The sequence below is a fragment of the Microcebus murinus genome, chromosome 5, assembly GCF_040939455.1.
Source record: "Microcebus murinus isolate Inina chromosome 5, M.murinus_Inina_mat1.0, whole genome shotgun sequence".
In the NCBI taxonomy this organism is placed as follows: domain Eukaryota; kingdom Metazoa; phylum Chordata; class Mammalia; order Primates; family Cheirogaleidae; genus Microcebus; species Microcebus murinus.
Window position 1 is genome coordinate 4,648,063 of NC_134108.1, and position 287,569 is coordinate 4,935,631.

The 287,569-nt window shown below is 40.9% G+C and overlaps 1 protein-coding gene and 1 long non-coding RNA gene across 9 annotated transcripts; both read right to left on the reverse strand.

Annotated features, from left to right (window-relative positions):
• Nucleotides 1-50,076: 50,076 nt before the first annotated feature.
• Nucleotides 50,077-210,883, reverse strand: QKI (QKI, KH domain containing RNA binding). Of its 8 annotated transcripts, none has more exons than XR_002223932.2 (8): nt 210,419-210,679; nt 172,382-172,524; nt 148,583-148,699; nt 97,874-98,017; nt 64,872-64,959; nt 63,245-63,544; nt 60,182-62,295; nt 50,077-56,298 (listed from the first exon to the last, which is right to left on the reverse strand). XR_002223932.2 is itself a non-coding variant. In XM_012745611.3 (8 exons), exons 1-8 carry the CDS (start codon nt 210,558-210,560, stop codon nt 56,282-56,284), a joined length of 1,026 nt encoding a protein of 341 aa, XP_012601065.1. In that variant the 5' UTR covers nt 210,561-210,882; the 3' UTR covers nt 50,077-56,281. The 8 variants fall into 8 exon arrangements, 7 of the variants coding, with proteins under 7 accessions (XP_012601065.1, XP_012601066.1, XP_075858921.1 ...); XM_012745611.3 differs by having other exon boundaries at nt 60,182-60,256; nt 210,419-210,882; XM_012745612.3 differs by having other exon boundaries at nt 60,182-60,256; nt 63,245-63,520; nt 210,419-210,680.
• Nucleotides 210,884-219,610: 8,727 nt separating this feature from the next.
• On the reverse strand, nt 219,611-220,770 carry LOC142870916 (uncharacterized). The gene is made up of 2 exons (XR_012919239.1): nt 220,691-220,770; nt 219,611-219,878 (listed from the first exon to the last, which is right to left on the reverse strand). It is a non-coding gene; the product is annotated as an uncharacterized LOC142870916 (long non-coding RNA).
• Nucleotides 220,771-287,569: the final 66,799 nt, after the last annotated feature.

The following is a 287,569-nucleotide window of genomic DNA, read 5'->3' on the forward strand; positions in this document are numbered from 1 at the left end:
CCGTGTCCGCCGTCTCGGAGCGTCACCCCCTACGCTCTGCTGGCGGACGCCCCTCACCACAGGGCCGGCCCAGACTCAAGGGCGCCGTGACACGAGGGTGGGGCGTGGGCTTTGCGTCCTGATGGGAAGAACAAGAAGGGCTCTTTGCGAAGGGGCAGCCACACCTGGAGGGGAGCAAGCTGAGGGCACGTTTCGTGATCTACGAGCTGGCCCCTTTTATCCTTACTTCATCCCTTACTCATGCTCATGTGAGCGCTCTCTCTCCCCCCTCTTCTCTCTCTCCCTCCCACCGCCCCATATATATACATATCCCTCCCTCTGTCACACACGTGCACGCACACACCCTTAAAAATCAGACATGAGCCCACAGAGTCCTGGACCAGGAGACAGGCCCAGGTCAGAAGCACAGTGATGTCTTCAGAGTCTGTTGTCCTTCTGGGATTCGGCCCAAGTTTGTCTTCCTGACTTTCTTTAGTTCCTCTCCAAGGGCGTACTCGATCCCTTCAACGTAGTCATTTCCAGGTGGCCGGACTGGACCTTGAGTGCCAGGACTCGGGCCTGTCTGTCTCCAGCCTGGGAGACAAGCCCACACCCTCACGGAGCTGCCCCCAGCACAGCCCGTGCGCGGAGCAATGCCAGCGCCGCTCTGCGGTGGGCCCTCTTCCACGGGACCCGCAGTCGCCTGCCCTGCACTGGGTCGCTTTCCCACGGAGGGACAGCACAGGGCAGCAGAGGCCGGGGGAGGAGGATGCCTTAGGCTGCAAAACCTAGCAGGGGCAGGACACCGGGGTGAGGGACAGACGGCAAAGAGAAGCCGCTGGAAAGCAGGGCCCGGGGGCCACGGGACGCAGGGGCAGGCGGCAGGCAGGTTGGAGCCCCCGTCCCCAAGTCGGGGCTGGGGGCGGGGGCCTCGGGGGTGATGCTGGGACAAGCTCCAATCACGCAGTTCAGGAAGAGAAGCCTTGCTGGACTCGGACGCATCTCGCGCGCGTGAAACAGACTTCCGTGAGGAAGGAGAGCGTGAAGAACGAGTCTCAGCCTCGAGAGCTGTGGCCACACACGCTTGACATTGTCGCCTCGATGGGACGTGAGCCATCAGGACAGTGAGTACACCGTGCTGCCCAGCCCGAGCACCCAGTCGCAATATCCAAGTTCATCAAGCTGACGAATGTCGGCTTTTCTCTGCGCGATATAGACATAAGGAGACCCGGAGAATATACAAGATCACTTTTCCCCGAACAAACAAAAAACCCCAGTGATTAAAAGCCATTAACCTGAGTCCTTTCAGAGTCCAACTCTGCAGAGTGAAGCTGTTTCCTTTCTGCCTCTACAGGAAAACCCTGGCCGCTCACCTGAGCCCATCGAGCCGCTCAAAACTGCCGTGGTGGAGACAGGAATAAGCAAACCAACAAAAAGGAACCTCTGCCGACTTCAGAGTTAGGAGCGGCAGAACACATGGGGTGAGGAAAGGAAGAAGAGAGACTTTTTCAAAGAGGCAATTTAGAAATTATGGTTTGGGGGAATTTTTAAAAACCAGCTTGGTACATTTCTATTTTAAAATTAATGGCATATACTGGATCAAAAATGCTATTTCCAGCAAATTGCACAGATAATTAAGTCTAATTTCAATGATGTTTGAAATAATAGCTATAAATCTTTATGGGTTCTTGTATTCAATCCATACTGAAAATTCATTTAAATCTTATTTTCATACACATTTTTCTCAACTTGGTGACATTTTATGAGTTCAGTTAACTAAGGCTATGTCTACACAACCAAACACTACAGACAAAAAGGGAAAAAAAGAAAATTATTTGGCAAACTGAAGTGTTTGAAAAATGGGTTTGTCCCATTTATACATAGGACCACGCCAATTCTCTACTGGTTTTCCTTTTGTGTCTGTAATATGTTGTCAATTCTCATCCCTCAAGTGTCAGAATAAATGGATTGTAATTGTCTCCCATAGACATAATGTAGATTGAAAGTTGTGATAAATACATACTTTAAAGAACGGCGTCAAACATCTAACTGAGGGTAGCTTGGGGAGATGGCAGAGAGTTGTCAGTTCAAACAGATCCCCGAGCAAACCGCTGCTGGGAAATGCCACCACCCAGGGCCCCATGCAGTTCTTAGACCTGACCCCCCACAAAACAGCACTGTATAAAGAAATTCATTTCCGTGTTTCCCTTTGACCCTCTCCCCCCAGCCAAGAGGCAGGTGAGGCTGCTGAGGTGTCTTGTGGGGCCCAGTGGAAAAACTTGCGCTGGGAGCCTACTATCCCAATCCAGACCTCTTGTCACTACACCATATGCCAAGGGGAGTGGTTTGCAGTAGAAATGTGCACTAACCCCAACGTGCCACCACCGCCTGCAAAAAAAAAAAATAAAGAAAGAAAATTAAATGTGTCCCTACCATCTGGCCCGTGCAGCAGAAATTATATTTTGACATGAATGTCTATAATGCTGCCTTCCTTTGACATTTCATTTCAGGGTTCAGCAAACTTTTTCTGTAAAGGGCCATGTAGTAAAGGTTTTAGGATTTGCAGGCTATCTGGAAGGTCTTTGGTGCAACCACTGAGCTCTGCCACTGTAACACAGAGGCAGCTGTAGACAATGCATAGACAATGCCTGTGACTATGCTCAAAATAAAACTTTATTTACAAAAATGTGCAGAGGGCTAGATCGGGCCCGGACGCCGTGGTTTGCCAATTTCTGCTTCTCGTCGTACACAGAGACACAGAATGTGGACGCTGCCACCTAAGCCATGCTCATAACAAAATGCAGCGTATAGTGAGGTCTGTGTAGTGAGTGGAATGTTAGTATTTATGTTCTTACATTTACATGTCAACACCCACATACTTCGAGAAAAGATTTCGAAAGGCTCATGGTAAATCCCCATTTGCAAACGTATGAAAGGTACTTGAGTGATCAGAAACTACTCAGAGAAAGTAGGAAAATACATGACTAATCAGATTTCCCCCTAAATATTCAGGGTTGTATACAGCTAACTCTCAAACGAGGGCTGAATTAGCACGAGGTTTGGCCTTGAGCCTCCTGGTAGGCCAAGCACAAAGGTCACACCACCATTTTTCAGGGAATATAAAATGTGAAAACACATTTCAAGGAGAAGTTAATCCCATAAATAACACTGTTGTATGTGGACGGTATCTTTAGCCAAGGTGCCATTAAACACGCAAATATCTCAGGATGTCTCGTGGAACCTCAGTGAAGCCAACCCCTTCTTAACCGCTAACATAGACCAAGCCCCCTGTTCCCTGCTCAGAGGACAAAGCTGGAACCTGGAGGGTGGGCATCTCCCTCAGGCCCAGGGCTCCAAACCCGCGTAATCCCACCAATGAGAGACAGGGAGTGTGGGAAGCCACGTAATTAACGTGGGTCTTCCTCCCACAGCACCCAATTTATGCCAAGACTTTGAAGATAGGCGAGACACACATCTGCACCATTTTAAATGCATATAGACTGTGGGATGGGATGCAAAATTTATATATGACTTTTCCAGATCAGTGCCCAGACTGCAAAGACAGACAGCATTGCTTTGTGATAAAAATCCTATGTTCCAAACCGGACACCTGGGTGCAAATTCTCCTGTCCTGGTAGAGCCCTGAGGAAGTTACGTTATTTCTTTGAGACTTAGTTCACCAATGTGTGAAACGGGGCTAAAATATCACACCTCCCCGGCTGCTGTTGGGATCGAACAACCTGCATAGTGCTCCCCTCTCCACCTGAGTGATCTGGCTGTCACTGCACGACCTGCCTCTCCCTCCCAGCTCTGTGCTGTCCCATCAGCCCTCTGAGGGTGGCCCCTGCTCGGCAGCATCCTTAACGGCTCTCACTGCTAATCTTCTACAGAATTGGAATGGTGCTTCCAGGTATCCAGATCTGGGGTACAGCAGCCGTCTCCACCTCCCTGGGAAACGCCCCAGTCTGGAGTGGACCAGCGGGCGAGCATTCACCCAGTGACTCCCGGTCTCCACCAGCACAGATGCTGAGAACGTGGTTAAATATCACATTTGACATTATAAAAAGATGCAATCAGATCTGAATTATTTTTCATGTTGGAGGAGAAGCTAAATAATTCATAACCCTAAACCACTCTTGTTTGAACAGACATTATTTGTCCGAAGTCCGGTGTTGTCTGCGGTAGGTCACGCATTTGCATTCCTAGCAACTTATTATTTCTTGACAAATATCAGATTCTTACAGAGCACTGCATTTTTATTTTAAAAAAAAGAATTTAAGCCTCAACATGAAACCATTTGGTTTTTTTTTTAGATGTAATCACCCACATTACTTAATTTATATATGTTTAATTTTTTATTCCATTCTAAAATTACTTATTGATCGCCTACTGTGTTCAAAGTCCCAACTTTCCAAAAGCTTCCATCAGGGTCAGGGGCTGTGAAGGGGGTCAGATGGCATCGCCCCCTGCAGAGCAGGGAAGCGAGGCAAAACGCCAGGGAGGGAAGAGCAGAGGTTTTCGGGTCAGACGACCTGCACTGCAAAGCCCGGCTCTCCACCTGCCTTGCTGGGAGAACCTGGCATGTGGCTTCGCCCCACTCTGCTTTTACTTCCTTGCCTGCACAGTTAATGGGAATGCCTACCATGCAAGGTCGCCCCAGTTGATGAAGACTAAGTGTGAGAATGCTCTCCCCGTGCCTGACTCAACAGTCTATATCAGTGAGCAGAATGCTTACAATAAACAAAGGCCGTGGCAATCTGAAGTAGGATGGAAAAAAAATCATAAAACATACAGGATCTAGGCCAGGCATGGTGGCTTACACCTGTGATCCTAGCACTTTGGGAGGCTGAGGCAGAAGGATTGCTTGAGGCCAGGAGTTCAAGACCAGCCTGGGCAACATACTGAGACCCTGTCTCTACAACAAATTTAAAGAATTAGCTGAGTGTGGTGGCACGAACCTGTAGTCCTAGCTACTCGGGAGGCTGAGGCAGGAGGATGGCTTCAGCCCAGGAGTTCAAGGTTGCAGTGAGCTATCATCACACCACTGTACTCCAGCCTGGGCAGCAGAGCCAAACCCTGTCTCTAAATTTAAAAAAAATAGAAAATCTATAAAAAGTTATTGTCTGTGTAAGTTCATCATTTAATTCTTCTACCAGAATCAAAGTATGAATTCCGATTTAATACTGGGTAAAAATTTGGCTATAATGTTTTGTTTGTAAATCATAAGTCGTTTCCCTTTATATATAATTATGAAGAGGTAGAGTCTCCTCAGCCCAGAACCTTCCAGAATAGTTGCACAGTTGAAAACATGAACTAATCCAAATGTCCTCAGATGAACCGTGGGGCTCTCAGGGACTTCTGTCCAACTGCACAGAGGCCTGGGGACAACAGCCAGTCCCTCCCGGCCTCCTCTCCCTCCCTGGACATCCACCCCCACTGGGCCACCGCCAGAAGAGAGAGGGAAGCTCACATCTGCCTGCTCTCCCTTCTCTCTGTCAAATGGGACCGCTCCAAACCACCCTACCATTTTCCTATTTTTAGCCTCCACTCTTCAATATTCCCCAACCTCTTAGCAGGCCTTGCCCCAGCTGCTTCCATCCAACTCCAGGTAGGGCTGGAGTTGATGATGCTTTTCTCTGTGTGGCCAGCAAGTGGCTGTCACATGTTAACCAGTGCGCGCGCGCACACACACACACACACACGCACCAGCTCACACATGCGTGCACACACACGTGACCATTCAAGCCCCCAGAACACTACCCCCCCATCGCTGCCATCCACAGCCGACTCTGGGGAAATCTGCAGCCTGCAGCAGGCAGAGGAAGCCCGAGCTCCTTTGTCTTTTGAATTTCAAAGCACGGCCCCGAGGGAAACAGAAAGCGCTGAGGTCAGGCACCAAAGATTTGGGAAAATCTGCGAGGGCTCAGAGCTCTGCTCTCCACTCTCAGTCCGGAAATGACTCGCTGAGAAGAAAGATCCAGGGTGGTGGAGACGGGGCAGGTGTTTGAGACAGGGCTCCTTCCCGCCCACAGCCCAAGTGGCCCAGAGGAGGCTTGTGGGATCCCAGGGGTGGGAGACCTGTGCCCCTGGCCCCGGTGGAGCTCTGGGAAGATGCCCGCTCCAGAGGAGACGGCTGGGGGCCGGTTAGGGTTAGGGTTAGGGTTAGCACGCAGCGTGCTGGGCGAGTCTGGGCACACAGCACCCCGCTCCGCGAGCTTCAAGAGCAACAGCTCAGTCCCACGTGGCCTCCCGGCTCAGGAAGAGGGCCGGCCCGAGGAGCCTCCCAGACAGACACGGTGACTGCTCCTCAGACCCCAGGGCCCTGTCAGAGCACATGCAAGTCTGGACACGTGACGGTCAAGGACCCGAGGCAGCTCCCTGCTGCGGTGTCTCTGGGAAAGCCCACCCCAGCCTCCCCCCGGAACTCATGCAACTGGAGAGCAGCGGTGGGAGAAGGAAACCAACTAAGATTTAGAGAAATAGAAACAAACTGGGTTTTAGAAAAATTCAGTCTCCTGCCTTCCTTGATCCCCTGAGCGTGTAACCCAGAGTCACAGCTGCGGCGTGTACCCCTCAGTCACTCCCTCTTCTGAAAGCGGTAGGCGCAGGGGACGATTAGGGGAGAACTAACTGGGTGGCATGTAGCAGGTGCCTCCCAATACGCAGCTGCCGGCGGCCAAGGACTCTGGACGCCGAGAAGTCACAGCCCTTCACCGCGCCTGCTCCAAAGGCCGGGGCGGGAAAGCAGCTGTGACCAGGTGTTACGCGTTTATTCAAAGTGTCCTCAGATCTAACGCTCGGCCTGGAATCCCCGAAGATCTCGCCACCTGCCTTCCTCCCTCTCTCATAACTATCAAGACGTAGTTTTGCTCAAAATATCCTTTCAGTTCTTCCATAAAATAATACGGACTCACTTCGGATCTCTCTGCTTAAGCGGCACTAACAGGCGGAGACGTGTGGACGGGCGGCAGCTGGACGTTGCCCGAGGCCGGCAGCCTCTATGCTGAGCCTCCCAGGAGCCGCCTCCTGCTAACCCCTCCTGGTATAATTCCCTCCCCTCGGGCGTGGCCTGGACCTAGTAACTGGGCCTCTAGAATAAGCAAACGCTATGGATGTCACCTGTGAGTTTTAGGTCACAAAGAGACTGTGGCTTCCGTCTTCCATGCCTTCTCTCCCGCTCACGCTGAGGATGCAGCTCCCTGCTGCCAGCTGCCTGCCGAGGGGCCCGCGCGGCGGCGAGGAGTGAGGCAGCCAGCGTCGTCTTGCCGACAACCACGCGGGTGAGCCCGGAAGGAGAGTTCCCCTGTGGAGCCTTCGGCTGAGACTGCAGCCCCCGGGGAGACTGAGGCAGAGGCACCCAGCTTCCTAACCTACAGAGGTAGGTTATTACCTACCCAGGTAATGAGGCTGTGTTACTTGAATCCACTAAGCTTTGGGGAAATTTATTATATTATAGGTAACCAAGATATCCTACAGTATTTTCTTTAACGATAGAATTTCAAATTTCCCCTACGTGGGGGAAGAAATTGTCTTTCGTTTATTCATTTAGTTTTTACTCTGTAAGAAACTTCATGAGCTGCTCACACAAAAGGCTAAATGTAGCCTGTGCCTTCTGAATCGCCTTGTCCATCTTCTGTCCTGAGGACCTTAATACAGTCTCCCTGCATTTTAAGTTTTACATTTTTAATTCTTAAAATGTAAGGAAAAAAAAAAAAGAACAGGAGATATTTTCTCTGCATGTACTATTCATGCTCTTTAAATAGCGAACAACATTCTCCCTCAATCTCAATTTCTAGGCTCTTGCTCTATCAAGTGTTGCAAAATTACATTTTTCCCTACATTACCTGGAAAGATTGTTCCTTTCATATCTTATGCACTAGCTGTTCTGACAGAGCAATCTCTGTGCAAAATATAAAGAACCCGTTATTTGGTAAATTAATGCTTCTGTTATTATGGGTATATTATGGGATCATGACATTTTTCTCATTCCTGCCCCACTGGGAGGCATCATCACACATCTCAACCAATTTCAACCCCACGTCAAAACTTTGCTCTAAGCGGCATCTTTAATATTAGCCGTCGATAGCGGCTGCTTTCTGCAAGTAGAAGGTTAGTTTTAAGCAGTGGTCTCTCAGGAAGGCTTCGACCTAGATCTGCCTCCGCATGCAAAATAGCATGGAAACCCCAGGCGACCACCTGGACAGTCCAACTCGCCCCCAAATTCTGCTTTGGCTGGAAGTATCTTGATAGTTTATATGAAATATGAAGGGGGTTCACGTGTGTGGACAGTGCACCTCGTGGCTCCATGGCGCCATCTCTGCATCCCCTGGCTCCCCTCCCCCTCATCCCAGCACACGGAGGCGTCCCCTGCTATAAACAGTGCCCTTAGGGCACCAGAACTTCCCAAATTTGTGTGTTCACTGGCTCCTTTGCACAGTGTTTTCTCCTACTGGGATATAAACTGGGGGAGGAAAAAGTAAAAAATAAACTGGGGGAGGGCAGGGACTGCGTCTCCCTCACACGGAGCACATCCCAAACCCCCACCCGGGTGACCAGTCCCTTTGGACAGATGCTCAGGACAACCTCACATCTGATTACAATGATCAAAAGTCAATTAGGTCGGCCACAAGAAGAAGGAATTGGTTGGGAAGGACTTAAATTGTAGCTCTATAATGTAACCGGCCTTGCAAAATGTCCCTTCCTAAGCTGTCTCAGGTTCCCTCAGCCTTCACCGGTCACGCCTAACAAGCAGACTCAGCCAGCCTCCCCGCAGGACTCACTGTCCGTCACCAACAGCTCATTCCTGAGTCCGATCACCTGAAGGCCCTGCGACTTCCAGTCCTGCAACCGACCTGCGCTCTCCGGCCCCTGCAAAAGCCCTGCCCTTAGCCCCCCACAGACATCTTCCATATCAAAGTTCCTTTCCTCCTTGGCAATCTTCATCGTCTCAGTCACTGGCTGTTCGTGCAGCGAGCGATGGGACCTCGGGCTGGACCCCTCTTGGGTTTGGTAACGATGTCAAAGTCAAAACAGACAGTTGGAGAAAAAACCTTTTTTTTTTTTTTTAAATATGTAATGCAATTTACTGGAGTGAAGAGGAGGTTACATAAACAATTTCAAACTGCCATTCCTTCTCCACTGAGTTCAATGATTTCTTTTTCACCAAGTTCAGTGATTGTCTAGCCCTGCTTCCTCTCTCTCATGGGGCTGGCAGGCTGTCACAGCACTGCGGCGTGGGAACTAAGGTAAACCGAGGACCCAGACCCTACATAGTCACCCAGAGGCATGGCAATTGCCCGGCTGGCTCTCCCGGCAGCCTCGGGTCCCCGTGGCAGGGCCCGGCACTGGGCCTGGAGTATGGCAGGTGTGGATGTTCATTCTCTGTGGCTGCTGCTAGGAATCATCCCGGAGGCAGTGGCTTCAAACAGCACGGATTGGTCCTCTTGCAGGTCTGGCGGTCAGATGTCTGACGCGCATCTCCCTGCGTTAAAGCCAAGGTGCTGGCAGGGCTAGCTCCTTCCGGAGGCTCTGGGAGAATCTGTTTCCTTGCCCTTCTCAGCTGCTAAGGCCACCCACATTCCTTCACTCCCAGCCAGCAACGGCGGCAAGTCACTCGCACGTCACGTCACCCGACCCTGACGCTCTGACTCCCCCTCCCACGTTCAGGGATGCTTAACGATCACATTGAGCCCACCCAGGTAATCCAGACTAGTCTCCCTGTTAAGGGCAGCTGACTACCAGCCTTAATTCCATCTGCAACATCCATTTCCCTTTGCCACGTGACCTAACATTGCCACAGGCTCTGAGGGTCGGGACGGGGAGCTCTTTGGGGGTCGTTCTTTTGCATTCCGCAGTGCTCGCTAGACGAGTGTAGCCAGCGTCAGTCAATCACTCTGGATTATTTAAGACTTCAGCCACGACTTTCAATCACAAGGCCTCCAGGTAACTATTTCCATCCTCAAAGCGTTTCATGTTTTAAAAAGAAAAAAAGCCATCTAAAATTTATATCGTACATTTCTACACCACTCCCAAAGGTGAAAACTCGCAACTTTGGGCCATGCCCAGAACACGATCGGCGACTAACCTCACTATCAGTGACCGAGTAGTCCATGCTTTAGACTAAGGGCACACAGTAGGGTCTAGTCCAGACATAAGTGACAGGAAACATTGCTAATTAGATTCTTCTTGGAGGTCGCTTCATGGAAGCCATAGAGGTTATTTTTTTTGGGTAATACTGGTTTTGTTGCTTCTGCTCAGTAAGCTCGGGAAACTCCCCCGATTCCAGATAGACTCGGCGTGCAGGGGGAAGCTGAGACGGAGGACAGGAGTTGCGTCTCTGATGGAAAAGGGTGAATCTACCCGGGTAAGTTCCAAGTACTCACAACTTCCTTCTTTTCCTTCCAAGGTGACACTTCCCCTGCCAGGCCCACGCATCCATTCTCTTTCCTGGGGGCGTGACAGGGGCGATAGCAATTCTGCCTCCAGGGGGCGCTGCATGGCGTCGGGGTGCTGAGGCACAGGGGGCGGCGCTGTCCATTTCAGCACCCGGCGGTGGGGAGCCTGGTTCCGGCCTCTCCCGCCCTGGGCTCCGAGGACTGGAGGACGCACTCCCTCTCGGGCATGGCTAAGGCCAGAGAATCAACGCTGAGCAGTGTCCTTCCGGGACGTGGGTGGGGCCACACTCAGGTGAGAGTCTCACAGTGAAGATCTGGCTCCACGTCCACCTGGTGGATCCGGGAGCCAAGGCCACCACCACCGCAGGGCTGTCGGGGGGCCACGCAGGCTGCGACTGCCTTTCCGAGGACAGCGCATAGAGCCGCAGCGCCCTGTGGTTCTCAGAAGCTACCGCCTGATCATTTCTAACTGTTAGTCTTCAGGCGAAGGAGACAGACCCACTCAGGACAATTGCAGTACGACTCAGAATCGCTTCACGAAGAGAGAACGTGGCCATATCCATAACTTTGTAAGAGATGCAGAAAATATTCTGATGGAGGCAGAAATTCCAGATTCATTATTATTGCGGTGGGCTACTCTTTACTGCGTACTTCCGGTGTGCCAGGAAGCGTGCCAGGTGCCGTAAAAACACATTTCCACATTTCATCATTATCCGACTGTTTGAGAAAGATTTCTTGCCAATGAGAAAAGTTCAGAAATGGGATGTGACTTTCCAGGTGGTTGTAATTCCCATTTTTAGTGTTCAGGTGTGTGGTGCTATTTCTAATCACCTAAATGACTATTTTCTTATTGGTCTACTATGTCATTTTTGAAATCCGACATGCGAACTGTTTGTGTCTGGAGCCCTTCCTGCGCCTTCCGTCTTCCACTGAGGTTCCCGCCGCTCCAAGGGGCGCTGCAAGGTGCGTTATAACCGCACTCTCCTTGTTAGGCCCTTCCAAGATGTCGTGATGACTTTGTTCCAATTTCCAACCTCTCTTCTCTGGTTTATTATGCATTTATATTTATCCTAGAGCCAGAACACTTTTAGAAGGGAGAGGGGTGGGTGAGAAGTGGGAATTTTAAGGAAACTGTAGGGAAGTGGAGGGATTCCCAGCCCCCCTAAATTCTCATCCTGGAGCTGACCACCCGCCGTCCCCAGGCCTGGTGGCGTGCCTCCTGAGTCACAGCTCCTTGTCTGGTCCAGATCCCTCTCCCATAGGTGAAACCATTTTAAACGAGACCTTCTGCACACGGAGAGGCTCAGCAGAAAGACGGACAGCCCGAGCCGGGACCCTGGCCCTCTCTCAGGTGGAACACAGAGGCCCCTGCGATGACATGTCGCACAGCATGCTATAAAATACATGGCACTGTCCCTTTCCTCTGGCTTACAATCACTAAGCATCACCAATAGTCACTCGACGCTTGGTGACAGGGCCCGAGTCCGCTGCAGGCGCCGACTGAGAGGAGCAGAGCAGCCAGACAGCCCGGGGCTGGCCCGGCGTTGCCGTCCTGCTGTTGGCGCTGCCGTGAGCTGGCCCGGCAGGGCTTCGGTGTTCTCTTGCCGCACACACAGCATTGCACAAAACGTATCAGCAGACAAGGCCACGTTGGGACCAGGATGGATCCAGGCATGAGCAAGACCACCCCGGTCATGTTTCAGCACGAACAGAACATGGACATTTTCTGGGGCACAAAAGAGCCAACACTCCCCCACCCAGACTAATACCAGGGACAGGCAGTTCTCTGCCAGTTACAGCTTCAGCCTTGGTCATTAGATGAGATTTATTAAGACACCCAGTCATAGACTTAGCCCCACTTCCTGACAGTGCCCAATCCAGAGAGAAAGCTCTACTTCCTTAAACCTCCCCCAAATTGCCCAACCGAAGCCCAAATCCTACAGGTCCTCTCTAACACCCTCTCACTGCCATGCCCGTGTGGCCCCTGCCCGTGGTTCCTGGCGGTGTGCCTTGTCCTGTGCTGCAACGAGTAACAAACCCAACTTGTCAACCACAGCTGTGTGCGTGCTCCTGCTGGTCTTTGGCCGGGGGGGTGTTGAGGCCATTAAGTATTAGTATAAAGTATTAGCCATTAGATTCACTGACAGTTGTGCAAATCGTAGCTTGGCAGAAACCCTTTGACTAACGCTGGTCACTGTGTAAGCACAATGCTTCTGTTCGGATAGGCTGCGTTATTCCGTGGTTTCCACCATCTCCTCACAGTCAAAGAAGAAGGGGAAAAAGGGAAGAAAAATAGTTTTCACCCTTAAAAACAAAGCGTGCCTGCCCTGACAGAGAAACGGGCAAGACATGCGGAGAGACTGTTCCTTAGAAGCAAACGCGGACGACGCGCTCAGGAAAAGATGCACAACCTTGCTGCGAATCGCGCGCTGAGACTACCCCGAGATGCCGTTTCTCATCCATTAGATCGGCCAAATCTAACAGCTCCACGGCACGCGCTGCCGGCAGGGCTTGAGGGAGACAGGTACCGTCACACGTTGCTGGTGGGGACGGGGCCTTATCGGGGGACTTGGCGGGAGCTGGCGGGGTTGCATGCGCGTCACCTCTCTGACCCATCAACCCTCGTGCAGGAGCCCGCCCCACGGTGACACTGCAGACACACAATGACGCACTCACAGGGCTACTTGCTAAATACCGCTCATGACTGCAAAGGCTGTTAGCAACTTAGATGCCCATCAATCGGGGGTGGCGTGGACTACACCACAGGCAGCGGAATACCGTGCAGTTGGGAAAGGAACAGAGAGCATCTGCCTGCGGCTATAACGTGGTCTACAGGATGCATCAGGTGACAAAACTAAGAGGCAGAACAGTAGTGCTGATATGCTGCCGTTTTGGAAAAGGGATGCACGTAAGGAGGTGACGTTCTTGCTGGGCTTGGTGAATGTGGACCTTCCTTCCTCCTTCCCCTGCTGAAGGACGCCCGGACGGTGCGGCCCTGCCCCGCTGTTGTCACTACCTCCTCCGACAGCTCCAGCCCTCCATCAACCACTCAGGGTAAATCTTATTAAGCATTTGGCCCCGGTCACCCAGGACAGTAAATCCAACGGCTTTCTTGTGTCGTTTCTTTGTATTTGTGTACGTCATTAGCATGAAACACATCATGTCGCAACAAAAAGATAATAGGTGATGCAATGGGCTGAATTTAAATTCAAGTAATATCACTGTTCATCTAAAAGCTAGCCCCTAAAAAGTCTGGAAAATTAATTTATTGAAAAAATTTCAGCGTCTTTCTACCGGAAAATCTCCTCCGAATACTAACGCCATAGATGTTGCAGCTCTTCTTTTCCTTTTCGATCAGCTCATACCTTCTTCCTTCACCTGTGTTGCGAGAGAAGTGGCCAAAAACCTCAACGCATGAGGTTTTAGAATATGTGCCCCCAAAACCCGGAAGAGCCGCAGGGACTTTTGGGGACAGGCAGACTTCCAGAGAGACGACGCCATGCACGCCGTGCGAGCTGGAGAAGCAGCACGAGCCTCTGTCGCCAAGCCTGGAGAGGGCGTGGGCCCAGAGGAGAGCCGCACGCGGGGATGGAGTGAGGACAAAAGTCACAGTCTCGCCCGGCTCGCTTAGCATTTTCACTGAAGCCGATCTCGCAGCCGGGAGCTGCTGTATCAAATCACCACAACTTGCCGTCTCAGGACTACAGAAATGTAGCCTCTCACAGTCCTGGAGGCCAGAAATCTGAAGTCAAATCAAGGCCACACCCTGCAGGGCCACTCCCTCCAGAGGCTCCGGGGAGAATCCTTCTGCCTCCTCTGGTGGCTCCAGGTGTCCCTCGGTTGTGGCCACGAAGCCCCAATCTCAGCCTCCAGCTCCACACAGCCTCCTCTTCTGTCTCTTGTGAGTTCCCTTGTCACTGGACCGAGGGTCCTCCTGAGTAACCCCGGGTGACCTCATCTCAAGATCGTTCACTAATCGCATCTACAAAGACTCTTGTTCCAAATAAGGTCACGTTCACAGGATCTGGGGGTCAAGATGTGGGCATGTGTTTGTGAGGGCCGCCATTTGGCTGGAAGGACCCACACACGGAAATTCACCTCCTCCGCCTCTCTCCAAATATGCTGAAGCAAGAGACTAAATATTTTATACAAATATTTTAAAATACACAGCCTCACTCAGAACAAGAGGGAACCCTTGCATGAGCCCAAAACAGTAAGCTGGGGTCAAAGCCACCCGGTTCTAGGGAATCCAGGAGTAAGTCGAGGCCAACACGACATACCCAAGCTGAAGGCCTCGAATGAAGTCCACACTTCCCACTGCCCAGAGCGACCAACATCGCTCCACCAGCCCGAAACCATGAACCAGCTCAAAAAGGAGACAGAGAGAGAGAAAGAGATGCCCGCAGGAGGAAACTCCATAAAGTACAAGTTCTCAAATGGAAGTCACAAACGGCACAAGGAAGTACAGCTGATGGAAGAAGCCAGCCCAGTGTGAAACAGACCAAAAGACTGGGAGCTTCTGCCACCAGGAGAAAACAGAATGACACCTTCCCAGTGCCAGGGGCAAATACCTGCGAGCTTAGCATGCCGTGTCTACCTAGTTTATTATCCAAGAGTAAAGGGGGAAACTAGGACATGTTCCGCTACGTGCAGACATGAATTACTGCTCATAGGAACCTTTGCTGAAAGAAATGCTAAAAGATATACCTCGAGAGGAAAAATTAACCCAGTGGGTGACAGAAATCAATAAAATGTTGGTAAATCCAAATAGGAACTTAGAATTATATGTCCCTATACTAAAAACCTTAGTGTCCATAACAATTTGCATCTAAAACTCCAGAAAAGAATGTGGGATTCAGGGATTGCATTTCAAAGGGCAGTTAAAGAGTGTTAGCCTTTGCATACATACACGAATGTGTATGTATGTCTTCCTGGAGAGGAAACCTGTAGCTTCCCATCAGACTCTCCAAGAGGCTCATGCCCCAGAAGAAAATTAAGAGTCACTGTCCTAGTGGCTCTCAGATCAGGAGCATCAGAGGGAAGGTCCTGACGTCTCAGAGCCGCCCCCACCCGGGAGATACACTGCTTTCTTCCCCACTTCTCTCCCGGTGCTCTGGGACCAGGGCCATGAAGCTGAGGCCGAGCTGGGCAGTCTGAGATGTCCCCGCCCTAATGTCCTGCACCTGCGACAAAGAAAATAATGATCTTTTCAACCCAGCCAATCTTAGTATGATCACAGCTTAGGCCCAAGTCCTAAAAGCAGCTAAAAATGAGAAAATTAGCCTGACACAAATTGTTTCATCTAGCTCTTTTCATAAAGGTGCTATGATTTTTCTTTTTAACTGATATCATAGATGTTTTCGCCTGAAACAATTCTCAGCTTTGGTGTCCTGTGGCCACAACCTGCGCATCCCAATTATGATAAAACTAAAGTAGGTAAAAAGAGAAGGAGAGGCCCCTTTGCGGAACACACACTGACTGCTGCAGGGAATGTGCTAACTACTGTGAACCAAATCAAAAAATATTAAAACTGCCAACACTCAACCACTTCATACCCTGGAGCTAACTTTTTCCAGCAAGAAAGCAACTAATAAGTAAGTTTAAACTATGCAAATTACCAGTTTATTTGTCATCAAAATGATTGGTTTTTTAATGGAACTATGGCACACAAAAGTTTGACAGTGCAGATGATTGTCCCGTGAGCATTCTCTTCCGTCCTCCTCCCGCTCAAGGAGAATGTGTTCTTCGAGGTGGGCTCGGCCGTGAACCTAGCTTTGCCCCGTGAACTTAGCGGGCGTGAAACAGCAGCGGCCTGGCGCGTGCTGTGTGCTGTGGCTGGCACCTTGTGATCCCCTCCTCCTCCGTGACAAGAGCAAGACCCTAGTGGCCACTGCCTTCAGCTGCGCAGCCCCGCCCAGCCCACGTCAGCCCACACTGGGTGACCTGAGGGCCAGAGGGTGTGACAACAAACACTTGCTGCTGTAAACAACTCAGTTTGGAGAGGCTTCTTATTTCTCTTTATTTCACCTGGGTGTGTCTTTGTCCTTTTTGTGTTGCTAGAAAGGAATATCTGAGGCTGAGAAATTTATGAAGAAAGAAAGTTGATTTGGCTCAGTGCTAAGGGATTATGGGAAACACTAAGGGATTGTGGGAAACATTAACGGATTGTGGGAGTACTAAGGGATTGTGGGACTCCTGAGGGATTGTGGGAAACACTAAGGGATTGTGGGAATGCTAAGGGATTGTGGGAAACATTAACGGATTGTGGGAGTACTAAGGGATTGTGGGACTGCTGAGGGATTGTGGGAAACACTAAGGGATTGTGGGAATGCTAAGGGATTGTGGGAAACATTAACGGATTGTGGGAGTACTAAGGGATTGTGGGACTGCTGAGGGATTGTGAGAAACACTAAGGGATTATGGGAACACTAAAGTAGTTTTCAAAGGCCAAGACCCACATCAGGGTTTTAGGGGCCTCACTAAACACCACGTGTCTGGGGACTCTAAGATGATGGTTCAATGCGAAGCCACCTTTTCAGACTCCAGCAGGTGTTTGTGTGGCATGGAGCATATGGTTACAGTCACAGGCATTAGAGGCCGACCCACTCTGATTGGAGTATCAGCAAATTGGTTAAACCTTCTACATCTGAGCTTTCTCAACTGTAAAATGAAGAGAACAAGTGCTGGCAGTTTATGGGCTTGTTACAAGGATCAGATTAATGAACATAGATCAGTGTGGTTCTCGAAGTGTGGTCCCTGGGTCAACAGCATCAGCATGACCCGGGAACTGGTTTCAAACATGAATCCTCAGGCTCTGCCCAGGACCTGTTGAATCAGAAACTCCGGGGTGTGGACCCAGCAGGCTGTGTTTCAACAACCCCTCCAGGTGACTCTGACGCAGCTAAACTCTGGACATCGGCGTATGTGGAGCCCTGGCTCCACCAGTGGTCAGCGCTCAGCTCACTATAGCGGGGAGGTGTGTGTCCTCTGTCGGAACAGTGTTTATCATATTTGTTACTATTCAATACGATTGTCTGTGTTATGATGGTGATGATGACGAGTACTGTTCTCACACAGCAGCTACCTGGGCCGGCACTGAGTGAAGCGGAAGCCAGGACAGGGCTCCTGCGTTCGGTTCAGCTGCTCCTGGTGCATTCCGCAGAGCGGCTGCTTGCCAACCACCCACCGGGTTGTGCACGAGACTCGCCTCTGGTGAGCGCCGAGCTGTGTGCGTCTCCCAGCTGCAGAGTTAGCATCAGTCTCATCCTACAACTTGGACACACTTTTTCCGAGCGAAGACAGAAATGCACTTTCCTGTTAGTTCACCTGATGCACGTATGCCACCCCTTTCCTCTCAGCTTTCCCTGCCCCAGCCCCTCCCCACCTTAGGAAGAATATTTTATGGATAGTTCCGTATATTTAAAGTCCTCTTTCCCAAAGCAAGCAAGACTTTAGCACAGGACGTCCTCCTTGGGCCCCCAAACCAGACAGCTGCAAAAGGGGGCCGGACAGGTTTTCTGACCTCACCTGTGAGCTGGGATGTCAGGATTCCTCATTAGCTCCGAGCATCTGCACCTGCCCACCCTTTAATCTACACACTGAAGAAAAACAGCCTTCATTCTGTTTGATGTTTTAAACATTTTTTGTGGAAGTGCAAAAAATTTGCTCTGCCCCATAGTCACTCCTGCCTGCGAGGCTGGCGGGTGCACCCGGCAGCGGGGAGGCGCCAGGGTGGGCCCTCTGCGCCCCATACCCATGCTGCTTGGCAAGGCCTGCCCGTCACCGACGCTGCGGCGGAACAGATAACAAGCAGCAACGTTGCAGAAAGTGGAAGCGAGGTTTTGCAGGGAGGGTTGTTTATGTCCTTTCATTCTTGCATGACATTCTGTTTATTAAAGATTTTCAAAGCACAATGCATGAGACGCAGCAAGAGAAGCCGCTGTCATGCTTGGCTGCCCCCCCCCCCGTAGAGTGCCCTTAGGGCGGAAGTGCAAGCTGGGCAGCACCCACGGCCCACCCACACCCGAGGTCCTCCTGCGCCCACAGTCCACTCGCAGCGTGGTCTGCCCGCTCCTGTGGTCCTCTCCATCCTGGGCCGCCAGCTCTGCCCACAAGCCCGGGTGCGCAGGTTTGGGTGCGGGAGGTGAGGGCCACTTACGCTTCCCAGAAACTGATTCAATTGTCAGTAAATTTCGTTTTTACTAAATGCATACACAATTTGCAAATCTGAAGTCAGAAGCTATATGCAAAAGTATTTTTTTGCTTTTGTTATAAGAAATAACAGGAAACTGATTATAAATATTCAAGCCAGCTATATTCTCTCCTCGTGATTGTTTAAAGCTGTGGTTCCCAACCCCTGTGCCTGGGACTGGGCTGCAGAGCCCCACCCACCCCCCATCAGGCCCTGGAGAAATTGTCTTCATGAAACCAGTCCCTGGTGCAAAAAAGGTTGGGGACCGCTGGTTTAAAGCATCAGCAGGTCACAGGCAGGGCAGAGTTCCCAGGACACCTAAAGCAGGCTAGGGGATGAGGAGGGGGAAAGATCAAAAGAGAGCCAGTCCTCCCTTTGGTCTGCATCCTGCAGCATGCGGTGATACATCCTGGAGAAGTGGTCACTTTGGAGTACAAGCTCTTCTTCTGGCGCCCTTAACCCCCGTTAACGTTCCAGGTGGCCACACCTTCAGAGGGAGGGGTGCAGAGGCCCGCCGCAATTGCCGTTCAAAGGGAGGCTGTGTGAGAATCAGACAAAGACGTCCCTGTGGAAACAGACCCGGGGGAACCATGCAGTGTTTTCATCCTGACGAGCACACCCCGGCTAAGACGGCTCCGGTGGGCGTTTATACAGGCCTGTACCATGGCGGGGATTCGGCCTGAGTACGTGTGCTGACCACCCACCCCTCCAGCAGCCGTCCTCCCTGCCCCATGAAGGCACCAAAGGAATAGAAGCGAACGAGTGCTGAGCTAGGTACAAACGAAGCACAGTTCCTTTGACTGAGTCCTAAAATTAAGACTGTGGAATTTGTCCTTTTTCCTTTAATCTGATGTGCTTTTTTTAAAAAAAATATGCAGCCCACACTATGCATGATCAAGAGATCACCAAAGGGGCTTACCTAATGTTAATATCAAGAGGGAAAAATACATGTCTCCCTCCTGGTAATTAAATCGCAGAGGCATTTATATGAGCCACACAATTAAAAAGGGAAAGGAGATGGAATCCGAGAGTAACCTATAAAGATGATTAAGCTTGTTAAAATCAGAGCCATTAATGGAGTAAACAGTGCTGGCACTAAGCACAAATTGACAATATCTTTCTCAGATTCAGATATTTGCTAGAATGATAATCCCACTATTGATTATATTTAATTATTAAAATCTTCCCCCCAAATGAAATGCAAACTAGTTTTCTGGATGGCAGACTCTTATTAACTAATGCAGCTAAATGATTTTAGTGACTATCGTGCATGAAAATAGAAAAATTATTTGGCCTTTCATATTCAAACAATACAAATGAGACAAAAGTGACAAAAAAAGGTGATTTAAATCAACATGTGAAAATATAAGCTGTAGTTTCAAAGTGATGCTGTCCTGTGATTGAAGCTCCAAGTGGCAGCTTCTGAATCTGAACCGGCCAACAGACATGGAGGGCGGCCAGGGTCTTCCCTGCCTTGCAGTGTGCCCGCTTCCTCAGGCTCTTGCCTTGGCTGGAAGAATATAATGAGCAATAAGGATTAACAATGTGTCCTCTCCTAGGGAAATTTGCATTTTAATGAAAGACAAAACTTGATGCCACAGGAATGTAGCACCGTACATGAGAACTTGGGGAACTAGGAAACCAAGGTGCTAGAGCAAATTGGGGTTGAGGTGGAACCACCCAGAATCTCCGCCTCCCTGGTCCCACCCCGTGGGCCATTGCCTTCCCTGATGTAGGTCAGGGAAAACCTCATTTTTTTACCTACAGGTTCAACTCACACAAAAACATTTCGCCTGTGTGGATGTTGATGCAATGTAACAGTAAAATGACAGTGATATGAACAAACAGGAGACTTGAGACCTGGATTTAAAAAGAAAAAAAAAAACTATTATGATTCTATTATTCCATGATATATCAAACAAATGCACTTTAAAGCTTAACAGGACATACTTGGGTCTAGAACAGTCTCAGAGCAACTGTGCAGGCTATCTAAAACTACGTTTTTAAATATTCGAGGAAATCTCTATAAATCACTTTCATCAAATATACGCATTAGTGATTCCCGCAAAACCCACCAGTCACTGAGACCTCATGACAAGATGCCTGTTTCTCAGTATTTTACTCAATTAACTTCATAAGCTTACATTTGGCTTCACAGCAACAGCAGTAATGAAATGAGAGCTTGTGCCTGATACCAACTGGCTGCTGCCTGCCCAGACATCGCGGTTTTGCATTAACCCTTTTCAGAGGCGGGTCACTCTTCAAACACTAACGCAAAATCCCCATTAACGTTACGGCTTTAAGTAATGCTGCGGGGAGTGCTGGGGCCCTGGTCAGCCCCTCAGTAGACCCAGGCCCTGCAAGAGGAAATGAGCTACTGGCCAGTATACACAGCAGAATTAGTGAGAGGCAGGCCTCTGGCTCCTACTGAAATGGGAAACAAAGCTACAAATCTACCACTGGGCTGCCCGTGACCCATAGAGTGACGGCAGAGGCCAAGGCGTCAAAGCTCACTGCAGGCCACACCTGTGTGCCCACCTGCCCAGCCCCCTTAATCCATAATGTGAAATCTGCAGCACCTGTCAACATGACGCCGCTCCACTGAAACACGGCTCTTGCAAAAGGCCGTGCACCAGGACAAGGCACATGGGACACAGGCAAAACTGTGCACAGGGGGTCCCAGGTGGCTAAGCGGCACCTCCAGGCAGAATGTGTCACTCCTGCCGCAGCCTGCTCTCTTAGCAGCAGGGATTCCATGCAGTTCGCCCACCCATCACCGCACCAGAGGATTAGACGATGAACTGACACTTTTAAGTAGCCTTTGCTCCACCCTTGATTAGAAACTATCTTTAATTAAAACACCACATCAGAATTCTGAGCCAATCTCATACTGGCTCTCCTAAGTGCTTTGTACAAAACATTAACTCTGGAATCTCATTACACATTTGCAACCCCTGTGACAAACATAAATGATAATTTAGCTCTAAATGCTTTCTTGAGCAAGCCATATTTTTAAAGGCTCATGGATAATAGTAACTCACTGAGGGAAATGTGTGTTGCATTTATCATCTCTTTACTTTTTAAGCAAAGAGCTAGAGCTGGTGTTGCAAGGGGCAGAGCAAATGGTGACAGAGCGCACATCTGACAGCTCTGCGTGCTCACCCAAAAGCTGGCAGTCCTGACTGGGTGCTGCTCCCAGCGAGTCCAAGCCCTTAGGTGCCGAGGGACGGGGTAGGCAGTGCTGGCTTTGGCTTTGGCAAGCCGAAGGAGCTCTGAACTCTGTAGCTCATTTGCACATGGGGGCAACCTCAAGTGCTTTGCGTTAAATGTTAGAGAAGAGCCTCACTGGGGAGGAAACGGATTTCTTGGGACTGCGGGTGTGATGGACAAGTACTAAAAGGCTTGTGGCCACAAGGTCCAAATCTCCCCCATCTCTCCCGCACAGCTCCCGAGTGACCACACTTCCCGGCCGTGTCTGCTGCGGTGCTGTCCTGCCCACAGCCTCGTGCCCACAGCCTTGTGCCCAGCTCTTGGCCCCACTCTCCGACTTTGGGTGACTGGGCCAAGGGGACACCTTGACTTGAGCCGAGAGCAGCTCGTCCTTGCGCCTGTTGGTAGTCTGGGAAGTGTCCTGGGCACAAAAAGCTCTACTCACGAAGGGGCTGTGCGAACCGGGCACTGAGAACAGAGAGTGGCGATCGGGAGATACAGAAGCAGACGGCGACAGAGGGGCTGATGCCGCAGGACGCGTGCAGGCAGGGAGCGCAGAACCAGCCCTGGGGGTCTCGAGCCAGCGGAGGCCGAGAGAAACCCAGACAGGTGGCTGGGGACGGGGCAGGAGGAGAGCCTGGGAGAGCCACCACGCCTTGTGGACGGGGAGGACCAGCGAGGAGACGCCCGGGTCCCCGGGCTCTTCCCTGTGCGGGTCCCAGGAGACATGGCATACGTGGTTCCTTTGTGGGGGGTTCATGAGATTTCAGCGTCCTTGTTCCAAGACTAGCCTCATAATTTCTTAACTCCACCCGGAACTGGCCTTGCCACAAACGGCAAATCTAATAGTCTAGAAACACCGTGGGTCAGCGAGGACATCCTGGATCATTCCGAACACGGTTCACGGCTATCGTGAAGCAGCCTCCCCTCCCCCACTGCATTCCACTCTCATCTAGATCTCTGTCCTGTCTGCGTGGATGCAGCCATTTCAGAAAACGCTTCTTCAGCGTGTGGCCCCAGCCCTAAGCGGGTCCTGTCACCCCTCCCCTGGGCCTTGGATTCACTGCCCAGCATGATGATGGCGGGCAAGTCGAGCTCCATAGGAAAAGGAGAAAAATAAAGACTCTTACTTCTCTGTGTTATTTGGAAAGTCAAACAGGCATAGCAGTCGGAAGGTGGCTGGTGAATCGTGAAGTGCTGCACGGTGTAAGAGCTTTTTAAATGACTGCGACCAGCTGGCTGGTTCCCATTGGCTACACCCACCTCTGACACTCAAAGCCCAGATTTCCAAAATTCCAGAAAGAAAGAAAGGTACTATATCAATAACATAAGAGTAAAGCACACTACAAGTGAATAAGCCATATTTCCAGGAATGAAATATAGACCTTGTCATATTCTAAGTAACCCATGTAAGATACCTACCTGCCTGTCATCTGGGCCATACTTTGAGATCTCTTGTTTTATGGCACAAAATAGTGTCGTTCCACTCCTTCCCCGGGCTTGAGAGAAGTTGGGCGTTGATGATAGCATCCCACAAACATTCATTAAGTGAATAGTTAAGCTTCAGCAGATGCACAAAATATGAAGAACACTATCACAGCACCGTCAGAAACACACCAGTAGATTATTCTCAATAATGATCTTTTCAAGGGCCAAATCAGGCACTATATACATTTCTGCTTATTTTAAGTAGGCAAAAGGAATGTAAAATATCATCGATTGGCATCTACTGGATAAAATTAAAAGCACTTGTCTGAACAAGAGGATATTCTCCCTTCTGCCCCATTCCAAAATGTGTTTGTCTGTGTCTAGTGGGGACGGGGGGGTGTGGGGGGAGCTGGCTGCAGGGAAGGAGGAGGCCGAGCCCCAGAAACTCTCCCTTTCTTCAGGGTCACGTGCCGTGGGCTCCGATGGGCTGGCGGAGCTGCGGTAAGAAGACACGGTCCTCCTCAGTGAGTGCCTCCATTCGCCTCCACGCCCAGGGGCAGGAGCCTCCCTGCTCCGTGTTGAGAGCGGTGGTGGGGCCTGGTGTCCAAGAGCTCATTAAAAATAATGTTCGCTTAAAAATCAGCATTTTAATCCCCTTCGCTGTATAAAACGACGCTTCCTTTTAACAAGCGGTCATCTATGCCGCTCTGAGCGCCACTATTGGTCCAGGATGAACTTTTTCCCCAGTCCCCAGAGAAATCAGGCACATAAAGACAATATAGCAAATTTTCATAAAGCTTAATTTATTCCATTTAAAGGATTGTTCTTTATTCCGAAACTGTATCTTTAAAGTCTCAAATTTCCCTCTACTGGATGACATGATGCTGATATTAGACAATGGTGTTTTTAAAATGTCATTTGAAAAATTAAAAGTTGGCAAAACAACAGCAACAACGTGTATGTGTGTGTTGGTAGGGGTGGAATGTTACTGGCCCACGGCATCCAAAACATTCCGGGAGCGTCTTCTCTAGAAAACCTTCCAAGAACCTCCCCTTGTGCCCTGCCCCTTCTTTGCTCCCATCCTATTTGGGCATATCTCTTCCATTGCTTTAGATGCTGTGCTTGTCCACTCTTCCTGCCCTGCCCTTCCTTGAGTTTCTGGAAGGCAGAGACTAGTTTCTGTTCGATCCCATCCCCAGCAGCTAGAACAGCAGCAGGGTGCCACACTCCACAATATGCTACAGGTCAAATATTTGAAAATAATATGAGAAAGCTGATTTCTAATAATTTCTAAAATTTTACCTGAATATGTGGGTAATTTATGCAATATTTTTAGCAAAAACTAAAATTCCTTTCTTGCTCCCTGTTGATGAAAGCTTAGCTCCTAAATGTACCAGATCTTTTTAAACTTTTTTTTTTTTTTTTAACTTTCACATGACAATTTCTCACATTCAAATGTTGGAAATGGTTTAGGCTCCAAACCAAATTGAAGTCTCACCTACAAGTATTCGAATTTAGTAATTGCCACCTTTTGAATAATAATAAAAAGGATGTTGTTATTTGGAAGAGATATACATTATGCTTAGAAAAAGTGCTAACCTTTCAAATCTTCCTAGTTTTTTGATTCACTAGTTTTCTAACTAGATCAGTGCTAAATTTCTTTTTTCACTTTATCCTCTTTTCAATGGGTTTAATTAAGAGCATTTGAAAGACGATACGAACTTCCAAGTTCAGAGTAAGGACTGTTCACAGCATCATTAATTCTCATATAACCTTCTTCATCAGAAGTATCAGAGAAAAAAAGGAAATGTATAGACCTGCATTCTGTACATTATTAGCAGCCAGTATTAAATGCAGGGCAGGCTTAGTATTCCATAGTCAATTTTCCGCATTGCACCACTTTGATTTCCACTCTCGTGACATCACTTCCTCTCCCCAGTAGCCCTTGGTTCACACATAGCCCATTGGTGGCTTTAATTTAACATCTTTCAGCAGCTTGCAAATTTATATTCCTGAAAACATTCCTTGATTTTGATCTATCCCTTTTCTACTTCTTATTTTCCAACAATAAAACAACCTGGTAGTCAAAAATCTTGTAAGTCGTATCATTCCAGTGGTTATTTGGTGCTTGTGTTGTGCTGTGGTATTCTTGCACAAAAGATTGCTTGGAATAAAACCATTACCGATTGGAATTTGGGAATGTTTTAATCAATTAAAGATATGATGATGATGGTATTTGCCATATGAAAAATGGTTGGTAAAACACCACTTGGGAATGTCTAACTCGTTGAGGGACTTAACAGGCTAGAGAAAGACTTAGTGGTTCTAGCTCCAAAGAGCAGCTCTAGGGCCTGTGGAAGGAAGATTCAGAGAGACAGATTTCAGTGAACATAAAGAAATTTCGATTTATAATTAGGATTGAAAAAATGTGTTGATTGATGAAGTCCATGCTATATCATTACAAGAATTTAAGAGCAAAGGTGTGGGTTGCATGCAGTCTTGACACCTGGACACCCCCACACTGGATGAGGGCTTGGGTTGGAGGTGACCCTTTAGTTCCTTCACACATAAATGCCGCCTTCTGTATACTGCCGAGGGCCACAGGCTGCCCCGTGTGTGTGTCTGGGACTCCTACCATAAATCTTTATGCACTCCCTAAAATTAGCTGAATGGATTGGATCAAGAAAAGCTTGAAAAAAAATGGAGAGTGTTGATTTCATCAGGATAATAAGAGCTTAGCACCAGTAATTACTTCTTTGGTCCCCTACCCAGACTGGACAGTTACAAGCATGCGGGCACATACACGCATATACACACTCTTCCACCAGTTCTGTTTAGGATTCCAAATAAAATTGGTAAACAAGGAATAAAATTAGACCCCTGGAGCAACACCTGGAGCCTCAACCTAAACAAGCCCCGGAGCACCCTCTCCCCAGAGCACCCTCTCCCCCGAACACCCTCTCCCCCGAACACCCTCTCTCCGAGCACCCTCACCCCAGAGCTCCGTTCTGAGCCTTCACCTCCTGCTTCCCGCCACCTGCTCCTCTCTGCACCCCGAGCACTGTCCAGGTGAGGCCGGCTCTGGAATCACCCACCCCGCTGCCCACCCAGGCTGCTCCCACCGTCCTCCCCAGCTCACCTGTCTGCTGCCGTCCTCCTCCTGTTTCCCTCCCACGGGGCCACTGGAGCCCCGTTTCCACCGCAGGCAGCTTTCTCCGTCAGGGCTGCAAACAGGCTGACGACGGGGCGTGGGGGGCTCCTCCCCATGACGCCCGCGCCCTGTGGGGGAGCCCGGTGGGCGCAGAACCCAGGGGAGGGCGCCTGGCACCTGCGCCGTCTGTGATGCTCGCGGGCCGGGCGGAGTTAGCGGCCCGACGGCCTCCGTGAGAACAGCTCCAGTCTCAAGTGTGCGAGAACGCCAAAAGAAAGAATGGAAATTTGTATTCTTAAAACTCTTTATGAATTAAGTAAGGAAGAAAAAGCTCACATAGTAATCTTGCTCTTGGTCCCAGAAAATTTGAATTTCAAGAAAAGAGGATAAAAATAGGCGTTATGTATCTAATTTCAGCGCATTTCTCTCCAAGGGATCCTCCCTCTAAGAATTTTATTTTAGGTGCTGCTTTTTCTCAATCCCGTCTTGCAGAGACGCTGGCTTTCTAAGGACGTCCCAGCACCGATCAACAGGCAGGTGTCGGCCGCCCTGCTGTCAGGCAGAGACTGTTCGGTGAACGCTGGGTTAGAAAGAAAAAAAAAATAGTTGTTGAGTCTATAATGAAGAGAGAGTAGCAGGTTTCTGTTCTAGAAAGGCAGCACCTTGGGAACTTTTTAAATCTGAAAATCCCGGTCCGTGCCTTTACCCTGCTTTTCTGTTCCCAACAAGGGAACGGAAACTCGGACTACGAGAGAAGGAATCTCATTTGGAAACGCTTTCTTGTGAAATGCCCTTTCCTGCCCAGAGGCATGCATGGGTATATGCTAGCGTGCATCATTCCTCCAAAGAATCTGCTTCTTTCCACTTCCTCCTCCTCCTCTTCCTCTCCTTCCTTCTTTATAATTTTTTTTTCCAGATATTTTCTTCTCTTTAAAAATCGCTTGTTTCCACAGACAGACGTAAACAATTTTACATAACGTACAAATGTTTGTTTTTACTTTTTTTCTTTTCTTGGTTTCCCCTTTTCCTTGCTCTCTTCCCCTGTCTGTGGAGACAGAATAATGTCGCCCGAGAAAGGCCCACCCCGGGATCCCGGGAATCAGGATTGCTCCCTCGCGTGGCGAAAGGGACTCTGCAGATGTGATTCAACTAAAGGACTTCAGGGTGGGGAGAGAACCCTGGATTATTCAGGTGGGCTCAAGCCATCACCGGGGTCTTCACGAGAGGGAGGGAGGGCAGAGTAAGATGGAGAATGTGGCGGCGGGAGCGAGGGCAGAGGGGAGAGGGCGCCCGGCGGCGGACAGGCCGCGCTCAGGCAGGCGGCGGGCGCCTCGACGCGCCGGAAGTCCGCAAGGACCCGGATTACCCCTCAGACCCCGACGAGGGACGAGCCCTGCACATTCCCTTTTAGACTTCTGGGACTAAGAGCATGTATTTCTGTCACTTTAAGGCACTTTGCGGTAACTTGTTCCGGCAACCATGAGAAACGAGTACATCCTCTCAGGAGCCACGAGTCGCCGCCCCCGGGAGACCACGCGCACGCGCGGTGAGGGTCGCACCGGCTGTCGCGTCTAAATCAACCATGATGGCTCAATCCAGGTGGAAGCACGCCCCTTGTTCAGTTAGCCATTCGGGGCAGGTGCTCCAGGTGGGCAGCTGACCCCTCCTCCACACGGTTATTCAGGGACCCAAGGATGGAGGCCCCACCGTCTCCTGGATGTGGTTTCTAGGGCCACGGCCACCGTCACCGTCCCGGCCACACGGCATGGGCGGAAGTCCAAGGACATGGGGTGGAAATTGTACACATCCCTTTCCCTCGCATTCCCCCGGAGAGGCTACTCAGGTGAACACAAGGCTGCTGAGTGTGGCCAGGCGCACAGGGGGAGGCTCAGAAATGCTGTCCCCGCCTGGACTTCCATGTCCTAGCCAGCAGTCATGTGTGTGTGCCCCTCTGTCCCCATGTAGGTGGCCCTGGCTGCCCTTCCCAAAGGAGACAGCCCAAAGTCTCACTCAGGTACTGCATCCAGCCCAGCGTAGGGGACACCTGAGCAACACACAGCCCTTCTTTTCAGGAGCGGTCGTGGATTCTTGCGGTCTGGTGATCTGCAAACTAGAAGGTAATGACCAGGCCTCCCGCGTGCACACCTAACGTGTGATGCTGGAGCAGGCACAGGGTGACTCCAGTGACAATTCTCACTCAGAAAGGGAGAAATGACAAGCCAACGGCTGTCACAGGTGCACAGCAACCGTGGGTCACGCTGGGCAGGTATTTGGAGAACAATCGTCTTGGAGGAACGTTCCCATTCCTTTATGAGACTGCAGTTTTGCTCTCTTGGAGGGACTCCTTGGTCCACTGTCCCCTCCGGCTCCTGGCTTCTGCTCCGGGCAGTGTGCCTTCCTGGGAGGCCACAGTGCCTGCTCGGTCCGTGGGAAGCTAGAGTGAGTTTGGAATGTCAGGTGTTGTCCTATGGCCCAGGTCAGCACAGGTCCCTTCACATCCAGCTCGTCTCTGGCCAGGCCTGAGTTCCTTTGAGAATAAAAATTCTCTCAGAATCTCCAGAGGCTTCTGGTACATTCGCTTTCAGTCTGTTGTGTGTGCTGATAACTGCGCTCAAAATTTCACCCAGGTGTAGTCCTTCAGCTGGTGTCCGTTCCCTGTTCTCGCCTTGCTGGCTCAACACCTGCCCTTCTCCCAACTTAATGACAGCTGGGCGGAGGCCATCCGAAATAACAGGCAACGCCTTCCATCTTTAGAATAAACTTTCTCCAGGGGTGCCCCCCATGCCCCCCCCCTTTTGTTTTAGTGGGAAGCGATTGAAAAAGATTTGAGCAATGAGCAACGACAATCTTCTTTGGGCCTCCCACCCAGCCCAGCCCCAGATCCCTGCTGTCTCTCTGCTCCACTCCACCTGTTCTTAGGAGCCAGGACATTCTTTCCTGAGATCCCCCTGTTTCCTTTCTTACCTTGCTGAAAGCAGCAAGGAGTAGACAACACACACCAAAATTCTGGTGCTTGCCAGTTGCTTTTCCTGGACTACGGGCTGGGGAGGCAGGCGGTCCACCTTCCCAGTTCCCATGGGAATAGCTTACGGATGTTTTGAGGTAGCATAACAAGTCACCAGGTGTCTAGTGAGCTAGTTCCCTGAATTATCAGTTGAAGGAGAGCACTTAGCCTTGAACCGGTACCTTGGACACTTCTGCCAACAAGAAATAAACTTCTACCTAATTTGAGCCATTAGATTTCTTGGTCTCTTTTTTTATAGCAGCTTGTGTGACCTAACTAATACAGAAATTATGATCTCGAAGTGGTGTAAAAAACTAAAATATATGTGGCATGGGTTTAATAGTCAGATTCGGATGACAAAGAATCCAGTGTAGCAAGCTGAGTTCTGGGAACCAGACTTATAATTTTTATTTTTCTCTGTGTTCATATAATCATGTTCAAAGATATTTATGATATGCACACACCTATGAACATGTAAGGAAGGGTTTGGGTATCATTAATTTTGTAAAAGGGAGATTATAGAGAGTTTTGTGAATCTTGCTTGTCACATTCAACAATACCAGCAAGTCACCTGTTACAATTCGAATTCATTCTTGTAACTGCTACCAAATATTCCAAGTGGCTCTACCAAAATTTATTCAATCATTTTCCTGATTCTGAGTATTCATTTGATTTTGCCATTAGGAAAAATGTTGTGATACGTATCCTTGCATAAATAGTCTTACAAATAGATGCTTCTCTTTCCATGGGACTAATTCTTAGGGGTGAAACTGCTGGGTTGAGTGGCCCTATTCATACATCCTCACCAGCAGTCTCTCTCTCTCGCTCGCTCGCTCGCTCTCTCTCTCATGCTCTCTCTCTCTCACTCTCTCTCTCTCTCAACAACTCTTTGATGGTTGGGAGAAAAATATCATGGGACTAGGCTGCCACCATACTCTGGCTTTCTTTTGCATTTGATCATCTTTTCATACTTTTGTTGTCCTTTTGTATTTGCTCTTTCACGTATTGGCTCTGTAAATCTCTTGCTTGCCTTTTTATTGGGTTGTTTATACCCTTCTTACTAATTAGTAAGAATTCTCTGTACATTATAGAGATGAAGCCCCTCCTCAACAATGTGTATATTTTTGTTATTTTTAATTGTGCTTATATTTTCTTTTCCCATACAAAAGTTTCTAATTTCCATACATTCACATAAATCTATTATTGTATTGTTTCAAGGTTGCCAGAGAGGAATATTTCTGTAATTGCAGTTTTTTTCTTTCTGGAAAGGTTTTATTGTCCTTTCTATTTTTTAAGTTGAATTTTTAATTAACCTAGAATTTTTGTATATGTGATGTCAGGTCTTGTATATTTTATTTAACTCTGTTTTCTTATGAATAGATGGCTGGCTATGCCAGAAGATTTATATTAAATAATCCACTCTGCCCACTAAACTGAAATACTACTTTGTCACACATTAAATTCTCATGTATTTGAGATCTATTTCTGGACACTCTCTCTGTTCCGCTGATAAAGCCTCTGTCCTTCTGCAGTTCTCAATGTGATTTGAGGACAGTGGCTTTCTCATCTTGCTAGTTGTTGGGTCAAATCCTCCCATGCTACTCTTCTCAGGCACAAATCTCTTCTATATGGACATTAGGTTATTTTTACTCAGTTAAAAAGTCTTTAAGGAAGTTTTCTTGAACTATAAGTTTAAATACCTGTTCTATTTCATTGTTTTCTTTCTTTGGGGATGCCAATTATACAGATGTTGGATTTCTTTTTGTTTGTATTTAGTCCATCATTTTTTTCTCCAATCTTTTTAATCTATTTTCCCCCATTTTCTTGACGTTTCCTGTTTCTATCTATTGTCTCTTACTCTTATTTCTATGATGATACTCTTACTTCTAGTCTCTCTTATGCACTCTCAATATGAAATGATTTTGCATTTTTCTTTAAAATTTTTTTGTGGAGTTCCAGTCATCTCGTCCCTGAATTTTTAAAAATAATTTCTTGTGGTGTCCTTTCAGAGTTGCAATTGTTGCAATTTGCAGGGTTGTTTTTCTTCTGAAATTTGTTTTGGAAGGTTATATGTCAGTTATCCTCTGCTTTGTGAACTCTTTGCTTTTTTGTTGTTGATTTTTTGCACCTTCTGCTAAGAAGCTTTAATTTTCTATCTTCTTTTCATAGTATCTAGGAACATAAAATGTTCACTTTTAAAAAATCATATTTGTGTGAGTTGGATTTTACTGGGTCAGCTCTTAGTGGAACTCAAATTAGCAACAGGGTTTATTCTTTTGGCATTTCAGTTAAAGAGTTAACTTTATCTATTGCTAAAATGATAAGAAATTTCTTTAATTTGGAGCCCTTTGGTTCCATATACTTTGTGTACTTTTTTCTTCTCTCTCCCCTGCTATTCATCCTGTGTCCTGTTCATTCTCAGACTTGCCTATGGAATTTTCATTCACATTGGAGCCCTCTTCTTCTAGGATGTATATTGGCTGTTGTGTTCTTGGTTGTGTTTGCACTAATCTGGGAACACCTGCTTCCTTCCTGTCACACTATAGTGGTTACCTGTATTGATTATACTGATTTCTGGTGTTTTCCCCCCAAAACTTACTGATGTTATGGCGTTTGCATATTTCCTCTATCTTCTTGTTTTACTGAAAGCTGTACACTGTTAGTGTTTTCATACACTTTTTTGTTTCCTTATATGGTTTTAGGAAGAGAAACATGAAGATGTGGCTGCTGCCACAGTCCTACCAGAACCCAGCTCAGTCATTTATCCTCTCTTGTTTTATAATATAAACATCTGAGGCTATGATGTACACTCTATTTACTGCTTTAGCTACTTCATACACACTTTGGTATACAGTACTTCTGTTATCATTCAGTTTAATATATGTTTCATTTTCATTATTATTCCTTATTTGACTCATGACCTCAGTATTGTGTTTCTCAGTTTCCCAACATATGAAGAATTTCTAATTATATTTTTGTTAATGACTTCTACCTTAATTTTATTGTGGTCAAAGAACATAAAGTATTTCAGTCCTCTTAAAGGCTTGCTTTGACATGGTATAAAGTTAACAATGTGTATCGAACAGTTGATGAGTAATGTTCTAAATAGGTATAACAGGTCAATATTTTTAATCATATTCTTCAAATGTTCTATCTTCTTTATATATCATTACTTATTTTTGTATACATGTTTTATTGATTAATGAGAAAACTACATTAAACTCTCCCACTTTAAAAGAGGTCTGACTTAATTCTTACAGTTCTGATAATTTTTGGTTTTATGTATGTGCCTCAAATTTTAAAATTGTTAAATGTTGACAAATATTTACTTTTATCATTATCACTAGTAAATCTTTTTGTCTTAAGTTCATTTTGTCTGATATTAATATAGAAATTATGCTTTCTTTTGCTTATAATTTTGCTGGCATATTATTTTCCATCCTCTAACTTTTGATCTTTTTGTATCTTGATGTTTTGGTTATGTTTCTTGTAAACAACATATAGCTAGATTTTTTAAAAATCCATTCTAAGGAGCTTTTTGTATTTTAAATGGAGCTTTTAGTTCATTTATACTTGTAACTGACATGTTTGCATTTATATCTACTACCTTATTTTGTGCTTTATCTTCCTCTCCTTTTGTGTCTTGTTTGGATTGATTGAACATTTTTCTCATCCTACTTTTTATCTCCTCAAGAATGGAAGTTATATGTTCTGTAATTATTCTATTAATGGTTAACTTACCATCTTCTATCATGTTTACAGAAATAAACACAAATCCTCTCTGGAGAAATCCTGTTATCCTGTTCCCCCAAAATATAAGAACTTGATATTAGAGCTGTTCACAACATTCCCATACTTTCTTTTGGTGTTATGATAGGATTGCCTTTCCTCACCCCACACCTTGAATCTAAATATGGCCGTGTGACTTGCTTTGGCCAGTAAGAAGTGAAGGAGGTCATATGTGTTTAAGAATTGACAAGTGACTCACCTTATTCTTTTTCCTTTGTTATTATGAACTTGGAAAGCTATGTCAAGATGGACACTCTATTACCCTGGGTCCTTGAATGTTTATGATTAAATGAGCCACTGCACCAACCTACATACGGGCAGGAAATATAAGGGAAAATAAAGCTTCTTTGTGTTCAGCCATTCACATTTCAAGATTGCTTATTACTGTAGAATAAATCAGCCTAATTTAAATGATTCAATATTTTAACTCTACCCCTTTCTAATGTAAATACTATTATTGGGCATTCAATTTTATCTTGCTTTTGGTAGACCCCAAAGTATTATTTTATATGGTCAAAATTTATTTACAACTGTTTGTGAACTTTACCTTTATTTAGATATCAGATATTTCATAAAGGACCACTTTTCTTCTGCCTGAAATATATTATTTAGAATTTTCTTTAGCATGGGTCTGTTTGCAAACTTTTGTACTTTTGGTTAATCTAAAAGTATATTTTGTACTTATTCTTGAAATATGTTTTAATTGATTATAAAATTTAGTTCAATAGTCTAGATGTAAATTATAATTTTTATTCATTGATCTTCTTGAATCTATAATTTAATGTTTTCCATTAGTTCCGGAAACTTTTTAGTCATTTTCTCTTTACTTATTGGCTTTGCCTAATGATTTCGCTTTTTCCTTGTGGAACCCTATTTAAGATGTATATTGGAAATCACTCTATCCTTCATATTTTTAAATTTGTCATTCATATTGTCTATCTATCTGTACTACCTCTGGATAATTTCTTAGTTCTCTCCTTAGCTGTCTCTAATCTTCTGTCAAACAAATCCACTGGGATTTTCCTTTCAATTCTTACATTTTTTACTAATAGATAGTCTATTCCTCTATTATTTATATGTGCTTGGTCATTTTTTAGTTTATTATTCTCAACACATATTTTCAAGCTTGTCTTTTATTTCATTAAATTTATTACGGATAGCACTTTTAGTTTGTGTCTGATACTCTCAAAACTGAAGTCTGTGTCTCTACTTCTGCTGAATCTATATATCTTGTATCTATGTATATGTCTGTATCTGTATTTATATCCACACACATTCTAATTTTCACTCATGGTGCCTTACTTCCTTGTTTATGTGTTTGTTTATTCACCTATTCATTTTTACTGTAAGCTGTTGCTTTTTCCCTGGAATTCCATCTGTTGGTATATTCTGAGACCTGGGATGAAGAAAGATTTTTCCAGAGAGGATTTGTGTTTGTTTTGGGAAGGTGCTAGAAAGGTAACTCTTTAAATCTTTGTCTTGACATTATTTTTTGGTCCAGCAAGGTTATTTGAATTCTGGCTACAAACTGGTATAAAGGCAGCAGTTGTTAAACATTCAGTGAGCCAATACCTTTCTCTTCTCTCTCTCTCTCTACCATTCAGACTCAAGGCTGCAAACAGGCACTTCTCCTTGCAGTCTTTTATGTGTCTGTAAGGGTGGGCAAGTCCTTTCTGATCTACCCTTATATGAAGGAGTGCCAGAACTGTAGGGTGAAGGTCTCTTATTGGAATCCCACCCTGGGTCGACTCTAGGTCTTGCCTCCACTATCCTGTGAGGCTCAAGTTACCCAGGCTGGCAAAGATCCCCTTAGCAAAAACCAGTCTCAGTACCGGTACATTTCTCTCAGTTCATGCCTTTTGGGCAGAGGATTTTTTACTTTCTTGCTATTTTGTTGTTGCTTTAAAAATTCGACAACATATTTTGTTTATTTATTTATTTATTTGTTTATTTATTTTTGAGACAGAGTCTCACTCTGTTGCCCTGGCTAGAGTGCCGTGGTGTCAGCCTAGCTCACAGCAACCTCAAACTCTTGGCTCAGCCTCCCAAGTAGCTGGGACTACAGCCATGCACCACCATGCCCAGCTAATTTTTTCTATGTATTTTTAGTTGGCCAATTAATTTCTTTCTATTTGTTTTGGTAGAGATGGGGCCTCGCTCTTGCTCAGACTGGTTTCGAACTCCTGACCTTGAGAGATCCTCCTGCCTCGGCCTCCCAGAGTGCCAGGATTACAGGCGTGAGCCACGGCCAACAATGTATTTTATTAAAAACTTTTTTGCTGTTTTCAGTGGGAACATATGTCTGAGAACCTAGCCTGCCACACTACCAGGAACAGAAGTCTTCCATTCACTTTTAGAACAAACATTTATTAATTATCTTCTAAGTGTTAGAACCTGCTCTAGGTGCTGCAGTATAGAGCATTTAAAGTATTTGATAGATTCTAACAACTTAGATGAACAACCCATAGCTCTTTCTCAAGGATGTCATGACACGGTGGAGGAGACAGACTGAGGACAAAGAACAGGAGAATACGAAAGTGCTACAGATATTCCCGACTGTTTTGTAGGCACCATGAAACACTTGCACGGGGCAACTGACACATTTGGCAGTTCTGCCTTAAGGGCCGAAAGACAGGGCATCTGTGAGCCAGGCAAAAGCATTATGGGATGCAAATACTGCTCTTCAGAGGAGATAGAAGGTGGCACACTTAAGGCTTGGAGGTGAGAAAAAATATTCCAGAAAGAGGAGTGAGGCTCAGCACGTTTGGGGCAGAGCAGGCCGGAGGTGACCAGGCGGCATTCCCGGGCAGGATGGCTGCATGTTTCGGCGACTTGGACCCTCCAAGAGTGGGTTTCGGGAAGCACAGTGGGTGGGCACAGTGTCTCCCTGGCACGTTTTGCGTTGCCCAGGTGATGTGGGGACAGGTGTGTGACAAAGGTGGGCACATGGGAGGAGGCCTGGATGTGAGTGAGAGGCTGGGAGAGAGGGAGGGAGCGGCGAGGGGATCTCCAGGAGAGGGGCCACCCCGGCCACCGCACGACTCAGGGACAACCGTGTGTCCAGCATATGGTAAATGGCACATGGGGGGCAGCAGGGGGCACAGGGCCCTCTTCGGTAGCTGTCAGAGCACGCCCACTACCAGGGAGGGAAATACGTTGCATTTAATTCTCAGCTGTGGCAAGAACTTAAAAGGGCAGCAGTCTTTGGTGAGAGGTGGTGGTGACCTGTTTTCCACTATATGTTCCGCCCGGGCTTCAGAATCACACCCGTCCCCTCCTGCCCTGGAGGTGTCTTCGTGATGAGGCGGAGAAAGCCATCGTCGTTGTTTCACTTATCTTTTAAATCCAGGTGTCGTGCAAGCAAGATTTGTCTAAGATCCCGAGTAAAAAAAAATGAGGTTCCCCAGCACGAGCACCTGCCTGCTTCTCGGTGTTTCCCGGCTGTAGCCCTAACACAATTCCCCGACTCTAGCCAGCTGCCCCGTTACTATCACACCTCCATCGTTTGAAAGATGAGCTTCCCAATCCCCGTGATCCATTCGCTGGGACAGTTTCTGCCCTGGTCCCCTGGTGGGTACCGGCCTGTGTCCTCACAGCCCAGTCCCGCCCTCGCCAGCTTGCTCAGGGCCCGGAGCCCAGGCCGCACTCGCGGTGCCCATGGCGTGGTGACAAGAGTTCTATCTACTCAGACAAAAACAAGTCTGTATGTTATATGTATATCCTGTGTTTATATGGTTTGCACAGCGGTAGACGTATACCGTACCAAACCCAAGCGTGTACGCGTTCACACGTGGGAACACGACACCGGCGTCTCCCGCCCGCTGCCCAGATGGCAGGGTGCCTCCCTCCTCTCCCCGACTTCTCCTCTGACTCCCCCAGAGGGAGCCGGCCTCACCGCTCGTCCTCTGTTCTCCCCCACGCCTGCGCTTTCTCTTTGACACCTTTGGAAGTAGACCCCTATAAAATTCCAGGGAGTAGTATAGTTATTGATGCATTTTTCTGTGACATTTTTCAGAGGGGCTCAGGTTCTTTGCTAAGCACAGCTGTGCTCACACAGGCAGCCTGAGGGCCCAACCCAGTCAACGGAGGGTAATGCTCTCTCGGGGTGCGGTCACCCCCTGCTCGAGTCCACGGCGCTCTTGAAGACGGCAGCCAGCCTCTGCCTCCTGTCCTGGCCTGGTCTCCGTGCAAATGGCGCAGCAAAACTTGCGCTGCAACAAGGAGGCGAAGAAAAGGTAGGCGGCGCACAGATGGGATTGCTCAGTCCACAGACTGAGCAACTGACCCACCACAGCCGTCCTCAAGTCACTGTGTGCATTTCTGCAGGGGCGGGAAGGTTCCGGGGGGCTGCGCTAGTCTGACTGCCGGGAAGAGCGGCCCAGGCACTTCCCGAGACAGGGAGAAACGTGTGTTGTGAGCTGGTGAAGGTGTTCCCCTGCGGGTGGCCTGGCTCCGGGGCTTTGAGAAAACAGGAGGAATGAGGACAGCCTCCTTCATCTTCATTTGCTTGTTATTTTCTTGCTCGTGTTTCTCCAGCATTAGCATTTAGAAGAAGAAACTTTCGGCAGGTTTTGCAGTCTGTGAGAAAGGACGTCGGGGTCCCTGGTCATTGCGGGTCAGGCCGGCGGTACCCGGACACGAGCGAGCACGGTACACAGCCACAGCTGGGGCTTCGACAGAGAGTTTCAAGAGCGTTTTTGTGAATGTTTCTTGGGGACCGGCTGCAGGCTGTTGGCACCAGGCTGGCATCGGGCGTGTCTCCCATTGGTTACCGATCACATCGGTTAACGCGGCTGTGTCTCCTCTGACTATCACGCGGTGGGGGAAATGCTCTGGAATAAATACCCTAATCTAGTTGTTCTGGGGCATGCACAGATACTGTCTATCTTTGAAATGTCCAGGCCGTATAAACTGCTATTTAGTGTACAAAGTAGAATTTAATATGAGGGTTTGTAAGGTTTAAATATCATTGCATAGTGGTGACTTTTTAAGCAATCACAGTTTTTTATATGCCCATTACATGCGTAGTAGGAGTTCAGCTAGATTTTATTTGAATGCTTTGGCTTAGCTATAAAATACGTAAATTAATCACGTACAAAAACGCGTGAAATATCTTGCTGACCACGTGAAAGAACGCCTGGGCGAACCCTTAAGGAGACATGCATTTCTTAAGAAGGCACGTGAAATTCTCTCAGTGATTCCAGGCTGTTTATGTACACGCCCTTAGTTCAGCGCCAGGAAATAATATTAGTAGAAGAAAATAATAATGACAGATTCTCACGGAACATACACCAGTTCCAGGCAATGTGCTAAGGGGCTTATATTCATTCGTTCATTTAACCCTCTTAAGAGCCCACTTTATCCCCAATTTATAGATGCGGCATCTGAGGTTTGAGGTTGAAGTTACCTGTCCAAACCCACCAGAGTGAGAAAGTATTCATAAATCCAGATAGCCTACGTTATGATGACAAAGAGATATGCTTCCCCGTGAGAAAGATATTTCTAGAACACCTTAAATATGTAGGTTTCTAATTGGAAACTCTGAATGACAAGTGTAAGTGCTCTCCTACTCCTGCACAAAATATTATTATTATTATTATTTTGAGTAGCTATAAGCTCAACTGTGTACTTCTGGCTGGGGAATGGGCTGCCCTTGAGCCACGAAGGGAAACCCCTTTTCTTTCTCGACCACTGTGGCTAGAATGTCACTATGCGGCAAAATTGGCCTCCAAACGTATGCACAAAATTGGGTTTAACGATCTTGGGGTAAAACCTGGGGTCTTCAAGGCCTGTCCCAGGTACCCTTAGGCGGGACCGTGACAGAGTGTGGTGGCCACTGCTCTCTTGGCTGTGGCCTAGACGGCGACTCACTTTCTAACCTACCATTCCTTACAGCGACAATTGCAAGGGCTTAGGGATGCCTCCTCGTTCTTTAAACTGGGGCGGAGGGGATCGCGTCGCTGCTGATACCTGAACACACACAGACACACACACACACACACACACACACACACACACACACACACGGAGTGCGAAAAGCCACTGCCCGGTGGGACAGAAACACAGAAGAGGGGACTCAGGAACGGAGAGCTCAGGGCAGATTCGAGTACTGGGAACCTTCCTAGGTGCCAGGGGGGAAACCGGACATCGCCCTAAGAAACAGGCGCCGTCACAGACCTCCCCGGAGGAAGTGTGAGGACAGGCTTTTGTTGAAGACCTGACTTTTCAGCGTTTCCTGGTGATTCCGAGCGACAGTCACGACTGTGATCAGCACAAGAGCACTCGCAGTAACGGCCCGGCCACCTCACCCCTGCGGCGGTCACTAGGCAGCGTGTGCTGAGGGATGCGTGTGCGATCTGCGCCGTGCACTTCCCCATTAGCGAAAAGTAGGGAAAATTAGATTTCAGTAGCCCTAGCGCCTCCCCCACCCATGTGTCCCTTTGTGAGGGTTCAGTTAGGCTGGATCCACTGTGTCCAAGAGCATTACATGGAAAGTTCCAGAAGTAAACAGCTCATACGTTTTTGCACCGCGAGCCACTCTGAGTAGCATGGTGAAGTCTCGCACCGCCCTGCCCGGGACGCGGGTCCTCCTTGCTGTGGACGCCTCCCGCCCTTCAGTCGCTTCGCAGCTGTCTGGGTCCTCAGAGCAACTGCTTGCGTGCAAGCCTCCCTTATTGTACTTAGTAACGGCCCCACAGTGCAGGAGTGGTGACGCTGGCAATGCAGGCACGACAAAGAGGAGCTGTGCAATGGTTCCTTTACGTGACAAGGGAGACCTTCACCGCAGGCGTGCATATACAGGAGGAAGCATCGTGTGCACAGGGCCCGCCACTCCCCGCGGTTTCGGGCCTCCCCTGGGGGCGTGGGGACGCAGCCCTGCAGAGAGAGGGGACTGCTGAATTTCAGTTCTCTCGGTCCCAATCTAAGCCTACACTTTCCACAAATTCATCAATGAAACTAAGTCAAAATCAACTGATTTTTTGTTTGCTGCTAAAACAATTGTAGGACTCCCGTTAGAAGCCCACACACATTTCAGGGCAAAAATTAGAAGACATATTATTCGGTATTGTGCTTTTTAAGATTCCGCAAATCGTTAGCAATGAGATGATTTTTAAAATTTTGTTTTAGAGAATGAGGCATTTGTTTTCCCTAGTAATTATTGCTGTAGATGGGTTTTAGGTTAAATAAACAAGAGTCTGTAGTCTAGGGCTCAAATTAGATGTGTTACTGTGTTTTAATAACAGATATTTCAGTTATGTTTAGATGGCCAACTATTAATATATGGTTTGGAGAAACCCACATTGGACACAAGAGCTTTATAAGTACACAGGCCAACCTAAGTTACAGTTTTCTGATAAAAGCATCATATGAATACCTGCTCTAGAAATAAATTGTCAGTCTAAAGAAAATTAAGTACAGTGAAAGAAGAACCCTACTGATCGCTATGTTTGATCATATAATCCACAGAGAACTAAATTCTGTGGGAAGAGAATCAAATAATGCCAGTTTCAAAGAAATTGAAATCCCACAAAATTAAATGGTGAATCTGAATCAGGTTACTAGGGGCAAAAAGGAAAAAAAAACACAACTAGTTATTTCAGCATCACTGAAACCAGGTGGAAATCTTCAATTATCAATCCGCGTCTCTTCACAAGGAGATTTACAGTGGCTAGGGATCAAATAATTAGTTGATCTAGATAGTCCTTTAAATTCCTGATGACGTGAACGTTATCATTGTGGGTCAAAGTGAGGGAAAAAAGCTAGCCTTAGCACACTCACGATTTTCTAAGTCTGTAGTAGTCGGTAGCTTTCTTACCACTAACGGGTACAGTGGTGTGAAATGATTTCCCAGAGGTCAACCCTTGATAGGATGTTCCACTGCTCCGAGTCATAAGTAAGTGAACGAAGATTTATGAATAGAACTTACTGGATATCAGGAGGACCAAAACTCATGTCTTATATTTAATAGGCAATAGCTTATGTTTCGATAGACTTTCTATTACTAGAAACCGTCATACATTTTAAGTAGTGAAACATGTTAACATTTGCCATGTTGTTCTAAACATAATAGGTAAGTTAAATATCCTAGTTTTCCAATTATCCCTTAACTCTGAACTTCTTTGCACTGAGTGGGCAGTCACGTTTGATCCTCCTTCCCACAACATGGCGGGGAGTCCCGCTTTAAGCCACTCCCCACCCCAGGGATGCGGGGAATGGATATAAAGGCACCTGGAATGCTGCTCGCTCAGCTGGTCACCCCTGCACTGCTGCCTCCAGCCCTGAGCAGCCTCTGCAGCTGTTCACATCTCATTTCCTGAGCACCCCAGGACTGGAAAACCTCTGGGAACCCCCTGGACCCGTGTCTCCTCTTTTACCCTTTGTGGGGAAAAAAAAAAAAAGGATGTGGCATTTAAGATGGCCCATAAAAGGTGGAGGGAATTTAATCGGTGGTGTGTCAGTCTGGCCGAAAGCATCAAGATGGACGGACTTGGGACAGACGAGAGGTAGGACAGTGGGCAAAGAGGCTGTCACCGTAATTGAAACAGGAAGTGACGGAATTCAGAGGGGCCCAGCCACTCTTGCAGATGCTGTCTACCAAGCGCCTCTCCCGTGCGGAGCACACCTGAGGAAAGGGGAGAGCGGTTGCTGGAGCTTTCCACGTATGCACCTGTTCTCACTTCACTCTGCAGCGAAGACAAAGCCCACTCTTCAGGCTGGACACATCTCTATGTCCCCCAGAACAGTGGGGTTCCATATGACACACGTTTTGGAAAGGTGCCTTTTTGTGTTCAGTGGTGTTTTTTTTTTTCTCTTAGCAAATATCACCTGAAACGGCAAATAGACTGAAGTGTGGGCTTAGGTATACAGCAGACACCTTCACGTGCACAGAGCCAGGGCCCTCTGAGAAACCCGTGCCTTCTCGTTTGGATGGCGCCTGTGGGGGTGCCTGCTCTTTCAGCACGGTGCAGGGGTTTGCTGCACGGGGTTCCACTCCCAATCTGCCAACCACACGTATGAAGTTAGGATGGTCATTTCTGGACATATCTCTCAGGGCATCTGTTTTCTCACCTGTAATCAACAGTGTTAGTCCTTATGATCAAAAAAATTGTGTTCACTTTTAAGGGTCTCTCATCAATTTTTTTTGGTTCTTCTAAATCTTTCTGCTTATGATGCTTACAAAAAGACGCCGGGTTATCTCTCAGATATGGAAACTGGGATAAACTATTCTCTCTACCCTGCCTGCCCCTCAATAATTAGAGTATTAGATCATTAAGTATGAAATGTCTGATTTCCTTAAGTACTAAGTTTGACGTCTCTGACATTTTCACTTTGACATTTCTTGTTTTATTTTTATGATGAAGGTACAACCTCATTCTTTCAAATGCATGGTTTATGGCTTGTGATTATCTTTCACATTTTTTTTTTTACAGAAATTTTTGGGAAACCATGGACAAGTCAAAAATTCATGTTATTTTTGAATATGAGTTCCGTCATGGAACCAGTGCTGCGCAGGCAGCTGGAAATATTAGTGAAGTGTTTGGGAAGGACGTGGCTAATGAACGCACAGAACAATGATGGTCCAAGAAGTTTCATTCTGGTGATCTTAATCTTGAAAATGAGCCACAAGGGCGACCTGAGACCAAGGGGGATAATGATGAGCTGAAAGTTGTAGTAGAAGAGAATCCGTCTCAATGTGGGCATGAATTAGTGGCAAGGTTTGATGTTACTATTCCAACAATTTTGGACCATTTGAAACAAATTATCAAAGTAAAGAAGCTGGATGGATGGGTGCCACATGAATTAAATGAGCGTCAGAAGAGAAATCGTCCCGAAGATTGCCTTTCTTTGCTGTCACGACATAAAGATGAACCATTTCTACACCATATTGTTATATGTGATGAAAATGGCTTCTTTCTGACAATCACAAGCATTTGGTTCAATGGTCAGATAAAGATAAAGTGCCAAAGCACAGCCCAAACCTGAATCATAATAAACATCTAACAGTGTCTGTTTGGTGGTCCAGCACTGGTATCATCCACTACAGTTTCATGAAACCCGGTCAATCCGTCACAGCGGATGTCTACTGCAACCTATTGGATGAAATGATGAGGATGTTTGTGATGAAGCAGCTGAGACTGGTCAATAAAGACAGGCCAATCCTCTCGCAAGACCACACGTCACGCAAACAACGCTGCTCAGATTACAGAGGCCGGACTTGGAAACCCTCTGTCACCCACTGTATTCGCCAGACCTTGCACCAACTCACTACCACTTCTTCCAGGCTTTGGGCCACTTCTTGCAAGGAAAAAAATGTCCCATTCTCAACAAACTGTGGTAAACACCTTTTGCGATTTCACTGCCACTCGCTCTCCGGGCTTCTTTGCTGCTGGCAGAAACGAGTTACTGTTAAGATGGCAAAGCTGTGCCGACAGTGTAGGCGCACGCTTTGATTAACTGTACTGTCTCTTGTTTGAGGTCTAATAAATTTTTGATTCGAAATTGGACATTCCATATTTAATGACCTAATAGCTATCACTTAGAGTGACCACCAAAGACAGCGTTGAAGATTGGCATGTGGGTGGGAGTGCAGTCTAAGTTCTGCAGATGGAGGAGCTGATGACAGCGCTGCCTGGGTGACAAACGCGCAGGCCCAGGTTCAGCTCCGAGCTCGGCGACCCACCGCCCCCTCCCCTGCTGTGTAACCAACGCCTTCACCCGAGCCCCAGCCCGCCAGTCAACCGGCTGCCACACCAACGTCAGGGCCACGTCTGCCATTTGAATTCACAGTTTTCTAGGGACAGTCTTGGTAAGAGGGCATATAGTGGCATTTACTCACTCAACACATGTGTACTGAGCACCTTCCAGCCACAACGGGACGCCGAGGGAGAGCGCCGTGGTGCGTGGGGCTTGCAGGCCGCTGTTGGTTTACTTCCACTCGGACCCGAGACTCACTTCAGAGCCACGCTGACAAAAGGACTAACAGTTTTCAGGGAAGAACAGTGTTATTCTAAAAGTGTAAGATCTCTAAGATTAAATGCAAGGCTACCATTTTTGGGTAAAATCCCTCTGCTCATATGGTGAATGGTGAAGGAATTAAAGGAGAGTTGTTGAATTTCAGTGTCGTTAAGTGGTATCCCAAGGGAATGGGAAAGACATTGAAATTGGTAGTGGAGTGAGTACCAGACCAGGGCTTGGCTTTGGGTCCAAAGAATCCTCCAGGAAGGCCTGGAGGGGTGGGAGGTCAGGCTTGAGAAGCGCTTCTCTGAGCGAGCAGCTGAAGGCAGAGAGGGTGGGTGAGGAGAAATGGCACTTTCTCCTAGGACTGAACACCCAAAACATAGCGGCTTTAAAAAAATATTTTTGGTGGGCCAGGCGCAGTGGCTCACACCTGTAATCCTAGCACTCTGGGAGGCTGAGGCAGGAGGATCTCTTGAGCTCAGGAGTTCGAGACCAGCCTGAACAAGGAGGAGACCTGTCTGTAATAAAAACAGTAAAATTAGCTGGGTGTGGTGACGCATGCCTGTAGTCCCAGCTATTCAGGAGGCTGAGGCAGGAGGATCACCTGAGCCCCGGAGTTTGAGGCTGCTGTAAGCTATGATGACACCACTGCACTCTACCCAGGGCAAAAGAGCAAGGCATTATCTCAAAAAAAAATATATCTATCTATCTATCTATCTATCTATCTATCTATCTATCTATGCATTGTAAATCAAGAAGATAACGATTTTAGGGAACGAGGTTACTTCAAATATGGTTATGTCAAGATAACAAGCCATTCTACTAAAGTTTAGCCATCTTGACCTGACCACAAACAGACCATTCTGAAATGGACATGCTACAAAACACTTAGCACCCTTCTTCACAAAGCAGAATCAAACATTTACTAGATATTCTGCATAACTGCTGGGAAGTCACCACACTGTTTTATATGACATTTGTCTTCCCCCATCCCCGACTGTGAGGGGTTTGAGGCGGGAGCTGCACCTTCCCTCTTTTCTACCCAGAGGCCGGGCACAGCGTCCAGCCCAGTCACCTTAGCACACAAACACTTCCAGAGCGAGTAAAGCGGCTTCCTTCTTCTCTCACTCATGTTTGGAATTTCACGTTCCAAGTTGGATTTGTCTGAAACAAGGTGACTGCCAGCTGAGTCTCGAAACTGCCGTGCATCTTTTATCTGCCTCCTTACTCATCACCCCCTATTAAATTCTGTGATGTGAAATAACTTAGGTGCAATTTACTCCATGCTCAAAAAGTGGGAACACATTAATAGATATAATTGAAAATAATCAGCTTAACCAAAGACCAAAGTCTTCACCAGAATCATCAGTGTTTAATAAAAAAACAACCTCTGGTAGTTTGTGAGATTCCTAGGATGAAAGGAGCCAGAGACAAATGACTGACAGGACAAGTGGCCTCGCTAGAGGAACTCTGCTCCGTGAGTGCGCGCGCCCCTCCTCAACCTGGTATAATGCAAATGCAGAATTGGAATCTTCACTTGGACAATGGCCGTACAGTTTTTATCGTCCTACGGACAAAGCACATAAACTCCTAAGGAGCACGTGACGTTTCTCAGTTTGCTTTGCCATATACCAAAGCCACTCAGATGCTTTCGACAAGGTCAGTCCACGTGCAACTGTGGAACGCAAGCTTACGTTGCGGTGGGGAAAATGCAGAGCATACGCGTTACCCTTATCTCTATGGGTTTTGACTTGTGGCCTCGCACAAATAATTTACCTGTCAGTTTCTTAGAGTTGAAGAAAAGCCTAATGACTATAAGGTAGAGTTGATGAAGGGTGGCAGTAAAATATTTGTAAATTTTGTTTTCAAAAGAGGCTAAAATTGTAAAAGATGTCATTTAAACTTTTCTATCTTCACTGTCTATCTAGACCATATGAGGCTTACCAGTTATAATAATAATAATAATACTAGCAAAATCTCCCAAATCAGTCACTAAGAGAGTATTTTGGAGAGGACATGGATATGAAGGATTCCCCTTGGTTTTTGATTGCCAAAGATTAATCTATTCAATTATATGGCTTTGCCGTATTTAGCTAACATAAATATGATGCACAAATTTGGTTTTCATGCATTTTGACATAAACAGAAAGGGTTATTTTTATTAATGGTATGTTACTGATTTTGTTGAATCACATACTTTGCATTGTAGCATTTAATTAACATCATGTATCCAGTTAAGCACTCAAAAAGTTGACAGTGGAGCTAATCTTTATCTATATAAGTAACACTCAGTGCAAGACATGCAAGATTTCTGATGAGATACTTTCTAGCGTTTTCCAATATTTAATTTTTAAAAGAAATTGGTATACAATATGGTACTACAATTCTTTCCTATATACAGTTTAGCAATTTTTCCTCTGGTATTTCTGTTTTTTAATTCCATTACCACAACTCTACAGTTTCTACTCTTAAGAAGTTTTCAGAGGGGAAAGAAAAGTAGGTAGTAATTCCAACTGCAAAGGAGTGGCAAGAGAGCCTACTGTGCATAGAAATCTCCAGGCATTGCTTACAGCCTGCTGAGGCCTCACAGCAAGAAGGCTCATTTTGACACTATTACCAAATTCTCAGCAAGCAACCTGCTAGAATGGATACAGATCTCACAGCAGGCATTACTTTCATCACCTTTGGCTCAGTAGAATGACAAGTGAAAAAATACTTAAGAAATGGGGGGGTGGTATAGCATCCAACTACATTTTTCCAGTTCGTATTATTTAAATTGACGTTTTTTCTATTTTTCTATTCCATTAGCTCTGTTCAAGGCAGTCTTGAAGAAAGAAGTACTCTTTGAATTTAGGGGATGTACAATGGTAAGGAAAAAATGAGCTTCCAAGTACTTCCTTTAATAACATGCACTCTTTCTGGACACAGTTCATGGCCTATTTACTCAAATAGGGAGTTCTATAGACAAAAATATTATACATATATTTCAATAATTAAAACTAGCACCTTCTGGTTTACTACTTCTTACTTTTAGATTAGGTTACACTCTACTGATTCAGTAACTTTCTTTGATACAACCTCTTTTAGGATGAAGGTGGATGATCCTAAGTAGCGTTTAACAGGCAATTTAGAAACACTTGGGTTGGTATAAAATTCACGTTGAAATCTGGTCCCCAGTGTGGCAGTATTGGGAGGTGTTTGGGTCATGGGGATGGATCTTTCATGACTAGATGAATTCCCTCCCTCAGGGGCAAGTCCTCCCTCCCAAGGGAACGAATTATAACGGCCCCTCTAGAGTGAGTTGTTAGGTCTGGCTACCTTGGTTCCTCTCTTGCTTCCTCTCACCCGTGATCTCTTTGCACCCACCTAAACTCCCTTTGTGCCTTCTGTAAAGAGTTAAAGCAACACAGGCCCTCACCAGATTCACCTGCCCAATTTTGAACTTTCCAGACATCAGAAGCATGGGCCAAATAAAACTCTTTTCTTTATAAATCACTCAGCCTTGGGTATTGTTACAGCCATAATAAATGGACTTGGACTAAGACACATCTCTGAAGTACTCAAGGTATTTACAGGCCATCTTGGTGTTTATTAACTTAATGGTACATGTTATTGGTGGTGTCCACATCAATGATTTTTTTCCTTGAATAGTAAAAAATCTTTGTCAAATAGACTCATATACAATTCAATGAAAATACAGTGCCCTTTGGAAGACCTGAAGTCAAACTCAACACTACTTTTTTTTCTTTTGTGCCTCTCCATGCCAGGTTGCTTTTATTATACACTCCAAGTGCGACAGGAGGCACCTGCCTCATTTTAGAACCAACACAAATACTTATCAAAGTCAGATCACTTCTAGATGTGATAGCAAACACTTTCTCAGTTTCTTAATTTTTTCATTTGAAACCAACTTTACTGCTAGTAGCTCCCAAACTGCTGCCTGAACACTAGTTTAGGGTGAGGCATTTGTATGTTTGATTTGCTAATCTAGTTTTCTTCCAAGAGACCAGTTTAAATCTCAGCTTCGGGTGTTAACACATGCTTTGTGCTCCACCCACTACCTAGAAGTTCTTACATTTCCCCACCATCTGGAAATATAGAGTCAGTTTGAACTTTGGGTAACTTTTTAATGCTCTTTTACCTCAGTGAGAAAACAATGAACAAAAGCATCATTCATTAATATAAATCATTTAATTAAAATGTGTTCAAGCCAACTTTCCACTTGCACTACTAGTTTGTTTTAATTTTATAGACTAAATAAATCATTTAAAACACTGATAAGAGCAGCATTTAAAACTCAGGTTTCAAGCATAGTCAAGGCACTGTCATCATTCCCAACCTTGCTGGTTCTAAGTTAAACAAGTGATTATGAAAGTTTTAGAATCAACTCGAAAAGTTCTGCAAGAAAATAGTTGTGGCTTCATTTGCAAATATTTTCTTCTTTTGTTCTTAATCATTTTCCCATAACTTTCATTAATACTATGGTAAATTTTCAATGTTGTTTTAAGAGATGCTCTCTAAAATTGGAACTGGCATACAACTTGTAAATATAAGAACTTTAAGCGGGTAAATAATATGCATATATTTCACAATATAACATTTAACTGGAATAATCTTATTTAAATATACATTTTCCTGGAAAGATGTGATCCCAAACTTTTGACTAATATTGTCTTTTAGACAGATACAAAATATTTATGGTATTGCTGTTAGATGTTCAATTAGTTTAACTGCTTTCTAACAAGACCACAAAGAACTACCATAAAAAAGTAACATGTAATTATAAAAAATTACATCAAGAAGGTAACTTAAATGTCTAGTGCCTCCACTGGCTTAAGGTCTCTAATTAAATATTAATACAATATGCAAGAATAATAGTGACTGATTTTGATAAATTCAGAATATTCATCTGATTTTGCAGGAGGAAAAACATTAAAACCTATTGTATATTATTCCCTTTGAGAAATTAGTTTAAGAGTCTCCATTGTGGATCAGGAAGGAAAAGCACAAATGTCAGTAGGAACCAGGGAAGGGAGAAAAGATTAAAGCAAGACAGAAGAAAACCCAGAGCTCAAGTGTGACAACTGGGACAGTAAGGCGTGGTGGAGTGGTGACTAACCAGGGAGCACTTAAAGGGGACAGTTACATGATTCAGTGTCAGTTTATGGCCACTATGTGAGAATGCATGCTTGAGCTTTCTAGATATTTTGATCTTTGAGGAAGGGCAGACTTTGTGAAAAGATTTTTTAAGTCTAATGTTGATAATTAGTTTTAAAAAAGTCTAGTGTTGCCAACTTCAAATGTTCCCAAGTAATTAGAACAGCCAACGTTAACACCGTATAAGCCAAACCCATCTTTGGGCTGCTGGTCTGTACCTTTATGGATTCTTCACTTGGTAGCTACTTTTATAAAATGTGTGAAAAGGCTCCAGTGAGCAAGAGGAAAGGAGACAGAGGAAGGTGGAGGTTATATGAATGACTAAGAAACTTAAGAAGCAAGGAGTCACAAACAAAGAAGAAATCTTAAAGGTTTCAAACTACTGGAAATAATCTCTCACCAATTCTACTTTGTTCAAGAAAATGATGACACTACTCCTCTGTATATAGCTGATGAAATCATTTGGTCAGCATTCCTTTCTTTTATTTAAAAACTACATAAAAACTTTGCCAGTTTCTTAAAGGTAATTAGAAATAACATTTTTTGATGCACAGTCCAACCGAAGAACACCGTAGAAGCTGTTTACCGGTTTTCTTTAACCACTGAAATCAGAGCAAATATGCTCATCTTTTAGTAAAATATTAGAACTCAACATCAGATTCTTAAATTTTATGTTTAAGCATCAATAAAAATTTAAAACAAAAATGTGCACTCTTTATTCTGATACTTATAGAAATATTTTCTGGGGGTGGGAGGTTAAGCAGCACTTCAGCACTTTTCAGCTGCAAGTGGCTTTGAGAAGATGAAGCACATGTGCTTTTTCCAGTTGTTTATTGCACTTCACATACAGTCACATGCCAGTCTCTGTTCCATGGGATTTGGGGACACCTATTCAGACTTCTACACACACAGACACACACACGTAAAATTCTAAATGTTTTGTACATACAACATAAACCATAAAAGATATATTTGGTAATCAAAACTTCTCAATAGCAATTTAAAAAAGATATAAATTAATTTTTACCCTGGTAGTTGAGATCCTCCCACAATGTGGTGTCTTCTGCTAAGAGACAGCAAAATTTTCAGTAATGTGGAGTCCATACTGTGTGTTATTTGCTGCACCTATCGCCTACTTCTATAAAGTAATTCCTCCTCCTTCTCTCCCACCCCCTGGCAATTAGTGCAGCAGAAACATAGAAAGGAGAGTATCGTGGCTTAGGTTAACCAGTTTGATTCAGCATTGAGGACCAGGTGTGCATGTAATTGTTAACTCTCTTCATAACAAAGGCATTTCAATTTAGATCATTTTATATTAAAGAAATCACAGATAAAAATTACATGTGTGTACTATATGGATATTTCTAAAATAGTACTGTCTATAAAATGAGTTAAATTATATATTTTCCATTTTAAATAAAGGTATTAAAGAATTTGTGACCATGTTAAAAAATTATTCTATGTATTTAGAAAATCTGTGAGTCCAAAAGGTTTGAGAGTAATTTTTGCTAAATAACGAATTATAATTTGGCAGTATATTTAATTCTACCCCAAATCACTTGTTGGAAATGCTGTAACAGCTAGTTCTTATCAATGGATAAAGACAAACATCCCATCCCAGCCAAACAAGCAAACAAACTTCCACCTTACCCCAAACTACAGAAACCTTAGACTGTCATATATAAAAGTGTTTGACTTTGTTGCTTAAAAGAGATTCTTGATTTGGTAGTAACGAGCATCTTGGTTTTATGGCCAGAGAGCTGTAATGATCCCTTATGTGGATTCTATCACATGCTATTGTACTAGAGTGTATATGAATACCTACTTTCATGTTAAGTTTATCCTGACATTTTGCTTAAAGAAAAAAAGGCCTAACTATATATTACTTTCATCAACTCCTTGACTGAAAGCCAAACGTTTCAATTATTTTGTCAAATAATGGTATAAAACAGTCAAGTGACTACAGAATTTTACTATCGAAGGAATTTGGTAGTTCCATGTTTAATACTATTGCAACCTGTATAAAAATGGGATTTGTAATCTATTTTCACCTTTTAAAACTGCCTTTTCCAACTTTTCCAACATAAAAGGTTACAATATGACATAATTTATAAAGTACCCTTAACTGAAAATGAGATGAGACTGCATTCATAGGCTTCAGAGGATAAATTGCATAGAACTTCTAAAATTTAAGTGACATGGTACCATGACGACATGCAGTATTAGCAGCTTCACAAAAATCTTCAAATTTTCAGATTAGTAATGAACTGTCATGGCAGTTGGAACATGTACAAATAATAGCATATTAAAGATCTACCAGCCCAGTGAGGTGGCCCATGCCTGTAACCCTAGCACTCTGGGACACCGAGGTGGGAGGATCACTTGAGCTTAGGAGTTCAAGAGCAAGAGCCCGTCTCTACTAAAAATAGAAAAACTAGCCAAGCACAATGACACATGCCTATAGTTTCAGCTACTCGGGAGGATGAGGCAGGAGGATCACCTGAACCCAGGACGATGAGGTTACAGTGAACTATGATGACACCACTGCACTCTAGCCAGGGTGACAGAGAGTAACTCTGTCTGTAAAAACAAAACTACCTACCTACCAATAATACACCAGTAATATCAGTGTATTACGGGTATTACTGCCCCTCCCATCAGAGAAATGACTATACTTGTTTACATGATCCCAATGGTCATCTCAATTCTGGTTAAGTCAGCTGTTATAACTATTTTATGTATTTTATATGTACAGATAGGCATACATGAAATATGAGGATACTCTGACGTTGACTGGTTAAGACCATGTTGGTATACTTTTGTCTTCTATTACATGTAACTCTTCTCAGCCCCCAATTTTTGAACTCTAAATAAATAAAATGTAATCTACAAAGATAAAACATTATTTACAAATGAAAATATTCATCCTGAGAATTTTTATTTTTAAATCTAGGAGAACTATTTCACAGAAAAGGCAATTACCAATCTGTGAAACAGAAATGCACCTCAAGAATTAACTAAAGAATTCATAATTAAAGATCAATTTACTCAGGCTGCAGCCAAGAAAAGCATGAGGATATTTAAGAACTCTTAAATTCATTTGCATGCAAGAAATTAATCATTTACAACTTCAACTTCCAGTGTTCTTCCTTCTGAAACTTGTTTAATGTATTAGTCTGATTGTATTTTGGAAGTAGGTGAGAGTGGAAAAATACCTGAGGAAAACTCACTAAGGTGCTGAGGGTCTGAGAAGGAGCAAGATGGGGCTGTGTAATTGTTATTAATCACTTACTCTGGACTGTCCCCACAAGCAGAGCCAATCAGCCTTTGGCTCTACCTATACTGAACTCCCTTAAAAGGAGCAGTTGGCTAAATAAATTCAATGCTTTACAAAGGAAAAATATCAAGATAAAACAAAAACCTAAATAAAGGTAAAATATCAGATTCTTTGCTTTATAATGTGATCATAACATTACCTATTTGCAGACATTAAAAGAAATGGTTCAACAAAGAATCAAACTGGTTTCTCCGGGTATGTATCATTACAATGAATCTCTTTACATCTTTATGGTGTGAGCAGACAGTGATTATTTTGGAGAAGGAAAAATAAGAGTGTGGAATTAGTAACGCAGATGCTGAAAGGCAAGTGGCAGGACTAGAAGGATGTCTCAAACAAATGCTACTTTGTTCCCATCTCTACTGACACCTACCCCACCTCCCCCCAAGTAAAAGACCAGAATAACCAAAGCCATTTTAACAGTAGTGTGCGGAACTGTCAGCTGACAAACAACATGAAAACAAGTCACGCTATGTTATCTGTGGTCACGTTCTTCAGGGTTAGTCCAGTAACTCAAGACTTTACATTCTTTTGTCTTTATTTGTTTATTTTAATTAAACATGTAAAGGTTAATAAACAGACATAGTCCAGAGTTAGTAGGTTGGTATTATAACATTTATTAAAATAATGCTATGGGTTAATAGAAACAGCAAAGAACCAAAGAATTAAAATGCAAGCTATGTAAAATCCCAACTAAAACCCAGAAGTGTCTAATGTATTCATTCATTAGCTAACTAAAAGCCCAAAAAAGACAAGACACCCAATATAATAAAGTACTGCAAAACAATTGGCAATTTTCAGTTATCAAAATTGTGGATTTTGCATTTTGTATCCTTTTCTCAATCAAGAAAAAAATTCTTTTTGAATGTTATATAACATACATATAAAACAAGATAGAAAAATACATTATAAACTTGTAACAATGGCTGTAAATACATTATCTTACATGTTTCTCATAGGCAATAGGTTGGTTATGGTACATACATAGCATGAAACTACTAAGATAATAAAGAATAGACAAAAATACATGTCAGCTGTACGGTAACATACAAGCGACACTCCCATCTACCCACGCTAAAAAATTACATAATACTGTCAGAAAAAAAATCTTAAAAACTACATATTTTAATAAGAAATAAATTCAATATAAAGAATGATAATACTGAGAACCAAGGCATTCAGAGATTTCAAAAGTCATGCTTTTTTTCAGTTGATCCAAAATTTTGTCAACTAAGTTTTCAAAAATTTGTTCAGAGCCAACATTACTCATAAATGTCATACATTTATTACTTCATACGTTTACTTTCTTCCCCATAAAAGACCTTTGATAAACATCTAAAATGTCCAGGTATAACATAGTTGAGATGAAACTGGATCAAATACTGGTATCGTTTTTAACAACTATCACCTCAAGTGTTTGAGTGTCGCAAATTTATTCAACCAACCAAACAATATAAAAATCAAAATGGCACAGCATATATTGTAAATAAATCAAAACAACTGTGTGTGTAACAGAAAGACAAAGCAGTGGCACGTTAAACCAAAGCTAGCTGGATATAAAACAATGAATGTCTATTGCATAGTAAATAAACTGAAATTTCCAAGTGAGACAAGATGGTGGAGAGGTTACCGAGAAGGTGCTGACTGAGCTCCCTGCTGGCCTCTGACTGTGACGCTGGGAAGGTGTGGAGGAGGGGATGAGCTGGTAAGAGGGGGATCCACTGTCACTTGAGATTTGCCACATCTGGTACTGAGCAGTAAATGATGATACTCAAGTGTTTAGATGTATGCATTGTGCACAAATTGCTTGCTTCAACTACAAAACTAACTGTTTGAACTCCATGAGAAATTAGAAGCTTAAGCTGAAATGTAGTTGAGTATTTATATGCACAATGATGCCAGTTTTTCACATTCTTTTAAAGTTCAAAGGTGGGGTTTGTGTTCAGGGGGACGAGAGGTTACTGAAACCAGCAAAGAGATGGACTACACAAGTTATCTGGTATGATATATAGAAGTCTGATTAAGTTTGGTTCATTTAAAAACACTGTTTCCAGAATGAAAATCACAAAGATTCACTTTTGTGAAAAAGTTTGCTATGTACTCTATTATCTCCAATTAATTAAAAAAGAAAACTCTAATGCATCCCCCTTCTCCAAATAAAATAAAACTCTAATTTTGTCTGTAAACTGATGTTCAGATCACACATAATTTTAATCTCAGAATCCTCTGGGCTAACACTGAAGACTCCAATAACCAAAAGTACTCAATTATGATTTTTAAAAGAATGATGTTTTAAAACTTACTATTCAAGACATTAGAAAAGTTATCAAATTTTTTCACAGTATCAGATTTGGCAAATTTGCATCAAGGTAACTGTGGCAAAAATCATATAATTCAGACCATCAACTCATCTGTCTCCCTCATACCTTCTTTCACATACTGGGCGACTGAGTAACATGCATTAACTTGTATTCTGAGGGAGGAGCTGATCTTACGAGACACTTGACTAAATGACCATGAAGGAAAATAAGGCACTTTCTTTTCTTTAGACTTATTCCAATACTTAAAAAATAAAAAAGAAAGACAAAAAGGCTCTTTTGGTCTTTTGTTTCTTGACAACCACCAGAAAAAAATCATTTCATGAAATAAAGGGTTTCTTTGTTCTTTTTCTTTTTTTTATAACACTTGAAAGTATAAAATGCTACATTTCCAAAAATATATATATTTTTTTCTGCACCAGCACCCTTGTATAGTAAAAGTATCTACTTTTTGTTCATTTGTTTCAATGCACTACACTTTATCTACAATTTCATTACATGTATACAGCAAATAGGCAAGCATGGCTTTTACATCCTTAATGATTTTTTCTATACAGGGAGGTTTAAAAAAAATACTTGAACAGTTTGCCCAGTAATGTGACACATAATGCATGTACCTTGTTCTCATATATATTTTTTAAGAAGGTGTAAAATAAAGGTTCAGTAATTTTAACTCAGATAGTTATCTTTTTAAAAATAGTGTTGCAGTTTTGTTCTTTGCATTACTTTTCAAAACTCCTTAAGTTTTTCTCTCATGGCACACTTTTCTAATACTTCAAATTTTGGCAGGCAATATAAAAAAGGCTGCAACTTCTGCCCTTTGAGGGCACTGTAGTGACTAAACAGCATATCAAATTTTGAATACTTTTTGAAATCACTTCACCAATGACATCCCTGACCGAAGGTTCATGCATGATGCATCATCACACAGTACATTCAGAGAGAGCTTTGACTTCGCTATGAGAAGAAAAAGATTCCTAGAAGTCTCTCACAGTAACTGCCTCTGTCATTGAGTAGTTAAGGGCCATCTGTCTCCCCTTCTTAAGAGAGGCCTTCTTACCGTTCGCTTAGGGTGGGACATTAAAAGATGATCAGTGCTGTGGGATGAATTGGGCCTTATTGCTTTACTACTATTCAGTGCAGGTTCTAGAACCACTTTCACCCAAACAGGGAAAAAAAAAAAGCTGAGTTGGAGGACAATTTCTTTGTCTTTTGTTTGGTTAGATGGTAAGACGAACGGACAAGTGCCTCAGCTCGCTGCACTGACGACAGGCAAGCAAAGGCGATTACCAGTTAACTGATCAGCAGGCAGGCATGGTCAGGTCATCATTGGGTGAAGAGTTCAGAGGTCAGAAGGTCATAGGTTAGTTGCCGGTGGCGGCTGGGTGGTTAGAAACAAAAAACAAAACAAAAAAAGAAAAGAAAAGATAGAGAAGAGATTAGTTTCAGCTAGTGACGGCTTAATGACAACATGAAAAACTAATCACAACTAATAAAAAAAAAAGCATGTTTAATTCTGACAAACTGATTGACACCATCTACAGAATACAATAAAAATCATGACAATTTCATATCATGATTTGAACGAATGAAGAAGAGCCCACTCCCACAAAAACAAAAAACAAAAAACTGGTTAACAGGGAAAAATAGAAATAAAATACAACTAACAACTAATAGTTAGTAGCAGTCAATGAAGGAAGTTGAAAAACAACAATGAATAGGTTTGGTATACAGAATTTTGAAACAGTCAGTACAGTTATCAGTCTCTGACTGCTATTAAGCATTAGTATTCTCTTGGATGCAAGCATTAAAGCAACTATTAATGATGGATGTGATTATTAATAACTGATGATTAACAGAAATGAATCTAAAGAAATTTAAATTTCTATGAACAATTTGGTTCAACATAAACTCTGGGCCAAACAAGGTTTCTTTTGTTCAATAAATGTTTATTGCTTTTTCAATTATTCTATGTACAAACAACATGGAATTTCTTGGCCTCATGATACAAAGCAATACTAAACTGTAGTCTATCAGTGTAGGCAACATCATGGGAACCAGAAAAAGGCCAGGCCTTCTGCACTAGCCACCATTTTCCAGTTGAAAATACTATTTTACACATATAGAACACTTATAAAATTCACTTGCATGTAAACACTGTAAAATCCTGCCATTTAAAATTCTATACTCGAAAAGCTCTAAGTACATCAAAAAATAGAAGAAATTTCTAATTGATACCAATAAGGCATTTTAAAACTACAAACAGCTTTCTTTATTCAATTTCAAAGCTAATACTCTGCAAATACAATAAAATCTGACATTTCATATACATTCCTGCTTTATATTTTTATATTTTAAAAGAAGCCACCTGTAAATACTATTTTCTTTTGCAAAATAACAAAAAGAACAAAAAAAAAATTAAAAAATTACAGTAAAACATAAAGTAGTTCTCAAGTGGAAAAGTTATCATTCCCAATGTCCTTGAGTTGTTCCTTCCTTAATCAACCTGTTAACATTCCTGCTTCACCAAACTTGGTCCACTTAACAGTAGTATGATTTTAAGACTCATTCAACAGCTTAATTATTTCTACTATATTCTGAGGTTTGGTAGAATATTCTGTACTGTTGCCATGTAACTAAGGCAGAGGAGATGTGAGTGAAAAGATACTCAGTGCAAAGTTAGGTTCTGTGCCACTTCATCAATCACAACTTAGCAGGTGTAATGTTCACAGAGTTTAAATGATCTATATAATGGACTGATTTACCTTCATATGACAAAAATGCTTTCTAAAGTCTATCATTTAAAACAGTTTATAAATACTACAAAAATATTGTATCTTCAATGTGACCAAATCTTCCCTGAATTTCTTTAAAAAAGTGGAATTTTATTTAAAATAAAAACTGCTGCTCCAAAATCAAAGAAAATAAATATTAACATGATGTAGTCATACTATTTCACAGGTATTCCAAAGTATGAAATCTTAAAGCATTTTTGATATTACTTAAAATTTTCATTATTAATGATAGTTTTGTAAAATTACTCAGAAAATTTTCTGATTATGTTTTTGAGTGTGGAATACATAAACAAAGCAAACTACCACTTATGTATACCAGTGCACCTAGAATCCATCCTCTGCCAAGTCCTGGCCTCTTACAGTACACACAGGTGTATTCACTGTGCAAAACCACTTATAATTCATTACAACTAAAAAGTCAGTGGTCTTTAGGCTTCAAATTCAGTTTTAAAATATGTATAGAGGTGGGTTTATTTTTAGTAAAGAACTAGGTATTGGTCAACCATGTAGTACTCTAATTGCTCATACAGAATTACATGGTTATATGTCCAAGGGCTGAGTTTCCTTGCATTAAATGAATGCTTATAATAATCTTCTCTTCAAAAGATTTTTAAAAAATAATTTAAAAAACCTCAAAAATAGAGAAAACAGTAGTATCATAAAATAATTTAAGTGAAGGACTTCGGACATCTCCCTTAGACCCAATGAGTGCATGCAGTGATAAGTATACAAGTATTCTGTTATTAAAAAAAAAAAAAGTTAGCAATTCGGTTTGCTGACATTGCATTTTGAATAAAAACAGTGATAGGACTAATCAAAACACATAAAACTACAAAAGAGCCATGCATGGAATGTGTTGTAATTTTCCAAATACAATAAAATATTCCTCTAATATTTTCAACTATCTCAAGGGACTGGAGTATTAAGTAGGCCAATACTTATTGTGTTAAAAACAAAATTATGAGGAATCTCCTAAAAGGAGGCATATGAGGAAAGATTACCAGGGGGGAAAACTACCTACTTTAAAATACTCTTCAGAACTATTTTAGACATTAGCAATATAAATAAAGCTTCAAATTATTCACAGAGTTATCCAGTTTCTTAAAATGAAAGTGACTTTTAAAAAAATGTCCCCATCCCTAGGGGACATGCTCTGGTGAAAGAGAGGTGGCACACATGCTCATATATAACATTTGCAAGACATATTATCTCCATAGTCACTGAGCTGGGGGTCTAACTTTGTTCACTGAATAATCACTACAAGTAATGCATATATTAGTTTAAAAGTCTTCAAGGCTCTTTAATTATATATGATGCTAAATAAATATCAATAATGTCTTTGGGAAGACATTTTATTACTCGTATGGAGAACAGTTGTGTCTAATATTTATCATCAGTATTCAAGGAGACCATATAAAGTAGGTAGGTCTTTCATAAATCTATAGATGTATAATTGGAACATAAATCCATCACCTTTTCCCCACTAATATCAATGACTTTCATCAATTTAATTGTAGGTAATATGCCATTACAGAAACTTGTAAAAAATCCTTTTCTACCATGCTTGAAATTTCTATATCTTGTGATGAAAAACTGAGAAAACAATTCAATGTCAATAAACCGAAAACTATCACTCCTCGATAAGCATAAATAATTTATAAAAGGGTCCAAGGGGATATACAGGACACAACTTACAAATGTTGTAAAGGAGAAAAATGAAGACTTATTTTCCAGTCACAGGTTAGTCAAAAAGGATATTCAAACAGCTGGATCGCATATCACCACAAAACTTCAAGAGATAGTTTACCTTCAGATAATATATTTTAGCAGCAAATGACAAAAATCAAAGGATCCATTTTGGCAAGAGAATGTAAGAATAAAAGGGAATTGACTTTCTAATGTATAAAAAATTCAACTACATGAAAGTTACCTTCACAGTCCTTCCTTGTTGATTTCAACTAAGTGCTAAACATGTACACCCTCATGTTTACACAGTGGCTCAAATATTATAAAGAAAATGGAAACTAAATCTTCAGTTTTCTCCAAAAGTATACAGGAGGCATATATTCCTTTACTTCTCTCATTAAAGCACCATCCGTTCAATTCATTTTGCAATACCAACCCCAAATTTCAGAACAATTAAAAGGTAAATTTTAGCAAAAGTTATTACTGAAAAGTAATTACGGCAACATCAAAATTTAATAGCTCCCCAAATTGACTAATTTATGTTTTAGTAGGAATAAATCATAGTGTATAATAATAGAAGATTTAATAAGTTAAAATATGAAGGGAGAAAAAACAAAACAAAACCAACCCTTAAATCTGTCCATTATTACAAATGAATTTAGAAAAGGAAAAGAAACTGTGTGCAGGTAAGCAGTTACATTTTTTCCATCAGGTGTGGTGTTGCAAATTTTACGGACACCCAACGCATTTCTTTATAAACAAGAACTGCAGAACTAAACTAACCTCGGTCTGCGGTCACAATCCTTTGGTAAGGATGGACACGCATATCGTGCCTTCGAACTTTAGTAGCCACCGCACCTAGTTAAATTGTAATTACCAAGACAAAGTTAGAAAACATTCACAAGGGGGGAAAAACATTAACAGCACGTTTATCAAAATGGATTTCAAATGTTCATTTACTACAAAAGTTTAAGAAACAAGTTAAGGCACAGTAGTTTTAAAATTAACCATAATATGTCACGTATATATGCATCTATTAATATTGCATTCATTTCAAACATCTTGGCCTTAACCTATTTTATCCATTCATTTACAATCCCCAAGTTACAGTATTTCATGAACTCTATTAGATCCAAACACATTTAAGCTTTACTAGTCACATATTCACTGAAGTGCCTTTCTTGCAGCAGGACTAATTAAATAATGCCGTGTTTAATACTGACAATTATTTGCTAACCTTAAGACCACTTCCAGAGTTTATCACTTAAAAAGGTTTAAAAGCAATTCTTAAAGCCTACAGATTGTGGTTTTAAACTTTGAGTCAATAAGTATGAACTGCAATGAATTAGGTGATTAGTAAAGCAAACAGTATAGTACACTTAGCAGTCAGTATACTACTATACACTCCTTTATAAATTACCATTACTTTGTAATATTACAGACTAAACCAAATTAATAACATAATTTTACTTTATATCTATGTGCAAAAAGTGCAAGTAAGTCACTGACTGCTAGGCTAAGCTTTTTTTCCCCCGGAGGCTGCTGAGACTAAGCATTTGTTAAATTCAGATCTGATGAGGGTTCAGTTAAGACCGTTCTTGAATTCTTAGCCTTTCGTTGGGAAAGCCATACCTAAAGATAAAAGGAAGGGAATTAAAAATTAGTCATCAATGAAGATTTGATGCTAATACCAATCTCCTCACTACTACCAACACACATGTCTGCATCTGTTTTGAAGGGCACTGCTTATGTTAAAATAATTTAATGTGAGACTTGATATATAGCATGCATGTTATCTGTGTGCAAATTTATTATAACTTTGCAATTTAATATAATTTTCTCAGTTCTCCAAGTAGTCAATATTATATTTTACTGCTTAGGTGGTAAAGCAAGAAATGAAACGGATTATGAGATTTTTCCATTTAGTACTCATTACTATTCACCTTATGAATGCCAATTAGGGATCTATATATTTTGGTCTTTATTTTGCCAGTCTAGTAATTTTTTATAAATAAAAATTTCCCAACAAAACAAAAAACATGTTGCTTTATAATGAGAAATAAATTTTACTGCAGTGCCTCTTGCTGTTTCTAAGCAGTAAACTGGTCCATCACCCCTTATTTATTTTAGATAAGCTATTCATATACAAGTATAATTCCATGTGGCAAAATCAAGGAGATCTTGCATTGAAAGTTCTGGAACAGCAGCTGGTGGCTAAGAGTCCCAGCACTGTAAGAAGTCAAGAGTCAAACTCCTCGGGAACAGATGCTGTGGGTGCAGCAGAGAGGAGTTCTGGGGGAAGGAGCATGCACAGGACCACAGGACAGAGTATTAATAGAAAGGAAAACTTAAACAAGGTTATAGGTTACATGTTATTTTAAAAATGCTTCAAGAAATGTGCAACAGAAACAAGCCTCTCATAAACAGATATGTGGTATAATTCTGACCTGTAATTACTTTATACAATGATTTAGAGATATACGGAAAACATGTACAATAAAATGTATTTGTTGATAAAACAAAAGGCACCTGAGTGCATGCACACACACAGATAACATACAGAGCATTGTGGTTTTAACTGAACAATGAATTTTTGAGTTTAAATCTTGGTGTCCCAGTTCATTAAAGACTTTCAAATTTTTATAAATCAAGATTAATGCTGGAAAAAAACCCTTAAAAGATCAAAGTCTTAAAAGTCAACAGAATGCATGCAGCACCAAGGTCATACACAATTCAGGGAAAAAAAGTATTCAAATTCTGTCTGGTAAAACAAAGGGGTTGCACAGAAAGTTTGTTCCACATTGACTGGTCGTGTTATAACAGCTGCTGTATTCTAGTCCTTCATCCAGCAAGTCAATGGGCTGAAATATCAGGCATGACTGGCATTTCAATCCACTCTATAAAAAAAAGGCATCAGTAATGTCTTTTGCAAGCACACCACTTTTTGTTCACGTAAAACCAAGCGTTTATAGTATGATTTTAATCTTTGCCTCGTGAGATTCTGAATTCAGTAACTTGGTATTTACTTATCTATTCCATACTGTACTACTGAAATTAAGAGTATTTCTCATGTTTAATATTGACCAGGACTTCAAAAGACAAAAACTGAAACCGTAAGAAGGCAACTACAGTCATGCACAGAATAACGACGTTTAGGGCAACGATGGGCCGCACATACAATTGTGGCTTCACAATATTACAATGGCTATATCATACAGCCTAGGTGTGTAGCAGGCTGTATTACCTATGACTGTATAAGTACATTCTATGATGTTTGCACAATGATGAAATCGCTTGATGACGCAATTCCCAAACTTATCCCCGTCATTAAGCAACACATGACTGTATTTAGCTGGTCTCTTTCGTATTTTAAGTGATCACAAATACTAACACACACAATATTAATTTTATAAAAATCTCAATATGTTCACATAGAAATTTAAAATTTAGACAACAATTAAATAAGTCAAAAGAAATATAACTTTGGGAGGTGGAGCTGATGGAGGTGATAGGCCATGGAGTGAAACCTAAAACTCAGAATGACCTCAAGTAAGGTCAAATGTGTACAGTATTTTGTTTAAAATGTATATAACAAATTTACCCAACCAAAGTGGATTTGAGTTATCAAAGTGGATCTGAAAAAATTTAAGGTGCAATTATTTAAACATAATTTAACATGTTATATTATACAACGGAATCTTATTGAGAGATTGAAATAAGTTTTTAGTCTTTCCTAACGGAAACTTGTCTTGTGCCTCTCAGAAAATTGATAAAATCATTTCCAAATTGGGGGCAGCAAAATTTATAAAGAAGAATGATGTTAACCACACAGGGAGAAGAACTTACCTAATACACCACTAGGTTCAATAGGATACTCAAGGATTGATGTAGCTGGTGCCAATGTGTAGGGGTATTCATAAGGTGTGTAGATTAAACCAGCTTCGGGGCCTGGAGGAACTATTGCAGCAGTTGGGTGAGGAGTTCCGTTTGGCATGACAGCGGTCTGTATTTGTCTGATCAAAGGCATTATGGTAGGGCCAGCTGGCGTAGGAGTACGCAGGGCAGCTGGTGGGAGAACAGGCGCAGGCCCAGTAATGATCCTTGGAGCAGCCTGGGCTGTTGCTGCAAGAGAAAAGGCAAGGGCTGCTACAGTAAGCAAAGAAATTTAGAAAGAAGTATAGAGATAGCAGTGTAAAATTTGGGAAAATGAGAGGGGAGTAGGAAAAAGAATGGAAAAAGCAGGAAAGAAGAAAAATAAAAGGAAATCATTAGTACATGCGCTGATCACACAAAAATGCCAAAGCACACCAATCAAATGCAAACAGCTTTCCCTTTCCCAATGTGATTAAGAATATGCAAAAATTAAAAAGCCACTGTAAAAAAATGAATGAGACCATTAAATAGGTTATATTTAGTTCATATATTTGATATATCTATATTTTTAAGATTTCACAAGACTAAAGGTGCATGCAAAAGCACAAGAAAACACTTGCAATTAAAAGATGTTAAAAAATAATTTGTAATTGGAGTCCACAGAAACACAGGTTTGATATATTTCTCAAGATCAGCTTAAGTTTCAAATTAAAAGAAGAGCAATTTTCATTGTATTAAGTTAGTCAAATAACCACAATGGGTGTGTGTGTGTGTGTGTGTGTATAAATATATATATAAATTATGTGCATCTTTAGGAATTAACTTCAAAGAAAAAAAAATACAAAAAGTCCCATTTCTAAATTCCCAATTATTAACAATATACTCTTCACATTCTCATAAGTAAATTAAAGTTTACTATTTGTGAAGTAACTACTTCTAAACTGACTGGATTGTCTACATTGTGGAAAGTTGGCTAGGACTTTAAAATTGTTTCTTTCAAAAAAATTAAATATCATATTATGTTCATATAAATGACATGCATAAACCTTAGATTGTCTCAAAATATAGATTTCAATTATTTCATTTTAAATATAAAGAAAGGAATCCTCTTATGGCTTATAAAAACATTCACAGACACATATAAAGGAAAAATAGAACTGAAAATAGTTATCACCCACTGATCTCTGTGAACTCACATATGAAATCAATAGGAAAAAAATATCCAAGGGAAAACATGCAAACAAAGTAAAAGGACAGAATTCAACATAAGGGTCATTTCATTCAGATATATTTCACTTTGGAAATAAGCCGGAAGCCTTAAATCTGTAATTAACTTAATAGGAAATTTCTTAAAACTTGAATTCAGAGATTGAGATTGCATCAAAAGAATAAATAAACTCAAAACTTAGACATGCTGGCATAAAATAAAATTGAGTGTCCTCAATTCAAGAAATATATGTCTGTCCCATATCAAGTGACAAAATTACTTCAACTCTTTACTTTGTTTAAACTGTTCACATGTTATGTAGCCAAAAGGAGAAAGATTTGTAGAGAAAACAGCTGAGACAGTGGTAACCCCGGCCCTCAGTCTCGTTCTTACGTGATTTAATGTTGGCATCTCTGTAGGTGCCATTCAGAATCGCAAGCTCCATCAGCTGCATCTTCTTCAGGCTGTCTTCTCCTTCTGCCTACACATGGAAAACACAAGAGAAGTTAAGCATTTGAGATCATCCACATGTATATCACAGGTATATCTGCACACGCCCCTTAAAACAGATACGTGATTATAACCACCTGCTTCAATAAGGGAAAAAAAATCAGTAACCAAAAGGTGCTGACATATGGAAGCCCATTCTCTCAGTGATGGCATGTTGATACACAGAATGATATTCTTAACAGCCACTGGCTGCATTTCTATTTGAAAACTTTTATGTAAGCTATACTGATTTATTAAAGTTCTCCTGAAAAGCTCTGCTTTTAAGTGTACATGAACAGAAATGTTAAGATTAAATATAGTATATTCTCTTCAGCATCTATCATTTTGCTGAATATTCCAAACCAAGACATGTTCATTAAAAGAAAAAAAAACACACACTGTGATTTTAAACATACAAACATACAACATACCATCTAATTGTGGTATTAAGATAAGGGAATTTTATGCTTAGTTCTCCATAAAGGGAAATTTAGTGAAGTTATAAAAATCATTAAGAACTTCTAATGACTGTACATTCTACTCTTTTATGCCACCATCCCTTTCCTTCCTCAATCTAATTAGTGCTATCAAATCTATGGCAATCTATTAATATTTTTAAGGTCACCATATAATTTACTGTCCAAACCAGGAAATGCCTAAAAGCAAAAGAGGGGCACTATGGTATAAAGACAGGCATAAACCAGAATTACCCTGATCATCGAAATGTCTGGCCACCCCATTTACCCTAGCTTCTTTGTACCACTCTTTCTATTTACTGTTGTCATCCTTATTCTAGTCATTCTTGATGTAGTACCCAAACTACTAGACTACCCTGTTAACGACGTCTTGTCCTCCAACCAATCTATACACAAAGGCCAGATTAACTGCCCAAAACACAATTCTCATCAAAATATTTCTCAACATTCTCATGTCTCAAACCCATTAATGGTTTCTTATTACTATCAAAACATTTCAAAGACTTAAGCTACCTATGATTTGGCCCCAAACTATCTTCTCACGTTAAACCAATTAATCTTCTACTATTTAAACAAACCTATCTCATGTTTATTAAACATTTTGTAAAATAAAACTAGATCATCCCCCCCCACTGACCTCTGTGCATATTCCCATTTCCTCCACTGTAAATGCTCCTTTGTATGTCATATACCCCTCCCTCTTTCCAAATCCAACCTATCCCCACAAATTGCAACCCAGATGTTACCTTCTCATGGGACCATCCCTTCATTACAGTAAATCTTCACTGAATGTTGTCAAAAGGTTCTTGGAAACTGTTAACTTTAAGTGATATGATGACTTACAGCAGACCTTTGAATAAGTCATTCCCTTCAACGTCATTATACTCCATATGCCTAAAGTCACAGTTTCCAAGATACTATGGATGATATTAAGTGACGACCTACTGTATACTCTTTCTGCCCTGAATAATAGTTTGTTGAATATCACCACTCCCAAAGTAAAACCAATGAGAATAGAGTTTCCTTATTTATCACTGCCTACTCTCCATGTACCCATCTACCCAAGTTACTTGCTAGAACTTATTTTTTAAATAACCGGTATGAGAAATCTTTATTTCCAAATCTGAAATGTCTAAGTCCTATAAAGATAAACTTTAGCCACAGGAAAAGAAAGCAGTAAAGTTTTATCTTTCAAAGTTTGTGTAGAGATGCCCCCAACTTTTATACATTAGCTAATCCTCAGTACTTAATATTTACAACGAAAGTAACCCAACAATTCAATTTTCTGATATAATTTTCTTCCTCCCTGATTCAAAAAAGGGGCAGGGGCAGAACCAGGACAAGTGACAAACTTCTCAGTTCTTTTCTTTATTGCAGCTGTAATGATACAGAAAACTCTATCTTTGGCATTACAGCACAGAATGGTGTACTATAATTTATAGTAAATAGGACTGCTGAGTGAGCTTTTAATAAATCACAAAGATTTAAAGATGAGTGAAAACATCATGAAAACAATGTTTAAATGTGCCAATGCCAACTTTTAAAAAACCTACTTTGCAGTAGAATACAGGGAGAAGATATTTGCTCATGCTTGTGGAATTACTATTACTTGATTCCCATCAATTTGCACAAAGATGAAGAAAAAAATGAATATGATTTCTTTGAAAGACACAGAAATTACTTGTTAAAAACAAAAACACATTAATATTGGAAGAATTAGAAATTCATTATAATAAAACTCCTTAAGCTTGTTTGCTAAAAACTAATAGTACTAAATATTAAAACTTCTCAAGATTTCAAATTTAAACCTACATATAATAATGGAATACCAGAAGTCTATTAATAAGTTATATTCTATATAAATAAAAGGAAAGCAGTAGGTATACCTCCAGTCATCCTCTATAGTGAAAAGGTTGCACAAGTTTGAAAATGTCAGCAAATAAGAGGACAAATTCACGTTTATAAAGATGAAAGAAGAGTTTGGCGCAGAGAATAGGTGCTTGGAAACATGTTTGAACTGAACTGCTTCTCTCGCATAACAAAACCACTATTCATTAGCTGGTGATGGAATACCAAACATGGGAGAAAGCAAAGAGAAAAATGATGGGAGAACTGCATGTGCACGCCAGTTTGTGTGCAAACGTGTGTCATTTGCAGGGTGCAGGATTACTGGAAACAGAACAGAGACCACCCCAAGAGGAGAATAAAACAACAGCACAGGCTTCACCAGGTATTGGTGTAATCTTCCATATAATGTTGCTTCCATATGATGAGATCATATTCATTTTTTGTTCGTCTTTGTACAAGTTGATGGGAGTCAAGTAATAGTAATTCCATAAACATGCAAATATCTTCTCCCTGTATTCTACTGCAAAGTAGGTTTTTAAAAAGTTGCAGGGGCACATTAAACATTGTTTTATGTTGCTGGAGATGATGGCATGTTCCGCTGGATTATACTACACTATGGTAGGCAGGCTGTATTAACACCTCCCAGAAGAGCACAGGATTTAGATGGCAGGGCTAGAATCTGAACCCAGATGGTCGTCTCACTCCAGGATGGGATTCACTACTGTGTTCTGACTATGCCTACCACTCTGTATTCACAGAGCATGATGCTGTATGTCTCAACAGAAGACAAAGTTTATATAGAATTACTTTGTAATGGAAGTGGTTATTTCAACCTTATTGTTCTGACTTTGATAATGAAATTTGGCAGTATGTATCTGCCAAATCACTGTTGAAGATATATGCCACCTCTTTTTCAAATATAACTTCAGATTGAAAAACCTACTACTAAGTTTGCTTTACAGCCCAGAGGCTCTAGAGCTTCTAGTAGTCAGACTTCAGTGAGTTTATCTGACTTCTCCTCTTCTCTCAAAGATAACTGATCAAATATGGCATCCTGCAGTTGTACATCTCAACTCTAGACATTTCACAAGGTATATCTTGTAGAACTGTGAAGGAGGACAAACATCTCTATAGTGACAGAAGACTGACTTTTTCATTTGTAAAACAAATGGTTGTTCTTAGGCAACCAACATGTCATAAAATTATATTTCATAATGCTGAATTCAATAATTGTCCGGAGTCTCATAACTTCTCATTTCCTAAGTGTCTGTCCTATATTTTAAAATCATTTAAAAACAACTGACGTATTTTATATGTAGTGAAATCCCAAGATCTTATGCAACATTCAATCAGTTTTGATGAAATGTACATCAAGCACAGACCATTTCCACCAATCTAGAAAGTCTCTTTGTGCCTCAAGCCCTAACCACCAATCTGACTTCTATCACACCACAATTTAATCTACCTATTCTAGAATTTCATAAAATGAAATCATACATAATTTTTATGTCCAGTTTCTTTCCCTCAATGTTACATTTAAGAGATTCCTCCATACTGTTGCGTGTATCAGCAGTTCATTTGTTTTAATGGCTTAGTAGTATATGATTTGTTGTTTATCAATTGCATTTACTGATTTTTCTGCAGTAGACATTTGGTTGTTTCCAGTTTTGAAATACGTGAACAAAACCACTAAGAAATTACAAGGCATTTTCTGTGCATGTAAGTTTTCATTTATCTTAAATACTTATGAGTAGAGTTGCTGGGTCATAGGGTAGATGATTATTTCCCTGGTTATTTTGCATGAAAATATTCTTATGTAAGATTATTAAAACATTATGAATAACACCATTACTTTTGAGACATAGAAGTTCAAAAATATAACAGATACCTGCTAACAGCTAAAATCTATAGCATCAGAGAAGTGTCTTAAGAATTTCAGAATTTTTCAGATTTATAGAAAGAAAATTTGCCACAGATCATATAACATCCCTAGCAGTGTCTGGGGGAACATTCCTATAATACAAACTTTAATGAACAGAAAAATACACTAAGTGGGTAAAGACAGACTATAAACATGCTTTTCAGAACTTTTGAGGGCTTGCAATTATGGATGACAGATAACGGATATGTATAAATGTATATTTTTAAATTATGCCTATATCACAGTAAGATAAAGGTAAATGTTAGACACACAATAAGGCAAAAAAGCTTCACATATCTTTTTGTATTTCCCATTACACTATCTGAAGTACTCCCTCTTAATCATAATACCTGGCTTAGTGGCAAGAACTTTCCACAGATAAAGCAAGATGAGGTAGAGAGAAAGTATGAGGCACTTTAACCAGTAAAGCTTAGAATATGTAAACACACACATAATGCTACCTCAATTTGAATCACAAAAAATAAATATTTTTTACCTTAGTACAGTATGTTCTGCCTTTCTTCAACAAGGTATAAACAGATCCACTTAAAAGTAGTAATGATCACAGAAAAGAAAAGCGTTGTCTCAATAAGCATTTATTTCTTCCACTGCTAAATTCAACATGATACAATTTATAATGTTATTCTCCATAGTAAGTTTAATAGGAATGGTAAACTTTTGAAAGATTTATATGACTCATGATTTAGGCCACATACTAGCATTAGTAGAGCCACATCATTATTTTGTAGATAAAAAAGACCTCTAAAGTTGATTTGTGTTTTAGGTGGATATTATGAGATCATATGGTTGGGCTAGAAGACAGGACATATAAATACAATTTGGGAGTCTAAGAGAATCTTGTTTTACAATAGAAGATAAAGAATCTGAAAATAATGATCTAAAAATCTTTTAGTTGTGATAGCTGGAAGAGATACTCAAAAAATAAGAAAGTCTACAGATAGTGGTGGGGAGGGGGCTTCGAGGTGGGTAAATCTTGTAAAAAGTCATAATGAACACAAGACAAAACATTCTGAAAGTAAAAATATATTAAACTCATATTCAGAATGAGCTCTGAGAAAGGTAAAGCAAGTTCACTAAAGTGTGACTGGTATCATGACAGGAGTTTGCACAGGGTGGAGTGGAAGACCAAATGAAAAGGCATGGGGAAAGGATCATGAAAAGTTTTAAAGGTCTTCTCTTAAGATAACCATAGATTCCTTCTCCAGAAAGCACACGGGTATGCAGCTGACCTTTGAACAAACATGGGCTTGAACTGTGTGGGTCTACTTATATGTGGACTTTCTTCCATCTTTGTCACCCCGAGACAGCAAGACTAACTCCTCCTCTTTCTCCTTCTGTTCTTCCTTCTCCTCAACCTACTCCATGTGAAGATGAGGAGGATGGAGACCTTTATGATGACCCACTTTTATTTAATGAATAGTAAAATATATTTTCTCATGATTTTCTTAATAACATTTCCTTTTCTGTAGCTTACTTTATGGTAAGAATACAGTATATAATATATGTAACACAAAAAATATGTGTTAATCAACTTGTATGTTAGCAAGTAAGGCTTACAGTCAACAGCAGGCTATTAGTAGTTAAGATTTTAGGGAGTTAAAAGTTATATGTGGGGCCAGGAAAGGTGGCTCACACCTGTAATCCTAGCACTCTGAGAGGCCTAGGCGGGAGGATTGCTTGAGCTCAGGAGTTCTAGACCAGCCTAAGTAAGAGCGAGACCCATCTCTACTAAAAATAGAAAAATAAGCTGTGTGTTGTGGTGCGTGCCTGTAGTCCCAGCTACTTCAGGGCCTGAGGCAGGAGGATCACTTGAGCCCAGGAGTTTGAGGTTGCTGTGAGCTAGGTTGATGCCACGGCACTTTACTCAGGGCAACAGGATGAGATTCTGTCTCAAAAACAAAATAAAACAAAAGTTATATGTGGATTTTCAACTATGTAGGGCTCAATGCCCCTCACCTCTACACTGTTCAAGGGTCAAGTGTATAAGCAAAAAATGTTGCTCACAATTTTAGGGGGTTAACTGTAAGTATTAAACTCAACCATGAAGATCTGTGATTAAACTGTTAATGAACTCCAAATGCTCTTGCAAGACTTCCAAGGTAATGTTGCTATATAATGTATTTATCACAGTAATGAAGTATTCTTCAAAGTAACCCATTTTTCACCAGTAGATATTCATGAGATATTTGAGCTATCAAATCTTGACAATCTCAAGAAGAGTAGAAGCAGAAAGCTATCTGGCATTCACAACAATTCTAAGTCACCACTCCTAGATTTATTCGTACCCAAATTATTTATGGATGTAGTCATTGTGGTGACATTTGAGGCAATTAATTTTGGTTGCTTTCCATCTTAACTTGTTTTTTCTTTGTCATTCCGTCAGATATCTAAAGGCATACCTTCAATGCAAATAACTTACTAAAAGTTTGCGCCTCAAAGTCGGGCTAAAGCAGAACAAAGTAGGGAAAGGAAAAAGTATAAGTGACAACCTAGTACTTGTGATTAGTGTCTGAAATGGGGGCAGTCTTGTTGGACTGGAGCCCTCAACCTGTTGGATCTGATGTTATCTTCAGGTAAACAGCCTCAGAACCAGACTGAATTAGAGGACACCCAACTAGTTGTACTGGAGAATCTGGTGTTAGAACTGGTATGTTACAGGTGGGGAGAAATCCCTACACATTTTGGTAACCAGAGATCACAGAAGTATTCTGCATTGTGAGAGTACAGTAACAGAAATTGAGTTTTTTCCCTTATACATCAATATACAAACATTGGTCTTTTACTAACAGATAAATAATTATGAGGATAAATGAAATCAGGAATCAATGAACTGAGAACAACATTCACATTGGCCGTCCACTATTAGTTAAAATTTGATCAATGTTCCCAACGGAAGTAAGCTCTTTGTTGGGAGTGGTTGGTGCTTTAAATATCTGGCATGAATATTTAAAAAAAAACAATTTGTTTGTGGCAACTTCTCTGGTTCCAGAATTAGGAGTAATTCAACACTAGATATGCCCTGTTATAACTTGGTTTTACATTGCCTTTTTTTTTTCCTTTTTGTTAATACAGAGTCTCACTGTGTGTCCCTGGATAGAGTGTGGTAATGTCACTGTAGCTCACTGCAAGCTCCAATTCCTGGGCTCTAAGCGATCCTTCTGCCTCAGCCTCCCAGGTAGCTGGGACTATAGGCGTGCCACAATGCCTGGCTGGATTTTGTTGTTTTATGTATTTTTTTTCCTTTTCCTTTTCTTTTTAGTAGTGATGGGGACTCACTCTTGCTCAGGCTAGTGTCAAACTCTTGAGCTCAAGCAATATTCCTGCCTTGGCATCCCAGAGTGCTAGGATTACAGGCGTGAGCCACGACACCCGGCCATATAACTTGGTTTTATAGTATTAGATATATAGCATTTCTAAAAATCTTTGATTACTGAAATTCCTATAGGAAAAGGTAATTTTATTACTGTGTGGCATGCTTTGAATGTCCCCTCCAAAACTCATATTTAAACTTAATCCCCAATGTGGCAGTACTGATAGATGGGGGACTTTAAGAAGTGACTGGATCAGGAGGGCTGTTCTCATGAATAGATTAATCCACTCATGTATTAATGGGTTACCATGGGAAGGGAACTGGTAGCTTTAAAAGATAAAAAGAAACCTGAGCGAACACATTTAGCATCTCAGCCCCCTCACCATGTGATGCCTTGTGCTGCCTGAGGACATCACAGAGTCCCTACCAGCAAGAAAGCTTTCACCAGATGCAGTCCCTTTACCCTGGACTTCTCAGCTTCTGTAACTGTAAGAAATAAATTCCTACTTCCAGATATTCAGTTATAAGCAACAGAAAACAAACTAAGACACACTGTGAGCCTAAAACTCTCTTAATTTCCCCGGAAAAACATTTTTATGGTTTTGACTACATTGTATTAGGAGCACACCTTTTCATTTATTGCAGAACAGACTACATAGTTTGACTTTGAAAAGTATACTAATAAGTTCCTGGTATATGTAACACTAATAAATATTTGTTCAATGAACACAAGAAGGTGCTTAAAACACCTGTTAGAACAGTAATGTGATAAATTAGAAAAGAATGTAACTTTTTCTTTAAGATGTTCTGAATAACAAAGTAAAACACTACTACTATTGCATATTAACACATGTCCACTTAACAGCTATACAAAATTAAAGAATACTGTAGAGTGGCTTTAGGAAATAAGTTTTCTATTTGTTGGTCTTTTACTGGAAGTCTTAAATTAATCAAAGCACTGGAGTGCTAGGAGAACTCTTTCTCTTGGCTTTTCCTGAGCCTTTCTTACCTTTTCCTATTCACTTTCTCCACATCCAGTCCAGCCAGAACTGCTGAAGAAAATCAGATTATTACAACAGATCGGATGTGGTCAAGCTTCATCATCACTAACCACAAATTGGCCCTCAAGTTTGCTGGCTTTTCTCTCACACTTCTCTGGTTAAATCTTCTATACCCTTCTGGGCTGCCTCCTCCTGCCCATTCCTTTCTTCTACTGCTAGGGTGAAGGGGGTCTCTCTCTACACATGGTTACCTTCTCAAGAATTTCTCATGAGCAATTATGACTTCTCATGAACTACACCCTGTCCACTATCCTTTCCCATCCTTAAAAAACAACTCCAGACCACCTATCCCTCTTCAAGCTGCTGCCTGCCTTTCTCCTCACCTCCACAACCACACTGTATCTTCATACATTAACTTCTTCAGTTTACTCCAAACTGGGGCTCATCCCCATCCTTCACAGCACCTCTCATTAAGGTTATTAATAACCTTTATAACACCAAATCAAACTGGCAGTGTAGTCTTTGTTTTACTTAACCTTAGAAGCACCTAACACTGTCGATCAACTCTATGTCTAAGGCTGCTCCCTCCCCCTTAGCTCCATCTCTCTCCTGGTTCTCCTCTTACCTTTCCTTTGTACTTCATATGTTCAACATCCAGCCATTATATTATGGTATAATGCCTCAAAATCAGTCCTAGGGATTTTCTTCTCTTTTAACAGTCTCAAAGACTACATCTTTAATGTCTAGCCACAAACTCCTACCTGGCATTTCATACTTATTATGTTCAAGCCCCAAAACCTTATCACTGTCCACCTGCCCTATGTTAAGCAAATAGCAGTACTATTCATTCAGGTGTGCAAATCAGAGTTCTGGAGATCTTTAATATATAAAGATCTTTATATATCTTTAAATATACCCTGCTAGGTCTATTACTTGGGTACCTCACCTTAATCTTTCTCTCATTCTCTGCACTTCAGCATAGATCCTCTTTCAGTTCCTAAAACTGGTCATGCTCTCCTACAACCTTTTTGAAAACAGCTTTATTGACATAATTTACATACCACAATGTTTACCTGTTTAAAGTATACAATTCATTGGTTTTGTGTATACTTACACATGTACATGACAATCACCACATATTAAAGTTGTTTATATATATATTAACTAATTTAGAACAGAACAACCTAATGAAGTGATGAAAAAAACTGAGGCACACAGAAGATAAGTGACTTGTGCAAGATTTTACATTAATGTGTTTTTAGGTTCTATCATTACCACAAAATACAAGCCACAGGAGCTTTGTTAAAGAATTAACAAATACTCATTAATTCAACCAACATCATTTATTGATCACTTAGTATGTATGTGTAAGTCAGCGCGAGGGAGAGATACTAAGGATAAAGTGGACTTCGTGTATTCCCTGAAATGCCCACAGTCAGGAGAAAAGCAATAAATAAATAAACAAAAATTCAGCTTTAATAAACAATGCACACTACTATACTATTAGCACAGAATAAATATGGAGGTATTTCCAGTAGAGATGACTATAATATAACATGCAAATAAGGGGTGTTCTGGGAACTGCAAGTTATTTAAAATGAGTGGGTACAAGTGTAAGGTAGAAAAGATAAAAAACAAAGCTGGAAAGGTAGGCACACATTATATGAAGACAAGCTAAGAATGCCACGCATTTTTACCATGTGGTGATAGAAACCCACTGAAAACCTGAAGTAAGGAGTGGTGATATTAAAAAAATAGACTTAGTCCAACTGTGACAACAGAAGATATGTACTCCTGGGAGGCAGAATCAGATAGAACTTGGTGACAATGCAGGCAACAGGGAGTGGGGTTGTGGTAAGAGAAAGTGGACTCCTATGCAACAAATATGGAGCAAACAAAGCAGGAATTGCAGTGTAAGAAGGGCAGAGAAAAACATTTTATTTCTAAAAATGTGATGTCTGAGATGCCTACATGGCATCCAAGTGGAAGTGATGAACGGATAGTTGATCTAGAGTTCTAGATTTGAAGCATACTGACGCATGGTCACCACTGCAGTGGTGACTGGAGAAAAGGCTATGGATGAGACTGTACATGAGACATGAAGAATGAATGAGAAGTGAGAGAAGATCACTCTGGCAAGTATCTAATTTTAGTGAGGATGTGACACTTTTGAAAAGCAAACACCAAGTGAACAAATAAGGAATTAAGAAACACAGTTTTGTCCAATTCTCATTTACATTACTAAATCTAAGTCTTTGTATATACTAAAGCCTTGGTTTCTAGCCTGGTAAATAGTTTCTCAACAGAAGTTTGTGAAGTGAATTGCTTTTGTCAGTCATATAATGCTTCCTTTTCTCTCCCCACGTATGTTATCATTCCACAAATGCTACATTCAGTAATCAAAGTATTTTATTTAAACTGAACATATTACCATTCTTCACAGAAGACCTCATAAAATAAATTATTACAATGTAAGCTAATTCATGAGTTTGCTAATTTGATCAGACATATTATATATTACAAAGAGGGTTACTAAAAATAAGTTAATGCCATGTCAGTTTAAAGGCATTACTACAAATGATTCAGCATGTATTTTTATATTTGGAAAGATTTTTTTCTACACAGGCATTAAAGTTTAACAGAATAAAAAACAAAACAAAACACACCTACTTATATAATTCAGCAATATGGCTGCAGAGTTAATGTATCTAATAAGTGAAATAATCTGCCACTTTTGAAATTAAATTTTCAAAATTCAGTTATTAAAAATACAGAAGAAAATCAAGCTATAATAAGCTACCAAATAAGCTTATCTTCAATAATCTTAAGTGCTTATCTGAATCATTTAATATACTATTAAAATTTCACCATAGTGACTATCTGAATAATTTTACTTATAAATATAACACTAAAACATTTTAAATACTGTCAAGAAAAATTAAATATGAGAGTTAAAATTAAATGAGAGTTAAAAATATAAATTAAATACAGTAAGTGACATTTGGTTTCCTTAACCTTTTTGGCAATTCAATTTCAATGTACATACATACATACATACAAAAAAAAAAGCATTACAAATGCTTTGCCTATATATAAGGAACATGATGCTACTTACCAACCATCAGAAGGGCATGCAAACAAATTAAAGGGATGTATGAAAATAATTGAACTAAAGAAAATACACTGAGAAATCACTCACCTATTTTCTTCTATTAAATACATTTAAAATATTTAATAAAAATTAATATACATTTAAATTTATTTTTGAATCTCTGGGTAGAATATCATACATTTAATAGGAAAATGTAAAACAAACAAACAAACAAACAAAACACTAAAATGCATTATCCCAGCCATTTAGAAGCTTAATTTAATTATGGGATATAAACATTAAAAATGTTACATTATAAATCCAACATGCAAATTCTGAGGGATGCTTAGGTTAAAATGAAAGAACTTCCTTTATAAACTGCAAAAGTATTTCCTGGGGAATAAACACACACTGCTCTACTATTCTATGCCTAAGGTTCCTTAATTTATATTTGCAGCACCTCAAATTTAGAGTTATATAAGCTGTCTAAACTATTTGTCAACTTGAACAAAACCTTGTCTTGAGAGAAGCTATTCTTCAATGAATCTTTACAAGAATCAAAAGGAGGATGTCATTTATACAGAGTCTCTATTTATGAAAGCTTGTTCACAATTACCAAAGGCAAGATATACTTTATCATCACCAAGGAGATGCATCAAACTAAAGTTCCAAGTTTTGGGGAAAGCCCCTCTGTTGTTTTTTTTAACATGCGTAAGTCGCTGCCAGACAATAGTAAAGAGAGATTATATAGCTGCTTGGTGATTTATATAATTATGGTATGATAATGATGAAAGTCTTAAAACCTATACCTTGTCACACTTCTTAAGTGAGTCTATCTAAATGGATTTGTATCCAAAGAAGTGGTGCTTTTGATTATTTGTGAAAATCCTACTTGGAATGATGCTCCTGTTGTCCTAATGCAGAATAAACAACACAGCTAAAACACAGAGATGGAGTATGAAGATTATGACATTGATGTAGAACTGAATTAAATTTATTTTAGAATTGTTCTTCTTTGCAAGAAAAAATTAATCAGCATATTTCAATTTCTCCGAATGCTTTTCTCCTCCATCATGTTTCCTAAAGCAGCATACACCCATCAGAGTACTTTACACATAGCACATCAAGCATTATGTCAATCTGATTTCAAGGAGCTCCGCATAAGTTAGAGATAACTGGTAGGGACTTCTATGAAGGTCTCTGTATTCTACACTTAAATGAGATTTTAGATTTTATCTGTCATTGAGTCAAGTTTTATTAATGGCTAAACAATAATCTTAGAACTAAAGGATTTTGATCAGATTACACTGATGTGTAATTACACATTAAGCAGTGAAGATTAATGTATAAATAATATTTTTGCCTCAAAATATTTTACTTAAATTTCACTTTGAGTGTTTTTCTGAAGAGCAGGTATAAACCATCAATGCAAGAATTATTATTACTGATAACATGAGGACAAACAAGGTGATAGAAGTGTTCAGGATGTTCATCACCTTAGACATTTAGAGGAGCATTTTCTCACTAAAAAGTCATTATACCAAAATCCAATTCTCTTGAGAGATAGGGGAAAAGCTGAAGCTCTCTCTGAAAGTACAGTCTTCCCTCAGAATCCATGGGGGACTGGTTCTAAGACCTCCCTCAGATACCAAAATTCATGAATGCTCAAGTCCTTGGTACAAAATGGTGTAGTATTTGCATATAACCTATATGTACATCCTCCTATATACTTTAAATCATCTCTAGATTACTTATAATACACTTAATACAATGCCTATACACATCACTCCATTTGAATGAATTCAATATAGTACTTGGTGACAAATTCAAGTGTTCGTGTTTAGAATGTCTTCAAGTATTTTTCCCCCCGAATTACTTTCAATTCTTGTGGTTGAATCCATGGGATGTGGAACCCATGGGAATGTGGAACATGGATATGGAGGGCTGTATTTATATGCACCTGAACAACCTAGTTTATAGCCTGAGAACCTTGTTTTCCCAACAAAAGCTTTAAACGTTCATCTTACTTTGTTAGACAAAGGTAAAAAAACCCCACATTTATTACATACACTGAATAAAATTAAAGTCAGATTAATATTTCTTAAAATAAAAAATTATAATAGCATTATCTGAAAATATATTCAATTTAGGAAAGGAAATTTATGTCGAGTTGTTACTTTCTTTTCTTCAGAGATTTGAAACAAAATATCTTTCCTCAAATGTGCTTATTATACTATATTTAGAGAAAAAAACAAGCCTTAATAAGCTGATCGCCTGCATGGGAGCATAGATCAACTCATTCTCATTAAGGATTTAAGAGGCTACCAGCCTTCTATACAGTCCTGCCTATATGGAAGAAAGCAAGGACTGGTTTCTTTCAAACCTGTAATTTATGAGTTTATTCAAACCCGCCAAATTGCTTTAAGTAAACGCCTCTCACATTTGAAAATTCCCATGGCAACTCATTTAGTTTGGCAGACAGGCAGACCCAAATTCAATCCTTTTATCCTGCAGCTAAACCATTACAATGGTAATTCTGCTCTTACACTCTGAAGAGACTGCTAATTACTGTACTCTGGGTCCCCTGATAGATTTCCCATTCAGATTAAAATGGTTGTGCATGGCAGAAATCAGTAGCAACACCTTTCTTTACATGAGAGAGATGCTCTTTCACATTACAGCTCAATCAAGGAGCAAGTGCATTACAGCTAGATGTCTTTTAATATATCTTTTAATACCTTGCCTTCTCCCCCAACAGAATGAAAAGGAGGCCAACAATACCACAGATTTCAATTATTGATATTTGGTCAAGAACTAAATGTAGTCCCATCAGTTCATTAACAATTCAGTTAAAAAACTAACTCCAAGATAAGGCTCCTTTATCTCTGTAGTCATTATGTCTTTTACTATCACATTATTTTTTTTTTTAACATTTTCAGGTTATAATTAATACACAGTTAACTAAGAGTCAAATGTGTATGCCATTAGGCCAAATTAGAACCTTAGAGAAACATGAAAAGCACACTTAAAAAAAATATTTTGTGACAGATCCCTTTCTACTACTTTTCAAAATTTTGATGACACTGACATCTGCAGTATTTTTTAAAGGTGTACTAAAATTACATTTGTTTTGATAAATATTTTCTAATTTCAAAATATTCCTTAAGGTAAATGGCAACAATTTTAAATTTGGAAATCCTTCTCTGGAAATTTGTCCTAATCTATTAGATCAATTACTTAGTTTTATATTACTGACTTCTACATATATATACTAATAAATGCCTTGTAGAGAGAACAGCTATATATTAAAAATTGATTCATAACAAGTTCCCAATACCTCTAAAGAAAACATATAGAGAAGTAAACAAATAAACACAATTTTACTCACCAGAAGGTAAAAAGGCCTGTATATTAACATTCTATAAATTGTCTAGGACTGGTGGCACAATTAGGAGACAACCTGAAATCACTTAATTTCTCTAATACAGATTAATGCTACTTAGTTTAGCCCTTTCAATTTAGTATTCTATTTCCTCAACAGAAACCTATAACCTCCATTACTATTAGAAATGATGAAAAATTACAGTAAAACCAAGAGGATTTAGGTATATACCCTTCACCTCTACTTTCTCAATATTCCTATCAGTACGGCCCAGAACAATATTCCCCTAATTTATTCTGCTGTTCTGGTTGGTGTTTTTTAGGTTCCTTCCGAGAAGACTAGGAAAAAAATCATAGAGTATGTATCCATACAAAGTCTTGGCTAAGAAATGTTATCAATTAATATTTTTCAACAAAATGAAATGAGGATTATTGAAAGAGTGATGGCATCTGACACTGCAGATGCATTCTCATAGTGTGTGTATGTATATGGAAAGACAGTTTTATAAACAATGTTATTTTTTAATAATGTTAATAAATGGTTTCATAATTTATTTTGCCCACTAGTCCAGTGTAAATAAACAGACTATATTGATGAGATCATGGACTAGCAAAGAGGGCACATGTTGGAGGCAGGGAACAGAATTGAGCCTGCAAATGACATGGTCAATGCTATATAGCTCAGGTAACTAGATCATACATGATTAAATATGTTAAAAAAAAAAGAAGAAGAAGAAAGAGGAAACATGTGCCTTGCCTTGCAACTTCCACTTAACTAAAATAATAATTATTACCTTTACAGAGTCCCTCCAAGGCAATTAAGACATACTTATTTTCTCTATAGAAGACATGCTACATGAAATAATCGGTATTTTTTGGGAAAAAGTAAAGACCTCAAACTTAAAACAAGGGGAAAAGTTGCTAACATATGAAACAAAGAGTGAAATCTTAATGATGCCAAACGCCACTCATACCGTTTGTGTAAGCTAGATACACACATACCTATATACGTGTGCATGCCAAATTCATTTACCCTTTTCGTGCCATTAAGAACATATTAGTGTGCAAATCTTTATAATGAATGAATGGAGAGTTTTATCTCTTTCAGTAATTGACAAAACTAGGAGAGAAAAAGAAAGGTAGATACAGAAGATCTGAACATTTTCAACTACCTTCATCTAAATGACATTTACAGAACATACTGCAGAATGCATATTCTTTTAAATGTACATGGCACAGTTACCAAAAGACCATTATCCTAGGATATTACAAAAGATCATAATTAGATTTGAAAAGACTAAAATCATATAAAATACATTCTCTGAGCATAAAAATTAAATTAGAAATCTTTAACAATATGATAAATAGAAAGGTCCCAAATATTTGGAAACATTTGGAAATAACCTATGAGTCAAAGAAGAAATCACAGAGGAAATTAGAAAACATTTTGAACAGAATGATAATGAAAATACAGTATACAGCCAGGCGTGGTGGCTCATGCCTATAATCCTATCACTCTGGGAGGCCGAAGCAGGAGGATCGCTTGAGGCCAGGAGTTTGAGACCAGCCTAAGCAAGAGCAAGATCTTGTTCTCAACAAAAAACAGAAAAACTAGTCAGATGTGGTGGCCCATGCCTGTAGTCCCAGCTATTCAAAAGGCTGAGGCAGGAGGATCACTTAAGCCCAGGAGTTTGAGGTTGAGCTACGAACACACCACTATACTACTCTACTAGCCTGGGCAGCAGAGCAAGACTCTGACTCCTAAAAAAGAAAGAAAGAAGAAAATACGACATAACAATATTTGTAAGATGCAGATAAAACATTACTCAGAGAATAATTCATATCCTTAAAAGAAAAACAATAGAGAAAAATCAATAAACCAAAAGCTGATGAACTATACAGCTAGACTAATCAAGAAAAGAAAAAAGAAGCCACAAATTACTAACACCATGAATGAAATAGAGGGCACTACTGCAGATCCTACAGACCATATGAAGATAAAAAGGGAGTATCATGAACAATCTCATAACAAGACAAACAAACAAACAAAAATTTTTTAATAGAAACACACAATAAGCAAGCAATCAATTGTCCTAATATATACAGGAAAACATCAATACCAAGTTAATTATAAGCAGGTTTAGATAATGTTATCAAAGTCAAAAGAAACTGGAAATTTATAACATATTACAATATCAGTGTAACAAAAATAAAGAAAATGAAAACAGCTGATGACAGACTGGGAAATAAGTTAATTAATTTAATACACAAGCTTTCTATGAAGAACAAATATACGTAAAAGTGATTTGAAAAATACTACATAAAAGAAACCATTATTTCACAGTTCACAGAATTCTGTAGTTATACTTGTAAACATCTTAGGTGAATGCTAAGTTAAAACTACAAGAAGAATTTTTAGCCAAGAAGGCTAACATTTTGTTTTGTTAGGTAGGGTTCACAGAAAAAGTTTGAGAATTGTGGTATGAATAAAAACAAGTATTAAAATATCCTCTGGCCGGGCGCTGTGGCTCACACCTGTAATCCTAGCTCTTGGGAGGCCGAGGCGGGCGGATTGCTCAAGGTCAGGAGTTCAAAACCAGCCTGAGCAAGAGTGAGACCCCGTCTCTACTATAAATAGAAAGAAATTAATTGGCCAACTGATATATATATAAAAAATTAGCCGGGCATGGTGGCACATGCCTGTAGTCCCAGCTACTCGGGAGGCTGAGGCAGGAGGATTGCTTGAGCCCAGGAGTTTGAGGTTGCTGTGAGCTAGGCTGACGCCACGGCACTCACTCTAGCCTGGACAACAAAGCGAAACTCTGTCTCAAAAAAAAAAAAAAAAAAAAAATATCCTCTGGAGAAAGCTTTCTAATTATAATGAACCAGTTCAACATACATGTATAAAAAGTTTATTCTATTCAAAGTTTATATACTGTATGTAAAATCTGTAATCTAGTAATACACTTAAAAATACCATTTATCTAATTACCAAATAATTTATCATAAAGACTATATTAAATTAGTGACTGTATCATAAAGTTTTAAAAAAACTTTACAGAAAAGCAAAGTTAAATGTAATACTATCATTTACAATAATGCCTACTAGCAAGCAAAAACAATCAAAATATTCTGTCTTAAATATTTAGCTATGGTGCATTGTTTCTTCCTATATAATCTTCCCTTAACATTCTACTTTCATACTTACTAAAATTCCACCAGTTTGAGGATTTCCTCATAATAACTTTAGGAGAAATTATTTATTTTGTTCATTTCCTTCTACTGCATCATAGTACCTCAAATTCTTTCTCCCATTTATAAGATAATTTTGAGAGGAAAAATATAATATATGTGAAATTTTACTTTACAGTTACATAAAAGTATCCAAAATCCTAAAATAATTATTTCATTAACATTTCTTTCTTCAACTTCGTAAGTTTTCATGACTATCTACACTCTGTTTATAATTGAGAGACACTTCTGTAGTATATAACACAGAGGTAACAGCAAACAATTTATTTCTTATCCCACTTTCAGAGGAGCCAATATGGTATTTGAATTTGATCTAAGTAAAATGGCAAGTCACTGAGTCTTTGATTTCATCTTTAAAAAAAGATCACTCTTACTAAATTATAGGAGAATGAAAAGAAAGAAGTAAAAATGAAGAGAAGGGTGATAATTTCAATCAAGGTGGTAGAATACATGTAATCAAGAAACACCTTGGAGAAAGACTCACCAGTAACTGCTTTTTGCCAAGGATGAACTAAATCCCCGAAGATTAGCAAAATCCAGATACTGTCATATAGTCCTTTTCTATCAGTGAGCATAACTTAATTTTTTACAAAATTTCATACTGTAATTATGTTACAATCTGAAGGAGGAATAGTTCAGGTTCATGGAGCTGAGATTTAAATAAATAGATTGATTGTACTTTATGATGAAGAGGATATTTTTAATAGATATTTGAAGGTAACCGATTTTGTCAGATAAAAACATATATATATATATCTAGAGAAATAACTTGTTTATGGTTATTTCATGGTTTATTTTATGACTTAGGATACAAAAGGGGTAAAGTAAACTATCAAAATAAAAAAAACCATCTGAAATGAAAATGGTGTTATTATAAGGGTCAACAAGTGCTCTAGGTAAAATATTATTTGACTGTACTTATGAATGATGTGTGGTAAACTTCAAACCTTTATTACTTCTGCAGTAGAATTAGAAAACTAAATTGTTCTCTGAAAAAAATAATTATCAGTTGCTCTAATAATGCTAAGGCTTTTCCAGGTTTGTATGCTTGTTGGTAAAATGGGGAAACCTACTGCATAAGGTTGCTCTGAAACCAAATTTGAATTGAAAGCATTTGAACTGATTTACTAAACATTTAGGTATATATAAAGTTAAGCAAATTGATGAGAACACATTCAAATTCTCAAAATTATTAGAAAAATTAGAACTGTATCACAAAGATTGGAGGTATAATCTTTAGTCAGATTTATGAGCCTTAACAATCAGTAGATGCAAACCCACAAAATATTACATTTAATTGTGAAAGTTTAGATCAAGCAAAAAGTCTACTCTTCTCCACTCCTCACCCCAAATCCCCTCAAGTCAGGGCTAGATTTTTTTGCTACATAGCATTAAGCAAAATGGCCATAAATTGTTAAAATATACAAAACTCTTTCTACACCTTTCTAACAAAGAGCTCATTCTTTAAATGATACTATAGTAAATGGGATCACATTCCCCATTAAAAAATATGAAACTAGGGACTGAGTACTAGTTCAAGATATGAACATAAAGTTTTTATGTTACAAAGATATCTATAATATCACAAAGCTCCTTAATATAAAAATTAACCTAAAAGAACAAATAGTTATAAAAACCAAGAGGACTATTTACTTACAGTTTTGTTACTAAAGGGCTTTAAAAAAAAGCCTATTAGAAAAGCAAAGATTAAAATGTTTGTTAATATCCAGTGTTTGAGACTGTTGAGAAATAGGCATGTTCATACAACACTGGCAGGACTGTACATTGGTACAAATTTTCTGGAAGGAAACTTGGAAATCTGAATGAGTGAAATATTAAAATTTAAAACTCACTTACCCTTTAATCTAGCAATTCTACTTCAAGGGATTTATCCTGCAAGTATACATATACAAGTTAATTAACTCTGCTTGCTAAATTTATGTAGCAACTCTTCATTGAAGAGAAGGGAAATGTTTACCACTGGACATTTTGCTGCTATATCTTTAGGGAGGAGCATTTATTGGTAATAAAAAGATCTAAGCAGGTGCACAGGGCTGAATGATGTGGAGTGGAGGATAAGATTGCTGAAGGTAAGACAATATAAAAGAACTGAGAGGCCAAGGAACTGGAAAGGTCAGTTACATAAAAATAAAAATCTTAGCAGGAAAAAAATCCCAGCTTTTTCTCTTGTGCCTACCAGGCTTTTAACCCCATTGTTCCAATTAGGCTTTCTTTTCTTTTCTTTTCTTTTTTTTCTTTTCAAGACAGGCTCTTGTCCTGTCTCTCGGGCTAGAGTGCAGTGGCATCTTCATAGCTCACTTCAATCTCAAACTCATGGGCTTAAGCGATTCTCCTGCCTCAGCCTCTCTAATAGCTGGGACTACAAACCCATACCACTATGCCTGGCTACTTTTTCTATTTTTTTTTTTTTCCAGACACAGGGTCTGGAGCTCTTACTCAGGCTGATCTCCTAGCCTGGAGCAATCTTCCCATCTCTGCCTCCCAGAGCACTGGGGTGTGAGCCCCCATGCCAGGCCCCAAACAGGCTTTTAACTCCACTGTTAAAAAAAAAAAAAAAAAATTGATTGACAAGGTCACCAACAACCTCTACTTGCCAAATCCAATGGTTGATACTTCCCATTGTCATCTAAAACGAACAATCTTCAGCAACACAACTGACCATTCACTCTTTAAAAACTTCTGAACTTGACTTCTAGGACTTGCTCCCAGTTTTCCTTCACCTCAGAGGCCCCTTCTCCTTGGCCTTCCTTGATGGATCCTCCTCTTCTTCCTGATTGCTGTCTGGTGAGATACCCCAGGCTCAGTTCTCAGACTTTCATTCTATACCTAAGTGGCTCAAAAAGTTTTTGATTTAGTGACTCCAATTTTTACATATTCTAGTTCCATCTTTTCACCTAATTCCTAATTATTATAGCCAAATGCCTATTTAATATTTGGTATCTCAATTTTTATACTTCTGAACCCCATTTCTTGACTTCCCTCCCAAACTTGCTCCTCCCACCATGTAAATAAAAGATAACTCCAATTGCTTAAAGTGATCACATATTACACCCAATCCCTCAAAATTCCCATCACCTTCATGTTAAAAATAAATCCATAATCTGACTACTTCTCAACACCATCAATGCTAGTTCATGTCACTTCCATCTCTAACTTGGACTACAAATTCTTCTTCATTAGCATCTCTACTTTTACCACTGCCTTCAAAGTCTGTTTCAGCCCAGCAGATGGAATGATCCTTTAAAATGTAAGTTAGTCAATGTCATTCCTCTCCTCAATTGCCTGTAATAAAAAATAGTATTTCCTTAATCCGGGTTCTCTATCTCCTTAGCCTGATTTTTCTTCACAGAACTTTATTACAACCCAACATAGTTTATATTTGTTTTCCTTATTGTCAGTAATCCAACCCCAACCTGACAGTAAACTTCATGATGGTAGGTACTTTGTTGGTCAGCTTTATTTATCCTTTCTGTATCCTCAAAGTTGACACCGTGTCCCGCCTATAGTAAAGTAAGCATGCAACAAACATTTGTCCAATGAACTCAAAATGAAGCCTGAAAAGTAAGCTATGGCAAACATGAAGGATCTTGTGGGCCATGCTAATGAATATTGTATTATTTTCTCAAGAGTGAGAAAGAACCACTAAAAAGATCTTAAAGCAGGGAAAAGTAACAATAGGCTGTAATGTAAGATGGGTTTGGGGGTCCCAAGAAATACGGATACCAGTTGTGGAGTTCTGAGATAACTGTGGTTTAAATTAGGGTAAAGGAAATGGGAGTGAAAGAAGGAGAGCAATCTGAGAGATGTAGGAAATAACTGACTGATCTGGTGTTTTTCTGGACCAGATTAACAGTGAGAAACTCCAAATTGCATAATAGAATACTGAAGAGACAGGAAAGGCATAACTGATAATTCCAAACCCAAAAGGCCTATAATGTCTGTTAATCCACATGGTTAGAAAGCATCTGCTACTGAAATTGCCAACAAAACAAAATTAGGAGCATCACTATTCTCAAAGTAAATTTTGAGACATGAAAACCACAGAAGAGTTTTACAAATTTTCATGCAATACATGAGTAAATCAGAAGCTGGGTGTGATAGATAATGCCTGCAGTCCCAGTGATCACTTGAACCTAGGAGTTTGAGACCAGCACAGGCAACATAGGGAGATCTCTGTCTCTGGAGGGGGAGGGAGAGAGAGAATCAGAAAGATCCTATCGGCAGTTCACTGGAATGAAAATCCAAGGTTAGACAAAACATAAATGCTACTAAAAAATATGTTGTCTATGTAGTTAAAATTGTGATACCCCTCGGTGAAATACCATTGAGTTAGAGCAATAATTCTTGTCTGCAATTCTCAATTCAGTACAAGGACATCATGAGTAATACATTTTAAACTAATTGCTAGTCTCTGTATCACTTCCATTAAAACTTTTACATGAATAATAGCAGGAAAAGGGAAATAGCAAAATTCACTTATATATGAATTTTTATCCAAAGATCAAGATTGCTCAGTTTGCTTTTGAAAATATTTATGCAATGATAAATAGAGCCTTATAGTGGATTTTTTTATAGGGGTCAAATCAATTTACCTAAAAACAGTTACAATGAGTTGGCAAAGAACTATTTCCTTATATTTTTTCCAATCTTGAATTAATATATTCATTTTATAATCAGCAATTGGAAATAACACAAATACCACTATGACTGCAAAATAGAATTACTTAGACAATGTCAAAGAGAAACAGCAAACTTCTACAGAGCCAGTATACACTAAGTATCATTTTTCTCCACATATCACCTCATTTAATCTTACCAAAACTATATGAGTGTTTAACAATGTTTCAATCTTATAGATGAAGAAATGTGGATAGTAAAAAGCCACAAAGCTGTGATTCAGATCCAGGAAGACAATTCTCAAGCACTATACATTCTGTCTCCTCCCACACATCTATTTAAGTAAAAACCCAAATCACTGGATACTTCACAAAATTCAGTTATTTTATGCACTTCGATGGTGGAGATGAAGCAAGATTTATTGATTTTACCCTATTACAAGATTCAATCATTTGTTTTTCAAATATTTATTATTTTATTGCTATGTGGTGGGTACTGTGCTAAGTACCAGAAATAGAAATGGTGAGCAAGACAAGAGAATAGCTGACTGGATAGAAATCAAAGAAAGAAGATACTAACAATACACGGTTGATCCTTGAACAATGAAGTGGTGAGGATGGGGGTAGCACCTAGGGGCACTGACTTTGTGCAATCAAAAATCTGTGTATAACTTTTAACTCCCGCAAAACTTAACTACTAATAGCCTACTGTTCACTGGAAGCCTTCCTGATAATATGAACAATTAACATATTTTATATGCATTATATACATGTATTCTTACAATAAAGCTATGAAAAAGTTTATTAAGAAAATTGTAATACAAAACATACCATTCATTAAGTTTTAAGTGGAGTGGATTACTATAAAGGTCTTCACATTGTGGAAAAGAAGGAAGAGAAAGGTTTGGTCTTGCTGTTTGGGAGGGGGGCAGAGGCGGAAACAGTAGAGGAGGTAGGAGGGGAGGCAGGAGATGCAGGCACACTAGGTGTAACTTTATGAAAATATACCATAATTTCTGTCTGACTTTTTGGCTTTTTCATATCTCTAAAAATGTTTCTATATAGTACTAATTCTTCTACCATATGCTTTAGTTTTAGTTTCCATATCTACTCAGGAGTGGGGAACCTGCAGCCTCAAGGCCACATGTGGCCCTACAGATCCCCAAGTATGGCCCCTTGACCAAATCCAAACTTCACAGAACAAATCCATTTATTAAAAGGATCTGTTCCATAAAATTTGGATTCAGTCAAAAGGCTGCACTCAAGGATCCAGAAGAAGTCAAAAGCAGTTTTGAATAATCAGAATGCTTCTGCTAGACTGTCTAATGTCAATTTGTTTTCTGGCACTGCTTTTTCTACACCTTCTTTCTCATCATGTGGCACTGGTTCAGAAACACTCATCTCCATCCAGTTGTGTTCTGTTAATTCCTCTGGTGTGGTATCTATTTGCTCTTGAATTTCTCCAAGATCCATATCCTGAAATTCTCTACCTTTTTTGCAATATTCACAATCTCTTTCATGATTTCCCCGATTGGCTTTGTTGTGAAGTCATATACAACACTTGGAAAGAATTTTCTCTGGTAGGGATTCATGTTTTGGGCTTGATGGCTTTCGTGGCTTTTTCTATAACAATGATGGCATCCTCAATCTTTCACATCTCTACTGGAGTTCTCTTCCATAGCACTGACAATCCCTTTCATAGAGCACTGTGTGTAATAATGAGCCTTAAAGGTCCTCATGACCCCCAGATCTAGAGATTGATGTAGAGATGTAGTGTACAGGGGCAAGTGCACCACACTTGGACACTTCTGGTGTTAAACTCATGAGGTTCTGGGTGACCAGGGGTATTGCCCAAAATCAAAAGGGCTTCTTATTGTCCAGGCCTTCTTGTTGCACAAATGGAAGATTGGCAGCTGGTGTTTAACTTTTCCCTTCAAGACTCAGGGGTTAGCAGCTTTACAGGTAAGGGGAGTCCTGATTATAAATCTGACTGCATTTGCAATCTAACAGTAGAGTTAGCCTATTCCTTTCTGCCTTAAATCTTGGTACTTGCTTCTCTTCCTCACAATAACTGTCCTTTGTGGCATTTCCCTCTCACCCCACCAAAAGGGCACTTTCATCTGCATTAAAAATCTGTTCAGGCAGATATCCTTACTCCTCAATAATTTCCTTAATGGCATTTGGGAACTTGTCTGTTGCCTCTCAGTTCGCAGAAGCTGCTTCTCCTGACCTTGACATGTTTTAAGCCAAACCTTTTCTAAAATTATCAAACCATCCTTTGCTGGCATTAAACTCTCCAGCTTTAGATCCTTCACTTTACTTTTGTTTTAAGTTGTCATATAATGACTCTGCTTTTTTCTCAAATCATATAGTCTGTAGCTATGCCTTTTTTATAGCAATCCTGCACCTACATAAAAGTTGCATATTCATTGAGATAAAAAGGTTTTTGGCAAAAAGTACAAAGTGTTTGTGCCTGCTGGTGTAACTGTACCAACAGCTCCACTAATTTTCTTTTTCACAATGTTCCTTAAACTAGATTCATTTATCTTGAAATTGTGGGCAACTGTAGCTGCAGACCTCTATCTACATATTAAGCAATTCAACTTTTTTCTTGTAATGTCATGACTTTTTTTCTGCTTCCTGGGAGCATTTCCAGCACCACTAGTGGAACTTCATATGGGTCCCATGGTGTTATTCGGGGCTTACAGTATTGTGCTAAACATGATGAAAAATATGCAAGAACTGCAAGAGATCACTTTTTGCTGTATTCAGCAATTGACTGAAGAAACAGAACTGCCCACACCAAGATGATAAGGCATCACACGGTGTTTTAAGCAAATATCACCAACACCTGTGCTCACAACAGCATCAGGAAGTAGTCATTAAATTATTGCAGTAGTACAGTATGTACTGTTAATTTTATGCAGTTATTTAATAATGCATCTTTACATTTCTCTTGACTGTGAATAGTGCCATGTACGGTTTATGTTTGTGTATATAATGTTTGATAAATTTTAACTTTATATAATAGATGTGTATATATTTTATGGTAGTAAATAATAAAATAGACTAGTAGCTACACATATTTTATGCATTCATGACAACTTTGTCTTAATTTTTTAAAATGTTTTTAGGCTAGATGGTTTATCTGTGAGGTATTCAAATTGTTAGAAAAATTTTTCCAATAGATTTATTGAAGGAAATTTGTCTATCAGTGGACCCCCGCAGTGCAAACCTGTGTGGTCCAAGGATCAACTATAGTGTGATATATGCTATGATCAGGGGAACAAGTATACTTTTGAAGAACTTATGTTGTGGGTAGAAAAGGTAGATCTAAAATAGTGGACTAGGCTGCTGTGCTATTCTCATAAGAAAGGCTTAAATCAAGTTAAGATAATTTATATTACACTACTGAGTACATACATACTGAGCTATAAAGATTGATTCCATAACTTTCTAGCAAAACAAAAACAAAAAACAACTTCAAGACAATAAGAGGCTATAACTTGCCTAACAAATTAGGCATTCTGACCACAAAATACACACACACACACATATAAATATAAGAAAAGGGACATACAGAAAGAAAAAGAGTAAGTAAATATCATGACTTTGTGGCTTAGAACCATAGGAAAAAAAAACTTTAAAAAAATTATTGCAAAATCAGGTGTCAGATTTGTGGGTGATTTAGATTGTTTTAGGTACATTTCATAGAATTGGGCAGCCATCATATTTAGTAACAATTCAAATGATGGTTTTTGACTCATACCAGATATTTCTAACACTAAACTGGAGCACGATAATACACTGAAACAATTTTCAGTTTAAAACTGATTTATATAGCTACACTAATCAACAACACTAATTCCTTAAGGCTGTCAACACTTAACCTGAAGCTTGAATTTTCCAATTCAGGTTGTATTTCAATACAATTAATAGTATTTAAGAAACCAGGTGAAAATGATTTAATCATTTGAGTCTAGGAAGTTCTAATGATTCAGAAAAGCCAATGCTTTGAACTAGTTGTCATAATACATTCAACCTAATTTGGCAACGTATACTAGGTAGAAAATATTAACAGAATTAATGTGTTTATTCACATAAACTTTCCCCTTTCCTTCCTTTTTTCTTGGAAAGCAACTCTTCAATAAATAGATAAAATGATTTTTAAGCTACATCAAAAGCCAGACTTTATTTTCTATTAGTAATTGTGTAAACATTACCTTTCATAATGCAATTTCATGCAGATATAATCATTGTATCACTAATTATACTACTAACATAACCTAAATTCTTAACTTTAACATCAATTTTTTTTTTTTACTCATTCAATAAATATTGGTGGAAAGCCTACAATGTCCCAGACATTCTCCTAAGCAGTGAATGCTAATGTAAAACATTCTATGCCTTGAAATCTCAATGAAAAAGAGTTTCTATGAACTGAAATGGTTTGGCATGGCTGATTTGCTGTGCCAGGTCCCCATCTTGCTCATAGTTGTAAATTTTCAAAGTATATAAATCTAAGATCTATAATTTTATTGTTTAAAAATTCTACTATACATTTTATTGCAGAAACAATTTGCAAATCACAATGGATTAACCCAATGGACATTTACTTCATGCTCAGGCTACGTGTCTCATATGGTGGGCAGAGAATGGCTCTGCTCTGTACTGTCACTCGGGGCCCCAGGCTGGCCTGAGCTCCACCATCTTGTTGCTGCAGCAACTGGAGCACAAGCTTCTTCAGGAACAAACAGAGGAGAAGAGAATACTGGAGGCCCTTGCACAACTACATGCTTTGGCATGGAAAGAACTTCATTGCTATTTACAAACACTGTAACTGTAGAGAAATGGGGAAGAGCAATGTTTCTGTATGCCTAGGAGTGGCGAAAACTATTATGAGTCAGCATAAAAAGTCTTTATCATATTATATATACAAAGATTGAAATATAGCTTTTCCTAAATGCCAGGAAATGGTTTGTGACCTTCTCAATATATAGCTCTGCACTGAAAAGCACCTTTTAGGGTGAATCTCTAGACCAAGAGTCTTCAACCTGAACTCCCTTACATCAGGGAATCCAGGGACTTAAGGCCTCGGAGGCTCATAAGTACTTTGATATTAATGCAAACTTTATAATAATTTATTTATGCTTATTATTCTTAGTAGAGAAGCTACAGTTTTTCAATAGGCTTTCAAAAGCCCTCCCAAAAGTTGGGAATCACTGCCCTGGATCTTTCCTCATAAACATACTGTTTTCACTTGCAAACTTTTCTATTTCTGTTAATGACACTATCATCTTCTTCCCAATAACCAAGGCTTGAAATCCCAGAACCACCCTGAATTCTTTCCTCTTTGGTTCCCACATCTAATTAGATGCCAAATTGCTAAGATCTGCTGCTCTCTCCCATATCTGTATCTTTCGTCCCCTTACCACTGCCATTATTTCTTACCTCATAACTTACCTACTATCTAAATTATTGCCAGTAAAATCCCTCTAAAGCCACAATTCTGTCAATTTTGCATCCTGTTCAAAACATTCAACTTGTACAGAAAAAAAATGTTTCAACACTTTGCTCTAAATAATTTGGCCACAACCTACCTTTTCATTATTTCTCCCATTATAACTCCTTATATTTCCTATAATCCAGAAAGCTAAATTAATTGTGGCTCTCTAAACATACTCTACAGTTAAAGAATATCATACCTTTCCCCCATTATTTTAAAATTTAGTTCATTTCCTTCCACCTTCTTAGATAGTCCCTGAAGCAAAAACTATTCTGATACTAGCAAAATTGCTGTACCTCTTTCTGGTAAGCACTTAACATTTTTCTTTTTATTTTACATACATAGCAATATACATACAGTCATTTCATGGTATCTGTGGGAGATTGGTTCCACAACCTCCAACAGATACGAAAATACATGGATGCTCAAGTCCCCTATATAAAATGGCACATTACTTGCATATAATCTGTGCACATGAACCCATATACTTTATCCACTGCCACTGGCCCCCTTCTCTTATATACTTTAAATCATCTCTAGATTACTTATAATACTTAATACAATGTAAATGCTTTGTAAATAGTTGTTATGCTTAACCGATTTTTTAATTTGTATTATTTGTTACTGGTTTTTTTCTTTTTCAGAATATTTTTGATTTACAGTTGGTTGAGTCCACAGCTGCAGAATCCATAGATATGAAAGGCTGACTACATATCCTTTTAATCAACCATTAATCAAGTTTTTAGGAAGAGAAACAAATTATCAAAAAAAGCTTGGTTATGGAACTTTTGTTCATGAAAATAAAAAGAGAACTCACAATTCATACCAAGGCCCATAACCCAGGTAGGAAAGGAAACGACAGGAAAATAATCTGCCCAAATCTTAACAGAACAGTTAGGAGGAATGTGGGAAGCATGGAACAGGGAACACATGGTTTCACAAATACAATAGAATTTATAGAGGTAGCAAGGGTAGCATGCTGACCTTATATTCTACAATGATACCAACTTCAGATGAATCAAAGCACCAAATAAAACTGTAAAAATCTAGCAGAAAACATAAGGCAGAAAAATCTACTTGTTTTTAGTAAAAGGGAAAAGCATAAAAGCCAATGGAAAAAATGATAAAGGAAAACAGGATCAATTAAAAGTTTAATATGTCTACATGATTAAAAATAATAGAAAAATTAAAAAGCCAATTATTAACTTAGAAAACATTAGACATATATGTACATATCTCTGATACATAGAGCTAATACAAGCCTAATAAGAAAAATGCTAATATTCACATAGAAAATTGGACAAAGAATATAAAAAAGATAATTCAGAGGCAATACAAATATGAGGTATTCAGAAGGGCAACCCTCAAGCCCTCAAGTTTCTTACAAGTCCCCAATTCAACAATAAGATATCTACTTACAATTTATCAAAATAGAAAATGGGTTTTTCAAAATACAACACCTAGAGATCGACAAAACTAAAAAGAGTACTCCATATGATGTTAATGCAAGTACAAATCCATCCTTAAAAAATGTTCACATCTTTAATCTTGGTAATTTGACTTCTAGAAATGTATCTTTAAATATTCAGAAAGACAGTCCAATATTTCCTTACAAAGATATTATCTGCAACACTGTCAATAAGTGTGAAAAGTAAAAAATATCTTAAATGTCCAGCAACAAATGGTTAGTAATAGCACATCCATGACATTATGGATTGTAGATATGCAACCAGTAAATATCATATGTAACTATTAATCACCATTTAATGACATGGAAAGATGTTGACAGTATAATATCAACTAAGAAAGAAAAGATTATTCTAGTTTCTTAAAAAGTACTTAGAAAATAAGGTGGTAATATTAAGATTGGTAATTAGCACTGGAGAGTACAGTGACTAATTTTTTAACCTTTTCAGTATTTTTTATGTTTTCTACCAGAAGTATTTAATATAAACTAGAAGTTATAAAAAGGACATAAATATATCTGTTAGGTTTTGGTTCAAGTAGAACTAGGCAGTGATTAGACTAATAGAAGATGAAAATATCTTAAGTAGGTTTCAGAGGAACAGTCATAGTGGGGTAGGAGAGTTCCATATAATATGATGTAAACTGGTGTGACACATATAAATTATCACCAACTACATAACTATGTTTCTCAACAAGAAGTAAAGCACCAAGACAATGGGTAATAAACTAAAATTTAGTCAAAATCAGAAAAATACTCAATGGGGACCAAGAGTAAGCCTTTCTTTTTCTGTAACCAGCCACCCTGCAATCTAGAATATGAAATGCTTACTTCCTTTCATGCCCAGGGGCAAGCAAAAGCATCTGATTCAGGATAAAGTGGTCGGAGTACTCCAAATACCACAGATGCCCCCAGTATAAAAGAGACTGACACAGAACTGGCAATTCTATCAGAAAGGCAGTCTTACTAGATGATATTGAATATAATGCATGAAGTGTCCATGACACAGCACTCAAATGTTACACTTTGATGGTTTCTTTTTAAGTGAAAAGGTTTACTTATTTTTTTTCATGTGTTAGTATAAATATCACTTTGTATAAAAGTCCAAATCAAATATTATTTTTCTACTGGCTAAGTCTGCAGAGAATTAACTGTTACATAGACAGAAATGGCCAATTAGGGAGACCTCAAATATAATAAAGTTTCTGTTTTGCTTAAATTTCTGTTTATCTTGGTACCATCATCATAAATGTATAATAATGTTCAGTTTAATTTGAACAAATTCCTTGATGCAGCATTCATGTTATAATAAACATTCAATAAAACAAATAGGATTAAGAAATTAAGAAATTACTACAAGGTTCAATCACTACATAGAACCTGTACCTTAAAATATTTTTACCCTATGATTTGTAATTCTAAGTTTTATTTCTTCAGAGTAAGTAATTTCAAGGAGTACAATTTAAAATTATTGTTACTTGTTTAGTAATATCCTAAAAATACATCTACAGGAAATACATTTATCATTAAAAGTATTGTTTTCCTTCATATTCAAAGACCAACAATTTTAAAACAAAAGGATCCTTAGAGATCATTTATTCCAACTCTCTTATTTTGTAAATGAGGAAACAGATATAGAGAAGTTAGAACTAACTTTCTGAAAGACATATAGGTGGTTACTAACCACCATATAGGTGGTTACTAACACAGCTTCTAATTCAATGCTCTTTCCTAGGTTAATACCTTTTAGAAATAGTTTACAGAACGGTTAGAATAATCTAATAAGTCAGTAAGAGTTTTAATTATTACACAGTGATCTATTTCCTATACTACGTAAACTTGTTTGCTTAGAATAATATGAGCTGAATATTTTTGGATATACTTAGCAATAAAAGTCTAATGTTAAATAACTTTTTCTGATCATGAGACTATCAGCCTTGTATACTTACAAAACGCTTTTATATAATGCTTTCAAATACCACACAATTATTAAGGAAAAGAAAGAAAATTACATGGTTTGATAGTGTGCAAATATAGATGATAGTTTATATTTAATCTGCTTGTTTATAGTCTTTATAAGATCTAGCAACATAATTTACATGAAATTCTTTCCTTCAAAGAAATTAATTTTGTAAAGTTAATGGAAAGCGTTTATGATTCGTAGGTTTATTTGTAGAATAGACTGTCAGGGTAATAAAGAACAGACTATCTGGGAAGTAAAAAACAGCAGATGCTATACCTCATGTATGTAAATGCCAATACATTTTCATTGGACAAGATAATAACAGTATTAATAGTTTTTCAATACCAACTTAGAGTCTACATTTTCCATATATATATTGACTAATATAAAAAAAATTTCAAAAAATGACTCAGAAAACTGATAATTTATTTTTCATTTCTGATTAAAAAGATAATAGTCCGGTAAATAGTTCAATCCCTGTTTCTAAAGTTACCAAAGGATTACAAAACAATAAGGAGCAACCCAAGGCAGAGGAGAGAGGAGGAGGAAAGAGAGAACAGAAGGGAGGAAGAAGGATGAGAACACAAAGGTTCTGGATAATTTCTTATGTGATGTCACCTTTCAAAATTACTTTTAATGTCTTATATCTAAGACCCCTAAATATGAACTTTATACTCATTACTTGCTTATGAGAAATTCCTCCTCCAAAAATATTTTACAAGCTTTTATCACCCTACTGATGGTGATTCAAAAGGTGAATACTACTTTTGGAAAGTTGGTCAGTAATTGAGTTTGCTCCTCCCCCACAATACTTCCTTCACAAAAATAAACAAGTTTTCCCAGTTAAGTATTTGAGCAATGTTCTATGTTTGTCTATTACACTACATTTAACAAGTTATCAATTATTTTTATATTTCATGGTCAAATAAAATTTCTAACAAATAATATTTTTATTAACATAAACATTACAATAATTTAAAATTAAACTGAAAAAAAGAGAGGCCCAAATCTAACATTTAGAAATTATTACTTACTGCAGGTACCAATAATTTCTTCACTTCTTCAACTGCTCTTTTCAGTTTGATTTCTGCTCTGTTCTGAGCATCTTCCACAGTGATCAGTACATGTAAATCTTCATTTAGGTGCTCCCAATTGGGCTTGCCTCTATTTTGCTCCTCCTAAAAAATTAACAAAGAACTATTACAAATTTTTCTCTTTAAAGAGAGAGTGTATCTTTCATAATATTAACCTGTTACCAATTATTTCAGCTATGTTTTCATTATTTTGCTATGATGACATTAAAGATCTTTTGAGTTATTTTTCTGGACAAGAAGGAAAAAAAAAAGAAAAAGCTTGAGTGTGTCAAAAGATAGTTCAACAAATATATGCTACACACCTACTATGTACCAGGCAAGGAGCCAGACGCTAAGGATACAGTGGTATACATGACAATTACAACCTTGGGAGTGGTCCTATGTACTAAGAAACTTATATATGATATCATCCTTAAATTACCATGGAAAAAACATTGAGAAGCATGTTATTATTTGTATATTTTATTTATGACTAAACAGAAGTTATCAAGGTTTAGCTAGCTACTTCTCTATATCACATAGCTAAAAAGCTGTCGATTTAGAAGCTGAATCAAAGTCTTCATTTTCAAGTTCAGTGATCTTTCCACTTCATTACAACTGTTTTAAATAATAGTACCATGTTTCCCCCATAATAAGAGAGGGTCTTATATTTATTTTTCCTCAAGAAGACAGCCTAGGGCTTATTTTCAGGGGATGTGTTATTTTTTTTAAGTACGTTACAACAATCTACATTTATTCAAATATAGTGAAGTCGTCTTCTTCTGGAACATCATCATAACTCTCCAAACCCTGAATTCCATCCTGAATTTCTTGTGACTCTATTTCCTTTAGAACCACTGGCCCCAATCTCTCATGTCGAGCAATAATGCTCTCATGGGGAACTGAGAGGACTGCTTGTCTTTTTTACCACTCCGCGACGAAATGCAAGAGTTGTGCAGATATGCTGCGCAGCCACTCCCATCACTAGGTCTTATTTTTGGGGTAGGGCTTATATTGTGCAAATGCTTAGAAATCCTGCTAGGGCTTATTTTATGGGTAGGTCTTATTTGCAGGGAAACACGGTAGCTGTATTCAACATTAAAGTATTTTGCAAATAGACATTGTGTAAGACAAGTGCTATTTGTTTTAAGTAAACAAATTTTATTATAACCACATGGTTTCATTATAACTACAACAAGGAATAAATGTAAGAATAGTTTTAACTATATTTCTATCAGACCTTACTTAAAAAAATAAATTATAAGGCCACTCATTATATCAAGTCATAAATACTAGTTTCACAGAGAATAAGTTTCATTTTCTTGATGTCTTCTATTTTTTTTTGAAATTTTAAGCAATTTTAAGCAAACCTTTATATTAATCATGGGTTTTATCCCCCACAAAATTGTGATTATTTATTTAATTATTTATTTATTTTGTCCCTGATGTCTTCTAATCACCTTGTAACAACTATCCCCATATTGAAAACCTTGTCAAGCTACAAGGACGTTCAGAAGTAGAGTTAGCCTTCTACAATTTCTACTTTCTTCTACATTTCTCCTTCACCTTTGATGTAATAATTTCATAATTTCAGAGTTGCTCCTTGTTTTAAGTTTAGAGATAATATATATTTATAATTTATAATATAATTTTAAATTATTGTTATATAAAATAAGAATATAAATTTATAAGTAAATAATATATAAATGGTATATGCAAATGAATCTGACTCATAGCAATGTACCATAAATAATAAACAGTATCTGCTGTTGGACTTTTATTTTAAAAGTCACTATGTACCTAATTGTGACATTCCAATAAAAGAAAATAAAACTGATATAATAAAACAGCTTTCTACTACAACTCACATGTTTTGAGCTTAGCCAATAGGCATAAAAATAAATTCTAACAGTAAAGTAAATACTTCTGCTTTATATTCAGTTAGTATCTTTAGAATCAAAATGCATTCACATGCTGTAAAGGGATATGAAAGAAATCAAACAAAGCATACAGCCTTATGTTAGGCTATCTATGTGTTCCCAAAGAGTGAACTCTGAATCAGCACAGTGTCTCATGGGGGTACCATGGGATGTCTGAAATTCCAAAGGAAACATGGCAATAATCAGTATCTGTCAGATGAGGCTCTACTGCCTACATCACCCATGTGCCTTTACCCTCTGGCTTCTAGTTGAATTTGGCCAATAGGAGGTGACAGAAGAATTAAGAAGGTGAGAGGAGGAAGACATTGGTGGATGCTCCTCAGTTCTTCCCTCCCTGTGGCCACAGCCCATTTGGGATCACAGCTGTAAGTTCCTCTGGGTAAAGGTAAAGTACTAGCTCAAATATTTGACTGTTTCAACATTAGATCACACCACATTCCTTCTGATGATGTCATATCTTTACAAGGCTAGGTTCTTAGTGGGTGCTGTACTAAAAAGTAAATCCATGCAAACTCAATGCAAAACAAGAAATTGGTGGTGTACAACCTGATTTCAAGGTCTGAGAATCTGAACAGCACCCAAGAAAACACACATATCATTAATAAATAATGTGGTTGGTTAAAAATAAAAATAAAATTTGTTTCAATTTATGTTTTGATATAGTAATACTGAACTAATTAAGTTGTTTTAGAAATAAATATTTAATAAATGGAACTATGTAATATTTCTTTTAGCCTAGTATATACTATAAAAAACTGAGAAATTAAGGAGTCAGTGAATCAAGAAAATGGGAACCTTGGAGGTATCCATATGGCAAAGAATATAAAATCTGTATAAATACTTCTACTGTGGCAAGAAAAATCAGTTATTAAATCCAGATTTTAATTTTTATGTTGAAAAATGTTAACAATTATTTTCCACCAAAATCAGTATTTTTGTCTTTTCTCTGTAGAGAGACCTACAAAAGTTACTAGTATTATTTGGTGGACCTGAAAGTCTGCCTATTTGCCTAAATCCATATGTGTGAGGGACTTTCGCTTCCAGCCAAAATGAAGGAACAAGAACCAGATTCACTCTCCCCTTTGAAACAATTAAGAAACAGGTAAAACATATGAAACAACAGTTTCAAGTCACTGGACCTCAGATAACTAATAATAATGATGGCAAAAAAAAAAAAAAATAAAATAAGGTGAGCCTACCACTCTCCCATCTTATTGGCCTGAGAGTCTCCAGATCGACCCCCTGAGATGAGAGCACTGGGCAAGAGTTCTCTGACTAGGCAAGAGTCCAGGGAAACTAAAGCAGCTAGAGTTCACAGATAAGAGTCCTGGAGAGAACTGCACACAAAGAACTCTGCAGAACTGCTCAGCTGAATACCTGAGTGCATGACTGTGAAGAAATTCCAGAGGCCAGGGAAGGAAACAGCCCAAAGGATTCTAGGTCAAAGTGCCCGGTTCTCACATAGAGTGAAAGACTCTGTGATTCACAAGAAGTGACTGAAGTACACAAAGGGTAACTTACCCTCAGTAGTGAGAAATAATTAAATGTAGTTTCAACATTGTTCCAGGACAGCCTAAACAAACTCTAAAAGCAAGACCTAAAAGCACCAAATTGTTTCCAAGTAACTTAACTGTTAACAGAACAAAACTCAAAGATATTTATAGGAACACAAAAATACCCAACCAACAAGGTAAAATTTACACTATCTGGCATACAATGAAGCAAGAAATTATGACATATATCAGATGGAAAAAACTCCAATAAATCAAAATCAATCTAGGAGTGACACAAATGTTATAATCAGTAGACAAAGACATTAAAAGCTATTTGTGTGTGCTTGTGTCAGATATTAAGCATACAGTTAACAATACAGGAGAACTGAGGAACATCTTTAATACAAAATATTTCAGGAAAGCTTAAGAGTAAAAACTAAAATCATGACTAGCCACAGAAACTTTTATATATGGTGAAAACAAAAGCCAGACGATTTAAAAAGGAGATACTATTTGCATGATAGGAACAATAAAGGTGGAATATAATTTGCCATTTGCTTTACTAAATCAATTTCTGAGTTGTAAAACACTTTAGCAAATGTATACTCTTAATTCAACAACTTAAATGACAGTTAAAAATTCAAAAATATGAGAAAGTTCACCTATCCTAATGCATGCATTAAAAAAATTATTTTTGCTTACAGTTTCAGAAACAGTGAAAACAACAAAAACTTTAAAAGATGGTGACATTAATGGAATCATGTACTTTTCTACTCCCTAAAATTCTTCTAAAACATTGTATAGAGTTTAAAATGTATAAACTCATAAAAAAGAAAATGGAAAACAAAAAAAGTCATTCTAGAAAGCAGATGGCTAACTTGAACAGACTTGGCATACTCCAGCTGAGGGAATCTGATTTCAGTGCAAACTCCCACCCAAAAAGCTGAGGAAACCGGCTGTAGTTGAAATGAGGGTGAGGGTAGGGCTGAGATTGGAGGACTAAATGAATTCTCATGGAGAAAGCAGTTCAATCCCCACATTCCTTATCCACAAATAGCTAGCTATCTAGGACTCCCTAGTTCCCAGCAATAGACTAGAAATTGATTCCTTAAGCAAGTAAAACCCTTCCTAGAACTACATGAGGGAAAGCTGCTAACGCACACACTGAAGTCTTAGCTGTCCAGCCATCTCCCCCACTCCACAGCCAGAGTGACGGCAGCCAGGCCCACACACTCTGGGGAGGCTGGCCAGCCCAAAAAAACAAACACCTTGAACAAATACAACTGCTGAGTAGGGAGATGAAAACTTCAAAAATCCACAGAGAGTTAAGAGCTATATCCCTGAAACAAGAATGCTGTGAAATATTTTTAAAAATTTAAAGCATAAAAAGGAACTTCTGAAACTATTTCTATAATAGTAGAAATAAAAAACATGATAGAATTGCTGGGCTTGGTGGCTCTTGCCTGTAATCCTAGCATTTTGGGAGGCTGAGATGGGAGGATTGTTTGAGGCCAGGAGTTTGAGACCAGCCTGATCAAGAGGCAAGACTCCGCCTCTACTAAAATAGTAAAATTAGCTGGGAATGGTGGCGGATGCATGTAGTGCTAGCTATTTGGGAGGCTGAGATAGGAGGATCATTTGAGCCCAAGAGTTGGCGGCTGCAGTGAGTTATGACAACACCACTGCACCCTAGCCGGGGTGACAGACTGAGACCTTGTCTCAGGAAAAGAAAAAAGAAAAAGAAAAAAAAAAAACTTGATAGAAGGGTTGGAAGATAAAAATTGAGGAATTCTCCTTCTATCAGAAAAGAGAAGTGGAAAATGGTAGATAATCATATAAAACTTAGGTCTAGTCCAAGAGGTGCAGAAACTGAATGACAAGTGTCCCACCAATATAAAGAAAAAACAAGCAGACAGATTAAAAATCATCCACATTATAAATACTTTTTAAACAAAATGGAAGGATATGAGCTTCCAGATTAGATTGAGAAGACCCACTGAGTTCTCACCACAATGAATAAATGAAAAAAAAGTTCAAAATCAACTATTAATACGAGATATGTAAACACATGATATAGCAACAGAGAGTAAATGCCAAAAGCATCTCTTTTGAAGAATAGGAAGTGAGTGGTGGTGATGGTGGTTAGACAGCAGAGAAGGGGAGAAAGAGACCCTTGTTTTCCCATCAGGCTTTATGAAATCTTAATCCATGTGCATCTCAAACTTCATGCCAAAAAAAGGTTTTAAGATTACTTCTACCCAGAAGCCACATTTATCCTATTGTAGTCCATTCAATTAAAAGCTCAAGAAGAGTTAAGGTTAAGTGAATTTCTTCATCAGTGAGTTTGGACCCTAGTAATTATTTAATACATATCTAATTCTCCCTGTGATCTCATTCTGTTTCTTAAACATATGATATAAAGGCATTCTGAGATTGATAGATATTATAAAGAAAGCAATAAAACATGTCCATGAGGATTCTTTTTAGCCATAAATTAAGCAAATAAGAAATGTATACAATTATAGGATGTTTACTTCTGAGCTCAAAATAGCCACAGTAAGAATCCACTCCCTCAAATTTCTCACTTCAACAAATAAATCAGGACAAAAAAGGCTGAAAATGAAGCAGAGAAGATGACAAAATGGGCATTAACCAAAACTGGTGTACCTATCAGAAATTGCAGTCTATGAAGCATTAGTTTCTTTTTGCAGTTACATTTCAAATAATATTTCAGGGGTAAATAGCTGAGATACAGATGTGGAAAAAACAGCACATTAATGCTAATTATTATAATGTCTGCTTTATAGTCACCTAAGCAATATCATTTCACATAATATGTGCCACTAAATCTTTGGCAATATATAAAAACATGGTTGTTTTGGTTTTTCCTTTTTTTGCATCAACATGCTCTCAAATTTACATTTTCCAGCACAGTACTGCCCAACCTCCAAAACTAACTGCCAACTTGACAGATCTGTACTTCAGTTTTTAAAGCAATCTCAACATGTTCCAACTGGAACTCAAATCTCCCTTCTCCAAGCCTGTCCACAATTATGTCTCAGCTATTACTGATCCCGAATGAGTTTTAAACATCTCTAAAATGCAGTCACAGCTTATTTGTGCCTTGATAGACTGGTTGCTGCACATTCATCCATTTGTTTCAATCCATACTAACTTGAAGTGCCATTCTTGTTCACTTTTCCACGATAGGATTACATTTATTCCATGTTATAAATGAATTAGTTAATTCCCTAACCATGGATTTTGATACCCACAACTTAACACACATTAACACCTATGTTCAGAATGCCTCTTCTTTACCCTTCTTCCATATTTACTCTATTCCTCTTTTGCTGTATCACACAGTAACTTCTAGCTATCTGAGCATTGTCCTGTTCTACCTATTAGAAAGTTTACTTCCAGCTGAAGACCAGAGTCTATCTCACTGATTTTTATACTTGAGATTTTATATGATCTGGCTGTAAACAAGTATTTACTGAGTTGAATAACTGAACTTTTAGTATTGAAGAGCATCATTAAAATCAAGCATCAAACTGTGCATTCATATGCTACAGCCTTCCCAAAGTGCTCTGCTGCACTAATGGATTACTGTGTCTCTGTCCATATAATCCTCCATATTTTTTCCTTGCTCATGTATCTTGGTTTCTGGGCATACTTCTTTTTGACTTCCTTAGGTGCCAGGAATATTTGGCCATCTTTACTCCTATCTTTTATTCTTGTTCTCTTCTCTTCTAGTCAATTCTCCCACATTTCTACAATAATGATCATGAGGTCTGATTTTCATATCCCACCAAAGACAGTGATTTGCTTTTACTCGAAAACCTCAATGCTATCTTATTTCAATATATCAGAAGAACAGGGGACAATAAGGGTCAAAAATCCTCTTAAAAGTGTAAGACTAATGTTTTATCTCCATATAATAAAGTGACAGCAAAGCCAAATTACATAAAGTAAGTACTATCATGTGTAAATATGTTCGAAGCTCAAAACTACTTTGATCTTCAATGTTTTGATTTAAGATAGGGTGAAATGGTAAGAGAGGAATGAAGGAAATGGAAAATAGCTTTACTTATACTGTAAATTAAAGTTTAGCAGCATATTAAAAGAACTTTATAATCCATTCATAGAGCACATACACAATTATTAATAGTAATGATTACTTTATGGCCTATACTCCTTTTTTACTTGTAAGTATTATGGGTACATAATAATTGCATATTTTCATAGGGTACATGTGATGTTTTGACATAAGCATACAATGTGAGTTAAGCAAATCTGGGAAACTGGGGTACCCATCAGCTCAGGCATTTATCATTTGTGTTAGGAACATTCCAATGTCACTCTTTTAGTTATTTTAAAGTACACCCTAACTTATTATTGATTATAATCACTGTTGTGCTATCAAAATATTGTTTATTCTAATTATATTTTGGGGTGCAAAAATATGACAGGTATACCCAGAGAAATAAATTTCAAGCAATTCTTAGCCTCGGGTGATAAGAAACTTAAAAATGAAAAAGATGATGATGATGATGACGATGATGACAACTACGTTTTTATTAAACACTTACTGTTTGCCAAGTACAACGCTAAGTAGTATAAATGTACCCTCTCATTCAATCTTTCTAAGTTAGCTATCTGGGTATGGGACTATTATTCTTACCAACACATTAACGAGGAGGCTGAGGTAAACATGGCTTGCCATGACAGACAGTAAGTCAGACAGACAGTAAGTCTTGTACTGCCAAGCTACGATACCCAGTCAGAGCAACTTTGGAGTCTTCACTCTCAACAACTAATTCTTAGCACAACATGTCATCTACATGAGAACCCTAAAATTAAGCAAATTGCACTAAAATATCATCAGAACACAGAGTTCTTGAATCTTTAGAATTCTTCATATTTTACCATTAAATATTTTTGTGTAGAATTCTACGTAGGTCTTGTCCTCACAGAATTTTAGAATTAGTAGGGATTTTGGATGAAGATAAAAAAAAAATAGATTATTGAGATTATTTGCTAGATTTAGTTCTGTCTTTTGGCATCAGTCCTATCTCCCAAATCTAAGCCAAGTGCTCTTTCTCCATAAATAAATTCCTGAATAAGTCACACAAGAACGTATCAACAACTGGATTTAGAAAAGCACGAGGTAAACAGATGTTTTGGACTTACAAAAATGCTTTTTCCCTAAATGAGAGAATTGCCTATCAAATTTCAATGATGTAAATATACAAAAAGGATAAACCTGTATCATTTAACTTACATAACATTCCTCCAGTATTTAAAGTTTCCAACAGGAGAGGTTCTTAAAACTAAAATTTGGTTTTATTACACAATGCGTATTTCCAACATTATTATTAAGTCAGGGCTAATTAACACCACTCTGTAACTAAGTTCTAATCATTTTTTTCAATAAAATAATATCTATTTCATTTTTGAAGCTGCTGTACACAGTGACGTAAAAATATCAAGTAAAAAAGTTTTCAACATTTGAGAAACTACTTTTGTTTTTGATTAAAAAAAAGCTTGATGAGTCACTGCCCTATGAAGTTTAAAATTACGCTCTAATTACAGTATCTGTTTGAACAACAAAGTAATTCTATAACATGAAGCATTAGAACACACTGATTGCCCCAACCCCTGCTGATAGACTCTTTTAATTATGCATTTGTAGTCAGGCAAATGAGCACAAGACTTCAGCTCCTACTGTGCTCTTAATGTGAAAGTTCATACGCCAATACCTCTCAGGAAGGAATTCAGCGTTATGTATTGAAGCAAATGAAAGTTCCAATAACATGCTTATTTATGAATATGTACATTTTAAGCCAAGTATCAAAACTTAGATTTATAACCATCTCCAGCTATACATATAATCTTAAATTAGTTTAAGAAATGTTCATTAAGACACTGAGCATAAAGCAGATTTCACATAATCAAATTCTTCACAGACTTTAGTCATAAGAGTCAACCTCAAAAACTTTTAACTTGAGCTTGAGTTCAACAACAATTAAGTTTTCAAAGAAATTATTTTGTAATAATACATAAATATTAGGATAGTTTTATATTCATTTTGTTGAAATCATCATCTAGGAAAGTCTAGGCAGCAGGCGTTTAATAAATGCTTATTAAATTAAGCACAATGAAATCATTTTCTAAATTCAAAGAACTTATTCTTTTATGCCAAACAATTTCAAGATTAAAAACTATAGGATGGTAAGACCTATCTCTTACAGGCACAATACTTAAAGACTGCAGGTATAAACTCCTTCCAATTTTCATGTATTGATTTCACTAATTTAACTAATTACTGTTATGTCTAAACTAAAGTTATAGAATCCTAATCCTAGTCAAATAATACTGGTCTGTCCCAGTGATGACCAAAATAAGTATGACTTCTCTAGATCTGAGCTACTTGTAGTACACAGAAACAATTTTGAATAAAACTATTTGGAAAGCTGAATTTATCTTGATGATATTACAATTAAGGCTGAGAAGACTGAATTAAGTAAGTCCCAAGTTTCCCCATAAAAAGACAAAAATGATCAAGTGACTCTTAATTTTATTTCCCAACAATTTAAAGATCAATAGCTGGCTAAGGTTGTAACAAACATAGTATGGACAGAAATATAGGACTGCTGGGAAATCCTTTTAGAAACTTTGGGCTGAGTTTCTTTTGGTAACAACCACCCATATAAAAGTAGTTACTGCCCAAAGAAGAATGAAATATTTCCTCATAGCATTAATAGAATTGTTTCACTAATTCATATGTGAAATTTTGAATAGTAGGTCTTATTCTCTCCATCATCTAACAGACATAAGATTATTACAAGCAAAGAAAGGCCAGGTGCGATAGTTCACACCAGTAATCCTAGCACTTTAGGAGGCCAAGGTGAGAGTGGGGGAGGATTGCTTGAGTCCCAAAGTTTGGGAACAGCCTGGGCAATAGTGAGATCATTGTCTCTACAAAAAATAGAAAAAATCAGCTGGGCGCAGTGGCCAGCATCTGTAATAACAGCACTTTGAGAGGTTGAGGTGGATGGATCACTTAAGCCTGGAAGTTCAAGCCTACAGCGAGCTATGATCATGTCACTTGTAGTCTATCCCCTGCAACAGAGCAAGACCCTGTCTCTAAAACAAACAAACAAAAAGGAAATAATCATTTGTTTTTAGAATGTGATGTTTTAAAACATTAAATTGGAATATTAATACCAATAGTACACCAAGGAAAGAAGAATGGGGGGAAAAACCCCTAACATTTCTACCCATTTTCCTTCCCAAATCATCAAAATCTCAATTTCAAAAGTTACCTTTTAATGAAATTTACACCCAGATCCTCCTAAACAGGATGTTTCCTATATACTCTCATTCTATTACTTTTCTTTTGACATAATTAGTACTATGCATATTATCTAAAAAGCTCCAAGAAGTGTGGAATCAGACTCATCTCCATATCCCTTAGCACTGACCTTGAAAAATGCCCCATAGATTCAATATTTACTAGAGCATAGCATGAGATACAAAACTAAAGTCAGAGCTGTTAACATTATTAACAAAAACAACATATACAAGAGTTTATACTCAGTACTTTATAAAATAACCCAACCAACAGTCTTAGAGGTAGGTACTTATTATTATAATCATCTATTTCTCATTTAAAAGTAAGACAAACTAATGGACAGAAATCTGACTCAATGCACTCATTTAAACTGACTTCAGATGACACATTTCCACCTTTGAAGACATTACAACTATTAAGAAGACAAAAAAGGTTCAATTAATATTTAAAAGCCAAAATAATCAATATTGCAATTATATCACTGAAAACAATAAGAAACAAGATAATTATTTTGAAAAACCCGCATATCCTGACTGTCTCAAATGAAGGTTATTAACAGGTTTATGTAATGATGGTTTTAAGAGACAGTTCAGAGAGTGGCAGCATGTGGTTAACTGCACAAAAGCCACATTTTCCTGAGAGAATTCTATTTAAGACAGTAAATCCTACAGAAATTCAAAACAATTATTTTATTAGAATATGATTTTTAAATATGAATTTTGAATATTCATTTGCTGATATTCTAAAGAATTATGATACTACACTAACTAACCACTTACTAGTTGTTTACTTTTGAACAAAATGTTTGAACTTTTCTGTGCCTTGATTTCCTCATCTGTAAAACAGTGGTAAGTATAGTACTTACACCACAGAACTATAATGAGTTTTAAACATGTTACTGTTGGATAGCACAAAAAGACTACCCAGAAATCTCATGAGAGCTATGTAACTGATGTGTTTGGATAGGATGAATTCTAAAATCAAAGAGTGTCAGACTGATCGTAGGAAATGACATAAACAGGAATACATATAAGGAATGACTGAACAACAAATAAATTGACACTACTAGGGTTTGTAATTTAGAAAAATAAAATTATAAATGTATTTTGGGAATGAAAAATACTAGCTTAACATAATGTATTTTTTAATTAACTTAGTCAATAAAAATACATTAAACATATTACATAAAAACATGAAATTAATTTTAAATACAATTTTTAGGAAAAAGAAGTTTAATTGAGATACACTTGTAGTATTTGTGATTTTAGACTAGAGGAGAGCTTGCGCTCAGCTGATCCAAGTACTCAGCTACCCTTCATAAAGGGTCTGGATCTGAAATGACACGAAAAGGAGGTACACTACAGTTTCCTGGAAAGAGGAAGAGACTATGGCCACAACAGTTTCACTAGCTCCACACAAAAATGGATTATGAGTAGGAAAGGGAAATCATAAAAACAGGAATGAGTTCAAATATTATCTCTCCCATAATGATTTCCTGAGTTATCTACTCTATCAGAATTCATTACTCACCCTCACCACCCTCCTTTGCTTCTAGATAATTTTATGACTCTAAAATCATACTAAGTATCATACTCTAATCTTCCATTATACATAACAGTAAGCCTCTAGAAAGCAAAGATGGTTTCTTTTGATTTTCTGTATTATCTACAAGGCATTTAAAAATGCCTAAATAAAAGTTTGGTATATAAGTAATACCTTTATAGTTCTCTTTTGCCCTGTACAGATCTGAACTTGCAATTCTCTCATGATATGATCATCAGTTTTTTAAATAATATTCATTTCTTTGTCTTACTTTATTATATGTATAATAGTTCTATATTCTATAAATGAAATAATGTCATATAGATATGTGCTACTACTTTCTCAACATATATGCATACTAATACCATAATTTACACAATGCAAATAAATTTAAAAAGCATTACTGAATCCATAGCACTTGTTTTGTCATGCATTTATTCAACACATGCTAAACTACTGCCCTTGTATTAATATATTAGAAACCACTTCCTTAAAATATGCAGCAAAATGTTCTGCATAGTGTTTAAGAAAAATCTGTTATTAAATTTCTATATTATGAACTGATAATCGCAAGTAACATAAAATATAGTGGTTATATGATTACAAAGCTCCTAAGCCATATGGTGCTTTCTTGTGCATTCTACATGTGTACTTTGCTATGTAAGTTAGGAAAAATAATCAAATACGGGAAAAATTCAAGATTTATATTAAAACCTCAATCAGGCCATATCAAAAGAGAATACTTTGCCTGCCTCTTTGAAATAAACCACACACACACACACACACACACTGAACCACAGTCCAAACACAAGCACAATATCTTGAAGGATTCACATATAGTTTCCCTTACTCCCACAAACAAAAGATCATAACCTAATATTACATATTAGAATTTCCAAAATGTGAGAGAGCAACAGCACATAGCTCATTATGTTATAAAAGGTGTTTTTTCCTTGGGGACAATAAGACAGAAGATAAAGAGAAGCTCCATTATTTGTAGTTGCAATTTTGCAATGTCCTATTAATACCACTGTGGATACTTAGAGCATTCATATGGCCTAAATATTAATTGACAACTGCCTTCATGTAATCTTGAACACACTGGTGGTAAACAGTATCAAAAACACAATTGTGCAGAATAATGACTTTAGTTTATAATTGAACATTGAGGAAAATATCTCAATGAGTATATGGGAAAGCTATGCTGGCATAATTGAACTTTGAGATCCTTGCTAAGGAAATAGGCACATAATTTATAACTTTTATATCCCATGAAGCTTAGCACAGTGCTAAGCACTGATCAAGTATTCATATTTGCTGACTGATAACAAGAGTGTTTATTTCAAAGCTTACTCCAAATCCTAAATTATCATTTGCTCACTGTAGAATAGAGAGAAAATAAAAAGAACTGGTTAAATAGAAAGGAAACACACAAGAGGGTCTCTCCCCACATTCCCCACCCCCCAAAAGTGGACAAAGGTGCATAATATTGTGAGGAGAGAATGGACTTAAATGCCACCCTTATTTCAGTACACCATAACCCTGAACGACTAACTCATGTATTATTTATTTAATAAATATTAACTGAATTTCTACTACACTTAAGGTACTTTGGTAGCAAACAAGGTTTATGGCAGGTAACTGGACAGACATGCAAGCCCTCAAGGAGCTTAGAGGATAGCAACTATTTACTTGCAATTGAAGGAGTGCCACCAGATTTCACTGTGCTATATAAAAGTAAATACCAGGGCTAAGGTTATATAATAAAAGAGCTATTTCTTAAAATCTTATTTCCTCATTTGTAAAGGTTACAGGGTTACAAAGGATTAAAGGATAGTGAAGACAGTGTCTAGCTTACAATACCTAATGCGTGTACTGTGTAACTCCTCCTATTCCTGCTCCCTTCATATGTCTTCCTTGAAAGATGTCTTTCTACCTAATTAGGAACTTCCCTCAATTCCACTGCAGGACTTTCTGGCTGTCATTATGTTAATGTAACCAAGAATCAAGGATGTCCCAGTTCTTCAATTAGGAAGCCTTAAAATCAAAGCCACAGTAAAAAATCAATGATCCCTCTGCATTAAAAAATATAGGTGCCCACCCCAAATTACTGGAGATACAATAATTCTTTTCTTGGTGATGACTTTCAACTTTTGAAAGTTTTACACTTACAATTAGAATAATAAAAGTAAATTGAACCCATGGTTAATAGTCTACACATTTATCTAAAACATTTGTTATATTTAGGATTTGGGATATTTAAATATATTAAAGATTATCCTGATTTCAATTGAAAAATATATAGGTAGGTACCTACAACACATCCCAATGATGATCACAGGAATGGGTCCAAAGCATCACATTTTTAAAAAGCTCTACAGAGCTTTCTCTCTCTCACAGCCAGAAAGTAGTATGTATAATTACTATGAATAACATGCCTCTGTACTTCTTGGCTAATAATTTAGATTACATAATGTCTGATGATGATCAAAAACATTAATATTAATTTGGTTAGTCCAAATGTTTAATGTATTACGAGCACAGTTCTTTCTTTTCCTAATAATTCCAAAGTGTTAACATATTATTTCATACACCCATACTTCTCAGCAGATAAAAAGCAAAGATAATTTTACTTAATTAGAAAAACTAGGTGACTCTAGGGTCTATAAGTATACATTTCTCCTACACTTACACCACCTCTATTATCTCACAATTATTAGTACAACAATAATAATCCCAGACTTTTCTTCTTTTATTAAAATTTGGTACAAAATATGAAAAGTGATGTCTACCTTATAATACTTCATAATTTGATTAGCAAAACATAATCATAAAAAGTGACATGTAACGCAGCACAGTATATTAAGTAATGTAATTATCTCTTTCTCTTGAAGATACTGAATTATTGTCACCTCCTCTGGGTACTTCTAAAATATAACTTACCCAAAGTAAGAATGATACGTACATCCAAAGACATTAATAAACTGAAAGCATTAAAAAAAATCATTCTCCAATGATGATGGTTAGTACAACATGAATAGGTTTCAACATGGTCTGGATACAGGCACTTGTGAACACAGGTAACAGCACTGCTTTTAAAGCCTTGTATATAATGGGCAGCAGTGAAACTAAAATAGGGTAATTTGTAGAATACTCTCTTACCGCTTTTAATTTTTTCATTCTCTAGGGTTCTTAACAGGTAAAAATAGCATATGAATGTCCTCCTTTATGAATTACAATTATGTAAACAACATTTATAATTTCCGTGAACACTACTTTTTAAAAATTCCTGAACTATTTGCCAATTGAAACCTAACTTGTTACACTCAGAATTTTTCACTACAAAATGGCACTTTGTACATATTCTATACATTATGCAATGTTATACCTAATGCTTGTTATACGTTAATCATTTTGATTTTATACATAATTATCTAAGAATTAAATTACATCAACCAAAAAAAGAGTAATCTCTCAGCAGAAAAAAATAAAGGTTCACAGAATCCATGTTTTGTTTTCTTCATTAGAAATCATTTCAAGTATGCTCACGATTCAGAGATATGGAACTAAATTGAGATTCTTAAATTCTCCTCTCTTTTATCAACTGATATCCATTTAACTATATAACCAAAAAGTTATTATTTGCTCCACAGTCTTGAGAACTAAAATATGTTTCATTGGTGATGAAGGAAATATTTTCAATGACCATGGAAAGGGTATATTACTTGTACACTTGTGATTAAACACATACCTTTCCTAAGACTATAAGAAAAGTCCACTCTTCTAGAGTCTTTCTGCTCCACTTCCTCTTAAGGAACAGATCTAATATGCTATTTACCACCTAACTGACATATGAATGCAATGGAAAATATTCTTTGAAGTATAAAACAAACTTTGTAACTACCATATGAAATCCTTGTAAAGCTTATAAAGTAAGCTATTATTAATAATTACTGTGGTTAATTTTGAGACCAAGGGTCAATTTAAATAATGTGATAAATAGAATTAATAATTACTATAATTGGAGAAAACATCCCTTTGAAATGACCAGACACTCAAAATCTATCAAATATCCATATTCTAAAACAGCAAATATAAAAAATATTAACGATAATCCCTTTACTATTTGGTAACCTTGAATGGATCTGTTAGGTCCCCTTTTATCAAGCTGTCTTAGAAGTCTCTTGTCTTGAATTTCTCTTAACGAAAACTCACATCATTCTTATTAACAACATATAATAAGGCAATCTATTTTCTATATATATCTGATCTTTTCATTTCATAGTACTATGGATTCCTGCCCAGTACTTCTTGAAACATCCTTCACAATTAGATGTTTATTTAGTGAAATAAAAAGAATCTGGTTTGGAAAAGGGAGAGAAAATACAATGTTTAACAAACAACTCTACACTGAGTTCACTCTCTTAAATTTTATGAATAGAGAAGAACATGTACCAACAGATTCTCCTCACACTGAACAGAAAGCCCAATGACGACTTTTGTCATTATGCTATTCTAAAAAGAAAGTATAATAATAAATAAATTCATACAGCCATAAAATATGCATTTGGGGAGAATTGGAAAGGGCGAGTTGTTACTCGCCTTCCTAGGCTTACCAAACAGATATTTCATGGAAAAAAGTAATTTATAAATTGAATTAGCTTGATTTTCTTTGAAAACCATGTTGAAAGAGTAGTTAATGCAAACTATTACACAACAAATGAAACCTCAAAGTCTGTAACTCATAAATTGAAAACAATTTTATCTACATGTACAAAATTTGACCTTAATGTTAGCAGTTAATAATACCTAAATCTATTATCTCTTGCTAATCAATGATATATTCTTTAGTATTAATAACCAAAATAAAGGCTTCTTCACAATAAGGTATAAGATACTCTCTTCCTTAAAATGTTCATCTGGTTTATAATCATTTTGAAAATTACATGCAGGAAACAGGGATGACTATTTTAGAAATGAGTCTGTGCCTTCCCTCAAACATACCCATCACTGGGAAAAAAAACATGACCAACAAAAGTTATTTCTATTTAAAATATATTTCTAATCTTGCTTACCTGAGCCTTTTCTAGTTAAAATCTGCGACAATACATGTTGACTACAAAAAAGAAGGGGCAGGCACTGTATATTATGTTTGACTAGATGCATACTGAGATTTTTTTAAATGTCTGTTAAATAAAGGAATCAAGAAATAAATTAAACTATCCTGAGATGATGTGACTTATTTTTCCTGGAAAACTGATTTTCCAGCCAGCTGCTATAGCTCAGACATCTCTTTAGATTACATGAATTCTATTATAAAAAACTAGAATCTTGCTTAGGTAAAAACCTTCTGAATTATCACTTTCCTTCACATTGAACACTAAAAAGAATCTGTACACTAAACACAAAAATTGGTGCCAGGGAGGAAAACAAAGAACAAATAGGGTAGGGCAGGCAAGCCCATCTATCAAACGTAAACTATATGTAAGCCAAAAGGTACCAAATGACTTCTGATACTTTTTTGACAGAGTCTTGCTCTATCACCCTGGCTAGAGTGCAGTGGTGCCATCGTATCTCACTGAAACCTTAAACTCCTGGGCTCAAATTATTCTCCCCACCTTAGCTTTCTAAGCAGCTGGGACTATGACTCATGCCACCATGCTTGGCAATTTTTCTATTTTTGGTAGAGATGGGGTCTTGCTCTTGCTCAGGCTGGTCTCCAACTCCTGATCAAGTGATCTCCCCACCTCCGCCTCCCAGAGTGCCAGGATTACAAGCATGAGCCACAGCACCCAGCCCCCCCCCCATTGATCTTAAGCTTCTAGAAAGAGTTGTGTATCATCTAATAACATCTAAATTTATATCCCTTTCCTCAATGATCAACACAATAAAGGGAGCTACTATGGAGGAAGAAAAGTTAGTTACCGTATTTCCTCGAAAATAAAACAGGGTCTTAATATGTATTTTTCCTCAAGAAGACACCCTAGGGCTTATTTTCAGCAGATGTGTGATTTTCCCCTCAAAGCCTCAGCTTGCAGCACGCACAGGATGGCCGAGACCTGACAGGGGGAGCTGACCTTGTTGGTGGGGCTGCCCGCACCTTTCCGGTCACCTCTGGGATAGTAGCTGTCACAATGGGGCAGATGAGAAGGGCTGCTCGTCTTCTTTATGGCTCCGCAACCAAATGCATGGGTTGTGCAGATGTGCTGCATGGCCACGCTCATCACTAGGTCTTATTTTCGGAGTAGGGCTTATATTGCGCAAATGCTTAGAAATCCTGGTAGGGCTTATTTTATGGGTAGGTCTTATTTTCGGGGAAACACAGTATCTGGTATGATGGCTTTGTGATATGTCAATTTAGCTAAGCTGACCTACAGTTTCCAGTTAGGGTTAGGGTGGTCTACCAGGTATACTTCTTCCTAAGAGCTGGCAGACAAATGGGAGGCAGTGGCCATTTGGTAGAATACACATATCTTCCCCTAGCTATTCAAACACTTAATCTAGATGCTGCTGTGAAGGAATTCTGCAGATGTAATTACGATCACTTATCAGCTGACTTTAAGTTTATTGACTGGGAGATTGTCCTGGGTTAGCCTGATTTATTCAGTTAGAAGTCCTTTAAAAGAGGGCTTAGGCCCTCTCTAGGCTCAGATATTCCAAACATCAACTGGGTTTACAACTACTCTCCCTTCCCTCTCGATATTTCCTGACCCCCTGCTATGTAGACTCTGGACTAGCCATCATGAACAACCGTGTAAGTCAATTCTTCATCAGAAATCTTTATGTGTGTGTATGTCCTACTGTTTCTCAGCTGAACCCTGATGCACTTTTCTTTAAAGTTTCACTTTCATAAAAATTCTCAAATAAAACTTAAAACATCCCATTAGCCATTAACACCATAATTACAGCCCATGACATGATAACCCCAACAAGTATGTGTTTCAAAGTAGTCATAACATGTTTAGAAATATTTTTAAAGCTAAATCAGTTAAAATCTGTTCTAGAATGTCAAATACTTTGGCTTAAACTCACGGTGCTAAGAAAGCAAGTAGTATTTATTTCAGTGTGAAAAAACACTTTATTTAATAAACATGTAAGAGTGATCCAAAAACATGATGTTAAGACAGGAATAATAGAGTCTTCTTGAAATAAATCATCAAGGCATTAAAGGTATATTGAAAAGACCATAAGCCTTCAAATTTAACTAAAAGTAATTTAAGATGAATTTTTAAAACTCTACCTTTTCTAAAAAATGTCTTCATATTATTGAGTTGCAAGCAACAGACACACTGAGTAGAATATATGTGTGTTGTGTTGTGTATGCACGTGTATTTTTGACTTTCTACAAATAGTCTGAACTCCTAAGGAAAGACATTAATAAAGGATACATGGAAATATTAATCTTACTTTACTTTAACATCACAGACTACAACTGCATTTAGTTTGTTATTATTCTACCATAAGCATTGACTTTGAAAATAATTCCCTACATAAATAATCAGATTATAACATAATGAGGTGACATTTTTAAGAGAGAGAAAAAGAAAAAAAGAAAGCTTTGGTTACTTAGCAACTGTCGATTGCTGGACGTATTTTGTATTTTACATAGAAAACAGCAGCTTATTATTTAAAGTGCCTCTTAAAAGTTTAATAATAAAAGCTCTTCAAATTCACTTCATATATGAAATGACCTATCATCACATTACCATGTGATTAGGTTCCCTCTTCACACTGTTTTATGTATACAAAACATAATCAGTATTTTTTAGCACTGAACAAAAAATATGTAGAATTAAAAACTGTGTTTTGGAACATTACAGTTTCAAAGACTGAGTAGATGCTGAATCAAGTGTATTTGATCAAATTTACTCATTTTTCAATGGCGTATAATATTTCATTACATGAAGAAACCAAAAATTTATATAACTACCCCTTCATTTATGGCCACTTAAATTGATTTTGTATTATTATGAACAATGCCACAGTTAACATCCTCATACTCATCTTCCCTAACACATGTGCAAGAGTTTCTTAAGGAACTGATGCATAATAGAACTTACACAGACAGGACAGTCTAAAAAATACACTATTGTAATAGTAGACATTGTCAAATTATTTTCCAATATGGCTGTACACTAATCTCAAGGTATGGGATTCATATTTCTCCACATACTATGTAGGTTATATTTTTATATAACCTACATTCTATATAGGTTATATTTTTAATTCTTACAACTCAGTGGACATCAAATAGTACATTACTCTTGTGAAATAAAAATGTGCATTCCCCTGAATTTAATAAGGTAAAGCATGTTTTCAAATGTTCATTGTTCATTCAGGTTTCCTGTTCTGTAAACTGCCTGGTTCACAAATACTTTGCCCTTTTTTTTTTTTTTTTGAGACAGAGTCTCCCTTTGTTGCCCAGGCTAGAGTGAGTGCCGTGGCGTCAGCCTAGCTCACAGCAACCTCCAACTCCTGGGCTCAAGCAATCCTGCAGCCTCAGCCTCCTGAGTAGCTGGGACTACAGGCACGCGCCACCATGCCTGGCTAATATATATATATATATATATATATATATATATATATGTTGGCCAATTAATTTCCTTCTATTTTTATAGTAGAGACAGGGTCTCGCTCAGGCTGGTTTTGAACTCCTGACCTTGAGCAATCTGCCCGCCTCAGCCTCCCAGAGTGCTAGGATTACAGGCATGAGCCACCGCGCCCGGCCTTTGCCCATTTTTTAATTGGATTTGTGATCTTTTAAAATTGTTTCTGAATGAATTCTTAATACATTCTGAATACACATACTTTGTTACATATGTTGCAAATATACTCCCACTCCGTGGCTTGTCTTTTAAAGGTTTATGGTGTCTTTTGTATAACAAAATTTATTTTTTTTAATTTCAATGTAGCTACATCTGTTAATCTTCCTTTATGGGTTTTTGTAGTCAGTAATCCTGCGTTACCCTGTAGTCACAAATATATCACTTACATTTTCTTCCAATGGTTGAGTTCTTTGCTCTTCATTTTTAGGTGTTTAACCCATCAAAAATCTATTTTTGTATGTGTAAACCCAACTATCCAAACATCATCTGTTGAAACGTCATGTTTCCCACCTCCGTAAATTTCTCTGCATCTACCCTCTTCTTTTCACAGTATACACACACATATCTTATTGAAATAACTCTTAAACTAATTCCATTGGTCTACCTGCTATATCTCATTAACAAAAACAATTATGAGAATGATATAAATTAAATGTTCTCAAAGCATTCCCCCCTGTTTTTGTTTTATTTTTCTTTTACAATTGCCCCAAATTACCAAGGGGCAATTTACTGTCTTAGAAATTTTGAAATCAATTCATTTAGTTCCACAAAAAAAATTTTTTAGAATTTATTAGACTTGATTATAAAGACTCAGAAAAAGATCTTTAAAATAAACACTTTGAGTTCTATCAGTTCAAATTTATAGCTCTGAAGTCGTTCATTGCATTTCCATGATTTTAAAAGTATCTACAGTATTTCTCATTTAGCCCTCAATTCCATTTACTTATGTTATTTCACCTAGTCTAAGTCATTTCTTTAAAAATATTTTAAGATTTTTGAAACTTGACATGTTACTAATGCCATAAGCTAGGCAGCAACAGGACACAGCTGTCCCTTTCTAACCACTGCTGAGAAAGGCATTCTGGCATAAACCCTGAGCAGCCCTGCATGCTCTTGCTAAGTATGCCAGGGTGCAAGGTTTATTGATCTCCTCAAACTGCGCAGTTTCTGTAGTCACACAGGCAACTAAGCAGGTCAAGGAAAGCACAAGAGAGGGGACTGTCTTGTCTGCTGCTTGCTCCCAAAACTGCTGAGGCCTTGGCCCTGGGCTCCTCTTTTGAACTTTAGCCCACTAAGCATAGGTATCATCTGGCCTCAGCCTGTGCACACCAAGGCTCAGGGCATCAGTGCAAATACGTCAACATTCTGCGACTGTCCTTGTTGTAAATAATAAATGTGGTTTCTGGTGCAGGAGTCTTGGGTGCCAGCATATAAGAAACTGTGATGGCAAGCTACATTGTTAGCTTCCAAGTAAGATAAAAAGTTCAGATCCTTCACGGTTCTTGACAACAATGTATGTTACAATTTGCAATGTCTTGGGAAAAAAATTATAGAGGGGAATAATGGATTGCTCTTTTAAAAAAATGCTACATCATCAACATTCCTGAATAGTGAAGATTGCTACATGGCATGAAAAACATGACTGAGTAAAAACTGATACAGAACTCTGTGAGAAAGTCTTACAATTTCACTTATATTGTGCATTTAATGTATATCGCAGAATATAATGAAAAGATAGAATTAAGTCTAGAAAAATCTATTTCATATGTAAATAAAATTTCTACGTGAACTGCAAAAGCTCTATGTAATTTTAATTGGTTGCTATTTTTTCTCAGTACATAAAATAATGGAGCTCTAATTAATGACAGCAAATTCAATTTTATTTTTTTCTTAAATCAGTTTTATAAAGTTTATGTACTTCTGTAAATTTTCAAAGATGCATCCTTTATTTTAATTAATCTTCAATACAGTAGTTCCTCCCTTATCCACAGGAATATGTGCCAAGACTCCCAGTGTGTGCCTGAAACCTCAAATAACACCAAACCCTATATATACTATGTTTATTCCTACATGCCTATGATAAAGTTTCATTTATGAATTAGACACATTAAGAGATTCACAAAAATAACATTAAAATTGAATAATTATAACAATATACTGTAATAAAAGTTCTGTGAATGTGGTCTCTCTCTCAAAATATCTTGTACTATTCTGGAGGTGACTGAAACCATGGAAAAGCAAAACCATGGATAAGGGGGGACTGTATAATATTCAGTACATTTTCTATTTACTAAGTTTCGCTCATACTTTATTGCTATTCCTTTGCTTTTGATCTACTCTACCGTTCTTTCTAGATTAACATGTACATCTTTTATGGCCAACCCTTAGTTTTTAGTTTCCAGCTCATTTCCAGTGGGATTAAAGAATATACTATGAATAATTTTAGACTCCTGAATTTCCTGAGGCTTTCTTTACAGACCAGCACATGGTCAGTTTGGCAAAATGATCGATGTATACTTTAAAAGAATGCAAATTATGTCATTGTTGAGTGCAATGTTCCTTTTTTGATAATTAGGTCAAGTCTGCTCATTGTGTTGTTCAGATCATCTATATTCTTCCCGAGTTTTTGTATGCTTGCTCTATCATAACTGTTAGGAATTATGTTAAAAGTCTGATAGTGTGGATTTGTGAATTTCTACTTTTAGTTCTGGTAATTTTTGCTTTGTATATTTTTAAGCTATATTATTTGATATATCCAGACTCAAGATCATGAACTCTTCTTGTTGGAGTGACCTTTTTATATACCTTAGAATTTTTTATATAAATAGGAAGTGTGGAAATAGTTTTACTTCTTCCTTTATGTTCTGTATGTTTTAAAACTTATTTTCTTTGCCTTACTATAGTTGTTACGCCCTTCAGTACAAACTGGAATAGAAATCGTGAAATCAAACATCCTTGACTTGTGATCTTAGGAAGAAAGTACTGAGTAATTTACTGTGGATTTTGTGACGATGTTTTTTCATAGATGGACTTCATCAAATTGAAAAAGTTTCATTCATTGCTGGGAAGTTTCATCATGAATGTCTATTGACTTTTGTCAAATACATTCTTAATGCAACCATAGACATAATCATATAGACTTTTTATTTTCTTCTACTATTATGATGAATTACACCGATCAATTTCCAGATGTTAAACAAACATATCTTGCATTTTCAAGATATGACTCATTTGGCAATGATGTAGTGCCTTTTATTTATCATTGAATTCAATTTGCCAATAACTTGTTAAAAGATTTTTACATCTATATCTGTGAAGAATATTGAGCCTTTGCTTTGGTGATATCTCTGTCTAATTTTGGTATCATGGTAACAATGGTAATTATGTGCGATAATAAAATGAGTTAAGGATTCCCATATTTTTAATGAAAGATTTTACATAGAACTCATGCAATTTCTTCCTTGAAGTCTGATAAAATTAACTAGTGTGCCCATCTAGACTTGACCTTTTCTTTGGGAAGAAATTTTTAATTACAAATTCAGCCCCTTTAATCAATATAGGAATAGTAAGGTTTTCTATTATATCTTAGTAATAATTTGGGTTTTTCAAAGAATTTATTCTTTTCATCTAAGTTGTCCAATTTATTGGCTTAAAGTTGCTGATAATATTCCCTTAAGAACTATTTAATGTTCGCAGATCTACACTGACATTCCCTATTTTGTTACAGATACAGGTAATTAGTGTCTTCTTGTTCTAGATCAGTCTAATTAGAATTTTATCTATTTCATTGATCTTTTTCAAAGAACACTTTTTAGTTTCTTTAATTTTCTATGTCCAACTTCTAGTTCAATAATTTGTTATTTTTATTATTTCCCATCTTTTTTGTTACCTTGGGTTTAGTTTGCTGGATTTTTAAAAACTTTTAATTAAGCAGGAAATTAGACATCTATATTTTGTTAAATATAAACACTCACAAATTCCCTTTAAACACTGCTTTAGCTTTATCTCACAAATTTTGGTATTATGTATTTTCATTATCATTCAGTTCAAAATATTTTCAAATTTCTCTTTTGATGTCTCTTGACCAATGGATTATAGAAAAGTGTGTTGTTTAATTTCAAAATACTTGAAATTTAATTCCACTGTTGTCAGAGCTCATACTCTATATAATTTTAATCCTTTTCACCTTATGGCCTACTATATGCTCTATCCTGGTGAATGTACCATGTATACATGAAAAGAATGTAAATTTTCCATTTGTGAAATGTAATGTTTTATAATCAATAAGGTCAAGATGATTGGTAATGAAGTTTAGATCTACTGACTTGTTGATTATTTTTGTTGCAGTAAGTACTGAAAGAGATGTGTTATAACCTCAACCTGATGTGGAACTGTCTATTTCTGCCTTTATTTTAGTCAACTGTTCTTTCATATATTAAGTCATTCTGCAGTATGTAAACACATGGTATCATTGTTATGTCCTCCTGATGAATTGACTTTTATTATTATGAAAACACCTACTTCACCTGATATAAAATTTTTTCTCTTGCAATCTATTTTATCTGATGTTGGTGTAGTTATTTTAGTCTTCTGCTTACTGTTTTCTTAAAATATCTTTCCCATCTATTTATTTTCAACTTACCTGTGTCTTTCTAATATTCTCCGTAGACAGCATACAGCTGGGCTTGTGTTTAAAAAAATATCTATTCTGAAAATTTCGGCCTTTTAATTGGAGTGCTTTTTCCATTGCTATTTAATGTAATTTTTGATATGATCAGGTACGTAGCTACCATTTTTACTACTGGCTTTCTATCTGTAGCCTATTTTTTGTACCTTAGCTTCTATACTTAAAAAAATATTTATATATACACTATTTCAATATATTTTGTAATTCCATTTTAGTTTTTAAGTTATCCTTAGTGACTCTTTATCTATACCTCTTTACATTTTCTCAGTGTTTGTTCTGAGGGTTACAATATAAATCTTTAACTTTTCAAGATCTACTTAGATAAGTATTTTACCATGTCACATAATATATAAAAACGTTGTAACTGTATAGGTCCATGTTTATATATACATAAGTTAAAAATTCCACAGGACAATGCTATTTTTCCCCATTCATTGAGTAGTCATATGTATTACAAAGAAATTAAGAGGGTAGGGAAAGACCAAAAAAAAAAAAAAAAAAGTTTTTTCCTCTTTATCTAGGTATTTACCATCACCACTTCTAAGTCATTGACTTTCCATCTGTTCTCATTTCTCTTTACCCTGAAAATTTCCTTTAGCTTTCCTCCTATGCAGATCTGCTGGCAATTATAATAGTTTTCTCTGATATCTTCTATTTCAGAATGGCTTTATTTCACCTTCACTTTGAATATATTTTCACTGGTTATAGAATTCAGAGTTGACAATATTTTACATTTAGTTTTTAAAAGATATTTTATTCTGGCCTCTTTTCCTGTTAAGAAGTGAGCCACTAATTGTATCATTGTTCCTCTATAGATGATGTCTTTTTATCACTTGCTGCTTTCAAGATTAATTCTTTAATCTTTGGCTTTCAACAGTTTTACTCTGATGTACCTCAGTGTAGCCCTCCTGTTCATTCTGTCTGCTGTTTGTTGAGCATCTTGAATTTGTACATTTATGTCTTTCATTAAATTTGTATGATTCTTCTCAGCCATTATTCCACACATTTTTTGTCTTGTTCACCCTCTCCTCTTTTTCTGGAATTCCAATTATACACATTAGAGCATTTGATATGCTATCCTCCTTTTTTTCAATTTTTTTCCCCTTTGTTACAATGGAAAATTTCTATTGTTCTATCTTCAAATTCATATACTCCTCCTCAGCAGTTAAGTTCATCAGGCTAATTTCAAATATTCTATTTTTCAGTTTTAAATTTTCCATTTGTTCATTTTATTGCTTCTATTTCTCTTTCTCTGTAAGGATTGTTTATCTTTTGGTAGTCTTTATGAGAATCATTATAACAGCTGCTTTAAAAAAACCTGTCTTTTAGTTTCAAACAGTAGAGATTGTTATCAGTTGATTTACTTTTGAGATGTGATTCATTTTTAGGGTTTAATTTTGAATTGTATGCTGATTCTAGATTACTTTTCTTTCGAGAGTTTTATTTTGTTTTAGGTTCTGGTTTTGTTTTTGTTTAGCTTTCCCACAGGCAATTATCATGATTCAACTGAGAACTGCAAACTTTGTTTCTAGGGTTCCAGCTCTCATCTCTGTCCACATCTTTAGCTAAGATCTTTAAACCCATTCTACACATGTGCAATCCTAAGGCTGGCTAGAATTTGGGGATTTCCTCTCTCTTTTCCTTCTCTTTCTCTTTCTCCATCAGTAGGAATTCTTCCAGGTTGGAATTAGTGCCACCTACTGTGCCTTGCAGCAGGCCAAAAGCCAAGCAAACAAGTATTCACTGTACTAACTTCACTCATCCCAGGACTAAATCCATTCCAGACTCTGTTCACTCTCCAGTTCCTTGAAGTCACTGTTTTCATAGTGTATATTTAAGAGCTGCATATTGCAGGGAAGTCAGTCTGATAGAAATCCACTCACTCATTACCACTTGCAGGTGGGGGTGGGGAGTGGGAGGATGAAGTTAGGTGGGTGGGTAAGCATAATCATAAAACACAACATGGAAAGAACTATAAGTATGAAAATAGTAAAGCAATTCAATAGTAGATATAAAAAATTCTAATGATTAATCAAATATAAGATACTAAACATAAGATAAGAGTAATATTAATTAAGCAATTCCTGAGTATCTACAGTGTGCCAGGTACTGTGTGTGTTACAAAGATGACTGAGATAAAGTTATTACTCTTAAAGAACTCTGTAATCTACTACTGAAATATACTAAGTGCTTGAATGGAGATGTGGACATATTATGGGCTCCATGAAGTAGGAGCCCATATTTGTCTGAAAAATGTTGCCTAAGACTTTATATAAAATCTAAATTAAGGCCGGGCGCGGTGGCTCACGCCTATAATCCTAGCACTTTGGGAGGCCGAGGCGGGCGGATTGCTCAAGGTCAGGAGTTCGAAACCAGCCTGAGCGAGACCCTGTCTCTACCAAAAATAGAAAGAAATTAATTGACCAACTAAAAATATATATATATACAAAAAATTAGCTGGGCATGGTGGCACATGCCTGTAGTCCCAGCTACTCGGGAGGCTGAGGCAGGAGGATCGCTTGAGCCCAGAAGATTGAGGTTGCTGTGAGCAAGGCTGACGCCATGGCACTCACTCTAGCCTGGGCAACAAAGTGAGACTCTGTCTCAAAAAAAAAAAAAAAAAAAAAAAAAAAAAAAAAAAAAATCTAAATTAAATCCAGAAAGTAGATTAGGCACTTGGGAAATTTTGCAAAGATCACAAACCATGTGATATAAAATGGCATTCTTCCTCATGTGAACAATAAAATTTCCTGTGGCTTTAGATGTCCTGCCCAAAGTACAGGGATTTTTCTTAATCATTTTACTCCCATACACTCAGATTTTATTGACTGATCCCTCAATTATGCATTTTTGAAAAACTGCTTTTAAAAAATAAGTGCATTAATTATACAACAGATCAACAACTGAAATATCAATGCAACTGGGAAAATCTCACAAGAATAACTGAAATTTCTCTCATAACTTTACTTCAACTAAATGTATTAAAATATAAAACATGTTTTCTCAAAATACTACAAAACAGTTTTCAGAAGGCCAAGAAAAATTAGTGGTTTTTAAATGATGTTTAATGGTATGCAGGATTCAGAAGTAAACTTTTTTAGAAAGAGGACTTCAACTAGTCTGAAATGCTCTGGCTATAAAACTTCTAAATGACATTTAAGAATATTAAGAATATAAAATCTCTCTTAAATTAATAATCCTTTGTGTGAGGCAGTTAGAAATAAAGTCTATGAAAGTATAAAGGACACTTCTTAACAGCAAAGTTTTTTTTTTTATCCTCAAAGGACTTACCAAAAACAAAGCTTCCAACAAACAACTGGAAAAAATAAAGTTAATTTTTCTTCACCTCATGTCTTCCCAACAGATAACTAAGGGCATTATAACTGCTTAATGCAAGTTTTAATTGAGTGCTGTCACTGGTGGGAAGAAAAGTGTGTAACCACTACTTTCCATATCAAACAAAGCAGGTAATTATCAGCCATTCTGGCACAATCCCTTATCACCAAAACATACAATGGATGCTAACTTCTCTCAGAGCCAATGCTAGGTTATAACAAAGCTGAGCTGGTGGTGTTTCAGGGTCACATTCACTTCTTTATTACACAAGCATAAATTTACTGCTCAGTCAGATACCTATAATTAAACACAAGAAGACTATAATGCTAATATTCAGGCTCACTTGTAAGTAAAGGGGTTCCCCCTCCTTCCCATAAAGATGATTGCTTTTCATTCTGGAGTTTCAAGTAGCTACAGTTCACTTAGTTTTGATTACATAGCAATTAGATATGCAAATGTACAAGATCTGGAAAAATACTTTTTCAAACATCAGATTGTGAGCAATCAGGCCCATTCTACTCTCTTGTATATACAAGCAGTTCATTAAACCACCATTGTCTAAAAAATATCTCTGCCTCAAATGCTTTGGTTTGGGTGGAGTTTTTCTTTTTAATGTTAAAAACATTCAAACCACATCCAGAGTCGAAATCTGTAATCTGTCTCAGCTTCCTAAAGCGCACATCCAAGCCAGTGTTGCTGGGGAGCACAGTAAGTGACCAAAGGAAAGAACACGCCTTAATTCACATTATCTACTAAGGGCCAGATACTTTCAAGACTTGCCTCAAACTTTGTTTAAAATTTCTTTTAATATACAATTTAAAACTCTATTAAATGACACCGATTACAAAATAAACAGACAATATTACCAAGTTTTACTAAATATTCCAACCCTTTGACTTGAGAAAATATTTTCACTTTACTTTATGGGTTTAGGTTATAAACAATATGCAGGATTATTGTGGAGAATCACACATACTTTGGGGAGTGGCACTTGTACTTCCAGAAGATCAAAGATTGTCAGTTATGTGTGCTGGTGTAACTTGAAAAACTAATATGGCCACCAATATTCTTTGCAAAATGTGCTTACATATTGTCTCTAGCTTGGCAATTAATTTTAATTTTAGGTTTTAAATTTCAACTTTGCTTCTTAACCTCAACTCCTATTCAACTAACTTATAAAGTACTTGTTGGTTTTCTTTTCCTCTTTCTCCTTTTTATAATTTAATATTCAGTTGTTTATATCTAAGTAAATTTTTAAGAGTTTCTTCTGCATTATATTATTAACTGATGTTCCTATACTTCAGAAAATAAGAAATGTGCTGACTAAAATTCTGTGGTAAGAAGAACATAATTTTTTAAATAAGTACCAATTATGTCCACACTTCATTGAGGAAATCACAAATTATTGCTCTTGGAGAATATAGCCTGGGTAAGGAAATGACAAACAATATAATTAACATAAGCATTACACTGTATATTTGGAGAACAAGTGCTTTGGAATTCAGCAAAAGGAGACTCACAGAGGCTGAAGTACTCTGATAGAGTTGAAATAAAAAGAATCTGGAAGATTCCTAGTCTACACCACCCTCTCCCACCTCAACAACTCCAACAGCCTACTAATGAGTCTCCTTCCTTCAATTCTTACCCAACTCCCTACACCTACCCCTTTATAATCCATTCTCTAACTGCTACAAGAGGGCTCTTTTAAAAAAGAAATATCATGCCATTCATTTGCTTAAAACTCTAAACTGACTGCCTTGTGGTCTCCCAATGAAATTCAAACTCTTTACCATGCTTACCGAGAAGCATGTGGACAGAAACTCCCTCTCTTCCCATACTTTTCCACCCACACTGACCTTGCTATTCCTTGGATAGTTCAGTGTCATTCACAACTGAGTGTCTTTGCACTTGGCTCTACCTTCACCCAGAAACATTCGGCCTGCAGGTCTTCCCATGCCAAAGCCCTGCTATCTGAATCTCAGTTTAAATGGCACAAAGTCTTTCTTTGGCCACCCTTGTTAAAAATATTCCTCCCAGACCACACTTTTGTTATCTGATGTTATTCCTTTCATGACACTTGTCCCTATCTGAAATTGTTCTGTTCATCTTCTCGATTATTTTCTATCTTCCTCTCTAAGTTATCCTCCATGAGAGCAAGAAGCTCCAGTTCTGTCTAGCCCAGAGTAGGACATCACAATATATTACTAAATTTTGAAAGGTAGAAGAAAGAATACTCAAGGCGGAGAAAAAAACATGATAGAGGAATAAGAATGGTCTGACTCTAGAAGGTGAGTTGACAACACAGAAGATAACATTGTACAAGGGAGACAATGGACTTGATTGAATTATTTGCCATTTAACGTTAACTGAAACACACATACGCTGTTGGTGATGCTAATGAAATAAGCTTACAAGCTTACATGTTCTGAGCATGTATTTCATAAAGCCTAGCACTTAATGTCACAATTTGTCCTGGTCTTTCTTGTGGCTTGATAAAGTGTTTTCTTTTTCATATAATCCTATCATCAAAGGACAATTCCTCAAAAGTTATGAGTCAAGTGACACTATTCGTATCTTTATTGCCAATAAAGCCCCCCTGATGTGTCTACATTAGGTTTGGCTTATCACTGGCCTATATATTGCAAACTAGTCCAAAATAGGTCCTATATATCTAGGTAAATATGAATAAAGTTTAAGAGCCCAATTATCACAACTCCTAGATTATTTTTAGCACTACTTATAAATTTAAAAAGTTTTTCAGCAAAAGAAAACACACTAAAACCAGTGACTCTGAGTGAATACAGGCTGAGCATCCCTAATCTGAAAAACTGAAATGTTCCTAAACATGAGAACTTAATGATCACTGGCACGATGCCACAAATGGAAAATTCCACATCTGACACCTTTGCTTTCTGAAGGTTCAATGTACACTTTGTTTCATGCCCCAAATTAAAAATATTGTATAAAATTACATCCAGACTATACATATAAGGTATATGTGAAACATAAATGAATGGACTTATCCCCAATATATCTCATTATATATATGCAAATATTCTGAATTAAAAAAAAAAAACAAACCTGAAATCTGAAACACTTCTGGGTCCCAAGCATTTTGGATAAGAGATACTTAAACTGTGTAACTACATACTGTATCAATGGCAATGGGGCAAAACAGATACACACACATACACCACCCCAAAAAAACAAACAAACAAAAAACCAAAAAGCCCCCTTAAATTCTGGTTTATATTCTAATAGAAGATAAATGTATAAATCTGTCAAATATCCAACATCAGTTTTGAGGTATTTTTAATCACACACAAAAATATTTTCCCAAAACTAGCCTTAATACTCTTCAAAACAATCGATGGGAGGAAAAAACAAAGGTTGGGGAATTACTCCAAATTAAAGGGGAGAGAAGGGAAAGAGGGAGTTAGAGACAGGAAAAGAAAAGGAAGGAAGGGAGTAAAGGAGAGTGGAGGAGATGATAAACAAACAAAGAGGCAAATGCAAGAAGCACCAAATGTAGTGAAATGCTACACTGGTGAATGAGGTAAAAGGTGTGTGGGAGTTCTTTGTACTTTTTTTTTGCAATTCTTCTGCAAGTTTAAAATTATTTCAAAACATAAAGTTAAAAACAGAAATTATTTGTCCTCAAACTTTTATTTCCCCAAATTTTCTGTATAAAATTATTCTGCTTAAGCCAACATGGTCCAAAAAGCTTCAACAGTGGGAATGGTCTGTATCTGTGCTGTACAAAAGGGTAGCCACTAACCACAAGTCACTATTGATGACTTCAATGTAACTATATAATTAACTGACTTTTTTCTTTTATTTAGTTTCATTTAAATAGCCATACATGGCTAGTGACTACCTGGTATGGTCTATGTCCCCCAAAGTTCATATGTTGGAAACCTAATGCCCAATGCAACAACAGTGTTAAGGGCAGGGACCTTTTTGGAAAGAGATAGCAAAGAGCAGAAGAGAAGACTGGTAAGGTGGCAAGACATCAGAACACGCAGGGCCTTGTAGCCACAGTAAAGACCTGATTCTAACTGAACGCATGAAAATACAAAGGATTATTTTTTAAATTCACTCTGGTTGCTGAGAGGAAGAATGAAAATAAGGAAATCATAACACTACTGAGAAAGGCACAATGTAGTAGTTAAACTTATATACTCAAGCCAGCCTGGGTTTATATGCTGGCTAAGCAACTCACTAGCCAGAGAAGGTACTTTATCTCCTTACATCTCCATTTCCTCATCTATAAAATTAGCACAACATAGTAGCTACATCATAGGGCTGAGAATTACATGGGTTAATTCACATGGAATGATGATAGCAGTGCCTAAATCATAGCTCAGTGCAGCCCTTAACAATAAAAACATCAACCTTTCATTGTTGCCATCACCACCACCATTATCCAACCAAGTAAAGATATCAAGTAGGAAGTCTGAAATTCAGGGGTGAGATATATAAATTCTAAAATCAACAAAGGGATGAAGTATGGGAGAATAAATGTAACACAGAGATTTTAACCTATCAGAAATGACAGACGGTATCTAATTACAAATGAATGTCAACTAACAAATGTAAAGGGAATGATAGGAAAATAACAAATAGTGAAAACTAACGTGAGCAAGAGTTGTTACCAATCCTAACTCCATTGGGCAAAAGTTTGTTGGGAAAAGGGTATTTACAAAGTTTTTCTCCTTAGATTAGTTGTGAATTTAAAAGAGAAAAAAATTCCCTTTACAATGAAAATACATGGCAGATATGTATTGACTGATCAATACATAACTCTTTTTATGTTGTTTCTGTTTAAAGACTTCTAATTTAATATACACTGTTGATTCACAAACATTGAACAGCCAACAGCACTCTAACTCATAGCTGAAATAAGCTTCTTTAATACATGTATTTTACCCGGAAGGCACATCACATCTTTCTTGCTCTTAGGAATCCTAGACAGCACCTCAGTAGTTAGGGGCCATTTTAAACAGCAAAATCACCAATAGAAAGCATAAAAATACAAAAAACATGGCATTAAACAATGAAAAGAACACTGTTTACAGTATAAGAGCTGAAGCAAAAAGGCATTGAGTGTGTTGTCTTGGTCTATCTCAGCTGGAAACAAGACCATTTGGGTAACTCAAAATTTTTTGTCACGGTGCACATGTCTATGACGACTGTGAAAGTGTCAGGAGTACTGATTTTGGGGTTACAAATAAGTTTTGGCAAATAGGCGAATTTCCAAACACAAAATCCACCATGTATATGTTTATGTACAAAATGTTAGCAGCTCAGTATCTTAAGGAGACTGTTTCCAGGATCCCCTTGGATACCAGAATCCATGGACAACACTCAAGTCCCTGATATAAAATGGTACAGTATTTGCATATAATCTTCTTACATCCTCCCATATACTTTAAGTCATCTCTTGATCACTTATATCTAATACTATGCAAATGCTATGTATATCATTGTATTTTGGTATTTTTTACTTGTATTATTCAATATTCTTGTATTACTATTTTTTTATTTTCTATTTTTTTCCTCTGCCAAATATTTCTGATTTGCAGTTGGTTGAACTGGAGGATGTGGAACCTGCAGTACAGAAGGATGACAGTATATGGTCAATCTGGGTTAACAGTAGACATGACTTCATGTACTACTCTTTCAACTATTCTATAAGCATAGTATTTTTTCAAAATGAGAAAAGAAAACATGAAGTGGGAGTTTGGAGATGGTAACGAAAGGCAATATAAAAGTGAACATAATCATCCAAATAGATAGATATATCAAAAAATTTAACCTCCTTAGCCAAAAGTATGCAAATTAACAGTATATTTCTGTCCTTCTAAAAAAGTATCCTCAATTTTAGAGAAGATTCACTATATATACAAACATTTTTACTTCCTGCTACCTGGGCTTACAATTTCAAGCAGTGGCATTAAAAGCAATTTTAATAATGTACTTTCAACTAATCAATTCAAATTCTATAAACTTAATAATAATGTATAGATGTTCTTTACAGCATTTTCATAGTGAAAACAATTATTTTAAATACTTCAATATACCTCAAAACATATATGTATAATACTATTTATAGCCATTAAAAAGTGTTACAGATGCATTTTATAGATGTAGATATTATAAAATATTCTTAAGCAAAATATATCAGGTCACAAATACATATGTCTCAAAACACCTAAACGCATAAACAATTATGGGGAAGATTATGGTTTTGAAAAAAATAAATACCAGTAATGTCCAGTTTTTTCCTACACTAAACATGAAAGGTTTTGTAATTAAGAAATAAATTCATTTTTATTTTATAAAAGATGAGCTTAAGCACTTGTTTTTACTACTTGTGACTTCTTTTAAGTCCTGACTTCCTTTTACATCTTAAACATTTTAAACAATTTGCTGCTTTAACATTTGATCATATTATATACATCTTCAAGTGCCTAAATAAACTTCTGATTACTCACTTGTTTATTATCCAACAATCTCATAAGTTTAATGAACACAAGTTACGACCCAGAGATTAATCTTATTTATTAATGTTGCAATGATGTGATTATACAAAACTTTCTTCACATTAGATTCTTAAAAACAGTATTTTCTGTGTAAAGTGATTAGTCCTCTATATTTAGAATGCCTTATAAGCATTTTATTCCACAAAAACATAAAGACCTTTTAAAAACATTCCTCACTATCTGATATAATTTCTATTATTCTTTTCATAAAAATTAAAAATGTAACAATTTATAAAATAAAGAATAATTTCAACAATCTGAGATTCACAGTTTTATTTTTTTTACTATTAACACAGCCCACAGGCTGTGATATCATCCTGGTCCTATAACAACTATGACTTAAGAAAAACCAAACCAAACCAAAAAAAAAAATCACTAAAATTTATGTCTTAAAATCAAAATCAACATTTTAAAATAAAAATAACAAAATAATAAGTCTTTCATAACTGAAGGAGTAAACAGAAAAATAAAACTAGTAGGATAGAATATGATGGCTCACTTGGCTTATGAAACTGTCTAATTGTTACAAGACTTAAAAAACATTTTCCAATTGAAGTTCTTCCCTAAAAGATTTTGAAAAAGAAAATCAACTGAGGCAGCATGATATACATGTAAGCAAAATTCCACTACTAGTTCAACAGAAAGCTGAATCCTATGAAAAGAAAATTTGTTACATACAACACAACTACAAGGTGCTCAAATATTCCTTAACTAAATTGACTGCAATCCAATCAAGACTTAATTTTAAAAGGCTCATTAAGAACATCTAGTGATAAAATGTACTCCCCCCTCCCTTTTCACTGAAACTCATGTCTCATTTCATTAGACAAGGACAATTAACTCATCCTGGAGTTACATCTATGGCTGAGAAATTAGCTTAAGTTTTACAGGTTACTTAAGTGTTACTTTACTAATAGAAACAAAGGTTTAGTCTCTTTGGGTCCATCTTTTCATCCCTCAAAAAGTGTGTCACAAATTTTAATAATGGCAAATTTTAATTTCAATCTTCCCAATCTTTAACAATTAATGTGTGAAAGGCAGTGACTCCTTTCAGTAAAAGTGTACTGAGACACTATCCAATCTGAAGTAAACATTTAATTTTTATTGCACAACTTTATACTCCTCTGTTTTAAAACAAAGCTAAGCCATTTGAATCCATAATGAACATGTAACTAGAAGTAAAACTAAAATATAATCCAGCAATATTCTAAAATGGATATTATTTTAAAAACACAGCAGAAAAAATGAGGGGCTGGGAAGTAAGAACAAAAGTAGAGGAGGGATGCCACAGAACCAGTTTACAGTCCTGAACTGGTATTTAAACAGGTGTGCTAGAAGTGCAGCCTGCAAGTATAGAAATCAAGCATTCTTCGAAACTTTTAGAGCATTCTGACTGGATAATTTTATGTCTGTTGATATATAAAAAAAAGTTTTAATGGGATGAAATTTATGTCTTTTAAAATTCCACATCTCTAATAACTAATTTCATTATATTTTACAAAAAGACTGTCCACAATGGATTAGATTTTTTTTTGTAGCAGTCTCTTACCATAGATCATTTGAAAAGCACTGAGAGAAAGGCAGCCTTTCCTTTATTTTTAAAAGCATACCCCTGTTCCCCCTTTTTGAGACAGTCTTAATCAGTTGCCAGGGATAGAGTGCCATGGCACCAGCCTAGCTCACAGCAACCTCAAACTCCTAGGCTCAAGCAATCCTCCTGCCTCAGCCTCCAGAGTAGCTGGGATTAAAGGAGTGTGCCATGACCCTCAGCTAATTTTCTCTGTTTTTAGTTGACTGGCCAATTTTTTCTGCTAGTAGAGATGGAGTCTCACTCTTGCTCAGGCTGTCAATCAACCACTTTTGAAGCTGAATTCAACACCATGTCCCTTGACATTTAATTAAAAAAAAAAAAAAGAACTAAAGATACTAGGTAATTACTTTTTAGCTAGAGTTGGACACTTTTAAGACATAAACACTGTCAATGAATATGTCAAAGGATCTAAGCAGGGGTCCTCAAACTTTTTAAACAGGAGGCCAGTTCACTGTCCCTCAGACCTTTGGAGAGTGCACACTGTGGGCCCAAAACAAGTTGGCTGCTAAGCAGGACAGGTAGGCGTGGCAAAAAGACACAGAGGGCAGGATAAATGTGCTAGGCAGCCCCCGCATGTGGCCCGCAGGCCTGTAGTTTGAGGATGCCTGGATCTAAGGTTTAAGAGATTATATTTGTTTTGAATTCAAAGTAGAATTAAGATCAGAGGATTGAAGTTTCAAAGACAGATTTTATCTTGACACAAGGAACAACTTTTTAAGCAGATTTGTCTGAGACTTGATCATTTGTTTGCAGCCTTTGGTCACTTCCTGTTTCTACCCATTTCTTCCTCTACTGTCAAGTTATCTTTAAAAACATTTAACATATCATAACTTCCTTCCTTAAAAACCTAAGAGTGACAATGTATTGCTTTCCAAATGAAAAAAAATCCTTTGATATAGCATTCAAGGCCTTTTATCCTCAGACCACAGCCTTGTCTCCAAAACCAATTCTCCACTGTATCCTGTACCTTCTACTGCCACATCAAGCATCCATATATAGCAACACACACTGGTTGATCCTATTTCTGATGTCTAGAACACCACTCTACTGATTTGCCTGGTAAACTCCTACTCCAGTGAATTCTCTCCAGCTTCTTAAAACCTTCAACCTCCAAAAAAACTTATTATTTCTTGACTTCCCATAGCACAATGTATAATCTCTGTTGTAATATTAGTTCACTACCAAAACATGTCTCTCAGGGTTATTATTCCTTGAGGGCAAAAATCTCAGGCATTCAAAAAATTAACTGCAGCCTCAGAAGTTAGGAGGTAATGAAAACTAGATAACCACCATTTTTAGTACTAGGAAGTGAAATATAACACAATTAAATATCACAAGAATGGATGGTTAGATTCCATGGCTTACTACAGTTCTTTCTGAACCAGATTATACAACAGCATAAATTTCAATTTCATTGTCACTCTTCTAAAGCAATTCGTCTGTTTTTATACTTAAATTCTACTATTCAATCCGATTCATGAAAGTTTGTAAGTATGCAATCTGTAAGAGAATTTTAAGAGAGAATCTTTAACAGTTTCTACTCTCTAATCCATCTTGTAAAAAGGTATTAATAAGGGAGGTAAAGGGACAGGGGAGATATACTTTGATGGCGAGTTATGAATATAAAATGCGGAGAAAAAAACATTCCTCACTGAGTATACCCTTTCTCAACTAAAGATTCCACCTGATAATCAAATCTTGACATCCACCCCAAGGCATAAATTATATGTAATTCACTTCTCTCCTATGTAACTATGATGGTACTCTTGATAAGCCATCTTTGGTAAAATGAGATAATTTCTACGTACTGTGGTTGACATGAAGAACCTTAGTGGAGAAAAGCTAAGAAGCTGATAGAAAAATCACAGCACATTTCCTCCTAAAAACATTTTAAATAGTAACTCATTTCTTAGGCCCATCCAGAACTTACTACAATTATGATGCACCTTAAGACCAGTTATAATAGTACCATTTCAACTAAGTCTAACTGCTTCAATCAGAAAATAAGAAACACACTACAAACAAGTGACTAGCTGGGAAACTGAAGATGATTACACTGCTCATAACAGTAATGACTTTTATATACATACATATGGCATAGTTTAAAAGTGCCTTTAACAGATGCTCAATCTCCTGCATAACATACAAAAGTTTAACTTTGCAGTGAAGCAGTGAGGAAATTACAGTGCTGAGGGTAATGCAAAGAACAAGTCCCAAAGAAAGGAATTTAGTACTAACTAGCAAAATCCCATGCTGGCATACACCTTCTACAACTCTACCCCAAAGATAAACTAGCAACAACGCAAATTGATATACAGAAAAGATTTCCAATACAGCACTATTTCTATTTGTAACAGCAAAAGACTAGAAACAATTTAAATGTTCACTAATGGGGACTATTTGAATAATTTACAGTATATCCACACAATGGAACGTGATGAAGTTATTAAAAGGAATAAAGATTGTTCTCTCTATATTCCCATTAAGTGATCTCAAAGACATACACTGTTAAGTAAAAAAGTAAGGCATAGAAAAGTGTTGAATATGTAACAATCTATGAAATGAGAAATTACACATATCCACATGCATAACTGTTATACCTATGTTTTTTTTAAAAGATAAAAATAAACCAAAAACTAAAAATAAAAAAATATACTCAAATAGTCAGGGAGGGACTAAGTAAATAAATAGGTCAAGGATAAAAGCCAGACATCCTTGTTTTGTAGATCTGACTTTTGGAGCCATGTAAATATTTTAAATTATAAAACAGAGAAATAGTTTAATTCTAAAACTAGAAAATCAAGCACAAAAAGTCAACTGTGGATCTGTATGATAGCATAACTATTACACACTAAAAAAATTACAGTGTTTTAAAAGATAGTAATTTGTATCCCTAGTGGAATATATCTTAAAAACTATCTTCCACAGAGAGCTCTGGGGAAAAAAAAAACCAAAAAACTGTAAGAATGCAGTAAAATTATTTTCACTAACCATATTGTTGTTAATGTCTGCATTGTTATTCTAAGACTATTTTGTATATTTTAGAATAAAGCAAACAAATCCTTATTTTGTGTCATTAGGAATCACAATTTTCAGTGGGAAAGAGAGAAGATACAGATACAAGATAATTAGAATGAACTTGTGAAAATGCATCTATATTCATGTGTATTTCATTATTGTATCCTGAAAAGGTCTACAAATAATGAGCATTACTAGAGCCCAGACTGTAGTCTCTCTACTATTTCCCACTAAAAGTAACCAGGGTTCCTTAAAAAAATTGGCTGATTCCAAGTCTGGGGAGGAAATTTTACAAAGATGAATGTGAACTATCATATCACACCAGAAAGCAAAGTTACTGTCCCCAACTACTAGGACTGTATCAAAAGGATTTAGAAGTCAACTTGTAAAGCCAGTCCATACCCAGCAGAACAAACTGAACTCCAGTTAAAAACAGTAACTATAATAAACTGAAACATATCAAAATTATTTAAATGCATTCATAATGACACTAAAAAGAAAACAAAAAAAATCATTTTATCCTTTGGAGGATTCCTGGGAATCAATTCACTATTTAAAAACTAGTGACTAAAGAATTAAACATTTATTTAGCCTTTCTTATAAAACATATCTAGTTATTATTAATGAAATAGAATATAGCTGTTTTACAACTCCTATTGAGATAAAGGACATAGAAAACAATGATTGCTAAAATCAGAGAGAGGAAATCATACTTTACATAGTACCATCACAACACTCATTATGAAATATTTATTCAAAAGGAAGAATGGAAATGAAGAAGACAGGGTGGGAAATCTGAATCTGGTTAAACCTTTGTCACTATCAATTTACAAGAAATACAGGGAACCGAGACAAACATTCACCACTACCATGAAAATGCAACGAAAAAAATCCATGGGAATTCTTTGAAAAGACAAACCACACAATCCCTTTGTAAACAAATCACCAAGAGGGTTGGGGGCAGTAAGAGTGTGGCTTAAGAGATGTATCAATCACAATGTTGATGACCCTCATTTTTATACTCAAACTTTTTAAAATGCACATGTATGAGACAAGAGGGAAACTATAATAGGAACACCAACTGTGTATTTCATATAAAGAATTCTTTGAAGATAAATAAATATTGTATCATTAAAAAGTCCTTCTATTTTAGAGCTATCTAATGAAATATTTACAGTTGAAATTATGTCTGACTTTGCTCCTCAAATCAACTGACAGGCAGAAGTGGGGAGGGAGGACAATAGATCACTCCTGAAACGAGACAGGCAATGCTGATGACCAGTGATGGATAAATGACAGTAAAGGACACTACTTGTCTTTCTATTGTTTCAAATTTTCCATGATGACAATTAAAAAAAAAAAAAAAGCATAACCATGCTAAAGCTTGTCGGAGAGCTACATATTCAGTAGGATTGATCAAACAGGCTGTCAGGAACCATACTTATACTTGGTGTTATGCCACTGACCCTCAAAGTGACTTTGGTTTCCACCTATGAAACTGAATTGTTTTGATCTCAGTGAAAGTGTCCAGACAGCAGAACTAACTTCACAAAAAAATCATACAAACAAAAAAACCCCCAAAACGTTCTAAGTCTCTCCCCTCCCAAAAAGGAAATGTATTTTTGTTTTTTTATTTTCATTATTTATTATTTTAGTTTAATTTTTGAGACAGAGTCTCACTCTATTGCCTGGGCGAGACTGCCGTGGCATCAGCCTAACTCACAGCAACCTCAAACTCCTGGGCTCAAGCGATCCTTCTGCCTCAGCCTCCCAAGTAGCTGGGACTACAGGCATATGCCACCATGCCTGGCTAATTTTTTCTATATAATTTTAGTTACCCAATTAATGTCTTTCTATTTTTAGTAGAGACAGGCCTTGCTCTTGCTCAGGCTGGTTTCAAACTCTTGACCTTGAGTGATCCTCCTGCCTTGGCCTCCCAGAGTGCTAGGGTTATAGGCATGAGTCACCATGCCCAGGCAAGGAAATTTATTTTTGCATATTGCCATCAACACTGCCTTGAAATTCCCTTTAAGTACATTTTCCCATCACCTAGCACAAAGTCTTAGACATAAACCTCAATTAACTGGTGAACTGACATAAGATAGGTCATAGAGCTGCAGAAGAAAATGCAGATTATAAAGTAGCATGTATAAGATGATCCATTTTCTATACCACATGGGTACACATGCATGAAAAACAATTTACAAGACCAAAGCTGTCAACAAGGATAGTCTCTAGAGTGAATGAATTTCAGAAGCCTTTTTTCCAGACCATCTGGTACTTTTTAACTTTTCTAAAAATATCACATATTAACTAATTAAAATAGAAAATTCAAGAATTTTGCCTACGTTTACAATTATACAATATGCCTCTCTAATAACATTTCATACACAAAACACTGTTGTTCCTCAAGGAGTTATAGGGACATTTCTAAAACAGTAAAGACCATAGTCAAATATATTTGAGAAACAAATATTAAGTTAAAAGCTTTATTACCAATTTATTTGATTTTAAATTCAAAGCCCACATCTGACGAGAGAGATCTGAACACTAGAATTTGACTATCCAGTGATATATATAGGTTTCTATGTGGTAAACTGTTAAGTCAGAAATGAGCAAATAGATGAGAGATTTTACCTCATTAACCTGTTAGGAGAATATAACTATCTTCCAAAGTTGTCACATGGTCTGAATAAGATACCAGACAGATAGTGAAAGAGGTTGATACCATCCAGCCATGGTATCCCTAAAATGGCCAGAATAGAGTGCACATCCCTTCATTTTAAGCAAAGAGCTCTAACTGCAGTTGCCAAGTCTTTGCAAATTTCCAAGAGACACAATATTTGACTGACCCGGCTTTGATCCACTACAGACATTTCACACATCAACATGCTGAAGGGTGGTAGGAGAGAAATAGGAGAAGGTGAGAAGCAGGAACACACAAGCATGGCTACTTAGTCCCCTCCTGTTTATGACAGATCTCAAAGAAGAGCTAAAAAATGGTAGACTGACAAGATGAACCCTTAAGACATCCCCTACAAAGACCTTTCACATACATCCCCCCCAAAAAGAACTACATTTACCATTTAACTTTCACTCCTCAATTTATCAAGTACCTAATTATGTACAAAAAAATGTTTGTTTTAATGACTTACATGTTTTTATTTGCTTTGTTTCTGAAGGTGGACCATTCCTTCCAGCATGCATACAATTTCCCCACAGCCCTCTACATGGCCTCTACAGCTCTCTGCTGCCTCAACTGAAAAACATAATTACTTTCTTTTCCTAAAATGACTTCTGTAACATCAATAATCTGCTCAAGTATATAATTTTCTATTAGAAAACATGGGAGTAAATAAATCCTTTAGAGGAAGGATTCTCAAATACCAGTTGGTCTTTGTTCCCTGGCACACAGGACCAAAATAAATACAGGCAAACCTCATTTTATTCCACTCTGCTTTATTGTGCTTCACAGACACTACATTTTTTATAAATTGAAGGTCTGTACTAACTCTGCATCCAGCATGTCTGCTGGCACCATTTTTTCTACAGCATGTTCTCAATTAGTGTCTCAGTTTCACATTTTGGTACTTCTCACAATATTTCAAACTTTCTCATTATTATTATATCTGTTATAGTGTTCTGTGATCATTGACCTTTGAGATTACTATACTCATTATCTTAGGGCACACCAAAATATGTGTGTAAGACAACAAACTTAACTGATAAATGTTGTAGTGTTTGGACTCCTCCACTAACTAGCAATTGTCCCATCTCTCTCCCTCTCCTCAGGCTTCCCTATTTCCTGAGACACAAAAATATTGAAATTAAGCGACTTAATAACCTTACAACAGCCTCTAAGTTTCAAGTGAAAGGAAGAGTCACATGTCTCTCATTTTAAATCAAAAGCTAGCAATAACTAAGCTTAGCATAGAAGGCACATCAAAAGCCAATAATAGGCCAAAAGCTAGGCCTCTTGTGCCAAATAGTTAGCCAAGTTGTGAATTCAAAGGAAAAGTTCTTGAAGGAAATTAAAAGTGCTACTCTAGTGAATAAACAAAGGATAAGAAAGTGAAACAGGCTTATTGTGGAGATGGAGAAAGTTTTACCGGTCTGGATAAAAGATTAAACCAGCCACAACATTCTGTTAAACCAAAGCCTAATCCAGAGCAGGGCCCTAACTCTCTTTAATTCTGTGAAGGCTGAGAGAGGTGAGGAAGCTACACAAGAAAAGTTGGAAGCTAACAAAAGTCAGTTCTTAACCCTTTGCACTTGGATGTCGAGTGTGACTCGACATGGTTAGCAAAAATTATAGAGATTAAAATTACTCTTTGAATGTATCAATAATTTGAAATATAAAAAAATCCAAATAAATAAGTTTGTATGAAAAGAAACTCCAGTTTTCTATTCTACTGCCGCGCTTTGTAAAATCTGAGGTACTTAAAAAATTAAATCCCGAGTAGAATAAAGGAATCAAGAAAAAAGCAAGCGAGTGCAAAGGGTTAAAGGTTTAAAGGTGTAAGATGAAGCAGCAAGTGCTGATGTAGAAGCTATAGTAAGTTATCTAGAAGATCTAGCTAAGATTAGTGATGAAGGTAGCTATGCTAAACAACAGATTTTCAGTGCAGACAAAACTACCTTCTATTGGAAAAAGATGCCATCAAGGACTTTCATAGCTAGAGAGAAGTAGTCAATGTCTGGTTTCAAAGCTTCCAAGGACAAGCTGACTCTCTTATTAGGGGCTAATGCAGCTGGTGACTTTAAGTTGAAGCTAATGCTCCTTTACCATTCTGATAATTCTAAGGTCCTTAAAAATTATACTAAATCATCTGGCAAGGTGGCATGTGCCTATAGTCCCAGCTACTCAGGAGGCTGAGGCAGGAAGATGGCTTGTGCCCAGGATTTTGATGCTGCAGTAAGCTATGATCTCTTGCCATTGCACTCCAGCCAGGTAAACAGAGCAGGACCCTGTCTTTATTTTAAGGAAATGAAAAGAAAGATGAAAGAAAAGACAAGAAAGACAGATAAGACAGGAGAGGGAGGGAGGAAGGGAAGGGGGGAAGGAGGGAGGAAGGGAAGGGGGGAGGGAGGGAGGGAGGAAAGGAGGGAGGGATGTTGGGAATAATAACAAAAAAGAATCATACTAAATCTACACGATCTGTGTCTGTACTCTGTAACTGGAACAACAAAGCCTGGATGACAGCACATCTATTTACAGTATTGTTTACTGAGTATTTTAAGCCAACTGTAGAGATCTTCTATTCAGAAAAAAAAGATTTCTTTCAAAAGATTACTGCTCATGAACAAGGCACCCAATATCTCTGAAGGAGATGCACAAGGAGATGAATGCTATTCTCATGCCTGCTAACAACATTCACTCTTCAGTCCATAGATCAAGAAGTAATTTTGACTTTCAAGTCTTACTATTTAAGAAACACATTTCTTAAGGCTATAGTAGCCATAGATAGCGATTCCTTTCACAGATTAGGGCAAAGTGAACTGAAATCTCCCAGATAGGAATCACCATTCTAGATACCATGAAGAACATTTGTGATTCATTGGAAGAGGTCAAAATATCAACATTTACAGGAATTTGGAAGAAATTTCATTCCAACCCTCATGGATGGCATGGAACAAACCTTCTGTAAAGGAAGTAACTACAGATGTAGAAGAAATAGAAAGAGAACTAGAATTAGAGGTACAGCCTGAAGATGTGACTGCACTGCTGCAATCACATCATAAAACTTGAATAGATGAGCAAAGAAAGTAGTTTCTTGGTAAATGTTGTGAATATTGTTGAAATAGCAATGAAGGAATTAGAATATTAAATAAACATAATCAATAAAGCAACAGCAAGATTTTAGAGGACTGACTCCAATTTTCAAAGTTCTACTGGCGATAAAATGTTACCAAACAATACCACATGCTACAGAGAAATCTTTCCTGAAAGGAAGAGTTCATCAACATCAATGTGGCAAACTTCATTGCTGTCTTACAGTAAACTGCCACAGCCACCCCAATCACCACCCTGATCAGTCAGCAGCAATGAGGTAAGACCCTTCATCAGCAAAAAGCTTGTAACTGGCTGAAGGCTCAATCATCAGCATTTTTTTAGCAATGAAGTATTTTTAAATTAAGCTATGCACACTTTCCTTAAGATACAGTGCTATTGCACACACACACACACTAGACTATAGTGGTCTAGAACCTATTTGTGTCTTTTTGCATACTAATCAAATGAATAATGGCTGGGGATCCTGGATAGTGGGGGGTAGGGGTGGCTGTTTGCCAGGGGAACCAACCAAGTAATTATAATTAGAGAGTTAAGACTTTCAGCACCAACCTCCAGGGAGAGAAGAGGAGCTGAAGGTTGAGATGATCACCAATGGCCAGTGAATGGCCATAAAAAAACAAAAGGGCTAGGTTTGGAGAGATTCCAAACAGCTGAACTAGTGGAGGTACCTGGGGGATGCCACAGTAGAGAAGGCATGGAAGCTGTGCCCATTCCCACATGCCTTGCCCTATGCATCTTTTCCATCTGGCTGTTCATCTATATTCTTTCTAATACCCTTTACAGTAAATGGGTAAATGTTAGTAAAGTCTTTCCCCGAGTTCTGTGAGCCACTCTAGCAAATCAACTGAGCACAAGGAGGGGCTCATAGGAAAACAGATTTATAGCTGGTTGGTCAGAAGCATAGGTCACAGGTGGGGCTTGTGATTGCCAAGTGGGGGCAGTCTTGTGGGACTAAGCTGTCAACCTGTGGAGTCTGACACTACCTCTAAGGAGACAATGTCAGAACTGAATTGAATTAAGAGGATATCCAGTTACTGTGTCCTGCAGAATTATTTGTTTGGTGTGTAACAAACCCCTACACATCTGGTATTAGTATTGAATGTGTGTGAGAGTAGGAAAAACAGTTTGGTTTTCTTTTCCAGCCTTAACAGAGAGACAGAACAAAACTTCAGACATATTATCACTAAGGGAAAAAATAAAAAGCTTACAGAAATTTTAAGAAATATATTCACATAAGCTTTGTAGTCAAAGTTTATATTACTCAATATTCAAGTTGTTCTAATATTTCTGAAGTTGTTATCACTCTTAGAAATGGTTTATGAATTAGAAGGTAGTGTACCACAAGAATAAAACACAGGCTTTAGGTTCAAATTTTGACTGCTACTCTTTGGCATGTGACCTTTAGCAAATTATTCAATCTCCCTTGGCCTCGATTTCTTCATCTATAAAATGAGAATAGTAAGATTTGGATTAACTAAAACAAATGTTTGTAAAATATTTAGAACAATGATTGATGCAAAGCACATCATTAAATCATTAAGCACATCACTCTATAAATCAAAATAACAATCCATAAAACAAAACCAACTTTCACTTGCAAGACTCTAATAATGCCCTGTTACCACATACTCAATTTCAGAGAGAGGGTACAGTCAGCTAGCTACAGATCAGCACTGCCAGCTGGCTGACACAGACAAGAAATTCCTAATAGCTTTAGCCCCTGATCACAGCAGCTTCTCATAAAGTCTGACTGCAGTTCCTGCTCTTAGGTTCCATGATATTACCTAGTACCATTCCACTGGGTATTCAGAAACAAAATGCTATTGAACCCATCAACAATGCTGAAATAATATCAATCCAAGAGAATGAAAATTTAAGTGGCTTATTAAGTCACTTGCTTAAACCATCAGCTTGGAATGATACATTACTACCTATTTTCCCAAGAACATTAAAAGCACACAGGGCGTATAATTTTCTCTATTTGCCAAACCTTTTTTGGGTGGACAGGGGAAGGTGCATCTAAGGCTTTCATTTATTATCTGAACTAAGCAGTCATTACTTTCACAGATGTTTCCTTCTAGTGCCTACATGCTGTGCTAGATATTCACCAAACACCAAGGAAATACTCCATAAAATAGACACCGTCTGCTCTCACAGTTTACCAGTCTAGTAAAGGATGCAGACTAGCAGATTGTTAAAAGCAAATTAGGCAATTAGTAAATTACGATCTATTCTCTAGCTTTCTTAGTTTTTAACATATATTAACAACTGTGCAGAAAAGCTTAGAGCTAAATGGCTTTTCTTTGTAACTCCCAAAAAGCACCTCAACCAGCCTTACTACTTACATCAATATTTCTTTTTGTCTTTAAAAAGAACATGTTTGTCATGTTCTTTACCAAAATAAAAGCAAAGCAACAAATGATAATACTTCCATTTTGAGTTTACCTTTATTACAAATACTTTTAAGAGTGCAACAGTATAACTATGGCATAAAGCAACATGATTTTGTTAACAATTTATTATGCAGATTTAAATTAAGACACTCCGGGTGTTATAAATCTACACGTAAATTCTTTACAGAATTCACATATCATAGTATCAAACACAGCAGTCATCCAAATTAACTGGCTATGTCCAAAGCATGTTCATCTGTAGCATTTTGATAAAACTAAAATGTAATCTGTAGCCAAATTTTTTTGTTTTAATAGTTTTCTTGCAATATGTATAACCTGTAACCTTTTTTACTTAGTAGACAACAGAAATTAAAAATAAATAAAATGCATGAACTGTTTCTACTTGTGGTTAAGAACAAAGTAGTCAAGACAGAATTTGAAATCACTAATCACTGGAGAAACAGAAAAGCTAGAAGAATATATGATATTCAAAGGTCACAAGACAATTAGAAATTATTACCATTTACATAGCAGAAAAAAATTGTAGTATCCCCTCATGATACCACATAGGTCTAAAAATAAAATATACTATCTAACACATAGTGTTAAGATAAAATTTATTAAGAATCATTAACATTAAATGGTCATTTAGTTTGTGTCTAACACTGTTCTGAGTGATTTATATCTCATTTAATCCTTACAATCACTGTAAGAGAGAAGTGACATTACTACTCCCATTTTATAGGACAGATTCCCAAATTTGTCCTAGGTCACAAAGATGTTTTAAGTGGCAGAACCAAGATTCAAAACTAACCAATCTGACTGCAGAGCTCACTCTCTTAACCATTCTGTTCTTTTGCCAAAGATGGCAGAAAATGTTCTTTAATCATGATGTCTAACCATAAACTTCCAAGCTCTAATCCCCCTTATCTGTATTTGGAAGAGTGAGCGAAGTCCATAGAGGGTCATTACCACAGAATTCATGGAAACTCAGGAGAAGAAAAAAAAATGCTTTGTTAACTGACTAATAACTGATAGATATACACTATTCTTTTGGTGAAGACTTATGTGTCCTTCACTTGCCTGGACTTCATTGCCTTTAGGCAATTATATAAGTGTTACTTAATGTCAATGTAATCATAAGTACAAACAGTGGAACCAAAACTTCATGGCAATACTCATTTGAAAAGATTACCACTCAGCTGATTGAGAATATGCATAAATTTTATTAAGATTCTAATAAAAAATGTTTTAATACATCTATAACTGTTCAAGGAGAACTCAAATACTCCCATGAAAGTATCTTTAAAAACTCAGCTGACAAGAACAGATTATAATAAGAATTAAGGATAGTCAATATTATTGAGATTGTTTTCCCCAAAATTTCTTATCACTACTAAATCATCTGTGGGGAGCAAAAAAAATTTAGATCCAGTCAGTTTATGGGAGAGCTGAAATGAAGTTAGGTGGAAAGATCGGAAAACATGCATATCAAAGTGAAGTCAGGATACCTTGTGGATTTGGTGTTCATTTCACAAGCTCCACAAAGTGATTCAGTGAACATGTTTTAATATAAGCTAACCATAGGTCTACTACTTGATAGCTCCTTCAATTCAATTTATTTATTATAAAAGCAAACATCACCCTTCCTGCCAATAATTTTAATCTTTGACAATCAAAATCAATTTTTACAGTCATTTTTTTATATGGATAGAAATTCTAAAGTATCCTAATTCATAGTATCACAACACAAACTAGTCACACCACTTGACTTTTTCCTTTTTTTCAAAAAAGGAAACTAGGCAAACAAAATCTTTTTAACAACAATATTTAAAGCAGATAGTTGGGTAAGACAAGAAATGGCAGAAGAGGGGGAAAGCCATATAAAGTAAAATGTCTAAAAAATACAAATCAACACAAAATGTTGATGAAACCAAAAATGTGCCTCATATGGCTACTGAAAAGCCTTTGTTTTAATAGATTTCTGTTTTCTACCTCTCCCAATGATTTAATATACATCTAAAGTTATTCATTTGACTATTCTCACTTAAATCTCATCAAAAGAAATATTTTAGGTCTTTCAAGCTTTGAGTTACATGTTTTTATATATTTAACATTATGGTCTGACAAATTTCCAAACAGTAAGCTTCTCAAGAATAAATACCAAAGTAAGTTAACATGATGGACTGATACTTTAGTTCACTAGGTGAAAAATGATAAGTAACAAGGGAAAATCATGACAACACTTTCTGACATGGAATAAAATACAGTGTTTGATGCACAGAAGATCTGGATATTTTAATATTAGGATGTAAAAGTATAAGTTAGTTATTCACATAAAGACTTGCCCCATTTTCCAAGGACTTACCTTCTTTTTATCCCTCATTGAACCTTTGCCTCGGACCATTATTTTACATCCTGTTTCTGCTTCCAGTTGTTTGGCTGTAAGTCCTCTAGGTCCAAGGATTCTCCCAACAAAATTAAACTGGAAAAAAAAAAAGCCACCATGTTATTCACTTGCTAGAATTTACACTTCTTAAAATTATTATAAAGCATATATATACTTACTCAAGTTAAATATCTTTTTAATACTAAGTTGAAATAAAATCTACAGCCCTTATGAAATGCTTGCCAAGTTTGGGATATAACTACAATAGCTCATTGTTTAGCACAAAATTTTCATACGTATTAATATAAACCATGAATTAGGAACAATAGTATCCAACTGAAACAGGTACTATACTGAATTGCCCGCCAATGTATAATCTAAAACAAAGTTTATTAAAGTTTGCCAAAATATTAGATACCATCCAAGAGAGCAAATCCCTTCCACAAAATTCCCAACTGTCTCTTCGTAATGATGGTATTAAAGGAATTGTTAGTGATTGCCCTTTTTACCAAAATCTTTTGGAAGAATTCCTATTTACTGAAAAAGAAATGTTATACTTTCTCCAATGCAACTGTAGAGAGAGAACTGTGCAACTGACAATTATGGGCTGGCTGCTAGAACACTGATGATCAAATATGGATTGCAACCTATGCTAAATGTATAAGTCTTAAGAGCATATATTGTTTATCACATTCCTTCCACAATTTTGTCTGCATCTTCCTTTTTCCATTTCTATCTTTAACTTACAATACTGTTTTTGCCAGAAGCCTAAACTCTTTTCATGAATAGGACACTGATATAAACAATTGTATAAATAAAAATTATCATCCCTCAACAGAAACATATAGTATTTATATATACAATTTTTTAAAAGGTCAGTGGGAATAACAAACTGAATACTGAAAAGTAAATTTTCATCATTTGTATGTCATGTGCATAAAAGAAAAAAAAATGGGTGTTTTCCATCAGTTCCACAAAAACCCATGGGTGCTTTTCACTTATTTATTTAATCAAATAGCTACTAATTCTTATGCCTATAGCTTCCTACCTTTTCCTTGCATGCATTCTACTGTTAGCATATAATTACATAAAAGTAACAAGGCAGAAAATTCACCCTGTCAGGGCTCAAGAAGCTGGGTACTTCTTCCATCTTCTGTATTCCAATGGCTCTTACCGTGCCTCACAAAGCTGCTGATCAAAGCTGCTCATCAGCAGTTTTGTGTATCTTAAAGGAGAGGTGGTAATACGCCTGAAGAAAGCCTCCTTCCCCAAGGAGATTTTCATGTAACTTCTTTCACCCCAAGTTGAAACCCACAGACTTTGATCTATAAGCACTTGACTCAAGACTTACAAGATCCCACATTCTGAAATTGCCCTTATCACCTCCTTATATTCAAATAAAGCCACTTATCCTTGCCTACTTTCTCAGTATATAGCACTTCATCTCTTTACCCAACCTAAACCCCCACGGTCATCCATTTTAACACAGCATTTACTTCCAACCTTCAACTCTGTAAACTTCCCACAACTCCAATCTAAATAAACTCAGGTAGTATACAATGTATAAATGCTTAAACTCTCAAAGCACACAGATTCCAGCTGGTATCCAAGCTTGAATATAAAATAGTAATTAGGAATTTGAAAATCACATCAAATAAGCCTCAGTTACATAACGGGGATAATAGCATAGGAAGAGCTAATAGAGATGATGCTGTGTGCACATATATGTGTGTAGCACAATACATATACAAGGTCCAGTACAAGAAGGTCTGCCACATAGTAGATAGCCTAGTAAGTCCACTAAAAATTCTCTTTGGGAAACCTCAGGAACTTACTCTTATGCAATAATTTGTCTTAGAATGTTATATATATAAGGATATGTGATCAATGGCAAATCTGCCCTATAAAACTCCAGAGACTTAACACTCAAACACTTGAGTTCTGCAGAGAACAAGACAGAAAAGGTAAAAATAATACACAAAACAATTGGCAATCCCTGCCTACAGAACACCAAAAGCCAGGTAACTGCCTTGCAGGTAATACCAAAGTTTATTTCTCTAGAAAAACTGAAATGGGCCGGGCGCAGTGGCTCATGCCTGTAATCCTATCACTCTGAGAGGTCAAGGCAGGAGGATCATTTGAGCTCAGGAGTTCGAGACCAGCCTGAGCAAGAGCGAGACCTGTCTCTACTGAAAATAGAAAGAAATTAGCTGGACAACTAAAAATATATAGCAAAAATTAGCTGGGCATGGTGGCACATGCCTGTAGTCACAGCTACTTGGGAGGCTGAGGCAGGAGGATTGCTTGAGCCCAGGAGTTTGAGGTTGCTGTGAGCTAGGCTGATTCCATGGCACTCTAGCCCAGGCAACAGAGTGAGACTCTGAGTCAAAAAAAAAGAAAAGAAAAAAAAGAAAAACTGAAGTGTCCTAAAGAAAAGACTTCCATGTACCGGCATACGACTCCCATCTCAAAGTTTGACACTTCAGGTGATCATCTGAAATGGAGGCCACTGGTGGACAAGCTCTGTTCATTAACACAAGCTCCTAATGCAAATTTTCAGTGCTTCATACCAAATCAAGGTTTACCAAAGACTTCAGCAAGAGCTCTAACACAAAAGAGACAGTACAAGACAAAGGACTGATCCTTGAGACGAATAACTGTAGTGGATAAAGAAGATCAAAACAATCTTCAGTGGGTAAACTATTTTCTAAAATGGTTATACACATTTGTATCCCCTAATAGAAGAGTATACGTTTATATAAGAATTTGTTTTGAACCACTTCCTTTCCAACACTTCTATTGTCAGTGCATATTATCTGAGCCATTCTGGTGTATTTTTATGAAATATTTTAATTAGCACTCCTCTGATTACTAGTATAATGAAATCGAGCATTTCTTCAATTCATTGTTCATCTTTGATGAACAATGTTTATTGTTCATTCCAACATACTTTTTATGAAGTACATTTGAAGTTTCCTATTTTTCTACTGTGTTTATTTTTTTCATATTGATTTCTACTTTGTGGTTACATGAGTAGCACAATATCTTTTCCCATCCTGTGGCTTGCCTTCTCCCTCTTCAGTGGTGTCTTATGATGACTGGAAGTTTTCAGCTTTACTAGAGTTCAAGTTACTAATCTTCACTTCATGGTTAGTGTTTCATGTGTCTTGTTTAAAATAAGCCTTTCCCCACCTCAGGGACATCAAGATATCCTCTTGTGTTATCTTTTAGAAGCTTTACTGTTGTCTTTTCACAGTATGTCTAAAATGTACCAGGAACTGATAGGTGTATAAAATAACTTTTTTTTCTCTCACATGAATATCCAAATATTCTAGCTTATCTTATTGAAAAGACCATCCTTTTCCAATTGCTCTACAGTGTCCACATTGCCATAAATAAACATTTATATGAACAGTTGTCCCTTGTTATCTGTGAGGATTTGTTCCAGGACCCCCCAAAAATACTAAAATCTGTGATTGCTCATAGTCCCTGGTATAAAGTGGTGTAGTATTTGCATATAACCTATGCATATCCTCTCATATACTTTATATCATCTTGAGATTATTTATAATATCTAATACAATACAAACTCTATGTAAATCATTGTTACTGTATTGTTATTAGGGACTAATGACAAGAAAAAATGTCCCTACACATTTAGTACACATGCAGCCATATCGGGTTTTTCTCAAAATATTTTCGATCCACAGTTGGTTGAATCCACAGATGTGGAACCCAAGGATATGAAGGGCTATTTTGGGGCTCTCTATTGTATTCCATTTATCTATTTATCCTTTCTTTAATATCACACTGTAATAAATCTTGACATGTAAAAAACAAGTTCTTCCACCTTGCTCTTCAAGAGTGTCTTAGCTATTCCTGGCTCTTTGCATTTCCATATATTTTAAAATAAGTCAATTTCTAAAACAATATTTGCAAGAATTTTCACTGAAATCATATTATAATAGAGTCTTCAAAACCATGGACAGTAAAATTTCTTCATTTGTTTAAGTCATCTTTCATGTCTCAAGAATGTAAAGCTTTTTTTGATCGTGTCTTTACTTGGTTTGTTGCTGTTGTTGTTAGATTTAATCCTAGAAATTTGCAGGGCTTTTTCTGCTATTGTACATCATATTTTTAATTTTTCATTTTCTGTTTCTAGTATATGAACATAAAATTGGCTTTTCTATATCAACCTTCTAACCAGCAACCTTGTTCCTTCATTATTGATTCTCAAATTTTCTGTAGGTTCTTTTGGATCCTTTATATAAACAATCATATCATTTGCAAATGATGACAGTTCTACTTTTTCTTTCCAAACATTTTTATTTCTTTTTCTTGCTATCTTTACAGCATTGGCCAGCACATCTTAAGTTCAAATCAAATAAAACTGTATCAGACTTGTTGCAGATTTCAACAATTCACCATAAAGTTTGAAGTAATCTGTAGACTTTTTATAGATATACTTTATCACATTTAGAAAATTCCATTCTATTCCTTAGTTTGCTAAGAGTATCTATCTTTTTTTTTTTTTTTTTTTTTTGAGACAGAGTCTCGCTTTGTTGTCCAGGCTAGAGTGAGTGCCGTGGCGTCAGCCTAGCTCACAGCAACCTCAAACTCCTGGGCTCGAGTGATCCTTCTGCCTCAGCCTCCCAAGTAGCTGGGACTACAGGCATGTGCCACCATGCCCGGCTAATTTTTTTTTTATATATATATATCAGTTGGCCAATTGATTTCTTTCTATTTATAGTAGAGACAGGGTCTCGCTCTTGCTCAGGCTGGTTTTGAACTCCTGACCTTGAGCAATCCGCCCGCCTCGGCCTCCCAAGAGCTAGGATTACAGGCGTGAGCCACAGCGCCCGGCCTATCTATTTTTTTAATGACAAGGGTGTGTCTAAACTTACCATTTCTTCAGTGTCTATTAAAACAACCACAATACTTCTCCTTAATTCTGTTACTGCAGTGAATTACAAATAAATTGTCAAATGTTAAACCAACTTTACTTTCCTCCAATAAACTCAACTTGATCATATTGTTCTTTTTAAAAACAGCTGGATTCAGTTTCCTAGCATTTTGGTAATATAATAACCAAAAAAACTCATGTTCATGAATGGAATTGACCTTTAATTTTTCTTTCGCCATAATATGCTTCTTATGTTTTAGACACCAAGGTTATTGTGGCCTCCAAAAGTGCTGGGATATATTCTCTCTTTTTCTACTCTCTGGATGAGCTCGTTTTAAAGACAGGTTTTATTTCTTCCTTAAACATTGACTAGATTTCACTAGTGAAGCCACTAGGGTTTTCTCTGTGGAAGGTTTTTAATCATAGATTCAGTTTCTTTAATTTAGATATTCTATTTTTTCATGTCAATTTTTAAAGTAGCGCTTATGTCCGCATTGTCTAAATTTTTTAATTTACTGATTTGAAGTTTATGTCTAATTTTCTTTTTTAATACCTGCATTTTTTTTTTTTTCAAAGTCTGTCTCCTCTGTTAGAGTGCTCTGGCTAGAGTGCTGTGGCGTCATCATAGCTCACTGCAACCTCAAACTCCTGGGCTCAACGCATCCTCCTGCCTCAGCCTCCCTAGTGGGACTACAGGCATGCACCCCAACCCCAGCTAATTTTTCTATTTTTTTATACAGATGGGGTGGATATTGCTCTTGCTCAGGCTGGTCTGGAACTCCTGAGCTCAAGGGATCCTCCTGCCTCAGCCTCCCAGAGTGCTATGATTACAGGTGTAATACACCATTCTCAGCCTGCTTTGGTTGACTGGAGTAGACTGATTTCAAAAATGGCAACAACTTTCTTGCCTCACTGTATCCATGCTATTTGCAATGTAAATTTGTAGCTCCTCCCACCTCTTGAATCTGAGCCAGTATTGTGACTTGCTTTTGCCCAACACAATGTGGGGAAAAGAATGATATGCCTAAGGGACAATTTCATGTTGTTCTACTCTCAGAACCCTATTACTCCTATATAAACAAGCTTGGGCTAACCTATTGGGCAATGAAAGACATATGACCCAGTCACCATCAATGGCCAAAGCCAGACAACTCCCAAAGTAGAGCTGCCTGGCTGACTGCTGACCTAGCAGATGCAGATCAGAAGCAGCAGACCAGAAGACCTGCTCTTCTGAACTCAATCACAGAGGAAGGAGCCCAATAGTTTTCAGTTTTATGTTTTTGGGGTGATTTATTATGATGCACCAATAGCTAGCTGATATGCTGAGTCTCTCCGTTCAGCGTTTTTGTTTTAATTGATTTCTACTCTTATTATTTCTTTCTTTCTACTTTCTTTGGGTTCAATCTGCTCTTTTCCCAACATTTTGAAATGGATACTTGGCTTATTATACCCTTTCTTCTTTTCTAAAGTACACATTAAAGCTTTATGTATACCTGCAAGCTGACTTTAGCTTATCCCACACAAATTCTGAAAGGTGGTATTTTCATGATGATTCAGGTCAAAATAAATTGAGATCTACTGAATATTTAAATTTTTTACATTTCAAACAGGTAAGAATTTCCTAATTATTTTTAGTTTTGATTTCTAGCTTCCTACATTGTAATCAGACAACATATCATGTATAGTCCTTTAATATTTGTTTAGACTTCCTTTTCAGCACAGAATATGGCCAATTTTTGTAAATAACCCATGGGTGCTTGAAAGAATGCAGCCTAATGTGATTAAGCTTTGTCTGTTTCTCCTTTAACTTCTATTTTTGTTTTATATGTTTAGAGGACATTACAGCTGACCTTTGAACAACACGTTTTAAATGTGTGGGTCCACCTATACGTGGATTTTTTTCAACAGAAGTCACACCAAGTGTGCCTGCCTCTCCTGCCTCCCCTTCTACCTCCTCATTCTCTTTCACCTTTGCCACCCCTGAGACAGGAAGATCAATCCCTTCTCTTCTTCTTCAGCCTTCTCAACATGAAGATGATTAATGATTCATTTCCACTTAATGAAAATTAAATATATTTTCTCTTCCCTATGATTTTCTTAGTAACATTTTCTTTTCTATAGTTTATTTATAAGAATACAGTATATAATACATATATAAAATATTAATCAACTATTATCGGTAAGGCTTCTGGTCAACAGTAAGCTATTAGTACTTAAGTTTGGGGAAGTTAAAAGCTATAGGTGGATTTTCAACTGCCAGGGGTTGAAGGGTTGGGGGAGTTGGTGGTCAGTGGCCCTAACCCCCACACTGTTCAAGAGTCAATTGTGTATCTTTCTGTTATTATTAAGTGGCTCTCTTTATCTCCTGCGAAACCTTTTGACACTAAGCGTATATCGATATTAATAGAGAGATAAATTTTTGTTTAATTTTTCATAATGTATCTTTCTTAATCCTCTTACTTTCAATCTTTTGTTATATTTTAAATGAGACTCTGGTAAACAGCATCTAAATGAGTTGTTCTTTCATTCATTACATAAATCTTTAAGTTTTACCTGGAACATTTAGCCCATTTACATGGATTTATATCTACCTTACATCTACATGGTTTCTATCTACCTTCTAAGTGCTAAGTGCTCTCTATGTGTCCTACTTCTTTTGTATTCCTGTTTCTGTTCCTTCTTGCCTCCTTTACTCATGTATGTGGTGGGGGGTGCGTGGGGGTGGGTAGGGAGGTGTTGCATATGAGCATGTTTTCTCCTTTCCTTTACCCTTTCTATTAGCTTGGAAGTGACATGCTTGTTCACCACAGAGGTTACAGCATGCTTCACTGACTTATCCAACATTGACATTCCTTTGTACTGTTACTCCTTTTTCATATAATACAAGGGGCCAAGAATGTTTAACAGCCTTTATTCTCAATCCAGTTTATACACCGTTGGTTATTTTCCAAATTCTATATATATTTTAAACTCAATAGGATGTTATTATTACTTTGTACAGATAATATAGATTTAGATTTACAACATAGTTATCATTTTTGTTATTCTTTATTCCTTTCTGTATCTTCAACTTTCCAACTACAGTTATTTTTCCCATACCCGAAAAATACCCTTTAGTATTCCTTTAGTAAAGGTCGTCTAGTGATGAAATCTCTCAGTTTTTCCTTATCTGAAAATGTCTTGTTTTTGATAAGCTCCTTAAGGGTTCTTTCACTGTCTTATAGATTCCACTGCTACTTTTGAGAAGTAATCTTTGAATCTTCCTACTGCTCCTTTGAAGGTGATCTTTTCCTTTTTCTGCCTGCTTTTACGATTCCTCTTAATCATCAGTTTTCAGCAGTCTCACTACTATGTGCCTACGTGTAGTTTTCTTTATATTTATCATGCTTACAGGCAAGTTTCATAAATCTATGACTTTTTTTCTTTGGTTTTAATGTTCTCAACCACATGTCCTTCAAACTCTGCTTCTGTCCCCTTCTATTTCTCCTCTTCTTCTAACACTACAATGATATACATTAAACTTTCTCACTGTATTACTTTTATAATATTTTTCATGCTCCCTATTTTTTCCATTCCTCTATATGTTCATGCTGAGTATTTTCTTGTGAGCTACCTTTCAGTTGACTAATTCTCTCTTCAAATGCTTCTAATCTTCTGTTAAACCCACTTGTTAAGTTAATAGCAGGTAAAGGATTTTTCAGTTTCATTTTTCTTTTATAGTTTTCATGTATCTTATTTGTCTTCTGTCTCCTTACACACAGTAAACATAGCTCTTAAAATGTTTGGATCTGGTGATTCTAATACCTAGAGTCTCTGTGAGTTTGTTTCTATTGTGTTTTGTTGTTTCTCTTTATTTTTGTTAATATCATCTTGCCTCCTTGTGTGCTTGGTTGTTTTCTAGTGTGTTCCAGACAATGTACTTACTAAATAGCTTATAGAAAATAATATAAGGCCAAAGATAATGTTATTTTCTTCCAGAGAAGATATATACCAGCTTCTGCCAGGCACCTACTATTACTAAACACCTAAGATCATCTCAGCATAATTTCACTTATTGAGACAGACAATTTTGACTTCAGGTACAGTCTCTATGAGGAGCTGGGACCTTTTGGTTCATTCTTACTCCTAGAGTACATACCCATCAGTGTCTCTACCCCAGAAACATCAGGCTAAAGGGTTGGAGGTAGTCCACATAAACAAATTATAGACTCCAATCCCCTACCTATCCCCCAATGCTCAGCCTCTTTCTTAGCTGCCCTCTTCAGATTCTGCAAACAAAGCCAGAGAGAAAAGTGATCCCAAAAGTCAGGCTTATATCCTTGATCATCTGACCTCCTGAGTATCCTAAAGTAATTCTTCACAATTCAGCTAGGTCTCTGATATATTCAAGCAGGTTTTTTTGTTTGTTTGTTTTCCTATTATGTCCTGTTTCACTAGAATTACTCAGCTGGTCTGAATTACCTTGTCAGTCCCTAAGAAACACAAGTCCACTGACATTTTTTAAGAGGCTGCCTTTTGATCTTAATAGATCTAGAACTGATATAATTTAAGGCAGTAAAGGGTAATAATATATTGGCATGAGGGTCTGAGAAAGAGAAAAAAAATAAGAGAAGATCTATCAACATGCCTAACCCTATGTTCATGTCAAGTAAGCTGCTTTTCTACAACTTAATAACTTAACCTGTTTATATGGTCAAAGACTACATTAAACTTCACTCTTCCCTCCCCAAAAATAACCTGGAGAGAAACCACCTCTACATCCCATCACTCACCCTTTTTGTCTAGGTTTTGTATTTTTCAATAAAATAGGGAACAACTTGTGTTTTTCAAATGTGATTCAACAAAACATTTATTCAAGTCTTGCTCTGTGGTAAGGAATGAAATAAATGGAGGAATTAAAAAAGGAAAGAAAGAAACTGCCCCTGCTCTCAAAGTCAGTGAAAGTGCCTTCGCTCTATTTGTTACCTTGACTATTTCCTAAAATAAGCAGCCTTGCCAGCTACTCTTCAGTAGTAGTTGTACTCTGTATAGATCTTTTCCCACATCGACCCATATACTAGATATGCATTATATATTTCAAATATGGCCCAAAAAATCTGAAAAAATGCATTATGAATGAGATACTTTAGCACTTCAAATAACTAACATGTAATTGGTTTTGACCTATATCCTTTGTCAAACCAGTTGGCCTACAATTCATGGCCACTTAGAGAACCCTCTTTGGAACATCCTATCCTTTTCACATATTAATCCTCCTTGGGTTAAATCACAGCATCAAGATGCACAGAAAAAGGCTTCTATCATAGCTGATTAATTTTCACAATAATTATTTACTAAATTTAAAAAATCTTTTTAAAAGACTTACAACCAAAACACTAAATCTGTGACATGAAATTTTCCTAACCTTAAACATAAATCACTATCCCAAGAACCAACAAATAACAGCTCAAGTATGTTAAAGTGCATGCCATTGGGATTCTAATACAACTGGAACTGTGAAGGTCATCATTATCAAAATGTTGTAAGTAGAGAATGAAAAAAAAACTAATCATAGCAGCTGCTTTGTCTACTGCAACCAATTTCCAAGTTAATATCATTTGCCTTGCATTAAAATTCATTCTGTGTTGATTTATCATGCCAGTTCTGCAGCTTCATTCAATTAAAACAATGTCACAACACTTTCAAAGAAAATCATTTCAAACAGCCTAAGCTAAGTGCAACTTTAAAGACCAAAAGAATGAAAAGAAAAGAAAAAAAAGATATTCATTAACCCTACTGTTTAAAAGTACAGACCTTCTCTGTGGCTCACCAATTATATTTCTGCCAAGTGGCATGTTAATTTTTAAAGAAGAGGTTTAACAACAATCATGTCTAATGCTATTCATTGCTACTCACATCATTTTAAATAGAAATGATAGATTTCTCCCCATGATAAAATATAAAGTATTATGAAAATCCTTTCTATTAACCTTTTAAGAATTCTACAATTAAAGATAAAACCTACTGTGACACACTATCAAAACAGCTAATAAAAAATGGATTTCTAAAAGCATCTCAGTAAAACACTTCTAAGAACTGATACAGTAATCTCTGCTTAAATTTTTGAGAAAAAACTCAAGAACTTATAAATTGTCTATTATATCACATAAGCAACGTAGTAGGTATGAAACACACACACAAAATTATTTGTGTATATATATTTGTTGATGAAGTCTTTCACTTAGCAGAAGACAAAAAATGGACCATCCCTAGTCTACTCAACACTAGCGAGCCTATCTTACACAGGTATTCTAAGATGAGACCATTTAGCACAAAAACTGTTTGTAATTAGAAATACCAGAATGGACCAGGCAGGCATGCTGGATAATGCCTGTAATACTAGCACTCTGGAAGGCTGAGGCAGGCTCAAGAACTGCTTGAGGTCAGGAGTTGGACACCAGCCTGAGCAAGAGCAAGACCCTGTCTCTATAAAAATTAGGGGAAAAAAAAAAAAAAAGTAGCCAGATGTAGCAGCACACGCCTGTAGTCCCAGCTACTCAGCAGGCTGAGACAGGAGAATCACTTAAGCCTAGGAGTTTGAGGCTGCAGTGAGGTATGATAACGCCACTGCACTCTACCCAGGGCAACAGAGCAAGACTCTGTCTCCCAAAAAACAAACAAACAAACAAACAAACAAACAGACCAGAATGAATGAAGATGCTCCCTGATTTACAATGAGGTTAAATCCCAACAGACCCACTGTAAGTTAAAAATACCCTAAGCTGAAAGCACATTTTGAATTTACAATATTTTCAATCACAATGGGTTTATCCAGACATGGCCCCATTATAAGTCGAAGAGCATAATGAATGCCTATTGATTCTGCACCACCATAAAAATATCATAAGTCAAACCATTGTAAATTGGGGACCCTTTATGTATCAAAACGTGTGCTGAGGGTAAACAAATTGTCTTATACTTTTTCTACCTTTCTATTAATTTGTACAATTAATAACTGGCCAAATAGATCTCCTGCAGAAACAGTTAATTTATGCTACATTATTATTATTATTATTGGAATCATTTTTCAAAACCTTTCATATATTAGGCCTTTCTAAAAATTATTGTTTGTGGCACATTTAAGTACAAATGCTATGTAAGAAAAGGCTTCTTACAAGGCTGTGTACAAAAAGGCACTGACCAGCAACAACAAAGGGAAAAAATGAGTAAACAGTTATAACCAAAATTTGAAATCTGTGGTATGTGAATTTGGATATCCTAAATTATGGAAAATCATTCTCTGTATAGATATAATAGGATAACAAGCTGAAACCACTCAAAACAAACGCAGGTAAATAAGATAGATGATTATCATTCCAGATGCTAAGTAACAATTAAATAAAAATTTAACCAATTAAAAATATTAAGGCAATTAAAGTCAGTAAGAGTTTTATGACAAAAGCAAACAATATTTGTTGAAGTATAAGACAGTATTTGTGAGTAAAATCTTATAAACAGGGCCTTTTAAAAGATCCCAAACTACTTTTCTAGTCTATTTTTGGTATTACCTCTGTGTTCTAGCCACTATCAATTCACTCCTCTGATTTAAAAAAAAGGGGGGGGGGGCAGGTATTTTTAATTTTTCTGCCCTGTGTATACCTTTCTTTCTCCTTCCCTCCCATCTAACATGCCAAACTCCTCCTCAGCCCAAAATACTGAGCTCAAATGTTTTTTCTATTTCTTCACGTGTTCTTTGATGCCTAAAGTCAGCTGTTTCCCTGGTCTGAAGTGAGGCTCTCAGCAGAGCACTGTGTACCCACCTATTACACCCTTATCACATGGTATACAATGATCTGTACATCTCTTGGGGGTCATTCCTTGAAATCAGGAACCAGCTCCTAGTTTTGTTTCGCTTTTTTTATCCACAGTGCCTCACACAATGTATCGCACAATGAAGAAATTAATATTTGTACAGTGAAATTATATATAGTGATTTCTCATTCTTATAGTAAAAATTTCCTGAGATTTAATAAAAAAAAAAATGAATGGGAGACTGCCTGAAAACACTGGGTGCTACAGACTTAAATAGAAGGAAGGAAATAATATAGATTAGAGCAGAAACAGATAAAATACAGACTAGAAATACACAGAAAAGGTCAACAAAACCAAGAGTTGGTTTACTGAAAAGATTAACTAAATTGACAAACCTCTGACTAGACCAACAAAGAGGAAGAGAGCGAGAATTCTAATAAGTAAAATAATCAATAAGCAGGTTTTACAACTAATAATGCAGAAATGATCATAAGATCATAAAAACTACTATAATTATACACCAAGAAATTGGACAAACTAGAAGAAATGGTTAAATTTCTAAAGACATACAAATACAACCTACCAATACTGAATCATGAAGAGAAAATCTAAATAGACCAATAATCAGAAAGGAAACTAAATTAACATCAAAAACCTTCCAATAAAGAAAAGCCCAATACCAGATGGCATACAGGTAAATTCCCCCAAACATTTAAAGAAGAATTAATACCATCCTTCTTAAACTCTCCCAAAAAAAACTGAAAAGGAGAGAACACTTTCAAATTCATTTTACGAGATCAGCATTACTCTCATACCAAAGCCGGATAAAAGCACAAAAAGATGAGAAAATTATAGGCCACTATCCTTGATGAACACAAATGCAACAATCCTCAGCAAAATACTGGCAAACTGAATTAAAAGCACATTAAAAGCATCATGTCATGATCAAGTGGGATTTTTCCCTGGAGGTGAAGACGGTTCAACATACGCAAATCAATAAATGTGATACACTAAATTAAGAGAATGAAGGATAAAAATCATATGATCATCTCAACAGATACAAAAAGTATGTGACAAAATTTAACAGAGTCTCGCTTTGTTGCCCAGGCTAGAGTGAGTGCCATGGCGTCAGCCTAACTCACAGCAACCTCAAACTCCTAGGCTCAAGCAATCCTACTGCCTTAGCCTCCCGAGTAGCTGGGACTACAGGCATGCGGCGCCATGCTCGGCTGGTTTTTTCTATATATATTAGTTGGCCAATTAATTTCTTTCTATTTATAGTAGAGATGGGGTCTTGCTCTTGCTCAGGCTGGTTTCGAACTCCTGACCTTGAGCAATCTGCCCGTCTTGGCCTCCCAGAGTGTTAGGATTACAGGCGTGAGCCATTGCGCCTGGCCAAAATTTAACATCCTTTCATCATAAAACTCTCAACAAATTAGGTATAGAAGGAATATGCCTCAACATAATAAAGGCCATGTATGACAAGGCCACCGCTAACATCATGCTCAACGGTGAAAAGCTGAAAGTCTTTCCTCTAAGAACTGGAGGAAGACACGATGTCCATCCTCACCACTTCTATTCAACATAGTAATCAAAGTTCTAGACCAAGTAATTAGGCCAAAAAAAGGGAAGAAAAGGTATCCAAATCAGAAAGAAAGAAGTAAAGTTGTCTCTTTTGCAGATGGCACAGTCTTATATGTAGAAAACCCTAAAGACTCCACCAAAAAACTGTTTGAATAAACAAATTCGGTAAAGTTCCAGGATATAAAAATCAACATATAAAAATCAGTTCTATCTATACATTAACAACAAACTATCCAAAAAAGAAATTAAAATGCAATCCCATTTATGACAGCATCAAAAAGAACAATATATTAAATACTTGGAAATAAATTTAACCAAGGAGCTGAAATATCTGTACACTGAAAACTATAAAACACTAATCAAAGAAATTGAATACACAAATAAATAAAGATATCCCATGTTTACGGATTGCAAGAATATTCTTAAAATGTCCAAACTACTCATAGCAATCTAGAAATTCAATGCAATCTCTCCAATGGTATTTTTCATAGATTTTTTTTTTAAATCCTAAAATTCATATGGAATCACAAAAGACACCGAATAGCCAAAACAATCTTAAGAACGAATGAATCTGAAGGCATCACACTTCCTGATCTCAAATTATATTACAAAGCTACAGTAATCAAAACAATATGGTATTGGCATAAAAACAGACACAAAGACCAATGAAACAGAAGCCCAGAAATAAATCTACACATACTTAGTCAACTAATCTTTGACAAGGGCACCAAGAATACACAATGGGGAAAGGATAGTCTCTTCGATAACTGGTTCTGGAAAAGCTGTCTTTATTCAAATAATCAAATTTTCTTTCTCTCTTTTCTGATGTTACAGTGTATTTGTCATTGAAACTTGTTAATAAAGTAGTATCACATGAAAGTTTTCACTCATATAATCTATGGTCTACACATTTCATCTCCTAGACTCCTCTTCAGGGTTGGAAGTGATACCCTGAAGAGGAGTCTAGTAGAGGAAATGTGTAGTTCTGACCACAGATTAGGCTTTGAGCTGACATCTTAAGCTTTGCTGCATAAATATTGTCAGCCCCACAAAACTGTTCCAAAAATACTAATTCAGCTCTTACAGTGAACTATTTTTTGGGCATAAATTTTAGTCATATTTGACCTACTGGTCAATGTTCTACATTATTATGAACTCAGCTTACAGTGGCTTTTAATTATTATATCCTATTATTATAGTAAGTTTATGATCTCTTACTCTTGGTTCCCCTATAATATCATATTATAAAACCCTTTACTCTTTCTGTATTCTCTATTGAATGAGCACCACCAGCAAGGCTCTCCCTTATTCCTAGTCTCCACATGTAAAAAATGAAGAAATCTTAAAGTTTCACTGGTTACTCTGTTTCCTTCTCTTCATTTCAACTACCATTCCCTGAAGGTCCTCATCATTCCATACCTGGATCATGGCTATAATGGTACTATGAGAACAAGGATTATGGAATGATATCTTTTCATATTCTTGTGCCCTTTTGCCTAGCACAGGCCACAAACATTTCTAGGATAAAAGAATGATACTAAAATCTTGCTATTTTATATTCAGATGTCCTTTTTAGTTTTCACATTCTAATTATTTTTCAAATGTTTGTTTTAATCTGCCCTTGACATGGTAAATTTATAACTGTTTATATATAACCTTACAAGTAAAAAGACAAGAAACTAATCAAAACAATCACTGTTCTATAATCCCAAATAATATATCAAAAATTATCAACTAAATTATTTACCAAATAATAAAAAAATTATCATATAGATATGAAACAAGGAGATGGTCAAGTTCATGACAGGTCGTTTGCGTACTGACATTGATTTTGGACTTGGGAAAAGCAGTTTTCTATGGTAGTCAAAACTTGATTTCAGGCCGGGCGCTGTGGCTCACGCCTGTAATCCTAGCTCTTGGGAGGCCGAGGCGGGCGGATTGCTCAAGGTCAGGAGTTCAAAACCAGCCTGAGCAAGAGCGAGACCTCGTCTCTACTATAAATAGAAAGAAATTAATTGGCCAACTAATATATATATAAAAAAAAAAAAAAAATTAGCCGGGCATAGTGGCGCATGCCTGTAGTCCCAGCTACTCGGGAGGCTGAGGCAGAAGGATCACTCGAGCCCAGGAGTTTGAGGTTGCTGTGAGCTAGGCTGATGCCACGGCACTCACTCTAGCCTGGACAACAAAGTGAGACTCTGTCTCAAAAAAAAAAAAAAAACTTGATTTCAAGAAATATCCAATTTATTTATGAACTACTCTGTTCTAAATGGCTAGATTTATTAAGACATAAAATAAGTTTTCCCAGTGAAAGGATTAACTGAATTTATTTCCAAAGATAGCAGTTTAAAAATTTAATTTCAACGTCCCTAGGTAAAGTTAAGGTAGGTTTTTTCAAAAAGTACGGTAGTTTTCTGCTCAAACTGAAATCAAAAGAAGGCATAAATGATTTCATTCACTTACAAAATACATTTAGGTCACCTATTTATAAACAGGCACTAAGATGGGTGGTCGAGTTCAAATGGTATAACCTTTGACTGTTTCACAGACAGTTTCACTTACCAATTTTGGGGGGAAAGGGTTAGGATTACGATAGTTCTATTATTAACTGCTTCACTCAGCTCCAGGAAACACTGCTCTCTTCAGTCGGGCTGACAAAAGATCAAGATTTCCTTTAATATTTACAAGAAACAGCTCAATGTTTCCAGAATATGGACAGCACTGAGAAGCAGCTTTCTCCCCAGTTTTTATATTACATTCCTTTGGTTACTTCAGTGACAATCTTAGAAATATGGAGGTGGGATACCTGTGATTGGTCCTGTGTAGCAATAATTTTAACAAAGCAGATCCTAACAAACTCTTTTTAGATAAAATTAATCTAATTTAATCTATCTCAACTGAGCCTAGGAAATACTTGCTTACTAGAAATAATTCTTCCCTAGCAACTAACTCCATCTTTTCATTTGTTCTTATAAACAGTAGTTCCTTTTAAATATTAAAATGTTACTTACAACCCAAGATACTGCCTGCCTTTTAAATACTGAAAAGGCTTATTATTTAAAGACATTGTTAAACTTTGGAAAAATCAGAGCTAAACAAAATCTATTGCTTTCAGACTGTCTTGAAACTCTTTTTGGAATAGTATCTACTAACATTCTAAGAAATTTAGTATATTCCCAAAACATAAAGAACCTATTAAATATATAGAGACTTTGACAGAGACTCAGCCTCCACGGGAAAAAGCAGCACAAACTCAGCACACCAGGACAGGGTCTGGGTGTAGAAACACTGTGGAAGAAGGATGACCAGGGTTCAAAACCTGGCTCCACCATTTAATAGCTACACAACCTTAGGCTTAGTAGCTTTAATCTTCCCAGTTGTTGTGAAATTCCAATAAAATAACTGACCCTTAGCACATAGCACATTAAATATATGGTATACATCAGGCCCTCAATATATCTTTACAGAGTAAAATAAAAAGAAAACTTCAAAACAAAACCATCATTAAATTGATCTTCACTAAACTGAATTGGTAGAAGGTCTAAGTCAAGGATAACAATTTCCCTTTCTTTAAAGACATGGTCTATATTATCAAATCACGCTGCTAAATTAAAACTCCAACAAGTTAATATGTAATCTAAACCACTTCACAACTACATTCAGTAAAAATATATACTAACTTTATTAGAAAACTATCTTTGAGTTTCCTGTACAAACTATCAAAGAGAGGTATACAGATCTTACTTTAAAAATGTTGTATTTTCACTTATAATTAAGGTCATATTCAGGCATAATATGGGGTTAAGGGTTAAGATGTTCACTGAAAAAGGAGACTTTGCAGATCATTAAATTTGGATTTAACATCCATTTGTTATTTAGAAGAACAAAAATGAAAGTAGTTTATATCAAGACTCTTAATCCTTCAACACAGTAAGAGAGCCACAGCAGTGAACAAAGACCTAATGAAAGATAACTAACTGCATTGACCTTTCTCTCTCTTTACAATCCCTCCAAAACAAACACCTGCTCAACAGCCAATCTGCAGATGACAATCTTGAGAAACAGAAGAAAATACCAAACAACCTTATACTAACTCAGAAGCTATCACTAGCCAAATTTTTTCTGCAAACCCAGGAAAATTAAACAGAAATGGAACTTACAAATCATGAACCACCATAAATATAGCTTACTATTTTAAGACTATAAAGAATATTATGAATAACTGGTTGCCAAGCTAGAATCCTACAAGCTGGGAAAAAAAAATATTTGAAAAGACACTTACACATCTCACAAATTATTTGACAATATGTGTCATCATGATGGCCTAGAGACCCAAGAGATGTTTTTCAAGGCTATTTTTCAAAATTAAAACCTATTTTTAAAACATCAGAAAATCAGTTATACTTACAGAAAATCCTTAGAAAAAAAATCTCACTACAGGCCGGGCGCTGTGGCTCACGCCTGTAATCCTAGCTCTTGGGAGGCCGAGGCGGGCAGATTGCTCAAGGTCAGGAGTTCGAAACCAGCCTGAGCAAGAGCGAGACCCCGTCTCTACTATAAATAGAAAGAAATTAATTGGCCAACTGATATATATATAAAAAATTAGCCGGGCATGGTGGCACATGCCTGTAGTCCCAGCTACCCGGGAGGCTGAGGCAGAAGGATCACTCGAGCCCAGGAGTTTGAGGTTGCTGTGAGCTAGGCTGACGCCACGGCACTCACTCTAGCCTGGGCAACAAAGCGAGACTCTGTCTCAAAAAAAAAAAAAATAAATAAATAAAAAAAAAATCTCACTACAATTGAATCATCAAGTCATGTCCCAAGTCAACAGTTTAACAATCTAATCCGGTCATGTATATACGGCACAATTAATATCCTAAACAGCAAGACCTTGCCAATATTTGTAACTTATTTACTACTCTGGCAGATCCCATAAAACAGTAACAACTCAAAATTGATAACTAAGCAAATTTAGTGACAAAATTATTGCTGACTCATTGGAAACATAGTATTTTTTACTTACATAAATCAGAGTTAACTCTTATCCATGCACCATTTGTAAGACCCTGCATATTCAAAAAAGTCCTTAATAACTTAACCAACCAAATTACCAGTTTGATGGTCTAAACATAACTTTAATCTTCTTTCACGACTGTCATTCTACGAACGTATGGTAGTCTTAAATGATTGAATACACTGTATTTTATCTTTCATACAAGACTATGAGCTCCTTCAAGAATAAGATGTTTTTTCTTATTCATGATCACACAAACCATAATGAGTGTCTGCTCTATCAGGTGCCTGTATCTGTTATCTCTATTTCTCCAAACAAACCTGTGAGGTAGATCATATGACTTTATAAGCAAAGAATCAGATTCTAAAAAGTAATCATATGCTCAAAGTCAATGTGATAATCTCAACTATTAATATTTTTCAGTAAATATTTATTCCAGTCCCCTCCTCACTGTGGACAGAGTGACTTGATATGGCTAATACAGTGTTTCTCAACCTCAGCACTACTAACATTTTGGGCTGATAATTCTTTGTTGTAGGGGGCTGTCCTGTGCATTATAGGATGTTTAGCAGAAACCCTGGCCTCTATTCCCTAGATGCCAATAGTACCCCCACCCAAGTTTAGCCAACTAAAAATATCTCCAGATACTCAATGTCCACAGAGGCCATACGCATGCTGATGCAATTTAGCTTGGCTCTGGCATTCCAGTGATCAGCCATGATTAACAGCATGCCCTGAGAAGCCAATGCCTGATTTGGCCTGGGACCTAGCAGGAACATAAATAAAGAAGACCTAAACCTACCCCCATGTAGTCTAGATCAGCCTAGGCCCAGCCTCAATCAGCAGAAGCTCAGGCAATATACAGACCCACGAGTATGGAAATAAATGCTTATTATTTTAAACCACTAAGTTTTAGGGTGTTTTACCATGGAGCATTATTGTGGCAATTGTTGACAAATACAGCCACTAAAAGGGTAAGTCAGGATTCAAAAATCAGGCCTGACTCAAAACCCCCACTAACTTGACTATATCTAAGAGTTTTTCAATTGGATTAATATTCCCACCCAGGATATTCTTGGTACACAGTAGAGATACAATAAAAGTCTACTTTACTAAAAAATATAAATTTTGTAAAATATTTTTAATGACTTTTCAATGGGCTACTTCATTCAATGGGCTAGCTTCTCATTCTCACATCACCAAGCCAATGGTTCAAAAACATTGTGAAGGGCATCATACAGCACTATGTCATTTCTTAGACACTGAATTCTAAGGCCTTCTTCTTTTATCAGTTTCAGAACTCTACATAGCCAATTCCAAAACACTATCTCCAACTAACACTCACTTCGATAAGTAACTTGCTATGTGCAAATGCAAAAGACAACAGGTTTAAAGAAAAAAAATTTCACAATATTTGAAAGTATGGGTTTCATGCAAATATGCACAACAAATATTTATATGCAATTACCATTTGCCACACACTATTCTAAGCACTGGGAATATAGCACTGAAAAAACAGATAAAAAAATTTCTGCCCTCATGGAGCTTACATGCTTAAAAACACAGCATAAAGGCATTTTCCAAGTGCTTTACACATTATTAACTCATTTAGTCTTCATAACCCTTGTGAGAGACTTAGTATCTCCATTACAGAAATGAGAAAACCAAGGATATCAGGAATGAAAAGTAATTTGCCCAAGGTCACAAAACAAGTGGCAGAACTAGACAGAATTCTGCATCTGAATTCATACTTCTGACCACTGTGCTCTGCACTGCCCCTTTGCTAACTCTTCGATCTCACATCTTCCCACACTTCCCAAGCATACTAATACCTGAGCCACTGCACTTGTTTGCTCTGCCAGAGATGTTTCTCCCACAGATAGTTTTCCTGCCTTCCTCCTCATCATTCTGTTCCTTTCTCTCTATTGCCATCATCTCATAAGAGATTCCTTCCTTGGTTACCCTTAAAAATGAACACCTCCCACCACACACAATCACCATTCATCTGTTTACCTTACTTTAGTTTCTCCATAGCACTGACTACACCCTAAAAGTTTGTGTTCATTTGCTTTTTGTCTGTCTCTGCCACTGAAATGCCCACTTCATAAGAGAGCAGAAACACTGTTTAGTTCATCATTTACCTACCTCCTGAAACAATGCCTAGCAAAATGACCATGTATAAGATCATCCACCTGTTAGTCTGGCTTATTCTAGTCAAAAATAAAAACAAAAAACAAACTTAGAGCAGTGATTCTCAAACTCTGGAATGCATTAGAATCATCTTATAAGGCTTGTTAAAAGAGCAGATTGCTAGGCCTTACCCCACAGGGTTTCTAATTCAACTCATCTGGTATGGAGCTTGAAAACTTATTTACAAGTTCCCAGAAGGTATAGATACTATGGTCCAGGGATCACGCTTTGAGAACCACTGATCTAGACAATGTTATGTTCCAACACACCTGCCAGCAACCATAGCTTCATAGCAATGAGTCACAACTAGCAGAATGAGGAAAGGAATATAGTGAAAAAGTGCCCTCTAGACTCAAGCTCTGACTTTAGAAGACTGTACGGAACATGTATCTTTCAAATAACACAGAATAAGTATCCCTTCCTTGGAGAGGATATTGGGGGAGGGGAGGGGAGGGGAGGGGAGGGGAGGGGAGGGGAGGGGAGGGGAGGGGAGGGGAGGGGAGGGGAGGGGAGGGAACCAGACTGATCAAGGTTATAGTCTCTCTCTTTCAAGTCTTATGATCTTACATATTAATGATTATTTCTGAAACTTTATCCTTTAGGATTTAAACAAGCAGAGGAGAAAGTCGATATCCTTCAGGGGATACTAAAACACCAAACAGTAGCAGACAATTGGGATAGCTGCACAAGTCACAATTTCCCATTTTTAGGAATAATACCTATACCCAGGGTGGGCCCATAGTGGTCATATCTAGGTTATGGTAAGTAACCTCACTTGCCCTACTCATGGCAGATTGGCCCAAAATACACACTCTCTTCCAAGAATCTGAAATTTGACGATAAAGTCAGGGAGACACTGATGCCCAGTTATGTGCAAGACTCTTGACAGAGAAAGTCCATGAACCCCTGCTGCTGAAGTTCTCAGAGATGCCCTGGTTCCTGGCTTTCCATAAAAGTTTTGTTCTCCATCTATTCTTTTCATTCTTCATGTTACACAATAATCTTCCAATGAACTTGTCTTTTGCATACATTATCCAGGACTATTTGTATATTTGCTACCAAAAACAGTTATAAAATTAGAGGAAATGTACAGGATTTAAAGAAAATTGTATTAGAAATGCAAATTGTGAAATACTAAAGCTTTTTTCCATTAATTAATCTTAAGACATTTATTTGCCATTGCAGACTAGTATCCTGTCCAATATAATCAAGGAATACTAGAGCACACATCACATTTTTGATACCGTAATACTAACTTTTCTTTTCTTTGCTTTAAAAGAAAACTCCTCTGAAACCTAACAAAAAGCCACCATTTTTCCTTTATTTATTTAATGTCCTATTGTGTGCCAATACTATGGGGGATACAGTGAATAACAATGGTAGGGTTCTTCTTTTATGTACCCTATATTCTGCTGGGAGAGACAAAAAATAAACAAATATCACCAGGAAAATACCAGACTAAGTACTCGTACAGATAAAATATGAGACTCATGTGAAACATTTGAGTAGCCAGCTAGCTTTTAAATAAGGTCAGAGGAGGTCTCTCTGAAATGATATTTAAGCTAAATTCTTAATGACAAGAAGAAGCCAGCCAGTAAAGATAAGAGTACAACTAACATAAAGGCCCTAGAGCTGGGAATAGACTTGACTTGTTCTAAAAGCCAGAAGAAGGCCAATATGGCTACAGTATCCTGAGGAAGAGGGAAAATTATTTAAGATGAGGTCAGAGAAATATAATGGACCATATCATATAGGGGTTTGGAACAAAAGGCAAAGAATCTGATTTAGAAATTAACTGATATAGGACAAGGTGGTTATTTGCAACAAGATGCTTACAGAGAACAGTTGAGCTATGGACTAAGATGGTAAAAAAATTCAGATTACAAACAGCAGTTTTGATAAAAATTACAGAGCTATAAGGAACATAGTCCAACATCCTCACTTTACAGAAAGGATGACGTGGCCCAAGCTTCTCTGAGGTCAGATTAAAGAAGAGCAGAGAGTTGTAGCTAGTACTCTTTGATACTCAGGCGAAAGTGCTTTCCATAGTTCCTGGCCTCTTTCTGAAATCCACAACAGTCTATATCATGCATTTCTAAAATGACAAAGCAGCAATCACATGGAAACATTTAGAAAGAACTTTTTAAAATTATACATGCTCAATTATTTACATTTCCAGTTCCTCACATGAACTTTTTAAAAAGTGGCTGACAATGCTTAAGTATTTGCCACCAACTATATCTCTTCTCAAAATATGTGAAGCAGAAGAAAATTGAATAAAACAAAATATACTTACATCTGGGTATTCTTTTACAGGCACATAAAGTTTCTCTTGTAACTGAACAATAGGTCCCACAGCATCAGGCAACTCTGCACTCCTTTTCTCTGTACTGCCATTTAATGTGTCATTGTACATGTCTTTCCGTACTCTGCTAATTTCTGTTAAAAGTAAAAATTTTAAATGTGTTAGACAAAAAAAATATTCTTGCTAGTCCAGGGGGAATAAAGAGGGCAGGGGAGGATTTCATTGATAAAGTGTTAAAACTAGAGTAAGGAGCTACTAATCTATTTGTGCTGTCATTCTCTAGATTAAGCCCATGTTAAACAGGACTACAACTTTCATTAATTGCTACCACAGATCAAATTTATACCAATCAAATAACATATCTTATTAAAACTAACTTCAGAACCTGAGCTCTTAACCAACATGCTATTGACTTGTTATCTTACCTAATTTTTCCATGACTGAGGCCAGTCATTCCAAATGATAGCTTCAAATAGCTATCACAAGAATACCTATGAGACAAAACTAATACCAAAATCTCTTTTATGCTTCAGAACTAATATATCTGAACAAAATTTAAACTGACCACTTTGTTATATTTTTTAGATACCTTTGGAATACTCAAACAGAGATGTCCAAAAGACAATAGATTGCAAGTTCAACAGACTAGTTAAAGCTATGAGAAGAGATGTCTTAGAGAAGGTAAAGGGAGAAAGAAGAAGTGAATGAATCTTAAGAAAAGAAGATCCAAATGAAGAAGAAATGGAGGTAGACAGAGAAACCAGGGAAGAGAGGTGTCATAGAAGCTAAGAAATGACAGATTCAAGGACAGGGTGATCAATATGGTGTCTAATACTAGAAAAGTACAGTAAGGTAAAGAACAAAACATGATACCTTGAATTTCACCCCTAAGCCACTGGCGATCATAGGCATTTCAAGGGAAAGACAATAATGAAGATCAAACTACACTGGGTTAATGAATGAATTATAAAAAAGGAAAGTGGAAATCCCTAAAGTCAATGAGGTTTTAATAGAAAAAAAACAATATTACAGTTCTTGGGTATAAATATACTACTATTTCAATGACTCAAGTCCTATAAAGAAAATTCTTTCGAGAATTATTTATTACGCTTCTACTATACACTAGAAGATAGGCTCATGTCCACTGGAACATACTGTCTGATAAGTGATTGTCATTATTAAGGTTAGCTGAATACCTGTGTAACTATTTCTCCATCCTACAGATTGTGTCCTCCTTGGGGAGAAGGCTTGCATCCATTAATATTTAAAAATAAAATGTGCTCTTTAAAAAAATGTACTTTGTACATGAAATTTCAATATATTGATATTAAGAACTATCCAATACAAATGTACTCTTTAATTTTCCTAACTAGCTATTTAAATCAATTTTGGTTAAACAAAATTCAACACAGCAAAAAGACATGATCAAAGGTGTTCTTACCCAGTTATAAAATCTTAATCAGTTAAAAAAATGCATTATAATACATTTTCTGCTTCAGTGATAGCAATATTCACCATATTACAGATTTTATCTCTTAAATAACAATGCTCGTCTAAGCTTACCAAAAGCTAATCTCTCAATAGCAAATGAAATCGACAAAAATCAAGAGATTACTTTGGATTTGACTACATCATTAAAGACTTCACCCTAAGTTTTTTATGCTTCTATTAATAATTTTATAATGAAGTCTTCCCCAATAATGTCCAGTATCAAATTAGTGCTTATCTTAAATTACCATATGACAGCAATTCTCAAATCAACGGCCAGTAATTTAAATACAAATGATTATTTACATAATTTACATAGTTATAGCAAGTAATGAAGCAAAGGGTGTCAGAAAAAGTTACTCTACTCTATATTACACATATATCATTTAGTCCAGGTCTCAGGACTAAAAAGCACTTTCAGTATTAATTTATTAACATTTTAATTTTTTCTTCAGAAACTGCCCAGTTCTTACTATGAAATTAGCATAAAACCAATATAAAAACCAGACAGTAGCATAAAAGAAAACCCTAGATAAAATTTGTTTATAACTATAGGTGCAAACATCTGAAATTAATAGAATCCACCAGCATATTAAAAGAAAAATGCACTAAGACCAAGCACAGTTTATATCATGAGTGCAAGAATAGTTCAATATTGAAAAATCTATTACTGTAAGTAACCACAGTAATATAATAGATCAAGGGGGGGGATATAGTTTATCTTGTGCAAGGTAAACAAGTTTATTAAACTTAGAAAACCAAAAGAATCTGTTATAAACTATCAGAAGATTCAGATGACTAGATTAAAAAATATAAATATATAAACCAACAGCCTTCATATACAGAGATCCAGTTAGATGATAAAACACATCTACCACTTAAGTTGTATTTCTACAAATATTTATGTGATTCTTTGACTAATAACTCAAAGTTCCATGAGACTCTGTTACCCACTGTGTCCACAAGTCCTAGAATAATGGCTGACACACAGTGGGTCAATAAATACTTGATGGGTTGGGTAGATGGGAAGGTAAATGAACAGAGGAATGAGCTAGGTTGTTTAATTAGCATTAAAGTCAAACAAGTCTTGGTAAGTTCACTTACCAAAGAACTTACTATTATGGGAAAGACAGGTAAGAAATCTTTCTACCATGATTTTTTTCAGTCTCTAAGATATAATCGCTGAATTTCCTAACAGAATACAAATTATGTACAAGACTGTATTGATGGAAATGAAAAGACTACTAAGGCATAGTTCTGGTCCTCAAGGACTTTACAATCTTCATCAGTGATAAGTCTGACCAGCTGCATACTCCCTTTATCAATAGGAAAAAAGTAGGAAATCATCAGTACTTTCTAATGTATTATTTACAATACTCAAGTTAGAACAAGTTCTGATTCCAGTTCTAACAGTAACTCTTTTGTGATTTAGATATTTCTTCTCTGGGCTGTGCCTCATATAATTATAGAAGTTGCTTACTGAATAATTCAGTTGAATCCACTGGTTTCCAACCTTAGTATATGCAAGAACCCCATTTATTATTTTCTCCCATAACCCCACGTTTTAAAAAGTTAGGTCCCCAAAACTTTTCATTCCATAGTCCGGACAATCAGAACTTCTGTTATTGTTATCCTAGCAAGCTGGTAATTATAGCCAAACTATTTCAGAAATATGCAATGGGTATGGGTTTGGGGAATGCTATAGTCCTTTCATTGTAAGTGGTGGATTCACAGGTGCTCCTTTATGAAACAAAGAAATGCTTCATAACTAGTATGTTGTATATATTATTTTCTTATATCAAACATTACATTATAATGCTCAAATGTCCCCACACCTCCACACTACTTTCATCAACCTGCAGCAGTGGTTCAGAGAACTAAAGTTCAGACTATTTGTTTAATTAGTAGTATAAAAATTTTCCTAATAATATCCACCAATTTGGACAGGTATCTTTTATTTAAATATCCCCAATAACAATACAATTTGTTTTAGACATCTCTTAAGATCTTAAATGTTACAAATTTGTTTTCCTGAACCAAAATCTGCTCTCCTAAAATTTCATCCACTGCCCTCCCACCAGCAGCTCCACAAGTCCTGGAAAAGTTCCATAACTATATCTAAGTTTCCTCTTCTCTAAACTATATGAAATGGTTTTATACCCTCCCACTTGTTTAGATATATTCCAACACGTCTGAGACCCTTTTAAAGTGTAAAACCCCATACTGTACATGACATTCCATAATTGTCAATGGGGTATGCAGACTGAGGCTGTCAACTTCTAGTCCTCCCTACTGGCATCAGTGTTATTTAAGAATACCTTTACTTCCTTAGCAAGCACATTACAACACTGCTGACATTTTGACAGTGGTGCTCAGACAAGTCTCCACTATTCTATACTTCCACAACTATTTGTTTAGACACCAACAAACGATTTAAATTTTTTTATTCCTCCTTATTTTTTATTACACATATCCCTTCAGACTGATCAGCTGACATTCTTTAGCGATGACTAGTCTCTGAATCAAGAATCCAACCAACTACAATTTCATAGAATACACATTTCTCTAGCCTGGATACCAAAACACAGGCACACGTTACAGACTACTTGATGAAATCTCAAGCTACACTAGGACCAGAACCTCCCTCTGGACCAGATGCCCTCAAACTACGGCCCATGGGCCACATGCCACCCACCTAGGACATTTATCCGGCCAGCCAGGTATTTTTGCCGTCGCTGCCTGTCATGCTTAGCAGCAGACTCATCAGGGCCCAAAGTGCGCACTCTCCAACGGTCTGAGGGACAGTGAACTGGCCCCCTGTTTAAAAAGTCTGAGGACCCCTGCTATGGACCCACCAGTTTAAAGAGGAAATAATCTGCTTTGGAATCTACATGTTGTGCCGTCAAGTTTAGAATATAAATTTTTCAGCTTTGGGAACTCTTCGCCTTTACAGCATTTAGATTCCTCCCATTTTCCTTATTTCTTGAATTTACATTTTTTTTTCAAATAGTATGCTGAAAACTATTTTTGTTTAAGCCTGAAAACTTGTTTCAGTTATATTACTTACTGTCTCCTAACACTTCTCTGCTTTAATTATCTTGGTATTTTCTTCTTCTCCAAACTAAGGCTCAATTAATTGTCAGTCATTTCTGTTCTTAAGTCACTGCACAGTTCTGTTTTATGCAACCTGGTAATATTGCATATCTACCTTAAGCCTTCTCCCTTCCCCTTCATTCATCCAACTACAGATTACACTAAAAAGTTTTAAAATCATCTCTTACATTACATAAGCCTCAGTTCATTTTTGCCTTTGGCTTTTCCATTACCACTACTCTTTTACTATTATATTCTAATTATTATATGTGCAGCCCACCCTCTGCTACCTAACAATTTTGCAAATATCCTTTTAAAAAATGAAATTACTTGGTTAACTAACAAATCAACCACTCCATGGAAAGCTAGAACATCACAATAAGAATAATATGAAGAAATATTAAATAGAAAAATGCAGGCTGAGAAATAGAAATTACAGAATTAAGCAGTTATTTCCAAAAATATGTAGATAGATAGATAGATAGATAGATAGATAGATAGATAGATAGATAGATAGATAGATAGCTAGCTAGCTAGCTAGCTAGCTAGCTAGCTAGCTAGCTAGCTGTGGCTGTGTATAAATCCAATACTGTGATGTTGGAAAACTAGGTAAAGGAAAAAATACAGCTGTATTTTACTTTCTGTTTAGAATTTTTCAAAAAAGGTAAACCAAGAAAATGAAAATTAGGAAATGAAATATGAAAAATATTTACTAGCTCAATCACAGACAAAAGTATTAATGATTTACAAATAAAATACAAAAACAAAATTCATAAAAATTATTTTCAGGATTTGTAACAACACAAATTAAGAGATTTTTTTTTTTAAGCACTGAAAAATTTTTTTATACAAACCATGTGTTACACTCAGTGTTGTGGGAGCTGATTCCAATTGTTTAACCAGCTATGCTGATGTTATATATAGATACTTTTAATTGGGTAACTATCTGCTTTTTCTTTGTGCAGTACATTTAAATCCAAAAAAATTTGCCTTACCACTGTAATACAGCTGGAGCTAAAACACAGAAAGGAATGAAAAGGATATATAGTATCATTGACCATAACTGCCTTATTTTTTAAATTTAGCATTTTCCATCAATTCATTCAGAAAAACAATATCCAATTATATATAAACATATATATACTTTAATACACATCATATAAACTTTATACGTCAAGTTAAAATGACAGTTTTCAGAGGCTTAAATGGGCTCCAATATTTCCTCACTATTTGCAATCTTGACTTCTTGCTGGACATTAAAGGAGCACACTAACACAAAGAACAAAGATTTTAGTTATTTTAGGTCTTAATTAACAAATTACTAGTTTTTATTTATATAGTGCTCATTAAATCTTAAAACAATAACATTAGGAGTCTATTTATAACTAAAGTACAACTGCCACTTCATAAAGAGGTGGCTGTTATGCTCCCTTATGTACTTAGGGCTAACAAAGATCTCTTCTGTAAGAAAAAAAATAAGGGCTTACTAATAAATACAGGGAAAGTTTTAAAATTATTCTGAGCAGAGAAAAACCCATGAAATATAACTTCACTGTGCGTTCTTTAAGAAGCCACACTCACAAGGTATGGAAAGCAAATAAATTAAAAAGTTACTAGAGATTATATACTATTTTGTGAAATATATTCTGCTTATTCTAATAACCAAATAAATTAAATGTGATTTAATCTCAAGGCAACTGCTTTCAAACTGGCAAGAAAAAAAAACACCAAGCTATCATTAATTCTCTAAATAGAACCTTATTTGGGGGGTTAAACTGTACTCTGTACTTAAGAATTGCAAGTAATTTTTAAAAATCACAAAATTAAATTCAACATCATAACCCTTCCTTATGTTGCCAGAGTTAACAATTGTGCAAAACTGCTGACAAATTTCACATATAAAAATGTGAAACAGCAAAGACCTTATAACAATGTTAATTCTATTTTCCTGACTGTTCTCAGCAGCAGTTTTGTATTATGGAAGGTATTTAACAAAAAACTGCACATTCCTGGAAAGGCTCTTTCACAGGTTACAGAAAAGAACATCTATTATATGATCTCCAATATATACTTAAGTATATGTGTTTTTTGATAGACACAAGGAAGTCAAAAAAGATGTAACAACTATTAGCAGTAATCACCTCTAGGAGATGGATTTACAAAGACTATTTAGCTTTCACATTACTTTATGAATTTTTTACAATAATCACTTCTCAGAAAACAATAAAGATATTCTTATTAGGAGGTTAGAAATCACTATATGTCAAAATGCTGCATGCATTGGATTCCCTATACAAAAATAATATAATTTTTAAAAAAGTCAAGTCATTGACTCCTAACTCTAAAAATAAACCACAAAAACCTATCTAATTATTTTTACATGAATCAACTAGTTTTCACCACAATCTGAAGGAGGCTATAATACAACACCCTTTTTATTGCCCCTCCCCCAAAAGAAAAAAGGAAACAAATTAATGCTTAGCAATTAAAGAACTGGTCCAATGTCACAGCTCCTCCAACCAGCTTTACCTAAGAGTTTCATAGAGAATTTTCTGGAATAAGAAGCTTTTAAAATGCATTTTAAGAAATGGTAATTAGAGAATGGAAATAAGAAAATGAAACAAACCAACTTTTGATTTATTTCTGGCTGTATTATAAGTGTAGACAAACATGGTCACTGTTTTAATAGTAAGTATAAAAGTCTCTGCAGCCCTTCTCTTTCACTCCATTTTAACAGAACACAATTTTTAAATGAATTCCAGGACTAGGTTACTAAAATGACAACTTGAATGAATGAATGGATACTGCTCGAATACACAGAAGGTAAAATAGGCTGTTAGAACAGAAGGGGAGTAGTGTTTTATAAAGAGTAAACACCAATTATTTAATGGGATACTATATGTCAAAAATGGGGTACCTTTCTCATTTAAACTGAATTTTGTTTTAATTTAACAAAAAAAAGAAGTTAGTTACTTTTAAACCTGGTTGGTTTTACACGTTAAATATCAAGTATTATTTAATAAAAAATGTTGTCTTCTGGTCAGTTTCTTATAACAGTCAGGGGAAACCAGTCTTTACCTCTATGTAACAGCCACTGTATTAAAATGTGAAGGAGAACTAGTTAAGAAACATTTGTCAATGAATACAAGATGATGCAACAGTAACCCAGTAGACATCATCAGAATGCAGACAAAAAGTAATACCTGAGCTAGCAAACTAGCAATTATTGTTAACAACTCTTTTTCCCAATCCTTTTAACATTAATGAAAGATTAAAAATTTAACTCATAGCACTGGAAATATGTACCCAAGATAATAGGAATAGTAGAGAGATTTCTCACAGTGTACTCTTAGGAGACTTTTAATTTTTAATTATCTTACTGTAGTAACTTTTCAAAAATAAATTTCTTAGAAGTTTTGACATATAATATGAATAATGATAGTAATGGATTATCACCCATGAGACCAGACTGATATAAATATTAATAGTTAAATAAATATAAGAGGGGAAAAGAACAGATCTTTCTTATAGAATTTCAATTAGTAATAGTTATTGCAGGCAAATATCATTCAATGGATGCTAACATTAGTGAGCAAAAATATGAAATATAGGATATCTGTACAGTTTCAGAGGCTCTCCCCCATGAGACATTTATTAATTGCTAAGGAAAAAGAGAAACTGTACAGTGGAGAATCTTGCAGATATCACCTTAACCAAGTGATCAAAGTTAATATCACCAGTATTAACATACGCCCCCACAGCATGATGCACAGAGATGGGCACAACAGTATTTGTGTGTGGTTTTCTTGCCAACAATGCATAACTTCAATCTAATCTACAGAAAACAGCAGAGAAATCCAAATTAAAGAACATGTGACAGGCTGGGCATGGTGGCTCACGCCTGTAATCTAGCACTCTGGGAGGCGGAGGAGGGCGGATTGCTCAAGGTCAGGAGTTCGAAACCAGCCTGAGCAAGAGCTGAGACTGGTCTCTACTACAAATAGAAAGAAATTAATTGGCCAACTAATATATATAGAAAAAATTAGCCAAGCATGGTAGTACATGCCTGTAGTCACAGCTACTCGGGAGGCTGAGGCAGTAGGATTGCTTGAGCCCAGGAGTCTGAGATTGCTGTGGGCTAGGCTGACGTCAGGGCACTCACTCTAGCCTGGGCAACAAAGTGAGACTCTGTCTCAAAAAAAAAAAAAAAAAAAAAAAAAGTGACAAAATAACTAGTACTTTTCAGAAGTGTCAAAGTCATGAAAGAATGTGAAACAGTCACAGATTGGAGGAAACAAAGAGACATCACTACTACTGGTAAATGTAGTACGAAATCCTGTATTGGATCCTGGACCAGAAAAAATATAAGTGGGAAAACTTGTAAAAATTTGAATAAGATTTACAGATTAGTAAATAGTACTATATCAATGTTAATTTCCTGACTTCTATAACTGTTATTATGAGTACATTATTAACACTATGTTGTTTTTAACATCAATCTCTATATTATTTTTCTACTTTTCTGTAAGTCTAATTTATTTGAAAACAAGGAATTAAAATTTAGAAGTATTTGCTTTGGCCTTTGGAGTTATTTATTCAAATGGGGGCATGGGAAAATAGCTGTGGTAAAGAATGAAAGCCATGAATAATGAAAAAGAAAATACTTGCTTACAAATAAAACTGAGGAAATCAAAATCATTCAAAATAATCCCTTGTATAGTTTAAATAACAAAGTTAAAATTTTATTCATACATATTTGCTTTCTTAAAATAAACATTCATTACTAATCATCTAAAATTTATAAGCTTTTGTCAAATATAAGTGCTTAATAAATCAGTTACTGTTCTCCAAAATAAAAAATATACACAGATAAAAGATCTAAAGTTAATTTCAACTAGAGATGACTTTCTTTGCAAAAAGTTTCATAAATTTTATCCATAAATTTTAATTAGATTTTCTTTAATAGATACTGTTTAAAAAACACATTTACTTTAAACCTGCCTTGAGGAAGGTGGAGAAAGAACAATGACCTTTCTTTAGAAGGTGAATTTTTCATAACTACTGCATGTGATAAGGAAAAGAGTGGGACTTTCAGTTTACACAACCTGGATTTTATTCCTGCTTTCCTACACACAATTTAGCTGTGTAGCTTTGAACTTAACTTTCTGGGTCTCAGTTTCCTCATCTATGAAGTGAGCAAGTTAGATCAGATCACATTTAGGGCTTCTGTTTGCTCTAAAATGCTATCAATTAAAAGTCTGTGTGTCTCCCTTTTCTCCTTATGGAGAACTCCATTTGTACTCCTTCTGTACTGATATCCCAGAGGCAAGGGCTATATATACTCAATGACTGAGAAGTGCAGAAGAGTCAATCCTACTCCTGTCAGAATTACACATACACTCCAAAATGTCTTAAACTACTGGGAACCAGAATTTGCTTTAAATGACATCCTTGTAAAGCACCAAATCCTCATGTTACCAGGCTCCTACACATTTGTTATTGGGGAAGTGGGAAAAAGTCTGTTCCTGGGCATTTTACCTTTTTGAAGCTCCAAATCCCTCAGGGCTTTTAAAGGATAAATCAGAGTAAAAATCAAACAGACCTAAAAATTTTGAAGGAGTTACGTCTGTATAGAAGAAGGAGTGGCTTGCTTTTCCTTGGTAATAATTTCTTTGATTTTTAATTATCCTTTTTAATTGTATTCCAAATTCTACCTGAGTGCAATAAAGGAAAAACCTAAGATATGTAATCATGCAGCCCAAGTTTACCCAAGCATCACCTTAATTCCATAAACAAAAGCAAATACATGTCAAATGACATCCACAGGTGTTACAGCAGCTCATATATAAATCTCTCATACTATGAAATAGCTAAAAAGAGAGTTTTTTGAAGCTGTAATAAACAATCAAGCATATACAATATTCCAAAAGGACCTTTACAACAAGCATCAAGATTGAATTTGAAAGGAAAATAAAACTTCAGCAAAAATATCTTGTTTGTAGCAAAAGCAACCAACATATTATGCAGTGCCTCCAAATGTCAAAGTAATTGGTACTGAAAACGTTATTTTAACATGTAAGCAATATGATCTCCTTTAATTAAACCACAATTGGTTTACTTTACAAAGAACTAGATTCAGAAAATATAAGTAATGTTATGCTACTGGCAGATCTACATTTACTCCAGTGTTACTGCCTCTTAAAAAGTATACATTCTGTTAATACTATCACATAACAACATTCTTGGAAAGAAGCTTAATGAGTTTTTAAAATGTGAAAGGAACACTGTTTGAGACCATAAAAGTTTAATTTACTAGAATGGAAGCTAAATACCATCATGTAAAAAATTTACTAAAACAATCCAGCAACACTCCAGACCAACCCTCTATCTTGAACTACAAACACCTACATCCAACTGCTTTCTCAATGCATCTATTTGACACATTCAAAACCAAACTCTGAATCTTTCCCCAAAATTTGTTCCTCCTGATCTCAGAAAATGGCAAGTCCAATCTCACACTTAATATCTTACCCACTAGCAAATACTGTACACTCAACTGTCAGAATATATCCCCAATCTCACTTTTCACCACCTTAATTAACCCCTGTACCCCAGTTCTAGCCCCAATCGTTTCTCACCTAATCTTTACCTGACTGGTCTCCCTACTTCCACCACTGCCTTGTCAGTCTGTTTTCTATTATCCAGTTAGCCTGCTAAAAATCCAAGTGAGATGTCACTCCTCTCTGTTCAACACTCTGATGGAGTTATTGTCAAACTTATTCTCAAACTCTTTGGTCTCAGGACTTCACTCTTAAAAAAAAATTACTTTTAAGAGTCCAAAGTGCTTCTCTTCATGAGAGTTTTATTTATCAATACTTAACACACTAGAAATACTAAAAAAAAGTTTAAATTATTTCTGATTCATTTAAAAATAATAGTAAACTCATTACATGTTAACAAAAAAACCCCACACTTTATGGAAAATATATTATTTTCCAACAAAACAAAATAAATTAGTGAAAAGGTCATTGTTTTATATTTTTGCAGACCTTTTTAATGTCTGTCTTAATAGAGACAGTTAGATTCTCTTATCTTCTGTGATGAATCTGTCGTAGTATCACATAGCACATAAGGATAGTTTTGACTTCACAGATTCTCTAAAAGGATGCCCAGAACCACTGCTCTAATGATTTCCCACCTCAGTCAGTATCACAGCCCAGGTCCTCACAAAGATCTACAAGAACCTACAATATCCACATGGGCTCCTTTTACCCTCAGTCCTCTTACTCTTCTGAATGACTCTCCTAATTGATCCAAGCCCAACACAGCAACAGCCAACACAAGAATTGCTGGTGCCACCCTCAAGGTTTTGCGCTGACTCTTCTCTCCCCTTGGAAAGCTATACCCCAGAGAGAGCAGTATGACTCACAGCAGCACCTCCTTCAAATCTCTGCTTCAATTTCAATTTCTCAAAGAGGCCCAATCCTTATCTCCCTATTTAAAATCGCAACTTGCCCCAACCCATCAGCACACCAGATTCTTTTCATCCTGTCTGATGTATTTCCAGAACTTACATTGCCTAATATACCACATATTCTATTTATTTACTGCCTATTTCCCATTTCCCACATTAGACTATAAACTCTGGCAGGGCAGAGAGCTTTGCTTTTGCCTTTTGCTATATTCCTAACACGTAGATCCTTTAAAAAAAAAAGAAAGAACACCTTTTGAACAAATCTTATTGGAACTATTAGCACAAAAACACGCAAAGTTACAAAACATTCTTATAACTTAACTCAAGCTTCAACAGGGTATTTACTAGCTTACTTCTCTTCCCTTAGAAGTAACAAATGCACACTGACTGCTCTTCTCAAAATGGCTTGCTCTCTTTATTCTGGACTTATGAGGTTTTAGAATACACTGCCAATAACATGTTCATTACATCAATGCTAAATTCCTCTAGTGTCTGGTAGATAAGATGAGAAAATAATATGCATGGGCATTTAAATTCATGATTGGCCTTAGCTTTTAAAAAACCCCAACCCATAAGAAGGAGGATGCCCCTGCCAGGATTGCACAAAAGGGATTGTAATGACTCATTTCTCTTTGGCTTTTTCATATCCCCTATATTTATAGCCCACACAGTCCTGATTAAACCTCTATTCAAAGTATATTTAGTAAAAATGTTCAGAATATAAGTTTTTTATATTTCCTAAATGTATAAACTGGCCTGAATAAAGTATAATCTGAGTTTAAAAAAAAAACTGTCTTAATAATCAATGGTACTGAAATAAATAGACTAAAGATGGCTCCTGTAGATCTAAAATGGAGTCAGTCTTGCTCTAACGATTAGTAAATGGTCCCGACCGTGTAAGAAAGTTCCCAGAGGAAGTTCCCAGAGGAGGGAGGAGGGAGTTGAGGAGGCCTGTTCTCAAAAAGAATAGAGAGGTCCTGTTCTAGGAAAGTCCCTTGTCCCTTAGTATATCTTTCCACTGTTCGCTTAACTAATGGCTAACTGCAAAGTTCTGCTTCTGTGATTTTCTGTGACTGCTTGCCTGCATAGGTGCCAACCCCCAGGATATAAAAAAACCGCAAAGGCTTTGTTTGGGGCTGCTTCTCCCTCCTTGCATGCATTGGTGACAGCCCCTGCGCAGGTAAAAATAAACTAATTTGGCTGACTGGATTCTGGTGTCCGAGTGCCCTTGATCCGCTGGTTTACAACAGTACAATATATTGGTTTTTCATATAAGCATTAAACAAAAACATATTGTACACATACTATGTACCAGGCACTGGACAAAGCCCTAGGAATATGGCGGTGTGCAAATATAGTCATGGTATCGCAAACAAAGTGAGCAGAAATAATAGTCAAAGCAGAGTACCCAAGTATGGCCTCTTTTTAAAAGACACTTCTCAACATACTAAATCACTTTACTTTTTACTGAATTTCTATTCCTCAAAATCATCCTATAGCATTATCTAGGGAAGTTAAGCAGTATCTCCTGCTTCCTCCGGACTTCACATTTGTGTTTGAGACTGGGCTTCCCAAAGTAGACGTGTATGACAAAGCCCAGGAAAAGCAAGCCAACCAGACACTGTACCAGGAGGCCTCTCTATAGAAGGATATCTTAGTAGTTTAAAATGACTTCTCCTTTGTAAAACGACTGTCCAGCTGCTTAGTCTCTACTTTCCCCATTTATCCAAATCTTTCCTAGAGACTGATTTACATGTCACAGCAGGGTGTTACTGGCAATGAAACAGTTGATAGTGGATACAGTGGCAGCACACAATTACAGAAGAGGAAGGATATTTCTCTAATTACAGAATTTAGAGTAATGAGGTCTAATTTCATTCCATACACAGAGTCTCTCTAAGAAGTCTGCCTTGAAGATCAATACTTTATTATTACAGTATGGTCAGGTAGATTTCCTTAGAAGTAATATTCTGATCTTCATTTTACAGTTAGGAAACTGAGATTTGGGGATTAGGTACTTTCACCAATGATCATGTAATTTGTAAGTGAAAAAGGATTCGAATCTAGATCTAATTCCAAAGCTGTTATTCTTTTACTCATACCATATGGCCTCTCCAGCATTATTCCCTAAAATTAAATTTGGTTGCTGCTAGAGCAAGTGGACCATGACAGTGAGAAAAGTAGCAATGATATATGGTAAGAGCCAGATAGATAAGAGAAAAATGATGAGGAAAAGAGTAGAAATAAGAACTATAAATAAAGAAGAGAGGGGAAAGTAGAGACATAATAGTAGTAAATGAAGGAAAAAAGAATGGTATATCCAAATTAAAACTGGAATAAAAGTCAGTTGAGAGATAATCATTTAAGCTCTGCATATCCTTCAACAAGTCATTCAAGCTTTTCACAGTCCGCGTTCACTCATCTATAAGGACATCTAAGATTATTCTAGAGCTAAACTTCTGAGTTTGGTAGAATTAAGTATTTCACTTGAACAACAAATATTCACAGAGTGCCTGGCACAAAATAGGCATTCAAGAATCTGTCATTATTGACTGAACATGTCCTATCTTTCTGTGGGATCAGGCACTATGCTGGGGACACAATGATAAGCAATATGGTCCTTGCCATCACAATTCTAGTAGAAAGAATCAGCTTCCATGTAAATAGATTAGCAGGCTAGAAATCACTGATGAGGCCTAGTGTCTTAAAATACAAGTACTTAAATTTAAACATTAAAACTACGCAATTTTTTAAAAAGAGTCTTCCAGAGTTCCTGGTTTCCATAAGGAAAAACCAAGTCTGGGGAAATTGTATTCTAGACACTTAAACCCTCACTTTAATTATTATGAAGGAAAGGATAATGAAATGGGAAAAAACATGGACATATATTTATTACCCTGATCACATATAATTATGTTGACTAATCTAATACATGAAAAAAACTTAGAAGATATGCTCTGTCTCAAGGATTTTTTCCAAATCTTATTTTTTGACTCCTAATCCCCTCTCTGTACGGGACTGATATTTTAAGTAATGCCAATCATTATCCAAGCAAGTAGTTCTGTTTTTCTTGCTAGAGGTACTTGTTCAAAAACTTATCAAAGACAAAGGTCAATGAACATTAACCATACTAAGGTTTAGACATGCAAGTTACTGTTCAAATTTGATTATCTGTTCCTTGAAATCAATATGTAGTTTTTTCCAGTGAAAAGAAACTGAAATCTTAAAAAGAAAATTACTTCAAACAGCATTCCACTCCCATCATCACACTAAAACTGAAAAATGAGTAAAATCCAGTCATTAGAGATGAATTTCTCCCTAATAGCAATATAAAACCAAACACTCCTAGGAAGACAAAGTACAGCAAGCTCTACCATCTTTCGTTGGATAATTTCATAGGCAAAAGAAGGATAAGTAGTACGTTAGAATCCCTCGGTACACTTTTTTAAAAGCAGGGAAGTGGTAGGCAGTACAATCTCTCAAAACTATGCCAATTCACAGGTGTCTGGAACATCAGTAGTAACCATCAGTACCAGGCTCATCAGGGTATCAAAATATACCAAAAAATGCACTTTAACCCAGCAACAGAGCAAGATTGTGAACCCACTTTAAGAAGGTCAGTACTAAATAAGTGTTAGAAAATAATATAATTCCTCCTTTCAAATATGTTGTACTCTTTTCTCCCAAGAAGAGTGACACTTTCAAGTCAAGCAAGCTATTTACACATCAACAGACTTCCTTAGAGCTACAATTAAAACAGCTAAAGATAATTTAATGTAATGTGTATAAGATGGAGGACAAGGCAAGATAAAACAACTGTCTCCAAGTCTTTGTCCATAACTAAACTATCAGTTCAAATGGTAGGTAAAATTTTATTTTTTAAAAAATATACAAAATAGCTGATTACATGATTGTAAATAATAATCTGTGATAAAAAATGGAGAAATAAAATGCCAAAAACACAATCTTTTAAAAAAATCTATTGTAATGTTTAGTCTGCCTCCATTTCTTCATCTATAAAACAGAGTTATTCCCAGTTCACAGGATTACCATAAATATTAAATGAGATGGTGCATGTGTAACATAGCTGATACATACAAACATGAATATACAGCTACACAAAACAGCATAATAATGTTTTGGTCAACAATAAAGGGCATAACAACAGTGGTCCTGTAAGATTATAATGAAGCTGAAAAATTCCAATTGCCTAGTGACATCTTAGCTGTTCTAAAGATGTAAGACAATGCATTACTCACATATGTGTTTGTATATAAACTAACACACCAGATTGCTGGTCATATAAAACTATAGCATGTACAATTGTGTGTAGTATACAATACTTAATAATGATGATAAACAACTATGTCACTAGTTTATGTATTTACTGTATGTATCATACTTCCCATTGTTTTTTACAGTATACTCTTCCTTATTTAAAAAAAAAAAAAAAAGTTAACTGTAAAAAAGCCTCAGGCAAATCCTTAAGGAGATATTCCAGAAAAAGTCATTGCGATCAGAGGAGATGACAGTTCCATGTATGTTACTGTCCCTGAAGACCTTCCAGTGTAGCTCAAGTGTACAATGTTCATAAAGTCTACAGTAGTATACAGTAATGTCCTAGACCTTCATTTACCACTCACAGACTCACCCAGAGCAACTTCAAGTCTTGCGAGCTTCATTCATTGTAAGCACCCTATACACTGGTGTACCATTTATCTTTTATACATATTTTACTGTACCTTTTCTATGTATGTTTAGATACACAAATACTTACCACTGTGTTGCAACTGCCTACAGTAGTAAGTACCATTAATATGTTATACAGGTTTGTAGCCCAGGAGCAATAGACTATATATACCACAAAGCCTAGGTGTGTGGTAGTAAGGCTATACCATCAAGATTTGTTCAAGTACATTCTACAATGTTTGCAAGACAATTAAATTGCCTAAGGATGCATTTCTCAGAACACACTCCTGTGCTTAAGTGATGCATGGCTCTGTGTGTGTGTATGCGTTATCTCCAAAATAATAATAATATTGGCCATCAATATTGTCACCAGAAATGATGACTGTGATGTAAAATTATATATTCTGGAAATACCCTATATTCTCAAAGATCTGAAAGACAGTATCTACTAATCTGATAAATAATTATCTGAAATCCAAAACTAGTCTTTTCCCAGACTCTGCTGGCATAAAAGATACGTAGAAAAAACACAACAAATGCTGCTGGCAAATAATTTCTCGCATGTAGATTTGTTATAAACAGGAAAAGGAAAGTAGAATGTGACAGATACAGCTTAACTTTTCCAATTCATTTTCACTAAGATTCTCCTCAAATATTCAACCATATAATCCATAAAATGTTACAAACTACTCACATACAAACCCCACAGGACATTCGGCTTATTGAAATGACCCTCAAACATTTGGGGCAAAAGGTCTCTAGCACTTTTCCCACAACACATACTTTTTAAAAGGTCAGAGCTTGTTGTTCAGGATCTGACCATTTTTAGTTTAACCACGTTTCTGGGTTTAAAATTATTTTAACCTAAAGTTAATAATTTGGGGAAAGGAGAATCAGAGGGCCACTCTAGCTTGTAATGCATATTTGCATGAGTTTATAATGTACAGTTGCATAATCTTGTACTGTATATTTGCAAAATGAGAACTCAAAACCCTATAATAGTTATCTAAACAAAAATGAAACAAAAGAACCGAAAAGTATTACATCTTACACTGTCAATTTGAAATTACAATATTTCTGTGCTTACCTTCTTTACACTAGCATCCTGACAATCCTGTATCTGGAGCTAATTTAGTGATATGACTGTTCAAACACATGATTCTAAAATCCTTTCACATTAACTCAAAATCTCAGATACTTTCAGGTGTTTCAGACTCTGGTATAAACAATCTCAAACTAAATTGTGGCTACATTTATGACAATAATAGTGCACTGGGTATGGATTTAAGCATATAACAACAACAACAACAAAAACTTTTTAAAAAAGTAAACTGTCACCAGTATCTATGGGAGCCCAATTTCAGCCTTATAAACAGCTAATTATACTTAGCCAATTATACTTTGGTAATCAATACACTAAATTTACAGCCTGCTACATAAAAACAGCAAAATTTTAATAAGTACTATATTTATACACACATAATATGTACACCATTAAAATTACATACAAATTATTATAAATTACATACATATGTGTACATATCTTTTTCTAGGTTGTCTTACATGTTAAACTGCAAAAATTTTAGTTTTTGTCTGAAAGTAAAAATAAACTTTCCATATACTGATTTCTTGGATCAGGAGCATTAGAATTAAAATAATTATACTATATTTCTCTCACAAACGCTTACCATAAAGATTATCAATCTTTAGGCTCTATTTCTGAATTCTAATCTTGCCAAAACTTTCTTAAGACAAGTGACCAAGCATCTATATCACTGATAAGAGAGTAAAGGAGTCAATTTATTTTAAACTTTGCTCCCCATGCAAATCTGAGATGGCTAAACATTCAAATGTATCTTCAACATTATGTGCTAAGCTATCTTCTCCTAGTATAGATGTCATATAATTAGTCTTTGAAAGGCCTAACAAAGTAATTTAGATGAAACTACTTTCAATGACAAAGATACAATTACTGGTTCTTATTTAAATAAAAAAGGGAATACTCCTATTTCTTCTGCATTGTCTGTCTTATGTTTACAACCTCAATAAACTGTCTCCTGAATAGAGAATTTATAAAACCTTTTTCTTCTATTTTTGCTTTCTCAATCGTCAAATATTAAGTTCCCATATTTGCTTTAAAACTAAACTCTTCTATAATTCTACACTTAAAGAGAATGGAGATTTACCACAGCTACACCTTTATTATATAATGTACTGTGCTGCCCAGAAAATATAGTCAAACAGATCAGGGTTGTGTATCCAAGCAAAATATAATAACTTTCTAGAAATAATCCTTCTTTCCCTTTAAAATCCAGTACTTTCAATAATTATAAGAAATGTTATTTTCATACTTTATATTAGAATTTTTACATTTCAAACATTTACTTTTCTTAATAGGTCTCACTTGCCAATAGTCACAAATAATTCTCCACTTGGACATAGCTCTCCGTTAACAAACATGTATCATAGGAGGGAAGGGGCATCTCAAAATGCATGCTACCATACACCACCTAGATTCAGAGTTAAACATTCTAAATACTGTTATTTCTAAAAAATAGCAAGTACTAGTCATTCAGAGTAAAAAAATGACAAAGTCTAGATTTCCCAAAATAGAAATTTTACCATTCTAGTGTTTAAATTTTATAATATAAACTGTTTTAATACAATAAGAAACAGTAAAGTCTGATAGTTTATATGGCAAAGATTCTATCAACTGAATGTTACTTATAAATCCAGAGTATTCTGCATCCTTCAAGATTGCAGTTCCTCATATACATGACAGAAACATGAAATACATGGCATATGATTAGAAATGTAATAAATGGATTTCAATTCATTAGGCATATCATGTGATAAAATATAGAAATGTATTATCTTAAATACTTAGAAAATATAAAAATGTGTGTGCTAAGGGCTGTAATGTATAAAGCTTTGGCAGTTTTAAACTATCTCCAGCTCTTTTAACACTCAAGTGTCATTCATCTGAACCAAGCAGGCCAAGCAAAATATCCTGTGATTCCCATGTTCTCCTCAATGTCGAAATGGGTGGATAAATTTAAAGCCTGTTCTCTCAAGAGTTGCTTTATAGGCAATTTTCTCCCAGTATCAAGGTCTGCAATTTCCATTTGGCTGCCAGTTTGTGATTAAATTCATCACCTTTATTATAAAAATGTGCTTTACTCCATGGCCTGCTGCACAAGAACTGTAAGGAAAACATTTTTCACTGCTAACGGCAAAATCATTCTAAGGCAACCACCACATTCATTCAGACATTAGCTTCTTCAACCTGATGTAGTAGCCTACCACTTACAGGAAAAACCTGTAACAACCGTGTAATCTAGAGAAAGGAGATTCTATAGAAATGCCATACTTTTAAAGTTTGTGGATAAAATGCAACTAAAGTACTAATTTTTAGATTAAATGTTACTGTGAATGAATTAACCACAAGATAAAAAGTTGTTATATCTCTAATACATCCAAATTGCAATAAAAAAATCATTTTTAAGTACTCTTTGATTAAGTATTCATTTTTTTCCTATTATTTAAAAATTCATAGTTTATTTTGTAGTTTAACTTTCATCATCTGGGCAAATAGCCAGTGGTCAAATACATATGTTTATATGGCACTTCTATTAATACCTGAGTCTACCTTTCTTAACATGTCATAATACAGAGGGTGAAAAAGTCAGAAAAGAAATAAGTATTTCCCAAATAATGATATTAAAGGTAACCATCATTGTATATTTAGAAAAACAATATTACTCATTTGTGAAATTTAGATTTTTTTGTAAGATTACATATATATTTTATATTTAATTTTTAACAAACTTGGCCAGTAAGCCAGAAATGCAGAAATCTCTTATTTTCAAATAAATTTGACATTATTTACTGGATTTATGTTAAAAACAAAACTAAATTTCACATTAAGCTTGTAAAAAAGGAATTATCAGATTACATACAGTAATATGTGAACTTAGAAGAAATTTTCATCTTCCTGCTAGGAAATGATATGGTCCCTCCCATCCTAATCTGGGCATGTCTCTGTCATAGCAGTTAAAGCATTGCAGCTTCTTAGTTTCATTTTTCTCCATACCATTGTATGGCTCCGTGAAGACCAGAGTATGTCTTATTCATTTTTGTATCACCAGCACCCAGCAAAGTGCTGGATTAAAAAAAAAAAGTTTGTTGAAACCTAAATTATAGCAGAAGCCAACATCAGTTTTACTAACACCACACAAGTCATAACCCATTAAATCAATATTATCAGTTACACAACCAGCATTTTAAAAAATGAAATAAAACAAGAAAGTACTAGGTTCTACCATAGGTAGTACGGATAAGTATTATTACATGAGAGTTTCATTTCAGTTGTTGAATTATATAAACATACATATATATATATATATTTTAGTTCATAAAATATTTCTCTATATGTAGCATTTAAGAAATATAAGACACATGCTATATTTTCTGGTTTATATTTATACTATTTTTCTGATTCATATTTACACTGTCAGGATATATGTACTCACCATTAATAACAAAAACATTAATCAAAGAGACCCAATTCATGAAATCATTTGAGGATCCTCTCAAATTATCACCACTTGCTCCAATACTTGCACTCTTTCCCCCTTCTCAGGCTCCACAAACTAATAATTTAATATTCAAAGGTAGTCAACTTGAGACACATCTGCAGTTACCATGTAATATAAACAGCAATGTCACTAATATATATCCTATCATGTTCAATTAATATATTTTAATAGCAAAATGAAATGAAAATCGTTTCATTTGAAATGAAAATGTGAAAAATAAGACTCTCATGTCCCTTATCACCATGTAAATAAAATAAATCAATTTTCCTATAACTTAAAAACAGACCTAGGATTTTCCAACTCAGAACTTACTTTCATCTTCCTTAATTACTATCATTCTCTTATGGGATCCACATATCTCTCTACTCACTTCCTCATTTCATATTTTCTTTTATTCAATACTTACAAAAAGAACGACTTAAAATTAGACACCTCTCCTCAACTAATTACTCTTCAAAATTAGGTAAGTCCATTGCTAGCCTATAAACTACAACCTCTATAAAACATCAACACAAACATGTCTAAATATTAGTCTAGCAATCCCCATCTTAGACTTTGATCACATTATTTCAAGGTAAATGACCTAGATCTAAAGAAAGTAGAGGAAATGAAAAGCCTACTCTACAGAAGATTTTAAATTATTTACATTCAGTAAAACATGGACAGTGAATACTCTTACACAAATAAACAATGAACTGTTCCTAGGCCTAGATTCAGCCTCTGAAAAATGCTAATGGAAACTACCATGAACCTGGGAGAGGCTTTTGTTTTGGTTTAACATCAGTTTAATGATAATATGACTCTGTGCATTAGATGCTTAATTTTACTCTTATTTGCAGAAAAAGTTAAAAATAACCTGGGTAGATATTTCAAGCAACAAAATAGAAATTTAAATAGAATTTAAAACAATTAAGACTACTCATATGAGAAGGTAGCCACATTACACAAATTATCAGTCATGACGCCATTCTCCTTAGAGGGGATCAGGCCCAAAGGTACTGTTACTCACTTAATGTAATTTAGATATATTTCTCTCCCAAGAGCCAGATGTCCTACCATTCCTGAAACTAGGAATCTCTTCATATCTACAAAATCTCTTCATATCCTTTGTAAAGATATTTCATTTACATATATAAAAGATAGGACAATGATACCTAAAATCAATGCCAGCTTTATAATCTCCGAATCTATATTTCTGTCCCAAGAGCCAGATGTCCTACCATTCCTGAAACTAGGAATCTCTTCATATCTACAAAATCTCTTCATATCCTTTGTAAAGATATTTCATTTACATATATAAAAGATAGGACAATGATACCTAAAATCAATGCCAGCTTTATAATCTCCGAATCACAGGGTTTTTCTTTGAATGAGGACAATTTTTTCTTTTAACAAAAATCCTTTGGGCCTTCCAAGTGAAATATTCTACCATCCACCTTTATCCTTCCCTTTTTTTATTAATAAAGGCTGCTGCAAACTATAAAAGCCATTAAAACTTCATTTTATGGTACAACTAAATGATAACAATAGAGGAATAAACAGATAATATCTTATGTTCATAGATTAAAATCTAAGTTCATAGAAAAAATTCAACTAGTTACTGACAGAGCTCACAAAACTACTGCATCGCTGCATTTTAATGTTTATATAAATGATCTAACAAATATATTTTTCTTTTCAAAATGTAATAAGTCCTCTTCATGTCACAATTCAGTAGTTCCCAAATTTAAAAATTTTAGACTTAAACCAGACATTTGTTAGAACATGAGCATACTTCTCCATGTATAGCTATTTTAAAGCAAGTTTCAGTTTGATGTTTAAGTTGGCAGGTAATGTTTTTGTATTTAGAGAATTTATTTTTAAAAAATAGCACATCAAAATTTTTATCTAAACAATAAATACATCTGAATTAAATAAAAGACATAATGGAAACCACTGACTGAACTATTATTTAATTAAAGCCAGAAAGGACACTTTTTCTTGCTACCTTTCAGCTGAAACTTGAAGCCCAAGCTAAATGGAATAAGTATAACTACTTTTTTCAAAGGGTACTTCGATCTGACTTAAACCAGCATTCTCATTCAAAAATAAGTTATGATTCCCAATGGATTATCATTTAAGGATAGAGGAGGTGGCTCATGCCTGCAGGAGGCAGAATTGCTTGAGCTCAGGAGAGTTCCAGCAAGATCAAGACACCGTCTATACAAAAAAATAGAAAAATTAGCCAGGCATGGGGGCACATGCCTGTAGTCCAAGCTACTCAGGAGGCTGAGGCAAGATCATCCATCTGAGCCCAGAGTTTGAGGCTGCAGTGAACTGTGATGACACCACTGCAATCTAGCCAGGGTGACAGAGTAAAGACACACACATATACACACAGGCACATTCTCTCTCTCTCTCTCTCTCTCTCTCTCTCTCTCTCTCTCTCTCTATATATATATATATATATATATATATATATATATATATATATGCTATATATAAATATGCTTCCTTTCCAGGATCCACAGGTTTTTACAATCTTCTAAAACTTCCCACTATATATTCTCAGAACTACCTCCAAGAAGAAAAGAAAAATGGCATTCCTTTACCAAGTAATTTCAGAAAATGCTCAGTTAAACCCAGTAGTTACCCATCTTTACCACAAATCCTGGATACTTAATAAGTCAATACATGATGAATCCACAAAAGGAGTATGCAGTACTTCTTGGACTACAGAACCCTTCTATTCTCAGACTATCTAGGGAGGCGAGTATTCCATGGAATATACTTTGCAAACACTTCCCTGAAGTTGCCTCAGTTCAGTTTTAAGTTTTAAATTAGCAGACATTCCCTTCCTCCCTTCCAACCTAAGATTGCAGTCTTTCAAGCCATTACAGCAAAAGCAAAGGGGGAGAATGGAGAAAAGGCGGCATACTGGCAAAAACCATGCCATACCATATAGACCAGAATATACGAGCAACTGATCTATAGTTTAGAGCTTAGACCCATCAGCTCTAAAATTCACTCACTGATCCAGATGTACCTCTTCCTCCCTGCACCCAATATAAAGAAAAGAACTAAAACAAATGGCTTCATATTAGTTAAGTAAAATTCAAATATACTAAAAAAAAAAAAAAATTCAAATATACTACGAAAAAAAATAAAATACTTAAAATAAAATTTAGGCAATTAGATACTCCTCCCTCACCAAAAGAGCAAGAGAGTCAAAGTAAAAAAAAAGATCTGAAAACAAAGGTAAGAGAAAAACATTAGCAAGCATAGCAATCTATCACATTAACATACCATACTATAATTTAATGCCTGTATAGGCTAGAGACAAGAAAACCTTGACTAAAAACAGACATGTGAGAGCAGATAAAAAAACAAAACAAACAACCACAACAAAAAACTTGAGTAAGGCACAAAAGGAAAAGCCTTAAATGGGTCTCTGATCATCAACAGGACAGAGTCTAAACTCCAGGCATTTAAAACTTTCTCCAGTAAAAATACTTTTAGTTCCCTACTCAAAATGTTCTCACAGGGCACCATTCTGTGCCCTGTGTCTATAATACCACTCCCTTATCTTTTCTCCACTTAAATCCTATCTGTCTTCAAGAGTCAGGTGAAATTTTACCTATTCAGCCTGAAACATATAACCTCCACATCCTAAAGCAACCTCTTTAGCAACAATCTTTAGTCCTCTTGATATATTTATACTACTTCATATTACTTTTATTTTCATATTATCTTTCCAATTACACAGATAACTTGAAGATAAGGAATAGATCTGACGCTTTGGTATGTATATCCCTCATAACATCTCACAGAGTATGCAGTCAAATATTTGTGAATAGAATGAAAAGTTTCAATTAAGTATGTTAAATCACTAAAAACTAGTATGGGAAATACCCAACTGTGACATTATTTGAAAACTACATGTTGCATCATAATAATCACTTTCTATTGCAATGCAGCATAAAATGCTGATTTCAGATTAACTGCACTGCAAAAATAAGAGTTTGGTATTCCTAGTACCCAGTTACAATAGTCAGTAAGTTAAGGCTTTTTAAGAAGTGAGTAATGAACTTCTGAAACCATCTGATGTTATCATTACACCTTACCTCCTGAAAACAAAGTGGCATACCCAATAAATTACAATAAACCTCAATAACATGAAATATGCTTCCGTAAAAATTCTTTTTGCAAGGAATATGAAACAGCAAGGGAAAATACTTATGATGTAATTAATTTTCTTTTAAAAAAAGCACAATCTCAATGTTGTTATATTCATAAATGGGGAGGGGGGTGAAGACTGGACCGAAATTCACCAAAACACTGAGAGTGATTATCAGTGAATTATGAGTACTTTTCACCTTTTTTTGAGACAAGGTCTCACTCTGTTGCCCCAGCTAGAGTGCAAATCATCACACCTCACTGTAACCTCAAACTCCAGAGCTTAAGGAGACAGAGCCTCTCACCTCAGCCTCCCAAAATTCTAAGGTTTACAGGTGTGAGCCACCACACACCTGGCCTACTTTTCAACTGATACATTTTTCCCCAATAAAATAAAGAATATTCTTTATGATAACAATAAATGTGTCCAGTTCTTTATAACACAGTTTTTAATGATTACTGAAAGAAATTCAAGCTTCTCGTAAACTCTCAAATGACTATAAGAAACAATCTTAAAAATCTATACACAAAATTGGCCAGCTCCTGAAAAGTAATAATTCCTATTAAAGTTCAAAAATAATGTGCTATGATATCTCTGTGCCCTCACCATCACCTCTCCCAGAATTAAAACAGACTACAACCATGCTACCACCATAGAAAAATTGAAAATGTTTGGATCTTCAATTCTCTGCATTTAGGGATAACAGAAAAGAGAATAAGAGTTTAGGGGGAATAAAAGTTATTATCAGTTCTACAAAGGTAGCACAGTGGATCTCTTCCTCCCTATTCTCTATATAGAACAAAGAAGATATATTCTCTCATGTGTAAAGTTCAGTTTCAAGTAATTGAAGGAAAAAAGGTATTTTACAATTGCTCTGGCAGTTTAAAAAAGCTCAATATAACTAGGAAAACCTAATTTAAATACACGAATTATCAACAAAAACACATACTTCCAATCCGTATCTAAGAAAGAACTTAAATGAGCAATACCTTCAACTGCAAGGCATATTTAAAAGCAAAACATATAATATTTACCTAAGTAAAAAAACTGATAAGGAAGGCTATAATGCTATAAACTATAATAAAAAATGAGATAAGATTATCTTTTTACTGCTGATAATTTTTATTACAACAATAAAATTATGATCTCCAAAAGAACTTTCTCTTCACATAATAGTAAACGATGACACATTTTTTCTGACTTATATGAGTAAGCAAAAACCAATTACGTGATTAAAGACTTTAGAATTACAAAGATAGTATACAAATGATACCTCTCAATACAGTACATTCATAGTCCCCCACCAAAATAACAACTCTTCAAACAACTAAGCTGTAAAGGCAGAAACTATTTCAGAAAATTTCTGCAATCAATCCAATGTCTTAATTCAGTTATATTTAATATAGTCAACATACCAACAGATGGTCTTTTAAAAAGTTCTTTAAGGAATTATCATAGCTTATTCACATGCCACCCAAAACATTAAATTCAAATAACTGCTATTTGTCATATTTCTGCACAACTCTTTCCTTACAATTTAAAGGAGAATATTTTCCTATTCTGGCAAAAGGGTTATTTCTCAATACATTTTAATCACTAAATGATCTATTTTGTGTACTAATACCCCCATCTGCTGGAACAAAAGTTCCTTACTATTAAAAGTTCTTAATGACAAAAAGTTTTCAGTAGAGATTTTGCAACTGCTTAGAAATACAATTTTAATGCTTAATTTCTACCTAGAAGTTTCTCTACCTCATAAGACTTTAAAAACTTAAAGAGCTATATGTTCTTTTGCCAATATTATTCTCAAAAGAACTCACTAAATTAAAACATTTTGCCTATTATTTTCCTCTTCTTTTCCTTTCATGCTCAAGATACAAAATGGTTGTCTAAACAAAACCACCATCTAAGTTAGCTATTTTTCCAGATCATTACTGCTATAAAACATATGCATATAGACACATACAAATTCCTGTTTTAAAAATATATGTATATTTTCCTCAAATTTTCCAGAGCATAGTAAAAGCCAATAGAACCAGAGAGTACAACAACTAAAGAACTTAGCCAGTAAACAACAACATCAAAAAAATCAAAACCAAGATTTGGTAAAAATAAAAACTTAGTATACACAGAATAGACCCAAAATGAAAGAAGAAAACTGTAATCAATTAAAACAATAGGTCACTGGCTGTACCTATAATTTGCAACATGTCTAAAATGGCTAAAAAATTTTTAAATATATTCAGTAGTTTTACTGTTATTAGTATTTTTTGAAGGTGTTGTCTTTATATTGTAGAATAAAGCAAATAAGGTAATTATGTCAAGAACCACATTAGCCTGGTGATGGCAGGGGGGGAAAGATACAACATTAATGTTAAAATTGAATTGAAAATACAAATGAACTAATGAATTTTAAAATCAATATTGTCTAGGTCTGTACATAGAAAATGTCCTGGAAGTAATCCCATCCCAACAGCAATGAACACATTTCGCACCAAAATTCAAGTCTCTAATACCATTCCCACCGAAAAGAACCTTGGAGAAATGGCCAAATCAAGCTGTGGGGTAGAGAAGGCATAGGAGGAACTGGGGGCATATCTCACTGCCCTAGAAAGCAAGAAAGATTTCAAAAGATAGAGGAGCCAGTTTAATCATCACTGGCCAATGTCGTGACAATCTGAACATCAAAATTATAGATGACTTAAATACACCAAGTCTATGAAACCCATGATCCCATAATGGAAAAAAAAAAAAAAAAAAAGATAAAAAATTCACTGGTCCCCATTTGGGGCAGCTGGAAAACCAACACTTTACTTTGGGAACCAACTGATAATAAGAATAAGCATCTATCTGGCTTTCCCATTAGAAACTTACTTCAAATAGAAGTATAGTTCTTGATGAAAGAAAGCTCTACCTCTCAAAGAATGTCAAATAACTAGAGAAAGAATGGTGGAATTAAAAAATCATCATGTTGCAAGTCCTAATGAAACTGATTCAGGCAAGGATAAGCAAATGGTTAAAACCACGGTGTGAATGGTTGATGAGGCAACCTAATGTATAGTGTCTGTTTAACTTCTGGTACCAGGAGAAAAAAAACTTAACAGCAGAAGGATCAATCTACTACCACTCTAATCCAAGTATCAATCTTAGCTTCACTAATGGTGAAACCAGATACTGTAACCCCCAATATGATACTACATAAAATACACAGCAGCACCTATGACTGATGTTCTCTAGCCAAAGATGCTATATACTTGGACCTATTTTATCTTTAGATCTAACTTTATGAAAGCTCAATTCTAAGTAAATAAAAATTGGGGTGACAGCTAAACAAATGAGCCCTCACATGTTCTAATACTTCAGGATGAATACACTAACTTGTAAGTAAACAAAAATCTGTGTATGTTTGTTACTAGTTAAAACACAATAAAAAAAACCTCTAAAGAGTCTGAAATACAGAAGGCTCAAAATATAAATTTTATTAATACTGTTTTGAGAAAAATATAACCATTCACAAAAATTTTCCTAAAGGGTAAGCACATACAATGGCTTAACTCTTGACACTGCATTAAATGTGTACTTCCTTAAAATCCATATATCCTACACATTCTTGTTTGTTTACCCATATAGAGTTCATTATGATACCCTTTAATGATTTCCTACAACCTTCAGAATAAAATTCAAAGTATGTATTCTGGCCTTCAAGGCCTACCACAACCTAGCCCTAACATGATCTTCTCCAGTTTTCTCTTAATTCACACTACTCAACATGCATTTGCCATTCCAAGCAACTTAATCTATGATTTCCTGAACAAGTCTTGCAGTCTTCCGTCACCATGGTGCTGGCAATGCTGTACTTTGTCTTCCCTTGGAATGTTCTCCACTTTCCCATTCACATCATTAAATCCTACCAACTATCAATACCAACTCAGGTTCCACTTCTCAAAAATACCCTTACTCGACACTTCAGCTCAAAGTGACTTTTCTTCTGAACTACCAGAGTGCTAGTAGTGAGTCTCATGCACATAAAAACTAGCAACACCCACATGGATAAATTACTTTCTCCCTTTTTCATTTCTCATTATCTATATGCTGCTTTGCTTATCTGATTGTTCATCCTATCATAAACAACCTGAAAATGATGACAGAAATTAAATGATGCTGCTACTTTACAGTATGAGCTCTTTTGCATACCATACCCATCAGTCTCAGAATACATGGATTTGAAGTTGGCAGCGCAGTTGATAATTCCACTTGCAGCTGAACAAGTTGAGGTTCAGAAAGGTTAGAGATCTTGTCCAAGATCACCAAACTAATTAGTTAACTGCAAAGTCATGATTATATCCCAGCTCTATAGTCAGAGGAACTCTAACCACTTCACCACGTGGTCTCATTAGCATATGCAGACACACTCATTTTCATCTTTACACTGGCTCATGTATGTGCATGCACACACATGCAGAGTTAACACTTGAATACCTGTCATGACAACAGAGATATCACCCAAGCATGGTGGTAGCAGCAACAATAAAAAATTAGATATACAATTTCAGAGTAATTTTTATCTGCCCTGGGTTTGAAAATTATATCTTTTCTTAAAAAAAAGTATTCATTTGCCATGTAACAACTGCATCAGAGGGATATAGCAAAGAACTGTGGCTTATATTTAATTCCTCTGAATATACTTGAAATGTGCAATCACCCTCCAGATGCTGGCATCAGGATGTGGTGTAGTAGTTACCTAGTGTAGCACCATTTCCACCAATTCGTAATCATCTACCTCTGGCTGTCACTCTGGCTATCACTCTTTGGCTGTCTACCTGATAAATCATTGGGCTATTCACCCCATGCTCATCTAAAACTGATACATGAATACATTTCTGACTTACAATGACTTAGCAATATTACAACTTTATATTAAATCTTCTAATCAGAAATGTTTCCTCTTGACGAGTTAGTAAGAATAATGACAGTAATAGTAACAGCAACAACACTATTAAATATACACCTGATTTACTGGTACCATATCATTTAAAGAACTGAGGCTCTATCCTTTGGTTACCAAGAAATTTAAGTGAATGAGTTGAAATCTTCTAAAAACGTCTGTACTTTCTCACTTTTAGCTTCTCAATTATCACAAAATTTTTACCATTAAAAGATACCTCTCAACTCTCAGGTCCCCTGCAGCTCTGAAACAATCCTCTGATACTATTTTAATTTTCCCTACCAATGCAAGACATCTACATCCAAGAAGAAATATTAATTTCTTCTCATTTTTCTTATACATTTCTTCAAATACTGTAAGACAATTTTGAGACTCACCCCCAGGAAATTATGACATTGAGAGTTTATGAAAAAAGCCTTCAAATTTAAAAAGTGCAAGTTTTTCTATGCATTTTCAAGTTTTACTCTTAAAATGCAACATGTATCACACATTTTTTGCTGTTTAGTTTTTTCTAAGTTTTTCAAACAATAAAATGAGCTTTAAAGACAAGGGCTCCCCAATAATTTGCTACTGACCAGGTGATCATGCCCCATCTTTATAATGACCTGTCCTGCACTAAAACAAAAGCAGGCTTATTTCAGACCTGCTACCTTTTCAATCCTGGGACCAAGTAGACATCTAATTATTTAGAAAACCATTCTCATCTGGAACTTCACCAGCACCCAGTCTCAAAGATTTCAATTCAAGGCCAACTCACATCCTACTGTCTCCCTTTACAGACATAAATGCCTACCCCTCCCACATCCACTCACATGCCCTTTCCCTATTTTTGTGGCCATAACATGGAACCACTTTATGGATTTAACTGCACTTTGATGTTTTTTCTAACACTTGAAAATCTTTGAAAAGGATCCATGACAACCCAACCTGACAAATTCTGCTTACCATAAATAATGTGATAGAAATGCTACAGTGAATTGATTCATTTCATCAGCCCCAAAATTTAGTTCTATAAAACATATAGGTTAGAATCAATAATTCACAAAGCAACATTATGATAATAAACAAATTTTATTTTGTTAAGATTGCTGGGTTTTCAAAATAGAGTTTTTAAGAAATTGAAGACATGGCAAAAAATTAAGTATAGTCATTTGCTTGCTAATTATAGGAATTCTGGATAAATCACTTATCTTCTGCAATCTATTTTTTTAAAAATTCATCACAGATTTCAAACATTGTTACTGAAGAGTAGTAGATTCCTTTTAGAAATAGAACAGTTAAGTTACAGTTAACTGAAAACTTCAATGTATCAGTCTTCTAAATAATGGCACTGTTTCAAATTAGCTTAAAGATACATCTGTGTTTAAAAATTGCTATGTGTGTTAAACGACAATCTACCACATATGATTATATTCAGCTTTCTTCTTAAACATTCAGATAGTCTTTGTTTATTCTGAACACACCAAAGCAGCACTTGGGGACAAGGAATCTTTCCTACTGTACTTTCTATAGAGGACAAGAACTATATATGTTGACTTTTATAGGTAACTGGGGAAAACCTTTACCTATACAATTCCAAAAGGGCCCAAACTTTCAAGAGCTGAGGTGAGTACTGGTAGATTTTCTTTGCTTATGGAATGATATACTTTGGTATAAGGATTGGCTAGAAATCATACGCTTAAGAGAAATAATTTTATCTTTCTAATTCTCATTTATACCAATGACATTAAAGTAAAATTAAGATTAAGCACCTAGAGGGCAAGTACTACAAATAATATTTCTTAAAATGTCATTTTTTAAGAAACAAAAACACATACCTTTTTCTATACGCATCTAAAACTATCACCATTATACAACTGCTTAATTTTTCAAAGGTTTGAGACAATGTTTATGTCACCTCTATATTTTCATTTAAAAAATTCATGTCCACATCTATTTTAGAGAAACTAGAAATCAAACCAAAATATAAACACCTGAAAGTGTATATAAACCAGGCTCTCTGAGGTGGGGACCTTCAAGGAACTAATTCTAACAAGGTAGACAAACACAAAACAGATAATAATATTACAATGTTAACTATGATGATAACTACATAGAAAGTACTATCTAACACAGACTGGGGTACTTATGAACAAATTTCTTAACAGTCACACTAACATACCAAACTGTTCCTTTTCTATTAAGCGAAAATAAAACTGTAAAAATCTCACTTGGATATGAAATAATTTAGCTATTTTGGGCCCCAAAACTGAAATGTTAATTTTTATAAGTTGTGTAAGTATTTCCTAAAATTTCTCATTAAGGGGAAAAAATACATTATTGCACTTAAAAATAACACTCAACTGTCTTAATGTCAAATAAAGCAGGGGTCAGAGAAAACAATAAAGTGCTGTCAATCAGGTAAATTAAAAAAAACTAGTATATAACTCTAATTCTGACCTGCTAACATGGGCCCACTTCCTACCTTCCATCTTTTAGCCTTAAAATAGATCTTTGAATATTTTCATAACAATTTCATAACATACAAATGGCACAAAGTTGCTCAGTGGGCTGCCTTTCATTTATCAACAAATAAAGCCCAGCAATGTCAGAGCATTTTTCATCTCCAACAGAGAAGAACAAGTTTTGCTTACAACTGCACCATCAAACAAATATATTAGCTACACTGAATTTCTCAAGTAAATTAAAATGTAATACCGGTAAGTTTATAAAAAGCTGTCCTTAAGATCACATTAGTATAATTAATTCCTTTAATATCAAAACAAAACAAGAAAAGAAAAGTCCTCATATGTCTAAGTATACTGGTCTAAAAAAGGAGCATCTGAATTATGCTTCAGTGCAGGCCAGGTAAAGGGGGAGGGAGGTTACTTCATTTCTATGGAAAAATGACTAATTTTAATCAGCTCCAACAAGGTAACAGTGACTAGTAAGGCAGTAACAACAGAAATATAAAGTGCACAAAGCATTGAAGCAGTCAAATGATATTGTTTTAAGTTGATATTCTCAAAGTCATTTAAGAAAAGGTGTCCATACCAAATACGCTAGCAAATGTAATTAGCAAAGAGACCTACTTTATTAACATTGTTAAATCCTCAAAAATACAACTTTTATTATAAAACATTTAAACTAGAGAAAGTTTACAAAGGAATCACCACCTTCCACCTAAAGGGGAGTTAAGCTTTAAAAGTAGAGAATGACTGCTGAATAAGTAATCCACAATATGACATAAATGATCATTTCCATTATTGCCATATATAGCCTGTGACACCTCCTGGATGAGAAAAAAAGGTAATGGAAAGAACTGATTATAAGTATCTGCTTCCTTCTTATTACAACTAATCCAAAGAGCTTGTGTACAAAAGCAAAATCTTAGCTCCTAAATAACAAATTCATTATTTCACCTTATGTAAAATCTGTTTGTCACAGATACTGATTACTGTCAATAATGATCCCCTTCTTCACACAAATAGAGAACATAAAATTGTAAGAAACATATATACATATAGCAAGAGTCCCCTCATTACCAACAGCCATATAATTTTTAGCCAAAGCTTTTGTAAATGAGCAGTTTCTCAAAAATAAATAAATAAATAAATGTCGGAGAGGTGAAGGTATGATACATTCAATAATGAATGCATAATAAATAGCAATAAACATTAGCATGGAAAAATCTTAACTAATAAATCAAGTTTTAACTTAAAATATTTTTTGCTCACATTCTTATGGGAGAGGCAGCAGGTAAGGTGAGGAACTAACCTGAGGTCAAAAGAAAATTTACTATAAAAACAAAAAGCCATCAGAAAATGGAAGTGTATTTATCAAATCAGTAACGCAACATCTAATCTGCTCACTTTTTCTGAACCACACACTAATTTTTCTGGTATCAATAATGAAAAGACTTAGACTGTCCTTCCTCACAAACTGTGCAGTTTTTATTCTCGAATCAGCAGCTTTAATACCCACCCCCCCCACACCGCGGAAAAAAACCCAAAAACACAAAATCTGATTTTAAAATACCTAGTTTTCTAACCTCCCTCTCATTTGGGATTTTTAAGTCAAATTAATTTTATTCTTCACCCTCTCAATTCAAAATTTTATAAAGCATAATTTGCACTCAACTATTGTTATTAAGTTTCATTTTCATGACAAAAGTCTTTCTTTAAAAAAATCTTTGTATTCTAACTGCTCTTTCCCAAGGATGGTCTCAGGGTTCACTTGAAAACTTGTCTCAGAAGACAGAGCAGTTTAAGACCTAGGTTTTATCTGTAATCCTATAATCATCTCTATCTTTAATAAAAGATTCCAAAGTGAAGTTATGTCCTTTATATGACTGGCCCAACCTAGAATGTATTCAGGACTTTAAAAAGCAACCATATTCAAGATACTTAGAAGGAAAGAATGACAACCCTTCACCTCCCCAATCCTGCCCTAACAAAAACAGACAGTAAAACAAAAAGATTGTCCATTGTCAAGATCTAGACTAAAGGTTAACTTGGTAAGCAATTAAAATGCTCATTTTAAAGCATTCAAGTTTTAATCAACTAGGAAAACCACTCATACTTAATTACCAAATTTGTAACTAGTCAGAATTTCTCAAACTGAGAAATTTGTAAAGCTTATTATTTGAAAAACATTTTAAAATAAAAATGAAATCTCATTCAAAATTTCTAAATATCAGAAAACACATCTACTCTTAAGCACAACATGCTAACTTCATTAAACTAATCACAAAAAAAAATTTACAGTTTTTCAGCTAAGCATCATGGGCAAAGGAAAATGTAATTCCTGACCACAAACAGAAGTCATGATTAATTTGCTTCGGACAATGACAGGCCACAAAGGGGTAATGCCAACTAGCCAAATTTCACAATTAAATCATTCAGCAAGAAAAAAAGTGATGAACTTCAGAAACCAATATTTTTCTTAAGTCAAATTAAGTTTATAATAAGGCTAACAATTACAGGAAGCAGCTTAATCCACACTAAGGAATAGTCCTTTTTCCTGCATGTTTGTACTGGTCTGATAAAAAATAAACAAACTTCCTTGTCATTATGCTGTCCATTTTTAAACCATTAGCTACCATACAGAAGCAATCTTTATGCTAGGGAGTTGAAAAGGCTAAAACTGAAGATAGAGTAAGATGAGAAATGGAGTAAACCATATTAAAAGAGAAAACAAACATTATTTAGAAGGTATCATTCTAAACTATTGGTCTCCTACATTTAAAACTTAAACGGTTACTATTTCCAACCAGAGAGAAATCAACAAACCTTTGTGAGAAATAATGACATAATTGAAATTTCTAGATTTGAAAGACTAAAAATTAAAACCAAAAGTTAGAAACTTGTTAACAAGGAATCACTCTAAATTTAAAGACTTTAAGTTAACATAAAAGCACAAGAAGCCTTTTGTAACTAATCATGAAACTCAAATTATTTATATTTTTTAAAAGTACACATAAGGTGAAGGTGTTTCCAAACTGTTTATAATGTCCTACACTCTTTGATTGAATTCAACATTTTTAGAATACAATCTAATTTCAATTTAATTAACCCTAAATATTGTCCGGGCCTATTATCATCTTAATGTCTGTAAGGGATTCCTTCTAAACAAATGCACTTTAAGAAAAAAAACTTACACCAGAAATTGTTATTAACACTACTAAAACTTTAACCAAAATACCCCAAGGAGAAAATAACAGCACATTATTTTTGAAATGTGATAACGTGCCAATATTTTTAAAGGAAGTGTTTTCAGTGTACGCAAACACTTTTACAGACACACAATGACAAATGAAATTATCTATAATTTAAGTTTCGACTAAATTTAATATAGGTCAGATTATTGAGTATATTACACATTTCATTCCAAACAGTTCCATGGTTAAAAATAACAACTGGCGCCCCTTAGCGCCCATGGCTGGAAATACTCAGTTTAAGAGTTCCAGCAATTTTTTTTTTTTTTTTTGACATTCCAGAAAGTTTTCTGCCTCCACAATCTTTCAAATGCCAACACAAATAAGAAAAGCAGAACCCCTTAAAGGGACAGCTCAAGTTTTTTTTCTGGAGCAACTGGCAAGTAACAGATTTTTTGTTCCAACAGCGGAAAATGTCCACTTTAATATGGGTTACTGCGTTATGCTTAACATACGTAAGCAAAACGAAGAGAAAGTAGTAATAACAGTTTTTTACTTTAAAATTGTTTCAGTAACTTTCAAGACAACAAAAGATCCTGTGATTTTTCTCTGGCCATCTTTTTATCACGGAGATATTTCCGGTCTTTTGTTCTTTAGTGACATTCCAACTCCCTAAGCTTCAGACTCCTTTCCTCCAGCTCTATTTTTAAAATCTCGAGATTCTTGTGGACAAAAAAATCTAAAGTCCACCGTCCATCTCTCCAACCTACAGCTTTCAATTTCCTTCCAACAGTCCCCTGGCGACACCTCTAAACAGAGTAAACAAACTGCCCGCAACTCGAATTTCAAAACAGACGCTTTTGTCGGTCATTTTCTTCTCTGGGCGTCCACAGAAACCCACAGCGACCAGAAATTAATGCTCCAGGTCACTGCCACGGGAACTTCTCAGAGAAATCCCAGAGCCGGCCACCGCTAATCTTGCCGTCGGTCGTCGCTCCCCGCGGCGCTCCACCGACCGCGCCTTCCGCAAACTTTCGCTCCGTCTTCTCTCGCCCTCGGCGGCGCCGCGACTCCCTCCCGCGAGCCGAGGCGGCGGCGCCCCGGGAGCAAACCCTCCGCCCGAGTTCTCCCAAACTCGGGACTACGTCCGGACCTGTCATCGCGGTATTTCGCACTCAGCCACCCCCCCACACACACACACACAAAAAGTGAAGTTAAACTCCTAACAGTTCTCGCTTCCCCAAACAAAAGGACAAAAAGTGCTTTTCGCTGTCATTTTGTCATCACCTTCGGCTACAGCAGCATTACTTTCGATCTCCTACGGAATTTCTTTTTCAATTAGCAAGCCCCACGCTGACTTCCACTTGAGTATTTACAAGCCACACAAACTCCAAAACACACACACACAAAAAACCCCACTAAACGCCCTCGTCTGGGAACCCCACAAAGTCCTCACGAGAGGAGGGCTCCCAGGCCGAGGGGCTTGGCGGATCCGCGCCCGGAGCGGGCTCGGAGGCCGCGCGGGGGCTGGGGACACGCGTGTCCTCTAGGCCGGCGGCGCGGGCCCTGCTCCCGGGGAGGGCTCCGGGAGGACCACCGAGCCCGAACCGACCCCTCTCCATTTTCGGGAACGTAACCGTGAAAACTAGCGGGGCCGGAGGGCTGGCCCCGAAGCCCTCCCCTGCGCACAAACTTGGGCGCCAGGGGCGCGGGGTCCCAGCCGAGCGGGCGGGGGGCGTCCGGCCCCTGCGGGTCCGCCCCGGCCCGCCCGCCCGCCCGCCGCGAGCCGGGCCCGGCGCCTCCTTTGTGCGCCCTCCTCCCGGCCTCCCCGTACCCCCGGGCGCGCGGTCCCGCCCGGCCGTGACCTTCCCGCCCTCCCCACCATCCCGAGCGGGGAAAGGGGGCCGCCCCCGGCGGGGTTCGGGGGCCCGGGCCCGAGAGCCGGCTCACCTTCGTCCAGCAGCCGCTCGAGGTGGTTGAAGATCCCGCAGAAGTTGGGCAGGCTGCTCATGAGCTTCTTGTCGTTCATCAGCTGCATCAGGTAATCTGGGGTGGGCTTCGGCTTCTCCTTCGTTTCCATTTCCCCGACCATATTCCAGGCTCCGCAGCTCACTCCGCCCGCCGCCGCCGCCGCCGCCGGAGAGGAGGGAGGGGCGGGGGCGAGCCCCGGCCGCCGGCCGCTCGGGACTCGGCGTCCCACTCCGCGACGGCTCCCGCTCCGGCTCCCGCGCCGAGCCCCGGGGCGGCCGGCACCGCGCGCTCGCCCGCCCCCCGCAGGCACTTTCCGCCCGGGCCCGACGCGCTCCCGGCGCCGCCGCTCCTCGGCCGCCGGCTCGGCGCGTCCCTCACGAGGCCGGCGGGCGGGAGGCGGGTCTCGGCGGGCCGAGTGCGGGCGCGGGCCGCTGGCGCCGGACGAGGAGGAGCCGGGGCCGCCGCTCGTTCAGATGGTCGCGCCCGCTCAGCGCCGCCGCCGCCTGTGCCGCGGGCTCGGGGTCTCTCTGGGCTGGTCCCCGCCGCGGCGCCTCTGCCGCTGCCGCCGCGCTCTGACTGCGCTCCTCCTCTTCCTCCTCCTCCTTCTCCTCCTCCTCCTCCTCACTCACTTGGCGGCGGAGTTCGCCTCAGTTCAGGCGGCGCTGCCAGCGGCGGCGGCGGCAGCGGCGGCGGGGGGGAGGGGCGCGGCGCGGGGAGGGCCGGGGGCGGGCGGCGGGCGGGGCCGCGCAGGGCGGCCGTTAGCGGGGCCCGGCCGGCGCGCTCCCGCTGGCCGCCGCCGCCCCCGGCCCGGGCGCCGCCGTGCTCTCTCCCTCCTCCCGCGGGCTGGCCGGGCGGCCTCCGGGGCCGGGCGGCGGGGGCGTGACGGGAGGCCGCGCTCGGCGAGCCCGGGCCTGGGCGCCGGGACGGGGTCTCCACCCGTGCGGGCGAGCCCGCAGGGAGGGGGTGGGTGTGGGCCGCGGAGCCGACCGCCGGGGAGGGGCGGCGAGGGGTGCGGTGGCCGTGCTTTCCACAGGGCGGGGGCGCCCGCCCCCCGCGCTCCCGCCGCCGTGGGCCGCAGGCGTGGTCCGGTGGCGGGTTGGGCGGCAGGAATTCCAGCGGGGCGCACCGCGACGGTGCTGCGCTCGCCGCAGCGCGATCCCTCCGCCTCTCGTGTTACTATAGTTTTTTTTTTTTTTTTTTAATAAACCTCTCACCCACCCTCTCCGTCACCCCTAGAAAATAATTTTTTTTAACGTCCTGTTGCTTCACGGGGGACTTTTGGGGTGGGCGTCACGTGGCCAGACACGTAGCCGTGGGCCTGGAGAGCGCGTGCGCGCGTCGAAGCCGGTGACCACGCCCCTTCCGAGGGTCGCTCCGCCCCCGCCAGGCCCCGCGAGCGCGCGGTGGGGGAGGGGGCCCGGAGCGCGCCTGCGTGGGGCGGGGCCGGGCCGGGCCGGGCGGTTCGGGTCGGAGCCCTGGCCTGGTGCCCGCGGTGCGGGGGGCAGGGGTCTCCAGGCCGTTAGCCCTGGCCGTCGGGCCCGCCGCGGCGCCCGTCTCCAGGCACAGGCAGGTCCTGAGTCGCGGCGGCGGCGGCGCGCTGGTGGTGCGGGGAGAGCGCGGCGAAGGGGTTCGGGGCGCCCGGGCCCGGGGCTGCGGGGCGCCCGGCGGGGCGCGCCGACTCCCGCTCGCTCCCGGACGGAGCCACGCGTGACGGCCGTCCCGTCGTCTCCGTAGCTCCCTTCGGCGTTAGTGATTTGCCGGGGCGCTGGGAAGCAGCACAGCTGGAAGGGACCGCGCGGGCGGCCCCCGCACGGCGCAGGGAGCTCCGCCGACGGTGCGGGCGCGCCTTTAGGGGCAGGCTGTCCTGGTGCACCGTTCCGTTATTCTGGAAGTGCATTGTAGTCAGAGGTGAGCCCCGCGCTTGGCTCCGCAAGGAGGGGACCCGCCTAAACGGCGTTTGGAGCGTTTCGCTTCGTGGTGGCATCAGTATTATTCAGTGACAGAATGAGGCTGCAGTGTGAAATACAGAGCATGTACATAGTTTGGAAAGCTAAAGTCAACATTTGTTTTTACAGACAAAAAAAACAAAAAATGGTAGGCAAGAGGTTTTTCCATGCAAGATGATGGATTTCAAATATTTAGATTTGTTTGGGAGGGTTTTCTGAGCTGCTGCAATGAAGTCCTCTTTGATTTATAGAAGTTGTCACTGAGTCTGCATGTGCGTTTTATTGCAAGTCCTTTATAACATGTTCAATTAATGTTGACAAAATAATGTAAAACTGGCCGTGGTGAGAGTATTTGTGGCTGATATTTTCAGTTAATCATGTCTTACTGTCTTACTATGTTCTAAATGTGAACTTAAGTGATTTTAGTTGTAAAATTTTGCTTCACACAAATTCCGAGGTGCACTTCTAAGTTTGAGTTGTATTGAAGGTACTAAAGGAATCTCAAACAAATAACTCTTGAGTGGCCAGTAGCTTCTGGCCTTTTCATTTAAAGAACACAAGAGTTCACTTTTAAAATTAAGTTACTTTGGTAGAGGGAATGGTATTACCTTGATGAAGAAAGTTTAAAACATCTAACTCTCAAAATATTTTAAATTCTCCAACAGCTATAGCTGTTTATAGACCCATAGAATATTCACCTACCTAATTATCTATGTAAAGATAAATTGTATAAATGCAGGGAATAGTAAATCAAAAGCTGTTTCTTTAAATAATGTAAAGCAGGCTTCCTCAGTACCTAGAAAAATGTTAGTTTTAAAGTTGAATTATTCATTTGACCAGTTAGTGTAAAAGATGCAGTCTTCCCCCTTAATTTGCTCGGTTGTTTATTAAGCTCCTAGGTCTTGTGCTAAATGGCTTTACCTATATATCTCATTTAATCATCAACCTCGTGGCTTAGGTTATACTGTCATCCTCATTTTAAATAACCAAAAACCCAAGGAGAAAGAGGTTAAATAACTTGCCCAAGACTATAGTTAGTGAGTCCTGAGTCTGGGATTCAAATCCAGTTCTATTTTATTCTAAAACCCATGTTCTCTGTTTTTTTGATGACCCTATCCAGTAAAACAGCTTGAACCCTGTGACAGTATTCCACCATTTTTGGCCCATAGAAACCACCATTTCATGAGGCTCAACCACTTATTTAGTTGAACCAGATTAAAGAACAATAATAGTAATACTCACTTCCTGTGTATTAAGTCCCTTATGGTTACAGCATTTGATAACACAATATTAGGTAATAAAAGGTAATATTAATATATTACCTTTTTAGATATATGTAGATGACTTCTCTGCTCACAGTTCTTCAATGGTTTCCTCTCTCAGAAAAAAAAAATCTGAGGAGCCCACCAAGGCCCATGAGCTTAAGTATGTGGCCCTCACACGTATCTGACCTTATGTCCTTGCTCTCCTCCCCAGCTCACTTGGCTCCAACCCCCTGGAATCCCTCTGGATCCTTAAACATTCCAAGCATGCTCTCCTATTCGAGGACTCTGCACTTGGGGTATCCTCTCCTTGGAAAGCTTTTCCCCAGGCATCTGCAAGCCCTGCTCCCCCACTTCTCAGGTCTTACCAGAGCAGGCCTCCCTTGGCACCTTATATAAAATATGCATGCATGTATACACATGCATGCACACTCCTCCATTATTCTGTCTACTCAACCCCCCCCCTTTAATTCTTTTCACAGCATTTATTTCCACCTGACATGTTACGATGTCTATGGCTCAGTTTGTTTGCCTCCTCCCACTATGCCACAAGCTCCATAAGAATAAGGACTTGACTTTCTTCTTTTTGGGAATTCCCAACATCTAGAACAGCATATAGTAGGCACTTATTAAATATGTGTTCAAAAAGAAGTACTAAGTACTTGTTATTTACCAGGAACTCTAACAAACCTGTACCTACATTGTTTTCATCCTCACAGCAAGCATTTTAGGTAGGCATGACTAGCTATATTTCAGAGATGAGACGGCTGATGCTTAGAGTGGTAAGCAGCTAGTGAAGGCAGAACTGGGTCCACACAAGGTAATGCCTCTCATTGGAGACAACTGACCTATCTCCAAGTAGCCACAGTGTCCCTTGCTTCTCTCTCGCAATCCTGCCTCACGCATTCTAGGTATGTATTATAGGGTTAGTTACCCAACATATGACAAATGCAGTGAGGAATAAAAAATTGGGGGGGCTTACCTTAAAAAATTTCAAGTTACTGTGGAAAGACTACTTAATTATGTTATTACAAAAATATCTTAATCTAGTATTCAAAATAAGTTACAACATACACTGAATATCTATATGGATGAGCTTCCATTTGAAGATCTTAATAAGTAGCTTTTTTCACTGTGAAAAATTATGTCATCTAATATGTTGACACTAAAAATGGTTACATATTCTAACATCAGCAGTTAACCAGGAGTGGGAATATATTTTCTGTCTCCTAAATTTGATTGGCTATATTTGCTTACTGCTGTTCTTGATGCTTAAAATACAAAATTACAGTACTCCAAACGTTTATCACCACAGAGTTTGTGCAGGAACTAAAATTTTCCTCGGACTTAAGATTCTGCATTTAATGGCTTTTTGTCCCAATGATTTTTTTAAAAATCTTAATCCTTAAATTTTCCTTAAAACGAATGGGACATTCTAGTATCTTTGTAAAGTATTAATAATTGTTTATTGTCTCAATAGATTTCTTGAATATCCTTTTTAATTGTGAAATGGCTCCTCAGGTACTATTTCAAAGACTGAAAATGAAACATTTCAAGTTAGAATATCTTAATCAAATATTTCCAGTACCTATAATATGTAAATCCATGTCATTAACCCATAACTAAGGTGCTGACAGGCTAAGCTGGAAGTTATTAGCATGTGCAAGTACATTTGAAAAGTTAACTAGTAACTGCTAAGTAAGGGCCAAAGACAACATGCTGTAAAAATGTCAAATGAGCACTAACATTCCCTGCCTGGAAACCATAGCAAGACTTCACTTGGGTGGGTTTGATATGGAGGTGGAAAAAAGAGTAGAAGGGCTGGGAGTAGGAAGACTTGGAAAGTGGAAAAGTACCAGGCAGGGTAGGAGTTTCCACAGAGAGTGCCAAATGTCAAGCTACAGTGTTTTTACATGAAGATACTTGGGATTTTTTTTTTTTAATACAAGGAAAGGAATCAATCGGATAGTAACATGGATTCCTTTCAGTGAAGTATATTTATATCTCTTAGTACAGACACAGTATTTGTAAAATGAAAGGCATTCCTCTTCATATCAGTTCTAATATTAATTGTGCTGCCTTTTTAAACCACTAACATGATAGTTCCAGATGTAGTACTAACATTTTATTAATATCTTAACCCACTGCATGGCAGTTAAACGTTAACTGATGGTGTAAGGTTTCTACTTATTTGACCCTAAGTGAAACTTTAGAGGTAAAAATATTCTCAGCCAGGATGCAGGCCCTTCTGCTATGTAATCCAACCTTTATTCCAAATTTAAACGGAAACTTCAACTAAAAAACAAAAGTGTCTATTAATTATAGGAATATGAGTGAATTAAAATGAAATTTGTTTTGATCCACTTTCAGACTGGCTTGTGGTTTTATTGTTGCAAAACAATTTCAGTAGTGTTCCCCTGGACTAGGTTCATTTGTTTACTTGTTTTTTTGTTTTGTTTTTTCCTTCAGGATCTGGATCCTTCAGGATGAATCTATGGTTAGATTTTTAACATACTAAACAGATACTGTTTGGTTCATGATCTCTTAGTTAGTTTTAAATAACTAATGTAGGTAAACATTTTTACAAGCAAGATAAATGACTACTCATGTCCCCGACATTTAATCAAATGGCATTATCCTTTATTAAAATTTAACTTATAGCCTAAATGTATTTTTCCAGTAATTTCTGTATGTCCAGGCCTTCTGAACTGAGTTCCCCATAGGACCAGGGAGAAACTAAAAAGAAGACTGACATAGAGAGCCCCAGTGGACTGTCAGGCACTTGAGTTGCTGAGTACAAGACAGCTCTGAGTTAATAATTATCCCCATTTTACAGTTGGAGAAGCCAAGGCTCAGAGGGTTAACTAACGTGTGACTCACATCACACAGCTAGTAAATGCCGGGGACAGGATTCAAACCAGACCTTCAAAGTCCTGAGTGATTTAAGGCACACTGCTGGTCCTTATGTAAGTTAGATTTGGATATTCCAGGAGCTGTGTCTTTTAATGACTGAAAATATCTACCATCTTTGAGTCTCTTTTTTTTTTTCACTATTCTAATTGATGGTACTATTGAATCTTTTCAAATATTTATTGAAATACTGCTAGTGGTATATAGAGAAAAGATTGCTGTGCTGGGTATAAAAAGGCCTTATTAGTTCTCTCCTAACAAGCTATATCGCAGTAACTCTTGAGTGAAAGTCGACCTAAGTGATCTCAGAAGTCTTCTGAAGTTCTAAAATTCTATGATTCTAAATAAAGTGTCCTCATTGAGGTCAGCAAATTGACTATGTTGTAATTTAATGTCTATGCCTAGGAAAACCCTATACACAGGAGGTCGGTCATGTAATGGCAATAAGAAATTTACTTTAAAATCTTTAAGAATCTCCTAGCACTCTGGGAGGCCAAGGAGGGCAGATCATTTGAGCTCAGGAGTTCAAGACCAGCCTGAGCAAGAGATAGACCCCGTCTCTACTATAAATAGAAATTAGCTGGACAACTAAAATTATATATGTAAAAAATAAGCCAGGCATGGTGGCGCATGCCTGTAGTCCCAGCTACTCAGGAGGCTGGGGCAGAAGGATTGCTTGAGCCCAAGAGTTTGAGGTTGCTGTGAGCTAGGCTGATGCCATGGCACTCTAGCCCAGGCAACAGAGTGAGACCCTGTGTCAAAAATAAATAAATAAATAATTTAAGTATCCAGTTTTGCACTCCTTGAAATAAAACATATTTTTAAAGGATTTTTGCTTCCCTTAGACAATACAATATATTTGGCTGAAAATCTTACAGTTTTATAATTTCCAAAGGGTTAAGACCAAATTTCTTTGTTTTTTCCAACACAATAAAGTAGAGCACTAAAAAATTTCATCTAGAGCTCTTCATGGAGAAACGTACTACAAGTAGAGCATAAAAATTCCTTTAAGGTAGAATTCAGGTCTTATTCCTCTTTCTGCTCTTAAAATGCTTTACGAGTAGTGCACTTTCAATAACTACTTGTGTGAATGAACCAAAGGAAAAAAGAAAGAAACACGTAGACACGCTTGGACTCCAGGGAGGGCAGGCAGGCAGCTGTGCCAGCTGCTCACAGCAGCATCTGAAAATCCGAAAGATCTCTTTGCCTTCAGTCATAGAGGGAAAATAGAAGGGGGAGTGGAAGCGGGGAGCTGAGCGTGTGACGCCGTGTGCTCAGCTTTTGCAGTGTTATTCAGCGATTTTCAAGTAGTTTGGCGCGTGAGAGACGCCTCGCTCTGCAGGAAACGCCGTTGAGGCAAGTGGGCCCCAGCACCCAGAGCCCCCTGAGTCTGTAACAAGGCAGAAAGTGAGCACCTCTTGTTTAAGCATCAGAGGGGCTTATGTCGCAGCCATGTTTTATCAGAGTCACCGTCGCTTTGTCATGTACTGGGGTATAAGATGAAAAGCAATTATTTCCAGCGCCGATATCCACCCAGAACACACCAGCACAGCTTTATCAGTTTTTAAATTTTGAGATATTCCCACGCCACTCAGTGAGCAGCCAGGGTCTGAGCGACTCCGCCCAGCGTCTCTTGCAGAGCCCCTGCCACTCTGCCCTGCCCCAGCAAGCCCACGGGGAACGCCTGGCACGCTGTCCCCACCAGGGCTGGCCGACCCTCCCAGCCTTCGGAGCCCATGCTGGAGCAATTGCTACAAGGCTTCTGATTATTTGTGTCAGCCTCTTCATTTGTGTCGGCCTCTTTACATATTTAGGAAATTATTTCATATCTTCATCTCCCTTGAACCTGGACTTGCTAGTCTTTACTAATTGTAATGAAATGGATAATTTTTTTGTGTTGAAAATATGTATAGGTTCTTTGGGCATATATCCAGCTTTAGAAAGGTTTATGGAAATCATGTTTACCCAGTTAGAAAGAAACACCAAAGCCTTCAGTTTTACTTTCCTTCTTTCCGCAAATTATGTGTTAAAATTATATGTTTGGTTGTTGCCAAAGCTGAAAAGTGATTCATCCTCCTCGTTATGATAAACTCTTTGTATTTCACACCAAAGAAGTATCTCCTGTTCTGCTCTCTCCTCAGTCCTGTAGAGCCATTCATGTTCCTTTGCTGAGCTGTACAAGTAATACTGATGATGCTAGCATTTACCATTTCCTAATTATTCTGTCTAAGCCAGTCTGTAAAAATGTGTTACAGTTACATTTTATAGATCTTCAAGGGCCACTGATTTGATTAACTGGCATTAATTACACTGTATTTTCCTCAATATCTATTGGTAGTGAGCATCAATTTGGGGATGGAAATATAAAATGCAGCATAGTAAAATGAGTAACACTTTTTCTTTAACAGTTTTAAAATGCATGCCCTAAATTTATAGTGTGAGCCTGGAATTAAGTAGTAGAGAGAAACTGCAAGCTGAAACTGTGATAGACACGGGACGTGGCTTCGCCCGTGCTTGTACCGTTTCTCTGTCCGGGTTAAGCTATTAAAAAAGCAGAAAGAACGTGAGCACGGAATCAAAAAACACACTGTCGAATTGTGAAATCGCGCGCGAGAAAAAGGACGCCGATTCAAGGAGTTTAAAGAGAGTCCTGTACACTCTCCCATCAGCTGACATGCCAGTAATAAACCACCTCCTCCCCGAGTTCCTCCCCGGGCTGCCTGGCTGGTGGTGGCAGAGGCAGCAGGCCTGCCTCCGTGCCAGGTTCTTGACCTCTGTAGACCAACAGCCAGGCTTGACTTTCTCTCTCCCTCAGCTGACCAGCTTTCAACATTTCAGCTGGTCCCATGCCTGATTTCATGAAGGCACACTTGCACTTAATCAAATGGCCCCAACCAGGCCCTGTCACCCTGTATGTGAGTCTAAGGCAGTAAGAGGCAGGCTCTCCCAGTGTCGGGGCCACTCAGCACGGAGCCCTCTGGGGGAAGGAGGCCTTTCATCTCTAGGCTCAGACAACTGGTTTGGGGCCCTTTTAATAAGTACTTCCTTCTACATTGTGAAAGTATGAAATAATAATAATAATACCTTAGCCCCACAGCATAACCAGCTGCCAAGGTTACACTGATAATGTAGATATGCATTGTCCTGAAACCCCAAGCATTGCCAAGTCCTAAAACATTCCTCCTGAAGAGTCTGTTGGTCCTCTAAAAAGGCAGCAGAACACAAAGATCCAGAGATGTAGCTGAAGAGGCCTTGGGTTCAAATGTTGGTCCTGACGCTTACCAGAAGCTACTTAAACTCTTCATACTTCTCTTTTCTCACCTGTAAAATGGGATATGCAACATAAGGATATGAGTGCCTAGCAAAAAATGCCTGGCACACAGTAGGCTTCCAATAAACAGCATCACTTTAAAAATTTAAAAGACTGGAAGGCCGAGGCGGGCAGATTGCTCAAGGTCAGGAGTTCGAAACCAGCCTGAGCAAGAGTGAGACCCCGTCTCTACTATAAATAGAAAGAAATTAATTGCCCAACTAATATATATAGAAAAAATTAGCCAGGCATGGTGGCGCATGCCTGTAATCCCAGCTACTCAGGAGGCTGAGACAGGAGGATTGCTTGAGCCCAGGAGTTTGAGGTTGCTGTGAGCTAGGCTGACACCACGGCACTCACTCTAGCCTGGGCAACAAAGCGAGACTCTGTCTCAAAAATAAAAAATAAAAATAAATAAATAAATAAAATTGTAAAAGAATGAGGCCTGGATAGAGTTCATATGTATCAATGCACATGTGTTTTGGTATGTGTGTGAATATCTCTACATTGAAATCTTCACAAAGCTAAAAGTATTTGGTCATCAGTTTTCTGCTGCTTCCTATTGCACAAACCATTTCCTGTTCCCAGGACTGCTGACACGAGGAAGTAAAAGGACAAACAAGCTGATGAAAAGGAGCCTCGGTCCCAAGCTGGCTGTGTCGTCAGCTGCAACAGGAATTGATCTAAAGCTGGCGGGGGGTCTCCATGCCCTCCAAGACCCAGTTTTCAGATGCCAGACAGTAGAAGCAGCTCCATCGTGGTGGTACAAACATGGAAAAGAAGAGACTGCCTCCCTCCTGCCCCTGCCCTAGAAACAACTGACCTGGCAGTTGGCAGAGGGAGCTTAGAAGATCACATCTTCTGCAAGCTCTAGGAGCCAGGTGCACAGACACTGTCCTCAGAGACTCACAGGAGCTCACCATGGCGCCTACATAGATTCCATTATGATGTTCCAGCACTGACAGTTGTGAGCTGACCCAGGGGCTAAAATCTGATGTCCAAACAACTGTTGGGCTGCCTTATGCCAGTTCAAGGACTTTCTTCAATCCCTGCCCCATGGTTGCCACCGCTACAAGTATAGGAGCATGAAGGCACCCTAAGGGCATCGCCCTACCTGACCACTCAGCAAAACCATGCTTGCTTCTTGTCTCCCCAGACACTGGGTAAGCAGTAGCAACACGATTTAATCAGACACCATGGGAAAAAATAGCTCTTCTTTTGGGGAAGTTAAAATCTGAGAGTGGAGAGACAAAATGTACATACATTCACAAGTGGCTTCTACAGGTTGGTTTTATTAGATCTCATGTGAAGTGGCTGGACCACATTGGCTCCTCTAGGGCCTCTGGGCCTTCCCTGAAGTGAACTTCATCTCTCCAAGTGCATCCCTTGGAAGTCTCAGCTCCAGCAAGACTAGGTCTCTGGACCGTGACTTTCATATCCCATCGCCTGCCACCCCCTCCCAGCCGCTGGGTCACACATGTAGCCTCCAGAAAATTTACCAATGGAGCCCAAACTTTCTTTCTCTCAGTGGTTTTCAAGGTATCAAAGTAGTTTTCAGCACATCATTTCAAAATGAAGGCCAGGGCATATACAATCAAGTCAACATAGTTGAAAGGAAAAAAAAAAGAAGCTTTCAAATAAACAGTTTTGAGAGTCAGCTATGAGTCTGGCTGCACAGTGAATCACACACTCCATTGTAATACTAATCTTGAACAGAATTTACATTTGCATCATGTGTTTTCTTGCTCACCAAGAGGGCGACATGTTACCAATAGATACCTGGGGATGTGATTCAGTCTGAACTATAATTGAATCCCTGACATTATGAGGGACTTGGTAAGAGTTTTCCTCTTGAGATCTATTTTTGCAAAAGTGATTTATTGTAACTCAGTATGCAATGATTATGCACGAAGTAAGGGTAATGCTATAGACCACAGCCAAACGCTTAAATGATCCGTTTTTACAGCAGATTTCCCCAAAGCAAAATCTTCGTCACATCAATGAGCTGACATTCACCGAGTAAGTGACACAAATATGAACTCAGCACAAAGCCCTCCCTCTTGGTGCTTAACCCACCCTCCCCCCAGCCTCAAGTTCAGCAGCTCCTGCCTCTGTCTTCTCCCATTTTCTCTGTCCTCATCATGGCCCGGGGCCCTCACATCCGCCCACAGCCTTTCCATGCAGCGTCTCCAAGGGGCCATGAGTTACTCTAATCTTAAAACTTGCTGGTGTGATGTGATAGCTTTCTTATTTATAATACAATGTGTGCATATTGGCACCATAATACGCACACCCACTAACCTTGTCCTAAATGCCTATCACTGAACTTCCTGGGTGTAAGACTTTGCTAGCATCTTAACAGAGCTCTTTTAAAAAGTAGCTAGCATATAATTTATCACTGTTATTCACCCTCCATTTGACACTGTTCAGTAGTCTCAAATTTGTCTTTACAGCATTCATTAATGATGCCATTCTACTAAAGGAAGGGAAAGGGGATTGCATGAGGAAGAAAGGGGCAAAAGGAAAAAGGTTCAAAAAGGCAAACAGCCCCACCCCCAAAATCTCCTTTGCTGAGAAGTGAACAAAAACAGTTTTGTTTTTCAGATTCTAAACACAAATACCACTTCTTGCCTGCTAGCTCAATAATTAGCTCATCTGTGTCTCAACCCCATAGTGTTTTTGTGGCTCCAGTCCTCCTGTAGATCCTAGAGTTCATGTTGGTTCCAGGCAGCTCAAGAGGACTTAAAGATGCTTTGCCCTGTTTGAAATCATTGACAAGGTCTGGTCTGCATTGTTGAAGAAAAGATGCTGGTTTCTAAATTATGTTAACCAAAAGAAAATATTAGAAAGCATTTCAAAATAAAAGGGTGCCTGGATTTGTCATTTACTTTTAATAGAAATTGAATGACATTACTTCACAAAACTAAAAAATGCTATGATTCACTATATCTTTTCCTTCTTTAAGAGTCAAAAGGAGGCCCCAGGGCAAGGGAGAGAATCTTCCTGCTAATTAAACCTCACAGTTTGTCCTACCTGGGCCTGATCTGCACAGCAACCAGAAGCTTCCATGGCCCAGCAATTTCAAACAAATAGTTCAGGAACCTGTGTGCACACTTATCAGTGATGAGCCTCGGGTCATTTCAGCTGTCAAGTTGTCTCTGATCCCCAAATTCTTACAAGGGACATTTGCAAAGCTTGTAGTCTCTCCTTCCTAACTTAATTGAAACTGTACATGTGATAAAGAGGTAATTGCATGTCTTTTCCCCAATACTAACATGAATTTCTGCCTGACACAGATCCTCCTTGGGGCTGAGAGTTAAGTGCTGGAGGTCTCACAAGAACTGTGTCCAGCCCCTCTGTCTGGAGGCCTCTCTGGCCAGCTGCCATCCTACCCGACTCCTCCCACCTGCTTCCTCCCCTCCCCAGCAACTCCGGCACAGAGCACCTTACTTCTCCTTTCCAGCTGCTCCCACGGTTTCTCCACCTGGCTCTGCTCCCAGGGCCCACTGCAGAGCTGGACACAGCTTCCCCAACCTCTCCTCATCCACGCTACCTCCCAACAAACACAAATTAGAAAAAGTACAAAGGAGTTTTAATTATAGAAGGGTCCAAGAGTTTTTAAAACTACTAACATGGGGAAAATTACAAGGTTGCCAAGAGAAGCTCAAAAAACTACCAACAGTGGTTCTCAGAGCCTGGGCTCATTCACGTTTCAATAGAGACCTGGGTCGACCACGTTGAACATTTCCCGAACATTCTTATTTATCATTTGTACAGTTAGAGGTCCTGCTGGTGCTTTCTCTGTTACCAGGCTGTGCCTGGCTCTTGGGGGCCAGGCCCAATCCCTGCCCCTTTAACAAAGGAGTCCCCTTTCCTTTTGCCCCTCACAGGCCTCTCCCTTGGTCTGTAGGCTACTTGTTCTGACCTTCAGTTTGCCGCCCTGGTCCATCAGAGAGAGCCCCTTGGCTGAGGTCTCAGGGATCAGTCCTTACTACCCCTCCTCCAAAAAGACCTCCACTCTGGACCACGGTCTCCTGTGCACCCACCGGATATGTCTGCGCCTTCACACGGAGCAGGGTGCAGGCCTGGCAGTCACTGAGTTAATACTGGCGCGGCGAGGAAATGCAGCGTGATGACGGGAAGCTCTGTCTCTGCTGTATGGCACAGGGCCGGCAGCTCGATCTCAGCAATTCAGTTTTCCTCAGCTGCAAAATGGGGATACTAATAATACCCACTTTATCATGCTACTGTGGGGATGAAGTAACGCAATGACTATACAGCCCTTAGCATATGCCTGGAATGTAGCAATTATTCCATAAATATTGGCTGTTATAATTCTTATTAACATCTAGCTGCTACTTTTAGACTGCCTCCTCTTGTCATGCATAACTTGAGGCATTCGGGATACAAAGTTGAGTAACTGTTTCTGCCTTCAAGAAATCTGCAGGGTGGCAAAGTGGGCAAATACTAAAAATTACAAAGCAATTAACTAAGTCTTTTAATGAGAATATGCTCAAGGTCCTTTAGGAATGTTGAACAAGAGGAAACTAACTCCACCTGAGGACAGGGCTAGGGGAACATTGTGCGGAGAAGGCTCCTCAAGGAGCTGATGTGAGCTGAACAGGGAAGGACCAGAAAGGAGTGGGGGGGGGGGTGGAAGGAGGAAAGCTGTTCCTACTGGGCAAGACCCAGCGAGCAGTCGGTGGTGAAGCTGGGCCTGCCCGCCCTGACACTTGGCTGGTTCAACCACGGCTCTGATTTAGCTGGTGGATCCAGTCTCCTTAGTGGCCATGTGGATTCAGTGGAAAAAAAGAATTCTGGCACCCGCTTCTGTAGACATCTCTCGACTTCAAAGCTCTACTTCCAGATGAGCCTTACTTCCAGGTGCTGTGCTTAACCAGAGAAACGTATTATTCATAAAAATGTGGTTGCCGCTGATTGTTTTCTAAGTGCCTGGGGATCCCTGGGCCTTCACAAACATCATCTCATTCAGTCTCCACAAGGTGACCCCGTATGGTCATCTTGACTTGTGTCAAATCCTGGCTCCAGCAATTTCTAGTTTTGCGACCTTGGGCAAGTCAAGCAGTCTCACTGTGCCTCGAATTTATCTCCCAGTGGGGATGCCCGTCCCACCTCACAGGCAGATGGCGGGACGCTATAGAACGGTCGCTGGCACACAGTGAGAACTCAATAGTGGCTGTCATTCTGCCGCTCCAGTGCCTCTAGGTTCCAGCCATTCATGGAATAGTGCTGGCTGCTGAGGCAGAGACGGATGGTGGCTCACCAGAATTCACATCCTCTTCTTCCTGGGCACGTAGCTAATCTACATTCCCGCCTCCCTTGAAGTTAGGTATGACCGTGCACCTGAGTTCCAGCCAGCAGAACCTGAGATGAGGCACTGTGCAGCCATTCCAGCCCTGGCCCAGGAAGTCCCGCCCCTGTCCTCCACCGTCATCATCTCATGCAGGCCAGCCGGAAGGGACAGGTTGAAGGCCAGGTTGAAGACAGGGGGGCCCAGAATGACTGCAGGGAGAAGGGCCATCCTTCCAGCCTTCCCACTGCACACTTCTGTTGCCTACATAAGAAATGAGCTTTTATGCATTTGGCTGGCAGCCTGGCAGCCCTTCCTGATAGAGCTAACGCACACTGAGCTCAATACAGGGGCAGCCCTGCAGGACAGTGTGGGAGATCCACTTGTTGTCTACCAGCATATTCCCCTTTCTCCTCCTCCTCTCCATAAGAACACTTGTCTTGTTTTGTGGGAAATCTACAGTATGATTTGGTGTGGAAAATCTGCAGACAGTCCACACACGGCCCAGGCTCCACGTCCTTGGTCACGGTGACTGGTTCCAGGATAGCCACCTGACCCAAGGCAGGCCAGTCAGTCATTGCTACAACTCATGCTGAAGCTTTCAGGAGAAAAGGGATCTCTCCTTTCTGGTGAGACTGCTGGCTGTACAGGATGAAGACATTTTAGGGATCCTAGTGGTCATGAAAAGAGTTTGCCAAAGAAAGATGTTAACACTGAGAAAAGCAAAACTGATCTGCAAGAATATTTCTTTATGACGTCGTTTGAACTCCCACATCCATTAATGTTTGATTCATATTTTTCAATTACCTTGGCCAATAAATCTCCTTTTTGTTTAAGCTGATTAAAGCTAGTTTTCCCAGTACTTGGAACTGCAAATTACCAATTTACCAGCTTTGCCCATGGCCCACGGTTCCCTTGGGCCTCTGACTCAGACACACTCCCTCCTCCCCCAGCGCCTGCCCTGAGAGCCGGCTTGATAATCCCATCCTCACATTACATAACATATTAAAATTCCTTAAATAATAAGTGACAGTAATAGGCATGACTTCCAGGGAAAAAGGGTTAGTCGAGCTCACATGTGGTCTTACCAATAATGCCCATTCTTAGGGAGGCAGCCTTGCTATACATGCTAAAAAAAAACCACAAGATCCTATTGTAACCAACACATTAGAACTACCTACATTTTATTTATTGCACTGAATTTTTGTCTTATTAAAGATTTCTTTAAGTAAGTGATGGATTTGGAGGGTTTGGAAATTTTTGCCAATTTCTCTTACCTATTATTTCCTTGTAACAGAATTTGATTAACAATACTTCTACATGTTTTTCATTTAAAGAGACCTAGTTGCAACTCCAGAGATTTGCAAAATGGGAAATAACAATATAAATTAACTTTGACCATTAGTTGGACACACTGTTCTCCCAGCCTTCCCTTTAGTCTTTTGATCAAATTCAGTGTGTCGCCAAATATGTGATAGGATAGTCCTGTAAAATATGTAATCTACTTGCTTTATCTCAAGCACTGTAAGGTATTCACCAGGCTTTTGTTTTTGAATTTTATTTTCAAATTTTACTGTGAAATTCTTGTATAAACCAATCCCTTATCAAAACAGAGAATTTCAAAAGCCGCTCAACTTGTTGCTATCATTTTCTTTCGTTCTGGTGAAAACCACCCTGGCCATTTGAAGTCCAGGTTTTCTTTCCCATATGCATTTCCAGGCTTTGAGTTCATTATTCCAGTGAAACCACACTTAGGAAAAAGACTCTGATAGCCTCATCTTATCTCTTGAATGTTACCTGCCTTCACTCCCCCTTGCCCTGCACACCCAGGCTCTTCCAAAATCAAATGCCAGGAGTCCTGACTCCTGAAGAGAATTCAAGAATGGAGTTTTCAAACCTTTGCTTATGCTGCGGGAAGGGGAGAATTGGGAGTTCTTGTTTAATGTGTACAGAAGTTCTGCTGGGGATGGTGGAAAGGCTCTGGAAATAGATAGTTGGTGATGCTTATTACACAATATTGTGAGTGCAGTCAAATGCCACTGAACTGTGCACTTAAAAATAGTCAAAACGGTCATTTTTATGTCTTTTGTCACAATAAAGAAAAACCTTGCTCATGCTTCCTGTCCTGTGTATTGTATAAATCACTAAATATAGACGCCTCACTCATACGGATAGCAGCAACGAAGAAGAGTGCAGAAGTCAGTTCCTCTGAAAAGTGCTCTCTCTGTGGAACAAAGCACACTCATCTCTCCGCCAACTCCCTTCGGAAACCGGCTCCGTTCGCGCATGCGCAAGAGGAGACCGGGCTGCGCGAGGGCGTCCCCGAGCCCACCGGGTTTGCGTTCGAGTTTCCACCACCTTTTTCATCCCTTGTGCGCTTGTCCCGACGCACATGCAGATTAACCCAGACCAGCTCCACGCGCCGAACACCCTTCTTCCACTCTGGCTTGCAAGGCGGGAGGCGCGTCCCAACGTGCGCGCGGCTGCTCTCGCCAGGTTCCCGGCCGCTCCCGGAGGGTGTGCAGGGACCACGTTGCCCCGCGCGCGCGCGCACTCCCGCGCGCACCCGCGGGCGCGCCCTCGTGCGCTCACGCCGCGGGCCCGGCGCGGGCGCTCGCCACACGGTTCCCGCGCCCTGGAAGGAGGAAGGGCGACGGGAAATCTGTTGCCGGGGAGAAATAAATGGGACAGCGCACACAGCTCGGCGCAGAGAGAAGGGACAAAGCTTCCTCTCTGCTTTCTGGGGTTGCCAGTGCGGCCGCTGTCTCCAGCCGGTCCGAATGTGAAATGAGACGTGGTCGTTGGCTGCAGAGGGGGCCAGGCCGGCCTGGCTGTGCCCAGCGGTGAGAAGGATTAAGGACAGAGTTTCAATATTGGAAAAAAATAATAATAATAATAATAGTTTATTTGAAAACAAAGAACCAATCGACATATTCTTTTACGCGGTGCTTTATACATGTTCCTTCAGCATAGATTATTTGGGAATGGACCCCTAAAAGGGTGGCTGGGGTTTTTACTGGACTGCCCATATACGGTGTCTTCTTTTCCTGCCTTGCCCATGGCTTTTAGATACTGTTTTCGTTAGGCTAACTAAATTCCACTTTAAAGCGAATTCACCCTAAATGCGTCTGCATGAAATTATACCTAGTCCTGGCTTAGAGTGTAAATCATCTTTAATTACAGGTAATCTTCATGGTATTTTAACAGATAGGATAATATATGAGCACACTGGAACCGAGGTGCAGACATATTAATGGCCTTAATATCACACTGCCAGAAAGTCATCTTTGCAGCCTTTAATCATCTCCCCAGCCTGCCCTTCCCTTCTGCTCTCAGGTGAGCCCGGGGTGCCCCAGCAGCCGGTCCTGCTAGGGAAGTGCCCAGGGAAATCGTCTTTCCTATATGTGCGTCAGGAAACTAGGATGAAAAGTATACTTCATCTCTTCATATACAAAGAGATTAACATTTTATTTGTCATTTTTTAAAATTTATTCTGGGTTCGAGAAATAATCGGACTAGCTCCTTTCATCCATCTTCACCCAGGGTGCAAAAAATGTTGGGAACTCCTGCCTCAGGCCCCACGGCCTCCCAGACTGCTTCTCTAGCTGAAGGGAGGCACAGCAGACAATAAATCTCCAACTTATGTTGCGCACACAGAAGGCTTCCCTATACGTTTTTGTGACAAGCTAAAAATCAGCTGTTGATAATATTTCTTGCACAGTAGAGTAAAATGCAGAACCTACTCTCCTATTTTCCAGCCCCCGCCCCCAAAAATCTGGTCACTTGTTTCTTAGTTATTCCAGAAGTCCAGATAATAACTGACTTTAGTCCATTTATGTAACTGTTGTTATAATCTAAGCATTACATATTCTTAGCTTATAACGAGGGAGTCTTTAAATCGGTTTCATCAATAAAAACAAAGATGAAAAGTTCACACAAAAAAATTTTAACAGTCTTTAATCCACTGACAGGGAATTGTACTCACTCAGCATTATTTCCTAGTCATTTATTACTTACTTGTCTGAATGAATAGGTACTTGGCTAGATGTAAGTTTAAAGAAGACTATATCTAGGTTTTTAGAAGAAAAATTTAGTGAAAGTGTTCAAAAATTGTCCCAGATTCGCCCCCCCCCCCCGGGGGGGGCGGGGAAATGCATTGCATGGAAGCTATTTCAGAAAGGCATTTTGTAGAAAACTCTGGAAATCAATACTGGCATTCGGTAAACTTTGTTAAGTGAATGTTGCATGGCTATGGTCAAATAAGTAATTAATAAATGCATGCATACATTTAGTCACCATTTTATGCATAAATAAATATATATACATAAGCAGAACTATTACCTGTGTTGATGTGATGCTGCTAAAGCTTCTCCATGCCCCACACTTGGAGCTGTGGGGGGTCTGCTGGAGGCATCCGTTGCCCACACCCATCCCCAGTTCAGACCAAGACTCAGAAAACAGTGGAGCTGACCTTTTCATTGGCTCCACCATCTACATGGAGTAAGTGGAGGGTCTCCAAGAAAGATTCCTTTTGACTAAAAATATGGTCCTCACCAATGGTCTTTTGCTTCTATTAGTTATAAGCCTTTAACAAATATGTATATTTTCTGGGAGGATGTCATTATCAATTGTTAACCCCTAACTGAAATTAATATGTTAGAATAACCTGAGTGGGGGGAAAAAGGAAGGAGGGACTGTATTTTAAAACACAGAATACACAAAGGGAGGAAAAGTCAAGCCCTTGCACGAGAATGGGGTTCCCTGAAAGCCGAGATACGGCTTTGGCGGGTGTCTGGGATAAACACACGAGAGAGGTGGCCGGCAGGACAGAAGGGACTGAGGACAGACTGCACAGCACAGAATTTTGTCCAGGAAAGTGTAACCAACACGAAAATGATTTTTTTTAACCTGTAAAATTGAAAAGTATATTTTATTTATGTTATCTACCTTTAACAAGGTGAAGAAATAAATAGACATTACCGTACACCGACGATACTATAAATGATAACAAGACTTTTGCAAGGCAATTTGGTAATACGTATCAAAAGATTTAGGGCTGTGCATGCCTTTGGGCTATAATTTCACTTCTGGGAATTTAATTTGTATTAGTAATCATGAATGGACAAAGATATAGCAATATTATTATTTCAAATGGAAAAAATTTAGAAGAATAAATTCTTATTTTATTATTTATCATTACTTATTGTTTTATTTTATTATTTTTTGCTTAGCTATAACTGCAATAATTAACATGAATTAATTATGTGATAAGAAGTCATCAATAAAATTTGTTAAGAAAAAAATGTGTCCATAGTCAGTGGGCTCCTTCGGCATCTAATGATTGAGAGTGTCCTTTCAAGGAACTTCATGGAAACTACTGCACAGAAATGCTTAGGTCTGAGGACATAGGAAAAACCTGTGTGCAAATACTCTCAAGACAGGAACTCTTCTAACATCAGAACGAGAAACATTAAAAATTTCAGTGAAATGGTTATGCTTTGAATAATGTTTTGAAAGTTTTAGTAAATTCAAATATTTCTGAAACTAGTATATAAATGATTCCTCATTCACTTTTTAAAATATATCTAAATGCACATAAAATATAGGCAACACTTAGCATTCCCACTCTTTAAATTTGGAGACCTCCTCTTTTATCTAACCTCTCTTTGTCCTAGTACAGCTTCATCCATGGAGTATCATGCAAATAGAAAAACATTGCAAAACATCATCTTTTCTCAAACCAGAACTTATTCAAATTTGTATCAAAACATCAGGGAATAAGTGAAAATATCTTTATGAAGTCTTAAATCAAGTGAAATAATAAAAATGACAGTTTTGCATGGTCTCTTTGCTCACAAAGGTTTATCTCATGACATGATCTTTGTTTCTCAAACATCTTCAAATATTTGATCCCTGAAACCTTCACCCAACTCATTACAAAGTTTAAAAATACTGCCTATTTCAGAATGTTTACACATCATTCTCAAACATGATAGGAACTGGCAGACCAGCCTCCAGCTGTTTCCATGGAGACACTGGGAGTGGCTATTACACATTGTGATATTTCTCCCTCCTAAAACTGTTATTGCCCTAGACTGAGAGGAACGTTTCACAGCTGAGCCCAAATCTGAATTGGATTTAAAAGTTTACTGAGTAATTGCCAAATTTAAAACTACCCTGACCTGTCTTCCTCTGTTCTCAGACAGTGTGTACACGTACAAACTTGTCTGAAAAGAATTGGTTTGTAAACAAGGGAAAAACTATCCAAGAAGTATTCCCATAGTGAAATAATCATTTTTTATTTTGTCCATACCAACAAACAGCCGGTCAATTCAGTGGGGAAAAACAAAAGAAAACATTGTCTTTTAAAATTTTTTTTGATGAGTTGACTTAATTGCAGAGTTTATTTTGGTTAATCATTGAATTACCTACATAGTTGGACTTAAATCTGAATTCTCATAACGTAAGGAAGAATTCCCATTCATTAATGTTTTAAGTCATTATCACTTTGCTGTAATCAATATTTAATAATATTGTTAAATGCAACTAAATACGGAGTCATAAACACTTCAAGTGGGAAATCCCCATAGAATTCATTTTAGCCAGTGGCTATGGAAGAGCCCTGGGTGTCCGTGTTCCTTTCCCGGGCCCCTGTAATCTCAGTAAGTCCACCTTTAACTGTTTTGTTTGTTGGACTTCCTAAAACAACAGCAAGAAAAATGCAACTTGACAACTCCCAATCCAGTCTCGCCTTTTACTCATTTCACCCCTGTACAGTATTGCACAAAGAAATGAAAACCAGATCAGATCAAATACAGAGCCTACCAACCTCGGCCATTTGCCTTCAAGGAGTATTTATGTTTTTTAAAGAGTTGCTATAATTTAGCTTTGTTGCAGCCTTCCTTCCACCATCGAATCTCCCAGTAAACAACTGAGCACCAGTTCTTGGCTTTTCTTGACTATTAAAACTGATTGATATAAGGGAGAAAATGAGAACAAAACTTACATAACCCTCAATTTTGAGCGTAATTCATCTATAAAATCATTCAGTTTTTCCAAACTATGTGAATGAAATTTCTTTGCATAAATGTAATTCCACCAAAGTCTTCTAAACTGTGAACTAATTACATGATCTAATTTTGGAGCTTTCCCAAAGTTAATCTCTGAATTAGTTATCTTTTGCTTTTTTTATGTGTCATCTTGCTTTTTCACATTTCATTAGGTATCAAAACCAAGAGAGAAAAAAGTACAAGCTATTTATATTTTTACCAAGTTTCAAGATAATGGGAAAATATTTTAGAAAATATTTTACCAGTTAGAACTACAGAACAGATAGGTGATTTCTATATCAATATTTCAGTAGGCTATAAAAGAACAAATAATTATGGGCAGCTTTACCTTAAAAAAAAATCCTATGGCGGACAGTGATTTCACTAAACTTGATTTTCATTTTTAATTTGAAATGAATGTCTATGTGTACATTTCTGTGTGTGCCTGTATGTATGCACAGATGTAGAATGAGATATGGTTAGAAGGAGCATTGGGTATTGTATCATATGACGGGGATTCAAGCTCTGTTCCTCCATTTGCTGACTGACAATGGGGAGTCACCTAACGTCTCTGAACCTTATTTTTCTCATCTAAAATTAGAACTAACAGTGCTTGTTCAACATATGTTGAGGGCTTGTCATGAAAATCAACAGAGATAGTGTATGCCAAACTTTATTAATTACATGTATAGGGTCCTAATAACATGTACTGATGAAAAATGTAATTATATCAATAATTCAATATAGGCTATAGGGCAACTTATTCAAGTTAGCTGAGCCTGTATTTCTTCATATATGAAATATATAATGGACTCATGGAGATAGAAGTGATATTGTAGTGTAACCCTGAGGATGGCTATTTAAAGGGTGTGAAATGTGTTCGGAGCTGGAGAAAGATTTCTCACACAAAATAACTTTTAGTGTCATCAATAATCTATGGACTATCAGACCCAACATATTATGCACTGAGCTATCAAGAAGTAAGCTGCTTCTTACTGTGTGTTTCCTTAAACATGTCTTTTACTTGATTGGAAGGTGTATTATGGTGTTTCAGAAAAACAGAACTAATAGAATGTGTGTGAGTGTGTGTGTGTGTGTGTGTGTGTGTGTGTGTGTATACAGAGATACACAGAGAGAGAGAAAGAGATTTGTTTTCAGTAATCGGCTCACATGATTGTAGGGGCTGGCAAGTCCAAAATCTGTACAGCAGGCAGACTGAAGACCCAGGAAAGAGTTGCTGCTGCAACTCAAGTCTGAAGGCAATTTGGATCAGAATTTCTTCATCCTCAGGGGACCTCAGTCATTTTCTTCTTAATATCTTCAACTGATTGGATGAGGCTCACCCATATCATGAGAAGTAACCTGCTTTCTCAAAGTCTACTGATTAAAAGTTCATCACATCTAAAAAACATCTTCGTGGCAACATCTAGGCTGGTGTTTGATCAAACACTTGGTACCATGGTCTAGCCTAGTTGGCACATAGTTAATAGTCCCAGAAGCAAATAAATTTTTTTAAAAAATAATAAAATTTTGACAAAAGTGCAAAACTGGTATAAAATATAAGATTTATTGTAACCAATAAACTTCCCATGTCATGCACAAAAAGAAAGATTTCCCACACAGTGTTTAGGATATAGAGTTTCTTTACTTTCTTAGTGAAAGAGAGAGAGAGAGAGACAGAGACAGAGACAGAGAGAGAGAGAGAAAAGATGGGCTATGGCTCGGCACTGAAGAAAAGGTAGAAGGTAGTGCCAGCCCCTGAGGAAAAGCAGCTTAATGTTTAAAAATGGTAAAAATGGCTGTTTTTTCCCCTCTACTTCAGCAGATTGATAACAGAAGCAGCAGCAAAGCTGTTGCAGGTATTCTTTATTTTTTTCTTTTCTCTGTGAGGCCGACTTATCTGAGTTTTTGGAATCTGGTCCTAAGAGGAGCTGAGGCAGAGAGTTCGCACCCCTACTGTCCATTTAGGGCTCTTTGAGGCTATGAAACAAACTCAGAGATAATGAGTTAGGCCACAGGTGTTTAACTAAACAAAACAAAGGAGGTAGGTACGTTGTGAGTTTATTTCTCGCACTTTCTATCAGATAGCTTATTTTCCTCCACCTTTCAGATATCTTACTACCATATTTTTAAAGTAACATAAACTCAGCTTGAAATAGGTTAAGCAAAAAAAAAAAAAAAAAAAAAAAGTAACCATGGAAAGGGCAAGGAAGCAACTGAGCCTTAAAAACCACTGGAAGCAGAAGCTTGAATGCTAACAAGACCTGCACTTTTCTCTTTTCCGTGTGTGTTGTTTTTGTTCTCTCGGAACTTCCTGCACATGGCTGCACACACACCTACCAGCTACTCCTTCCCTGGCACCTCTCAAATTTGCTACATGAAAACAATGACAAAGAGAAACCTTGGCTAAAGTTGCCCACCTCCTCGCCCTAAGCCTGAGGCTAGAAAAGACCCAGGAAAAGACTCTGGTTGGCTGAGCTCAGGTCAGAGGTCCTGAGTGGGTGCGCATGATGCATAAGCACCATTTGAACCAGATGGGTAGAGTGAGAAAGAAGCAGTTTTTCCAAAGAAGAGAGGTGGTGTCCTCAGAAAAGAGTTAGGGTCCTGGGCAGTCAAAGCAATCAGTGCTCACACAAAACAGCCGATAGAGCTGACCCACACTCTGGCCTTCCTCCTGCCACCCTCTAGTGAGGGTGCCCTTGGGCCAACTGATTAAGCTCTGCTGGAAAAGCAAAACCTTCCCCTGCTTTACATGGGGGATGCAAGGAACAAATTACAGAATAGGTTTAAATGTGCCTTAAAAAGTTCAAATTATTCTAATTTAAAATGTTACTGAAGTTACAGAAGCAAGGACTAAGACCACTCTCTAGGTCTGTTTTGTTAGAAAACAGCACTATTTCAGAGCTTTCTCTATAGTTAAGTTTGTATTCATCACCTGCTCAGCAGTCCCCAGCCGTTCTGGCACCAGGGACCAGTTTCACGGAAGACAGTTCTTCTGCGGCCTGGGAGTTGGGGACCACAGTGTCAAATACATGGGTGACATTTACTTCGGGCGATCCCTGAAATCTTTTCAATTAGAAAAATGTAAATTACAAAATACATTATTTATAACGTACCCATCATCAACTATATTTTAGAATAGATATCGCCTAAAGAAACCACAGAAGAATAACAGCACAAGTATAGCTTCCTTGATACTACGCCAGTTTAAATATTCTGCTTAATTCCTTTCAGGTTTATTTGCAGAGTTTTCCATCCTTAAAACAATTTTCTCTGGGGTTTCTCTTTTCTACTATGGAACCTGTCTTTGTCTGGCAATAGCGGCGCCCACCGTATGGAGTTATCTGTGGCCCCGTGACAGGGGACTGGTGCCCCACACTGCTCTGCCCTGGCTCCCGTGGGCATGGTCTGCCTGGAATGTTCCTTCATCTTCCTCTCACTGCCCACGCAGGGCCATCGCACCCTCAGGACCAGCTGGAACCCACTGCAGTAGGACACCGATCCCCTTTTGAGGAGTCCTTCTTTATTTTGTGTGACTATGTGATCTGACCGTATTCCTTGGCGCTTCTGGGGCACAGCTTTGAGAGTCTGCTCAAGTTGCCACGGTGTACGTGTTGTCTCTCCAGAGGATTAAGCCCTGAGTGGGTGCCAGTTTCTCTGCAGGAGGAGTGGGCAGTGACCTTCCCTGCTGCCAGAAGAGAAGCATTCTGCGTATCTCTGTAAAAGCGGACGCAAGGCAGATAGGCCTTGGCAACTCTGTTCCTCTTCCCCATTCCCCTCTGAGTCCCGGCCCTGACCCGGGAACTCGGACCCAGGAACTACAGTCCATTCGCCCTGGCCCTTGTCTCTCTGGAGCCGGGGTGTGGGGCCGTGATGGGATGAGCACTTCCTGCCCATGGGTGCAATGGGAGAACTAGAGGATAAATGCTGAAAATAATATCCTGGGGTGAGGGCCAAGGTCATGGCCAGCGAATGAGTCCAAACCATCTCATAAATTAAAGTAACTCTTGGAAAACTGGGAGCTGCGTTTCAGAGCCAAAGCTAGCCGTGCTGAGCCACAGAGCCAAGAGCGACCAGAGGGAACGAGTGCCACAGGCCACGCTGCCCAAGGTCGCAGCAGAGGTGTTCCCACTGCCAGGCTGTCGCTGGGGGAGCCGGGCTCCCCCTGGGCCAGGAGGGGGCCGGGCCTCTCATACCCACAGGCAGGAGTTCATTGTTCCTGCACTAGATCAGTCCACAACCCCCAGGGATCCCCCAAGTTAATTCTGATCTCTAATTCAAAGCTTGTCGCAGATGGGCAGGAAATTCTACTCTTTAGTTATCCTAATCCCAAACAAGTCATGATACACGCAGAGCCAATTTCAGGTTTAATCATGTTACCTTTATCCAAATAGAAATCAATCCCCATTTTGGCATAGCCCTGCAGAACATCTAGAGTGCTTTAGTGCAGAGAAAAGCCCCGGCACTTAAAGTGCTAGCATCATATAGTGAAAACGAATTTATGATTGCTTGCTTGCTCGCTCCGTGCGTGTGTGGTGGGGGATGGGTGGGAGGCTGTTTTGTGACAGTTTCCGGACTTTAATGATCCAGCACTTCCTCCTCTTCCCTCCTCTTCCTGTTGGGACATTTTCGTACCTGCCATGAGCCATAAGATTCCAGAGGAAATGCAAGCTCTTAATGATTGTCTAAATCAGAGTCATTCGCCAGGCTAGCCTTTCTGTTACAAATTCAATCACAGTCTGACCTTTAGCCGTATACCTGGAAAAATGAAATATTTCAAAACTCAAGTATAATTCCAATCACTTCTACAATGTCATTGATCTGTAACTACATGCTTGGCTTATACAAAGGCAGAGTGATAGTCATGCCTGCTACTTGGACACTAAAAACTGTTTAATTCTTTAAAAAATATTTCTGACAATCATTGAACCCATGGCTATGAAAAGTTTGCATACACTAGTAATTTCAGTCAATTGGTGATTGAGTTATTCTTCCTATATTATTTTTCTTGGAGATGCCACAAGTTCAGAGGGAAACATGTCCTCCCTGTTCTCTTTTCTCCTTTCTCTGCTGGAGAAGGGGGGGGTAAGGAGAGGGAGAGCCCCCTGCCCCTCACTGGCCTCAACCAAGTAATTGGACGGAGACTCAGGAGATGTGGGGAGATGAAAAAGATCCAGGCGGCCCATGAATAATCCAGAGCCGGCTGCAATTTTCATTCTCTGTGCTTTCTAATGGGAATATAAAAAAAAAAAAGTTTTGGACTCTGAAGGAGAAGAAAACAAGAAAAAGTCCTTTTTAAAAAAAAAAAAATGCCTTCTTTATTCACAGTCTCACTGCCCATCAAGTAAAATTTATCACTTTTATAAAACCTTTTATTTTCTGGTAAGAAAGTTCAGACCTGGTTGAGAATTATATTCTCTTCTTTGAACCTAAGGATTTATATGTGCTATTTCTCTTAACATTAATTCCCTTTGTATCAGAATTTGAGTGTGTCACTAAAAATGGTTGAAGCACAAGATTCTGTTCTAGCCAGTTGCCAGAGAAAAAGGAGTGACTGGCATGTGTCTCCTTTTGGGTTATAAGCTGCACTCTTGAGATAAAATAAGATAAAGGAGCAAAGCAGCTCCTCTTCCAGGCTGTGGTTTTAGGGAGAAAACGTGAGAGATGAGGAGGTAACAGACCACGTACAACAAGAGCTGGAACAAGAGGAGGTGCGTGGTACCCAGGGCCACAGCCACTGCCCGGGGTGACGTGACCAACAAGTAGTCCCAGAGTGCCTTCCCACGGTCCACATTCGTGTTTTGCATGAACACTCACTCTGGCATCCAGAGGTGAGGAAGACTGATTTGCCTTACAGATGACAAAGAGTTTCTTGTAATTTTCTTTTGTGAGATAAAGCAGCTGCCAAAACCCTAGGCAGTGAAGGAGATTTGTTGAAATGCCGAGAACACTGTGTTTGGTGATTAGAGACCGGAGTTTTAGTCCTCGTTTTGCCACTAAATAGCTGTGTGACTTTGGGCGAAATCACTCCTTCTCCCTGGGTTTTATTTTCCTTATCATTATAAGAGGTGAATTCAAGTATGTTTTCTCTAGAATCTCCTCCAGCTCCAAGATTCTGTAAATCTAGCAACCAAGCCCAGCAAGAATGTTGTGAGGATTATTATGTGAGCAATTAATTCTCTAATGTGAATTAAAGAATGGATTCCTACGGCACTCTAAGCATGACTTTAGAATCATTTTGTCAAATCACCGCTAGGAACATCATGAGATGGAGCCTTAATAACAAACCGATGAATTCCACACAGCAGGGGAAATATCCTACCATGTGAACACACTAGCAACTGGAGAACTGGTTTTTAGCTTATTAATAATAAGGAGAGTACTAGTTGGTTGAGCGCCTGCCGTGCCAGACATTGTGTTCAACCCTTTGCATCCATTTCCTCAGTTAATCTTTGGAACAAGCCTGTGAAGTCATTAGTATACCCATTTCACAGATGAGGAAAGCAAGTCTCAACGAGAGGAAATTTACCCACGTCACTTAGCTCAGACTCAAAGCCGAGCCGCTCTGACTGCACACTGATATTCTTGAGCATTGTCCTCTTTTTCATGGGCATCTCCCTAAAGTGCCTTTTTAGACATCTTTTTCTAATCAGCTCCCGCCTTTGAAGTTTTAATACTATAGATGCACCGTATATCTGTGTATGTGCTATATGTGTACCTGTGCTTCATACATAAAAAGAATTGATTTTTTTTTTTTGCTCCCCAAGAACCAATTTTCATCACCCTAAAGGAGGACGGGGCAATGTCTTCCTGTTTGAGAATGTACTAGAATTGATTAACTTTTCTCGACAATGAAGGGGGCAAAGCAGAAAAGGCCTGGGTGGGCCCCAGTCAGGCAGGCTGCGGTTTCAGCGCTGTCTCTGCCTCCCAGACAAATGACTTCATGTCTTTAAGCCTCTGTTTTGCTCATCTGTAAAATTGGGATAAAAATATTCCCTCCCGCCTTGGGTGGTCGCGAGGATTACATGAGGTCATGAATATTCATCGAGAGCTTGTGGCATGCAGTAGGTGACCTCTAAATGCTGGCTAATTAACACAGAGACATCCCGGTAATGCAGCCAGTCTGCAAACCTTTTGTTTCCTGGAGGTCGCCATTTTGAGTTCTTTGACCTCAAGAGAGGGGCCTCAGGGTGTCTTGGGGAACAGCTACTTCTTTACGTGAAGGTTCTTAAGAAATTACTATTCACAAGACACAGGCCGCCCTCCTCTAGCCCAAGTCAAATCCTCCACACACTTAGGAAGGCCCTTCAGAGCTGATTAGACTGAATTCGCAGGCAGCATTTGCCTGATATAAAATATGCACAGCAACACTATCTTAATTAGATGTACATGTCTCCGAAGATATAAATAAATGCTTCCTTTTTGATACATCTGATTTAATAGCCTAATAACAGGGGAATGTTGCTGAAATATAATTCAAGGGGTGAGGGAGAAATTAATAAACTCAAATATTTAAAGCTCAACAGCAATTAACAACCCATTTAAAGCAAATTTCTGAATTTTAATTTTATTTATCCTTAACCAACCAGGACTAAGCCTGGGGTTCATCATTATTCACTTTCACACCTAACAGGGTGCTTTGCCCTTTGCTTGGGAGGCCTCTCAAATTCCATTATGCGGGGGCAGCAGACCGTGGCCGGCACCGCCAGGGTGGAAATTCGGAAGTCCCTGAGTTGCCACAGGCACGAAGCTTCCCGTTTCCTTGTTTGCTATTTTCGCTCCTCTCACTTCATTGGAAACTCGGGTTTTAATTTCTGTGTCACCTGTTTAACTGCACACATATGGTCAAATGCAAAGCCAGGATGTATTTTTTTAGGGTCCCCAGGAATTAGAGAAGGTCCAGGTCGATGACCTCCGGTCAGCCGGGGCACGACCCCGAGTCCTGACCTCCTTCCCGCTCACACCTAGGGGACGTGGAGGTGAGACTCCAGGCGTGCGTGCTTAGACATCAGCCTAGGATGAGAATACTCGTTTTCGACAAATATTTCTTAGCGTTTTAATCATCTATCAGATTATAATTTGGCAGTAAAAATCACTTTCTACAAAGATATTACATATATTTAACAAATCAGTCTCCACTCGTTCCTTTGGTCTTTCCATTTCTCCTGGGAGCTTGGGAAGAATACATGCCTTCAGCTTTCCCAGCTCAGTTTTATGTAGCTCACGGTGAATATCTGGGAAACTGTGCAGCTTCGTGCTCTCTCCTAGAGATTTCAGCGCTGAGTTTGTTTCTTCACTGCAAGAATGAAGAACTCACTCAGGCCCCCAGGACGAGGAGGGCGTGGTAGGCTGGGCAGTGGGTATTTTCTCCATTTGCATCGGGTCTGATGGGGCGAGGGGGGTCTGGGCTGTGGGGGGAGGGGCCGGGGCTGGTCAGCAAGCGTGGGTTAGGGGAGGATCTCTACTAAAATATGCTCCACCTGATCTGGGGCTGCCGGAAGGACACAGGGTTGCAGAGTCCAAGGAGCCACAGGTGGTTTCTTCAATGACAATTTCTTACATATAAGCCTAGCAGGGAACAATCCAAAAGGAAGGGGCCGGAGGGTGAAGAGCAACACCGTGTGAGGTCAAAGACCCTTCGAGGTCGGCCTTCTGTGGGTGTGGAGAGGTTCACAGCAAGGATGCCCTGGGTGCGGCCCCTGGTTGCGAGGGCTACTCCTGTTAGGAAAGTCACCCTCGTCGTTGTCCTGTCCCTCTCCTACACCTTAGTCACATCCAACAACCCCACAACCTCCTCTGAGAACCACCCTACTCCCCCACCGGTGGGTCCCGTCAGCCACGTCTATACTACACGGCTCTGCCCATTTGCTCGTAACCTGGGGTCTCTCTCAATTCGATTCTCTCCAGGAATTCGGAGCTGGGATTTTGAGGCGCTTGCTAAGTCTCTCCTGCTCACCTGGACTGGGGTGAAGTCGGGCAGTTGGAGACGGTGTGTTGTGGGCGGCCGTTGGGAGCCGTTTGACGGAAGCAAGGAAAGCTGAGCTGCAGAGAGAGGGAGAAACGTCGCGAGCAGAGAAAAGAGATGGTAAGAGATGCAGGGACCGCCCGGGTTCCGAGGGTGCGTCAGCACCTGCTCTTGGTCCCTGTGAGTGCTGTCAACTCGTAGGCACTATTTATCTAAGGAGCAAATTCCCCTTTGTGTTTTGCTGAAACTCACATGGGTCATGGTAGTTGTACCAAGAGCAAAAACAAATTTTAAATGGTCATAGTAACCAAGGAGAGCTGTGGGCAGCACTGGGCGACTCTAGAATGTTGCAAAAAGCAGTGGAACAAAGATGAGTTAAGTTTGTCAACAGAAGATGACCACATAGGGGGATTTCTCCTCTTAGAAGCTGCCGGGGAGGTAGGGGACAGGAGGTCCCTGTGCTGCGTGAGAGTGAGCACAGCGGTGGAGCTGCCTTGCAGGGCGAGAGCACGGCATGGCACCTGGGGCGGAGGGTGCCCTGGGGGCTGCACTCCCTGCAGAGGCTCTAACAGAGCTGCTGTCCCTTGCCTCTGCCAGCATCTGGTGGCTGCAGGCACACCTTGACTTGAGGCCACCTCACTCCAATCTCTGCCTCCACCTTCACATAAGCCTCTCCTCCCCTCTCAGTCTCTTCCATGTGCCTCTTCTAAGGACACTGGGTTTAGGGCCCACCTGGGTTTCCAGGGTGATCTCATCTCAGTCCCTTTAGTTTTATGACCGCTGCAAAGGCACTCTTTCCAAATAAGGTCACATTCACAAGCTCCCAGGATTAGGAAATGGACCCTTTTGGGAGCCACCATTCAGCATACCCCCGACAGTAAATAGCAGGGAGGGGACTCTCACGGCAGAGCGTGGAGCTCATGCACCCTTCCTATCACATCGTGGCTGATGTTTGCTAATTTTCTTTTCATTTAACTTTCTCTTGCTACGCCAATGGCCAGTTTATTTCTAAGGGAGGACTTTGTGCCAGTGGATTGGGCTGCTCAGGGGAGAGAGGTGCCCTGATTTCTCAGGGGGTGTTTGAGCCAAAAGAATAAATTATCCCAAGGGATACCTCGACCAGTTGTATCACAGGCTCCATTTGTCCCATTTCAACACTCGAGCTGGAGGCACGACGTTTCCTTAAGGGGAGGCAGGGCGGGCAAGGAAGAGGAGGAAGCCGAACGTGTCCACCAGGGCAGGGCAGGTCTGATGTGGCTGCAGAGGCCGGTTCGGGACATGGGTCAGGTGGGCAGGACTGAGTGACGGAGCACACGGTGGTGTCACGCAGGAGACAAGCCACTTGCCAGTGGACGGGGCTCAAAGGTAAATTAGTAGGTTATCATAAGCAGACAGGATGGAAATCCAGGAAAAGTGCATATTAAATTTTTCTCATTGGTTAACCTTTTTTTTTTTTTTTTTAGCAACCTTAAGTAGCAAAAAATGGATATATGACAGCTACTGGGGTAGCTCGGAGAATTAACAGAAGAGCTGAACAATCCACTTCAGGAACCAACACAGAATCCAGGGCTAGTTACAAACTGGATTCCATCCCTGAGCTCTACCGCACGCGGCCACTTTCTGCAACTCTGTGGTTAACTTTCGGCTGCTCCGTAATGTCCAGGCTCTTCCCATTCCAGTTTCAATTCTGAAGACAGTTTGATGAGCTCAGTGGCACGTAAGGACTGATGGGCCGTGGCCTACACGTGGCCACTGCGGGCATGTTGTGGAGCTGGGGAAGTCCCCCAGCTGGGGTCTGGAACAGTGATACCCAGAGTTAGGAAGGCAGAAGAGGGCCGGAGGGCACAGGGCTTCAGCAACTGGGCTGGGACTGGGAACTGGGCTTCCGACTACAGGGACCAGAGATGGAAAAAGCGCTGGGATGGGCTGTAGGAGCCAAAGCAGAAGCAGGTGTGGAGGTGGGAGAAGACAGAGCTGCTCCTTGCACTCTTAAAAATTACTGAGGGACCCAAAGCCTCAGACATTTAAAAACTTTATTCATTCATTCATACATTTTAGAGACAGGGTCTTCCTATGTTGCCCAGGCTGGACTCGAGCTCCTGGGCCAAACGGATCCTCCCCCCTCTGCCTCCAGAGTAGCTGGGACTACAGGCCTGCTCCTGTGCTCAACGCTGAGACATTTATAAGATGCGAGAACACACAGGCAGGCAGTCCATGCGTTGTCAGAGCCAAGATGTTACTACTTTCCAGGCAGCCTCTTTAGGGAGCCTCCAGGAGGCCACTGGCTCCTCCTGAGAGTGAGAGTGAGGCAGGTGACCTTGGAGACTGTCTGCCAGGGCCTTGCCCACGGTCGCTGGACCCCTCCTGGGGCGCTGCTGGCATGGTGGTTCAGAACCCGAGCTCCTGAGCAGGGCTATCTGAACCTGGGCTTCGGCTGGAAATGGGGTGATAGATAGCAGTGCCTTCCTCATCTGCCAGGAGGGTCAGAGAGACTATCGCCCAGCACAGAGAAAGCAGTCAGAACATTCTCCCTAAGACGCAGCAGTCCCGGCACGAGGCCTGGGAGGAGATCCCAGGTCCAGCGGCTGCACGGGAGCCTGAGGACTGTCCCCGACTCGTGCTGGGACCGGTGCTGAGCTCCACGCGCTGGAACTGGGGGTGCACGGGTGGGGGCCTCTGTGGGCCTTGTTCTCAGGAGCTGCAGAAGTGACAGTCCGAGAAAAGAGATGCGGTCTGGTATCTTGGCAAAGACGATCATCAAAAAATATATTTTTTATGGTATACGTGACTTGTATTGCTGAGATACATCTCTCTCTGCATCAATCGATAAAAATGTGAAATTGGACCAATTTATGAATATTTCATACATAACAAATCCGAGTTTTTAATGATCAAAAGTCCATAGATATGCCTCCAGCCCCCGGAATCTCCCTCCCAGCGTCAGCCCAGCTGCAGCCCCAGAGCCAGGGGCGGGCTCTGCAACCCACGAGTGTCACCTTGAGCTGATTCTGGGCCAGCTCATCTGATCCGTGTTTGAAACATACCTTTGCCAAGGGATAGCCCAGGTTTTTGTTAGGAGCCATAGTCGCAGTAGTAGTCACGGCAACGGGGGCCGGGCGAGCATCTTCTCCGTGTCCTGCAGGGTGTTTCCACTCTAACTGCTAACCCTCACCACATTTCTGGGAAGCTATGCCTTATTATTCCCATTTTGCAGGTGGGGAAACTGAGGCTCTGGGAATCTCATTCACTCATCCTGGTGGCCCTGGGATTAGAATCTAAGGCAGTTTGACTCCAAACCCCAGTCACTGCCCTGCCTTTGGTTTCCAAATTTTTATTCTTAAGGGTGATTCTCAACGAGCGGCCGTTTGAAATCTGAATGTCCTCAGTGCGCCAGATGAACGGGTTACTACTGGTGCCTTGCTGCAATTTGTGTCACTTCTTATCACTGCAGCGAACATAAAATTCTATCAAAATATGGGAAAAAAATCATTTTGATGTTGCATTTGCATATCCAAGGATGGGAGGATGGTTCGTATAATCAAATTATGTAGAGTTGTAAAAAGGGAGCATCATTTAAATAGCTTACAAAATTACTTTGAAGATGCGCATTAAAATCTAAAGAACCCATCGCTTCCAAGATCTTTACCAAAAGTTAAATGCTAACTGATTGTGACAGCTTGGTCTCTATCACTGGCACCATTCTCCATTTCGGTGCCACAGCTCAAATATCACCCTGTCCTCTTTTCCTCTCCTAGCCCCAGTCCTTCCATGCTATCGTGGCAGATGGGATTCTATGCACGACTAGCTCTGCCCCCCACTCCCCGTTGTTGATCAAAAGGAGCAGCCTGGAAAAAAACAACAACTGGAATTTGCTGAAATTCTGATTTCTTTCAGCAGTTTTATGGATTTTATAACTTATCTTTTATTGGCTATGCAAGGTCCCTGGTCTGGAGCATCTGGGAAGAAAGATAAATTCCCTTTTTTTTATGCCACGGGACCAAATTTAAGAGACAAACAAGCAAACAGGTCTCAGTACAAGGGGACAGCAGCGCACCTCGTCCTCAGCCTGGCTGTCCTTTCCCCAGTCCCTACATGCACAGGACGGGAGGAGGAGGAAGTGCCCTCCGGCCCTTGGGGCTTGCCAGCTTAGGGATGAAGGTGCCTGGGACTGGCTGAGCTGGCAGAGAGGGGCCCTGGGGACTTCTGGTCATGGGCACAAGCTTTGGGGAGCCTGCTTGGTATACATTAAAAAGACAAAAAAAAAAAAAAAAAAAAACCAACATCATTTACAATTTCTCAGACAAAGAATTGTGCCTGGTCACCCAGAGACATGATTATACATCACAGGTCTTCATTATAATAATGGCCCTGGTACTCCAACTTCTTTAAAACCTCAGCTGTTCGATTCAGCCTCTTCAGCTCCATAACTGTTTATAAGATTAATAGACTCTGATGCATAATTGACTCTCTCCTACCAGGAGGAGAAAAGAGAGTGAGTTTAGTCGTAGCCCTGGCGAAAGTCACATTCCCATAATGAGGCGGTGTCTGTCCACATTGACGGGGTCAGGGGTAGGGGACAGTCACTAGCTCTGCCAAGTCGAGGAGGGAAGGGGAGACGGGTGCAGGGGCAGCAAGGAGCAAAGAAAAGCAAGGAGCAAAGAAAGCCTGAGCCGGGAAGAGGCAAGAGTTGGAGTCCCGGACACCAGAAGTGGGAGGGGTGAGAAGGTGAATCCACAGAGGGGGTGTGGGCGGGAGCTCCTGCTTCCCTTTCTGGGGTTGTGGGTCACAACGTGTCACCCCAGGTCCTGAACGAGACATGAGATAGGAGCTCGTCAGAGGAGTGCCGGCCAGGGCGTCACCTGGGAGGCTGGAGGAAACCGAGGCGGAGGATGGGTGTGGAGGAAGTGCCACAACACAGGGGAGGCAGGAGCCAGGCTGGAGCAGGGCCGCTGGCCTGGAGAGGTGGCCTCCTGGGCAGGACAGGCCCAGGCTGGCCAGGGCGGGCGCCCTCACGGTTCCAGGCTTGCACCTGAGGTGGCCCCGCATGCTCAGGTGCCACCTGTGTAGAGCAGCCACTCAGTGGAGCCGGTGGCTCGGGTGAGGGAACAGCCCCAGCCAAAAGCTGGGCGGGCCAGCTCCTCGTCGTGCGCTCCCTCCAGGCCTGCCCCTCTCCTCGGGGCTCGGCTCAGTATCCTGGAAAGAGATCAAGCGTGTTTCAGTCTTACAGGAAGAAAACCAAAAATCAAAACACAGAAGAAGCAGAGCAGTGTAACGAGAGAAGATTGAATGGAGAGAGGGCCTCTCTTCTGCCCCTGAGTGGTAAGAGCCCACACTCCGCTGTTTGAGGGAAGAGAGTGTGGGTTGGTCTTGCGTTGTCATCAGATCTGTGTTCCTTCCTCCTGCCTTAAATAACTGCCCCTCGCTGGACATGGGCTCGTCTGCTTCTTCTCCGGCTTCTGGAGAACCCAGCGAGGACGGCAGAGATAGATCCTACTCTGCCTCTCTTCCTTTCATCCAACGCCCCAGCGTGGGGAAGGCCGCCGTCCCGCCCGAGTGTGGCCACCGAGGCACCCCTTGGCTGGACGCGGACCTGGTGCCAAGGAATGAGGCCACGTCGTGGGCCTCTCCACTTCAGAGTCAGATGTCATCTCCGGAGACACGGAACCTTTTGCAAAAGTGCATTTTACAGCGTGGATTTAAAAGGCCAGGGTCTTACAGTTAGATCTGGCATGAAGAGCCTTCCTGCCACGCGAACCCTACATTTAATTATTCCTATCATCTCATTTTCCTGAGGTGGAGGGTTGGGGACAAGAATTGGGGTCTGACAAAACAAGCAGCAGAGACAGCCAGTATCAGTTCATTGACTTCTGAGAACTACTGGTCTTTTGCAGTGAAGGGGGAAGAGTGCGTTTTTGTGTCCAGGGCCTGCCGGGCGAGCACATTTGACGCAACAATGAAATAAAAAATGTGCGGTGTGGGTAGACGTCAACCTCCCAGGACCGGAGTGCCATCTACTTAGCATAGGAGTCAAACAGTTCCCTGGCAATAGATTGCTTTCCTCTTGTGGAGCTACTAAATAAATAGAAAAGTAATTAACAGCGTGCCATGGCAGACGGGCCGGGTGGAATTTCATTAGAGCTGGAAGAACCGAGAGAATCGAGAAGCCATTCTGTGTCCGCCGTCGGATGACTCTCTCGTGCTGTCTTTCTCTAGGATGGACACGCTATATCCGCTTTTCTTCAAGAAGAGAAATTTCTGAATTTCCTGTGATATTTTCACTTTGACCAAGGGGGAAAGGAAAAAAGAAAAAAAAATCTTAAGTGCCTGAAATTGGTCCAAAAATAAAGAATTCTTCTCATTTTTCCATTTAATGATCTTGGTCCTGAAACTCAATGGACGATTCTCTCTCTCTTTTGTTGTGTTTTTGTTTTTTATTTTTTTCTCAACTATTAAATACCTGAATTGTGAAATGTGAACTGAATGCGTCATTATTATTAATATTATTTCTCCTCCCTTTGAAAAATAAATGGCATTATGTCATTTATAACAGCAGGAAGAAATGGAGTTTCGTAGGAAGGAAATTTATGCTCAGTCGGGAAAAGAAGAGACGTTTTAAGGCATTTATTTTTAGCCGCCTTTTGAAAAATATATTTGAAAGTACTAAACTCAATTTCACATGTCCAGAATGGTATAACCTAATTTTAGCATATTAATTAACAATAAAAGTAGTGTTTTGCCTCATACAAAGAAATAAAATAATTAACTTACTGAGGAAATGGGGTCATATGATTTTACTTTGAGAGGGTAATGAATGACATTGAGTAACTGTAACAAAAAGTCTTTGCAGAGCAACTCTGGTCGTAGAGCCTGTCTGGAATTCCTTGTTAAATACTTGACTGACGACCAGCTTTCTCCATCTCCAAATGTTACCTGTCTCGACCCAGGCTAAGCTGCACACACTTCAGTGTTCCTCCCAAAGAATGCCAGGTCTGGGGGAGGCAAGGGTCTGACTGCTTTCAAGGATGGCTGGAGTATCCGCATGCTCCCCGAATCAATAAATACACGGGCGTGCTTAGGCATGAAGGTGCTTTCTACTTGCAGAAGGAATTCCAACCTTCTGTATTTTACATATTTGGACCTCTGAACTTGGAATATTTTGTTACACTTCACATAGCTTCATTCCCTGGGGGGGGGGGGCGTCTTTCAAGTGGTTATTATAAAGCTAAGTGCATAAATATGCATGAGAGGTCATTATTACCACAAGATGATACTTAAAAGGTTCAAGTGTCTCTTGCTAAGATTTTTCAACTTGTTCAGTGACAGCAAATCAAAGTCTCCAGTTTTTGGTTGCTGAACTTTGCCTTTGATTGCTCCTTCAGAGTTTTCAAGGAAATGAAACGGTTTTTGGAGCCTTGACTGGCATTCGTCCCCTCGGTCGTTTGTTCCCCAGACGTGTCATGAGATAGGCAGTGACCCGCGTCCAGGTTCGGTGCAGAATGCCATAGCGCAAGCATTGTGGCCAGGGCTCTGGAGGTTGTGCCACCGAACTTCCAGGCGTCAGATCTGGACCTGAGGGAAAGAGAGGTTCCACGGTTTGTCCCTCACCACGCGATGCCATAGAGTGAGGGCTGGAAATCGCACCGGGCGCCCCAGGCCAGGCTCTGGCCCGTGAGGCGGGGCCCCCTTAAAAGGCTTGGGGACCCAAAGTGTAAGGTCGTCCTGGGAGCCATGATACTGAAGAGTTGCATACTGACCCGTTTCTTACTTCTGGAACTTGATGTTTCGATGTGGAAATCCTATAGAGTGTTATCGGAAACTTCAAGGCTCTTCAACATGACATTCACATTCAGGGTTGACTCCACTTCACCACAGCAAGTTCCGACGGACAAGATAAAAATTTCAGCTCTAGAATTAATTACCCGTGCGGCCCTGTTCTCCACGGAAAAGGAAAAATGGCAATGGGAAACAAAATTGAGCCAGAAAGGGGAAAGCAGGTTTACCTGCGTCCTCATTTCCCCCCTCTCTGTGGCTGGAAGCACCAGACGGATAGCCCTTCGGTTCTGACAACATTTTTAGTCCCAAATTAACACAGAGTGAAGAACACCGCCTTTTTGACATTTTTTGCTCCTAGGTTCCCAGTCTCGGATTTACAGGCAGAATCTTTGCAGAGCGGAGCGGGCGGAACTCACCCAGGCCCTGCTCTTTTCTCTGCACGGGCTCCAGCGTGACAGGGGCACCTGCCGCGTGTCACATGAGGCTCCCCTGAACCCTGAGGTGGTCCTGCCGGAGGTGCCGCCAGGGCAGAGAACCCGGCGAGAGGCAGAGCCAGGCTCTCCTGGGGACCAGGCCGGCCTGACCTCGAACCCGCAGAGCTGTCCCACCAGGCGCCACATGTGAAATCTTCACACAAAGCTTTCTAAGGCTGGCACTCCCACCTTCTCCTTTGCTCTTCTGCCCCGTCACTGAGGCATTTAGTGGCCTCTCTTGCTCTGGGATGCCGACCTGGGTTCGGATCTCTGCCCCTCCCGTCATGAGCTGTGGGTACTTGAGCAAGGGACTAACTTCCCTGAGACTCGGTTTCCTCATCCGTAAACTAGGACTAAGCCTATGAACCTGCTTCCAGGATTATCAGGGTTAGGCAAGGTCACGCGCGGCGCATCTGGTCTCGGAAGGTGACCGACACAGGCCCACCCCCGCCCCCGGCCTCCCCAAGCTCATCCTAAGGAAAGAACTAACTCCTTCCTGTGTTCGAACCCACTGTGGTCACACCAAAATGTGCAATAGGCATTTATCTCATTTGCAAATCCATTCCGTACATCCCTTTATTGTTTTGCTGTTTAGTAAAGGTGCCAAGTTTTAAAGTACATTTTCTGTTCTTATTGCTTTCCTCCCCTGATGTTATGATTTGAGTTTCAAAACAACATGCCTCTTCTCTGTCAACTCCCTCATCATCTGTTTGGTATTTTGTCCACCTTAGAAGCTCAGGAAGTTTGCTGACAGACTGACAGAATGATCACAGCTTTCCAAACCCAAGCTTTCCCTTTCGTTATAAATAAGTATCTTCCGCAAACCCTAGAAGGACGGGACCAGGAGGGATCCCTGAGCCCACAGCCATGGGCGGACCACAGTGGGGACAGGTGTAGACCCCTGGGGATGCAGCAAGGCCCACAAAACGGCTCTGCCCAACTCCGGGGATGGAGAAGGGCGGATTCCCGCCACCTGCAAACGGGGATTTCCCCAGATGGGTGACGCTGCTCCTTGTCACCCTTCCGGGAAATAATCCACCAGTCCCCGGTAACTGGCGTGCACTTTCTGTTTGTGATTCTGCATACGTTTGCTTTCATATTGAAAATCTTTTGCTCAGGTCCAGGTGTTGGCCTTACACATCTTCACAAACGACATACATGTACACACGGAGAGAGACACACCTGTGTATGTTAGCACAGATCGGGCTGGGGACATGTATCTATTCTCATTTTGCAAATGAAGCGTTTGCTCATCTGCCCATCCTCCAGGCTCGTTTTGAGTTATTCATTCAACCAGCACTTGCTGAGCCCCTGCGCGGTGCCGGGCTCGGGGCCACGCCTGCGCGCGTCCGCGTCCGTGCCGGCTCTCCCTCTTCCTCCTCATCCCCCGGGAGCCCTTCTGGCCACGGCGCTGGAAGATGCCCACGCAGAATATAATATCCCATGACAGGATGTCTTTCCACGTGCAAACCAAAATAGCGCTGGCCTTTGTGTGCCGTGTCCCTTTCTAAACTCACACTGACATCATGTCTGGTCTCACCTCTCCCCCGCTCCGGCCTCTCTACGACTCACATTGTCGAGGGCTGCTACGGATCTAAGTTGACTTTTTTGGCTCCTTTATTTGTACGCTTTGAATCCATTCATATTTTTCCTCCTCGTCACTGTTTGAACTGCGTCCCTGGTGGGGAATCCAATGCAGACTGCTGTCTTGTGTTTTTCAGTCCATTTTCCTTTTGCTAACAAAGATATTAAAGAGGCTATACCCAGGCTTGGAAAAGGAGCTCAGTTCCATTGCAGGAAAGTAACACTTATGTAGTCTTGTCTCGCATAGTGGCCTCTCTACTTATATTAATAAGAGTTTACAGCCGGGTGAGACCTTGGAAACGTCCGGGTCGAATCCCTTTGTCCTACAGATGGAGCATTCGAAGCGCAGAGAGGCAGGCGACTTGCCCGAGAGCCTGTGCTATGATTCGAATTCTGGACTCGTGGCCTCAATTTAGTGTGAGTTTTTTTTAAGGTTGTCTTTTTTATTAAAAATATGTATGCAAAAGAAAGAACACAAGCAACTTCTAATCCACATCAAATCAAAGGTGTTTGCGGTGTTGTATAGCATCTGGATGTGCTGGTTTGTCCCGGGCAGCCTGAATCTCTGATTATTCTTATTTACTTCCTGGGGGCCACTATCAACTCCCCTTGGTTCAGCTGTCCCCAAACCCAACAGAAGCCCAGGTGTCCGTTCCCGGGATTTTCTAAGCTCTTATATTCACGGCATGTGAGCATTAGACAGTCATCGGCAGCTGTCCCTGCTAATGTTGCCTGACCAACTCTGTTCCAAAACCCTCTCTTGATAGGGATTATGTTTTATTTTCGGACAACTCGAGTTGTAGAAAGTTTTCCTCCCAATCAAACAAGCTTGCCTTCCTCTTACCGAACCCATTATGCCCATTTTGCTCTGTGCCCGTCAAATGACTTGGCTTGCGGGCGAGCAGTGTGCCGGCTGGCATTGAGCAAAAGGTGTGACCTTCATGCTCAGAAGTCCCCAGGGCCCTTCTCCTCCTGAGCTTCCATCTCCCTTTCCTGGTCCCTTGGTCACCCTCGTTTGGGCTCCTGACTTCATGTGCACTCTTCCCTGAAACTTTGTCATTAACAATCCAGTTGGACTGACTTCTGCAGCCTTTTCTTGAAGCTTTCTTTAGGATCTTTCTTCCAGTGTTGCCCTTCAGTCTCGTGGATGTTAATTATGCTAAGAGTGTGTCGTCCCCCAGGTCAGGAGTACGTGGGGTTGAGCCTTTGCCCCACCCTGGGTCAGCTCCTTCAGTTCGGGAATATCACCAGACTCACTGGCCTCAGCCCTGTCCTCTGGAGCAGCACTGGGTACATCTAATCCCTGCTAGTATTTTAAGAGTGTGATCCTATTCCTCTTGCATGGCTCTTCCCTCTCCTTATGCCTGTTTTAGAGGGTGGATATAAATGTTTGTATCTGTAGAGATGTTGTCTGCCCTGTGCATAGACAGTGGGGCATTTTCTTTCCTTTACTGGAATATTCTATTTTCATCAATGCAGACTCAGACCCACTGGCTTTGTTTAGCAGCCCCGTCATAGCCTGAGCTTGTGGTCAGCCAAATCCCTCCGTCCCTGTCCCCTGTCATAGGAATTGCTGGTCAGACTGGGCTCCGTGGCTCCCCACTCATGTCACTTATTTATTTGTGCACTCTTTGTGTATTGTGTTAATTCGCATTTTTACTTGGATTTATTATTCTGGCTGATTGCTAGACTCTTTTTAAGTCCTGATTCTCTCGTGTGCCTTTATGTTTCCTTCAAGCTTTTATTGTGCTCAAATTTAATACACGGACATTTCGTGTGTCAGAAGCGCAGGTGACGGTGCTCAGCAGGGGCACGAGAGAATTCAGGATTCCCGGCCAGCTTTACCTGTACCCTGGGGCTGAGCAAATCAGCGAGTGAGTGGCGGGTGCTGGGAGCCAGCTCTCTCCGCCAGGGAGAGGGAAGTTGCAGGTGCAAAGGCGGAGCCTCCGGGCTGAGAGTCCGAGGCATGCATTCACGCTCTCAGTGGGGATCCAGCGAGGTGGCCTCAAAGGCAGTAAGGGGCGTGCATGGATGCAAGGTTGAACACGTACGTCTGTTTCCTCTGTCTGCAAGAGAGCCTGGGAGCAATGACAGCCCGGGAGCAGCAAGCACATCCTGGGCCCACATCTTGGTTTCTAAATACAGTTCTCCCGTAAGAGGGACCAGGGCTCCTTGGAGAAACGGCTCGTCCCAGGGCTGGCTCAGGGGAAACACAAGTGGAGCCCACAGCACCTTGCAGAAAGTGCTCGAATGTCACGAGGATGGGGGCACGTCAGGGCAACACAAGAGCCAACCTGAGAAAGCTCCCCAAACCCAAAACTGTAGAAATTTGAGCAAAAAAGTGAATGTAGTGCTTTATTGCAACTTAGAGTGCAAAACAAATACACACGAGTCCATACTGACTGAAATAAGTGGTTGAGTGAATAAATAAATGGGAGGGAAGGGACACATATTCCGACATGGAGTGTGGTTTTGCCCACCACCCCCACCCTTGAGAGGGGCTGGACTTACTGACTCGCACCCGAGGAACAGAGTATGAAGGAGGAAAAGTAGCTTCGCTCTGGACAACCCTGGCAACACTCCTCAGCCGCGTGATCAAGGCCACTGGCATCAGTGACAAATCACATAACTACTATGTACCCTTGAGACAACTCGATGAAAATGACATTTTACCTCTGTGGTCTTTCCCCCATGAACCCATTGACTGCAGTCTATTCATGAGAAAAACTTCAGAAAAAAACAAATGGAGGGACACTCTACAAAATAACCGACCAGTAGTTCTCAAGATCATCAAGGTCATCAAAAATGAGGACAGACGGAGGAATTGTCACAGAGCAGAGGGCACTAAGGCAACATGACGAAAAACGTAGTATCTTTGCAGCTATTCATATACCTGACATTAATCTCCCCAAATGGTTAAAAAATAAAAAGAAGAAAAAGGAAAATAAGTGACTTTAGGGGAGGAAAGTGTTCAATAGGACAAGAACAAGAATTCTGTGAGGTTCCACGAGTGGCCTCTTGTCAGTTGTCTGACCGGCCTCAGGTCTTCCTACCTGTGGGCCCACGGGACCCGGGCGGGACCTCCTGCAGCCATGGAAGGGGCATCTTTGCTGCCACCGTGTGAGGCTGTGGAGGTCCCAGAGCCTGGTGCTCCCAGCTGTGGTTTCTCTTGTACTTACCCAGACCAAGTCCAGCCATTATTTATGGTTCTTTTTTTTTTTTTGGTAAGGAGTTCCTACTTAGAAATCCACTAGCATTTAAAGCTAAACATGTCTAAGCCCAAGGTCCACATGATCTTTCCCTCATGCTATCATCTTTCCCTCCGTCATCAGACTCCTGCCGCCCCAGTGGCCTACACTCTTGATTTCCAGCTTATCCGTGAGTTTCCTCTCCTTTGTCTCCAAGATCCAGCCCATTCTGACCTGCCAGTGAAGCTGCTTCCTGTCACCTGTTTCCATTTTCCATTCACACAGCAGGTGGCTCCAGCCCACCTCGCCTCGCCCCAGCCGATGACGGTCCGTCCGCAGAACTTCCCTGGCCGGCGGACGATTTTCCTTGCAAGCCTGGATCACCGACAACCGTGATCTTCACAGCTCCCCACCAGGCCCGCCCTGCCTACGGTGCAGAGCCCGGCTCTTCCCGCTCACTCCCACCCTCTGGGACCCGGCCGGCCACTGTCCCCGCCCAGCCCGCCTTGCGCAAGACGCTCTGTTTGGCGTCCCTCCTGCTCCTGGCCACCGAGCCGCGCCCCTCCCACGCTTCTTCACACTTTTTAAAGGAGCGTTTGAATCAAATTCCCTGAGGGACTCCACGTCACCCCAGCTATTTTAGCAACTCCTTGACATTTATGAACAGCCATAAAGAATGCATTTCTTCGTGTGTTTTTGCAGTTCTTGTTTTCTGTGCCGCATTTGGACGTAGGCTTTTCGGGGTTCAGGCCCTGCGTCCTTTACCAACTTGTCTTATTTATATGCATGGACTTGGGTAAAGGGTCATTTGCACAACTCTTTTTTTCTGTACAAGAAGCTTGATAAAGTGTTATTTGAATACAACGACTGTCCAACGAAAGACACCATTAGTTTTTCAGTCTGTTAAACTTGTGACCTTCATGGTGGGCCGACAAAAAGAAGCTGGTGGTGTCTGATGAGGGCTCGACACTTCTTCGCACGTGAACAGTTCCGAAGGCCCAGCCCATAGCCTACCCCGGGCCCGCCTGTCCTGGGACACCTTCCTCAGTGCCTCGCCGAGGGTCTCCCCCCGCCGCCGAGACTCGCCCAGGTGCATCTGGACCAGCTGTGCAAAGGGACACGCGAGCCCCTCCTGAGAGCCTCTGCTGAAGACGTGTAAGACTTGACATCCACCCGTCCCCCGCACCCCTGCGTTCCGTGACGCTCTCAAGAAAGCTTTTCAGTTTCCAGCGCACGGTTCGGTTCGTACTTCGTAAACCCAGCCCACGCTTCCGAGAACGACCCCTCTGCGGGTACAAGCCTTAGGAAACATCGCCACAGTATTTCCTTTTCCTTCCGGATGGCCGGCCCGTGGCCACTGCTGCCAGGCTCCAGCGAGCCTCAGCACATGTCTGTTTCTCTTTAACGCACGGAAAGGCCGTTCTCAGAAGCCAGCACTTTCCCTCAGCTCAGCATCGCCACCGGGCATCCTCTAGGAACGTGGCTTCTTTGGGAGCGCCCACACGCAGAGCAGGGGGTTTCAGTCTCTCCTTGGTGACCTGCGCCCACTGCACAGACGGGGACGGAGCGGGGCAGCGCTCCAGGGAAGACGGGGACGGAGCGGGGCTGCGCTCCAGGGAAGACGGGGACGGAGCGGGGCAGCCCTCACTGAGCTGTGGCCTGGGACGGCCCTGGCATCCTCTGTGTGTGTGAGAGAGAGTACGTCTGTGAGTGTGTCCGTGTGTTTGTGCATGTATGTGTGAGTATACGTGCATGTTTATGTGTGTGATAGTGTGTGTTTATGTGTGAATACATATCTGTGTGTCTATGTATGTCTTACGTGTGTGTATGTGTTTGAGAGTGTTCTGTTTACGTGTATGCATGCGTATTTGTGTATGTGAGTGTATGTGTGCAACTGTGTTTTAGGGGGTGTGTATATTCGTGTATGTATGTTTGTGTGTGAGTGCGTGTGAAAGTGTGCATGTGTTCATGCGTATGCATGTGTGTGTGTGTATTTATGTGTGTGTGACAGCGTGTATGTGCTCGTGTGCATATGTGTATTTGTGTATGTGTGTGTGCATTCATGTGTGCGTGCGTGCGTGTGTGTGCGTGTGGGAGGGCGTGTGCGTGTGCCGCGTGTATGCAGGGCCCGGGCCCAGCCTGCAGAGCAGGAGCGGTGGGGCGCGGCGCGGGCAGGAAGGCTATTCTGAGCCGCGGGCTTCCGTCCCACTCCGGCCACAGCAGGGGACTGGGCGCAACTCCGGGGCCTTCCAGTGGTTGGGAATCTGTGATCCACATGCGTGTCCGGTGTGTGCTTCCAATTTCCCCCTCCTGATCCAAGCATAGCCCCTTAGCCCCCCGGAACCTCGACTGTCAGTCTGTGAAATGGTGATGGTGGCGACTTTACGCGCGAATGTTCGAGGGGACGGATAGGCGCGAGGAGGGGCTTTGTGAGCGTCAAGCACTTGGCTGTCAGGGAGAGCTGCTCTCCCCTGGGCTCTGCGGCGTAGACCAGGCGCAGGTAACGCACAGGCCTGCATAGCATGGCCTGCTTCTCCTCTCCTCTGCGATTGAAGAAATGAGAGGAGCTCCCAGGCTGTCCCAGGGCCCCGCACAAGCTCCCGTGTCACGGGGAGCCGACCTTTGGGCTCCGGCCGTAGTATATGGCTTTGGTCGGCCTCTGGGTGTCTTGACTTACTGGCTTTGAGTGGGTCTATCGATTTAATAAAAGTCATTATCATCATCACTGTTTCAAAACAAAGCACTCAATTTTTCTCCAGTTTGGCAAACGTCATCAATAATAGATGTGTTGCTGATTCTGTCGGGTGGCCAGTTTCCGTGGCATGGTCACAGGAAGCGCCTGCCACTGGCACAGTCCCGCTCTCTCTGCGTGGAGCGAACGCCCTAGCCCGTCTGCCGGGTCCTGTCCTCCTGCGCTCCTCGTTACTTGGGCTGACTGTCACCTCAGCCCTTCGTCTTGACAATGACACGGCCAGCCGCGGCGGGACAGGCAGGCGGGCGGGGGTGGGGCGCGGCTGCAGCCCTGCCCGCCCCTTCCCACCGCCCCGGTGGCTGGCTGGGTGAGCCTCCTCCTGAGGGCTGGCGGGTTGCCGCAGCGGTGGAAATGAGGCCATCCCCAAGCGTGGACTCACTTCCTCTGGACGTGTGTAGCCAAGCAGGAAAAAAAAAACAAAAACAAAAAAAAAAGCTGCCTCCCAGCCGAAGTGTGTCTGAATGCTCTTCCCGATCTTATTCTCGTGAACAAAGCACAGCTCGCACAGGTGTGTAAGCCAGCACTCGGACACACGCGTGTGCACACGCGTGCCCAAGACGCACGCCTCCCTCTCTGCCCTCCAGCCTGCGCTGAATCCGCCGTCCCCCCACGGTGCCCGAGCGTGCGGCCTTGAGGCAGAGTGCCGTCAGGTCTGCAGGCGTTGCCGGCGTTCTGTGCTTCTGCACATTCAGCCTCAGGCCTCAGGATTTGGTCCGCGGCTCCTGCGAGGGGCCGGCCGGCCGGGAGCGGCCATGCCCGCTCCGCGTGTCCTTCGGGGAAACGAAACTGGGACTCCCGGAACCCGAAAGAGGAAACGAATCTAGCTGGCCGCATTCCTTTCCTCGCCCCTCCATGCGCCGCGCCACCTTTTGGGGCCCCGTCTAGACCCTTCCGTGTCACTGGGGCCGGGGAGACGATTTCCCCTGTGTCTGGCACGGGTTTTCTGCCGGCCAGAGCCAGGTCTGCAAGGAAACACCCAGCGCGGGTGTCCGGCCCTCCCTTCCTCCCCTCCCCGCAGAGGGCAGCAGCGCTGGGGGGGAGAGAGAGAGAGAGACAGAGAGAGCGAGCGAGCAGCATTTGCTTTGTCATGACTTTCTGAGGGCAAAACCATCGCCTGGAGACGCTTTCTCAAAAGCGACGCCCCCACTCCTAAAATGCTGACGCTGATCCGTGGAAAGCCCTAGCGACTTGGAAGCGATCACGTGCCGGCAGCCTTGCACTTCTTTCCTTACGATTCCAGTCCTCCGAGTGTAAAGGAAGACCACGTCTCTTAATAATTAATCACGATGGCTATTTAAAGCACTCGCGGCTACTATGAGAAAGCTCGGCCTTGTCACTCTTTACCAAGGAGCGCTGCATGGTTATAAATTTTGATGCCCACCGGTCTGAAAGAAACTTAGAGAAAAAAAAAATAAATAGATGAAGTGTTTTTCTCAGCCTTTATTTAAGCTCCGTGACAGTTTTTCACTCTGGAAAATATTTTTGCTTGGTTTTCAGGTGGAAGTTGCTGAGGCTCCCACTGGAATTCCGTCGGAGGGCGGCGCACGATCTCACAGGCGTGTGCGGCTCGGGAGGAAAGCGCGGGCCTTTGTTGCCGAGCTGGCCGCGGCAGGCTTGGGTTTGTTTCTTGCCCCAGGTGTTCTTGCCCGGTTCCCAGCCCCGGGACACAGATGAGACCGTCCGCGCGCCTTTCCCGTAGCTCTCCCTGCCCCTCCGCCGTCTGGGAGCCTGGAGCTTCGGGAAGAAAAGCGGGGACCCGCTGCCGGCGACGTTTAGAAAGAGCCGGAAGTTCCAGTTCGCCTCATTTTTGGCCTGCGAATGTGCCTTCCTTTCAAACAGAGGACAGACTAGGAAGGTAGGGGGAAGGAGGGGAGCCAAAGTGCGCGCTGACTTGCTCAGCCTCTGCAGAGCGCCGGGGAGCCACCCCGTGCTGGGACTCCTGAGTCAGTGACGACATAGGCCCTCAGTTACAAAGCCGTTTGTTATGTCCTTGTCATCTTAAACACTCATTCGTTTATCGAGCTCTTACTGTTTGCAAGGACTATGCTAGGTGCTAGGTAGGACGCACAACTGATAGAATCTGTCGCCCAACCCTTGAAGGAGACGCCGATTGGGCAATCTTTGCAGCCAGTGACCCCGTTTTTAGGAAAATTCCTTCTCCTAGCCTGTCCTTCCACCCGCTAGCCAGGGACACCGCAGCTGCGGTGGGCTACATCACCGGCCTGGCCTGCGCAGAGCGGGTGTGCCCGTCGCAGGTTCCACACGCCGGGGATTAGGGGTGTGGATTCAGAGACACAAGTCAGTTTCTACCGGTAGCTCGAATTTAGAACGCACACATCCCAGCGCAGACGTTGCATTGTTTCCCTTCGTACGTATGGTGGGCAGAGAGCCCTGGTCGGCGGAGAGAAGAGAACAGAACAGGCTTGCAGAGAGAACCCCAAAGCGGAGGTTGGGCGGCCCTGGAGAACTGGAGAAAACACGATTTCACCCCGAGGCTTCCCGCTTCCTGCCTCGCCGGTGGCCCCTGCTGTGTGCCTGTCTCGCAGTTTGGATTTCTGGCATCAAAAACCTGCCAACGGTGACTCTGGCCGGGGAGGATGCCTCATCCCCACCACTGCTGGCATCTTGGGCTGCCCCGTGCACGGCAGGGCGTGAAGCAGCCTTCCCTGGCCTCTACCCACCAGTTCCCAATGGGACTTCCCTAGCTGTGACAACCAAAAATATCTCCATGCATCGCCAGATATCTCCTGGGGGCAGGAAATTGTTCCTGGTTGAGAAACCCTGGCTTAAATCAAGAGAAGTTTATTTTTTTCAGGTGAGAAGGAGTCTGTCTAGACACGGTATAGTGCCTCAAAAAGTCCTCATAAACCTGGATTCCTTCTGACTTCTTTGTGCTCCATTTTTTAGAGTGTGGCTTTTATCCTCATTGTGGCAAAACAGCTGCTCCACCTCCTGCATCACATCCATGCTCAGGAAAGAAGAAGGGGAGAGGGTGAAGATCTACAGTAGTTTTTCCAGAAGCCCCCACCCAGTGGAATTTCATTTACATCTCATTTGCCAGAGCTGGGTCTCGAGCAGTATTTCTGGCCGGCCACATTGCCACCTCGGTCGAAATGGAGGTTCTGCTACCAAGTGTCCTGGGTTGAACTGTGTACCCCCCCAAATTTATACGTTAAGCCTTAACCCCTGATACCTCAGAGTGTGATCTTATCGGGAAACAGGGTTGCTGCAGATGTAATTAGTTAAGTTAGGAGGCGGTCACTCGGGGGTGGGCCCCTAGTCCAATATGACCGGTGGCATCCTTATAAAAAAAGGAAAATTTGGTGGTAATCAAGCTCACGGGGAGAGCGCCATGTGAAGAGAAAGGCAGAGTTTGGGTTGCAGTGATGCTTCCAAGAGCCACGGACACCAGCGACTGCCAGCCGAGCTCCGGAAGCTCGGGGAGAGGCCAGGACAGCCCTGGTGGGGACAGCCCTGCCGCACCTTGATCTTGAACTTGTCACCCCCAGAACCGTGTGATCAAAACTTTGTTATTTAAGCTACTGAGGCTGGGGCGCTTTGCTGTTACAGCCCTAGGAAACTAACGCAGTAAGGAAGACAAGTATAAGAGACACCAGGCAGACGGCCAGCAAAGTTGGCTCCAGGCTTCATGAGATAAACCAGGATTATTATCATAAATTGCCTTTGTTTTTGAGACAGGGTCTCCCTCTGTTGCCCAGGCTAGAGTGCAGTGGCATCCTCAGAACTCACTGCAACTTCAGACTCCTGGGCTTATGGGATCCTCCTGCCTCAGCCTCCTGAAGCTGCCTCAGTCCCTCAGTGGGACTACAGGCTCGTGCCACCAAGCCTGGCTAATTTTTCTATTTCTTTTCTTTTCTTTCTTTTTTTTTTTTTTTATAGAGATGGGGTCTTGGTCTTGCTCAGTCTGGTCTCGAACTCCTGGCCCAAAGTGCTAGGATTACAGGCGCGAGCTACCGCGCCCGGCTCCATTAAATTTCCTTTTTAGCTAGACTGAGTGTGTTTCTGGAATGTACGATGACAAGAACCCTGGTGAAGACAAACCTGCCATGAAAGTTGGGCCTAAGGAAGGGACAAGGCCTGCATGTAACTCTGACAGGGGAAGGAGCAAAGGCCCAGCGCAGAGGGCAGGGACGGGGGGTGACTCGCCGCTCCAGGGACAGAAAGGTTGTTTCTGGCTGGTGGGACAGGGGTGGCCTCAGGGGCGCGTAGCCTTGACTGCGGCAGGCCCTGGCTGCGCGGCGGAGGTGGGGGAGAGCCTTCCAGAGGGAACAATGACCCCAGAGACCGGGAGGCAGGCGCACAAAGGGGCCTGTGTGCAAAACTGCACACTGGTTCATTCGGCCTCTCTGGGCGGGGTGGTCCCATGCGAGACAATGCACTGTAACTGGATCCGGAGCCAGTGAACTGCGCGTTCCAGCCCCGACACTGCCTTCTTGGACCAAAGGCCCAGCGTGTGAAAAGTAACGAACTGGAGCCACTTTTCCTCTAGTTCAGCAATTTCGTTTCTGATCCAGTCCTCACTTGCAAAACTGTTGGCAGGATAGCTGTCCGCTTTTTGCGTCCCTTTCAACCCCTCTGACCTTTCTCCGCATGGAGACAGGGCCTTGTTATGCAGCATCTCGGGTCACTCTGATTCTTGGCCCCGGACGCTCACACAGAGCTCGTTCTCGAAAGAAACCCTGGAGGTTTCTTTGTCAAGCCCTCTCCTAAAACGTTCTCAGGAGCAGCCTGGGACGTTTAACAGTGCCCCTTCAGTTAGGTTCGCCGAGGAAATGGGAAGCAGTGCCAGGATGTCGATGGCAGGGCACTAAGTCCAGAAGATTCATTACCCCTGGGCAGAACATTTGCACGCGCCCCTCCCCGCCCCGCCGGCTTCTCGCCGCTCTGTGCTGGGCCAGCCACGAAGACGGGAGCTCGGCCCCTTGGTCCCTGCTCTATGGCAACAGCATTCGGAAGCAAGGGACAATGGCGTGTGCTGATTGGTTAGAGGATGTGATCCTTCAACCCGTTTACCATATCCACAAAGGACAAGGCTCCAGGACGCCCCGCAGCTCAGAGGCACACGGGGTGCTCAGGAAGCAGACTCTGGTCATTCCGCAGCACGGGACAGTTAGGAAGGCTGTCCTCGCGTCCCAGATTCCAGGAATCGAACATGCAATATGAGTACGTGTTCTGTGTCATCGGTTTCCCACGGCTGCTGTAACAAATTGCTACAAGCTTAAGAGCTCCGGCCAACAACGCTAATTTACTCTCTGGTAGTCCCGGAGGTCAGAACTCCAAAACGGGCTCTAAAATCAAGGTGTCGGCAGGGTTGTCTTTCTTATGGAGGCTCCACCGAGAGTCGTTCCCCCGATCTTTCCAGCTTCTAGGGGCCACCCACGTTCCTTGACTGGCGGCCCCTTCTTGCACGTTCAGAACGCATCACCCTGACTTCTGCCTCGGCTGCACTCTTCCTGGGACCCAACCTGCTTGCCTGTCACTGCTGACCGTCCGTGTGGCCAGACGAGGCCCACCTGGACCCTGCAGGCTCCTCTCCCCAGCCCCAAATCCTTAACCTGATCAGTCCGCAAAATCCCTTCGCCAAGCAAGTAACACAGTCACAGGTTCTGAGGATCGGGACACCTGGGTGGGGGTGGGGGGGTAGCATTATTCTACCCCTCTTTGCAAAATAATGTTCTTTCTGGATGAATAAATTTAGGAAATGTGAAATGTTGGGTTAAAAAAGTAGGTTTCTTTATTGCAGGACTTTTTAATGTTAATGTATATGTATTACAAAGTCTAAGAGGGAAATTTAGGATATGGTGTTTCCCAGTCTTATTTGACCAAAGACACCTCCCAAGCCCCTCCCCCCCACACCATGTAAAACCGGTTAACGTTTCGGAGGAGAGTGGGAACAGTCTCGGGAAAGACGTGCTAGCCCAGCCGGGAGACAGGGGCTGGGGCAGCAGGTCCCCGCCTCACCAAGGCGTGGGGATGTCGCCCAAACACGTCACAGGGAAGCGTCGTGGCTCCCCCACTCCGAGCGTTCTCTGCGGCTGCCACACGCCTGTTGCGTGAGTATGTAACCGAACACCGGGGAGGAGGAATTCCTCATTTAGGATCTGAAGTCTCATCTCTGAGATCTCTGACTGGGGTCGGCGGACCTCGCCTCCGCACTGGAAGGCGGATGGAGGACTCAGCCCTTCGCTTACCCGGCCGTCTCTCCGCCCACTCGGTGCACGATCCTAAGGCAGCCCCAGTCCCGTGCCCAGCCCGCTGCTGCCGTGGCCGCCACAATCACACACAGCTGAATCACACACAGCTGTCTCCCAAAAACACCCTACGAGATTTCCCTCGACTATATATGTTCTCCCGGAGGTCCCGAGCAGGGCTACAGGCAGGAGGGGCGCAGCGCAGGAAGGGGCCTCGAGTCACCCCCGGAGGCCGCCCAGTGTCCCAGGCCTGCCGGGGGCAGCGGGCAGGGCGGGCCGCGCCCGTGTTCTCGGCTGGGTTCATCGACGCGGTTTACCCACGATAATGGCAGTGCCGGGAGGCTGCTCCGCGGAGCTTGGCGATCGGAGCGTGCCTGTAACCACCCCGCTTCTCCCCGGCCCGGAGCTGAGCCGCCCCTGCCTGTGTGACTGTCGTGCCAGGCCCGTCGCCTGCGCCTGCCCTGCACGGGGGGCCGGGCCGCCCCCGCCTCGGTGAGCGCCGGCAGGTGCCCATCAGCCCTATTTATAGCTCCGGTTAAGGATTCAGATTCGGGAGCATTCCGTTAAAAGACGACGTTAACGAGCCCTCGGCGACAATCGCTCACAAGGCTTTTGAGCCCATAACCACTCGGCTGCGTTACGAGCTTCCAGCGTGCTAACATCCGTAACAGGGAAACACTGCGAGCGGCTGCGCCTGCGAGGAGCCTCCCCGCGTGCTGGGCTGGCTGGGTCAGCTGAGCGGGGGACTGAGCCCTGGGCCGGCCTCAGGGCCACCTCAGCCGTCCCCGCTCGGGCCCCCAGGCCCGTGCTCGAGGTCGGCTCTGTGAGAACAGCCTGCAAGGGGACCCAGAGCTGCTGGCCTGGCGTCGGGGCCGCTCCGGTTGCGTCCGGCCGCACCAGCCGAGCCCCTGGCCGCCTGACAGCGGGGGCGGGGAGGCGTGTGCGGGGAGCCGGCTCCTTCGGAAGGAACGAATGTTCTAAAGGGTTCCCTGCCGTGTGATCTCCACTGCGAAGTGAGCATTCCAGGGTATTTTCGAGGCTGAAGGGCACCCTTTGCCTGCACTTTGTTCTTCGGTGTCTCCAGAGGAAGAAACCTGGGCGTGGAAACCTCTCCCGGGGCTGTGTTTTTCTCTTTCTGTCCCTCCGCCTCGAGCTTTCGGCCTGCCGGCCTCCTGACGTCAGCCTTATTTTGGGGGCTGTTCGGACCCGAGCGTTCCAACGTGCGGCGAGGAGCCCGTGGCCGTGGCTTCCTCCCCGCGGCAGTGACCACGGGCAGCCTGCGCGGAGCCCCCGGGAGGCTGGGGAGCAACGGGGGGGGGGCTGTGAGCCTGCCCGGGGTGGCCCCAGCGGCCTGCGGAGGCTGGCCCCCCTGGTCTGTCCAGGTGACCAAGGCTTTGTGGACCTGCCCTGGCCTCACACCCTCGGGTTACACGGAGGAGGCCACATCTGAATGTTAAGAAAATCTCCCGAATTCCCATTCTCCTCGCTCCTTTCTCACTCTGCTCTCTCCTTTCTGTCCGCTGGGCTGACTTAGGGACTTCTCCCTCCCGGGGAGGAGCTCCTGGCCCACTGGCCTGTACAGCTGGGGCTGAGCTTAATTTTCAAGGCAGCTGGATTCTTTCTGTACTTTGAGGCAGAAGAGGCTCTGTGACGCGGCTGAGTGACGCCTCGGAGGAGAGACAGCGGGGTTGTGTGTGGCTCCCACTAACGGCCAAGGGCAAGTGGGGGGAAGAGATGGCTCCTTTGGAGAAAGAACCTCAACAAAGCAGCAAAAGCCAAACACGCACAGCCCCCAAAACATCTCAGCGGTGGCAGCCCCGCCGTGGAGGTGCGGTGTGCGCTGGGAGGGAGGGCGCCACCTTCTTTCTAGAAGTTGCCGGCACCTTCGCAACCGGAATGAATCAGGTTCTGGGCCGAGGCCACAGTCCTCCTGGTCTGCCCCCACCAGTGACTGCGCTCGGGGGGCTACAAGGGCGAGGCCTGGGCTTGCCTGCCCGCCCCGGGTTCCTGCGTGCGTCCCCGCACCTGCTCATCCCCACTCTGTCCTGCACCTGACGCGCCGGCCGGCACAGCCGAGGGTGGATCTGGAAACTGTGCCTGACCCAGCTGTCCCCAGCCCCAGACGCGTTACAGATGAAGTGGGCATCGCGCTCGGCGTGGGCCCGCGGGGGAGGAGGGCTGCAAAGACACTAGGAAGGAGGCCGGCGGGAGGGGAGCGGGCTGGGCGGGGTGAAGAGGCCCCAGCGACCTGCTGAGTGTGAGCTAATGCACCAGGTGCCCAGGAAAACTCGGCCCTCCTTTTTCCCCAAACAGAGAATGTTCAAGTTGGGGTTCTGAATAGGTACTGGGGTGTCCTGTTTCACAGCGTGGCTTGGGGGAGAAAGTCAGCACAGCGCTGGCTGAGTTTGCTCAGCAGCTCTGCCCGGAGGGGGGACCGTGCCCCGGGGCGGGTCGCCCTGGGGCTGGGCTTGGTGGCAGGCCCGGAGACTGCACGAAGACGCTGGCCGCGGCACGGGTTTATGCGTGGTTGTCAGATGTTTCTTCCCGTGTCTGATGAATGGTGGGAGAGTGATAAAGAAAAGCGAGTAACTTCTTCTATATGGCTCGCCAAGGTATTCAGTGTGCATCATCTGATGGCCTCGAGTGCAGGTGCCGCCTACTCTGTGCACCTTGTGCAGTGGCAAGCTGCTATAAATAACATTTTACAGATGTGCTGTGAGAGTTGACATTTAAAGGACATAGGATGGCTCTTTTTAGAAAGAAAACGTCTGAAGGAGGCATCCAAACGTATTTGTTAAATGGATAATTGCTTTATCTATTTTCTGAATTTGAGTTTCGGTGCAGCATATTTTTATAAACGGCAGGTACGTGTAATTTTAGGAGAGAGGACCAGTTCCAAAACATCCCAGGTACGACATCCTCCAACTATAAATACTTTCCAAATGGCGTACCTGAGAGCGCTTCCAACTGCCCCTCTAGCCACCAGCTTTTCAAGCCAAGAGCAAGAACCAGCAGGGTTGCATTTCACCCTGGGGAGGGCACGGTGGCCGAGGAACAAGACGGTCCAGGCTGCCTGTGGCCCGGCCACACGGCCGGCAGCCGTAGGTGGGCTCAGGAAGGTTTCCATGCTCCCCGAAGCTGCTGCGGCTTGGGGGTCTTAACAAGGGGCCCCTCCCTCTTCTTCCTCACCATTTCTCACCCCACTTTCTAGAAGCGAGAAAGATCTGCCAGGAAGATGGACGTGGAGGTCACAGGCAGCTCTGCCCTGATTCGAGGGACGTCTGTCCTTCCAGGCCCAGACGAGGGACGGCAGATAGGTTTCCATTCTGCGTCCGCTCTATCTTCGATGGCAGTTTCTGGCTGCTCGGGGAGGATTTCAAGGCCCCCTCGGGGCTCCTGGGACCAGCCGCCTCCAACCGATGAATCACGAGGCCGTCGTGCTGAAGGGAGCCCGAGGACTCGTGTTCCGCGCCTGTCGTCCTGGTCTGGACTCTCCTGCCTGCACAGTGGCCCCAGCACGGCTCCTCCACGGAAGCTGGGACATCGGGGACCCTGCCGTCCCCTCCGCAGTGGCCCTTTGACTTTGACACCAGCCTGCTGTGCCACTCAGGTCTGAGAAACGTCACCTGTTTCATTTCATGCTCAGATACCTTCTCTCCCTGCGTTATCCCTCGTCCCCCCAAGGTGCCACCCAGGGGGCGGGGAGTGCAGGGAGAGGCAGAGCTGGCTCCGATGCCCGAGGACAAGCCCAGAAAACGCCCCCCTGAAATGCTCACAAGGGCCCCCACACGTCTGCCTCCGCCCCAGCCCTCCTTCACAGGCAGGACGCCCGTGCTCGGTGTTTGGGGCAGTCGGTTTGGGGCATCTAACTCCTCCTCCAGGCGAGCTGCTCAGGTTCCCACCACGCACCAGGGCGGAGTGAGCGGGGCTGGGGACAGGAAATGAGCGGGAAGGGAAGGGAAGGGGCTGCAGGGCAGCGGGAGGGACGCGCCAGGTGGGGCGACGGGCGGGGACCAAAGACCAGCCTTCCCTGTGCTGGGGGTGGAATCGTGCCCCACAGAAGATGTGTTGAAGTCCCAACCCCAGGACCTGTGAATGTGGCCTCGCTTGGGGATAGGGTTTCTATGGCTGTGATCAAGTAAGATGCCGTCGCGAGAGAGAGCCTTAATGACTGGTGTCCCGAAAGAGGAGGAGACCGCAGAGACGGCAAGGAGAAGGCCACGAGACGAGGGAGCCAGCGCTTCCGCAATGCTGCTGCAAACCCGGGACTCCCGAAACCTGGAAGAGGCAAAGAAGGGGCCTCCCCTAGAGGCCGGGGAGCGAGCAGGGCCCCGCCAGCACCCCCGTTTCAGACTGCCAGCCTCCAGGGTTACGAGAGACTACGCCTCTGTCCTTTTAGGCACTGCCCCCGCCGCCCAGTTTGTAGTACTCTACGGCAGCCCTAGCGAGCGGCTGCAGCCGGCGTCACTCATCCCTAACAGCGACTCCTCATTATGACGGACACCAGAGTTTATCGCTGCCACGTATTGGATGTGCTAGGCATCTTAAGGGCCACGGAATACACTACAGGCCAAGAAGGAAAAAAAAAGAGAGAGCATTCATACAAGGTCCCCTGCAGGGCCTAGAACCAGGGGGCAGACGAAGCGCAGTTGCCGGGAGCTGGGTGCACGCGTGCACCGCCGGGAAACACACAGACCTGCGGGGGGAACGACCCGCGGACGGGCAGGGAAGTGCCAGCAGCGATGACGAACGGACAAGAGTGCGCGAGGCCTGCAAACCGGCAGAGGCGAGCGCTCTGGAAACTCGGGGCAGTCTGGAGTCAAAGGCCGGCTCGGCTGGAGCTGCCGCCCCAGAAGCTGAAGCAGGAAATGAGAGACTGAGCGCGGGGCGGGTTGGGCTCCCGAAGGCCCAGACAGCGGTCGGCCGCCCCCAGAGGCGGCGTCCCGCAGGGCGAGGAGGACGGGAGGCAGCGTCCGCGGGCACCTCCTCCTCTGAGCCGCCGTCGGGAAGCTGGTCTCGAGCTTCAGATAACTGAAGGAATTGATTCTTCGATAAGCTGTCTGCTAGAGCTGTTCAGATGACAGCGGCAGCAGCCAGTTTGGAGACACAACAGTCTGTGTCCCAGAGGGACACTATGTTTGGTCACCTTGGAAGCTCGGCAGCCCGGAGCCCATGGCTCTCCTGACCTGGGTTTGGTCGGGTGGCGGCTGCTCCGGGGCTGAGCAGAGAGCTCGACGCGCAAACACGGCGGTGCGCGTGAACACGGTGGGGTTCGCGTGGCCAGAGCGGGGCCAGTGGCCCGGCTGGGATGGGATGGGACAGTTCCAATGAGAAGGACAAACCCAGGCCAACGTCTCAGGGTTTGTGTCCGAATTCGACGGGAGGTAAACAGCAGACTGAACGCAGGCGCCAAGGAGGGTAGGGGTGCCCATTCCCGAGAAGACTGGTGATCGGGGCTCTACCTGCAAGAGCATAGCTTCGCCACCAGTCTCAAAGGCCCGGCTGCTTACGTCTGGCTGTTGGCAGTGGCCACGCAGTGTGATGTCAAGGCAGAATCGGCCCGGAGCCTTCAAACGCATTTCACTTCTACTCTTTGGATCCACGGTGTAAGGGCTCATTTTTGCTTCACCAGTTCTTCTGCTTTGCTGTCGGTACTTTAAATTTATTAATTTCTTATTTTGTTTCCATAACTTTCTTCTCTCTGCTTTCCCAAAAGTCACTTTGTTCTTATTTGACTTATTGAGTTAATTTTTTGTTGTTGTTGTTGAGACAGTCTCACCCTGTGGCCCTGGTGCCCCGGATAGAGAGTGCCGTGGCGTCATCAGCTCACTGCAACTTCAGACCCCTGGGCTCAAGCGAGTCTCTTGCCTCAGCCTCCCGAGTAGCTGGGAATACAGGCATGTGTCAGTCATCATGCCCGGCTAATTTTTCTATTTTTAGTACAGACAGGGTCTCGCTCTTGGTCAAGCAACCTCAAACTCCTGAGCTCGAGCGATCCTCCCGCCTCGGCCTCCCAGAGCGCTGGGATTACAGGAGTGAGCCACCGCACACCACCAAGGGCTGATTTTTCTTCTCCCACATGGAAAATCGTATTACTCAAGCTAATCTAGAAATGAAGATGGATAGATTGAGCTATGAAAAAAAATCCCCGTGAAGCAAAACTATCCATGTGACAAAAAGGTCTTCTCATCCAAGGCGATGGTCTCGTTCGAGTGACGCCAAGGATGTCAAAATCCCTCTGTGCACAGGGACGGGAGCTGATAGGCGGGGCTTATTCAGGCGCCACGTCGAGTAAAACCTACAAATATATACTTAGTGGTAACTATGATTACAGAGAAAGCGAACACTTGCAATAATATGAACATGTCTGGTTATTTAGAATTAAAACCCGCGACGTCATAAAACCTCACGACACAGACACACCGCGATAAAATGAAGCAGCGCGGTGCCGGGCGCTCCCTGGAGGGCCTGGGGGCCTGGTGGGCGCAGGGAGTCAGGCCTGAGGCTTTCGGCCTTGTGACGTTGGCCAAGGGGTGTGAGTGGTGGAGCCTCTGCGTCCTGTGAGGTGGGAGACGACACTTCCTCATAGGGTCACCGTCGTGGAATCGCTCAGCGCAGAGCCCCGCGCACGCTGATGAAAAGCAACGGCGGGTGGTAAGTGGGGGCAGTGGCTACGACTGTAATAAGTGAGGGAGGCTCAGTGTGGGAGATACACAGAGGGCTTTCCCAAATCTCCGGGCATGTAAAGATCCCTAAAAGACAAATGCTGAAAAGAGTTCACAGTTCACAGAAGTGGAAAGCGAATGAATGAATTCAGTGACTATTAGGGGAAGAAAACCCGCCCTACTCACTGGCAATGAAGTCAGTGCAAAGCGGTGCGAATGTCAAGTGCCATTATAACAACGCTCTTTAAATTATTGATAATGGAGAAAAATGATAACAAGATGCTGGTCCCCGTAGCTTACTAGGATCATCCAGGAATTCCTGATGGCAGTATAAATCTGTTCAATTATTTTGGAAGAGAATTTAAAAATTGTCATCAAGAGTCATAATATGCTGCACTTTGACCCCATAATTCTGTTCCTGAGAATGAAATAATTCAAATTAAGGTAAAGCTGCACTTACAGCAAAGCATGTAGGTAGCATTATGAGAATAAAAATGACATCCAAAAATACAGAAATGGCTACTTTGGCATAGAATACTAGTAACCTATTAAATGGTGATTAAAAATGACATGGTGGCCGGGCGGGGTGGCTCACGCCTGTAATCCTAGCACTCTGGGAGGCCGAGGCGGGCGGATTGCTCAAGGTCAGGAGTTCAAAACCAGCCTGAGCGAGACCCCGTCTCTACCATAAAAATAGAAAGAAATTAATTGGCCAACTAATATATATATATATAAAAATCAGCCGGGCATGGTGGCTTGTGCCTGTAGTCCCAGCTACTCGGGAGGCTGAGGCAGGAGGATCGCTCGAGCCCAGGAGTTTGAGGTTGCTGTGAGCTAGGCTGACGCCACGGCACTCACTCTAGCCTAGGCAAGAAAGCGAGACTCTGTCTCAAAAAAAAAAAAAAAAAAAAAAAAAAATGACATGGTGTAAGCAAAATACAATATATTGAAATAATTTCAAATATTTTTTAGACAGTATATAAATGTGGTTAAGGATGAAATGAAGCTATAGAGTATTGTGCAATTTATTTTATATAGGTAAAGGAACTTAGATATAACTATACGTATTATTTTATTAATAACTATATTAAAATATAAACACACATGCTGAACTGACAGTGTAAGTGGAGTCAGGAACTAACAACTAAGTATCTTAATTTCTCCATGTTACCTGTTATGATCATGATTCCTTTTGTAACAACCTAGATGAGAATATAGAAAACCCAATTCAGGTATTGAATTAAGACACAAGCTAATTCTGTCCTCCTTGGAAGCTTTCCTGACTCCATTTAGAACTATCAGCTCAGCATGTGTATTTATCTCTTTAAGGAAAACCTTATTCTCTCAAGACTCGTATTGATTCTCTGATGCTCTCTTTAATGTTGTTATAAGGACTCCTAATAGTTTAATCTGCCCAATCATTCTCTGTTTTACTTATATCTCAAAACAGCTTCAAAGTCACTGGATTTTTCGATGGGAAGGAAAAGTTAATTAGGAAACTACCAAATCACTAAAAGAATCTTACACCCGACGGATCTAGCCAAATAGAAATGTTCAGTCGTTTGTGGGTACTGAGGAATCCTCTAGGTTCCCTAAATGACAAACGCTCCTTCTCCGGGTCACGGATCTGGCCCCGCGCACGCGTGTGAGGAGAGCTGTTTTTGTCTCTGGGTTCCAGCCACACACTGGCGGCTCGGGAGCTCTGTTCTCAGAACCCGAGCCTCATCCGAAGGACTCAGCACGGCGCGGCGGGGCTGCCAGCGGCGGGGCTGCCAGCGGCTGGGCCGCGACCGCAGCTGCAGGCTCCCCGGCCCGTGGAGCACGCCGGGCTTTTGCGGGGCGTGGGACGCCCATGGGCCCCGCCTCTGCCTGCCCGTCCTCCTCCTGGAGTCCCGTCTGTCCCGTCTGCCGTTCCACGCGCCTCAGTTTCCCCATCTGCCCAGACCGCCGACGTCCGCCGCTCTCCACAGCAGTTGCGGGCCGGCGCTTTCGGCTTTCACACTTAGCGGGGCGACGGTCTTTATAGGGTCGGCTCCTACAGACTGGAAGGCACCTGTGCGACTTCCGCCCCTAAGTGGACGCCCGGGTCTCTGGTGCGGGTGGGGACGTGGGCTTAGTTCGCAGCTGCCGGCCCACGGGGATCTGAGTGGGCGGTCTATAAACTCCCTGGAATGACAGGCTAAGTCTGTGGGCTGCTTCCCCCCTAAGAAGCCCCCGGGGGTTTGAGCCCTCTGAGCAGGTCTCCTCCCCAGTGCAGTGATTGGAGTCAGCTCTGGCTCCTTACCTTGCAGACCACTGGCATCCACGGGGAGATTTGCCAGGGATTTCTGAGAAGGAGGGTCCTCATCAAGGAGGGTGGCATGTGAGGGGGAGCCCTCTTCCTTGTGGTCAGATCACATGGTCCTGACAGTGATGCCCGGAGCAAGGGCAGCCCTTCTGGGACCAGAGGCCATGGCTGATGGACCAGAGGGCAGAGTAGGAAGCAGGAGCTCCACTGCAGTAACCAGCCCCAACTAGTTGACTTCTAGTTATGTGATAGAATAATCATCCCATTTATCAAGGCACTTTTAGTTGGATTTTCTTTGTTTTTGTAGATAATACACTGTTCATGAGTACAGCAGTTTAAAGTTTTCATTAGGTGATCAAATGGATCTGAGCCCCCCAGAGGCTAAGGATGCCATAGACGGTGTCCAGTTAGGTGACGCTTGGTGGCTGGAAGCACAGAGGATCTCCGGAAGTGCCTCTGGGAGATCCAGGTGCCGCGGGAGCTTGCCGGCTGTCTCGGGCCTAACTGCAGTATGTGGTTCCCACGCTCAGCTCAGTGCTGCCCAGCGTGGGAGCGTTAGACCGAGCAGGGTGCTGGGAGTCCGGCACGGAGAGATGCCAGAGAGGACCGGCCGGCCGCTCAGTTTGGTGTCTTTGAGGGGTGGTGGACGTGGGCAGAGCCCCCCTTGTCAAGGGCACGCAGCGCAAACAGGCTTCAACTTACGCCCCAGCCCTGATTGATCTGCAGTGTTGAGAAGGGTTCCGAAGCTGGAAACTGCATTGATTATGGGTTAAGTGTCCCGTGCACACAGACGGAGGGAGTCTACACTCTCGTGCCGGTTATTTGTCCTCCCCGTCCAGCGTCTGCCTGGTGCTTGGCTCAGGGAGCCCATGCAGAATGGAGGCTAGCAAAGGTGGGTTCAGATACCTCTGGGAAAGGGCCCAACTCCCTTTGATATACTTCTCTGTTCGAAGTCAGTCTTCTGAGTCTGAGGGCACCTGTCCTGCAGGTGATAGGCAGGTGACAGGTGCTGTTCTGGATTCACCTCCGTTTGTCGGCTAGTCAGGGGTCATCGGGCTTCTCTGGTGGCCCCCTGAGAGTTTGGCAGATGCTCATCTGTCCCTGGAGCAGCCTCCTCCTCAGAGGGTGGTGGGCAAAGTCGGACGCGTCCCCTTTTCTTGAATGCTGTAGGGAACAGCGTGACCCTTCCGCTCAGGTGCTTTGCTCCTAAGTGTGACTTACGTACGGAGTCAGGGGCGCAGACCGGGGGCCACGAGACCTGGTGCGCTGTAGTGCGGCCGAGTCCCCCCGCCATGCAGAAGGAAGGGACCGAGTAGACTGTCTGCTGTAAGTTCTGTGAAATGGATCGTTCTGGTTAGGGCATGACTCCGTCAGTCTCCAGTTCCGAGCTACTCTCCGCTCACCTCCAGGCTCGGGGCAAACACGGACACGGGGTAAAGCTGGCAGACGAAGGCCCTGCCTGCAAACAGCCAGTGGGCAGACAGCTGCAGGCCCTGGGATTCACGGGGCGCTCACTGTCCTGACTCGGCAGCGGCCGAGCAGGGCTGGCGGGGGGCTCCGTCCCCTGGGAAGAGGAGAGGAGAGGGCGTCCTGAGGTGGCATAGAGGGGCAGCCTGAGCAAGGGCCCGGGGAAGGACATGGGGCTCGCTTGGGGCCAGGGGACTGAGAGCCCCGTTTGCCTGGTGGAGAGTGTGTGTCCCCCAGGGCAGACGAGATGTGGGCAAGGGCATGGGGCAGGGAAAGGACACTGTGAAAATGAGTTTTTAGGAAGTCTCAGCTGGCTGCAGTAGGCAGGCGGGGAGAGGAGGGGAGCCCGAGACAGAGGACCACCAGGGAGGGTGCGAGCTCGGGCTGAGGGGCCAGCGCTGCACCAGAGCCCTGCCCTCCCCCTGCCCTGCCCTCCCTGCCCTGTCCAGGTAGGCTGGTGGGGCCAGTGGCCGCAGGCTGGCCTTCTGTGCTGGGTGGTGACTGTGTGGTCTGAGGTCTGGTTGTTCCCTCCCTCGAGGCCCCTGGGGAGCCGACCCCCCACCCCAGCAGGTGAGACTGGGGCCACCTGACCGGCTTGCTGGAAGCAAAGCAGATGGTGCTCCGGGCTCCCCGGAGGTAACGGAAGGACATGACCTTCCTCCCGGCCTTTCTCCTGGGAGAGGAAGTCTTTGGTCATTTGTAGCAACTGACTAAACCTCGTCATTTTGATAAGCAGGGTCCCCGTTCGCCCGCTCCTGGAGTGGAGAAAGCCCCGGGCTTCCTCCGATTGTTCCAGCTGATTGCATTTCAGCCTGCGAGACCCAGCGACCCGTGCCCGCGAGTGCGGAAAGGAAGCGCAGGCCGGGCTGGCCTGGGCGGGCACAGCGGCCGCGTGCAGCCGGCTATTCTTGGAAGCTATTTCGGTGCCCGGCGCAGGCCAGCTCGTGTTTCTGTGCCCAGCCCCGGGCCGGGCAATGGAGGGCGAGGCTTTCATGGCAATAATAGACTTGAGGCTCCCCGGGGCGACAGCTCCTTGAGGGCACGAGGACCTCGGCTCAGCGTCTCCCCCCCCCCCACACCCCGAGAGCCAGCGTGGAAACGCGCCCCTTCCGGGTCCCAGCCCTCTGAGCCGACGGTCCCCTGCGCGGCCCCGCAGAGGTGACTCAGGACAGTGACTCACGGGCTCAGGGGTGGGGGCAGGGCGGCGGCTCACCCCGAGGAGCTGGAGACAGAAGGGCGTCTTCTGCCCGTGAAGGCCGCTGCCCTGGCAGGGTGGGGGCTCACCCCGCGTCTTCCGGGGGGCCCCCCAGCAGCCCCGCTTTTATCCATTTTAATTTTTGAAGGTGACAGTTTCTACTGTCACAGTTGTTGGTTAGCCTGCTGGAGCGACTGGGAGTTGTCCCCGCACAGGTCTGCCTGGAGGCCGGACGTCCAGGATCGGGGCGAGGCGGGGCTGCTCCCACCCAGGCGGTCCCGGCCTCCCCCAGCTCCTGGGGCGTGGCTGGCGGGGGTCCTTGGCTTGTGGAGGCATCAGCCTGTCTCCGCCTCTCTTTCCTCTCCACCTGGCGTCCCCCGTGCGCCTGCCTGCCCCCAACCGCCCTTTGTATGGGACACCGGTCATGCCGGATCAGGGCCCCCCACTCCAGTGCGGCCTCACCCTATAATTACAGCGGCAGCAGCCCTGTTTCCCGAAAAGGTCACGTCCGGAGGTCCTGGGGCTTAAGGCTTAACACGTGAATTTGGGGGAACGCAAGGCCACCGTGGCAGGTGTGGCACATCCGGACTGCAGATACTTAGAAAATAGGGACAGCCTAAAACCAAAGGGATTAAAAAACCCACATTTCTACCACTCAGAGATCATGCCGTCAGTATCTTAGACGACATCCTCTGGAAAAATCTATCTCAAAATGAGACGAAATGTATACGCTGTTTGGTAGCCTGCTTTACCCAGTGGTCTCCGCCTTCCTGTCTCGCCACGTGTCTTCTCATCTAGTGGCCGCCGTGTCCAAGCTGTGTGCTCTTTGCGGCAGCTTCACTCAAACCATGACCGCCCCGTGGCCGTTCGTGATAGCGGGTGGTTACGCCCCTGACGTCTCTTTCGTCCGGCGCTGTCCGCTTTTTATGACACTGACGTATTTGGGGCCAGTTATGTTGTGAAATGTCCCACCTCCCGGATTTGTCCGGTTACCTCCCTGTGGCGTGGTTGGCCTGTTCTGCGTTGCCTGTGAACAGGCTGGCGGCGACACCTCTGCCGGGCTTGAGGGCGCCGGGAAAGCATGGCGGGCCTTCGCGGGGCCGCGTGCCAGGAGACAGAACACCTGGGCGGCCCGAGCCCGGGCTCTGCGGGGCCTGGGGGTTCCTGCACCGGGTGGGAAGTGGGACCCGTGACCTCGACTGTCTCTTGCGACACTGAGGTTTTTCGGCTTGAAAGTTTCTGACTAGCTGAGAAGGAACTTGCCTGTTCTGGCCGCAGCTGGCACCGGCAGAGGAAGCGCGGCGGGCCTGCGGAGCGGCCCGTTCCCGGCACGCCGGGGGTTGCGCCAGTGCCCAGACATCCCGTTCTAAGAGGTTCTCTCCTCGGGTTCCGGGAACTTTGTCCACTAATTAGGAGGGACGGGCACGTGCCTCCACACAGAGCCCACGTCCCGGACCGCTGTGGCACAGGGTCACCTGTGTCCTCACCCGTGTGTCCCTCCTAGACCGCAGCCAGGAAGAACCATAACTTTTTTTTTATCCAACATCTAATAGTTTTTTTTTCCCCCTTTGGATAAACAATTTACAATGAAACACAAATTTCATTGTCTATTTGCTAATGTTTTTTGACAGATGCTTACTACAGCTAGACAACCCAAACCTCTATCAATATTTCGAACATTCCCATCACCCCATAAAGTTTCCATCCCATAAACTTCTCTTAGGCCCGTCCCCAGTCAATCTCTGACCACCCAACGGTAACCACTGATTATTTTGGTAACTAGAGGTTATGCTGTCTTTTCTAGAATTTATGTAAATGGCATGCGCAGCATGCTCTCTATTATTCAGCGCTGTTTGGGGTTCCATCCGTGGGATGCAGGTATCAGTAGTTCATCCACATACTCCATTGTGCGACCATCTTGTGGTTTTTGTTTTTTTTTTCTCATTTTCCTATTGGCGGACACTTGGGCCGTTTCCAGTTCTTTGCTGTTATGAACAAAGGTCCGTGCACACTTCTGCACAAGTGACTTTGTGTGCAGACGTTTTCATGTCTCTTGGACAAAATATCCAGAAGTGGAGTGAGCGGGTCGTGGTCGCAGTGTGCAGCTTCTCACTCGGCGATCCGCACCGTGCGAGCGCCTGGGGCGACAGGGCTCGCTCTCTTCCGCCGTCCTGGCCAGGGTGCGGCGTATTTCAGTGTGGCTCTAGTGCGCATTTCCCTGACGACTTGTGATAACAAAGACTTTTTTTTTTTTACATGCTTTTTGGCCATTTGTACGTATTCTTTCGTGACCATAACTCTTTAAAATTAATTTTTATCTCTTCCTTAGTAAGCACTATGATAGCCGCTATGGAGCTTAGGCAAGTAGGGTTAGGCCCATGGACTGAGCTTCTTGCTCGGCCTTCAGTGACGGGGCCCAAGACTCACAACAGGCGGGGAGCGGTCTCTGTGAGAGGAAGCGGAGTCCTGCCTCTTAGCCACTTCGCTACGAGCGTCGACTATAGCCGACAGCCACAGATGGACGCGCACAGCGACTTGTAGCCGACAGCCGTGACATGACTTTTCTAATTTTTCATTTATCAAAATAAAATCGTGAACATTTAAACACGACGCAATGAAAACATATATGTGCATGTTACCTATTCTGATTTACATGACGAGTAAAGCTGCCTGTGAAGTGAAACAAGCTTCAGTGCTTTCAAGCTTTCCTCGTCACACGAGAGCAAGACGGACGCGTGGTCACTGCGCGGCGCAGACCGCCGTGGGGACTGTGCGTGCGGCGTGGGCGAGGCTTCGAGGCCGGTGAGCGCCAGACCCTGGCGGCTAATCGCGTCACGTCGGTCCTGAGTTCCACGCGCTGGGATTCTGGTAAGGGCTGTCACGTGCGTGGCAGGAGGCGGGCGCTGCTGGCCCCGCGGCGTCTGTGTGTCCCCACGGGCGTCCTGCTGCAGCGGGGTGGGCGGGCTGCACGCGGGGGAAGGGCGGAAGACGGCCCTTTGCCCCGAGGAGCCCACCTGCGGGTCTGGTGGGGGCGGGAGTGGCCGTCCCGAGACTGCGGCCGGCCGAGCGCAGGGGAGGAGAGGAAGCCTCCAGGATTGAATGGCTGTCCCTGGAGAACCGTGACGCCAAAGAGCTTTCTCCAGGTTTCAGGTGTAGAGACTCCCGTTCTTCAAGGGCAGGATGACGTTCGCTACCCACCTGAGCCGAGGCTCCCTGCGGCAGCTCAGCTGGTTTGCACCCCTGGTGCAGCTCGGGGTGGCCCCGTGCCTCCCGTCCCTGCCCTGGAGGGATGGGGACTCGGCGCCAGTCTCACCCCCCTTTCCTCCCACCTCGCCTCCCTTCCCTGGACCGTGGTCGAGGGCCTGGCTGCTGTTCCGTGCACCTGTGCGCTGCCCGGGAGCTTCCCTGGGAGCCCTTGGAATAGGCCACAGGGAAGGAAAAAGGGGGAGAGTAGAGAAAAGCAAGGTGGATCAGGAAAAGGGGCAGGGGGAGTGGGGACAGACAGGCAGGGGCGGGGTTGTGGGCAGTGCCCGTGCCCCGGGCTCTGCGCTGGGTCCCCGAGGGGCTGCGAGAGGGGACAGCGCCCCTCCACCCTCGGCACAGCCCACTTCCCCGCGACACGCAGGCGCGACATGTGTCCGGCAGAAGTAAACGATCAAGCAGGAACTTACGACCCAAGGAGATGCCTTGCAACAAATCTTTGCATTACACGGTAGGGATCAATGTTCTAGAGATGTGCCCCCTTCCCCCGAGCTTGTCTCCTTTCTAGGCGGATCAAACGACTGCCCTGACTCCTTTGGAATAAGACGTTGTCATACCTCCTTTGCCCAAACTGGAAACTATCCCTCAGAAGTAGCAGTTCTTTTAAAGTTTATTGAGAAAATGAATTGAAAAACTCAAGGAAAACAACGAGGAGGACGGAAGGCCACTCGGTGTGGCAGACCGAGCCTGGGTCTCGCCCTGCTTGGTCGCTGAGCACAGAGCCCTGTGGGTGCCCCTGCACCTGGCCAGAGAGGACGGGAGGGCAGGAGCAGGGGACAGTTGCGGGGACAAGAAGATGGGTACGCAGGGCGGTGGCAGAGTCTTTGCGTGGTGGCCACGGCCGGCTCCTTGCAGCGGGAGCGACTGTGGGAAAGTGTCGCTTCTGGGCCCCTTTCAGCCTGGGTGAAAGCAGCCGCTGGCAGCCAGGCCCTGGGAGCGCTGCGGGGGCCGAGGCTGGCACAGGACGGTCCCCAAAAGGGCCACACTCCGCTGACGCATTCCCAGGCCCGCAGACAACCTTGGGCCGAGTCCCATTTCCTCCCTGAGAAAAGCTGGAGCCCAGGGCGGGAGGCAGGGATGGCCCCAGCGCCTCCACGGGACAGCCTCCCACACCCGCTGCCCCCACCCTGCCCTCGGAGCGCCCCAGATAGCAGTCGCCGGGCTTTATTTCGTTCGCTGCCACCGAGGCCTGTGCGGAGGGGGACCGGAACACGCTGCGGGGGAGGGGTGGCGTGGTGTTCATGGAGCAGAGTCACAGAGTCACAGAGTCTGATGTTGGGAAGGCTCTCTGGAGAGCAAGACCTAGCCCCATCTTGTCGTGTTACAGAAGGGGAAACCGAGGCCCAGAGAATTTAAATTACATGGCCAAGGTCTCTCAGCTGCTTGGTGGCAGCTCCTGGTCTGAAACTCTGGTTCCCTGGAGCCTGGCTCCGTGCGGACCCCTCGTGCCACAGGGACAGGAAACGGACACAGGGAGATAGAAACCAGGGCATGTTCCCGGGCTGAGCCCGTGGGAAAGCGCTGGTGGGACAGTCCCTGGGCAAGGGGTGGAGGTGGGAACGGGAGGTGCCCAGGGGGGCGCAGAGTGCAGCGGGCAGGGGTGCAGGCCCTGGGGGCACCCCCGGCCACCTGTGCTCTGGCCACTCCGGGAAAGTTGGGCTTGTGAGGGACTCTGAGGTCTGGGGGGGCTGCCTTCCCCCCCAGCGCCGGAGACCCCCGAGTCTCTGACTGTTGCCATCGACCCTTCTTGCGGTGCCCAGAGGGAGAAGTCTCCGCTTCCTGGGCCGCAGGGCAGCTCTGCATCGCGTTGAAACGCCACACAGCACCTTGGCTGTCCACCTGAGCCTTCAGCGTGTGGGTGGCATTTGTCCTCTGGAGCCGGGCAAGGCGAGCCTGATCCCGCATCCGCCAGCTTCTTCTGGTATGTGCTGGAGGTCCCGTGCACGGGGACAGAGTGCCACGTGCCACTGTTTACCGGCCGCATGACCTTGGGCAAATCGCTTCACCTCTGTGAGTGCTGGTCTCCCTGTCTGCAGAGGGAGCCGTGCGGCACTGCGGGGCTGTGACCTCAGCGGTGGCCTCCAGCCACCCGGCCAATCCCCGCGTCCTCCTCGTGCCTCCTTGTTCTTGGTGCCCCCGGGGCAGAGGCACCGTGAGCAGCAGGGGCTCGAACTCAGCAAAAGAGCAAGCAGGAGGGCAGGGAAGACCCCGAGCGCCAGAACACAGGGACCTCGGTGAGGGGCAAGGACGGTGGCCAGTGGATGAGGACCAGCCCCAGGAGCTCTGCCTGGGAGTCCCGCTCCCTGCCCCGCCCGATGGCCCCTGGAACTGCTCGGCCCGAGAGGGAAGGGAGGGTCGGGCGTGGCCACAGTGGGCATCTCGGCCTGGGACCAGCGGAGGAAACGTGAGCCAGTCTCTCACCGTGCTCCTCCGAGCCAAGGACAAATGACATTCTCAACAGACTTGAATAAAGCAGGTAGGACTCACTGTGTGGCTTTGAAGGGAAAATTACAGCTTTCGTAAGGAGCTAAAAATAAACAAATTAAATCTCATCTGTGATTAAATCCGGGCCACCTCTCCCCGGGTTCGCGTGTGTGGTTCCCGGGAAACGAGCGAGCGTTCGTCCGACCCACCGCGGCTTCCGATCGAAGGGGACCGAGGGCTCTCGGAGAGAGGAAGGTCGCCCGGGGTGCGGGGCACATGAAAGGAAGCCAGACGTGCACGTCATGAAGGGCTGGGGAATGTTTATGAGTAAATAGGAGGCGGCCACACGTCCCTGACAGGCGGACCGAGCCAAGTTGACATTCTCACCACTGACATGCTGAAGAAACAAGCTTCAGAGTCATAGAGCCTGTGCTCGCCGTGGCTGAAAATAACTGCCTCCCGGCATGCTGTAGTAACAGCCCAAGTCACCTCGCAGGTGTGCCGTGTGGGCAAAAAAATATTTCAGTTCCGTGCCTTGATCTTCTCGGCCATAAACACACGGGCCTCGCCATCTGCAGTGTGGCCTACAGTCACTGCTGTGACGTACACATACCGCCGTGTCACCGCGACGCCAGTGCTGCCGCGTCACGGCGCCCTGCACGGCCACGGGTCCTAAGGCGGGTTTGTCTGGGACTTCAGAGTGGACTGCGTAGACTCCCATCCACACTGTTTGTTCTGTATTTATATTTACGGTGTTCCAGATGTCTTCCATTGAACGATTAGGCATCGGGCACAGTGCGAAGTGATTTTTTTTTTACAACACCCCTCATTTAACCTTCCCAGCGCCCTCCTCCCATTTTCCAGATGGAGGAGGTGAGGCTCAGAGGGCCGCACTGGCAGACCAGCGTTGCCTGGAGAGTAGGTGCCGGAGCGGCGGGTGAGAGCGTAGCCCTGACCTCGCGCGGCCGGCTCGCACCCATCCTCTGGACCTCATTCCGCCCTTTAGATGACAGCCCCATCTCTCTGTTCTCAAGGCCGGTCTAGAATGCCCACGACGCTTCTCCCCTCTGTAAACTGTAATCCACCAGCTACCACAAGTCCCCTGCCATCTTGGTCCACTTGTTTTACATCCTTGCTGTGAACAGATGTTAGGATTCAGATTTTAACGCCCTTTTGGAAAGACAGCACCGTATTGGATCTTCAGCTAGAATCATGCTTCTAACCCCCCGCACTTGCACAGCACTGCAAACTCCCACGTGCCCCCTCCCGGCTGAGCGCCACGACCCGACCCCCGGGTGGGTGGGCAGGCGAGCTCCCCCACGAGCCTGCCTCGGCCCTGCAGAGACGGAAGCCCCAGCACATTCCGACTGCTCTGGAGACTCCTCCTGCAGATGCTTTCCAGAGCAAAGATTTATGGAGTCAGGACTCTTCAACCCCTTTTGTGAGATGTGTGGCGTTTGCTGTGTCAGTGGCCTTATTAACTCTTCAAGCATGTCCAGAAGACTCAACCTATTCCTTCCCAATAATGCACTTTAATCCCTTTGGTTGTTTGGGTTATATTTGTTCAGCTCTACGTTGAGGGGAAAAAAAATCACTCCAGCAGGATATAGCCTACTTCCCCCTCTGCAAACAAAGATCTGCCGCATAATATTAGACGGGGGCAAATATTGTCACAGTTCAGGAATGTTTTGCAGTTGGGTTCTCCCTAAACAGCAAACATTCTTTTAATAGGGGGAATTCCTATGAGAGCTGTAAAAATGCTACTCATACGGCACATTATCCCCTCTTGAATGGAGCCTACTGAAGGGTTATTAAAAATTTACCTTTTTGTCAATAAAGTTCTTTATGGGACATTTTTCTGGCTGAATTTTAATGTAATGTTCACTGCCCCAGATGTATGAAGGGGGAGACAAAAAGGCCATTTAAAGCTCTTGTTCTAGAATGCCCTTATTATGCATTTTATTGAATCAAGTGACATGTGGGTTTTGCCGCGTGTGGACATAGTTTTAACTGTAGGTTGTTTTCCACTAACCCACAGGTCCTTAAACCTGCGGCAGTGGAGAAAATGTTAATCTAGACACCTCCCTTCAGTGAGGAAGAGGGTCTGGTAAGCAAAATTATACCTGGGCCGTTTTAGAACAATCAGCTGACCCTGAGTCTCTGAATTTTGAATGTTCACTAAAAAGCTCCCTTTCTGCGTTAACATAAAGCATGCATTTTTTTTTTTTAAAGCTTCAAGTATAAAGATGACAATTACATTGACTCTTTGGAAATGCGATATTGAACAGAGAGACATCTAAGCCTTCGTTTTGTTTTTGCCTGATAACACTTGAAGCAGAGAAAATAGCTTTTTACCACTAGCTTTTTTACTGATTGATTTAAGCCATGTTTTCCTAAGGTGCACCTATTGTTCTTTCTCTGGACGGAGGACAATTTAGTCATCGCCCTGACGAGGGGAGGTGAAGCTCTCCTACTGTCCCTAAAGCTTCATTAAGTTGATTTCCCCGAAGAGCCCTGTTGCTTAGTGGAAGACTGCGACGGCGGCCAGGCTGAGAGCAGCTCCAGAGGAAGCCCAGCGTGCGGGCCCCTGGCGTGCAGCCGAGCCCCGCGCAGGGCTGCGCATCAGCGTTGGGCAGAAGCCTAGGTTTGGAGTAGTGGCTCTCTAACGTCACGGCGCACCACGGTCACCGGGGCGGACGTGTCCAGACACAGACTGATGGGCCCCACCCCGAAGTTTCTGATTGTGCAGTTCCAGGGGGAACCCCACGAGCACGCCTTCCTCCCAAACTCCCAGCAATGCCGCAATGCTGCTGCGCCAGGGAGCCCAGTTTGGGAACCAGGGGTCTAGGGCACGGGGTGGGGGTGTGACAGGTCAGGACACTCGGGCTGCTGCTGTCTGGTCTCCGTGAGAATGTGGGCTTACCTGGACGTGTGAGCCCTTCTGTGCGGAGAAGCCCCAGGGAGGACGCCACCGGCTGGGCGGTGCTGGGACGTGACCCGCTGGCGGCTGCAGCCTCCCCGAGGCTCCTTTCGCGCGGCGGCCGCGCGGTTCTCGGAGGGTCCCGGTGAGAGGTGTGGAGCCGCCGCGGCCGCGGGGCCCAGCAACGCGCAGGCCGCCGCTCACGTGGGGGACATCTGTCTGTCTGTGAGCAGACAGGCCCGTGTTTCCAGGAGCTTTAGAGAACGTTTAAAGTACTCTCCTGACTTGGTTTAAACAGAAAAGCGGCTGCCGCTCCCCACGGCAGCAGCGCCGCTGGGTGTCTCCCGCAGGCTGCGTGTCTTCAACGGCTCATGCGTACATCGGGCCGAAACTCTTTCTTCCCCTGTCCAGCAGCATCTGTGGCACAGGGCTCCCTCGCAAAGCCCGGCGCCCTCTGGCCACGTCACGCGGGCGGGTGGAGGGCCCCACGGGGCACGGCTGCGTCCCCTCCTTCTCTCTGCCCGCTGGTTTGCGGCGTGCCTCATGGCCGGGGGGTGTCGTGGCGAAAGAACGGGCTCCCTCCTCTCGCGGAGCCGCCTGCTAGCGTGGGGACACGCCTGCTAGCGTGGGGACACGCAGCGGACAGGTGGGCAGAGGGGCCTGGAGTCGCACACTTGTCCGTGTTTTGAGGCCAGCCCAGCAAAACAAGGGGTCAGGGAGCCAGAGGCGGGCCCAGGGCTTTCTCAGGCAGGACGGGAGCAGGGACCAGCAGGAGGCCAGGAGGGGAGACCCGCGGGCTGAGGGAGCCACCGGCGCCAGCTCTGGCGGCCTATGCTGCACCTGTCCGCGAGGGGCTGCCACGCCCAGGAAGGTGTGGGCTCAGGGGGAGCCTGCAGTCCAGAGGGGCGGAGTTGGGGTCGTCTCGGCCGGGGGACGGGGGCTGTGGGAGGGTTGAGGGCAGCATCCTGACCCCAGTGTGTCTAAAATGTCACTTGACTTCCAAGGCAGGACCCCCAGAGGGAAATGACCAGCCCAGCAAGGCGGTGACCTGGGCCGGCCCGGGGAGGAGGGAGCTGGGACTGGGCCACTTGCAGTGGTCCCCAACCTTTTAGGCACCAGGGACCGGTTTCATGGAAGACAGTTTTTCCTCGGACTGGGGGTGGGGCTGGGTGGAGAGGGCTCAGCCGGTGACTTGACGTGCTGCCCGTTTCCTAACAGGCCATGGCCCAGGGGTTGGGGACGCAGGTGTGCAGCATCCATGTAGAAGGTTCTGCAGACAGGATGTGTAAGGGGCTGGGCATGGCTGGGAGCAAAGAGTCGGGTCGATCCTGGCCTTTCGCCCTGAGCGAGTGTGAGGTGAACTCCTGTTCGCTGAGCAGGGCGCGGCCAGGAGCTCGGGGAGGGGTGGAGGCTGGGCCTCCACACATCCGGGTGGACAGACCTCTCGGACGTCCAGGTGGGCAGCAGGGGAGTTGGGGCCAGAGATTACACTTGCGAATCGGCGGTGGGTGGCCGGCACAGGGAGCCACGGGTCTGGGTGGGGTTACCCAGGGCACTGGTGGAGACAGAGAGGAGACCGAGGCCCGAGGCCCAGGGTCCTGCAGTGTTTAGAGATTAGGAAGAGGAGAGGGAGCCGGCAAGGGAGACTGAGAAAGAACAGTCTGAGCATCCAGGAACCTCCCCAAACCATTCGGCCACTCCGTCAGCAGACTGTGTCCTCTGTCTCCCTGGCCGGTGTTGCCAGCAGGTACACGGTGCATTTTCTCTCCTCCCCTCTGAATGGAAGCACTGCCGTTTCTAGGTGGGGATTCGAACATCTGAACATTCCCTGGAATTACTGTCAAACACTGTGTGTCACGTGCACTTATCTGGGTAGAGGGTACACAGTTTCCAACAGGTTCTAAAGGCAAGGCCGCAGGATAGTTCTCAATCATTTCTAAATAGAAAAGAAACTAAAGTAATACATCTTTAGACTTATCAAGCAACAGGAAGAGAACAGATCCTTTCACCCAGATTTAAACTTACAGAAACTTGGCAAAGTAAAAAATGAACAAAGAATCCAAGTACCTTGCAAATATCCCCACTGGGGAAGGCGCAAGCTAACCCCCTGAAACAGAGAAATGCAAATTAATTAATAGGCAAAGGGCAGTCCCCACCGCACGTCTGTCCCTGTCCTTAGCTTTTGAGAGGAGGATTGGATAATTGCCAGACAACTTGTACGAAGGACCAAGCCGCATCAGTTATGGGATCTAAAATTGGATAAGATTATGTGAGCAAAACTAATAGCATCGTTCCTCACAGAGGAGAGACCACAGAAGGGATCTCATGGACTTCGTTCTATAGCTGCTGTGTTCTTCTTTACTGCCACCACCGGCACTTGAGCTGCAGGGCCGAGCTACTGTCAGGGAGAGCTGCTCAGAAACAAAGCCCGGCCTGTGTTTTGGATTCCCATCCGGCTTGTCTGCACTCACACCTTCAAGACTGCAAAAGAGACAAAAACGATGGGAGGTATTTTTAGAATCAGACTCGACACCAACATGTGCTTTCCTGTTGGAAAGTGCTCTTGATTAAGCCAAGTGTACTGGTATTATTATTATTATTATTATTTTCCCACTGCAGGGCAGAGAGGCTGCTGATAGTTCTTTTGTGTATGAAGACATCACGGTTTCGAACAGCCGTAGTAGAGCACCCATCTCAAAATGGCCTTTCCTCCCAGAACACAGGGACATTTATCTTGGGGCTTCCCTATCAGAGAAGAGAAATGAATCTCGTGCACAGGAGGCAACCGGAAAGTTCAACTCACTTCGAGCATGTTATTTGAGAAGAAATGAGGTTGGTTGAGCTTGGGGAAACCCTTCCTTCCCAGGCTTGAAAAGAACGTGGAGTTGTGCGAGCTCCCTGGCAGGCCCCAGCGGGACGCTTGAGTGGGCATGGGGCAGCTGGAGAACGCGGCAGCCCTAGCCGCCTCCGTCTGACCAGGACACGGCCGACCCACGGGCTACGGCGCCGAGATCCTTGCGGGGCCCGAACACTTCAGCAGACGCGAATCGACTTGGGACGAATTAGAACTTGGTCGGAGTCGGTTTTACTTTGCTGGAAGCAAAGGCTCCTTAGGTCTGAAGTGTCACCTTTTGCACAGACTTTGATCAACAGGTACATTTCTAGAAAAGGGAGGCTTTCGTAGAGGGAGTTGTTTAAAAACACTTGAGGGTTTCTGACTCCATCTCAAATCCCATCAGAGAGTAGACACTTGTATTTGGAAAAATGCTTGTGGGGAACTGTTTCAGGTGTATTAGTCACTTCCTTAAAATAAGATCAGTTGTGGAACTTCCCAGGTTTTGCTTGCAAAAGCCAGTGATGGACATCTCAATATAGCCAAGAGAAGTATGAAATGCTTTGGACGCTGAAAGGGACTTAAATGACTTTGTCTTAGGGTCTCTAAATCAGCACCCCGAGCTGTCCCGCAATCCACACTGAACCTTCCCTAGGTGTCTCGTGTAGGTCAACTCCAGAAGGACTTGAGCGTTGGTTTAAGAAATCTTCTGTTTTGAATATACCTTGCAAGCACGCAGCCACGTCACAGTTTTTGAACTTCACGTTTCCGACTGACGTTTCTCAGGCTCTGTGGCAGTGGATGCCAGCCAGCCTCATGGAGGGACTGCACTGTGCCCACAGGGGTGGCTTCCAGAGGACCAGGGGCTGTGCGAGTCCTGGTGTCTTTCTCACCTGGGCCTGTGGTGCAGCCACAGCCCACACCTGTGGAGGGCCACAGACACCTCCCCGCCCCACTGCCTCCGGCCCCCGAGGGCCCCGTCAGACCCAGGCAGAGCCAGGCCCTCCCCAGGGCCCACACATGGGCGGAGCTGCTGCTCCCCGAGGGCATTTGCTAGCGGCTTCTGCAGGAACGCGCAGTCCCGCGCCCGGGTGCCTGGCTGGGGGCCTGCTGAGCCCGACAGAGGTGCATGCGCGGGATGCTCGTAGCAAGCCCACAAGGGAGACGTTACTAAGCCCACTTTTACCAGAGACATTTGGGTTTTAGAGAGTGTATATAACTTGCCCAAGGTCACACGGCAGACACTCGGTGGTGGTTTTGAAGGACTTCAAGCCCAGATCTGCTGGGTCCCAGTTCTGTGCCATGACCGCTGTGTCACCGTAGCTGTCGTTGTGTCACTGCAG

What these genes read in the sequence shown, in the direction of transcription:
- QKI (XM_012745611.3), bottom strand. Translation starts at nt 210,560, where the DNA reads ATGGTCGGGGAAATGGAAACGAAGGAGAAGCCGAAGCCCACCCCAGAT. An exon ending in CTGTAAAAGAATACCCAGAT is followed by an intron (nt 148,700 to 172,381) that starts GTAAGTATATTT and finishes TTTTTTTTCCAG; the next exon opens with TTTAATTTTGTTGGGAGAAT. An exon ending in AGATGCCAACATTAAATCAC is followed by an intron (nt 63,545 to 64,871) that starts GTAAGAACGAGA and finishes TGCTTACTGTAG; the next exon opens with CAGCCCTTGCCTTTTCTCTT.